Here is a 288,358-nt window from a genome sequence, read left to right as displayed (position 1 = left end):
AGCATCACATCCTTGCTCTTGTATTCTAGACCTCTTGAAATGAATGCTAACATGGCATTTGCCTTCCTCACCACTGACTCAACCTGCAAGTTAACTTTCAGGGTACTCTGTACAAGGATTCCCAAGTCCCTCTGCATCTCAGATTCTTGGATTTTCTCACCGTTTAAAAAATTGTCCCCAGTAGCCGATCCTACCTCACCTGCCCATTAATACGTCCTGTTAATACTCCCATGAGGCACCAATAGAAATTGTCACTTACAGAGGCAAATCAGCCTGACAACCTGCATACCATTGTGATGCTGAAAACCCCTCACAGTAACAGGGACAACTTTAGGATTGATCTGGGGTTGCTGGTGGCTGAGACAGCCTCACCGCATACAGACACTGTAAGCCCATTCAAAACAGAATAGCAACTGAGTTTGTATTCTGGAACGTCCATCGGATGTGACTGTGAATCCTCAGATTGATAATCCATGCTTCTACAAACCATTGAATTTAGATGTTGTAATGCTAGAATACTCCAACTAATTCCAGTTAAATGAATTCTGATACTGTCACACATATACAAACCTGGTTTTGATACCAACTAGAGTACTGTGCAAAAATCTTAGGCAACTATATACAGCTGATGTGCTTAAGACTTTGGCATAGAACTGTAGTAATTTATGCATTGCACTGTACCGTTGCTACAAAAAATACATATGTTTCATGAGGAATGTGAGGAAAGATGATCAGATTCTGATATGGGTCTCTATTGTGAACCGAGAGTGGGAGATCATGCTTGGGAAAAGGTGCAGGGAAAAGGGAAGGAGCCTGAGGCACCACAGAAACATTCTATAATGATCAAGAAACCAATTGTTTGGAATCAGATGTCCTTGCCTGGTGTCTCAAGCCTTGGTGTGTCTGCACCCGTGTCTTCCCCTGCCTCAGCACTCCGTCTCTGGCTCCTGTCCCACACCCCTCCTGTTGCATTCCACCCTGTCCAATCCCAAAATACTTTGCTTCCTGTCAGAATGATAAACATCCTCTCCTCTCCACATTGTGCAAAAGTCTTAGGCATCCGAGCTATACAGTATACATATGACTGAAGATATTTGCGTAATACTGTAATTCTAAGCTTCAGCTCCCTGGGATTCTCCCACACGGCATGGAAATAGACGGTCACTGCTGGCAGAAAGAACCAAGCCTGATCATGAAACTCAATCCACAGGGAAAAACTCGAGAGGCCTACCTCTGACTTCCAGATTATATGGTAGTGAAAGTCGGAGCCTTATTGATCAAACACAACACACATCCATTTCCCTCTGCCTCTCACAGCTTTCTGTATGACCAGACTCAGTGATTTCTCTTCCCCATTCAGTGTTCTTGTCTTCAACCGTGTCACCGTCTCCGTTGATCCAAACCAGTCTCATTGATGCAGTAACATCAGACACAGAGCATCTCAGGGTAACGGTGTCTCCCTCAGTCACTGTATCAGATGGTTCAGTTGTGACTGTGGAAACAAGAAAAAACATTAGTGGTCTCCTTAAAAACAGGAGCAACATTCTGCACTAAAGCAAAAAGCTGTCGTTTTGGGAGACCTGTTGTTACATACTCTGTCTCCTACCTTTAACTGTGATTAGTCTGATAGTCATAAATGTAAAGGTTCTCAGAATACACGTGTAATCTCCTGCATCTTCAAACAACACAGGAAAAACCCTCATTCTGAAATCCCAGCCGTTAAATGGTGTCGCTGTGAGCATCAGTCGATTAACAAAGTGTCTCTCACTGACATTCACGGGCTGAGATTTCAATGCTGTTGCAATCGTTTTCCTTGAACTTTGATGAAGATGTGACAGCCAAATCCAGGAAGCATTGCTGTAAATGCCAGTACTGCTGTAACACATGAGGTGGAATTCACTGTGATCTGTAACTGAGCGATTAAGTGTGTAATGTTCAAGATATGGACTTGCATGAAAGAGAGGAGAACTCGTTAAAATGTTACAATGCCATTCGGGGGCGAGTGATGAGAAGCTGTCAAAAAATCATCAGAAATAGGAGCAACATTAGGCCATTCAGCCCATTGAGCCTACTCTGCCACTACATCATGGCTGATTTATTATCTCTCTCAACTCCATTCTCCTGCCTTCTCCTGTTAACCTTTGATGCCCTGACTAATTACGAACCTCTCAATCACTGCTTTAAGTTAACTCCATGGATTCATCATCCTCTGGCTAAGGAGGCTCCTCGTCATGTCTGTCTTAAATAGATGACCCTCTATTCTGAGGCTGTGCTCTCTGGTACTACACTTCCCACTATCAGAAACATCCTCTCCACATCCACTCTATCTAGCCCCTACAATCTTCAATAGGTTTCATTGAGACACCCCCCCCCCCCCCCAAGGCCTTGAGTCATCAGATACTCCTCATTATTAACTCTTTCATTCCCAGAATCATTCTCACGACACTCCTCTGGAGCCACTCCAATGCCAGAACAAAATTGCTCACCACTCTCCAAGTCCAGTTTGAATAATGTCTTATAAAGCCTTAACATCCTTGCTTTTATACCCTAATCCTCTCGCAATGAATGCTGACATTGCTTTACCTTCCCTACCACTTAATCATCCTGCAAGTTAACCTTTAGAGAATCCTGTACAAGGTCTACTGAATCCCTCCTTACTTCTGATTTTAGAATTCTCTCCTTGTTTAGAAAACAGCCCATTCTCTTAATTTGTCTAAGTCACATAATCAGCTGCAGTTTCTGGATGGACAGGGCGTGCTTCACCCTCTCATTGGTCCACACGTGGAACCTGATCCCCGCTGAAGCCTGAGTCTGTCATTGAAGCTGGAATCCCATCAAATATGATAAAGACTTGGTGGGAAGGGTGACTGAGAGAGGGAGAGAGATAATGATTTGTTGTTCAGTGTTGCTCTGTGAACCGGGACCAACTGCTGAGTGTGTGCAGGAAGTGTTGGTGGAAGTCATGTGGACTCCTGCTTCTCTGTAACACTTTGACATGAGTAACACCGCAGCTGGACAATTACACTATTGGATCGTGACTATGATTGGTTTTAGTCTCAGGTTTGGAGAATGTAGCACTGATATATTGAATGACCCGCTGGAATGATTGGTATGATCCTGTAATAACTAGTTTAATGAATGACTTACTGTATAATGATGCCATTGGAAATTTTTTCCACTGCAAATTTGCTCCTCCTGATCTATGTTTTATTTTTCTCAGTGCCCTATAAACCCCAGATCTCCCCATGACTTAACAGGTTTAAATGGTGGGGAAGCAGATCCTTCATTTCGGCTCTTCTATGCCGAAGAACATGGGACGAGCTTAATTCAGCATGAACCAGTTGTGCTGAAAGGCCTGTTTCCATGCTCTATGACCCCATGGTTCTCAGACTGCCAATGTCTCCTCCTTCATACTGTTGATATACATCTGGGTATCACTGTTTTCTAGCCTGAATTCACTGATTTCCATGTCCTCTGCATGGTAAATAATGATGAGAAATATCCATAGAGACCTGGCCATGAACTCTTCCTGTACTGTTTTTAACAACCTCGTACCAGACAGATATATTCCACCCCAATACCTACAGTGAGGTAACAGCACTTACCCATGTCTACAGTAAAATTTGCTTTGCTTGTGAGAACAACGTTTCCGTTTTCCTGCATTTCACACTGATACAACTTCCCATCCTCCACTGTAACGTGTCGGAGCATCAGATAGATGGTGTTATTCAGCCGGATCTGATCAGTGTTTCTCCTGTTCCGCTGGGATGAGCCCACTGGTTTCCAGCGGAGACTGATGGTATCTGGGAGTCTGGTGATGGTACAGCTGAGGGTGACGTCACTGCCCTCCACAGCTGATCGTGGATTTGCTACAACTGTGAGAAATAAGACCATAAGACAAAATGACACAGGAGCAGAGGTAGACCATTCTGATATTTGTATCTGCTCTGCCATTCCATCATGGCTGATTTAGTTTCTTTCTCAACCTGTTTTATACACCTTCTCCTTGTAACCTTTCCCACCTTTATTAATCACCTTTATTTAAAACTCTGCTTTAAATTGATACAGTGACTTGACCTCCACAGCCACCTGTGGCAATGAACTCCATAGACTGTGCATCCTCTGGGTAAAGAAATTCCTCCTCATCTCTGTTTTACAGGACGTTATTGCAGTCTGAGTCTGTGCCCTCTGGTCCTACACTATCTCACTATTGGAAACATCTGCAGATCCAATCTATCTCAGCCATTTAATATTTGGTCCGAATATTGAATGGGTGGAGTGAGTAGTAACATGTTCAATGATTGGGTTTAAACTGAGCTCAGGATGTGACTGTGATCAGCCTTGCATCTTTCTAAAGAACAGGGAGAGTGTTGGGTCTCCGACACAGAATAACACAGTGGGCACACAAACTCTCAGGCTAGTTACACCAAATTTAGTGAGACAGAGCAGAGAGAATGAACTTTTTACCTTCCACCCCCCCCCCCCCCCACGAACCTGATGGAACGTCGGGTTTCAGTTTAGGGTCACAGAGTTTGGACACTATCTGTGGATGCCAACCATGGGGTGGTGTCCTGGCACAGAGTCTAGTGTTGCTGTCTCACATCTCCAGCAACCCTGAATCGATCTTGGCCTATGTTGCTGTCCAGAATTGACACCTTCTCCCTGAAATCCTGTGGTGTTCATTCTGGTGATCTTCCCGTATCCCAAACACAGGTTGTTTGGTTGTGTGGGGAATGTAGCAGTCCAGTCTGACTCTATCTTTGGATTGCTGGCAGTCATTATTAAGAACCCCCCCCCCCCATCATGTACAATAACCCAATGTGCTAAAAACCATCATCAATGTGCTCAGGAAACTTAATAGTCTGATAAATCTCCTGGACCTGATGGAATGCACCCTTGGGTTCTTAAGGACGTAGCTGGAGAGATTGCGGAGGCATTAACGATGATCTTTCAAGAATCGATAGATTCTGGCATTGTACCACATGACTGGAAAATTGCAAATGTTACTCCGCTATTTTAAAAGGGTGGGAGGCAGCAGATGGGAAACTATAGACCTATTAGCTTGACTTCAGTGGTTGGGAAGTTGTTGGAATCCATTGTTAGGGATGAGATTACAGTGTAACTGGAGGTACATGGCAAGAAAGGAAAATGCTGCCTGACTAACCTACTGCAATTTTTTTGAGGAAGTTACAAGCAAGGGAGACAAAGGAGATGTAGTAGACGTGGTGTACTTGGATTATCAGAAGGCCTATGACAAGGTGCCACACGAGTCCACGCCAGGAAAAAAGCTAGCGCTAGCCGGCCGGCTCTCCTGTCCATTCTGCTCTCCAATGGACATTAAATTGGACTACATCTGTGGCAATGAAATACTCAGCGGGAGTACAGAAATGGACAGGATCCCGGATGCCGCCATTCAGCTTATTGTTTATGTAACAGATTTTCCCGCAAGCTTCGGACTACCAACCTCCTGCCCTCTGCTGTGCCTATTGTCTTGTTTATTATTTATTGTAATGCCTGCACTGTTCTGTGTACTTTATGCAGTCCTGGGTAGGTCTGTAGTCTAGTGTAGCTTTTGTGTTGGTTTACGTAGTTCAGTATAGTTTTTGTATTGTTTATGTAGCACCATGGTCCTGAAAAACATTGTCTCATTTTTACTGTGTACTGTACCTGCAGTTATGGTCGAAATGACAATAAAAAGTGACTTGACTTGATGAGGCTGCTTAACAAGATAAGAGCCCATGGAATTACAGGGAAGTTACTAGCATTGGTGGAGCATTGGCTGATCGGCAGAAAACAGAGACTGGGAATAAAGAGCAAACACGAGGAAATATCCCATTCTGATATGTCTATCCATGGCCTCCTCTATTGTCAAAATGAATCCAAACTCAGGTTGGAGGAACAACACCTTATATACTGGCTGGGTAGCCTCCAACCTGATGGCATGAACATTGACTTCTCTAACTTCCGTTAATGCCCCTCCTCCCCTTCTTACCCCATCCCTGACAAATGTAGTTGTTTGCCTGTTCTCCATCTCCCTCTGGTGCTCCCCCTGCCCCCTTTCTTTCTCCTGAGGCCTCCCATCCCATGATCCTTTCCCTTCTTCAGCTCTGTATCACTTTCGCCAATCACCTTTCCAGCTCTTAGCTTCATCCCACCCCCTCCGGTCTTCTCCTATCATTTTGCATTTCCCCCTCCCCCCACTACTTTCAAATCTCTTACTATCTTTCCTTTCGGTTAGTCCTGACAAAGGGTCTCGGCCCGAAACGTCAACAGTGCTTCTCCCTATAGATGCTGCCTGGCCTGCTGTGTTCCACCAGCATTTTGTGTGCGTTGTTGTTGGGAATAAAGAGATTCTGTTCTGTCTGGCTGCCAGTTACCAGTGGAGTTCTACAGGGGTCAGTATTGGGACCGCTGCTTTTTATGATGTATGTCAATGATTTTGACTATGGTATTAATGGATTTGTGGCTAAATTTGTCGATGATACAAAGATAAGTGGAGGAGTGGGTAGTGTTGAGGAAAAAGAGAGCCTGCGGAGAGACTCAGATAGTTTAGGGAAATGGGCAAAGAAGTGGCAAATGAAATACAATGTTGGAAACTATATTGTCATGCACTTTGGTGGAAGAAATGAATGGGCAGGCTATTATATAGATTGGGAGAAATTTCAAAATGCAGAGCTGCCAAGGGACTTGGGAGTCCTTGTGCAAGATACCCTAAAGGTTAACCTCCAGGTTGAGTCAGTTTTGAAGAAGCCAAATGCAATGTTGGCATTCATTTCTAGGTGTATAGAATATAAGAGCAGGGATGTGATGTTGAGGCTCTATAAAACACTTGTGAGACCTCACTTGGAGTATTGTGTGCAGTCTTGGGCTCCTTATTTTAGAAAGGATATACTGATGTTGGAGAGGGTCCAGAGAAGATTCATGAGAATAATTCTAGGAATCAAAGGTTTATTGTATGAGGAACATCTGGCAGTCTTGGGCTGTATTCCTTGGAGTTCAATAGAATGAGGGGGGATCTCATAGAAACATTCCGAGTATTAAAAGGCCCGAACAGATTAGATATGGCAAAGTTATTTTCCATGGTAGGGGATTCTAGGACAAGAGGGCACAACTTCAGGATTGAAGGATGGCTTTTTAGAACAGAGATGTGGAGAAATTACTTTAGACAGAGGGTGGTAAATCTGTGGAATTTGTTGCCATGAGCAGCTGTGGAGGACTAGTCATTGGGTGCATTTAAGGCAAAGATAGACAGGTTCTTGATTAGCCAGGGCATGAAAGTGTATGGGGTGAAGGCAGGGGAGTGGGTATGACTGGAAGTATTGGATCAGCTCATGATTGAATGGCAGAGCAGACTCAATGGGCCAAATGGCCTACTTCTGCTCCTATACCTTATGATCATAAAAGTGGTGACAGGCCTAGAAGATAATTCAATCATGAAAAAAACATTTTTCACACTTTTCAAATCTTTGTCCCTCTTACCTTTGATCCCAAATATTTCATATTGCTTCAGGATTTCATAACTTGGTTTTGTTCGCATCAATATGATAGATCCTGCAAATTTAAATGTGGCATTCCAAATTATCAAGTCAACAGTATCAGTGGTACTCTCCACATCTTGAAAGGTGCCATTGTATGTGAATTTTTTTTCCCAATGTGGGGTCCACCTTTTGGATTCTTCTTTATAAAATGTCACAAGTCACTGTGTGCCTTGCTTGTAGCTTGGTTTCCAATCCCAGACAACAGGGCCATTTCCAGGAATGTCCAGTCCAGTGAACACAATTTTATCTCTCTAATCAAAAATATAAAAATAATTGGGATTTTCTGTGAAATAAAGGGAAGCAATAAAAGTGTTTTAGCATGAAATCACAAAGGTTTAATTTTACTTCACTCAGTATTAGTGTTCCATTGGTGCAGTACTACATTTCATCAGTTGATCACGACATATCACAAATACAATTAAAATGGTAAGTCGGTTCATTATTGTCACTCATACCAAGGTATATGAAAAACACTGTTAAACTGCCTTCCACACAGTTCATTTAATCTCTTCAGCACATTGAGGCAATACAAGGGAAAGCAATTACAGAACACAGAATAAAGTGTTACAGTTACAGAGAAAGTGTAATGTAGGCAACTAATACACTGCAAAGCCATGATGAGGTGGATTGTGAGGTCAAGAATCTATCTTATTGTACAAGAGATCCATTGAATTGTCATCAACAGCAGAACAGAAGCTTTCATTCAGCCAGGTGATAAATGCTTTCAGACTTTGGTATCTTCTGCCCAATGGTATTGGGAAGAAAATAAAATATTTCAGGGTGGTAGGAGTCTTTAACTTTGTTGGCTGCTTTACCAAGGTAGCATCTATTACAAATACAATTACACTGTACATTCAATGTAGTCATGACTACAGTTGTGGCTATCCCTCGAGGTCGAGGATCTTGGTCTTCGTTCTGTTTCCACAGAGAGAAGATGCCTGTGCTTGTATTTGTTTAACGTGTGCTTGATGTTGCACTCCAAGAAGCACACAATACTTCACAAGTCAACCAACTGATTCCAATGGCATGGGAACCATGATGTTTGGAGCTGATGGATTTGTTGCAGCCTTCATCCGCCTTCACAGCCATTGAGTTTGAAGTAACTTAGTCTGCCTGTTTCACCATTGAGGTCTTGGATGGATTGTTCTTTGTCAGGGACCTCACCCTCGACCTTACCACCATGGGTAACCCTACCAGGAGCATAGCTCCAGACGGCATCATTCTTGGGATCTCAGGACCACACAAGCTTCTCCACTACGACAATCCATGGAGAAGATGACTACAGTGATATTTCATTGATACCAAACAATTGACATTGAAAAGGGATGATACACAAAATTTACTGATTGCTTATCTACAAGGCATCAGTACTACCGTAGAGAGGAGGGTAAGAGAAATTGGCAATGGATATACTGGAGTCAGGTCTTTGTTTCTTTTCACTTTGGAATGGTTTCCTAATGTGATAATGAGCTGCACATTCTGATGTATCAGACTCACCCACATTGCCATATTGATATCAAGAAGGAGATGTTGAATCTCTTGAAAAATAATAAGGCAGATAAGTCCGCAGGGCCTAATGGGTTCCATCCATCATTGTGAAGATAGACGAAGGAGCAGATTGCTGGCTGAGATCTTAGTATTTTCCATAATCAAGGTCAGTTTCCAGAAATCTTACGAAGAGCTGATGTTGTTCAGTTGCTTAGATTGGCAATAGGGACACATTTTGGGTAATGTAATGGGTGACAGATGACACATACTGTTCAAACTTCTCCGTGGATTGTCACCTTGTTGTGGTGGAGAAGCTTGTGTGGTCCTGAGATCCCGAGAGCGATGCCACCTGGAGCTATGCTCCTGGTAGGGTTACCCATGGCGGTAAGGTCGAGGGTGAGGTCCCTGACAAAGAACAATCCAACCAAGACCTCAACGGTGGAACAGGTGGACGAAGTTCCTTCGAACTCAATGGCTGTGAAGGCGGATGAAGGCTGCAACAAATCCATCAGCTCCAATCGTCATGGTTCCCATGCCATTGGAATCAGCTGGTTGATCTGTGAAGTATCGTGTGCTTCTTGGAGTGCAACATCGAGTACACGTTAAACAAATACATGCACAGGTGTCTTTGCTCTGTGTTCCATATAGATCAACGGAACGAAGACCATCATCGTCGACCTCGAGGAATAGCCATGATGACGGTGATTGTTCAAAATAGAAGCTGTTCTGCATAATTCACAAACACCATCATTGAGTTGTTAAGTTTGCTTGAAGTGTCTGTTGTAATAACATCAGTGTAAGGTGACTGTGTTTGGTTTGTTCACAATGGAAGTAAAGGACTGCAGCTTTTAGATAAACATGTAAAACATTTCTTGCCCATTTTATGTGCAAAATCCTACATTGGTGACCCCGATGCTCTTGAACGATTCCAGACAATGACATGTTGACTGATAGAGTCACTTTGAAGCTTCAAAGCTGCCAGTGTTTTGTGAGCAGCAGACTACCACGTGATTTGAAAGGGTGCAAGCCCAGTTCATGTTGTGAGAAATCACCGCTGACAATACCAAATTTTATAACATCATAGCATCTCTAAGCTGTTTTACTGCAGCCAGAGTGATGAGTTTATTAGTAGATCAGCCTGCACGTGATAAATATGTCACACTGAAAACTCACCTACAGCAGACTTTTAGACTGTCTGAGTTGGAGGTGCATTGTTCCTCCTCCTTTCCCTGTCTCAATAAGCCCTGTCAGCACAGTCTCAAATAGACTCACTCCTGTGGCTCGGAACCAGACATCACAGGGTCAATGTTTTTTTACCAATCAAGAGCTGACTGCCATGCAGCTTTGACAGTGCCAGCACATCGGGACATGGGAGGTCTGTCAACACCATAGGTTCCAGCTGCCAGGATTGAATATTGTTCATTGCAAACACTCTTTCAGGGCTATGCTTCCTGTGCGACAGGGCCACTCCATTGAGTGTGCTGCTGGCATCGTCCGTAAGGCAGAGAGTGACTGATCCTCAATGGAGACTGCCAACGGCAGCAGGGTCTGAACTTGTGGGATATAACATGTGACACTCTGCTTCAGTAGATGATGCTACATCGGGACTTTGTTTTGGCTAAGGTTGCTAGACTTCTGCTCAGTGCAGATATCTTCTACGTCAAAAGCCTGTTAGGAGATCTAAAGATCTGGTGGCTTGTGGACACAAAGGAATTTGGGTCGTTACCCTGCACCCCCAGTAAGTTCCCCAAGACAATTCTGTTTGGAACATGAACCAGCACATATGAATGTGCTCACCTTCACAAACTTCACCAAACCCACATTTTCCATGACAGTCACAAAGCTTGGCGATGGGAATCACTTTTCCACAACTGGCTTGCCAGTCCATGCCTGTCCGTGTAGACTGGACTCAGAAAAGCTGGCCAGCAGTAAAGCCGAGCTTGCAAGCATGGAAATGCTTGGCTTTGTGCGCAGATTGAATAGCCCTTGGGGTTCACCCCCACCACATTGTTCCTCAGCCCGATGGTGGTGGCTGTCCATGCAGTGATTATCGCCACCTTAACAAGGCCACCACCCCAACTATTACCCAGACCCACATATTGAAGGGTCCACCGCCCAAACATAAACAGATAAAAGGCAAAAGCAGTTTGCAGCAGCATAACAGAGCTTTCACCAGCAGCAAATCAGCATTTGCGATTAATTAAATAAAGGCAGGGGCAAGCACAGTAGCCATCGGGTGGTGATCTTAAAGCTTCAGCTTTCAAGGCTTGACTCAGAGAAAGCAAAAGAAGGAAAGGAGGAAAAGCTCAAGTTTTTTCCTTCTTTTTTTAATAGCTGCTCAACTCAGTAGAGACGTCAGCATAGCACAATGGTCCTTGCAGGATGTGGGAAGGCAGGGAGAACTTCAATATCCCTGACCACTAAAACTGTGAGAAGTGCATTCAACTGCATCTTCTAACAAGTTGGAGCTGGAATTGGGTGAACTCCAGATCATTCAGGAGAGTGAAGTGGTGATGGACAGAACTTATAGAGAGTTAATTACACCCAAGGTGCAGGATGCTGAAAACTGGGTGACAGTTAGGAAGGGGAAAGGGGTGTAGGAGCTAATACAGCGTACCCGTGTAGTCATCCTCCTCAAGAACAGGTACTTTGGATATTGTCAGAGGGTGGATGACCTAACAGAGGAGAGTCACATGGGTCTGGGCTCTAGCACTGAAACTGCCTCTGTGACTTAGACAGGAAGGGAGAAGAAGAGGCACACTGTGGTGATAGGGGATTCATTAGTTAGGGGAACAGACAGGAGATTATGTGGGCGAGAACAGGATTCCTGGATAGTATGTTGTCTATTGAGTTCCAGGGTCCAGTATTTCTCAGATTGAGTCCTCAGCATTCTTAAAAGGGAGGGTGAACAGCCAGAAGTTGTAGTCCAAGGAGGTACCAATATCATGGGTAGGATGAGTGACGAGGTTCTGCATAGGGAGTTCAGGGAGTTTGGTGCTCAGTTAAAGGACAGAAATTCAGAATTTCTACCTGAAATCACCGTGTGCTAATGATGCTAGAACTAAGAAGATTATACAGTTTACCTCATGGCTACGGATTTGGTGTAGGAGGGAGGACATAAGATGTTTGGGTTTTTCAGCTTCTTCCAGGGAAGATAGGAGTATTACAGTGTTACGAATGTGCCACAACTCTGAGGGGCCAAAGGGTACAAAGTAGCCCCCTCCTTTTCGAGAATCGCAAGATCGCTATTAATTCGGGTCTGGGACCCAGGAAATGAGAGAGAGACATCCAGAATACACAGGCTTGGAATGTGTCCTGGCCTCAGCAAGGTGGAACCATTGATAACGGCTATTGTCTCTTGGAGACGGAATTGTGTATTGAGTACTGTACTATTCATTGAAGCCCTCAGGGGACGACCAGAGTGGGCTGGTTGAGGGATTGCATCATCCCAACCTGATTGACATCTGAGACCCCGTGAGTAAAGATAAAAGAGGGTCTGGGGAACAACCCCTTCAGACGCACCAGGAGAAACGCTAGAAATCCTGTGGCAGCGTTTAATAGCAACAGCCGGTGGGGCTTGCGTGCGTCCTTTTCCTTTGCCTAGGAATTGGCGGGCTTACCACGGAAGAACGGCTTAGCTAAAGGACCGGCTACACCAACAAAATTTCGAAGGATCGACATCATAAAAAGGAAAAGCTGGCAAGTTTCTAAAATCTCTCTCTTGACTGCAACCAAAGACTGCAGCCTGAATGAACTGAGTGACTTTTATATTTCCATCGGACAATACATTATTCCCTAGACAACGATAGAGCTTATTTCTAATTGATTATTATTATACCCGCACTTTTAGATTTAGTATTGACGACGTATATTATCTGTATGTTTGCATTGATATTATTTTTGTGTATTTTTACTAATAAATACTGTTAAAAATAGTACCATCAGACTTCAACGGACCTCTCTATCTTTGCTGGTAAGTGACCCAGTTACGGGGTTCATAACAACAGAAGGGGCAGTTTGCACCTGAACTGGAGGGGGACTGATATCCAAGGAAAAAGGTTTGTTGATGCTGCATGGTGAGGTTTAAACTTGCAGGGAAATGGGAACCAGAATGCCAGAAGAGTTAGTGGAGAGGTTGTGGTGGCTGATGTTAGCCAGATCTCAGACAAAGTTAGGAATTAAAAGGTTGAATACAAGTCTGAAGGTGTTGAGTTTGAATTTACATTGTATACAGGATAAGGTAGATGAACTTGCAACACAGTTGCAGATTGGCAGTATGATGCTGTAGGCATCACAGAATCATGGCTGAAAGATTATAGCTGGGAGAATGTCCATTTGTATTGAAAGGATAGGCAGGAAGGCAGAGCAAATGGTTAAAAATGAAATCAAATTGTTCGAAAGAGGTGACATATGGTTGGAAGGTATTGAATCATTGTGGATAGAGTTAGTCTGCGTCTGCTAAAAACAATCCCAAAACCGGTGTTATAACCCCATTTGCCCTATTTGAGTTTGGGCTGAAAATTGCAGTACAGACATTCCAGCAACTAATGGACACTGTGTTAAAGACTTTGAATTTTCTTTTTGTTTTCCTGGATGACATACACATTGCCAGCACATCCAAAACTGAACACTTAGCACATCTCCACATATTTTTCAGGAGTTTAAGCCAATATGAACTAATTATTAAGCCTGCCAAATACTAGTTCAGGTCATCTTTAAGGTCTTCTTAAGAAAAAAGTTAGAAAAGCTAAAAGAAGATATGAGGTTGCTTTGGCAAGAAAGGTGAAAATAAATCCAAAGGGTTTCTACAGTTATATTAATAGCAAAAGGATAATGAGGGAGAAAATTGGTCCCTTAGAGAATCAGAGTGGACAGCTATGTATGGAGCCAAAAGAGATGGGGGAGATTTTGAACAATTTCTTTTCTTTGGTATTCACTAAGGAGAAGGATATTGAATTGTGTAAGGTAAGGGAAACAAGTAGGGTAATTATGGAAACTATGATGATTAAAGAAGAGGAAGTACTGCCACTTTTAAAGAACATAAAAGTAGATAAGTCTCCAGGTCCTGACAGGATATTCCCTAGGACCTTGAGGGAAGTTAGTGTAGAAATAGCAGGGGCTCTGACAGAAATATTTCAAATGTCATTAGAAATGGGAATGGTGCCGGAGGATTGGCGGATTGCTCATGTGATTCCATTGTTTTAAAAGGGTTCTAAGAGTAAACCTAGCAATGATCGGCCTGTAAGTTTGACGTCAGTGGTTGGTAAATTAATGGAAAATATTCTTAGAGATGCACAGTATGATGAATTGATTTGTATGAATAGCATGCACAACAAGATTTCCACTGCACTTACACCAACACTACTAAAAAACATATTGGCTGAAGAGTATCTTCAGTAATTAACACTGAATCTGAAAACAGTAACTTTGCAAAAGTTCCATATTTTTGACACTTTCAGGTATTTCTCTCTTTTCAAATCATTATACAAAAGCTTCAGTCATTGAAATAGATGAAAGATAAATGCTATGAATGCAGACACATCACAAACTGGAAAACAAGTTGGACCACTGCTCAAATCCTGGCAAAGTTGGTGAGGTATTGTTTTAGTCTGGAAACTGAAAACATATTTATGCAGACTGTAGGGTGCAGATTGTTATGTGCAGTGTTGTGGACATAAAGACCACATTTACTATCTGAATAACCAGTGCATGACTTCGAGAAACTGGTCATAATTTAAGGAATTGAAGCAGCAGCCGGCCATTCAGCCCATCATGTCTGCTCTATCGGTATTTAAGATTATTCTGACCTGCTTCCTCAGCACCACTTTCTTCTACTGACCCCATGTCCCATATTTGCTTGAACATCCAAAACATTATTGATTCTTGCACTGGGTATAATAAAAAAGATTTTTTTTTCCTCTTATCTTTCCCTGACTCCAGACACCCAAGAATTTTGTATGTTTGAGTGGGATCATCTTGCACTCTTTTAACCTCTGAATAATTCAGGTCCAGTCCACTTCACCTGCTCCTGCTGAACGATATACACAGCACTTCAACTGTTGGAATATTCTTGGTGCACATTTCCATGTTACACCCAGTACCATCTGCATTATTTTGTTTTAGCTTCTTGTGTACAACTTTACTGAAGGAACATCTAAAAGTCCAGACAGACCAGATCCAGAGTCCCACTTGATATGTACAAGCACTGAAAATGCAGAAAACAACAGAGACTAATCGGTGAGCTAAAGTACTTACTTTGGGTGAAACCAGACTGAAGAAGCGAAACAAATAAACTGAATATCAGAAGAGAAGACATTTTGCTGCAGCCAATTTAAAGCCTCATTTCATAGGTTCCATCCCTTTCCCTGTCAGAGTGAAACAAATAGTGAAACATGTCGATCCAGTCTCCTGAAATGACCTGAAGTAAATCTGCAGCAGATTTAGTCAATGTTTTTAACACCTTGGAATCTGAACGAAACAAAAGCTGTGTATTTGCTCATTCCAGTTGTAAACAGTAAATGTTCACAGACACACCCTCTTCCTGTCATAATATAGATGAAGATTATTTTTTCATTTCTAAGGAAAATTACAACATTTTTTGGTTCCTCTTTCAGTTGTGAGAGTAGTAAATAACAGCGCACTTGTTAAAATTGTCCCAAAAGGTTATAATTTGCACTGATCAGAAACTAATCAAATTGATGTAACTGAGGATATTAAATCAGAGAAATTATATTCTTGTGTCTGCCCACGTGTTGATCACATCTACACGGTAACATCATGTACTGGAATGAGCAGCAGCAAATCCCAACAAACACCTGCTGACAGTCGACATGATCAGAAAATCTAATGAACCAGCCAAATGGCAAACGGACCAGATCAGAGCAGGGTGTTGTGAGGATGTGGGCAGTGGGCTCTCATGCTTCTCTTACCCTCTGACATTGACAGTGTATGTGAGAGATGTAAAGTAATTTTCTCTAATTCAATGGAAATGTGAGGCTCTAACAACAAGACACTCACTGATAATCCAGAATAGATTGGCTGTAGTGAAGTGATGCCTGTTGATGCTCTCAGATACTGACTCCATTCTCTGCTGGTTCACTGTAGACTCATGGTCCCACCAAAAAATAAGATGATATGGCAACAGGGTCACCTGGTATCTGCAACAGCACCCTAGATTTCAGCATTTTCCACTGACATGAAAGCAATAAGGAGAGCAAGGAACTGCAAGATCTTCATCTGTTTATTGGACTAGTGTGCCGAATTGCGGGTAAAGGGGGACAAAGGCAAGACGCTTGCTGAGGACAGAACGTTCTGCCTCAGAGAGGGGAAGATCAGAAGGAATGGTGAAGGCACAGTAGGGATTAGAGTTGGGGTTAGAAATGGAGAGGTGAGTTAGTGCTGACAGAGGAGGAAGGGAGAGGATTTCCTTACTTCACCTATCAGCTTCTAGCTATTCCCCTTCAAACACCCCCTGCCAACTATCTTTCTATTCTGGCATCTTTCCCCTTCCTTTCCAGTAGCAAAGAAGGCTCTCAGAACAAAACGTTGACTGTTTGTTCATTTCCATGGATGCTGCCTGGGCTGCTGACTTCCTCCAGCATTTCATGTGCTTTTCACTGAATTTCCAGCATCTGTATAATTTCTGTGCAAAAGTTGCAGGCGTATATATGAAAGGTAAGGGTGCCTCAGACTTTTACACAATACTGTATTTGTCTATGTAGAGAGAAGAGAGAGTTTGTTAATATGGCAGGGACAAAGGATATTGGAAATACCGAGGGTGTGGCACTGCAAGAGGGGCATGGGACAGGTGGCAGAGAAGAAGTGCTAGGTTTGGGGGATGTCAAGGGTGCAGACATTTTGAGACAACAGACAAGGCCACTTGATTCCAAGCAATTGGTTTATTGATCATTACAGAATATCTCTCTGGTGCTTTCCTCTCCCTTCCCCTTTTCCAAACCATGATTCTCCTCTCCCTGCCCCTTCCCACTCTCTGTCTTCAATAGAGAGCCATATCAGAATTAGGTGTTTCCTCACTCATATACAGTATGTCATGAAATTTGATTTTTTCTCAGTGAAATACATAAAATGACTACAGTACTGTGCAGAAGTCTCATGCACCCTAGCTATATGTATGTGACTAAGACTTTAGCACAATACTGTAGGTGGAACAGTTTCTGTTCAATTTGGGCTCCCTTCATTACAATGACACATCCATTGGCTCTGCTTCCTATTCTTGTACAGGACTCAAATCTTTCATTTCCTTTGCTGACAATTTGCACTCATTTTCACACTGTCCATCTCTCGATCTTTTTTTTAACATTTAGCGATACAGGCCCTTCCAGCTGAAGGAGCCAGTGATGCCTAATTACACCCATGTCAACAGTAAACCTACTATTCTATATGTATTTCAATGTGGGAGGAAGTCAGAGCATCTGAAAGAAACCCCCATTGTCATAGGGAGAATGTATAAACACCTCATACACACTAAGGGAATTGAACCCATGACTGGTTTTGTACTAGTGTTTTGCTAAACACAATGCAACAAACAGCACCGCCACAAACTATGTCTAGACATCACTTCCTGAAATTGCCCTTCTTCCTCTCGGATTTGGTTAGTGATGAGAGTTCATTAAAGCTATGGACTGTAACGATCATCCTTTGTCGTTTCTGTTTTCTGTAACAAAATTCCACCAACAGACAAGTCTTTGCCTTTACCGTCAACATTCTGATAATACAGTCCTCCCTAGGCTGTGTCATTATCTTCACCAGGTCACAGCATTTACCCAGACCACTGCAGGACATGCAACACACAATGAAAGTGCCACCCGACTCAGCCTCGCAGACGCAGCACAGACTGAAAACGACCTGACTGCAGCGGACTCTGAGTCCGTTGAACCTCCGAGCCTCCGACCATCCCCTACTGCACAGCTTCTCCGAGCACTATCCTCTGCCGAGCATATTAAGACGGCCCCACCAACAGCCATCGGCAACGCGACCCCGAGGACTGGGGGCCTGTTCTTCCCAGCAGAGACCCGGATCTCACAGCAGCAGCAGCAGCAACGAAGAAGGTCTTCCTGGAGATTTTCAGATGTTCCTCCGTGCTCCCACATCCGTTTTTCATCTGATTATGATTGCGTACAGCACCCCGCTTCACAAATAACAGATAATCAGCTGTGGAGTAGCCGCTGCAAGCTGTGTCGCGCCGCCATCTTTGTTGTTCAATGCTGCTGAGCTTAAAAAGAAAAGGAAAACAGATCAGGGTTCATAAATGGGAAGTTAAAGAGCACAAAGTCATTTTAGATGCTATTGGTCTAAAAAACCCCCACCATCCAGACCATACTCTCTACTCACTGCTGCCATTGGAAAGGAGAGAGGGAAGTCTTGGGTTGTACACCACCAGGTTTAGGAACATTTAAATTCCCACAAGCATCATGTTCTTGAACAGTGAATGATGAATTCACTCTCCTTGACTCTGAGCTGATTCCACAACCTATGGAATCACTTTTTCGACCTCGACAACTCTTGTTCTCAATATTACTTATTTATATCATTATTATTTTTGTCTTCTGTTTTCCCTTTGTGTTGGCAGACTTGGTCAACTTCTGCATTTTGGTTGTTTGACCCTCTTTGTTTATGTGTAGTTCTCCATTGATTCAATTGTGTTTCCTGTATCTACTGTAAATACTCACAAGGAAATGAAAGTCGGTGACATAAACAGCAAGTACATTAGTCATCAATTTACTTTGAATGTTGACCCTTGCTACATCAAATTTTGCAGGGAGATCTCAAATTAGTGAGCTAGTATATCAGAGAAAATTTTTCCTAATGAAATGTGTGATTCCGTAAAGGAATGGGATCAATATTTGTGAGTTCTGGTTTATCTCTCCCTTGAATTATCCACAATCCAGAAACAAAAGATGCATTCATTAGTATTTTCATTCACTTTAATTATAACATCTGATATTCCCAATCCATCCTGAGACTGAGTTTTGGGAGGCAACTGTTCCTGAGAAGGAAAGTAAGAGGGAACAAAGTGGGAAACAATATAACCAGATGTGTTTGGATCTCAACCTATCTGCAGCAACCTTTGGAAAACTGGGTCACGCCCCTGTTGCAGTGTTAAGCAGAGCTTTGATCACAACATTTTGGGAAGGAGTCTGCTGTGAAAAGTCATATTTATGTTGTCTCTATCCCCCTACCACATGACCCACCTCCCACAGATACTCCTCAGTCAGGAACAAAAATGGACATGAAGCCACGATGAAATGGCAGAGTGGACTCCATGGGCTGAATAGCCTAATTCTGCTCCAATGTCTTATGGACTTCTGCTCTTATTAGATTCTATGTCCCTTCATCGGAAAACATCTACTGAATTTATTTACATTTCCTCATACAAATCTGCATGTTTTGATGGTGAAAAGTTTTGTAATAGATTTGTAAAAGTTTTGAATTTAAAATTGAAATTAAAATTTTAAATTCTGCCTTGTACAGATTTAAAAGTTAACTTTAAAAGTTAATAGATTTCCAGCAGATGCTGGAAATCCAAGCAACACACTCAAAATACTGGAGGAACTCGGCAGGCCAGGCAGCATCTATGGCAAAAAAGTACTGATGACATTTCGGACCAAGTCCTGCTGAAGGGTCTCAACCCAAAATGTAGAATGTACTTTTTTGCATAGATGCTGCCTGGCCTGCTGAGTTCTTCAAGTATTCTGTGTGTGTTGCATGAAGGATCATATGTCCCTTCATCAGAAAGAATCTGCTGAATCTATTTCCATTCCATTCCTTGTGCAGACAATGGGATTTGTTGGTAATGGGGGCTATTGATTGCTGCTCCTGCTTGGATCACATTCTGTTGCCTCTTTCTGCCATTGGCCCAAAGTCCACCATTGGTAGAAAGGGTTGTTTTTCATTTCCCAATCACCAAGAAAATAATGAAGGAAGGGAGGAAGTGATCCATCCCCATTCAGGGAGATTGCAGCTTTTCAATAATGTAAGTACAAGGAAAATCATTACGTCTGTATTCTGTACACATTTCAAGGCGTCTGCAACTCATGTTCTCTGCGCTTGTTTGTTTGATTGTTTATTTATCTATGTATTCCTTTATTTTTGTTGTCTTTAAACATTTCATCTTCTGTCTGTGTTACTTTCATTGATTCTATCAACTTCCTTTGTTCATCTGTGAATATCTGCAAGAAAATTAACCCCTGGGTAGTACAGGGTGTCATATTAATACTTATGAGAAAATTATTGGGAAAATTACATCTCTTTCATGTTCATGTTATTCAGGGAACTCACACATGGTGTTCTCTGTGGTGAAGACCTCCATTCTTCAATCACACTTTATATAGTGAAGTGTTTCCAAACTTCCTGTAAGGTTTCTGGATTTCTGGTCACATGACCAAGTGTTCAAATAGTCTACTCCAACACTCAAATCCTAAAGTCTGCACTCAAAGGAATTTTAAACATGAGAAATTCTGGAACTGCAGGAAATTCAAAGCAAAACACACAAAATGCTGAAGAAACTCAGCAGGTTAGGCAGCTTCTATAGACATGAATAACTCATTTCCATTGTTTCTTGAGGAATGGTCTCGGCCCAAACTAGAATTCATAGAAAAGTACCGTATAGAAACAGCCTCTTCAGCCCATCTAGTCCATGCTGAAACCATTTAAACTCCCTATTCCCATCAACCTGCACTGTGATCATAGCTTTCCATACCTCTACTATCCATGTACCATTGAAGTTTCTCTTAAATGTTGAAATTGAGCTCACATGGAGCAGTTATGCTGACAGCTCATTCCATCCTCTCCCAATCCTCTGAGTGAAGAAGTTTCCCTTAATGTTCCCCTCAAACTTCTTACCTTTCACCGTTAAGCCATGACCTCTGGTTGTAGTCCCACTCAACCTCAATGGAAAAAGCCTGCTTGCATTTATCCTGTCTATACCTCTCATAATTTTGCACACCTGTATCAAATCTCCTCTCAGTATTCTATGATCTGAAGAATATAGTCCTCACATCTTCAATCTTTCCTTATAACTCAGGTCCTCCAGAACGAGCAACATCCTTGTAAATTTTCTCTGCACTCTTTCAACTTTGTTTATATCTTTCCTGCAGGTAGGAGACCAAAATTGCACACAATGCTCCAAATTAAGCCTCACCAACATCTTATACAGCTTCAACATAACATCCCATCTTCTGTAGTCAATCCATTGATTTATGAAGGTCAATGTGTCAAAAGCTTTCTTTATGACCCTAACTACCTGTGACACCACTTTCAACGAATTATGTACCTGTATTCCCAGATCCCTTTGTTCTACCACACCCCTCAGTGCCCAACCATTCACTATATAAAACTTATCTTGGTTGCACCAACTGAAGTGCAAAACCTCACACTTGTCTGCATTAATTTCCATCTGCCATTTTTCAGCCCATTTTCCAGCTGATGCAGATCCCTCTGCAAGCCATGATAGCCTTGCTCACTGTCCACTGCACCCCCAATCTTGGCACCATCCGTTAATTTCCTGATCCAGTTAAACACGTTATCATGCAGATCATTCATATAGATGACAAACAACAAAGGACCCAGCACCAATCACTCGGCATAGCACTCATCACAGGTCTCCGGTCAAAGGTATAGGGTCTGGACATCCATAGTAAAAATAAGATGATGGGGGCCAGGGAACCTGAAATCCTTGAAAAGATCAAGAGAGTGTGAGGTGTCATGGATGTAGGTAGGAAGGGATTCAACCGGGGGAACAAAACAGGTATGCAGATATGAGTTCAGTAGGGCAGGAACAGGCTGAAACCATGGGTCTACTTGGACAAGCTGTTTTGTGGATTTTGGGTAGGAGGTGTGGGATGCTGGAGCTATGAAGTTCCTTCCCCCACCAGGGAAGCCTCAAAGCTCTCTCTTTCCTGACACCAAACTCAACAATTTCTCCTCCAGCACCACCCTTCTCCGCCTACTGGAACTTGTCCTCACCCTAAGTAATTTCTCCTTTGGCTCCTCCCACTTCCTTCAAACAAAAGGAGTAGCCATGGACATTCGCTTGGGTCCCAGCTATGCCTGCCTGTTTGTCAGCTACATGGAACAGTCTATGTACCAAGCCTGCACTGGAGACCGTCTCGCACTTTTCCTACACTACATCAACGACTGCATCGGTGCTGAACTCATAGACCTCATCCACTTTGCCTCCAACTTCTACCCAGCCCTCAAATTCACCTGGTCCATTTCTGACACTTCCCTTCCCTTTCTCGATCTCACTGTCTCTGTCTCCGAAGAGAGCTCACATCTACCTGGACTATACCTTGTCCCACCCTACTACTTGTAAAAACACCACCTCCTTCTCTCAATTCCTCAATTACTCCGTCTCCGCCACATATGCTCTCAGGATGAGGCTTTTCATTCCGGAACAAAGGAGATGCCCTCCATTTTCAAAGAAAGGGTATTCCCTTCTTCCACCATCACTGCTGCCCTCAACTGCATCTCTTCCATTTCACACACATCTGCTCTTACCCCATCCTCCTGCTACCCTATCTGGGATAGTGTTCTTCTTGTCCTCACCTATCACTACACCAGCCTCTGCATCCATGGCCTTCTGTCTCTCTCACCGATCAACTTCCTAGCTCTTTGCTTCATCCTTCACCCTCCAAGTTCCACCTATTACGTGGTGCTTCTCTCTCCCCTCCCCCACCCACATTTAAAATCTACTCTTCAGCTTTCTTTCTCTAGTTCTGCTGAAGGGTTTCGACCCATAATGTCAACTGTGCTATTCCCCTTGAAATAACTGGCAACACTGCACTTGTCTTCTTTACCACAGACTCAACCTGTAAGTTAACCTTCTGGGAGTCTTGGACGAGGACTCTTCAGTCTCTTTGCACCTCTGATCTATTATCTAAATGGGAAGAAAATTCAAACATCAGAGGTGCACTATTGTTCCTTTTACCAAAATGCATTATCATACATTTCCCAGCACTGTATTCCATCTGCCAAATTTTTGCCCATTCTTCCAATTTGCCTATGTCCCGTTGAAATTGCATTTTTCCCTCAGCACTAACTACCCCTGCACCTGTCTTCATATCATCCACAAACATTGCCACAAAGCCATCAATTCCACTATCTAAATTATTGACAAACAATGTGAAAAGTATCGATCCCAATACTAACCCCAAAGGACCACCACTATTCAACCAGAAACAGCTCCCTTTACTCCCACTCACTTCCTCCTGTCTGTCAGCTATTCCGCTATCCATGTCAGTATATTTTCTGCAACATCACAGGGATTTATCTTGTTAAACTACCTCATGTGAGGCACTTCATCAAATGCCTCCCAAAAATCCAAGTAAATGGATTTTACCGAAACAAATCTTGATCTTTGCTCCATTACTTCTTTTCGGTAATCTTCATAGAAACGGAGCTCAGATTCATTAAATCTGAAAACTCTCTGTTTTCTTGCCTGCTGCATTATTTGATCTTTAATTTTAAAGTGATGAAAACAAACCAAAATAACTCTTGGTCTGTTTGAGTTTTTAAATTTTGAAAGTCTGTGTGCTCTTTCAATAGCAGGCGGCTTTGATAAAATAGTCAGAAATAAAGTATGAAAGAGCTTACCAAAGTAAACTGTTAAATCTCCATTTTCAGCTTCTTCTTGCAATCCAACTATTCGTGTGTTGTTTCGGTGAGACCTGGTTTCTAAATCTGTAATCTTATCATGATATTTTTGCAAATGGGTTGTAGTTTCAGACAATTTCTGCTTGGTTAATTTCAATTCCTCTTTGTGTTTAGTAACTTGAGTTTCCACATCTTTAAGATTTCCCAGAAATAACTTCATTTCATCATTATTCTTTTCCGGTTGATCGTTAATTACAGTATTCTGTTCGTGAATTAAATTCAGTGTCCAAACGATGTCTTCAGCCCATGATGCCATTTCATCAGATCTTTCCTTTGGCATCTTTCCTTTTCCATTACCTTTCCCATTCCCTTTGTCAGTAGATTCATGCAAATTCTTCCCAATTCTCGTAGACATATTACTCCCCTTCAAGAATCAGCAATTAAAAATTATAAATTCAAAATTTAAGCTGGGGGGAGAGAGAGAAAGCTAATAGCAGCACAAAATTACTGCTACTCCATCGACAGACAGAGGTGGTCTCCTCCCTCTCTTACATTTTAAAGGCATGTTGATATGATCAGGTACACCACCTGGTCTTTCACTCCCACTTTCTCTTGTATGCTTTTTTTCTTGGGTTTTTCAAATTGGAAAAGCCAGTTAAATTATTTGCACATTTGTAGTGAATTTTTCAGGTCTTTATGAATGGAAAGGGTATTTTAGAGCATTTTGTAACATTGCAGACATTAACTGAGCTAACACAGGCAGACAGACAATGTGAGGGTTGTCAATCAATTTCCTATTTTTGCTTTCATAACAAATGTGGACTCACTTTGTAAGAATCCCGACCAGAAACTGTTGTAAACTGTTAAGGGAACAAACTGGGCTCAATAGAGATTCTTTCAAATAACGTGGTCTGTGATATGGACGCCAAGCCACAACTGAGACACAGTAGCATAAGTTAGTGTAATGCTCTACCGTGACAGCGATCGGGGTTCAATTCCTGCCGCTGTCTGTAAGGAGTTTATACATTTTCCCTGTGATCATTTGAGCTTTCTCCAGGCACTCGGTTTTCCCCAGGTCCTCCAGAAACCACAGCTTCTGCTATATTCCAAAGACATATGGGTTAGTAAGTTGTGGACATGCCTCATTGGCTTTCGAAGCATGGTGACACCTGTGGACTGCCCCCCAGGAATCCTCTAATTGTGTTGGTCATTAACGCAAATGACACATTTCACTTTATGTTTCAAAGCTTCGAGGTATGTGCCACAAATATTTTTTTCTTTATTAAACTTTTCATTCTTTAATTCAAATTCTGAGAACTCCTTCTCATCTTGGTTCCAGATGATGGAGATGTTAGTTTCAAAAACATCAAACCATTTCAAATTGAGTCGTTGTGTCAGAGACCAGCTCAGCACGAGGATGTGCTGGGGGCAGCCCACAAGTTTTGCCAAGCTTCTGACACAAACATAATAAGCCTACTACCTTCTAACCCTAATTTGTACATCTTTGGAATGTGGGAGGAAACCAGAGAACCCCGAGGAAACCCAAGTTATCACGGAGAGAACATATAAACTCTTTTCGGATAGTGGTGGGAACTGAACCTCTGTCACTGATCACTAGTGCTGTTAATCATTACACTAACTGCTACACTACTGTCCCGCCCATGTAAACCACATTAATATAAAACCATCCTTTGTAGATCTGGAGTGGACTGCCCTTGTCTGTTAATTAGCTTCACTCACCAAAGATTATTTTGTCCTTTATAAAGACCCTTTCCCTTATCACAAGCAATCCGTTCCTGCAGCTTTCCCTCAGACTGTGCTGGATCCTCACCAGTAGATGGCAGCACCATGTTATGAGGAGCATCTTCATTCATGATGTCATGTGCAGTAGGTGAGGAAACTTCCTATTCCAGCACATTCACATCTGATAGTCTGGTGCCTTAGGTATCATTGACAGCAGTTCAGTATGAGATTCTCATTCAGATAAACCACAAATTTGGTAGGTCCACAACAATTACTAATGCATCTGACAATTGTGGTCCGTACTGCGGGTCACCAATGGTTAGCATAATATCAAAATGACTCGGAATGTCGGGGTACAGAGTTCAATTCTAGTGTTGTCCCTAAGGAGTTTCTATGTTCTCCCCATGACCATATGGATTTCCTCAGGGTGCTCCAGTTTCCTCCTGCAGTCCAAAGATGTACAGGTTAGTAGGTTAATTGGTCATTGTAAATTGTCCTGTGATTAGGCTCGGGTTAAATAGGTGGGATCTTGAGCTTGCATCTCATTGGGCCAGAAGGACCTGTCCTACACTGTATATTTAAATAAAATAAATAATAAATGAAAAAAAATCTGCCTTTCCTGTTTTGGTGAGAATATTGTGCAAAGTTTTGGCTTCATCAAATCCAAGTCTTTTCCACCCATCAGTCATTTAGCCATCTCTCTTTCCACTCATCTTACATTATTCCATGTTTTACTGCATGCGCCTGACTCATAAGCTACACTGCAATTTATCTTCAGATTAGTAGTAAAACCTGGTCTCCACAATGTGTACAGCTGGATCAAGAACAGATCTCTATGGCATCCTCCTAATTCATTGCAGCCCATTTATGCAAACTCTCCAATTTCTATCTGTCAATCTGTTTTCATCATGCGTCAGAATGATGCATTCCCCCATCCCATCCATTTGCTCCAATAACCTCTTCAATTTAAGCTTATTGTCATCTGACTACATACACACAAAACAACGGTCCTGTGCACCATAGTGCACCCACAAAACATGTATCACACACAACACATAAAATAAAACAAATATTGCCACACATCAGTTAAAATATAATTCAAAATGTGTATACTGTTAGCACAGGAAAACACTAAATAGCATGCTGTTGTAGTGACAAGACCTCAGTAGTCTCACAGCCAGAGAAAATGCAGGCAGTCTTAGGCCTGATGCTCCTGTACCTCCTTCCTGGATCGTACTGGGTTAAAGAGATTATGGGGTGGGTGATAGGGATCCTCAACAATGCCTCGGGCCCCAGTAATCCACACAGCAGTTTTTACTGTTCTCCATAGGATCCTGCGGTCCGATGCCTTGCAACGTCCATATCACACAATGACACGGCTTGACTTGATGGTGCTCCCATCGACAGTTCTTAGAACGGGAGCTGGGAGCCTTGAGAAACATCTTAATCAAGGGCCTTTTGGAAGTCCAAATATGTCATGTTAACAGATTCACCCTTATCTATTCTGCTAATTACAAACTATAAAATCAAAATGAAATAGACTTTGCCCAATGCTATTATTTTTTTCCATGATCGCAATCTCCAATTCACAAAAATATATAGTTATATTTCTTCTTTTAAATTATTTCAGACTAACAACTCTATATTCTCACTCCCTCCCCCTCTCTTAAATAGTGGTGCTAAATTTTCCTCTTTCTAATCTGTAGAATCAATTCTGAAGTCTGTGCGATTTTACAAGGTGAGAGACTATGCCGCCAATATCTCTGTTTAACCTTCATTCAGTCTTGGAATGAAGGTCACTGAGTGTTAGCAATTTATTGTCTTCCAGGTGTAAAGGAGTGGATGAGTGATTGCTCCTGACATGCCCAACTCATACAACAACCTCATTTATCTGATGGTCTCATGACCAGGCCTCTTCACGGATATTTCTCCATTTCAGCTGTGATCCCTGGTTATCCCTATTATCACACAAAAGACTGATAGAATTAGTGATACTAAGCACTCATTTATATTACACTGTAACACACACAAAATGCTGGAGGAACTGAACAGGTCAGGCAAAATCTAGAGACAATCGAAGTTTCAGGCTAAGACCTTTCATGCATTACATTGTACTGCTGCTGCTAAGTTAACAAATTTCATGACATGTGGTAATATTGTTCTATGGAAACTCAATGTTGGGTAGATTCTGATTCTTTTGTTTTGGTTCTACTTGTTGCATTTTATAACAATCTAATCATTTTGCAAGTTCATATTTTGAGTTTTATTTGTATAATCATTCAAAACAACTACCAGAATACAGAGGCATACAGGGCAAATTGCATGAGTAAGTATGTGAGAGATCACGTGATTTGAATGAGGACTGGTCACAGCATAATGGTAAGACTGTCTGCAGTTCACTCAGATCCATGTTCACTGGAGCAATCTGTGAAACTTTGGATGAAGCCCTTGTTGTAGTATTGAGCACAGCTTTGGTAACAACATTATAGGAAAGAGATTGTTGTGACGAACATTACCCTTGTATTGATACAATCTCTACTCCCACAACTTCCCCCACTAATCGTCTCTGCCTTTTTGGTCGCACCATGTTTATCTTCATCATGTCTCTTCACGGTGATGGTGAAATATTTCCTTCTCTCTTTCTCTCTCCCTCATGTCATGTAGTTAACCTGCTGTCCCCTGAACAGAGTGTCATCCTCCTTCATATTCAGCCTATTGTAGTGAAGGATGCTTTGAGGGGAGCATTTCTGGGTTTGATCATTTCACTTCAGTTTGTGGATTAACATGTTTAAAGGCCTTTGGGTGCTGAATTCATAGAACATAGAACATAAAGACATAAAATAGTACTGTACTTCACAGGCCTTTTGGTCTATGATGCTATGTCAACATTTTAACCTACTCTAATATCAATCTAACCCTTCCCTCCCACATTGCCCTCAATTTCTATAATATCCATGTGCCTATTTAGAGTCTCTGAAATATACCTGATGTATCTGTCTCTACCACCACTCCTAGAAGTACACTCCATGCATTTGCCACTCTTAGTGTTAAAACAAACACAAAATCCCCTCTGTACTTTCCTCAAATCACCTTAAGATTATGCCCTCTCATATTTGCCATTGCCACCTTGAGAAAAGTCTCTGTCTGTCCACTCTACCTGTGCCTCTTATCATCTTATACACCTCAATCATCACCTCTAAATGGACATTGATCATTTTCACCCGGACTAATAGGTCACAATTGAACTATGAGCAGAGACGATGACAACTGGACTTCAATTCCAAAGAAAATAGAAAATAGAGGAGGTTTCAGGGGACATTAAATGTTCAATGAGCAGATTGTCTGAAGACTTGCAGAATATAGAGCCAATGATTTCAAATGAATTCACAGCACTAAACATGTCTGAATATGATTGAATAGTCTCTTTATTCCTTCATCCTGCTGATGGTTAAATGTGAAGAGTACTTTTCTGCCATTGATGGACTTTGGGCAGATTGCAGAAGAAAGCAGCAAGACCCAATACAAACAGAAGCAATAAATCAATCACCTCCCAACACAAGTTATCAATCAGTGAAAACAACTGTCATTCTATCAAGACCTTCATGACTCTGAATCACAAATCTCTTTATCATTAAGGCATGCAGCACTCAAAGGGGGAATTGAAATAAATTCATCAAATTCTATCTATGCAAGAGATGTGCAATGTGCTTGTGGAAGTGTCCCCTGCTTTAAACCAGCTTTGTGCCTGTTGTCTGTGTCAGACTGAGGACACTGTGAGAAACAAATGACAGTCTCACACTGCGTCAAATGTGAGATGGTCCATCTTCACCACAGGCACCAGAGTTCAGCTCATCCTGAGAACAGAACTAAACGGGATCTTTTCTTAAGCTGTGTTGTCCGAGTTCTCCCTCAACACTGCAAACATTCTGCAGACAAATGAAGTTTCATACAATGCACACTTGATACCTTTACCCAGCTCAAGTGGTTTTCCAGAACTAATTTAACGTAATGCCATTTACACTATGATTATCAATTATATTTAACTTACAGTCTGTGTCCTGGTCTGGCTGTTTGCCACACTTACTAAATCATACAAAAGTAACAAATTTGGTTTAGCTAGATCTGAATTTACCAGGACGCTGTTTGGACTAGACAGCATGTGCTCGGTCTTCTCATTTTGGAGTGAAAAAGGATGAGAGGTGACTTGATAGAAGTGTATGAGATGATAAGAGACATAGATGGAATAGATAGCCAGAGTATTTTTCCCAATGGCTAATACGAGGGGGCATAATTTTAAAGTGATTGGAGGAAAGCATGGGAGGGGGAATGTTAGAGATTCATTATTTTACAAAGAGAGTGGTGGGGGTGTTGATGCTGTGCCAGGGGTGGTGATATAGGTAGATACATTAGAATCAGAATCGGGTTGAATATCACTGGCTTATGTTGTGAAATTTGTTGTTTTGCAGCAGGTGTACAATGTAATACATAATAATAACACACTGTAAAATATAGTAAGAAGATTATATATATAAAGTTAAATTAAATAAGTAGTGCAAAAAAAAGTAGCAAGGTAGTGTTCATGGGTTCGTTGTCCATTCAGAAATCTAATGTCAGAGGGGTTAAAAGCTGTTCTTAAATCATTGAGTGTGTGCTTTCAGACTCCTGTAATGGTAGCAGTGAGAAGAGAGGATGCGCTGGGTGGTAGGGGTCCTTAATGATGGATGCTGCCTTATTGAGACATTGCTCCTTAAAGACATCCTGGATGCTGGGGAAGCTAGTATCCATGATAGAGCTGACTGAGTTCAGAACTTCCTGCAGCTTAATTCAGCTTTGTGCAATGCCTCCACTCCCTCTATGCCAGATGGAGATGTAGCCAGTTAGAATGCTCTCCACAGTACATCTGTGGAAATCTGCGAGTGTCTTTGGTGACACACCACATATCTTCAAACACCTAATGAAGTATAGTTGCTGTCATGTCTTTGTAAATGCATCAATATGTTGGGCCCAGGATAGATCCTTGGAGATGTTGACACTCAGAAACTTGAAATTGCTCACCAGTTCCACTTCTGATCTCTCAATGAGGACTTGTATGTGTTCCCTTGTTTCACTCATTCTGAAGTCCACAATTAATTCTTTGGTCTTACTGACGTTGAGTGCAAGGTTGTTGCTGTGACATCAATAGCTGATATATCTCACTCCTGTACATTAGAAAAATTTAAGAAACTCTTAGATAGGCAAGCAGATGATAGAAAAATGGAGGGCTATGTAGGAGAGAAGGGTTAGATTAAAATTTGAGTAAATTAAGAGGTCGACATAATATCATGGGCTAAAGAAGCTGTAATGTTCAATGAATTTACACCCAAAAGGTTTTGGAAATGTTAATCCACAAACTGAAGTGAAATGATCAAACCCAGAAATGCTCCCATTAAAGTATCCTTCACTACAATAGGCTGAATATGAAGGAGGGATGACACCCTGTTCAGGGGACAGAAGATTAATTACATGACATGAGGGAGAGAGAGAAAGAAGGAAATATTTCACCATCACCGCGAAGGGACATGATGAAGCTAAACATAGTGCAACCAAAAAGGCAGAGGCGATTAGTGGGGGAGGTGGTGGGAGTAGAGATTGTATCAATACAGTGTAATTCTTTTCACAGCAATCTCCTTCCTGTAGATGTTTTCACCAAAGCTATGTTCAAAAGTTCAGGAGACTTCCGGTGGCTGTAATGGAGTAGGTTGCACTAGCTACGTGCTCCGAAATTATTTGCTTACTTTGCTGTTTAAACCTATCTCGGTGAGAGCACCATGAGTAGAAAGCCGTCAAAAAGAGAGACTACTTTAGAGACTTTGACTGAAGTGATTCAACAAATGTCAGAGAAACTCGAAAAATTGGATAAACTGGATGACTTGGAATCCAAGTTTGATTAGTTACAGAATTCCTTCGACCTGGCTAAATCTGAACTGAAAACGCTTAATCAGAAACTTGGAAGTATACAGCAGACTGTGAATGACCACGAAATTCATATTAAGCTACACGAAGAATCTCTGCCGGTGTTGCAGAAGGATATCAAAGGTTTCAAGAAAATTTCTAAGGAACAACTTAAAAATTACGACGCGTTACTAAAGAAACTTACAGATTTGGAGACCAGGAACCGAAGGTGCAATATCAGAATTCTTGGGCTCCCTGAAAAACTGGAGGGTAATCAACCTATCGATTTTTGTGCTCAAATGTTGAAAGATTTATTCCCTGATATATTATTGGAACTACCAAAATTTGAGCGCATTCACCGAGTTACCCCACCTAATTGGGATCCTGCCAACCCTCGCTCTATTATCATTCACTTTTATGGCTATCAGATTAAAGAACAGATCCTTCGTGAATCAAGGAAGAAACGTATATTACAATTTCGTGATCAACAGTTTCGGATCGTTCAAGATTATCCACCGGAAGTTCTAAGAGTTAGACAGGCTTTTAAAGAGGTCATGTCTGATCTTTTTAAGCTTGGCTGTCGCCTTTCTCTCAGAGATCTGTGTAAACTCAAGGTTACTACTTCTGATAATAAGGTTTCTTGGTTTACAAAGCCTGAAGAAGCTAAGAAACTTTTACAAAGTCTCCATCCTTAAATTCAACTTTGAGTTGTTTTATGTTAAATGTTTTAATTTCACGTGTTCAATCAAGTAATTGGTGTTTTGTTGATAACAAGGTTTCTTGGTTTTACGAAGTCTTAATCATTTGTTTGATTAAGTAACTAGTGCCTTGTTATCTTTCAAACTATGCAAAACATGCAGGCAAACTGCATCCATTTTCTCTTTTGCTGTTTTTCGCAGCTCTTTTTAAACAATACGTTATATTCTCTCAGTGTTATGTAGGAAGCTATCTAAACCGCTTCCCTTTTTTAATTATCTTCTATTTGTTTCTTTACTCTTTTTTGCACCCGCGAGTATATATTTTTTTACTTATTGATTTTCCACATTTGATTTTCCTTATCTGTCTTTCCTTTTTTACCGAGACTAATACTTATATTTTCCCATGGTTTTTTTTTATCGTAATTAGCAAACTTATTTACTTTGATATTTTTCTTTTGTGTATATATATATATTTACAATCGTTTATTCAGCACAGCTATACATATATATTTTCTGGAGCCACCGGAGTTTTGGGTTGGGAACATTAGAATTAGTCTTCAGCCTCCCTTGGCTGATTTCTCTCTTTGGGGGGAGGGAGGGGGGAAATGGGTTCTTCTATAAAGCCGATTGGATGTTTTTACTGTTTTACTTATTCACTATCTACATGTCTGTGATTACCTTTTATACATTACTAATGGATACTTGAAGGATTCTTTTATTAATATACTCAGTTTTAATGTGAAAGGTCTAAATAACCCTGTTAAACGAAATAAGATTTTCTCTTATATCCGGAAACTTAAAACTCACATAATCTTTCTCCAAGAAACCTATATTAGTAAAGATGATATTTCACGTTCTTCCAAAGGATGGAAGGGTATACATTTTCACTCACCCTCTCAATCTAGATCGAGAGGTGTCTCTATCCTGTTTGATCAGAATGTATCCTTTATTCAACATAATGTAATTTCTGATACAAATGGGCATTTTGTTATTGTTTTGGGTAGTCTTGGGAATAAACTAATCATATTTGCGAATGTATATGTTCCAAATACAGATGACTCCTTGTTCTTTGAACGTCTTTTCTCTTTTCTGCCTGATTTGAATCGGTATTCCTTAGTGATGGGTGGAGATTTTAATTTTTGGTTTGACCCTATATTAGACCGCTCTTCAAGTAAAACCCCTGTCACTAATAAATCAGTCCTACTTTTTAAATCTTTTTTATCTCAATGTGGTATTCTTGACATGTGGCATTTTTTACACCCCCAAGAAAAGGAATATTCATATTTCTCTCAGGTTCATCATATGTACTCTCGGATTGATTATTTTTTTATAGATAGAAACTTGCTTCCACTGGTACGATCCTGTGATTATAAGGAGATTGCTTTGTCTGATCATGCACCTGTGCTTCTGGCTTTAAGATTACCTGTTTAATCTGTACCAAATAGAAGTTGGCGTTTTAACTTATCATTGTTATCTGATAAAAATTTTCTAAAGTTTTTGGAAAACCATATTACTTTTTTCTTTAAAGAAAATTTTAAAGGAGATACTGCTGGTAATATAGTCTGGGATACTTTTAGAGCATATATTCATGGAGAAATTATCTCTTACTCTACCTATATAAAGAAAAAAGCTGACAAAGAAAGGTCTGACCAAGCAGTGATATTAAAAGATCTTGATCGAAAGAATGCCCTATCTCCAGATCCAAGTATTTATAATAAGCGTATTGAAGTCCAATCCAAGTATAATCTTCTGCTGACTTACCCAATTGAACGACAGCTGTTGAGAGATAAAACTCAATTTTACATTCACGGGGATAGAACTGGTAGTTTATTAGCCAATCACTTAAAATCTTTTACAGTTAATCTTCAAATCACAGAAATTTTTAAAGATAATGGAACTAAGACATCCGACCATTCTGAAATTAACAACGTAATTAAAGACTTTTACCTTAAGTTGTATCAGTCTGACTCTTCTTCAGATGATACCTATAAGAATGCTTTTTTCAGTAATATCAACATTCCTACATTGTCTGCTGATAGTCTAACACAGTTAGATCAGCCTATTTCCAATGAAGAAGTGGCTGAGGCTATACGTGCTTTACATTCTGGTAAGACCCCAGAACCTGATGGCTTTCCTGGGGAGTTTTATAAAACTTTCATTATGTTACTTACACCTTATTTATCCTCTGTTTTATCAGAGTCCTTTAAATCAGGTAAACTCCCTCAATCTTTTTATGAAGCTTTTATTTCTCTTATTCTTAAAAAAAATAAAAATCCAGCTGAATGTTCTTCATACAGACCAAATTCTTTATTAAATGTTGATGCAAAAATTTTATCCAAAATCTTAGCTCGAAGACTTGAAAATATTCTACCATCTATTATATCAAATGACCAGACAGGATTTATTAAAAATCGTTACTCACATTTTAATATACATTGGTTATTGAATGTGATATATTCACCATCCAAAAAAATATCAGAGTGTATATTATCCTTAGATGCAGAAAAAGCTTTTGATAGGATTGAGTAGAATTATCTTTTTAAGACCTTAGAAAAGTTTAATTTTGGGCCTAATTTTATTCGTTGAGTTAAATTACCGTAAATTCTGGACTACAGAGCGCACCTGATTAAAAGCCGCAGGCTTTAATTTTAGAAAGAAAATCAATTTTGTACTTGTACAGGCCGCACCGGATTTTAAGCCGCAGGTGTCCCACGTTGTAATATGAGATAATTACACAGAAAGATATTACATGTGAGGATGTTTTAACTTTTAATTAAATCCGTATGGTAACATAAACAAATACATATTGCAAATGCTTTTTTTCGAACCGTGCCTGTAACACGGCTACTTTTAAATATACATACGTTTCGGTAACACACAAATTACGTTGCGTATACTTTTTTACTGAACAGTGCACGAACAACATTCCAATATCTCCTAACGACTGGTAAAAAAAAATATATATACTGCAGCCTACCAGGAAAAGTTATTGATCGCCTTTAACTTAAAAGCTGCATCATATGCTTGCAGCGGGTCTAATGCACTCGCCCCCTCCTTTCCGTTTATCGCAAACCAGTATTTTCCCACAAGACGCGGCAAAACCGGATGTGACGTCATAGCATTCCGGGATGTAGTACAGAAAACAAATATACTTAAAACACTTCTAGCTTTAACTAGAAAATACTAACAAATGAATTACTAAGCGAAAATATTATAAACTAAATAACTGCCATAAAGGCAGCACAATGCTTTTCTTCAAGTGTTTTCCATGTTGATGAGGGTGAGTACAAACGACTGATTTACAATAATTTAATTGTGAAAGTGTGCTTGATTTATCGTACAATTTCATTGGACCTCTGTGAACTACTCATCAATTTTATTGGTCTACTGTTACGAGGCAAAATGTTTTTGGCGGCATGAAAAAAAAAACATGCATTAGCCGCACCGTAGTAAAGGCCGCAGTGTTCAAAGCGTGGGAAAAAAGTAGCGGCTTATAATCCGGAATCTACGGTAATCTACTTGTCTCCTACCGCTCAGGTTATTACTAACTCCCAAATTTCTAAGCCCTTTAAATTACAGCGGGGAACTAGACAAGGATGTCCTCTTAGTCCTTTACTTTTTGCTTTAGCTATAGAACCCTTAGCAATAGCACTTCGTGAATCTAAGGACATTTCTGGTATACTAAGGGAAGGTATGTCTCATAAAATTTCATTATATGCTGATGATATTTTACTTTTTATCTCTAACACTGAAACTTCTTTACCTTTGGTTCTTTCTTTAATCTCCCAGTTTAGTTCTTTTTCAGGATATAAGCTGAACCTACATAAAAGTGAGTTATTTCCTTTAAATGACCTAATATCATCAAATGCCAAATTTCCGTTCAAGATTGTTACAAGTCAATTTACATATCTAGGTGTAACAATTACTAAAAACTTCAAGAATTTATTCAAAGAAAACTTAAACCCGTTATTGAATTATGTGAAAAAGACACTTTCTAAATGGTCCACTCTTTCTTTATCCCTAATTGGCTGAATTAATTCGATTAAAATGATGATTCTTCCTAAATTTTTATATCTTTTTCAGGCCTTACCTATTTTTATTCCTAAGACGTACTTTGATTCTTTAGATTCAATTTTAACCTCTTATATTTGGAATAATAAACAAGCTTGTTTAAGTAAAGTTTACTTACAAGGAAATAAAGAGATGGGTGGACTAGCCCTACCCAATTTTAGATTTTACAATTGGGCTGCCAATATAAGGAATATTACTTTCTGGTCCTATTATATTTATCGTAAAGATTGCCCATCATAGATCTCCTTAGAAGTTAATTCTGTAAAATATTCCTCTATTGTCTCTCTTCTTGGATCATACTCTTCTTCTTCAGCAAATAAAACAACAGATAACATAATTGTTAAGCAAACTTTAAGGACTTGGTCTCAACTTAGAAAATTTTTTGGTTTAGCGAATTTTTCATTATCATCTCCCACTCTTCTTAATTATTTTTTTATCTCTTCCATGACTGATAAAGTCTTTAAAGATTGGGATGAATTAGGTATTAAGTGTTTTTGGGACCTGTTTATCTCAGGATTTCTTGCTTCATTTGACCAATTGTCAAATAAATTTACACTCCCAAAATCACATTTTTACAGATATCTTCAAATTAGAGATTTTCTACATTTCCAATTAGCTACTTTTCCTATAGGTCCTGATAAAAATTTACTGGACGATCTTTTAAATTTAAAATCTTTTGTTAATGGTTTTATTACCGGTATCTATAACTTGTTGATTGATTCTAGACAAGACTTTTTAGATAAAATAAAAAAAGCTTGGGAGGATGACCTAAGTTGTCAGATTTCTGATGGAATAAAATTCTTAAACGGGTTAATAAATCATCTTTCTGTGCTTGTCATTCTCTTCTACAATTTAAAGTGGTTCATAGAGCTTACATTTCTAAACAGAAGCTCTCCAGTTTTTACCCGAATGTTTCTCCACTTTGTAATAAATGCAACTCTGCTGATGCCTCTTTAATTCATATGTTTTGGTTTTGCCCCAAAATTGAAAAGTTTTGGCGGGAAGTATTCCTCACCTATTCACAACTTTTTAGGGTCCAATTTGACCCAAATCCCCTTACTGCCTTGTTTGGTATTATTGCAAATGAAGATATCTTTAAATACTCCTAACCTACAGGTTTTAGTTTTTACCTCTCTTTTAGCAAAAAGAGCAATCTTGCTTAAATGGAAGGAGTCTACCCCTCCTACACATCTTCAATGGCTATGTGATATTATGTTGTATTTAAATTTAGAAAAGATCCGCTGCTCAGTCTTAAATTGGGGACCTTTCCTAAATTATTTTTCCAATTTATAAAGTTTAACAGTGCACAGACTTTTATGCATATTTTTATCTTCTCTTCTTAAGTGAATATGTTTTTTTTCTAATTATCCATTGTCATCCATCAGCTTTTTTCTTTGGTGGTTGGTAGGGGGTTGACTTTTTCTTATATATAAAATTTTCTTTAAAAAACAGTACAGCAAAGGCTTGATCTGGTGTCTCACAGGTTGCTCCTGTCTGCATCTGCTTACAATGTCTTCAACTTTGTTCTCTTCCATTTTCTTTTGTCAGGACCAGTTATCTCCCAAACTCAGGGTGCATCTGAAATATTAAAAATTATTACTAAAAGGTTGATGAGAATGCTAATGAACATAATTTCAATTTGGGGTGCATAGAGACTTGATTAGAGATACAGCATGGAATATTAAATCATATGAAACAAGCATATGATAAGAAATTATTTCCAACTCTGAGATATCCAACAAGAATGAACGTTTTTCCTCATAATTCTTCTCCACGTACTTTCTTCGATCCCAAAGCCACGCTGGATTTTACTACTGAATGAACTATCTGAAAAACTGTTTGATTATTTGATTATTCGTATATTATTCATAGTTTAAAAAGAGATATATGAAGATATATGAAGGCTAATTGGATATTTTATTGAGAGATTAATAAAAGAAGATCAGAAAACCTGCTTATTATTATATCCTATTGGATTTTTTTTGGGAAAGATTTACGGCTCAAGTTCGACTGTTGAAATGGTTAATTAGATATGTGACTGAGAAAAGAGGATAAAGGGATTTGTTCCTTTTATCTAATATTTGGTTTTGATGTTTCTTTTTGCTGTTTCTTAATTTACTAACTGGTAGTTTTCTTTCCTATTAATAGGGTTTCTTTTACATATGTATATATATATATATATCCGGGAGGGTTTAGTTACTTATGATATTACTAATTAATATCTCTGTAAAATTTAGTTTGGTTAAATATACTATTAACCCTTCTTTTTTAAATCTCTTTTACTATAGTGAATTATAACTGAATTTAATAGTTTTCTTAGAGATTTAAAGCTTAATTTAAGATGGCGTTGGTTTTTCTCTTTAAGAGATTGTATTATTTTGGTTCTTTTTTGTTTAATACATGACGGAATGTAAACACTCGCCTTTGCTGAGACATTACTGTCTTTCTTGCAAGGTCATCTTATTTTTTTGTGTACAGTCACTCGCTGAGGGGGAGGGGAGGGAGGGATGAGACCGACAGAGTGGCCCATGGCTTCGCATCTATCTTAGTTCACTTGCCTTTTTTCGGGCTTTTGGGAGGGTGGACGGGTTTAGAGTTAGGAGTTTTTTTTCCCATTGGGTGGCTCCGGAGAATGCGTGTTTTCTATATGGTTGTATTCCTCATCTCCGCCAGCTTTGATAATCCCGTATTGGAATGTGCTCTGTGCATGTATAAAGTAAATTAGAATAAATTTATACTATGGCAGTCAAATGGATTAGTGTAATAAGTTGGAATGTACGTGGTTGGAATCATCCTATCAAACAAAAAAAGACTTCTAAAATTATTAATCGATTCCAACCTGATATAATTTTTGCTCAGGAGACACATATCAAGGCGGGAGATCAAAATAGGCTTTTTAGAAGGTGGAATGTCCTGCAGTTCCATGCAACTTCACAAAGTAAAACTAAGGGAGTATCTATCTTTATTAAATCTAATATATTTACTCAAGAGGATATTGAATCAGACTCTAATGATAGATTTTTAATTGTTAAAGGAGTGATTTGTAATAGAAAGGTTGTTTTGGTTAATTTGTATGGTCCCAATTTAGATGATCCTTCTTTTTTAAAAAAAGTATTTGCTTTTTTGCCAGATATAAATGAGTATATGTTAATAATGGGTGGGAATTTCAACTGTTGTTTAAATCCTATGATTGATAAGAGTTGAACTAATCAGAGACTTCCAAACTGCTCTGCATCAGTTATCAACTTCTTTTTGATCGATTTTGGGTTGATCGAATTATGGAGGCATTTACACCCTGATTATAGAGAATATTCCTTCGTTTCGCATGTCTACAAAAAATATTTGAGGATTGATTACATTATAATTGATCCCTGCCTTTTGCCTAATGTTAAAAATTGTGAATATGACGCTATTGCTATATCTGATCATGTGTCTTTGAGCTCGTCCTTTGAATTTGACGATGTCATTTTTGTCCATCCACCATGGCGCATGTCTCAGACTTTATTGCAAAACTCTGATTTTATCAGTTTTATTGAAAGCCAAATATTTTTTTTTTCTTTTTAATGATATAGGAGGTATGTCCAAATTAATTATATGGGATACATTCAAAGCATTTTTATGTGGTCAGGTTATTTCTTATTCAGCTAAACTCAAAAAACAGACAAAAGCAGAATTAGATAAAATTTCAAAACAAATTAAAGATTTAGATAATGTCTATGCGGTTTCCCTTAATATTGACTTATTTTAAAAAAGGGTGGAACTTCAATCACAATATAATCTATTATTAACTCATCTAATCAAAGGTTATCTACTTAAGTTAAAGAGCCAAGTTTATATATTTGGAGATAAAAATAATAAATTACTTGCATTTCAATTAAAATCGGCTGGAGCCAAAAGGCAAATTTGAAAATTCGTAAAAAGTTTGGTACCTTGGCTCAGGAATATGAAGAAATCAATAAGATTTTCCAAGATTTTTATACTGAACTTTATAAATCTCAATCTTCAGTAGATTCTTCTGAAATGAATGCATTTTTACAAAAGATTGTTTTCCCTAAAATTTCTGCTGAGGATCAGAAAATTCTGGATGCCCAAATTACTGAATCCAAAATCCATAAAGCTATTTTTTCAATGCAATCTGTTAAGGCCCCAGGACTTGATGGTTATCCTGTAGAATTTTATAAAAATTTTGGAAAACTGCTTTCTCCATATATGTTGGAGATGTTTAAAGATTCTTTTGTGAAAAGTGACTTACCCTCTACTTTTTATGAAGCCTCTATTTCTTTAATTCTCAAAAAGGATAAAGATCCTACTGATTGCGCCTCATATAGACCTATCTCATTATTGAATGTTGATGCTAAGATTCTCTCAAAGATAATAGCCAATCGTTTGGAGAGTATTTTGGGTAAAATCATTTTTAAAGATCAAACAGGTTTTATAAAGTGTCATTATTCTTTTTCAAATGTTCAGAGATTATTTAACATTATATATTCACCCTCTTCTAAAACTCCACAATGTGTTATATCTTTGGATGCTGAAAAAGCATTTGATCAAGTCGAATGGAAATATTTATTTAATGTTTTTGAAAAATTTGGTTTTGGTATTAATTTTAATAATTGGATTAAAATGATATATAAAGCTCCTGTTACTACTGTTGTCACCAATAACTGTAGGTCTCCCCTTTTTCAGCTATCACGGGGGACAAGACAAGGTTGTCCATTAAGTCCTCTGTTATTTAGCTTAATATTAGAACCCCTTGCTATTGCTCTTTGTGAAGCTAGAAATATTCATGGGATTTTTATGAATGAGACCATGCACAAGATCTCTCTTTATGCTGATGATTTATTGGTATATATGTCGAAGCCTGAAGAATCTATTCCTGCTTTGCTAAAATTATTTGACAAACTTGGAGATTTTTCAGGTTATAAAATAAATTTTAGTATAAGTGAATTACTTCCTTTAAATGAAATTGTCTCTATATATGATAATATTCCTTTCAAAGTTACTGATTCTTTTAGATATTTAGGTGTCAGAATTATTTAAAAAAAGGATCTTTATAAAGCTAATTTTCCTCCTTTAGTAGACTCTGAAGTACTCATTTAGTAGATGGAGCCAACTTACATTTTCACTTGTTGGTCGTATTCATATAGCTAAAATGATGATTTGAACTGAAATTTTTATATTTATTTCAGAATATTCCTGTTTTTTTGAGTAAGAAGTTTTTTGATTGGATTGACTCTATTATTCTATCTTTTATTTGGGCCAAGGATAAAAGACCAAGTATAAAAGACCAAGGAGCAGTAAAAATCATTTACAAAAGTTGAAAAAGGATGGAGGTCTCACTTTGCCTAATCTAAGAATGTATTATTGGGCTGTTAATTTGCGATATAAGTCCTTTTGGTTATATTGGGGTGATAGGAATAACCGGCCAATCTGGGTAGACCTGGAACTGAGAGCTGTGAAACAGTTTTATTCAACTTTGTTATTAGGAGTTGCTCTACCTATACAATTAGCTAAAGTTGCTAATTTAAATTTATATCCTGTGGTTAAGCACTCTTTACAAATTTGGCTCCATTTCCACAATTTTTTTAATCTTAAAAAATTTAAACTTTGTAGTATAATTTATCGTAATTACTTTTTTAAACCTTCCTGGAGTGATCCAATTTTTTACTTTGGAAAAATAAAGGTATTAAGTCTTTTTTGGACTTATTTAAAGAAGGTAGATTGATGTCTTTTGAACAATTAGTCGATAAATATTCTCTTTCATATTCACACTTTTTACAATATCTTCAAGTTAGACATCTTTTACAAAAATATTTAAGTAATTTTCCTTATATGTTGGAGGCTGACTTGTTAGATACTATTATGAATATGAACCCCTTGATGAAAGGTTCTATTGGAAGAATTTACAATTTATTATTTCAATGGGATAAGCATCCTTTACTTAAGATTAAACAGGATTGGGAGAAAGAACTCAATTTGACTTTTATATGGGAGGATTGGACGCAGATTCTGAAGTTAGTTAACTCTTCCTCGGTCTGTGTTAGTCATTCACTGATTCAATTTAAAATTGTACATCATACCATTGGACGAAAGAGAGACTTTCTAAAATATTTCCCAATGTTGACAAGTATTGTGATAGATGTAAAACTGAGATAACTACACTGACACATATGTTCTGGTCATGTTCTATATTAAAACTGTCTGGAAGTCAGTCTTTTTGACAATTTCAAAAGCACTTAGAATCAATTTACAACCTAATAAATTGACTGTGCTTTTTGGAATAATTCCTCAAAATATTCATGGTATTTCTCTGTCTGACCAACATGTTATTGCATTTGTTACATTGATAGCTAGGAAGGCCATTTTGTTGAAATGGAAGGATATATCTGCTCCTACTTTGTCACAATGGTTCTCTCAAGTGATGCTGTGTCTCAGTTTGGAGAAAACTGGAAGTCGAACCTTTGAACCTTTATCTGATTTTGAGAAGAGATGGGGCTCATTTGCTCGTTATTATCATTTCAGTTAACTGATAGATTTCCTCCACGATCTAAGCGTAAATTTTGTTTTGATTTATTTTTTTCTTCTTGGTGGCGGTTTGATGTTTATTTTTAGAAGCTTTCTATCTGACGCATGGCTCCGGGGTTGTGCCCTCAATGGGTTCTTTTTTTCTCACTTTTCTTGCTTAGTAGGGTTTTTTTTTATTCACAAAAATTTTCAATTTTTAAGATAATTTTTTGAGGCATTGTAAGTGTTGTTACTTCAAGGTACCTGTGTATTTTTGAACAATAATAATAATAATAATAATAATAATAATAATAAAAAAATTTGGAAAGAGTAAAATGTAAGAGAGACATCATTTCTCCACTTACCCTCACAGAAGACCATCAAAAAGACATATAAACAGGACATCCTGTTTCTCCTGTCATAAGAAACGGAGAAGCAGAAAGCGACAACCAAGAACTAGCTCAGGCTTTTGTTCAATCAGCATATCATATACTGAACTGAATTCAAAGGAGTTTCTCATGAACATTGACCTATTATGTGAGACTATCCCAATGAAGGTTTCAAAGAGATTGTTCAAAACAAAATGAAAAGAAATCACCACATTATTGCCAATTCGCCTCATAGGAATAAACACAAAAAATTCTGGGATGTTCTTAGCAGATTAGGCACAGCGAAGAAATACAGATAATTAATAAAATTGAGGACTTTACCATTTCAAAGTGAATCAATGATTCACAGTGAATCCAGTATATTTTATTAGAGTCATAGACTGAGGTTGCATGATTGTATTAGCAGTGCTTTATAAGTCTGAGCTAAGTATGTGTATTAATGACTCACTGCCAGAAAGAATAGCTCAGCTGATATCTCCAAAGGGATGAGTGCAGGTTCTCCTGTGCCAGGAAATGATAAGTTACAGCCCTGTTGTTTTGCCTCATGAGAGATGTTTAGATCAAGTTGTAGCGGCTGACTCTGTTGACTCTACCACAGACAAAATAATTCTTTCTTGCGAAAGGAACTCAGCTTGATTCTTTTATTATGTCCCTATACTGTGATTTGTTGGCAATCTGCAACTCATTATTATGAAATACACTCATACTTTCAGTAATTTTTTATGGTCATGCTTTGGCAAGCATTCACATATTGAGCAAACACAAACTGTTCTACTATGAATGCTTGCAAGAAAATGAATCTCGGGGTAGCATATGGTGACATATATGCACTTTGATAATAATTTACTTTATACTTTGAACTTTGAACAAACAATCTGCTTGAGGAAGTCAGTGAGTCAAGCAGTACTTATCTAAGAAAGGTAATAATCAATATTTTGGGACAAAATGCTGCATCTGAACTCAAAGATTGACTCATGACAATGTTTAAGTTGCTAGTTTTGAAAATGAAAGTTTATGCCAGTCAATGGGAAATGATATTTTCAACACTGCTAATCCATTAGTCTCTGAGATCTCCATGGCTCCTTCAGCTCTGGGAAATGGGAGCAGATAAGTGAATGTTGAAGGTATTTCAATATAGCTTTCAATTGTGTGTCTGTATTGTGAGTATTGGGTAGCAGGGAAGTGATACTGTACATCTCTACCAAAGTTGGTATAAGGCACTCCTGCCCTCCGCTAACTTGCAGGTCACTTGGGCAAGGTGTAGCACCTGCTTAGCTCCCACCACACTGACCAGGGTCACATGAAGCCATGGGAACAGGTGGTGGATGGCTGTATGAGCAGCTGGTGTGAATCACAAGTCCTGGTTATGTGACCACTGACACCTGGCAGTCAATCTCTGAAGGGCAGTGACAAACTACTACTGTCAAAAATTTTGCCAAGAACAATCAGAAGACCATGATCACTCACATCATATGACATGGCACATAATGATGATAGGGATGATCATACTTGTAATTCTGTTAACACCAGAAGGCTGTGTAAAATGTCAATGATTTATTCAATGAACATCTGCTTTCCCATTGCCTTGGCTTCCAGGAATTGAGTATAGGAGTAAAGAGGTCCTTCTGCAGCTGTACAGGGCCCTGGTGAGACCCCACGTAGAGTATTGTGTGCAGTTTTGGTCTCCAAATTTGAGGAAGGACATTCTTGCTATTGAGGGAGTGCAGCATAGGTTCACAAGGTAATTCCCGGATTGGCGGGTCTGTCATACGTTGAAAGATTGGAGCGACTGGGCTTGTATTCACTGGAATTTAGAAGGGTGAGAGGGGATCTGATTGAAACATATAAGATTATTAAGGGATTGGACACGCTGGAGGCAGGAAGCATGTTCCCGCTGATGGGTGAGTCCAGAACTAGAGGCCACAGTTTAAGAATAAGGGGTAGGCCATTTAGAACAGAGATGTGGAAAAACTTTTTCACCCAGAGAGTGGTGGATATGTGGAATGCTCTGCCCCAGAAGGCAGAGGAGGCCAAGCCTCTGGATGCTTTCAAGAGAGATTTAGATAGAGCTCTTATAGATAGCGGGGTCAAAGGATATGGGGAGAGGGCAGGAACAGGGTACTGATTGTGTATGATCAGCCATGATTACAGTTAATGATGGTGCTGGTTAGAAGGGCCAAATGGCCTACTCCTGCACCTACTGTCCATTGTCTAAAACTTCAAACATTTTGAGTTCTGACGTTTCTGTCATTCATTCTTTTGAGTTTTTTTCTGTTTCGTGTATGTCTGCAAAGAGTAAGAATTTCAGAATATTACTGTATACATACTCTGATATTAAATTGAACCATTGAAATTTTTTCTTCTTTTTACCTTGTCAGGCAGCAAATTAATCCAAGGGCAATGACCAGCTTAACCAACAAGTAGCCAGAAACTATGATGATCAAAATGTTCGAAGGCGGACACACTGTGGAAGGCAAAGTCAATTATTTATTTTCACTCACCTAAATAAATAAGTTATTTATTTAACTCATTTAGCAGTTAAATACTCCTATCAAGTCATTCTATAAGTAATGTAACAATGAAAACATACTGTATTTTGGGAGCCAGTGTGACATTAATTTGTGTCAAAACCAAGAAAAGAGAGATTTTCATTCCATGCAATTTACTTGTTAGTGTTTGGTCATTGGCACATCCTTTTATTTAGAACCATAGCACCATAGAACACTACAGCACAGTACAGGACCTTCAGCCCTCCATGTTGTGCTGACCCATATAATCCTTAAAAAAGTACACTACCCCATAACCCTCCATTTTTCTTTATCCATGTGCCTGTCCAAGAGGCTCTTAAATACCCCTAATGTTTTAGCCTCCACCACCATCCCTGGCAAGTCATTCCAGGCACTCGCAACCCTCTGTGTAAAAAAACTTACCCCTGATGTCTCCCTTAAACTTCCATCCCTTTATTTTGTACCTATGCCCTCTGGTGTTTGCTATTGGTGTCCTGGGAAACAGGTACGGACTATCCACCCTATCCATGCCTCTCATAATCTTGTAGACCTCTATCAAGTCCCCTCTCATTCCTCTATGCTCCAAAGAGAAAAGTCCCAGCTCTGCTAACCTTGCTTCATATGACTTGTTCTCCAATCCAGGCAACATCCTGGTAAATCTCCTCTGCACCCTCTCCATAGCTTCCACATCCTTCCTATAATGAGGTGACCAGAATTGAACACAATAACCTAAGTGTGGTCTCACCAGAGATTTGTAGAGTTGCAACATGACCTCTCTACTCTTGAACTCAATCCCCCTGTTAATGAAGCCTAGCAACCCATAGACCTTCTTAACTATCCTATCAACCTGTGCAGCGACCTTGAGGGATGTATGGATTTGAACCCCAAGGTCCCTTTGTTCATCCACACTCTTAAGTAACTGACCATTAATCCTGTACTCAGTCATCTGCTTTGTCCTTCCAAAATGCATCACCTCACACTTGTCCAGATTGAACTCCATCTGCCATTTTTCTGCCCAGCTATGCAGCCTGTCTATATCCTCTTGTAACCTTCGACCACCCACAGCTCCATCCACAACTCCTCCAATCTAAAATTTAGTTATTTAATGATACATTGCAGAATTGGCCCAGCTGGAATTTTGAACCACAACACCCCAGCAACCCCCAATGAACCCGATTGACCCTGACCTAATCATGACACAATTTACAATGTCCGTTTATCCTACCTGGTACATCTTTGGCCAGTGGCAGGAAACCGGGGAGATCCCACACATTCCAAGGAGAGGAGGTACAGAGACACCTTACAGACAGTGTTGGAACTGAACTCTGAACATGGACACCCCCATGCTAACCACCACGTAGTGCCCAGTTTCTGCCCAGTTTTCAATCTTGGCTGCTGTCATGATTGGGCAGATATTAACCACTTGCCCTTAAAACTACTATACAATTTATTATTTAATTTTGTAACCCACAATCCTACTGCTCAGATCACTGAGGTTGAGATTGCAAGCTATGCAATGGGGTAATAAAGTTATGGTAGCAGCCACAAATTGTTTCAGCCCTCATCCCTTTCATTCCTGCACCTGCTGTGGCTATAGCATGTGGGCTTAACATCAACCTCTATCAGCATTCTGGAAAATCCATTTCCATTATCTGTCTTCCCCATTCAATGATCCTATTATATATTTAGTATTTCAGTAGTGTCTGAATAATCTTTTAAATATGTTGCTAAAGTGTTCTGGCTTGTATGAAATAATTCATTACTGTAATATGCACAAATACGTTGATTGCATATGACATCACGCTATAATGTGATACATGCGCACCTCACTTAAGAGTTGGACCCACTTTTCAGACTCCTGTGTCTTCCTATGTATTAGTTTAATGTTTTGAAGTTACAAAACACAAGATACCCCTTCAACATGTTTGGCATATTTTCTGATCAACACCAGTCCTATTGCTTGAGTGATATTAGAAGAAAAATCAGGTTTATTATCACTGACATATATTATAAAATTTGTTCACACAAAGTACACTGCAGATGCTGAGTTCATCCAGCCTTTTTAAAAAATTTGTTGTTTTCTAAACTGGCACTACTGAAGACATGCGACTGCTTACTGGTAGTTTGAAAGCAAAGGATTCCATTAAAACACTTTTTTGAAGTAAGTTGTGGTAAACTATCAGCACAATGAAGAAGTGAGCGAAGACAAAGAAAATTTGCGACATGTGCCCTGCTGGTGAACTGCAAAATTGACACACTTGAAATTGGAGCCGCGCTGGTCGGAATGATTCGGAGGGGAGAAGATGGGACAGAGGAGTTCTGATGCCCATCTAACGAACCCGGGTACAAGGGTGGATCACTCTAAATGGCGAGCTGTATTGGAGAGCTCAAGATCGGCTTCTTTGGCAGTGAAGTTCAGAAAAAAGCGAATTCAAGGCCTGGAGCAATTCACCACGGCGAAGCCTGGGCCCATCCTAAATGCCGGCCCATATAGACTGGAAAGGCAGAGTGTTGAGAGTCGGGCGAGGTTGGATCGCTCTGGGCGCCAAGCCAATTCAAAGAGTTTAAGAACGGCTCCATCATCAGCAAATCTAGGCCTGGAGCGATTCACTGATGGCAGGCCAGAGTCCTAGTACGTGGCTTGGACAATTTAAATGCCAGCCCAGATAATCTGGGGGCTCCTCTCTCCATGACACAAAGGCTGAGAGACTACCCACAGTGGCTGTGCTTCATGTCTGCAAACTCTGTAGCGATTTGCCCTGCTGATATGATGAACTGAATACCAAGACTATGAGCCTGCTCTGTGCTGCTCTGGGGATTTGGATCAAAGGACTCAATTTGGTTCAGAATGCTGTTGTTCCTACTCATTTCTATGATTTGTTTTTGTGTTTATTTTCTCTGTCTCTGGGGGCACTGGGGAGTTGGTCTTATTTTTAGTTGGGTTCTTTTGGGTTCCTTGCTTTGCAGCTGCCTGTAAGCAAACAAATCTGAAGGTTCTTGGATAATAAATGAACTTTGAAACTTCAAAACGAACGTCAAAAATGAATGCAGATTGGGGTGGCTCTCCGATTCATGCCAATTGTACCTCAATTTCCCTGGTCCATGAGTCTATCCCTTACACCGTGCATTGTGCCTCACCTCCCATTGTTTTGAGTTGCGTAGTTGGATTTTGTTTTTAAACTGCTATATGTGTGAACATCTGTAACTAAATGGTGAGTGATATAGAAAGCAAATCTGAATAAAAAGCAGGTTACCTTACTGAAAGAGTAGCCAATCACACAAACTTGTTACAAAGCAATCATGCAAACTTTCTGTGCAGGTTGCAAAGAACAAAAGCACTCACACTTACTGTTCTTCCGATATGGAATGAAAATCTTGGGTATGTTTTGATGAAAAACAGCACACATCCATTTTGTCTTGTCAGCATCAGATTTTGGAATAATCTGCTGGGAAGATTTCCCTTCCTGTCCGTGGTCGTTCAGAGTTTCCACTTGTATGGTTTTGTCATCTCCATTGATCCAAACCAGTCTCGTTGATGCAGTGACGTCAGACACAGAGCAGCTCAGGGTAACGGTGTCTCCCCCAGAATCTTCATCAGGTGGTTCAGCTGTGACTGTGGAAACCAGAATATCATTGGGATTATGACAGCAACCCCAAGTTTCTACTTGATTTTTTCAACATAACTCAACATTGTCAAGGACCCTTCCCTCCCATCCAACCCAGTATCTGTTTAACCTCCTACCATCAGGTTGAAGGCATCACAGTATAAGAACAAGAACAAGTGTGCTGGCTAACAGCTACTTCTCCAGGCTGTGAGACTTCCGAACAGCCTGCTACCACCCAGTACACATTACTTACAACAGTACCAGTAACATTATAATGTTGTATATTTAATTATATGACATATATGCACCTTACATCAACATGTACATCTAAAGAACAGTTTTTATTTTATCTGTTAATATTATTTTATGTACCGTATGTGATGCATGTACTGTGGTTTGCGCCTTGGTCCCTGGGGAACATTATTTCATTTATTTGTATACATGTGTATGTTGAGTGAAATTAAACTTGGAACTTAATAGCTCACCCTAGTTGATGTAGAGAGCACAAAAGATCACCAGTTTTTAATCACTGATTGTTATCAATAGACTCAAATTTCTACAATTTTATCCAGTTTTTTTAAAAAAATTAGTTAAACCAAAATCCTCAAGACCTAAAACAAGTCCAATCCATAAAACCACCCAGAGAGAGAGAGAGAGAGAGAGAGAGAGAGAGAGAGAGAGAAAGAGACACACACACACACACACACACACACACACACACACACACACACACACACACACACACACACACACACACACACACACACACACACACACACACACACACACACACACACACACACACAGTCACCTCTGCCTGGCCTGTTGAGTTTCTCCAGCATTTTGTGTGTGTTGCTTGGATTTCCAGCATCTGCAGATTTTCTCGTTTGTGTATGGATTCCTCTAAGTATATTTGTTTGGGGCCTTTGATGAGGCTTTAGAAATAAATAAAGGAAACATTGAGTCAAGAATAATCTTCAGTATGTGGGACAAATTTTGTGTAAAACTTTCTAATTTGGCCAATTCCTTATTAAGATTAAACAGTCTATCTGGAATATTGTTTTGTATAAATGAAAATTTATCCTCAGTGATTTACAGATGTGCCTAATAAAGTGCCTACTGAGTTTACGTTCATGGTTTTCTGCTGCTGTAGCCCATAAACTTCAAGGTCTGATGTGATGAGCATTCAAGATGCTCTTCCGCACACCAGTGTTGTAACGTGTGGTTATTTGAGTTAGTCACTTTCCTGTCAGCTTAAGCTGGTCTGGCCATTTTTCTTTCATATTTCTCATTAACAAGGCATTTTCACCCACAGAACTGCTGATCACTGCATTTTTTTTGCACCATTCTCTGTAAATTCTAAAGACAGCTGTACATGAAATTCCCAGCATCTGCATACTTTTATACATTGAGTGGTTGCCACGTGATTAGGTGATAGGGTATTTGCATTAATAAGCAGGTGTCCCCAATAAAAGTGGCCACTCACTGTATTTATTTTCATTGGTTTGAATATAACATTTAAAATCTTTCAAGGAATACTTATAATGTAACACAACAAATGGAGTCTTTTAAATGTTGTCTGATTGTGGCAGTTCAGAGGAAATTTAGTATGTAACGTGGTATGTAAACCTTTAAGGAGAAACTTGGAGAGGTGAGAGGAAAGAAAGAGACATTTGTGAGAGTAACAGCAGCTCTGGGAACAACTTGTCACCAAATCTCTATTTATTCCTAAAATGGTAATATTTCCTAATGACTAAACAAAACAACAGCAATACTACCTTTGACTGTGATTAGTTCAATGGTCACATGTTTATGTAATCCTGTAGAACATGTGTAAACTCCAGCATCTTCAAACTGCACAGGGACAATCCTCACGCTGAAATTCTTGTCTTTAAGATTTCCTACTGTGGTTCTCAGTCGATTCCCAAAGTAGCTCCTGTCAACATCAATTGACTCTGAGCTGTGAGTAGAAGCTATTTCGGCCTGCTGATGTTGAAATAGTTGCGACCTCCAAGTCCATTTGGTTTTATTGAACTTAGCAGAAGCTTCACAGATCAGGTCAAGTTTTCTGTGCTCTGTGTCTGACCGATAAACTGTGTACATCTTATTGTGTAAATCTGCAAGAAGGAAAGAGGGAATAAAGAATTACATTTTCACAGAAGTTGAAGTATAGATGTTCCAAGTTTCCAGGCTTGGCCATTGGGTTATCCGCTGGAAGGGTTGCACTGGGACAGGAAAGACAGCAGGGAGCTGGGATAAATCAGCTGCCAACCCAGCTGCCTATTGTTGAAACACTGGACTGTACAACAAAGTTCATCTTCCCCAAACACACTCCAGCAAACTGATGCATTTCGACTGGATGTAATAAGCTATCTGTTACATGGTCATAGGACCATTATTTTTTTATTTGCACCATATTCTGTAAACTGTAGAGACTGTTGTATGTGAAAAGCCCAGGAGACCAGCAGTTTCTGAGATACTCAAACCACCCCATCTGGCATCAGCAATTATTTCATAGTCAAAGTCACTTAGATCACATTTCTTTCCCATTCTGCTGTTTGATCTGAATAACAACTGAATCTCTTGACCATGTCTGCATGCTTTTCTGCATTGAGTTGCTGCCACATGATTGACGGATTAGGTATTTGCATTTTCTAGCAGGTGTACAGGTGTGGTCTCTGAGTGTACAATTAGATCAAGGACAGGATGAAGTCTTTCCTCACTGAAGGATGCACTACTAACTTTCATGATTGACTTTCTTTACTCCACTCAGGAAAAAGTTTTAGAAATGATTCTAATTTCGTAATGCCTGTATTGGTGCATTTAATTTATTTGTATTTCACTGTTTGCACTGAATATGCTTTCTTTGATTTCTGTACTTTATTCCAGTTTATTCCTGCAGTTGAATTGAATCCATTGATTCATCTGGGTGGCTCCAGCAATCTCTGTGCCACCACTTTATGGTTACACCACATCCCAGGATAGAGGCAATGACCACACCCTGCAGTGAAAGCCCATGGTGGAGTGTGTGATCTATTCAATATGAAGATCGGTTTATTATCAGCATTTATTGCATACCTGCTGCCAGGCAGCTTTGGACTCACCCTCATCCACTCCAACATTGGTGTCTCCAGTGAGAACAATGGAGCCATTTTCCTGCACTTCCCATGTGTAGAGACTGGGATCTCCTGTTCCAATGTGTCGGACCATCAGATAGACGGTGTTATTCAGCCGGATCTGATCAGTGTTGTTGCTCCTCTGAGATAAGCCTCTTGGTTTCCAGCGGAGACTGACGGTATCTGGGAGTCTGGAGATGGTACAGCTGAGGGTGACGTCACTGCCCATTACAGGTCTCTGTGAGTCGGCCTCAACTGTGAAAATAGACACATGATATGTGGTTCAGTTCCCCACAGGATCTCTGAAATACTCCAGGCAAAATTATGGAGACTGGACTAAACATATCTGAGAAACGAAAACATTAATTTACAACCCCTCAGGGCTTCCACTGGACCTAGAGCTCTGAGGATTTTTATCCACATGACTCTTTAATATTTTTAATAAGATTTATTTTGGGCTGGGTGACAGAACTACAGCATTCTGACTGAATTCCAATAATCTGTTGTGGATATTTGAAGAATATCTCACAAAATGTTGCTTCCTTGAACCCTTTTCAGCTTCTTGACCAACTTACCTTTGATCCCAAATACTTCCCATTCACTCAGGATGTTCCCACCGGTCTGTGTCTGATTCCAGGTGAACAGTCCAGCAAGTTGAAAGGTGGGTTTCCTGATTCTCAGATTAAAGGTTCCCCAGTCCACATGTAACATCTGGGAAATGTCCGGTATTCTACTGAACTCGTCACTCCATTGTACGGCCCATCGCTGATCTTCTCTGTGAAAAGTGGCCAATCGCTTTGTGGTTTGTTGCCCTGAGTGTGGCCTCCATTCCAAATCAATGGAGTCACTTCCAGGATTGTCTGGCCCCTTCAATACAAAGTTTCCTTCCTCATGGAAAAAGTAAATAGAATTCAGGCTTCCTGCAAGGAAAGGGAATGGCATTTTAAAATTAGACAGCTTCTCAATCTCACCCATGAAATAATTAATACCATGGAGAATTTCTTCTCAGTATACTTTGATAATCGTTTAGATAGGAAGTTTCAGAGCACATTGCACCAGGACAATGGAGCACCTAGCAGGATTAGGAGCAGTCACTTTCCTGCAGATATTAATTATATTAAATTCGGTCTTAGAATCATCAAGCGTTCTCTCAGCCCCCAAATACTTTACAAAATTCAGTGTTGTTTTTTTTTATGTAGTTCAGTCTAGTTTTTGTACTATGTCATGTAACACCATGGTCCTGAAAAACATTGTCTCATTTTTACTATGCACTGTACCAGCAGTTATGGTCGAAATGACAATAAAAGTGACTTGACTTCAAAATATTCCTCAATTTACAAGAAGGATGATTATCCTGGAAAACATTTCACCTTGCAAAATATTGTAAATCAAAAAATTTGATAAGATCTGTGATCTATGAGCAGAGAGCTGGGCAATACTTGTTATAGGCAATTAAAAACACGTACTGCTATGTAGTCAATGGTGCTGTGGTAAAAATCAGTCAATTGAACGTTTGTAACCTGAGAAATTACTGCAGTAAAAATAAAAATGACAAACAATGGAAACACATAAATAGATTCATGGGGGCGACAAGAGCCAGAGGGCACAGACTTAGAATAGAAGAATGCCCTTTTTGAACAGAGATGTAGAGGAATTTCTTTAGCCAGAGGGTGGTGATTCTGTGAAATTCATTGCCACAGATGGCTGTGGAGACCATGTCAATGGGTATATTTAAAGTGGAGATTGATAGGTTCTGGATTAGTAAAGGTGTCAGAGGTAATGGGAGAAGGCAGGAGAATGGGGTTGTGAGGATCCTATTTCTGCTCCTCTGCCTTATGGTTCTATTGTCTTCTGATTAGAAGACAGCAGGTGGACTTTGTTTCATATCACTAACAGACTGGAACATTGCCAGTGATTGAGCAATGAAAATCACAGCTCCGCAAGTGACTGGAAACAGAGGCAGCAAGGCTGCAAAGTGAAATTTAGGAATGTTTGTATGTTCAAACAAATAACTTTAGAATAAAGATTTTCCAAAGTGCACAGATCTAAGTCAATGCTGAGTTTATTGTCAAGTATGAAAGGCTTCTTTACCTCCTGCCCAATGGTAGCCTGGAAGGTGTAGGTTTTTGATGATAAACGTTACCTTCTTAAGGCACTGCCTGATGGTGGAGAATAGCAAAGCTACAGCAGAATCCCATGGTCATTTCAGACATTGGTAGAAGGCATTACCATCAATTATAGTCTGGGATGCATTGCATACGGTGGATGCGTGAGCCAATTTGGGAAGCTGCCCAAATCCAAGTTGATCCTGTGCATGGCGTCACCAAGGAAAGGTGTTAAAAAAGTAAGAGAGCAATGTAGATGTGGAAACAACCTGCTGCTTTTTTAAATTTAAGAAGGCTACACAAAGGAACTAAGTTGTTTTAAAAAGGGAGCTTCAATATTCACTGACCAAACTCAGTGCTCACCATTTCTCAGTGAAAGAAGTTCCTCCTTTGATTTTTTTTCTCTCTGTTACAAAATAGATTGCCCAGGTCAGCTTGATCATTTATTCTCCCATTGATTTGCCTGTTGCATTCTCAAATGACATAATTTCTGGATGTTTAAGTGAAGGTCAATGAGCTTGCTGCTCCCACAATACACCAGCTCTCAATCAGAAAAGAAGTGATGTCATCAGGATCAGTGAGATGGGGAAGCAAGATTGGCTTGAAGAGACAAGGGTTTCACTTGAATTGTTCTAGCTTAGAATAAGCATTTGTTATCTAAATATTTTAGAATAGAAAACCAACATTAATGGCATCATTTTACAGACACATATAAACAATTGACATTGCCAATGAATTTACAAAGAGCATAGTTGATACACACAGATTGGTCTCAGTCTCACCATTGCCTGTAATATATTATTGCAGGGTCAGTTGTCTGATGGTCTGTCCAACTATAGGGCCTCCCACAAAGGATATACAAATAATATAACAATATCTTTTCACTGTTGTCAGAGTGATTAACAAGTGATAAGATTACTTGTTTGACAGCAGGCATTTAGTCACTCACCATTGTATTTCACGTAATATGTGACAAGAAGTGTGAGCTGGCTTCCACTAAACACAACACACGTCCATTTCCCTCTGCCTCTGTCAGCTTTCCGTATGACCAGACTCAGTGATTTCTCTACATCTCTCAGTGTTTTATCTCCAACAGTCTCACCGTCTCCATTGATCCAAACCAGTCTCGTTGATGCAGTGACGTCAGACACAGAGCAGTTCAGGGTAACGGTGTCTCCCTCAGTCACTGTATCAGATGGTTCAGCTGTGACTGTGGAAACAAGTTATTGTTAGAATTCAAACGATAGATATTTTCTCTGAAAGCTTCAGCAACACATTCTCACTCTTACCTTTAACTGTGATTAGTTTAATGGTCACAAATCTATTTGACTCCAGAAAACACGAGTAAAGCCCCGCATCTTCGAACAGTACAGGGATAATCCTCACACTGAACTTATAACCATTATAACCTGCCACTTCGGGGACCAGCCGATTCCCAAAAGTTGTCCTGTCCATGTTGACATGTTGATATCTCGATACTGAGGCTATTTCTCTCCCCCAGCTTTGAGGAACTGTCCTCCATGTCCACATAGCTTTGTAGTAATAGGTAACAGAATGACAGATCAAATCCAATTCACTGTGATCGGAGCCTGAGCGATAAAGTTTGTAGCTCTTTTTATATAAAGCTACAAAAAGGAAAGAGAAAACGAAGTTAGAATTTCTGAGATAAAGATAAAAATTGGAATAATTACTGGCAATTATAAGTGTGTTTCTTGCACCGATCTTCACTGATTTGATTTTTGTTAAAGTACTAAGACCATGAAACCATAAGACATGGGACGGAATAGTGTCAATCAGCCCATCGAGTCTGCTTCAATCATGGCTGATATATTTTCCCTCTCAATCTCAATCTCCTGCCTTCTCCATGTACCTTTGATGTCCTACAAATCAAGAGCCTATCAACCTCCATTTTAAATGTACCCAATGTTTTGACCTCCACAGCCATCTGTGGCAATGAATTTCACAGAATCTACCTCATCTCTGTTCTAAAGAGATGTTTTGCTATTCTGATGATGTACCCTCTGGTCCCAGACTCTCAGACTGTCTGAAACATCCTTTCCAAGTTCACTTTCTCTCTTTCAATATTCAGTAGGTTTCAGTGCGATCTCCCCTCTTTCCTCTGAACTCCAGCAAACTCAGGACCAGAGCCATTAAATGCTCCTCAAATGTTAACCCTAGCATTCCAGGATCATTCTCATAAATCTCTTGTACCCTCTCCAATGCCAGCATATCTTTTCTTAGAAACAAGAGAAAATCTGCAGTTGCTGGAATTCCAAGCAACACACACAAAATGCTGGAGGAGCTCAGCAGGTCAGGCAGCATCTCTGGAACAAAGTACAGTCAAAGCTTCGGGTCAATACCTTTTGGCATCTTTACTTAGATATGGGGCCCAAATCTACTCACATTGAGTTCAAAAATGATACAGATGAATGGAATTCAATACCTTTGACCCAAGAACCAATTCATTCAACTGGGAAGCTGGCATTGCAACATAAACTTCTGCTGAATGATTGAGCGAGCAGTCAGAAGGAGAACCTAAGTTCCACATCGGTATGTATATCTTCCATTCAGAGAAACACATAAGTTACAGGAATAACCACCAGTACATCATCACGAAGTATGCTCCCCTATTTCCAAACACAAGCAATTCTCATCAATGATGAAAAGAGAATAGGAAGGGAATAGAGAGGCCTGTGGAATGGTGTCAGTGCAAGTGGCATTCCCTTAATGTCAGCGATACAAAACAGCTGGTCAGTGACTTCAAGAAGCAGGGAGAGCACACACCACTCTCTGTATCATGGGTGCTGAGGTAGAGATAGTTGCTAGCCTATAGTTCCCAGGTATAAATAGCACCAACAATTTGTCCTGGTTCACTCACATGGACACTATGGTCAAGAAAGTGCACCAAAACTTCTACTTCCTTAGAAGGCAAAGGAATTTCAGTATGTCTCCGGTGATCCTCACAAATTCTTATAGATGGACCATAGAATGGCCATAAGACCATAAGACACAGGAGCAGAATTAGGCCATCTGGCCCATCGAGTCTACTCCACATTCAATCATGGCTGATCCTTTTTTCCTCTTCCTTAACCCCAGTTCCCGGCCATCTCCCCGTAAACTTTGATGCATCATACCTTGATATGGGAAGACATCAAGCAATTGCAAAGAGTAATAAACCTGGCAGAGTCCATTAGAAAAGCTGGCCTCAAAATGGTTTAACTACATAATGCCTCATAGGCCTGATTTTATTCTCACAAATCAATGAATCTGTTGTAAAAAAAAAAAATCACTCCCTACTTGAACATAGTTCTTCCCTTTTGCTTGGTTTTTCTTTCCACTCTTTTCTATAAGTGTATACCTCAGATAAATACTTTGTGGAGATTTGTGGTATATGATCATATGATATATATGTACAATGTCTGAAATATAACTTATGGAAATGTTTGTTTGATGATGAACTTCAATAAAAAAATTACCAAAAAAAAGAAAAACTCCTGCAGCAGACATAATGAAGGACCCTCTCACTCTGGTTATTCTCACTTCTCTCCCCCCCTCCCTCCCATGAGTCAGAAGATATAAAAGCTTGAGAAGACATGCTACCAGGCACAAGAACAGCTTTACCTCACTGTTGGGCAACCCTTGAATGGATCTCTTGTACAATAGAGATAAACCCTTGATCTCTCAGTCTACCTTGCCATGACCCTTCTCATTTACCTGTCTACTTGCACTACATTTCCTCTGTAACTATAACACTATTTTTACATTTTTTTATACTTCAATGAACTGATGAACAGAATGATCTTTTTGGATGACATGTGAACAAATGGTTTTCACTTCATCTGAGGGCCTCTGACAATAACAATCAATGAAACTCCAGGCTAATTTTCAGGCCCCGTAGTTAAACTCTGGGTGGAAAATCATGTATGGGCCTTTTGATGGTCTACTTATTACACTTCTGTTTCTCCTCCTGCAGCTTGCCTCATTTTTTAAACAAAATTGTCCAAGGGTTTTAATTTCTACTCAATAAAATTCTACAGATGAAAAACAATCCCAAAGGCCATAAGCTTTTCTTATCCTGTCCTCTTCCTTCAGACCTGCTCCCAGTTGAATGCTGATCTGAGCAACACACAAAATGCTGAAGGAACTCAGCATATCAGGCAGCATCTAAGGAGAGGAATAAACAGTTGGTATTCTCCTCATTTGATGCTGGCTAACCTGCTGAGCTGCTCCAGAACTTTATGTGTACTGCTTTGGATTTCCAGCATCTGCAGTATCTTTTGTGTTTATGAATGTGTGTGGATAGAGTGTCAGGGAGAATCAATGCAAGCAACAGCAGCATTCAGTGAGATTGGCCACTGAAGGAGTGAGTATACATTTTTTTTGTTCAATGCTGATGTGTGCACCAGCTTTTCATGGCTCCCCACCATGTCTGAGCAGGATGTGCATGAATCTTTCTCCATTTTACATATCACACTTTGACATCACAAATTTGAATTTCTACCCTGAGGTAATAGTACTCACCCTCAGAGACAGAAAAATGTGCTTCTCCTGAGTGAATGATGGTTCCATTTTCCCACATTTCACACTGATACAACTTCCCATCCTCCACTGTAACGTGTCGGACCATCAGATAGACAGTGTTATTCAGCCGGATCTGATCAGTATTTCTCCTATTCTGCTGGGATAAGCCCACTGGTTTCCAATGGAGACTGACGGTATCTGGGAGTCTGGAGATGGTACAGCTGAGGGTGACATCACTGCCCAACAGAGGCTGCTGTGGACTCGCCTCAACTGTGAGAAACAGACCAATGAGATTCAGAGTAAGTGGTGACATGTACAGTCCAATGATCAGGCTCAAACTGAACTCAGGATGTGACCATTATAAAAATTGTCCCATGATGAGAGAATCAATCCAGTCTCTAGGGCTTCTTAGCCACAGAATAATGTAGTAGGTCCACAAAATCTCAATAAGTGCAATGAGACAGTGTAGAGCCAGTGACTTTTCCCTCAGACGCACTTGAGAGTGTGGATTCAGCTCTGCGACACACAGCTTGGAGGGTGTTTGTTACTGTCAACACCATAGTGATGGTGAAGAATATAGCTCCCATATTATCGGATGTGAAAAAGGCACCAGTCTGAATCTGTCCTCAGCATCAGCACACTTCAGTGAGACAGATCACCCAAGACATGCACTGGGAGGCTGTGCACAAGGTCCATTTAAAAAAATATGACAGCACATTATAAATGTTGAGAGATTACCAATTTTGATATTAAAATGAATACCTAGGTGGTAGGGACAGATACATTAGTGATATTTATAAACTCTTAGGCACATGGATGACAGAAAAATTGAGGGCTATGTAGGAGAGAAGGATTAGGTTGATCTTGGGCACTTTCCACTTTCACCCAGGAAAAGATAGTCAACAAGGAGGGGGAGTTTTAGAAGGTCGGCAGGGAAGGAGGTGAAAAGGGTTGAATTGGGGGAGGGTTGGACGGAGGTAGCAGTGGAAGAGGGAAGGGAGGAAGCAGGTCCTGTAGGGAAGAGGTTTGGGCAAGTGAGAGAAGGAATATGTCCCCAGCGGTAAGGCGCCTGGGTGGGACGGTAAGTGTTCTGCCCAACATTATGGGCCAAAGAGCCAGCAGTATGCTGTCATGTTCTATGTTCTAAGGCCAACATGTAGGTGCAGCAAGGATTTAAGTTCAAGAACTGAGCTTTCTTATTGCAATTAGATATGGCCTTGCTAAGTATTGTGAGCACTTTCAGTACTGAGCACAGTTTTGCCCTCCTTACATAAAAATTGATGCACCTGCTACAGAAAAAGTTAACTTTGCTGTAGGAAGAGAGGTTGAGTATTCTAGGTCTGTAATCTCTAGAGTCTGAGGAATCAGAGGTGATTCTCAGTGAAACCTAAGAGACTGGCATGGTAGCATAATAATATTGCACCGTCAGCAACCGCAGATCATTTCTGCTACAGTCTGTAAGGAGTTTGTACGTTCTCCTAGTGACCGCATGGGTTTCCTCCAGGTGCTTCGGTTTCCTCCCACATTCCAAAGACATAAGGGTTAGCAGGTTAATTGGCCATATGGGTATAATTGTCTAGTGTAAGCTCATTGGGTCAGAATGGGCCTTAATTTTTTTTTAAATGCTGTATTTCTAAACAAAAATAAAGACTTAAACAGTCTGGATGTAAGAGTTTTCCTGGTGAAGGAGCCTGGAGCAAGTTACCAGAGAGGTAAGCTGTTTTGGTTGGAGATGAAGATAAATTTCTTCAATGTAGAGGATGATGAATTGTTAAAATTATCTACATTGGAGGGCAGTTTTTGAACTCAATCAAGCCAGAGATCAGTTGATTTCTGGATGTTCAAGGGATCAATAGATATGGGAATAGAATGGAAACTGGTTTTGAGGTGGAAAATTAACCACAATCCCATTGAGAGTTAAAACAGGCTTAAGGGACTATTGCTCTTGATATATTTTTATGTAAATGCTATTTAAATAAGTTATGCAAAAGAGCATTGTGTCCAAAATCTTTCCTAAGGAATTTTTGATGTAAAATTCACTTGTAATAAGTAATTTTAGAGTCATACAGCATGGAAACAGGCTGATTGGCCCAACAATATATGCTGGTCCTGCACCAAGCCATCCTTTAAAAATTACATTATGTATAGAAATTCACATAATCTTCTGACTCACCTTTGACCCCAAAGATTTCATACTGCTTTAGAATTTTTTTTCTGGGCTGAGTTTGAGTCAAGGTAAACAATCCTGCAAGTTGGAATGAAGGATTTCTAATTCTCAGGTCAATGGCATTCGGAGTCCTTTCAATCTTCTGATACAAGTTATCATTCCACTGGGTGTTCCACCAGGACCAACTCCCTTTGTCAAAAGTCCCCAGCAGCTGAATTTCTTGCTCTGAGTGTGGCTCCCATTTCCATTCAACAGGGCCATTTCCAAAACCATCCGGACCTTTTAACAGGATGTCACCATTCTTATCCAAAAAATAAATATGGTTTTGGCTTCCTGCTGGAAAGATGAATGGTGAAAACACTGTAATATAAATTCACAACTTCCTAAACCCCATGATTGTCAATATCCATTTATTTTCAGTCATGTTTTTTATAATCAACTCATTGTGTTGCCTCCACTACAGACTTGACATTGAAAGGGCTGGGAGGAGTTTATATAGAACATGAACAATGTATGAAAAAAGCAGGTTCAAGTGTTATGAAGCCACAGTGTCACCCAGCACAGAAACAGTTCACTGAAATTGTGCCAACCGTCAACACTTATATTAATATCACACTGCTCCACATTCTGTTTCCCGTCCCCTCCCGCTCTCCCGCATTCCCATAGCTGAACTGAACCTGGGGCTGTGGGATTGCTCTGGCTGCTCGGGGCTTTGTGTCTGTGGGCTCTGTGACGTTCTGCTCCGCCTTGTGATGAGCTGAGGCAGAGGCTGTCAGCCCATGGCCTCCTCGACTGCCGTGATGAGACCATACTCAGATTGAAGGAGCAAAACCTCATATTCCCTTTGGGTAGCCTCCAACCTGATGGCAGGCACATCGATTTCTCCAGCTTCTGGAAATTGCCCCCACCTTCACCATTTCCGTTCCTGTTTCCCTCTCTCCCTTTATCTCATTACCTGCCCATCAGTTCCCTCTGGTGCTCCTCACCTCTTCCATTTCTTCCATGGTCTTCTGCCCTCTCCTATCAGAATCCCCCTTCTCCAACCCTTTATCGCTTTCACTTATCAGCTTCCCAGATCTTTATTTCACCCTTCCCCACTCCCAATTTTATCTATCACTTACTGCCTTTCTTCCTCCTCTTCACCCATCTTTTTGCTCTAATTTGTCATCTTTTTTTTCCCAGACCTGATGAAGGGTCTCATCTCAAAACGTCAACAGTTCACTCTTTTCCATAGATGCCGCCTGGCCTGCTGAGTTCCTCCAGCATTTTGTGTGTGTTGCTCGGATTTCCAGTATCTGCAGATTTTCTCACTATTGAGTTCTTTCTAAGGTTGAGTGGAGCTGTTGGGCAACTCCTGTGGTCCCGGTAGCTCAGAGGAATGGATCTGACAGGATCTGTTGTGAATTTCAGGTCACTATCAACCCAGTAATGAAGTACAGAGGTCAATCTGCCCAGGATAGAGGATATCTTTGCAAACCTTTCTGGAAGAAAACACTTCAACAAAGTGGACTTAACAGAGGCCTAACTAGAGATGGAGATGGAAAAAGAGCCCAAAGTGTTTCTCACCATAAACAAACACAAAGGGCTTATCACTATAATAGGCTTATTTTTGGAGCAGTATGTGCACCTACACTCTGGCCAAGTGCTATGGGCCAGGTGCTACAAGACAGTCAATGTTACCTGGATGGCATCATTGTTATCAGTAAGGATGACAAAGAACATTTCCAAGATCTCAGGATAATGTTAAAAAAGATTATGAGCTTAGAGCATGACGCAAAAAGTGTGGCTTCTGTAACCAAAGCATCACTTGCTGTGGTCACACCATCGACGCACAAGGATCACACAAGTGTGCTGAGTAAATTCTAGCAGTGGTGGATGCCCTAATGCCAAAGGACGTGTCACAGTTGTGGTCCTGTTTAGGATTTGTCAATTACTATTAACGTTTCTGCCAAACCTGGCCACTGTGTTCCACCCCTTGAATCATTACTATAGTTCAGGAGAATGGACAAAGTAATGTGAGGTGACTTTCCAAAGGTAAAGAAAATGGTGACATCAGACACTGTACTCACACATCATTATCCACATTATCCAGTGAAGCTTGCCTGTGACATCTCACCTTATGGTATGGGTGCAGTCATGTCACACATTATGAGAGATGGAAGTGAATACCCCACAGCCTTTGCATCATGCTCCCTTAACACTACGGAGGCCTTGAGTCTGGTTTGGAGTGTAAGATGTTTCAAAGTGTTGGAGGAACTACATCTGGTCTTTTCGCCGTGACCAAAATGAAAATGTTGGCTCAAAGCTTTCTCTAGTGGCCTGGGGTAGATTAGCAGGTCGAGCAGCTGCCATGCACTGTGCACTGTTCAGGATGCCAACATGTACAGAAGATGCCAAGAGCATCTTTGAGAAGAAAGAAGAAAAGAGGAGAAACGTGTCCAGAGCTGTCAGAACTGCTTCCCGCAGTCCCAGAGTCAACCCCTACAGTCACCAGAGAAGATCCTGGAACTTGAGAATGTTTCACAGCTACAAGTCTCACCTATCAAGAAGAGTGATCCTCTTTGTCAGAAAAGACGTTATCCCACAAGAGTAAGAAATCCTACACAGCGATTAAATCTTGAGGCTTTAATGGGACAATTTAAAATTTACTATGCACTGAATTTTTTTATAGTAGTTGTATTACATATATGAAAAAGAACAAATTTCATAATATATATAAGTGATGATAAACCTGATTCGGATATGGGATTCTATATGGGATTTTTAAGTTCCTGGGTGTCAAGATCTCCGAGGACCTAACCTGGTCCCAACATATCAATGCACCTATAAAGAAGGCAAGACAGTGATTATACTTCATTGGGAATCTGAAGAGATTTGGTATGTCAACAAAAACACTCAAAAACTTCTATAGATGGAGAGCACGGAGAGCATTCTGACAAGCTGCATCATTGGCTGGTATGGGTGGGGGGAGGGGGCTGCTACACAGGACCAAAAGAAGCTGCAGAGGGTTGAAACTTTAGTCAGCTCCATCTTGGGTACTAGCCTACAAAGTACCCAGGACATCTTCAAGGAGCAGTGTCTCAGAAAGGCAGCGTTCATTATTAAGTCCACCCAGCATCCAGGCATGCCCTATTCTCACTGTTACCATCAGATAGGAGGTACAGAAGCCTGAAGGCACACACTCAGCAATTCAGGAACAGCTTCTTCCCCTCTGCCATCCGATTCCTAAGTGGATCTTGATTCCATGAACATTACCTATCTTTTTAATATATATTATTTCTGTTTTTGCACAATTTTTAATTTATTCAATATAAATATACTGTAATTTATTTAGTTATTTATTTTTCTACATTATGTACTGCATTGAACTGCTGCTGCAAAGTTAACAAATTTCACAACACATGTTGGTGATAATCAACCTGATTCTGTTTCTATTGCAGTCAACAGTCGGAAGGAGGCAGTGATAGGGGAATCGTGGTTGGAGAAGGGGGAAGGGAGAGAGAAATGAGAGGGAAGCAGCAGAGAGACATTCTGTAAAGATCAATAAACCAATTGTTTGGAATCATATGATCTTACCTGGTGTTTCAAAGTCAGGTTAGCCTGCACAGGCACCACCTACCACCCCTGACATTCCTTCTCTGCCATCTGTCACACACCCCTCTCAGTGTTCCATCCTCACCATTCCCAACATTCTTTGCTTCTGCCAGATTTACAAACTTGCTCTAGCTCCTTGTTGACAGATGTAGAACGGTGCAAAAGTCTTACGCATGTATATAGAGCTAGGGTGCCTAAGACTTTTGCAGAATGCTGTATAATTTGAGATGCATTCTATTTTGAGCTGGAGTTTATTGCTAAGCAAGAATTCAAGTGTAGTGTAGAGTATGCTACACTCTAGTACACTCTACAAACACTACACAAGAGTGTCGTGAATTTAACAATTTATTAATATTTAAGTAATATTGTATATATATATTGTGTCATTAATCATTCTTTAATCATGCAAAAGTACGTGAACGGCATACGTTATCACACCACCACATCATAAGTGTGCACCTCACTTGAAGTAAAAATGAATTTTACGCACTTCTTTCAGGCTCCTTCATTTTTCTTTTGATTGGTTTTATGCTTTGGACAGTTACAAAATTTAACAGTAATGAGCCCTCTGGAATCCAAACAATAGCCACTTTCCATCATAAAATCATTTATCAACCACCAGTTTTATTCTCTAACATTGAAACATTTTGGGACAAAATTTGCCTTGCAATCCATTGGCTTTTACTTGTCATGTGAGACCTTGTCAAAAACTTTGCAAAATTCCATGTACAGTACATCAAACACCCTCCCCTTATTGACCTTCTATCTTCACTATTCATGGAATGCAAGCAGGTGATTCAGGTGGAACTTTCACTTAATAAATTGGATGAAAGAAAAATTGAGGGCACTGTAGAAGGGAAGGGTTAGATTGATCTTAGAGTGGTTAAAAGGTTGGCACAACATCATGAGCTGAAGGGCCTGTACTGTGTTGTAATGCTCACTGTTTTATGCTCTGTTTAAATACATGCTGATGAATCTTTGTTTATCTAAATAAAGGTTTGAAGTTCTCTTTGAAAGGTCTCTAATAGTTTTACCAATGAAGCTTAACAAGCTTGTAATTACTTTTATCACTTCTCCTTATAAGCAATAGTATAATGTTAGATAATAGTATAATGATGAGACATCACTGCTCTAGTGAGAGAGAAGTGAAATATCAGTGTTAGAGCCAGTGAAACTACCACCCTTGCATTTACAGTACCCTTTGATATATTCCACCTGGGCTTGACAATTTATCCAATTTCCAATAATCTCCCTCTTTACGATGATTATCCCATTCAGTATTTCAAATGAGTTTGCCTTATCTACACTTTTATGGATAACATTTAAAAATATTCACTAAGAAACATAGCATATTTGTGATACTTCTTGGATCATAATAAATTGCTGCTCACTCCATAATTTTCCTTTGACTCACCATGTACTTGTTGGATTTATTATGAACTCTTATAATTATAAATAGTTTTTTTTACCCCAGACACATGAAAACTTCTTTTCTACCTCTGTGCTATAAAATAAATTAATTTTTTTGCATCTTTCTTTGGCCTAATCTTTATGAGTGGCAGGAGTTCCAGCCCATTCAGTTTACAACCCAGTTTGATTTGCCTTGACTGTTCAACTAAAGAGGGTAGAATGGTCGTGTAGTGGTTAATCTAATGCCATTACAGCACCGGCAACCAGGAGTTCAATTCTGCCACTGTCTATGAGGAGTTTGTGCTTTGTCCCTGTAACCATGTGGGTTTCCTGCGGGCGCTCCAGTTTTCTCAAACATTCCAAAGATGTACAGGTTAGTAGGTTAATTGTTCACATGGATGTAATTGGGTTGTTTGGACTCATTGGGCTGGAAGGGCCTGATACCATGATGCATCTCTAAATAAATAAAGTGTGACTGCTTTAATCAACAATAATCTCTCAATATTTCTAATTTTGGTGTCATTGGTGAATTTTAATCTATTCCACATTCACTCCATGAAACTGCAGAAGGGTGAAATTTGGAATACAAGGTAAGCCCAAAATGTAACTCTGAAATGTGCATTCTGTCTCCATAAGGGAACTGCACCATCAGTAGGAGGTCGATAGAAAGATGCAATTTTTTTGGGAAAATGAAAGTGCAAACTGGGAAATGGAGGTGAAGAACAGAGAAGGAGATGCAAATTTAATTTAGTCTGTAAAGTTATTCCAGTGTATTCCTATAAAGCACATTATGCTCCTCAGAGTACAGAAATACATTAAAGACTATACTGAAATAAAACAATATGATTTTGATAGGTCAAAATAAGGCACTTACTTTGGGTGAAAACTGATGGAAATAGACCACAAACAAAACTAAACTGCAATGCGGCTGGTATTTTGCTACAGAATATTGAGCCCATTTTACAGATTTAGTCTCTTTCCCTGTGAAAAAGAAACACATTGACTCAGATCTTGATCCAGTACCAGAAAACCTATTGAAATTGAAAGATTTTTTCAATATGCTTAATATCTGAAACTGAAAGAAAGAAATGAAATAAAGCAATATGATAATTATTTCCCTATTCTATTTGAAACAGCAAAATTACAACCTCTCCTTATAATAAGTTTCAGTGAAGCTATTCATTCTGAAAATAATCTGATTAAAATAGGAACTAAAATATTTTTTACAGGAAAAATGACCAAGAAGCAAGCTTATTTAAAAAATGATTCACCACCACAATTTTCACTGACATATATTAAAATTAAAACCTATCAGAGTCTAATGACCTCTATTCATATAGATTACATATTATCAGAAATTACTATGTTCTTATTTTCCCCCCATTCCATTTAAGTAACTGATTTTTATAACCATTTATTTTCTATAGCCTTATCAATTGACAAATCCAACACCATTTCTTTGCAATGGTAGCATAGTGTGGATTTGTTACCAATCTTAAACAAGAGAAAATCTACAGACGCTGGAAATCAAAGTAACACACATAAAATGCTGGAGGAACTCAGCAGGCCAGGCAGCATCTGTGGAAAAGAATAAACAGCCGACGTTTACTCAGAACTCAATAAATGTTCTTGGGCTGAAATGTCGGCTGTCTATTAATTTCCATAGATGCTGCCTGGCCTGCTGAATTCCTTCAGCATTTTGTGTGTATTACTTGTTACAAATCTTGTAGTCTGGTGGACTGAGCTAATAACTTGCATGCATTAACTAGAGTTATACCTGAGAAGAATACATTAAATTAAAGACTTTAATTAATAAGCCAGTTTTATCAGTAGGTATAAGATGTTATAAAACACCATTTAGGTGATTATGATCCTTCATTTACCCTTCTCCATATTCAGTGTACAAGAAATACAGCTCCAGACACACAGCAATGAGGTTGATCATTAAATGTATATGAAGTGGTTTACAAATCCAATCAGACAGAAAATAGCTGACCTGATATCCAATGATTGACTTTGCCTGTAGATTCAGACATCTAGCCCAATGAATGCAGCCATATGGCCACATTTCTGTAAGTCCCAGCTTCATTATGAGCATCGATTTCTCTAACTTTCAGTAATTTCCATCTTCTTTCTTTTTTCCAATCCCCATTCTGGTTCCTCTCTCACCTTCTCTTCCCCTCACTTGCCCTTCACCTTCTGGTGCCTCTCCTTCTCCTTCTTCCACTGTCCACTGTCCTCTCCTATGAAAGTCCTACTTCTTCACCCCCTCATCTCTTCAACCTATCTCCTCCCAGATTCTTACTTCATCCCTCCTTTCCCACCCACTCACATTGCCCCTCTACTGATTTCACCTATCACCTGCCAACTTGTACTCTTTCCTTCAACTTCTTATCCTGGTTTCTTTCCCCTTTCCTTTCCAGTCCTGATGAAGGGTCTCAGCCAAAATGTTGACTGATTATTCCTCTCCATAGAAGCTACCTGAACTGTTGAATGGCTCCAGCATATTGAGTGGTATGTAAGCTGCTACGCAGGTTGACTCTGTGGTTAAGAAGGCATATGGTGCATTGGCCTTCATCAATCGTGAGACTGAGTTTAAGAGCCGAGAGTAAATTTTGTAGCTATATAGGTCCCTGGTCAGACCCCACTTGGAGTTCTGTGCTCAATTCTGGTCACCTCACTATAGGAAGGATGTGGAAACCATTGAAAGGATGCAGAGGAGATTTACAAGGGTATTTCCTGGATTAGGGAGCATGCCTTATGAGAATAGGTTGAGTGAACTCGGCCTTTTCTCCTTGGAGCGACGGAGGATGAGAGGTGACTTGATAGAGGTGTACAAGATAATGAGAGGAATTGATCATGTGGATAGTCAGTGGCTTTTCCCCAGAGGTGAAATGGCTAGCATGAGAGGGCATAGTTTTAAGCTGCTTGGAAGTAGGTACAGAGGAGGTCAGGGTTAAGTTTTTTTACGCAGAAAGTGGTGAGTGTGTGGAATGGGCTGCTGGCGGTGGTGGTGGAGGCGGAAACGATAGGGTCTTTTAAGAGACTCCTGGACAGCTACATGGAGCTGCAAAAAATAGAGGGCTATGGGTAAAGCCTAGGTAGTTCTAAGGTAGGGACATGTTCGGCACAGCTTTGTGGGTTGAAGGGCCTGTATTGTGCTGTACGTTTTCTATGTTTCAATATGGATTATTTCCAAATCTAGACTCATTATTAACCCTTTTTCAGAACTGAAAGGAAAGAAACAAGTCTGTTAGAAGATGCAGAAAGAACTGGGGAATGATCTGTTGAACCCTTCACTAGAATAGGGTCAGAGTTGCCATGGTGATCAACTGTGGGAGTCCCCATCTGATTAATACATCACTGCCTGGTTCGGAAATTACACCATCTCAGATCGCAATACACTGCAGTGGATAGTGAGGTCAGCTGAGAAGATAATCGGGGTCTCTATTCCTGCCATCATGGACATTTACACTACAGGCTGCACCCTCAAAGGAAACAGCATTATGAAGGACCCCATGCACCCCTCATACAGTCTCTTCTCCCTCCTGCCATCTGGGAAAAGGCTCCGAAGCATTTGGGCTCTCACGACCAGACTATGTAACAGTTTCTTCCCCAAAGCTATCAGACTCCTGAATACCCGAAGCCTGGACTGACACCTTGCCCTATTGTCCTGTTTATTATTTATTGCAATGCCTGCACTGTTTGTGTGCACTTTATGCAGTCCAGTGTACGTCTGTAGTCCAGTGTAGCTTTCTCTGTGTTGTTTTTTTTTTTTACGTAGTTCAATCTAGTTTTTGTACTGTGTCATGTAACACCATGGTCCTGAAAAACATTGTCTCACTTTTACTATGTACTGTACCAGCAGTTATGGTTGAAATGACAATAAAAGTGACTTGACTTGACTTGACTGACTTGATATTAATGAAGGAAACTGGGGAAAAAAAGAAACAAAAAACAAAGAAGGAAAATGTAAATTCCGTTACACATAAGCAGAGCTGTAGAAAATAATCAATAGATCAGGCAGAGTAAAACTGATGCAATATTATGGATTAGTAACTAATGGCAGAACGGCCAGTTCTGGCACAGAGAAAGTTACCTGAAATTGTTGAATGTGAGAAGCCTACGTGCATCCAGATGAAAAATGTGTTGTTGCTCCTTAAGCTTTTGTTGGTTTGCTCCACGGTTGAAGATATTAAAAGAGAGAATCTGGGTGAAGTCAAATGATCATTGGATGACCAGTTTGTAGAGTCCCTCAGTTCAGATCGTAGGATATCCCAACTGCTGTCACAAAATTATTTTTGTCTGCTCCACCATATCCTGCTGTCCGTACATGAGCACTTGCAGTTTCTCTGATTTTCAAGAGGTACAAGACCGTTGGACTCCGTGCTTTGCTTTAAGCTGCATTTACAGCAGTCTCTTGGCATGAAGTGTGATTGAGGGTCGCTCGCTTGCCTTATGGTGTGAGAATTCAGAGACTGATCAGCAAAGTTGCAAGCACTGAAACACTGAAGCTGGGCTTCTCAATCTCACTCTGCATGACAACAATTGAAACTAGAACAGGCAAACTTCCTCTTCCTTTACAGATTTTGGTGTTGAGTATAGCTGAGTGAACGGAAGAAACTTGAAATAGGATGCAATCAAACTCAGATGTGTTAAATACCATTATTATTTTAAATGCCATGGATGATCAGAACTCAGAGCTCATAAGTTGAAAAGTGCCTTGTAGGTTTAGTTTTGTGTTTAATTTACGAAACCATTTTGACTACAACAATTTGCTTTCCACTTACAGAGTTTTCTAATCATTTTTTTGCCATGGACCCCTATCCTTAATTGAGGGGTCTGTGGACCCTAGCTTGGGAACCCCTATAGGAATAAATTGTATCAAATTTCTCTTGATGTGTTTATAAAATGTCATGGTAACAAATTGTTTGCCAGGAATACATCATTTGCAAATTGGGGAGTAACTGTACATTTCAGATTAAAAGATCAGGGATTCACTTTATTTGTTCATGTACGTCGAAACATACAGTGAAATGCATCATTCGTGTCAATGAGCAGCACAGTCTAAAATGTGCTGGGGACAGCCCACAATTATCGCTATGCATCCAGTGTCAACAGAGCAAGCCCATAACTTATTAACTACAACTTCTACATCTTTGGAGGAAACCAGAGTAGTCAGAGGAAATCCACGTGATCACGCGGAGAACGTATGAACTCCTTATAGACATTGAACCCCAATCTTAACAGCCGGCGGTGAAGAATGTTACACTAGCCACCACGCTAATAATGAAGAAAGACACTAGAGAAAATCAAACTAAGATAGTGTGAATAGAACTTTAAAACATGAAATGGACAAGAAATCAGCAAGCAATGATGTAAAGTTAAAGGCAGGGTGGAAGTGCACAAGTGCAGAGACAATGACTGTGGTGCATGAGACGATGGAACCACACTTGCAAGGAGTAATGTGGTATTGTGACAATACAATCCCTCAATCTATGTATATAAGCGATCATAATTTTTTATTCATTGTGTTTCTTTTATTTTTGTTTTCTTCATCTAATTGTAGATTTTTTTGTGCTGCATCAGATCAAGGGTAACAATTATTTTGTTCTCCTTTACACTTGTGTATTGTAAATGATATTTAAAAGTCTTGAATCAAGGAAGTTGAATTTTGAAAATGTGAAATGTGGTAAAACTGAAGAGAAAGACCAGATGGATAATATTCCTGATAAAACTGTTCAGAAATAGCAGAGGAAAGGTAGGATGAGAGCACTAATGTTGGGACAAATAGCTCTGAAACAAGAAGCTCCTTGAGGAATGCACACAAACTGCTGGAGGAACTCAGCAGGTCAGGCAGCATCTTGTGTGCATTGCTTGGTATTTCCAGCATCTGCAAAATTCCTCGTGTTTGTGATGTAGCTCTGAAAAGAGGCTACTTGAGAACTATTGCTGGGAGTATTCCATTGGCCAACAAATAGTAAAAGTTCAAGTTCAAGTTTAATTGTCAAATGAATCCAGCTAAACGAACGGTGTTCCTCTGGAGCCAAGGTGCAGAACATGGTACCAACATTCACTCACGGCACAAGGCACACATAGCACACTTAAAGGGAGGCAGAGGCACAAATCTGCAGTGAACATATGGAGAAGAGCCAATGGTGATCTTGGAGGATATTACTGATTAAAAAAGATGGCAGCTTCTGTAATGTGTAAAATTCAACGTTTATGACCAATATATCTTTGGTCTGGCAGGAATTACACAAGCCCATAAGACCATAAGATACAGGAGCAGAATTAGGACATTTGGCCCATCGAGTCTGCTCTGCCATTTTATCGTGGCTGATCCAATATTCCTTTCAGTCCCAATCTTCTGCCTTCACCCCATATCCCTTCATTCCCTGACCAATCAAGAATATATCAACATCTGTCTTAAATATAAATAAGTACATGACCTCCACACTGCTGTCTGTGGTGAAGAATTTCACAGATTAACCACTCTATGGCTGAAGAGTTTCCTCCTCATCTCTATTGAAAAACGACACCTCTTTATTCTGAGGTTGCATCCTCTGGTCTTAGACTCTCCCATCATAGGAAATATCCTCTTCACATCTACTCTATCAAGGCCTTTCATTCTTCTGAATTCTAATGAATCTAGAGCCATCAAATGCTCTTCATATGCCAAACCATTCAATCTGGGAATCATTTTTGTGAACCTCCTTTGAACCCTATCCAGTTTCAGCACATCCTTTCCAAGATAAAGGGGCCCAAAACTGCTCACAATGCTCCAAGTGAGGCCTCACCAGTGCTACATAAAGCCTCAAAATCACATGCTTGCTTTTATATTCTAGTCGTCCAGAAGTGAATGCCAACATTGCACTAGCCTTTCTCACTATAAACTCAACTTGCAAATTGATTTTTAGGGAATTCTGTGCAAGGATTCCCAAGTCCCTTAGTGCCTCAGTTTTTTTATATTTTCTCGCCATTTAGAAAATAGTCAACCTTTTCATTTCTTCCACCAAACTGCATGATAATACACTTCCCAAAATTGTATTTCATCTTGCCATTTTCTTTTCCCATCCTCCTAATCTGTCTAAATCCTCAAAACTTCCTGCCCCTCCACCAATCTTCATAGTGTCTGCAAACGTTGCAAGAAAGCCATTAGATGAATCATTCAAATAGTTGACATGTAAAGTAAAAAGAATCTTTCTCAACACAACCCCTGTGGAACATCACTAGTCACCAACTGCCAACCTGAAAAGGCTCCCTTTATTCCCACTCTTTGCCTCCTGCCAATCAGCCACTGCTTTATCAATGCTAGAATCTTTCCTGAAAAACCATGGACTCTAGCTTGTTAAGCAGCCACATAAGCAGCAACTTATCAAAGGTGTTCTGAAAATCCAAGTAAACAACATCAACTGATTCTCCTTTGTCTGTCCTGCTTGTTATTTTTTTACATTTTCCCTTGAGCAAATCATGATGACTATGGCCTATGTTATCATGTATCTCCAAGTACCCTGAGTCATCCTTAATAATCAACTGAGGTCAGACTAACTAGCCCGTAGTTTTCTTTTTTCTGCCTCTTTCTCTTCATGAAGAGTGGGGTGACATTTGTAATTTTCCGGTTTTCTGGAACCATTCCAGAATCTAGTGATTCTTAAAAGATCAATACTAATGCATCCAGGATCTCTTCAGCCACCTCTTTCAGGACACTGGGGTATACACCATCTGGTCCAGGTGACTTATCTACCTTCAGACCTTTCAGTATCCCAAGATCCTTCTCTCTATGTAGGGTAACTTCGCATACTTCATGACCCCTGACACCTGGAACTTCCACCATGCTGCTAGGGTCCTTCACAGTAAAGTCTGTCATTTCCTTGTTCCCCAATTATTACCTCTCCAGCATCATGCTCCAATAGTCAAATATCAACACTTGCCTCTCTTTTACACTTTATGTATCAAAAGAAACTTTTGTTATCTTCCTTATTATTATTGGCTACGTTACTTTTGTATTCCTTCTTACCTTTTTAATGACTCTTTTAATTGCCTTCTGTTGGTATTTAAAATCTTCCCAATCCTCTGACTTCTCAATAAGTTTTGTTCTATTATATGCCCTCTCTTCTGCTTTTAAGTTGGCATTGACTTCTCTTGTTAGTCATGGTTGTGTCATCTTTCCTTTTGAATACTTCCTCCACTTTGGGGTGTATATTTTCTATGCCTTCCCAATTGCTTCCAGAAATGCCAGCCATTGCTGCTCTGTCATCATCTCTACCAGTTTCCTTTTCCTATCAATTCTGGCCAACTCCTATTTCATGCCTTTGTAATTCCCTTTACTCCACTGTAATACTGATGCATCTGACTTTAGCTTCTCCTTCTCAAATTTCATGGTGAATTTGATCGTATTATGATAACTTGCCCCAAAGGGTTCTTTACCTTAAGCTCTAATCAGTTCTGGTCCATTGCACAACATCTGATCTAGAATAGCTGATTCCAGCTCTAAAAAGCTGTCCCATGTAATCCGGCACCAAACTGATTTTCACAATGTAACTGCATATTGAAGTCCCCCATGATTATTGTAACATTGCCCTTTTGGCATATATTTTCTATCTCCTGTTGTAATTTGAAGGCCACATCCATACTACTGTTTGGGGGTCTTTATACAACTCCTATCAGGGTCTTTTTACCCCTACTGTTCCTTAGGTCTATCCACAATGATTCAACACCTTCCAACCCTATGTCACCTCTTTCTAATGATTTGATTTCATTTTTTATCAGCAGAGTAATGCCACCCCTTCTGCCTTCCTGCTTGACATTTTGATACAATGTGTATCATTGGACATTAAGCTCCCAGCTATTATTTTCTTTCAGCCATGATTCAGTGATGTCTACAACATCATACCTGCCAATTTGCAACTGCACTGCAAGTTCATCTACCTTATTCCGTATACTGCGTGCATTCAAATACCTTCAGTCCTGTATTCACTTTTCAATTTTATTCACCTTTTAAATCACAACTCATTCTGTTGGCTGCAGTTTTGCCCTATGAAAAGCCTCTCCTCACTACACCTTGTCTGTTTGTAAACCAGTTTCCTCATCTTCAACACCATTATTCACCTTTCCTATGATATTTCTTGCTTTGAAATATTGGCAGCTCAGGACACTAGTCACACCATGCTCAGCCCTTTGATTCCTAACTGCCTGAGATTTTACCAACATCTGCTTCACAACCTCTCCACTAACTGTTCTGGCACTCTGATTCCCATCCCCCAGCAGCTGTAGTTTAAATCCCACCATGCAGCACTAACAAACCTTCCCGCTGGAATATTAGTCCCCCTTCAGTTCGGGTACATCCCTTCTGTACAGGTCACACCTTCTGTGGCAATGGAACAGGGCAAAGGAAAACACAGCACACAGACACGGAGGTAGAGTAATCTAAAAGTGTTAATAAACGGTTACAGGGAGGCTGGAGAGCGAGGATTAGGCAGAGGAAAGCCGAGGAGTGAGGAAGACTTGACCGGGGATCGAACCTGGGTCGTTTTGGTGGGAACGCAGTGTTTAACCACCAAGCCAACAGAGAGTGTAGGGGGGCAGCGGAACGAGGCTGAGCAGGGATGCGGACCAGGGTGCGAGTGTGGCTTGAGGAGAACAGCAGGCGGAAGGGCGAATAGGAAGACAAGAGGCATGCAATGCTCCTATTAACACGGAGAGACAGAGTTACACAGGGGAACCTCAGTACTGAAGTTAAAATCCAGAATACACCATCTAAGCGGCTGGGAACGTGAATTACCGCACTGACTGAAGCAACGGTCTGGCAACGAGTGGGTGCAAAGACGGGGTTTTTACGCTGCAGGTATTGATGAGAACCAGGTGTGCCGCCATCAAAGGGAATGAGGAGGATAGATCATATTAGGAAAACAGTGATCACCACATCTTAAGGTTTGGTTTAGTTATGAAAAGCAACAGCAGATCTAAATTAAATGGAAAGTGGCTACTGTGACAGGGCACCTTCGGGCCTCTGATCTCCAAAACTTGGACCACTAACATGCAGACCTGCCAAATGATCTCTGACCTCTGGATCTCCATCCTGGGATTTGCCAATCTTGGGGATCACCAGGCCTCATCCTCAGGGCTCACCGACCACTGTTTTTGATCTCAGATCTTCATCATCAGCACCTATCAGCCTGACCTCCTTCCCTGGAGATTGCTGGAGTCCAAAATTTGGACTTTACTGATCAACCTTGGACCTCCAGATTTGCCAACTGTGCTCTGGACCTGTCCGCATAAACCTTTGACCATCCCTCATCTGTGGGACCTGCTGACCTTGGTTCTTGCTGATTTTCATCCTCAGTGCCTGCCAATTTGACCTCAGAAGCTCTACTAGAAAATTAAATGAATGCCTTGTGTTTAAAAAAAAATAACCCAGAGTAACACAAACAAAATGCTGGAGGAACACAAGAAGTCATGGAAATGAATAAACAAATAATGTTTCAGGCTGAGACTCTTCTTCAGGAACAGAAACGAAAGGGGAAGATGTTAGAATAAAAAGGTGAGAGAGGGGATGGAGGACAAGCTACAAGATGATAGGTGAAGCCAGGTGAGAGGAAAAGGTAAAGGGCTGGAGGAGAAGGAATCTCATAGGAGGAGAGAATGGACCATGCGAGAAAGGGAAGAAGGAGGTGACCAGCAGGTGAGGAGAAGAGGTAAGAGGCGAGAAGAAAAAATAGAAAAAGAGGGAAGAGGAAGGTAAAATCAATACTGGAAAGAGAAATCTATGTTCATGCCATCAAATTGGAGGCTACCTATACACAATATGAGGTGTTGCTCCTCCACTCTGAGAATGGCCTCATTGTGGCAAAAGAAGAGTCTATGGACTGACATATCAGAACAGAAATGGGATAGGAATTAAACTGGTTTTCTTACAGGAAATTCTGCTTTTGGCAGATGGAGCTGATGGAGCTGAGGAGCTTGATGACAAAGCGGCCCTCAAATTTACATCAGGTCTTAATAATATAGAGGAGGCCACTTCAGGAGCACCAGATACGATAGACAACCCCAACAGATTCACAGATGAAGTATTTCTTCACTGAGAAGGACTGTTTGGACTCTGAATAGAGCTAAGAAAAGCAAACCATATCCAAATCCCAGCAGTAGAAGAAGTAACCAGAGATAATTCATCATAGATATTTAACTCTCTATAACATTCTTGCTCTTGTTCTTGAACTGTCTTTCCTAAGTGGATGCACGCTATTTATTTCCACCATTTATGATGCAAATTCAATAATCTCATCATTCTTTGGGTAAAAGGTTTCTTCTGAATTTCTTCATTGAATTTTCCAGAACCTTTTTTTATTTCACATTTCCAGTAGCAATGGTCTTTTGATTTTGATCTTTTGAATTCCCTTTTGGATTTTTTTGGAAAGCATCTTATTTTGATAGCCTGATCTTTTGATAATTCTCTACAAATAGAAAAGTTATTTCTGCATCCTAATTACCTACACTTCATGGAATGTTAAATATCTTTATTAAGTAATTCCCTGGCCATTTTTCTTCAGAAAAACTTAGATTAAGGTAAGTTTATTATCTAAGTATGTATATGTCTCTGTACACTACCCTGAGATTCATTTTCTTTCCTATAATGTATGCCATCATATTTTTGTCATCATCATACCTGTTATAATCTGGTAACAAATCTTTATGTAATCTTGTAAGTGTATGCTGAGATACAGTCTTATGGTCTTTTGCATAATTCACCTTCCCTTCCAATTCATGCTTCTGGAAGAAAACCAACCAGCTTGTTTTTTTTTTACTGTTAATGATTTGGACATTTGCAAATGGCACAAAAATTCAAAGCATAGTCCACAGTCCACAGGTTCGTAGATTAACGGGCCAGATAAGTGGTAGTTGAATTATAATGTGGTTGATATATACAGGCCAAATGGCATAGTTTTAAGGTGTTCCTGGGTATACAATCAGTGGCCACTATATTCGATCTCTCCTGAACATAATCAAGAGGTCACAGAGTGTATGGTCGTGACCTTCTGTTTCTGTAACCTATCTACTACAAGATTTGAAGTGTTGTACATTTAGGATTGTTCTTCTGTAGACCACTGTTGTAACACATATTTATTAGAGTTACTTTTGCTTTCCTATTAGCTTGAACGAGTTTGGTCATTCTCCTTTGACCTCTCCATTAACAAGGCAATTTCACCCACATAACTGTTGTTCACTGGATGTTTTTCACACCATTCTCTATAACATATATGTCAAACTCAAGGCCCGTGGGCCAAATCCGGCCCGCGGTGGAATTATCTTTGGCCCGCGAGATAATATCTAATTACTATTAAAGCTGGCCCCAGTAATCGAAGCGCCTATGGCGTATGAAATGGCTAATGCTGAGTTTATTCAGGTACCAGGTTTTCAGGGTTTTTAGTGTTTATTCGGCAGTCTTGCTCGGCAGTCTTCTTCATAAGAAACGGAATTTGTAAAGTGAAACACTTTGTAGTTATAGCAGAGACTGAGACACATGAGAGCAGGCTGAAAAAACGGAGGCAATGAAAGCTGCGTTCGCACGCGTCCGACTGATTCGGCCCGCATGAAGCTGCATTTTGCTCAATCCGGCCCGTGACCTAAAATGAGTTTGACACCCCTGCTCTATAAGCTCTAGAGATTGTTGTGCATGAAAATCCCGGGAGATCAGCAGTTTCTGCTATACCCAATCACACCATCTGCAACCATCAATCGTCCCATGGTTAAAATCACTGAGATGACATTTCTTCCCCATTCTGATGTTTGGTCTGAACAATAACTGAACCTCTTGGCCATGTTTGCATGCTTTTATGCATTGAATTGCTGCTGCATGATTTGCTGATTAGATATTTGGACTAATGAACAGGTATGCTGGTGTACCTTATAAGGTGTATACTGTATATGTAAGAAACTTTGATGTTATGAGATCTAAAAAGGTTTAAAGAGGTGGGCATAAACATGGCTAGTCTCACTAGACTAAATAGAGCTAAATTCATTCAGTTGTAGCTAGTTCAATGAATGACAAACTACCTAAAATTCAAAACATACCCCAGGAAAGTATTAAAAAATGTATAGGGTTTAATATGTGTCTTTAAGTGTGGGGGGGAGGGGAATGGAAATAATTAGGTTATTCATAAAGGGACTGAATTGACTTTAATACCAGAATTTCAGATGGTGACAAGAGGATGAACAAGAGTGAGATATATCAGCTTGTTGAGTGGTGTCGCAGCAACAACCTTGCACTCAGTGTCATTAAGACAAAAGAGCTGATTGTAGACTATAGAAAGGGTAAGACACGGGCATGTGCCAGTACTCATTAAGGGTCATAAGTGGAAAGACTGAGCAATTTCAAGTTCCTGGGTGTCAGTATCTCTGAAGGTATGTCCTGATCCCAACATATTGATGCAGCTACAAAGAAGGCACAACAGCAGGTATAATTCATTAGGAGTTTGAGGAGATTTGGTCCTAATATGAGGTACAATATGTTGTTTGGAAAATCTAAATGCCAGCCCAGATAGACCCGGGGCTCCTCTCTCCGTGATACGAAGGCTGTGAGCCCAGCCCCAGCCGCTATGCTTCATGTCTGCGAACTTTGCAGCAACTTCCCATTTCATTTTCATTTTTAAAATATTTTTATTGATACAGAATCTTCTACAGCTATAAAATGATACAAGACTTCAACATCTTGATATACATACAATTAATAAAGCTGAAGAAAAAAATTATCAAAAAAGAATAATATATAATAATGAAAAAAATACTTTTTATAAAGAAAAGAATGAAAAAAGAGAACCCCTCTAGCTAAAAAAAGAAACTCCACTAACTACAAGAGAAGGAAAAAGAAAAAAAGAACAAGAAAAGAAAAAAATACCATTAGGAATCAATTCATGGAGCAATACATCTTACCATCATCTATATATATATATTAAGTTCTCTCTCCCAATCTTGTTTAATCTTTAGTGAGAGGTTATCTTTCTGTAGTAAAAATAAATTATAAATTCTACCAATGGAACCTCTTACTAAAGGATTCATATTCAAAATAGTATCCAACAAATCAGATTCTTGCATATATGGAAACTTAGATAAGTATTTTTGTAAAAAAAATGTCTAACCTGAAGATATTGCAGGAAGTGTGTATGAGAGAGAGAAGATTTGCTAATTAACTCTTCAAAAGTCATCAATCAACCATCACAAAATAAATCTGCAAAAAAAAAACAAATTCCCTTATTTCTCCAAAATACAATAATGGGATCAGTTATTGAAGGTTTACATTTTTAAAAAAATTGATAAAAAGAGCTAGACAATTTAAATTGTTTAAAATTTAAAAAATTGTGAGACTGAAACCAAATCTGTAAGGACTGTTTAATAACAGGGTAGAGATATAAATTTGGAATTTTAGAGAGTTGTACAGGTAATGGAGCTCCTAATAATGAGGTTAAATGAAATTGTTTGATAACTTTTAATTCCAAATCAATCCCAGCTGGTTTTTGGCTCTTATCAAGCCAATATAGCTAAAAACATAATTGTCAAATATTGACAGCCCAATAATACAATCTTAAATTAGGAAGTGCAAGTCCAACATCTTTTTTAGATTTTTCTAAATGATACTTAATAATTCTTGGTCTTTTGTTGCTCCAAATAAAGGATGAAATAATGGAGACAATTTGATCAAAAATGTTTTAGTTAAAAAGATAGGTATATTTTGAAAAATATATAAAAATCTAGGTAAAATCATCATTTTCACGGCATGGATACAACCTATTAAAGAAAGTGTAAGTGGGTTCCATCTGGAAAATAATTGTTTCATAGAATCCATTAAAGGAACAACATTAGCTTTGTAAAGATCTTTATATTTTTTAGTAATTATAATACCTAAAAATTTAAAAGAATTAACAATTCTAAATGAAATAACATTGTACGTAAAAGCAGGAGCATTTAATGAAAACAATTCACTTTTATTTAAGTTAAGTTTTTATCCTGAAAATTTTCCAAAATCATTTAGTATTTCCAAAAGATTAGGAATAGATTCTTCAGGGCTCAAAATATAAACCAAATGATCATCTGCATAAAGAGAAATTTTATGTGTGGTCACATTTATTGAGATACCATGAATACTTTTAGCTTCACAGAGTATTATAGCCAAAGGTTCCAGTACAAGATTAAATAATAAAGGGCTTAATGGACATTCCTGTCTAGTACCTTGTGAAAGTGAAAAAATAGGGGACCTGAGATTATTAGTAATAACAGTGGCAATGGGATTCTTATAGATCATTTGAATCCACCTATGGAAATTATTAGCAAAGCCAAATTTTTCTAATACCTTAAACAGATATGTCCATTCTACTCTATCAAATGACTTTTCTGCGTCAAGATAAATAACACATTGGGGTATCTTAGATAGTGATGAATATATGATGTTCATCAATCTCTGAACATTGGAGAAATAGAAATGGCCTTTAATAAAGCCTGTTTGATCCATAGAGATGATTTTAGTTTTAAAATATTCCAAACAGTTAGCCATTATCTTAGAAAGAATTTTTGTGTCCACATTTAATAATGAAATAGGTCTATATGATGAACATTCAGTAGGATCATTATCTTTCTTAAAGATTAAGGAAACAGAAGCTTCATAGAAAGAAGGAGGTAAATCACCCTTCTCAAAAGATTCATGAATATTTCCAAAAAATATGGAGAAAGTAATTCTTCAATTTTTTGTAAAATCCTACCAAATAACCATCAAGTCCAGGAGCTTTACCTGATTGCATTGACAACATAGCTTTCTGAATTTAATGCTCAGTAATTGGAGCATCAAGCATCTGTTGATCTTCAACAGTAATTTGAGGAAATTTAATATTTTGTAAAAAAAAGCCTTCATTTTAGAGGAATCTGAAGGAAATTGAGATTTATAAAGATCAGAATAAAAATCCTGAAAAATATTATTAATGTCTTCATGATTACTTACTATGTCTCCATAATCTTTACGATTTTTGAAAATTTGTCTTTTACCTCTAGCTGCCCGTAATTGGGAAGCTAAGAGCCCATTATTTTTATCCACCCCAAAAAAACTGACTTTTCAATTTAAGCAAATATCCCATCAATAGGATAAGTTAGTAATAAATTATATTGTGATTGTAATTCCACTCTCCTTTTAAACAAATCAACATTTGGAGAGGTTGTATTGATGTTATCTAAATCTTTAATTTGTTTAGAAATTTTATCTAATTCCATTCTTCTCTGTTTCTTCAGCTTAGCTACATACATAATAAATAAGCTTTTAATGTATCCCAAATTACTAACTTCAAGATGTTTCTTGTATTATTAAAGAGAAAAAGCTCTTTTATCTGAGTTTCAATAAACTCAACAAATTCTGAGCTTTGTAACAAATGTTCTGGAAAATGCCAAAGTGGTCTTGTAGAAGCAATATCTTTCAGTTCAAATATTAGGTTTAAGGGAGCATGATCAGAGATAACAATTGCATCATATTCACATTTCTGAACATTAAATAGAAGTCGAGGTTTGACTATAAAGTAATCGATTCTCGAATATTTATTATGAACATGTGAGAAAAAGGAATATTCTCTATCACTAAGATGCATATGTCTCCAAATTTCAATTAAGCCATAATCAATTAAAAAGGAATTAATAAGTGATGCAGGATGATTAGGGAGTTGATGTTTGGATGATGACTTATCTATTAAAGGATTTAAACAAGTATGAAAATCGCCACCCATTAATAACATATATTCATTTAGATCAGGTATTAGAGCAAAAACAACTTTAAAGAATGAGGGATAATCAATATTTTGTCCATATATATTAACCAAACATTTTCCTGTTGTAAATTGTTTCTTTAACAATCAAAAATCTACCATTAATATCAACTATAATATCCTCCTGGTTAAAAGGAATATTGGAATCAATAAAAATGGAAACACCTCTAATTTCACTTCAAGAATTTGCATGGAACTTCCAAAATTTAAAAAATCATTTTTTATCACATAACCTGATATGCGTCTCTTGTGTAAAGATTACATCAGGTTGGAATCGGTTAATAGATTTAAATGTTTTCCTATGCTTAATAGGATAATTCCAACCATGGACATTCCAACTTAAAACATGCAACTGTTTAAATATCATCTGAGACTTTACATCTAAAAAAAGTAGTTAGATGCATGCCAGGATAAGGTAGTCGAGAATGCCGGAGACAAACAACAATAATAATAATTTGTGTATGCTCTGGAATTCCATAATGGGATGAAAAATAGGAAAAGAAAAAAGGAAAAAACTTACCCAACCTACAAAGCCCGGAAATAAGTCAATATTGATTGATGCAAGCCCCAAGAATGCTTCCGATATCCAGGCACTCTTTCCTTTTTTTTTCTTTTTTTTTTCTCTATAGGGATGTTAGGGGGAGGGGTTAAGGGGAGGGCAGGAAGGGTATACATATATTTTTTCATATATTTTCTTTTATTTCTGTAATTATTTGAAAACTCAATAAAAAAAAGTTTTTAAAAAAGAAAAGAATGCATGGAAAGCAATTATAAACTCCACCTACCTGAATAGAAGGTAAAAATGAAAAGAGTAATCTCTGTCTCCCTCTTCTGGATATACATCTCATTACAGTTGAGTTGAAAAGAACAGTTATTAGAAACGACCTTCAGTTTTAAAAATAACCTTCATAATATTAGATAAGGAAAAAATAACACTTCAAAAAAATTCTTGAACTATTTGACAGAAGAAAAACAATTGCCATCTTTAAATTATCAAATCTATCTTTAAAACGTAAAGAAACCCAGATAATTACTTAAAAGTTCTTAACAAAAGCATACGAAGCAAAAAAGCAATTGGTTCATTTAAATGCTGCAAACAGAAAAAAAAATTCTAGATGGTTCATAAGTTCACAAGACAAGGGAAAGGTATTTCTCCTGATACAAAGTAATGGGCTTTATGATTCCATGACAGACCGTAAGACCATTTGGCACAGGAAGAGATTTACGCCATTCAGCCCATCAATTGTGGCCAACTTCTCTTCCTTCTCAACCCCATTTTCCTGCCTTCTGAATCTGTGAACTTAATCAGATTTGAAAAGAGGAACAAGCTAGTGGCCTGAACAGATTGTATTTTTAATAGTGACATGGTTGTAATTAATCTAAGCAAGTTAATTGAAAGGCCTAGATGGAGTGGAAGAGGAGAGGATGCTTCCTATTGCAATAGAGTCCAGGACCAGAGGGCAGAGCCTGAGAATAGCCAGGGCATGGTGAATCTGTGGAATTAACTGGCAAAATCATTAGTTATATTTAAGACGGAGGTTGATAAGTTACTAGGAGAAGGGAAGGAGAATGGGGTTGAGAGTGATAGTAAATCAGCCATGATGGAATGGTGTAGCAGACTCAATGGGCTGAATGGCCTCATACCTCTCCTAGGTCTTATGATCTTAATTCCTCATTTAGCCAAAATCAAACTGCAGGAGGAAATCAGCAGATCAAGCAGCATTTGCCAAGTCAAGTCAAAGGGATGGTCGGCCTTTCAGATTGTGACCTTGTATTAATCCAGCAGTTTATGCTTTGTTCCAGATACCAGCATCTGCACTTCATTCCTCCCCTGAATACTTTCTGATTTGTTCCGGAGCAGCCTTGCTCCATGTGGTGGCACCTTGAAGATTTAAGATTGTTTAATGCCATTTTCAATAGACAAGTGTAAAGGAGAACAAAATAACTTTTACTCCAGATCTGGTTCAGCACAAAAAAACATAATAATTTTTAAAAATCACAATATGTATAAATATGTACATTAGATAACTTATATACATAGATTGATTGTACATACATAAAGTGATGCTAGACACAGGACTGCATCTACATAGGATGACGGACAGGAAATTATAAAGTATTGGTGCTGGGTTTGTGGTTGGGTGGGTTAGTGGGAGGAGGTGTTGATTGTGCTTAATGCTTGGGAAAGTAATTGCTTCTGGTAGCGCTTCAGCCTGTTTGTCTCTTGCCCAAGTTTAGTGCTTTATTTAAACTCTCCACTTTCATCGAGTGGTTTCCAGCTTCCTATTTTGCTCAGCTCTTGCTCAGAGCTTCTCTCAGTGGTTGTCTCTCCAACACATCATTGCTCCCCCTGTACTGGTATTTCCCACATTCCTCACTACAAAACCACACCACATCCTGAAGGGGAAAACCATGGCAAACCACATTTCCCATCATCTCAGCCAACGAGCCCCAGAACTTCCTCGCAGGGAATCTGCTTTATGTGCAGTGAGTCTGTGCTCAGTTTGTGTGGGAATTCAGCTCTCTGTGTTGTGATTGCCCAGTTTATATTTGGGTTGACTTGGTTTCTGATTTTAGCATCAACAAGATGTGGAAAATAGTGCCTGGTGAAAGGGGGGGGGGGGGTGGGGTTGAAGCAAATCAGCAACTGACCCACAACCAAGGGGGTCCTGATGAAATCCAGAGACTCCTGTGGTTGCACAACAGTCTATAGTAATACTGAGGAAGTGGTTAACAGCAGTACTGTGGTTAACAATAGTCCTGTTGTACATTGCGAGGGCAGAGTCAGAAATGGCAGCAGTGTGGGGAATGGGAATGCTGGGAATTTATTATTCACCAGAATACGAACAGATTTGTCCAGACTTAAAGGGGAAGCATTCTGAACCAAAAGTATTGAACAACAAAATAGAGAGAACTGCAATATTTATGCCCAGAAAATCTATTCATAATTAATTTAATGAGCATTTAAAGTAAATATAACCAATTAGGTCCATTGCAATGTATAAAAGAACACGTGGTTCAAATCCAAATCAACTCACACGTATGGTACAAATCGAGTATTAATACAGTGTAAGGCTGGTTTACACTGAGAAATGATACTAAACTATGATCTGTGATAGGAGCATCATAGATCCCATTTTGCACAGCGGGCAGAGAACAGTATCAGTCCTTAAAGTATCCCATAGCAGACATAGAGCAACAATATATGTTTGGCCTCTCATGAAGGTTACAGAAGCTCCTGGGGAAGAGGGAGACAGCTCCAAGTAACATCCAGTTCCTGCCGAAGATAGGGAGCAAGAAAATGTCAAAGAGGCAGTGAGCACCTGAGATGTTGAAGATGTACATTGGAAGGGACTGAATAGGGGTCCCATTTGGTCTCCTCTTTATAGGAAGAATGGGGAAGCTTTAGGAAGGATGTAGAGGCGATTTACCAGGATGCTGCCTGGATTAGAGAGCAGGAAAGATTGAGTCAGCTGGGACTTTTCTCTCTGGCATGAAGGAGGGAGGATGAGAGGTGACTTGATCAAGGTGTACAAAAATGACAAGAGGCATAAATTGAGTGGAGAGCTGGAGAAGGGGTAAGTGGCTCTATGGATACTGCACTCACAAAGCTGCTCAAACCCAGTCTGCTGGGAATTCCTTGTGATCAACAAATCATCTAAAAGCTTTGTTGTATGGGAAACCTTTCTTAAATTTGTGTGAAAACACAGAGAACTACTGTCTAGGTCAATGGAATACAATATATCATTGACACTGCAAAAGCAAATGCTGGCTTTTTTCTGCAGATACCAAAAGAACTCACACATTCCCATGGGGAACAGTAGCTGGGGGAGCAATTTGCCGCCATAACAATGTTGGTCCAATCACTAGCACGGAGATGTGCGGTGATATCCTTTGGGAATTAAATGTGATGATATTTTAAAAGGATTGAAAGACAAAATGGAAAAGACAATTAAAACAAGTCTTAGCATTCAAAAAAGATCAAAACTGTTTGTACGATTTCCCATCCGGTGGTGTGACACCTGGATGGCATGGTCACTTATCAGTTAGCGCAACAATTTTACAGCACCAGCATCAAGATTGCTGATTGATTCCCGTTGCTGTCTGTAAGGAATTTGTATGTTCTTCACATGGCCATGTGGGTTTCCTCTGGGTGTTCTAGTTTCCTCACACATTTCCAAGACGTATGGTTTGGGTTAGTGTGTTGTGGGCTTAAGATGCTATTTACTTTTTATTTTTATTCAATGATACAGCGCAGAGTTACCCCCCCCCCCCCACCCATCAACCCCTGACAAATCTGTTTAACTGAACCAAATCACAGAACAATTTACAATGACCAGTAGTTAATCTGCCCAATATGTCTTTGGACTGTTGGAGGAAACCAGAGTACCCTGGGAAAACCTATGTACTGCACAGGGAGGAAGTACAGACCCCTCACAGAACTGTTCCGGAATTGAACTCTGAAGTCTGGAACATCCCGAGCTGCTACAGTATCACATTAACCGCTATGCTACAATGGCATCCATATACATTTGCACCAGAGGCGTGGGAACACCTGGGGGCAGCTCAGCATAGTCCATACTGATTCGATTTGCTGCAAAACAACACATTTCACTGTATGTTTTGATGTACATGTGACAAATAAAGCTATTCTTTAATCAATATAAAGGGAAATATTAAATTATTGGAATTCAGCAAATATAATTTAATGGCATTTCACTTTGTGCTTGTTATAATTACAGCCACAGGTCACTATGACTTCAGTTGTCACAGGGGCTCATAGTGACAAAAACTTAAATGTTCCAGTGATGTCAATTACAGTTTATGAAAACAAGTACTGTGCTCGCCTAAAACTTTTAGCGAAGCGGGCAAGGCAATGGCTCCCTCATCTGGTGGATGCATGTATGACAAGTGTCAGCCTTGGTCCAAACCAGTACGAGGTCATAGCTGAAGTCAAATTTATTATCAAAGTACATAGTACATTTTATCATATACTGCATTGAGATTCATTTTCTTGCAGGCATTTAGAAAACAATAAAGCAAAACAACAGAATTCATGAAACAATATATAAAGACTGACAAACAACCAACATGTAAAAGAAGACAATTGTGCAAAATAAAAAGAATACTCAGAACATGTGTTGTAGACTCCTTGATCATGAGTTTGTAGGTCATAGACTCCATTTAGAGTCGTGGTTAATGAAGATACCCACACCAATTCAGGACCCTGGTAGTTGTAGGGTAATAACTGTACCTGAACCTGGTGGAGTGGAACATAAGGTACCTCCTGCCTGATCGCTTCAAGGTAAAGACTAATTCTCCTCCTCAACAATGCTTACAACATATAAGAATGTTATCCACTGCAACAAATTTACCCTTGGCAGAATCATTAACCCATCTGCTACATATGAAACTGGTTGATGCAGCATCTCAACCTATAATCTTGTCATGAGCCCTGTGGTTCTCTGCAGCAAGCCACAGAGCATTGAGCTTCTAGGCTTCTCAAGCACCTGCCTTTACTAATTGTTGTCTTAACTAGAGTTGTTAAATCCTTGTACTTTCTATTTAATCTTGTCAAGTTTATTGTGACTGGCTCGGGTTTTCCACGTACTGTGATTATTTAAAGTGGTGTATCGTAAGCACTGATCGTGGAGTCCTTGGATTGAGAGTAGTTTTTTTGTGCTGTTGCTTGGTCATGTTACTGATGTCCTGTTGGAATTCCTATCTATAACTTTTTGTTTCTGTCTCCACATGGGAGTCTGTTGTTTCTCTGCACCTAGGTCAGTTATTGCCAGCACACACTGTGACACAATCTATTCAAAATGTATTGGAGAGTTTGTCATAAACACATTACTGTTTATACCTCATTGTTAGTATCCGAACAGCCTGTGAAAGTACAGAAAGTGAGAAATCAGCTCTCCCTCAGATTGTTGTTTAAAATATTAGAAGAGCATTGACCTACTGCATGTGTTCCTGACTCCATCAAGAATATTCCATAATGGATATACTGTAGATTGCAACTTTGATCATTCTTCCTCTCTCTTTCACGAGCTGCAGTCAGACGAAAGTACAAGGGTCTTGGGATCTACATTTCAAGGATTGATCAGCGAGCCTATGGACTTGTTTTGGGGGATTTTGAGGTACATGGTGCATGTATTTCTAGATTCTGGTTACTCTCTTTTTGCTGTTTTTGAGCAATTTGATCAGAGTGATCGATGCAGACTTGAGGGCTTTGGCAAAGAATGTCCCTGCGGCCTACAGCGTGACATTGAACTGAACTAAACGGAATACTACTGGACCCCTGGTTTGATGTTTGATATTCTATGTGGTGTTCATTCATTTTTTTGCCATTTGAGCAATTCCTTCTTTTTTCACACACTGGGTGTTTGGGTTTTTCTTGAAGAGTTTGCATCATGTTTCTTTGTTTTGTAGCTGCCTGCGGGAGGACAAATCTCTCAGTTGTATTCTGATAATAACTGTACTTTGAATCTTTAATTTATGTTAATATGTGGGGAAGTGGCATTATAAAATAATTATATCAGTCCTGATGAAGGGTTCCCTTCTCACCTTCTCTTTTCTTCACCTGCCTATCACGTTTATCTGGTGGCCGTCCTCCTTCCCTTCTCCCTCCTCATTTATTATCACCCCCTCATCTTTTCCATCTTTCCCCTTTTCTCCCCCACTTCTTATTTCAACCTCCTTTCTCATCCAACCATATTACCCCTCACCTGGTTTCCATAAGACCATAAGACATAAGAGCAGAATTAATCCATTTGGCCCATCAAGTTCCTTCTGCCATTCAATCATGGCCAATCCTTTTTGCCCTTCCTCATTCCCACTCCTCACCTTCTCCCTATAACCTTTGATGTCATGGCCAATCAAGATCCTACCAATCTCCAGCTTAAAGGTTTCACCTATCACCTGCCAGCTTGTACTCCTTCCCCTTCTTCCATCTTCTTATTCTGTTTTCTCCTCCTTTCCTTTCCAGACCGATGAAGGATCTTGGCCCAAAAGGTTGACCGTTTACTCCCCTCCATAGTTGATGAATTTCTCCAGTGGTTTGTATGTGTCACTGATAGAATTTGTGTGACTTAATGGAACCAAACAGCCAGAAATACAAGGAATATGAAAGAGGGAAGTCAAGAGGCAAATTCAGAATGCCAAAAGAATATTGCTGATAATGCTAAGGCTGACCCTAAGGGATTTCTTCAAGACTTTAGTTGTAAAAGAAAAGTCAAGGAGAAAGTTGTGTATTAAGAATAATAATGGGGTGTTAAATTATGCAGAGAAGGACATAGCAGATATTCATATTTTGCTAAGATATTCACCTGTGAAGATGTTAGCAATATGCTGGAGTTCTTTGAAGAGGCAACTAAAGTTTATGGAAAGATATCATTTACTTGGACTTTCAGAAGGCTTTTGACAAGATAACCCACGAGAGGTTAATAATCAAATTACAGGAGGTAGCAATTCAGGGTAAGATGTGTGAATGGCTGCAGAACCAGCTCAAAAACAGAAAACAATTAATGGTGAGAGGATCATATAAGATCTAGAAGCTGATAAAAGTTGGGTTCTGCAGGAAGCGGTGTTGGGGGCAGCTGCTGTTTTTAATTTACATTAATGATTTAGATAAGTTCATTACAAATAAACTAGTAAAGTTTGCCGATGACACAAGATTAGGAGAATGGGCTGATAACATTCAGGCAGCACATTCAATACAGTTAGATCTAAACAAAATCCAAATGTGGGCTGAAAAATGACAGATGAAATTTAATGTAAGTCAGTGTAAAGTATTATATATAGGAAATAGAGATATTAGATATAACTATAAAATGGGGGTTCTTGAGTTAGAAAGTGCACTGTATGAGAAGGACTTGGGTGCACTGGTAGACTATCACAATCAACATCTAAATGCACAGGAGTGGTTAGGAAGGCTAATAGAATGTTGGCTGTATAATGCACTCAGTGGAGTTCAAGTCTAGAGACATTCTCTGTAAGTTGTATAATGCACTAGTGAGGTCACACCTTGAAAACTGTGTACAATTTGGGACTCCATATTGTGTGAGGGATGAATAGGCACTGGAGAGAGTCCAGAGAAGGGTGACTACACTCATTTCAAAACTGCAGGGTATGAGCTCCAAAGAAAGATCGAATTAAGTCTTTTTAGCCTAAGTAGACGTAAAACAAGAGGAGACATGAAAGAAGCATTTAAAATCATTAAGGGTATAAGTAACATGGATGCCAGCTGCAACTTCAAAATTAATCCATCATCAAGGACAAGGGGCCATAGATGGAGACTGGTTAAGGGGAGATTTCAGACTAACATCAGGAAACATTTCTTTGCACACTAAGTTGTGGACACATGGAACAAACTACCTAGTTGTGTAGTTGAGAGTAGTACCTTAGAGACTTTCAAATCTAAAGTCGATAGTTATTTCAACACACTGTGTGAATAGGAATTTGGCAAGCTTTGTTGGGCTGAATTGCCGGTTCCTGTCAAAACTTTCTAAAATGCTAGTGTTCGAAAATAGAAGATTTTCCAAACTACTGGCATACCACAAGGCAGTGTTCACATCCCATTTATTCAGCATTTTCACCAATAATTACACTTCTCAAAGTCAGTTTTTCATTGAAGCTGAAGACACTTGCAACAGCACACAGCAGAAAAAATTTAGAGAACATAGAGATGTTGGAGAAGACAACAAATGAGATGGCAGATAACCTACTACACAATCATCACCAACCCAAACTTACCCCAATCACTGCCTCTTCAGGAACAGTTAACACCCCTCAACCATCAGGCTCTTGAGCTGGTGTGGATACCTTCACACACCCCAATACCGAACTGATTCCACAATCCATGGACTCACTGTCAAGAACACTACAACTCACGTTCTCAATATTTGTTACCATTTTTTTACCTTTTATGTATTTACCCAATTTGACGTCTTTCGCACATTGGTTCTCTTTCTTCATTGTGTACAGTTTTTCATTGATTCTATTGTACTTCTTTGTGTTTACCATGAATGTTCACAAGAAAATTGATCTCATGGCAATATATGGTGACATATGTATATGTAAGATTTTCACACTACGCTGTGAGGTAGTTTATATTAGTAATTTTCTGTAAAAGCAGTGTGCCATGCTGGAAAGTGTGTTTTGGGTTTGGCTAAAGAAAAGGACACACGTTGTCCAACTTAGGAATGTGAGTCAGCCAGTCAGGTTTGTGGTATGTGAGAGAAGGTTCCAGAGAACTGTTGAGAAGGGTTTACAGTAGTCTAGTTTGAGGGCATTTGCCGGGAAGATGCCACAGAATGCCGTTGGAAATCAAGTCCCCGTTGCAGATGAATGGTTCTGTGGAGGAAGGGCCAATGCTCCTGAGACAGAGCCCATTTGCTCGAGTTGGATTTCGAGTGAAGTTCAGAATGCGGTGTGTGCTTTCACACAGACCGTATGTCCAGAGTCTGAGTAAAGACAATGCCAGGGTGAGCTCCAACTTTATCTGCACTGGTTTAACTGTAATGGAACTTTTTGCTTTTTTTTCTAACAACAACACACGCAAAATGCTGGTGGAACACAGCAGGCCAGGCAGCATCTATAGGGAGAAGCGCTGTCGACGTTTCGGGCCGAGACCCTTCGTCAGGACTAATCGAAAGGAAAATCTTTCCCTTCGATTAGTCCTGATGAAGGGACTCGGCCCGAAACATCGACAGCGCTTCTCCCTATAGATGCTGCCTGGCCTGCTGTGTTCCACCAGCATTTTGCGTGTGTTGTTGTTTGAATTTCCAGCATCTGCAGATTTCCTCATGTTTGCTTTTTTTTCTTTTCTCTTTCCTACTAATGCAGCTTACGATCTGTTATTTCTTGCCGACCGACAACGTATGGGCAGTAATAAACACAGTATTCGCTCAAATTGATGTTCCTTTAATCGGAACGTCATGATGTTCATGTTAGGTTGAACCCCAAATCATACTGACCCCTGACCTATACTGTTTGTGAAAGGTGTCCTCCTCACCGCTGAGTCACATAGCGGTAAGCAGAGCTGGCTAATGGGCCAAGTTCACACACAAGCACGGTGAGAGGGTTACAGATATATCTATATATATATATATATTCAGGCAGATGGGGCTCACCTGCCATGGTTGGCAGCTCATCTAGGAGAAAGAAAACTCTGGTCTCTAACCTCTGCTGCCTTGTGGCTGTACCCATTCATGCGGAAGACATTGGGAGCATGCCCTGGGGGGGGGGGAAATCCGGAGATAGAGTCCTGAAGGCAGTCCTACGTTGAGTTCAACGCTGACTGGCAACTCCTGCGACGCTGCTGGTACCAAACCGTATCGGTCTCTGCTGTTGCTTTGGCTTCATCAGATGCGTGGAAGGGGGGAGTTTGCTACATGGCAAGCTTACAACAGCTTGCTCTCCATATTGAACTGCCCAAGCTTGTGTCTCTAGACAGCTAGGACGCAACATCCATGGTCGAACCTGACTGATGGAGGCCTCACTGAAATATTAAATACCCAACAGCCGGTATGCTATGTTGGTGCTGGACTGTGTGGCACCACTTGCGGGCTGCTCTCAGCAAATCCTCAGCTGTGCTGGTTGGTAACACAAATGATACATTTCACTGTATGTTTTGCTGATAAGTAAGTTTGAATGTTGAAACACATCTACCCAGCTTGTGTAATACTGCTGCGGCCATTTGTTCCTTTGCAGTTAACTACGTCTACCTTCTCCATTCGGGAGTACTCAGATGCTGAAAAGACATACAAAATTGTAAACAGCTCTTCTGTTCCATTCCCATGTGCATTTTCTGAAGCTGCAGCCCTGCAGTAAGAGGCTTATAATAATGAAATGGCTGTAGAAAAATTAAATGATTGACATCTGCCTTGAAGATAAAAACAACTCTTCATCGTAAGTTACTCGTTTCCTATGGTATCACTGAAACCATCAACAGATCTAAACCAAACCATCCTCTGCCTAAAGAATTGGGAGGATTTAAACAACAAATCTACTGAAGGGAACCAGCAAGAAATTACTCGTAACAAGCAGTCAGCATCAAACTTCAGTTGCAGATGTTACTTAAAATGGATGCTGAACAGTTGAGTGTGGGATTCTACAGATGTAACATTGTCAAGAAACAACAGTTGTACACATCAGGAAAAGAAAACCAAGAAGATTCCTGCTGCATCTCACCAGGCACAACAACAACACCAGGATAGACCAATTAGAGATGTTGGACTAGTGACAGGAAGAAGGTGAGTGTGGTACTTTAAAGTCATCAGAATGATAATGGTGGGCAGGATCAGAGGAGAAACCAGCCTCAGGTCCAGGGGGGTTGTTGCATGAGGCCAGGGACTGGACAGTAGAAGCACAGCCCAGGGATCAACTGGGACACACACTGTGAACCCAGGCTGGGCACTTGGCAATGAGACAAGGACAAAAAGAGCAAAGAACAGCAACAGAGAACTTGGAATAGCATTACTTGCCAGATTTGGTACTTACAAATTCGGAGAGAGAATAGATGGGACAGTAAGTGAAGTGTCTGTCAGGAGATTAGCCCTGTGACTGTTCTAAGCAGTGTTTCAAAGCTTCTTCCCAGGAGGTGAAACTTAGACCTTTCTCTAAGCAGCAGGTTTTACTTTAGTGACACTGTCTATAGGACACAGGATAGGATAGACTGTACCCCACATACTTTGATGAATGTAACTCCAGTAACACTCAAGGAGCTCAACACCAGTATGCATCAAGCATGATGATAGATTTATATCCCATTCAATACTCTAAATAATAGTTTTTCCTTGACAACCCTAAAGCACTCTGCTCTGTAGTTTATCAGTTAGTCTATACTAAGTCAAAAATCCATGACATCTACAAAGATGTCCATGGTCTCTTCCTACTCTTCTCACTTTCTTGGCAAAACATCCAAAATAGCCAAAAGCCTCACCTTCCCCAGACATCCTTCCTTCTTCTCTCTCCTCTCGAGAAACAAATAGAAAAGTCTGATAGCTCATACCACCAGGCATTTGGCTCCTAGTAAAATTAGATGGATGCTTGATCTCATAATCAACCTTGCTATGGCCTTGCACCTTATTTTCTGCCTGCACTGCACTTTCTTTGTAACTGTGACACTTTGCTCAGTTTTACCTCAATGCATTGTTGGATGTTGTAAAGATCCAAGTGCTTCACTGTGCGTGGGCATTTTTACAAGGACAATAGGCACGTGGGAACATCTGCTGGTTCCTCTCAAAATTACACATTGTCCCGATCTGTGTATTTTTTAAATACTGCTCCTTGTGTTTATTGGGGGTTGTTTTAAATTCTGAATTAGATCCGGAGCAGCAATCGTCATGTTTTCCTTCAGACTCATGTACTGAAGTCAAGTCAACTTTTATTGTCATTTCAACCATAATTGCTGGTACAGTACATAGTAAAAATGAGGCAACTTTTTTCAGGACCATGGTGTTACATGACACAGTACAAAAAACTAGACTGAACTATGTAATAAAAAAAAAGAGAAAGCTACACTAGACTACAGACCTACACTGGACTGCATAAAGTGCACAAAAACAGTGCAGGCATTACAATAAATAATAAACAGGACAATAGGGCAAGGTGTCAGTCCAGGCTTCGGGTATTGAGGAGTCTGATAACTTGGGAGAAGAAACTGTTACATAGTCTGGTCGTGAGAGCCTGAATTCTTCGGAGCCTTTTCCCAGACGGCAGGAGGGAGAAGAGATTGTATGAGGGGTGCATGGGGTCCTTCATAATGCTGTTTCCTTTGTGGATGCAGCGTGTAGTGTAAATGTCCGTGATGGCAGGAAGAGAGACCCTGATGATCTTCTCAGCTGACCTCACTATCCGCTGCAGGGTCTTGCGATCCGAGATGGTGTAATTTCCGAACCAGACGGTAGTGCAGCTGCTCACGATGCTCTCAATACAACCCCTGTAGAATGTGATGAGGATGGGGGGTGGGAGATGTTGGGCTTCATTGCTGGAGGAATTGAATTCAAGAGCAGGGAGGTCATGCTGCAACTATACAGGGTACGGGTGAGACCACACCTAGAGTACTGTGTGCAGTTCTGGTCTCCATACTTGAGGAAGGATATACTGGCTTTGGAGGCAGTGCAGAGGAGGTTCACCAGGTTGATTCCAGAGATGAAGGGGTTAACCTTTGAGGAGAGATTGAGTCGTCTGGGACTATACTCTCTGGAATTCAGAAAAATGAGAGGGGATCTTATAGAAACATACAACATTTTGAAAGGGACAGATAAGATAGAAGTAGGAAAGTTGGTTCCATTGGTAGGTGAGACTTGAACTAGAGACATTGCCTCAAGATTCAGTGGAGAAGATTTAGGATGAAGATGAGGAGAAACTGTTTTTCCCAGACAGTGGTAAATCTGTGGAATTCTCTGGTCAGGGAAGCAGTTGAGGCTTCTTCACTAAATATATTTAAGATACAGTTAGATAGATTTTTACATAGTAGGGGAATTAAGGGTTATGGGGAAAAGGCAAGTGGATGGAGCTGAGTTTACAGACAGATCAGCCACCATCTTGTAGAATGGTGGGGCAGGCTCAATAGGCCAGATGGCCTATTCCTGCTCCTATTACATTCTTAGTGCTTATGTTCAATACTAATGCAACATCATGCATCAAAATTTCAGTCTTTGAAACTATCTGATGTGGTTTTTATTTAAAATGTATTTATCTAAAATAGCTTTGTGTTGTCAACCACAAACTTGCTTTCTTTGAACAGACATTTCCTCTACAGGAGGTGCCAGTTGCAAAACACTTATTAAAATAAAGCTTTTTTTGTAAAGAGAAGTAATTTGATATCCAGAAATTACTTCCAAATCCTGTGGAAACTAGAAAGCTGGAACCAGGGTTGAGATTGAAGCTATTTAATGGGTGAGAGGAGCCAAGTTACAGAAACAGAATTTGTCTACAGATTATCTTGGATCTAATTGAATGTCAAGGCAACATTCCAAGTATCAGAAGGGATATTGTTGAGAAATCATCAGGAAAGAAAACTTCTAATCTTAATATTTAAACAATTAACTCCAGAATGAAGTCTTTGTGATGGGTACTAAGATAATCCCTTGCATCGGCATTCTACGTTGTTACTCCTTTCCATAGAGTCATTGACGATTGCAATGTGGGTGCCTGGAATGCACCATTAAAATACCATAAGACCACAAGACATAGGAGCAGGCTGTTCAGCCCATTGAGTCTGCTCTGCCGTTCCATCGTAGCTGGTTTATTATCTCTCATAAACCTGTTGTCCCGCATTCTCGCTGTAACCTTCGCCACCATTAGTAATCAAGACCCCATCAACCTGTGCTTTAAATACACCCAGTGACTTGGCGTCCACTGCCACCTGTGGAAGCTAAGTTGAAATTAATGCTAACATTGCATTTGCCTTTCTTACCGAAGGCTCAGCCTGCGAATTAACAGTTAGGAATCTGACATGAGGATTCCCAAGTCTCTTTGCACCTCTGATTTCTGAATTTTCTCCCTGTTTAGAAAATAATCACCACTTTTATTCCTTCTACCAGATACTTCCCTACACTGTATTACAGAGTACTGCTGCCACAAAACAACAAATTTCACTGCAAATATCAGTGATATTAAACCTGATTCACTTTCCAGTTCTGGACTACGAAGAGCTTCTGTACTTCCATGTCCTGTACCATGACAAGGATTTTATCTGGGTTATGCATGTTAACCACATGGACATTATGTTAACCATGCAGGTATTCTGAATGAATAGCAACACACACAAGATGCTTCCAGCATCGACAGATTTTCTCTTGCTTGCGCTCTGAGTGAATAGGCTGAGTACAGTAAATTGGCTGCACTTAACTGGGCATAGCGCAGCATGATGTAAGCGGTGGACACCCAGGGAAAGGATAAGAGCGTGCGACACAATCGTCTACAGCCATTGCATAAATAATTGTCAGAAATACAGACCACTGGTACATCTGAATGATATCAGTATTGGAATTGGTTTATTATTGTCGCATGTACCAAGATACAGTGAAAAGCTTGTTTTGCCTACTATTTATATTCATGTTATTTATAATTCAAGTCATTATATTGAACCGGAAAAAGGTGAAACAATAACAATTCAGAGTAAAGTGTACAAGATGCCAAAAATGTGTACAGCAGGTAAGCTATAAAGTGCAAGTTCACAAGTTAATAACAAGATTTCAGAGTCTTCTGTATTGGAATACTGAACACTGATGGAGATAAAGTCTGCAAACCATACATGAACAGACCTGATTCTGTTCTGAAAGCACCTTTTCATTTTCAGTTCATAAGAACTAGTCCAAGCTTATGAAACAGGAACAGGAGTAGCCAATCAACTCATCAAACATGCTCTGTCAATCAATAAACGGACAGTGGTTCTGGTATTGACCTCACCTTCACTATCTTGTCTGTTCCCCATAACCCAACATTGCACAAACTTCCTAAAAATCTACCTCAGAATTCAACCACTGCAGCTCTCTGGAACAGAGATTCAGAATATTCTGAGGGAAGAAATTCTCCTCTTCAGTTAATGTCCCTTGGTCATAACACTACCCCATCTGCAAGCCTGAGTCCGAGTTCGCTAGAGGCTGAAGGATGGAAACGGGAAGACTGTCCTGGGATTAAAGGGCTGTGTATGTGTGTAGGTCAGAGGGAGGAATGGGATCTGTTTTGCTGCTGTTGTTTGTTACTGCTTGTGTTCCGTGTTGTTTTGCCGAGCATTGTGGTCAGGGTATGTTGGCGCCAGAATACGTGGTGACTCTTGTAGGCTGTCCCAGTACACCCTCAGTTATGTTGCTTGTTAATGCAAATGATGCATTTGCATTAACAACCAACATAATAAATGAACTTGAATCTTGAATCTAGCTTTAGATTTTCCCTTCAAAGGAAATATCCTTTCAGCATTTACCACATCAAGTCTCCTTAGGTTCATCAATGCTCCATAAAGATCCCCTCTCATTAGTCTAAATTTATGACAGTAAAGACATAATCTCTCCTCTTTGTGTGACCCTTGATACATTTTCAAATGAATCTTTTTGTGTTGATTCCAGAGGAAATATATCATGGCCAAAGAGCCTGATTCTATTCTACACCCTGAAATAAAATAGATCTGATGATACATCACAGACCTGAAATGTTAACTCTTTTCTTCCCCCAAATTATTATCTGACCTGTTGAGTGCTTCTGACATGTTTAAGTTTATTGCCAACTTTCTGTGCTTTGTCCAAGAGAACACCCAGATCTTTTCAATAAACACAACAGATTCTGCTGACACTGGAAATCTTGAGCAACACACACAAAATGCTGCAGGAATTTAGCAGGTCAGGCAGCATCCGTTGAGGGGAATAAATGCAGTAGCTGAAGTTTCAGACTGAGAACCTTCACCAGGTAAAATATTTACCTCTTTGATATCTCTGAACATAAAAAGGTGCATGGCTCCTATTATGCTTGATATCCTTGTCTCCAGAATTCTCTGTCCAAATCTCTTCTGCTCTCTTCTTCTACCTGTTTCGCTATGTTCCTGCCTTTTCGTCTACTTATGCTCAGTGTAAGCAGACACGTAGACACAAGCCGATGTTTAAAGTCCATCAAGCTGATTTGCATGGAGGAGTGCAAAAACAAATGTTCTGGGAGATTATTGGAAACAGTTGACACAACGCATACTGCGATGCTTTCCAAAAGTGATTCTAATAAATTACTTCACTGACAGTATCTAAGGCATGGACTTAACGTTTTTTGTCAAGCTTGACTCCACTGTCAAACATAACAATTGCTGGTTAAGGAAACTGCGGTGGCTCTTAAACTGATGAAGGGAGCCCAATATCACTGAGTGACAAGTGGCTTAAAAGATATCTCTCCCACCTCTTTTCCAGTGCTTTCTATATTGCATCATCACTGGCAGAGCGCTTTTATGATCAGCCTCTGAGAGGAACAAAACCTTGTCGTGGTTTGGAGTCTTGCATGGCTCAATGACCTGGAGAGCTGTGTTGGCTGGGGTCAGGGATTTATGCTTTGGTTCTTGGTAGGATTACCATGCCCTACAGGTCAAAGAGTAGAGGTCAAACTAACAGTGGCCCACCAGTCCTCCAGGTTCGGGGGTTCAGCTCAGGGCTAAGAACCCTGACTGGTTAAAAAAAAGTTACGGAAACAGCAATGAGTAAACCTTCTATATCTGACTGTGATGATACTACTTCAAGATGGCGGCGCGACGCAGAGTGCAGCGGTCACACCAGGAATGAATATCTGTTGTCTGTAAGTAGGGGCCGTGTACAATCCTGATTTGATGGGGACGGACGTGAGAAGCATGGAGGAACATCTGGTGGAACTTTTGAAATCCCTGTTTCGCTGCCGCTGCTACTGTACAATGGAGAAATCTCCGGGAGGAAGGCCCCAAATCCTTGGCTTTGCCTGCTGCTTGGCGGCCGGTGCCGGGGTCGAGGAACTCGGCAGCGATGGTGCTCGGTGTCGGAGGGCTGGTCGGAGGCTCGAAGTTTTCAGGTGGACTCGGAGTTAGTTGTGGTCGGAGCTCCCAAAGTGCTGTATCGGCAAGCTGCGGCGCTGGAGGTTCATGGCAGGAAGAGTTTTTCTTCCTTCTACCGTCTGCGTGAGATGATGGGCTGTTGGGACTTTGAGACATTCTTTAAACCGTGCGTGGACTGCTATTTATCAGATTACGGTATTGCTTTGCACTGTTGAAACTATGTGTTATAATTATGTGGTCTTGGTCAGTTAGTCTTTTATCAATTATGGTATTGTCTGCACTGTTGAAACTATATGTTAACTATAACTATATGTAACTATGTGGTTTTGTGTATGTCTTGTAGCTTGAGGTTTGTCTGATGGGTTTGTAGTTCCTTTCCGGGGAACGTTCTAAGACGGTAATGCGATATCGATACGCAGCAGCCTCTCTGGACTCTGGTTTGGGGATTACCAAACGTTATGTGGTTTTTCTTGTGTGGTCTGTTTTGTGCTTTTTTGTGATATCATTCTGGAGAACATTGTCTCATTTTTTAACTTCATTGTATTTGTGGTTTATAAATGACAATAAACTGAATCTGAATCTGAATATTCCTGAGTCTCCATCCAGGACTTAGATGATTGACAGTAGTGAAAAACGAGAGGAAGCAACTGGCATGATGAAGGAAACCCTGAACACCAGCCGAGATGGAGGACCTTCACTGCTGCCCTGAATGTCAACGGCATAACGTGTAGGTTCAAGAAAAGTTAATACCCTTCAACCATCAGGCTTTTGAACCAAAGGGGAGAACTTCACTTACCCCATCACTGAACTGTTGACACAACCTATGGACTCACTTTCAAGGGCTCTTCCAGTCATGTTTTTGATATTTCTTGTGTATTTATTTATTTGTTTGTTTGGTTATTTATTTTCTTTCTTTCTTTCTTTTCTTCCTTTCAGTTTGTTGCCTTTTTCACAATGAGGTTTCTCTGTCCTGTTGGGCATGGTTGCTGGTTTTACTGAGTATGCTCACAAAGTGACTCTCAGGTGTGTTAGTGGTGACAGTGGTACAATGGCTACCACTGATGATGAGGAGAGATGTATTGGGCTGAGTCCACAACTCTCTGCACTTCTCTACATTCCTGCACATACAAATTGCTGTACCAGACAATAATGCAAATGGTCAGAATACTTTCAAGAGAACACCTGACTTAAATTGTAGGATCCCCAATGCATAGCAGGGAATAGTGGGAGCAGGGGTGATGACAAGACAAGTTAAAATAAAATAAAGAGATGATGGGCTTATTCCCAACTCCCTGGGGTGAAACTGTTGGAATAATCCCAAACTTGTACCAAGGTCATTGCCCTGAACTCAGAGTAATGCTTAATGTGTCCATTAGATGGAGCCAAATGTATTTAAATTCCTTTAAAAACCATTTTAGTAAAATAATTAATCAAAGATGGAATGAAGTGGAGGAGGACACTGAGAAGGTAATAAAATCCCCCTAACAAGCCCAATTTACAACCCATAGGTCTTTTCTTTTATTTTCCAATTTTTTTTATTACTTTGTACATAGAAGAATATGGAGTACAAGAAAGTGTATATAAAAGGTCAAAAAAGATAAAACAACTACCAATTACATTACATTGTATCTGTTCATAATAACAATCTCGTTACCCCGTATTCATGTAAGTTAATCAATATTGAAATATACGAAAAAGAATCTAACCCCTTCCGAGACTGAAGCTGTTCATTAAGGAGAAAAGAAGATAAAATACCTTCTCATTTAATAAAAATTAATAATAGCCAAAATCTGAGTTTAAACAACGAATTGAAGGTTTTGAAAATAATTCAGAAACGGTCCACACAGTGTTTGACAGTCTTGACGAGATTCAGAAATTGAACAACGAATCTTCTCTGAATCTAAACATGACATAACGTTGCATAACCATTGAGCATGAGTAGGAGAAAAAACATCTTTTCATTTAAACAAAAGCGCCCTCCTAGCTATAAGAGAGCTAAAGGCCAAAATATGTAAATCAGATGCCTTCAGCTTAATATCTTGTCCTACAACAATACCATCAGAGGGTTAGGCTTAAAATTGACTTTAAGAAGTAAGGAAAAAGTTTGAAAAACCTCCTTCCAATATTTTGCAAGATTCAGACAAGTCCAAAACATATGAATTAATGAAGCTTCTCCATTATTACATCTGTCACAATAGGGAGATATATCAGAATAAAAATGAGATAGCTTATCCTTCGTCATATGAGCTCTATGTACAACCTTAAATTGTATGAGGGAATGACGAGCACATAGCGATGAAGTATTAACCAGTTTAAAAATTTCATTCTAAGTTTCCTCAGATATTGATGTCTATAAATCTTGTTCCCAGCGATTGCTAAATTTGTCTAAAGGAACATTCCTCATCTCCGGTAACATACCATAAATCTTAGATATTGAACCATTATGAAAAGGTGACAAACTAAAAATTACATCAAGTAAGTACTTATCTGAGCTTATAGGGAATGTGCTTAATTGAGATCTTAAAAGGCTCAGATTTGTAAATATCTGAAAAAGTGAGTTTTGGGTAAGCTATATTTAGCTGACAATTGCTCAAATGAAAGAAGGTTTCCTCCAACAAACAGATCCCAAAATCATTTAATACCCAACCTGTCCCATTCTTTAAAATCTAAATCAGTCATGGAGCGTTTAAAAAAACTAGCATAAATGAGACTTGAAAGGGAAAATCTCAATAAACCAAAGTGTTTTCTAAATTGTATCCAGATCCTTGGAGTATGTTTAACTATTAAATTATCTGTTAGTTTACTTACAAATAAAGGAAGTGAGGATCCAAGAAGAGAAATAATAAAAAAATTATTAACAGAGTTAGCTTCTAAAGAGACCCATACCGGACAGTTCGCACATGTCCGACTGATCCGGCCCGCATGAAGCTGCATTTTGCTCAATCCGGCCCGTGACCTAAAATGAGTTTGACACCCCTGGTCTAAACGATTAATATAATATAGCCAAAATGTAAGATATTGTATATTAACTGCCCAGTAATAAAATCTAAAATTAGGTAAGACTAAACCTCCAGACTTTTTAGATTTTTGAAGATAAACTTTATTTAAACGAGGATGTTTATTTTTCCATATATAAAAGGATAAAATAGAATCAAGAGAGTTAAAAAAGGATTTAGGAATAAAAACGGGAAAAGCCTGAGAAAGATACATAAATTTAGGTAGAATATTCATTTTAATAGAATGAATTTGTCCAATCAACGATATTGAAAGAGATGACCAATTTAATGATATCCTTTTTACATAATTCAATAAAGTAAGAAAATTTTCTTTAAACAGGTGTTTGCAATTCTTAGTGACTGTTACACCCAAATAAGTAAATTGATTCCTTATAACTTTAAAAGGGAGATTAGTATTAATTGATACCAAATTATTTAAAGGAAATAATTCACTCTTATGTAGGTTCAATTTATATCCTCAAAACTGGCTAAAACAGGAGAGTAAAGAAAGTACGCAAGGTAATGACGTCTCAATATTAGATATAAACAGCAATATATCATCAGCGTAAAGCGAAATTTTGTGAGTAATATCTCTCTTTAAAATACCACAGATATCAATATATTCTCAAAAAGCAATGGCAAGGGGTTCTAAAGCTAGATCAAAGAGCAAAGAGCTCAACGGACAGCCTTGTCTAGTTCTGTGATGAAGTTTAAATGGTTTGGAATTTTGAAAAGTAGTAGGAACCCGAGCAGAAGGAGATAGTTAAAGTAATTTAATCCATTCAATAAAATCTGGTCCAAAGTTAAATTTTTCTAATGTTTTACATAAATAATTCCATTCAACCCATAGAACGATAGAACCATAGAAGGGCCTGCACAGCACAGTACAGGCCCTTCAGCCCTCCATGTTGTGCTGACCCATATAATCCTTTTAAAAAAGTACTAAACACACACTACCCCATAATTTTCCATTTTTCTTTCATCCATGTTCCTGTCCAAGAGGCTCTTAAATACCCCTAATGTTCTAGCCTTCACCACCATCCCAGGCACTCACAACCCTCTATGTAAAATACTTACCCCTGATGTCTCCCCTAAACTTCCCTCCCTTAATTTTGTACATATGCCCTCTGGTGTTTGCTATTGGTGCCCTGGGAAACAGGGACTGACTATCCACCCTATCTATGCCTCTCATAATCTTGTAGACCTCTATCAAGTCCCCTCTCATTCTTCTATGCTCCAAAGAGAAAAGTCCCAGCTCTGTTAACCTTGCTTCGTATGACTTGTTCTCCAATCCAGGCAACATCCTGGTAAATCTGATCAGCACGCTCTCCATAGCTTCCACATTCTTCCTATAATGAGGTGACCAGAATTGAACACAATACTTTAAGTGTGGTCTCACCAAAGATTTGTAGAGTTGCAACATGACCGCTCTACTCTTGAACTTAATCCCCCTGATAATGAAGCCTAGCATCCCATAGGCCTTTTTAACTACCCTATGTAGGTCCCTTACAATCAGAAACAGGTGAATTGATCATAGGGAACAAGGACATGGCAGACCAATTGAATAACTACTTTGGTTCTGTCTTCACTAAGGAGGAAATAAATAATCTTCCGGAAATAGTAGGGGACCGAGGGTCAAGTGAGATGGAGGAACTGAGGGAAATACATGTTAGTAGGGAAGCAGTGTTGGGTAAATTGAAGGGATTAAAGGCAGATAAATCCCCAGGACCAGATAGTCTGCATCCCAGAGTGCATAAGGAAGTAGCCCAAGAAATAGTGGATACATTAGTGATAATTCTTCAAAACTCCTTAGATTCTGGATTAGTTCCTGAGGATTGGAGGGTGGCTAATGTAACCCCACTTTTTAAAAAAGGAGGGAGAGAAAAACCGGGGAATTATAGACCGGTGAGTCTGACATCGGTGGTGGGGAAAATGCTGGAGTCAGTTATCAAAGATGTGATAACAGCACATTTGGAAAGAGGTGAAATCATCGGACAAAGTCAGCATGGATTTCTGAAAGGAAAGTCATGTTTGATGAATTTTATAGAATTTTTTGAAGATGTAACTAGTAGAGTGGATAGGGGAGAGCCAGTGGATGTGGTATATTTAGATTTTCAAAAGGCTTTTGACAAGGTCCCACACAGGAGATTAGTGTGCAAACTTAAAGCACACGGTATTGGGGATATGGTATTGATGTGGATAGAGAATTGGTTGGCAGACAGGAAGCAAAGAGTGGGAGTAAACGGGACCTTTTCAGAATGGCAGGCAGTGACTAGTGGGGTACTGCAAGGCTCAGTGCTGGGACCCCAGTTGTTTACAATATATATTAATGATTTAGACGAGGGAATTAAATGCAGCATTTCCAAGTTTGTGGATGACACGAAGCTGAGCGGTGGTGTTAGCTGTGAGGAGGATGCTAAGAGGATGCAGGGTGACTTGGATAGGTTAGGTGAGTGGGCAAATTCATGGCAGATGCAATTTAATGTGGATAAATGTGAGGTTATCCACTTTGGTTGCAAGAACAGGAAAACAGATTATTATCTGAACGGTGGTCGATTAGGAAAAGGGGAGATGCAAAGAGACCTGGGTGTCATTGTACACCAGTCATTGAAGGTGGGCATGCAAGTACAGCAGGCGGTGAAAAAGGCAAATGGTATGTTGGCATTCATAGCAAAAGGATTTGAGTACAGGAGCAGGGAGGTTCTACTGCAGTTGTATAAGGCCTTGGTGAGACCGCACCTAGAATATTGTGTGCAGTTTTGGTCCCCTAATCTGAGGAAAGACATTCTTGCCATAGAGGGAGTACAGAGAAGGTTCACCAGATTGATTCCTGGGATGGCAGGACTTTCATATGAAGAAAGACTGGATCGACTAGGCTTATACTCACTGGAATTTAGAAGATTGAGGGGGGATCTTATTGAAATGTATAAAATTCTAAAAGGATTGGACAGGCTAGATGCAGGAAGATTGTTTCCGATGTTGGGGAAGTCCAGAACGAGGGGTCACAGTTTAAGGATAAAGGGGAAGCCTTTTAGGATGGAGATGAGGAAAAACTTCTTCACACAGAGAGTGGTGAATCTGTGGAATTCTCTGCCACAGGAAACAATTGAGGCTGGTTCATTGGCTATATTTAAGAGGAAGTTAGATTTGGCCCTTGTGGCTAAAGGGATCGGGGTTATGGAGAGAAAGCAGGTACAGGGTTCTGAGTTGGATGATCAGCCATGATCATACTGAATGGCGGTGCAGGCTTGAGGGGCCGAATGGCCAACTCCTGCACCTATTTTCTATGTTTCTATGTAACCTGTGCAGCAACCTTGAGGGATGTATGGATTTGAACCCCAAGTTCCCTTTGTTGATCCACACTCTTAAGTAATTGACCATTAATCCTGAACTCAGTCTTCTGGTTTGTCCTTTCAAAATGCATCACCTCACACTTCTCCGGATTGAACGCCATCTGCCATTTTTCTGCCCAACGCTGCAGCCTGTCTATATCCTCTTGTAACCTTCAACCACCTACAGCTACATCCACAACTCCTCCAATCTTTGTGTCATCCACAAACTTACTCACCCATCCTTCTGCCTCTTCATCCAGGTCATTTATAAAAATCACAAATAGCAGGGGTCCCAGGTCAGATCCCTGCAGCACTCCACTAGTCACCGACCTCCAAGCAGAATACTTTCCTTCCACAACTACCCTCTGCTTTCTTCTTTTAAGCCAATTTTTTATCCAAACCAAGGTTCCACATCCCATGTCTCAAGACTTTCTGGATGAGTCTCTCATGAGGGACTTGTCAAATGCTTCGTTAAAGTCCATGTAGACCAGATCCACTGCCCTACCCTCATCAATTGCTTTTGTTACCTCTTCAAAAAACTAAATCAGGCTCGTGAGGCACGATCTTCCCTTCACAAAGCCATGTTGACTATCCATGAGTAGACTGTACTTCTCCAAATGCTCATAGATCCTATCCTTAAGAATCTTTTCCAGTAGTTTGCATACCACTGATGTAAGACTCACCAGTTTATAGTTCCCAGGTTTCTCCCTATCAACTTTTTTTAAACAAGGGAACTACATTTGCCATTCTCCAGTCCTCCGGCACTTCCCCTGCAGCCAAAGAGGATTCAAAGATCATGGCTAATGCTCCTGCGATCCTTCTCTCAATTCCCACAACAACCTGGGGCGTATCATATCCGGCCCTGGGGATTTATCAATCTTAACATTTTTAAGAAGATCCAGCACTTCTTCTTCCTTAATCTCCACACTGTCCAGCACACAGGCCTGCTCTACTTCGACCTCATCCTGATCAAGATCCTTTTCACTTGTGAATACTGAAGCAAAGTCTTCATTTAGGACCTCCCCAACCTCCTCCGCCTCCAGGCACATGTTGCCCTATTTATCCTTTAGCGGTCCCACCTTCATCTTGTCATCTTCCTATTCTTCACATATGCATAGAATGCCTTGGGGTTCTCCTTAATGCTACACACCAAGGCCTTCTCATGGCCCTTTCAAGCTCTCCTAAGTCCTTTCTTTAGCTCCTTCCTGGCTACCCTATATTTCTCATAATCCCCTCCTACTTCCTGCTTCTTATATCTAACATATGCTTCTGTTTTCCTCTTGACAAGTTGCCTCACATGTTTCGTCAACCACGGTTCCCTTTTCCTACTATTTTTTCCTTGCCTCAGTGGGACAAACCTATCCTGAACCCAGCTCAAGTGGTCCCTAAACTTCTCCCACATTACTTCTGTGCTTTCCCCTTTGAACATCTGTTTCCAATTTACTCTTGCTAGTTCCTGCCTCATCCCTTCAAAGTTAGCCCTTCTCCAGTTAAGCACTTTACCATTGTGTCTGATTTTATCCCTTTCCATAGCTATGCTGAAGCTAAGGGAGTTGTGGTCACTCTCACCAAAATGCTCCCCCACCAAGAGGTCTGTCACCTGACCAGGTTCATTACCCAGAACTAGATCCAGTATATAGCCTCTCCTCTCGTTGGCCGGTCCACATATTGTGTCAGGAATCCTTCTTGAACACGCGTGACAAATTCAGCCCCATCTATCCCCTTTGCACTCAGGAGGTGCCAGTCAATATGAGGGAGATTGAAATCACCCATAACTACTACCCTATATTTCCTGCTCCATTCTAAAATCTGCCTGCTTATCTGCTTCTTGGTGTCCCAAGGGCTATTTGGGGGCCTATAGACTACTCCCAGCACAGTGATTGAACCCGATCGAAGGTCTTCTCAGCATCTAAGAATATCACATATTCCGATATCTCCTGGGAGGGAGAGTAATAACATTTTATACATGGCTTATATTAAAATGGGAATGTCGGTTTTTAATAAATCCAGTCTGATCATCAGAAATAATAGAAGGTAGAATATTTTCAATCCTATGAGCCAGAATTTTAGAAAGGATTTTAGTATCCACATTGAGTAATGAAATTGGCCTATATGAAGAGCATTCAGTTGGGTCCTTGTTCTTCTTTAGGATAAGTGAAATAGAGGTGTTATGGTCTGGTCCGGAGCCTGCATTCCAGGTCTTGATCCGGTCCATGGACTCCGGACTCCGAGTCTTGTAGCCGTCCCTCCTTTCACCTGTAAGCCCAAATCGGATCATCTTGGCTTAAGGAGGTGCACCTGAGACCTATTGGCTGGCAGATGTATATTATGGGCTCTGTGAGTGTGTCTAGTTGGGGGGTTGTTGTCCTGTTTTGTATTGTACCTGCTGTTCGCCTGGCTATCCTGTTTTGACCCTGGCTTGGAGTACCCACTGTTAATCATCTAGTTCTGTAAGTCTGTTCTTGTAGTCACCCTGGACTGAGCTCCCTTCTGAACCCTTGCCTCTGTTGGGTAAGCAGGCTGGACTGCTGTTGCCCGGTGGGGGGACTCTGACCCTTTCCTACCCCTCTCTTCTGATGGGTGGTGCCCTGCAACCTGCCCAGGTGCCCTGTGTCTTGCCCAGGCCCCTGTGTTCCTGCCTGGGAGGCTGGGCCCTGCCCAGAAGTAACATGACCTGCCCAGGGGGCTATCCTCCCAATGTTCTTTGTCCCATAGACCCATCCTTAAGCCTAGCCAAGGTCCTGCCTTTGCCATGAACTCTCTGAACCCCAGGATCACTGTTGCATGCCATGGTCTCCCCATCTTGTTCTATCCTTTAGTTGTTCCTGTCCTGCCCCTAGTGCTTCAGTGCCTGTGTCCTACATTTGGGTCCAGTCTCCATGATCCCTTGTGACAAAAGGTTTCATAGAAAGATTGAGGCAAGCTACCCAATTTGAAAGACTCCAAAAAGATGAAGTGTAATTGTAAGATAGTTAATGAAGAAAAAACCTTATAAAATTCTCCAGCAAATCCATCTAGACCTGGAGCCTTCCCCGAGTGTAATGAACATATAGCCTCAGAAATTTCCTCATAAGAAATGGGTTGATCTATCTGTTTACAATTATCTGCAGAAAGTGCAGGGATATTTAATTGATCTAGAAAATTATTCATTACAGTATTATCTTTAAGGGAATCAGAACTATAAAGTTTAGAATAGAATTTTCTAAAGGTATCATTTATTTCAGAGTGATCAGTTGTCCTATCACCATTAGTTTTGCAACTTTCTTTAATTTGTTGTTTAACTACAGAAGTTTTTAATTGGTTGGCCAATACTTTGCCAGATTTATCTCTGTGAATGTAAAATTGAGTTTTATCTTTAAGAAGTTTAGTTTCAATCGGATATGTTAACAGAATATCATATTTAGTTTTAACTTCAACATGTCTTTTATATAAAACAGGATCTGGAGCTATAGCATATTTTTGATCTAATTGTTTCAATTGATTGGCTAATTCAATTCTTTCTTTATTAGCTTTATTCTTAACATGCAGTATAAGAAATAATGTGTCCTCTAATATAGGCCTTGAAAGTATCCCATACAATAAGATTAAAAGTCTCTTCATTTTTATTCTCTTCAAAAAACAAAATAATTTGCCTCTCTAGAAATTTAAAAAAATCCTTATCAGGTAACAAAGTTGTATTAAAATGCCAAAATCTGTTTGTCTGAGGAACACAGGAGCATGATCTGAGACAGCAATCTCTTTATATTCACAGGAATGAACTGATGAAGTCATTTGACTATCAATAAAAAATAATCAATTCTGCAATATGTATGATGAACATGGGGGGAAAAAATCGAATACCCACTATCTAAAGGATTTAAGAAACGCCAAACATCAACAATACTATATTTCAATAAAAAAAGATTGAATAAACAAAGCTGATTTGTTAAGAGACACTAGTTTAGAAGATGATCAGTCTAAAACTGGGTTCAGCCAGCAGTTAAAATCAACTCCCATCATCAAAGAATAAAGACTCAGATCTGGTAAAAACAAAAAAAAATGGTCACAGGATCCTGGATCATCTACATTTGGGGCATACAGATTGGCAAATACTATATTTATTATCTAGTTTTCCTGAAACTATAGCAAAATGTCCATTAGTATCAGACACTACATTATGTTCGACAAAGGTATTATCTATAAGAATTGAAACTCCTCTAGATTTGGCCTGAAAAGACGAATGAAAACAAAGTCCGTTCCAATGGCTAAAAAAATGTAGATGATCACATTTGCGTATGTGAGTTTCTTGTAAAAAAAAAATAGGGACCTTAAATTTCCTAATATAAGCAAAAATCTTATTATGTTTAACAGGGTGATTTAACCATTTCATGTTAAAACTGAGTAAATTAATAGTTTAGTCCATTTTTAATATTATTTAAAGGAAGGGTTAAAATGTAAGTTAAAACCAATCTATAAACCTTGAAAAATGGTAACCAAGCAACAAGTTGGCTAAAAAAAAATTCAAAAACAGCTTCTGAGAAAAAAAAAACCATAGCCCCACCCACCTGCCAAAGAAAGAAGACCAATCAATAGAAAGCCGGCATCTACAACTACAGACAACTCCCCCCCCCAAAAAAAAACCTTGTGATCGCTCCAATTAGTTTCAAGGTTGTTTATATTCCAACCTAGATTAAACAATATCCAAACAAGAAATTCAATTCTCTTACATCAAAAATACAGTATTAAAAAAATACAAAAGGAAATTGGTTACAAAGGTTTACAAAAAGTAAAAGATATAATTATTCACACAGAAAGACATTAAACATTTAATCTTATATCTTCATGAAAAAACAGGCTAAGCAGTTAGCTTTCAAATTTAAAAAATCTTTATGTTTCAGCATTCAAACAAAACCATTCGAAGAGTCCATCTTTAATGAGATTCTCAGTCAAACTGAGTAGCCAAGGGACTGGTTAAAACCCTTGTTAAAAAAATTCAAACAAAGCTTGTTTAAACTTAGCATGTTCCTGCATAACCTCAAACGAATAGTCTTCATGAATTCCACCCTATAACAAATCATACCCCTTCGACGGGATTTGCGAATTAAAAGTTTCTCAGTTAATCTTGTGTCTTCATGTAAGGACAAATTAAACAGCTAGCCTTCGATTTTTCAAAAACCTTGTGCTTCGGCATTTGAACGAAACCATTCGAAAGATCCAAATTTTAAGTGTGATTCTGAGGCGAGCTGGGTAGCGAAGGGAAGACTTGAAACCCTTGTTAAAAACCTCAGACATAACTTCTTTGAACTTAGCATGTTCCTGCATAACCTCAGGTAAATAATCTTCAACAATTCTAATCTTGCAATCATGATACTCAATCATGTCTCTTCGACGAGATTCATGTATTAACAGTTCCTTTGTTTTAAATTCATGAAAACAGATTATTACTGATCTTGGTCTATCTCTGTTAGGAGGTATGAACACGGGAGACCTGTGAACTCGATCAATCATAAGCAAAGCTGCCAAAATTTCTGGAATTAATTCTTGCAGAAAGTTTACAAAGAATTCCATAGGATGATTACCTATGGTTAATTCTTCGAGACCAGAACCCATAGGTTGTTCCTTCTACTTCTATTTTCTATGTTGATAATATTCTGTCTTAACTTTTTGTTGGACTTTGATTTCTTTTCACAAATCTTTTGCAATTCATCCACTTCCATTTCCAGAGACATCAAAATTGCTTCATTACGTTTTATTTGTTTATCGTGTTCATTAAGAGTTTGGTGAATAGAATCCAATTTACCATCTATTTTTTTAAATTCAGAGCTGAATTGTTGAAACTTCTCAGAGGCTTCTCGTTTCTGACTTTGCAGCAAATCCATAATAGAATCCAAAGAAGCAGGGGGATCATCCTTTTTAGTACCTCGGCCACCCCTTGTAGCCATAATGACAAAATATCACACTTGAAAATGAAGATTCAAGATAGATTGGAAATAGTAAGATAATTAGAGTTGGAGCAATGGCAGATCGCTGTTACTCCATCAGCCACCACCAGGAAATCTTGATCCATAGGTCTTTTCAAATGGATGTATTTTACAATCTACCTTGGGAAAATTATCAGCGGCCTGGGTTTGTTGGGACTCATCTGAACAAGATCTCAAAGATGATCTCTGCACTCTCTTCTTTACCTACACTATCCACTACACGATCCCTCTCCATTCCTCCAAGGAAGTCTGGGATATAGGGCTTTGAGGCTGTGACGTGAATAAGTGAACACCAAGTTATTTTTTACTGAACATATGATCCACCTGCTTTTTGATATTCAAGATAATTTATTTTCATTCATCAGTATAGAAGTGTAAAAAAGAATGAGAAGATTGTTACTCTAGATCAAGTGCAACATAAAAAAATCACAATAAGCACAAGGAACACAATAAAAAATACAGTCTTCAGTACATATATATATAGCTAGGGTGTCTAAGACTTTTGCATGGTACTCGAGTAATTTTATGTATTGCTACAAAAAAATCAAATTTCATGACATTTGTAAGTGATGATAACACTGATTCTGATATGGTGGGCTGAGAGTGGGAAGGGGAATCAGGATTTCGAAGAGGGGAAGGGAGAGGAGGGGGAGCGGGGATCACCAGATAGACATTCTGCTTTGACCATTAAACCAATTGTTTAGTATCAAATGACCTTGTCTGGTATCTCATGGCTGGGTGTGCCTGCACCAACCCCCCCCACACACACACACACACACCTCGCATTTCTTCTCTGCCACCACCCCTCCTGCATCACTCCAACCTTACCATTCTTCTGCACACCACTGTTGTAACGTTCTTGGTTTCATGACTACCCGGAGAATTGAAGAATTTCAGAGTTATATATTTTGACAACCTTTGAAACCTTTAACATGTGGTTATTTGAGTTACTGTTGCCTTCCTGTCAGCTTGAGCCAGTCTGGCCATTCTCCTCTAACCTCTCTCATTAACAAAGGATTTTTGTCCACAGAACTACCACTCACTGTGAATTTTTTTTTTTGTTTTTGCATCATTCTCTGTAAACTCTAAAGTCGATTGTGTGTGAAAGTCCCAGGAGATCAACATGTTTTGAAATACTCAAGCCACCCCATCTGGCACCAGCAATCATTCCACACTCAAAGTCACTTAGATCACTTTTCTTACCCATTCTGATGTTCAATCTGAACAACAACTGAACCTCATGACTGTGTCTGTATGCATTTATGCATTGAATTACTGCCACATGATTGGCTGATTAGATATTTGCATTAACAAGCAGGTGTACAGGTGTACCTAATAGAGTGGCTGCTGAATGCACATTCTCAACCAATTACAGAGTTGTCTCTTATCCTTGTTTTGTGTGAGCATGTCTACAGTGTTTATAGCCACTTAACAATACTTAGTATATTTCAAATAGAACATTTTTGGACAGGACATCTTTATGTGGGTACTCTAATCTGCATGTGACACATTAACCCATTGATCCAGACTGGATTTCCCATTATGGTGTAATTTCCAGCTGAATCAGTTATGGTTTGGATCAAGCCAACTCATCTATGTTTTTCTTAAAAAGAAATTGCTGCTTAAGTTGAACAAATACAGGGCTGTGTATAAGTCATAGGCAAATATATATATAGCTAGGGTGCCTGAATTTGCACAGTAATTTGGCAATGTGGAACAGAGAGTGAGGATGTAAATCTGGTGGGAGCAAAGGATGTTGGGAATGGCAAAGATGGGGCACCATGGGACGGGTGAGGGACCGGTGACAGAGAAGAATTGCCAGGGGTTGAGGGGTGGCGCAGATGCAGATACACCCAGCCCGAAGACACCAGGCAAGGTCATTTGCTTCCAAACAATTGGTTCATTGATCATTACAGAATGTCTCTCTAGTGCTTCCCACTCCCTCCCTTCTCCCTGTTCCCTTCCCACTCTCAGTCCACAATAGAGACCCATATCAGAATCAGGTTTATCATCACTGATGTAGGTCATGAAATTTCTTTTTCTTTGTAGCAGCAGTACAGTGCAGTTCATAAAATTATTACAGAACTGTGCAAAAGTATAAGGTGCCCTAGCTATCTATATGTGCATAAGACTTTTGTACAGTACTGTATATTAATATCAATCTTTGTAGACCAATCAAAATAAGACAGGGTTAATGAGAAGGGATATTACGTTGCAACTAAACTGTAGAGTCATTGAAAAGTACAGCACAGAAATATGCCCTTTGGCCCATTTAGTTTGTGCTAACCCATTTAAACTGCCCACTCCCATCGACCTGCTCTGGAACCATAGCCCTCCATACCCCTACCATCCATGTGCCTATCCAAACTTCTCTTAAACATTGAAATCGAGCTTGTATCAACTACTTGTGCTGGCAGCTTGTTCCACACTCCCAAGACCCTCTGAATGAAGAAGAAGATTTCCCTCACATTCCCCTTAAACTTTTCACCTTATTTAAATCATTGGAATGAGCTGCCAGATGAAGTGGTAAATGTGGGTTCACTTTTAACATTTAAGAAAAAATTGGACAGGTACATGGATGAGATGTGTATGGAGGGATATGGGCCAGGTGCAGGTCAGTGGGACTAGGCAGAAAGATAGTTTGGCACAGCTAAGAAGGGCCAAAAGGCCTTTTTCTGTGCTGTAATGTTCTATGGTTCTATGGTGAGACTGTACTTGGACAATTAGGTACAATTTTGGTTGCACTATTATAGGAATGCCATTGTCAAGCTGGAGAGAGTGTAGAAGAGATTTACGAAAGTGCTGTCTAGATGATTGGACCTGGATTATAGGGAGAGTTGTTTACTCTGGTTCTTTACTCCATGGAGCATAGGTGAATGAGAGGTGAATAAAGTTTCTAAAATCATGAGGGGTGTGGATAAGGTGGATGATCATAGTCTTTCCCCAGAGTTTGAGAATCCAAAACTAGAGGGCATGGATACAAGATAAGAGGGAGAAAACTGAGGGCTAAGTTCTTTATACAGAAGGTAGCTCAAGGCAAGTACAATTCCAAAACTTAAGAAGCCTGAGTCCTGATGAAGGGTTGGCCAGTAGCGTCACTCTTTATTCATTTCCATACATGCTGCCTGACCTGTTGATTTCCTCCAGCATTTTGTGTATGTTGATTTGGATAAGTACATGGGGGAGAGGGTCTTAGAGTATTATGGGTCCAATTCGGGCAACTGGGACTAGCAGGTAGTTGCTGTGGTTAGCATGGATTAGTTGGGCTGAAGGGCGTGTTTCTGGGCTGTATGACTCTATGACTGGGCAATGTTTCAAGAATTCTTTTGCATTTTACAAGGGAGAGAGTTAGAGGTTATGCAATGACATCATGTCCTCTATGTTCCTCGCCAGCTATGCTTCAAAAAGTTGTTTTTACGTGGATTTTCATAAACAACATAACATGTTATTCACATCAGTTGCTAAAAGCTGTTAGATCCTTCCTGATTTAAATGGCTCCATCAATGGTTGCAGTACCTTCAATTGCCAAGCTCTGGAATTTCCATCCACACACCCTTCTCTTTCCCTAACTCTTTGTTCCTGTGGTGAACTCCTGAATTCCTCCCTCTTTCCAAATATTTGGTTATGTACCATACCTTCAAATTTCCTTACGTGGTTTACTGTTAAACGGTGTTTGGCTGTCAAGCATCCTGATATATTTAGCGACATGAAAGGAGTTTATTTTAAGTGGCAGACAGTTTTAGAGAGTTGAGTGACAAAGTATAGTGCAACAGAATGTTACATAATGCAATAGAAATGTACTTCAATGGAATCTGAGTACTTAATGGGTGAACTCTGACCTTCAAGTCTGAAACAGATACAAAGGTCCATTTTCTGCAGTAGACAGTAAGCTTATTGAATGCACAGTTACACTCTTGTCCTTAAAGTGATGACTCAGCTTCACACTTTTCCACCCTTCTGAGATCTTCCAAGTGTTTTAACATCCACTTTGCTTTCATTAAAGATACCTTAACATGGAAAAAACTTTCTTTAATTTCAGAATTCAATATTCACTTGATTTGTTTTATCCGCATAACAAATTATTTTTCCTGAGCTTTCAATCAATTATCTTGCGGAAACATGAAAGAAGTATCCTTTTATTAAGAACATGACAAGTCCTCCAAATGCTGGAAATCCAAAGCAACACATACAAAATGCTAAAGGGACTCAGCTGGTCAGGCAGCATTTATGGAAAGGAATCTTGCCTTGAAATATTGACTGTTTAATCATTTCCATAGACGCTGCCTGACCTGCAGAGTTCCTCTAGCATTTTGTGCGTGATCCTTTTACTAATGTTCATTAATCCAGATTTATTGATACTTCTCATCTGAATATAAGTCGCAGCCAATAACATGATTCAATACTGGCTTTATAATCACTAAATTGTCTAACTGGAATTATTAAATTTATGTTCTATTGTACAGGTCTATATGATGACAGTTGTGTAAAATGATTTTATAATGGATGTGATTAATATTCATGATGGCAAGACATAACCAGGCAGCGTAACTAATGGCAACAAATAAAACCGTTTTATTGGTCATTACTAGAATATATTGGACATACGTATATTTTACAACAGTGATAATATTTAGGAATGTTTTCCAGGACAAAGCAAGCATAAAGGTTCAAGAAACAATATCAAAGTATCCCTAAACATATTAGATATCAAAATGTGTCCCACATATGTGGTGGTGGTTGTCTGTCAATGACAGGAGAGTTTTTAAAGTGGTAAAGCCATTGCCCTGGGACAGTTCCACTCTCCCGACCTCACAAGTCTGGGTCCAGTGGTACAAGCAAGCATCACAAACTGGGGTCTTCCTTGGTTGCAGTGGATGACCATGAGTTCTTCTCTGCCTTGTCATGCCTTTTACTCACCATGAAGTGTTGTAGCATGGCCATCCTAGTCGTTTGGGTCTCCCTGTAGATCTCATCCACCCAGTCCAGTGAAGCTGACTTTGCATGCTAGGACAGGCGTACCCCTACCTCACCGCAATATGAGACCATCAGCTACACTCACCTGCTTTAGCCCACCTGTTGAGGTGGTTTACTGGCATGTGGCTGCTGTCATGTGCAAACAGCCACTTGGAGCCACAGGTGAGACCTGAGTGTCTGTTGAGACCTGAGTGTCTGTTGGGAACAGACACGACAAGCCCCTTCATCAGAGGTGCTCCCCCTCTCACATATGTAATCGTATTTTACAGTAATAGCAGACAATATGTGTTCAGCAAGAGGCAGCAGATGACAGAATTTAGAGCAACAAACAAAATGCTGGAAGAATTCAGCAGGTCAGGCAGATTCTATGGAGGGATATGGACAGTTAACATTTTGGCTTAAGTCCTGCTGAGTTCCTTCAGCATCTTCTGGACAACATTATTTACCTGACTGGCAACATTACAAGCATGTTCTGAATCACTTGTGTTGTGTATTTAATATTTCAGTAATATTGTAAATATATTGTTTGATTGAGCATCCTTTGTTTGTTTACATAATACATGTACATGAATGGCATATGTCATTATGTCACCACATCATATTTACATGCCTCACTAAAGTAAGAATGAAACAGATGCATTTATTCCGTGTTTTTCTTTTGATCAGTTTTTGAGGTTACAAAGCATAATAATTTGCAGAGCAACACACACAAAATGCAGGAGGAACTCAGCAGCTCAGGCAGCATCTACGGAAGTGAATAAAGAGTCGGCGTTTCAGGCTGAGACCCTTCTTCGGGACTTATCTATTCATTTCCATAGATGCTGCCTGACCTGCTGAGTTCCTCCAGCAGCTTGCGTGTGTTCCTTTGCAGCTCCAGCATCTGCAGACTTTCTCGAGTTTATAACAATTTGCAGATGCGATCTTCAATATTGGACCTCAGGTTGTTGCTCTGCATCTTGAAGGCTCTATCCAGAACTTCTTCTTGGAGTTCACAGAGCAGGCTGGCATTGATCCTTTCTCTCTTTCTCTGACCAATGAGGATGAGGGGCTGGAGCTGACTGCTATTGAAAGTGACAAAGGAGTGAATGAGATTTATAGTAGTAGACAGGCTGCTGTACTTAGATGAGGTAATACTGAGGTAGAGGTGAACAATCCTCTATCAGCTATAAATACACTAACAAATATTCTTTGTGCCACAGTAGCGTGGCAGTTTGCACTATGCTATTACAAATCGGGCACTGGAGTTTGGAGTTCAATTCCGGCATCCTCTGCAAGGAGTTCCCTGTGAATGCACGGCTTTCATCCCACAGTCCAAAGATGTACTGGTTAGTTGGTCAATTGGTCATTGTAGTTTGTCCTGTGATTAGGCTAGGGTTAATAGGCAATGCAGTTTATTGGGCTGGAAGGGCTTGTCCATGCTGTATCTCTGAACGAGTATATACACACATAACTAAATATCACAGAGTTTGGGTTCAAACTTATGTTGAACTTACAGGCAGTCAGTTTCAATGTTTTTTTTTTCTTTTTTTTTATAAATTTTATTTAATTGCATTTTTAAATGATTACAAGTGTAGAGAAAAAAAAATATGTGACCCTTCCCCCCTCCCCTTAATCCCTCCCCCCTAACTTCCCTATATAAAAAAAAATTAAGAAAGAAAGAAAAGAAAGAAAGAAAGAAAGAAAAAAAGTTTCAATGTTGATGTGAAGTCTTTCACCTGGAACATTGTTTCTGTGCCTCGTTTCACAGGTGCTGCCTAGCTGAGTTTTTGTTTTGGTTCCTGTACCATGGTACTTAACGCTCGTTTCTGCATATTGCTCACCTACACTCCTTTCCATAGACAATGACACAGATGTAGCATCTACCCGTAGATTCCGGATTTTAAGCCGCTACTTTTTTCCCACATTTTGATCAGCTTTGAACACTGCGGCCTTTACTACGGTGCGGCTAATGCATGATTTTTTTTCATGCCACCAACAACATTTTGCCTCGTAACAGTAGACCAATAAAATTGATGAGTGGTTCACAGAGGTCCAATGAAATTGTACGATAAATCAAGCGCACTTTCACAATTAAATTATTGTAAATCAGTCATTTGTACTCACCCTCATCAACATGGAAAACACTCGAAGAAAAGCATTGTGCTGCCTTTATGGCAGTTATTTAGTTTATAATATTTTCGCTTAGTAATTCATTTGTTAGTATGTTTTCTGTACTACAGCCCGGAATGCTAGACGTCACATCCGGTTTCGCCGCGTCTTGTGGGAAATACCGGTTTGCGATAAACGGGATGGTGGGGGGGCGAGCGGCGGAGCCAAAACGCTGCTTTTAAGTTAAAGGCGATCAATAACTTTTCCTGGTAGGCTGCAGTATATATATTTTTACCAGTCGCTAGGAGATATTGGAATGTATATGCAACATAATTTGTGTGTTACCGATACGTATGTATATTTAAAAGTAGCCGTATTACAGGCACGGTTCGAAAAAAAGCATTTGCAATATGTATTTGTTTGTTACCATATGGATTTAATTAAAAGTTAAAAAATCCTCACGTGTAATATCTTTCTGTGTAAATATCTCATATTACAACGTGGGACACCTGCGGCCTAAAATCCGGTGCGGCCTGTACAAGTACAAAATTGATTTTCTTTCTAAAATTAGAGCCAGCGGCTTTTAATCAGGTGCGCTCTGTAGTGCGAAATCTACGGTATATTGTTTATAGAGTCCTGTCTACCTTTTCTCCTCAGCCTAAGAGATGTCATAATGTAGGCAGAAGTTCTCAATTCAGAAATTTCCTGTGATAAAACATTGTTATTTAAGCATGGTTTTCTAACTTCTGGTAATTTCACCCCCACCCCCTTCTACTTTTCTCATTTTCCATTCCCCATTCTGATTCCCCTCTAACTCCTTCTCCTCTCTTAACCAATACCTCCCTCTTGGGCCTTTCCTTTCTTCCATGGTCCACTCTCCTCTTCTTCAGCTCTTTACCTCTTCCACCTGTCAAGTCCAGGCTTTTTATTTCATCCCACTCCCCTGCCGACCCATCCTCCCCCTTACCTAGCTTCACTTATTGCCTTCAAGTTTACTGGATTAACTTCATCTAGAACTGACCCAGTTCAAGATGAGGAAATGCTGTGTGCTTATTCTTAAAGAAACATGACTCCAGGACAACATCTCATACACCATCACTCACAGACTTCTGGTAATACTATTTTGTGACTGTGTTGTACTTTATTGTAACTATATATGTTGTGTTTTAGACCAAAAGGCATAGGAACAGAATTAGGCCATTTGGCTCATTGAGTCTGCTCTGACACTCCATCATGGTTCATCCACCATCCCTCTCAACCCCATTCTCCTGCCTTTTCCTTAGAACCTTTGACTCCCTGATCAATCAAGAACCCAGCAACCTCCTCCTTAAATATACCCAATGACTTGGCCTCCACAGCCCTCTGCGGCAATGAATTCCACCCACTGGCAAAATAAATTTTTCCTAATATCTGTTCTAAACGGACATCTCTCAATTCTGAGGCTGTGTGCTCTGGTCCTAGACACCCTCATTATAGGAAAGGTACTCCCAACATTCATCTATCCAGACCTTTCAATATTCAAAAAGTTTCAATGAGACCCTCCCCCCCCCCCCCCCCATTTTCCTAAGCTCTAGCAATTACAGGCCAAGGACCATCAAATACTCCTCATATGTTAACCTTTTCATTCCATGGATCATTCTCATGAGCCTCCTCTGGACCCTCTCCAATGCCTTTCTCAGATAAAGAGCCCAAAACTGCTCACAATATTCCAAGTGCTGTCTGAGCAATACCTTATAAAGTCTAAGCATTATATTCTTGTTTTTGTATTCTAGTCCTCTCAAAATAAATGCCAACACTGCAATTGCCTTCCTTACCACTGACCCAACTTGCAAAGTAATCTTTAGGGAATCCTGCAGGAGCACTCCAAATTCCTTCACACATCAGACTTTTGAATTTTCTCCACATTTACAAAATAGCCTACTCCTTCATTTCTTGCACCAAAGTGCATGGCCATACACTCCCCTACATTATATTCTATCTGTTCTTTGCGTATTCCCCCGATCTGTTTAAGTCCTTCTGCAGACATCCTGCTTCCTCAGCACTGCCTGCCTGTCCACCTATCTTCGCATTGTCTGTGAGCTTCTCCACAAAGCCATTAATTCCTAAACAATGACAAGAAAAATGAAAAGAAGCAATCCCAACACCAATCTCTACGGCACACCTCCAGTCAGCGACAGCCGTCCAGAATAGGCCCCCTTTATTCCCACTCTTTTCCTCTGCCAATCAGCCAATCTTCCATCAATGCTCATACCTTCCCTGTAATATGATTGGCTCATAGGCTCTGAGAGGGAAAATTGATCAGCCACGATGAAATGGTGGAGCAGGCCTAATTCTGCACCTACATCTTATGGCCTTATTGTCTTATCTTGGTAAGCAGTGTCACATGCAGCACCTTGTCAAAAACTTTCTGAAAATCCAAATAAACAACATCCACTGGCTTTTCTTTGTCTATCCTGCTTGTTATTTCCTCAAAGAATTCCAACAGATTTGTCAGGGAAGATTTCCCTTCAAGGAAAGCATGCTGACTTTGACCTACTTTATCATATGTCTCCAAATACCCTGAAACCTCTTCCTTAATAAAAGACTCCAACACCTTTCCAATCACTGAAGTCAGGCTTGCTGGCCTATAATCTTCTTTCTTCTGTTTCTCTCCCTTCTTGAAGAGTGAAGTAATATTTGGAATATTCCAGTGATTATTTGAAAGATCATTACTAATGTCTCCACAATCTCTTTATCCACCTCTTTCAGAATGCTGGGGTGTACAGTGTACCATATGGTCCAGCTGACTTACCTCCCTTCAGGCTTTTCAACTTCCCAAGTACCTTCTCCTTAGTAATTTTAATGACATTCACTTCCGACACTCTCACATTTTTGGCATACTCCTAGTACCTTCCACAGTGAAGACTAACGCAAAAGTTAATCTGCAATTAAGTTCGTCTGCAATTTCTTTATTCCCCATTAGGAACTCTCCAGCATCATTTTCCAGCAGTCTGATGTCCACTCACATCTTTCTTTTCAGTTCGGATCCCATAACCCTTTTTATAACAGGCACTTTTGCATGTCTTGGGCTAGTGAGGCCTGTCTGTGCCCATCTCTCTCCATGCCAGACCACAGCCAATTTCTTCCAACTTGGTGGCTTGCCTCATCTCAAACACCTGGCCATTGTAGTTCTTTGGGGAACTCATCCACCCTGGCCGGTGACATCGTTGATTAGGTCATTTTCCCAGTGGTGCCATGTGAACACCACACCCTCATGTCGTTTAACCCACCCATTGAAGTAGTGTACCAGGGTGTGCCACTTGGAGGCATCCGTGAGAGATTTAGGAGATGGATGAGGACCAGTGATGTCCATCCACCCTCATGAGGTAGAGTGCATCTGCCAGACATCAAAGTTAATACCTCTATCCAGAGTCACCTACGCCCCCTCCCATATCTCTTTCACCCTTTATATATCTGACTAAATGTTCTGAAGCCTCCTTTATGTTACTGTCTAGCCTCCCTTCACATTTCAATTTTTCTCTCTTTAAGACTTTTTAGTTGCCTTTCATTGGTTTTTAAAATGTCACAATCCTCTTATCTTCCCATTAATTTTTGCTATATTACATTCCTTCTCTTTTGCTTTTACACTGTCTTTGACTTCCCTTGCCATTGCTGTACTGCCGTCATCTCTGCTAGTGTCCCATTATTCATTTAATTCTTAGGTGTTCTTTTCAGCAGCAGTGTAGGCTTCGTTTTCCATTTGAGAGTTTTAGTTAACGGCCCTGTTTTGGCCAAGCGTTTATTGTTTTCTTTCCCTTTAACACTGTTTGCATTAAAGTCCATGATCTATCGACCTGCTTCAGTGTCTCTCACTCTGCACTTGGGCCATACACGAACCTGGTGACAACCTCTTTCTAAGAAGTTGATCTCAAGAGAGCCACCCACCCCCTTTGCCTACCTGCCTGCCCTTTTGATACAATGAGTGTTCTTGGATGCTGAGCTCCCAACTATGGCCGTCCTTTAGCCATCTACTGTATAATACGTGCACCCAAATATAACATATTCAGCCCTGTATTCATCAGCCTTTTTGATTTTGGCCCCCATTACACTTTAACTCATCTCACTGACTACAACTTTCCCCTATCATTTGCCTGTCCTTCCTCACAGTCTCGCATTGCATCTACCTCTATACTAACTGCCCCATCCTCAGCCTTAACACTCTTGTTCATATCCCACACCCAAATTAGTTTAAATTTTCCTTCACAGCTCAAGCAATCTTGTCTGCAAGGATATTGGTTCCCCTTGGGTTCAGGTGTATCCTGTCCTTTTTTTTTTTAACAGGTCACACCTTCCCCAAGTGAGACCCCATTGATCTAGTAATCTGAAACCCTGTCCCTTGCACCAATTCCTTAGATACTCATTCATCTGCCAAATAATCCTATTCTTCAACTCACTGGCACATGACACAGGCAGTAGTTTAGAGATTACTACCCTGGAGGTTTTGCTTTTCAGTTTTATGCCTAACCCCCTACATTCTCTCTTCAGGATCTCCTTCCTCCCTTTTCCTACCCATATCATTGATACCAATATGTACCATGTCTTCTGGTTGTTTACCCTTCCCCTTTAGATTGCTGTGGACCAGATCCAAGACCAGATCCTGGCACCTGGGAGGCAACATATCATCACGTGTCTCTTTCATATCCTCAGAATTTGCTTTCTGCTCCTTCAATTATGGAATCCCCAATCAGTACTGTACTCCGCTTCTCCCTGCTTCCTTTCTGAGCCACAGTTAGTCTCAGTGCTAGAGACCTGGTCACTGCAGCTTTGCCCTGATAGTTCGTCTTCTCCAACAATATCCAAAGCAGTATTCTTATCATGGAGGGGATCGATCATAGGGTACTTTGTACGTATTATTATTATGCTGCATAAACTCTTCTCAGACTTCCAGCCAGAGTTGAGAAGAGTTTATGTGTCATATACACTGGAAAAGCACTAGATACTTTTATTAATATTATTGTTATTCAGATACAGTGCAGGATAGGCCCTTCCAGCCTTTCGAGCTGTGGTGTCCAGCAATCCCCATTAACCCTAAATAATTTAATTCTTTATTTTGAGATACAGCACGGCTACAGACCCTTCTGGCTCAATCACACCCATGTGATCAATCAAGCTATTAACCTGTTTATCTTTGGAAAGTTGGAGGAATCCACAGCGCCCAAAAGAAATCCATGAGATCGTGGGGAGGGCACACAAATTTCTTCCACAAACTTCATTCCAAATTCACTGAAATGATCAAATGTCTGGAACTGTCAGGAACCTCACACTGCAGAGAATACATCCTGATTAATTCATAGCATGTGTGTGTGACAATGTCATCACATCTCCCTTTTCTCTTCAACTGAGAAGGTGCTAATTATAGCTTTAAACAAATTTGTATTCAGCATTACTTTGTGTAGTATTCAAGTGTGAAATATTCAGTAGCTGGCTGAAGAAACAGAATTTGAATAATATACACGGAAAAGGAAATTTGACAAACTCCTCTGGTTTAAAGCAATTTTATCTGTTGACCTTATAACATAGCATCTTTAAGGCAATTTATAAGCACCAAAGAAGCAAAGAATGTTATTTTTTCTCCTGTTTCATAGTAGGTTTGGCTTTTGTCCTGCTCCCTCCTCTCTCCCTTCTCTTCTTCACAACCATGATTCCACTTTTCCTGTCCCCTTCCCATTCTCAGTCCAGAATAAAATCCTATATCAGAATAAGATTTATCACCACTCACATATGCTATAAAATTAGTTTTGTTTTGCAGTAGCAGGACAGTGTAATACATAAAATCACTACAGTAATTTGTAACAGTCTTAGGCACCCGAGCTATATCCACAGTACGTAGTTCCTTGAAAATGGTAACATTGTTAGATAGGGTAGTGAAGAAGGATTGTGGCCTGTTTACTTTCTTAGGTAAGGAAACAGAATATAAAAGTTTGGGTGTTATCTTGCAGATTAAAGACAGTGACTAGACTGTGCCGTATATGGCGTGCAGTACTGGACAAAACACTGTAGAAAAGATATGCAGAGAGCTTTACCAGGAAATTGCCTGGATTGGAGGATTTCAGGTGTAGGGAGAGATTGGATCAGCTGGGTTTGTTTTCCCGAGAGTAGAGGAGGCTGAGAGGCGATCTGATGGAGGTATATAAAATGACAAGAGGCTTTACAGGTCTTTTAAATCTGTAGAGAGTTATTTATTTCATTTAGTGATACTGCCTGGAGCGGGCACTTCTGGCCCTTTGGGCCACACTGCCCCAGCGACCCTACAACCCTTACCTAGTCACAGGACAATTTACAATGAACAATTAACCCACCTGGTATGTCTCTAGACTGTGGGAGGAAACTGGAGCACCGGGGAAAACTCACGCAATCCACAAGCAGGACATACAGAAACTCCTTACAGAACGGCACTGGAATTGAACTACAAACTCCGGAATGATCCAAATGGTAATAGAATCGTGTTAACCACTACGCTACCGTGATGCTCCATCTTCATTCATCGCTGAAAACAGGAAATCATACCTCTGAGAGAAGTCAAAATGATCTTGCATTTTCCGGAGTGATCCATTAGATACCAGCTGATATGCCAAGGCACCTTAGCAGAGCACTGTGTGATATCAAAATGTTAAACTTTACACTCAAGATTTGGATGCTTAAGAGAGTGCCGAAGAGTAGTGGGTTCAATCCTGGCCTTTATCTTGATAAAGATGGAGGAACAACATGCAAGATCATGTTTTCACAATTCAGGGAACACAGGATTACTCAGAGATTTTGCAAAATTATTGCAATTTTTTAGCTTGTTATTATTCACCTGAAATAGTCACTGTGACTGAGGATACACCTAGGTCATGAAAGCTCACCAATGAGAGGAGAATAAAATGGTATTAACAAAAAAAAATCAAAATTCAAAGTAACTTTATTATCAAAGTATTCGTATGTATGTTCCATATATGATCCCGAGTTTCATCTCAGAGTCATAGAGAAGTCGTCGTCGTCGGTAGGTAGGTCACATCTGGAATTTCCAGTTGGCGGATGATTTCCCTCCACGCCGTTCTGTCATATTGGGAAATCATGTTTGTGGCTAGTTACAGCAGAGGTTTGCTTTTGCCTTCTGCCGGGTGAGTTTAAAGAGATCACCACCTCCTGCAGTGGATGACCAGGATGTCTAAGTGTCTTGCCGTGCCCTTAGCGCTCCACCAACGCCTGCTGGCCTGCCTTCTTGACCGTTGGACTGTTAATCTGTCTCCGCCGCTCAATCCGCCAGGGCCAGACCTCACACCCTGGGACAGGCAGATCCCCTACCTCACCAAGGGTCGGCTACCCTCACCTGGTTTGGCCCGTCTGCCGAGACGGTTTACCGGGGTGTGGCCGCTGCGTGTGCTACAGCTACTTGGAGCCACAGGTGAGAGCTGAGCACCAGGTGGGGACCAAAGGTGAATGAACTGTCCTATAAAAGGGCACGATAGCTCCCCCCCCCCAACCAGAGGTACTACCCTCTCTAGACACCCCATAGAGAAGTACAGCATAGAAACAGGCTTTTGGTCCAACTAGTCCATGCTGAACCATTTAAACTGCCTACTCCCATCGACCCGCACTGGGCCCATGGTCCACCATACCCCAACCAACCATATATCTATCCAAACTTCTCCTGAACGTTGAAACTAACCTTGCATGCACCACTTGTGCTGGCAGTTCATTCCACACTCTCAATACCCTCTGAGGGAGGAAGTTTCCCCTCACGTTTCCCTTGAACTTTTCACCTTTCACCCTTAAGCCATGACCTCTGTTTGTAGACCCAGCCAAACTCAGTGGAAAAAGCCTGCTTGCATTCACCCTATCAACAGTATACCTCTCATGATTTTGTACAGCTCTATCACATCAACTCTCATTCTTCTACGTTCCAGGGAATAAAGTCTGAACCTATTCAATCTTCTTCTAGGCATTCACAGTGGAATAAATGAATACAATAGAATCAATGAATAACTATAGGCAAACAGAAACTGGCAAACAACGAATGTGCAAGGAAGACAATTGATGCAAATGCAATAATAATATATAAATAAATACATAAATAATACTGAACATGTGTTATAAAGTAAAATAAATGATTACAGCTAGATACAAGAGATTCTGTAGATGCCGGAAATTTGGGGCAACCCACACAAATGCTGGAGGAACTCAGCAGGTCGGGCAGCATCAATGGAAGGAAATGGATTGTTGACGTTTTGGGCTGAGACCTCTCATCAGGGCTAAATGCCGGAGGCACGGTGGAGCAATCGGTTTTCAGCGCCAGCGATCACTGATTGGGGCTCGATCCCCGTTCTCCCCGCGACCGTGCGGATTTCCTCTGGGTGCTCCCACGTTCCAAAGATGGATCCTAAGGAAGGGTTAGTGAGTTGTGGGCATTCTATGTCGGCGATGGAAGCACGGCAACACCTGCGATCTGCTCCCACCCGGCACACCCTCCGGCTGTGCTGGTGGTTGACACAAAGGAGCATTTCACCCCATGTTTTGATATACATGTGACAAATTAAGTTAATCTTTGATTAACTTTCCCAATTCTAACTAAGGTTGTAAGTTCAAGTGTCATTCTAAAACAAATGAGCACGAGGTCCGGATTGAGCAGGACTGAGGGAGTGCAAGTTACCTGAGGTATTTTCCTCCAGACCGATATTGTTTGCTCTCTCAGGTAAGCGTAAATGATACACCGTACTTACTCATTTCAAAGGGCAGGATAGTTATTACATTTCGGCTAACATTCATACTTCATGAAATATAATATCTGATCCTGGTGGGAATGCAAAACTTCTTCAGTACACACTGTTACGCCAGCCGAGTGTGTTTTTTTTCACCCAAGCCTCAGCAGTAGACTTCTAACTCGGATTGAACTGCTGGAAGTCTAAACAAATATCGACATAAGAGCGCGGTCCTGAATAGCAGAGACTAAAGGTCTAAACAGATGACAGAGCAGCAACGTTTCGCTTTCCAACACTGCTACGCGAAGTGCTGAGCATTTCCAGAATTTTCCATTTGTTTTTCCAAGTTCCGATTTCCCATATCTGCAGTATTTTTCATGCGCACGTTTTAATATTGGACAAGGACTGCAGTTTAATAAAATACAATAAATCGGCGATGAAAACATTTACCTTTAAGACTAATACAACGTAGTGTTTCAATAAAGATTAAAAAGCACCCTGAATATATATTGGCTTCACACCCCTCAGCGCCAGCAGCCCCTGTTTGTGTGAGCGTGCAGTGATACACGATTTGACGTCAAGGGAATGAATGAAGCGGCTTTCTATTACCGTAATGTATCAAAACGAACGACAACATAATAATCAGATTCCATCTATGTACTTAAAAAGTTAAAATAAAGAGCGGCAATGTCAGCAATTCATAGAATACTTCTCTACAATATCAATTGATATGTTAAAATTAGAACTGTGTTTAATTAATCTTATATCTGTTTGAAAAGTTTGATAAAACATACAACCCTATGTATTTGTTAGAACGTTATTTCAAAGTTATTAGAGAATATTTCCGTTCGATTTATTGAAAGCAGGAGAGTATAATTTTCTGTTTTCTTCTGCAAAGTGTAATGATTGAAGATCCTTCTCAAATATTGCTGTCTAGAAAAATCTGTTCCCGTTCTCAACCTGTTCTACAGTGTTGTGCAAGCCATGGTCGTCTTTGAGGAGTCCACAAGGCAACTCCAGTCCTAGTGCAGGTGGGATTCAGCCAACAGTATGTTACCAGAGCTTTAAAGAAGATTATCTATATTTGTCACATGTAAACTAAAACATTGAACAATGTAATGAACATTGTTGCTTTGTGTTAACAACTAACACAGTCTGTGTATTGTGCTGGGGCAGCCCACAAGTGTTGCCACACTTCCAGCGCCAACATAGCATGCCCACAATATCACTAGCTCTAACTGTATGTCTTTGGAACCTGGGTGGAAACTGGAGCACCCAGAGGAAACCCACGCGGTCAATGACAGAACGTACAAACTCCTTACGGTCAGGTGAGAGCATCCTAACTGGTAGCATCGCAGCTTCAAATGGGAAGGCAAAGGCTACAGAAGCTGGTGGGTCAACACATAAAATGCTGAAGGAACTCAGCAAATACAGCAGGTTCAATGGAAGGGAATGAAGAGTCAACATTTTGGGCTGAAGCTATTTATACCCCTCCATGGATATAGTCTGACTTGCAGAGTTCCTCCATAATTTTGTGCACGTATGTTGTTCAGGATTTCCAGCTTCTGCTGAATTTCTTGGGTTAAGAAAGTCAAGTCAAGTCAAGTCACTTTTATTGTCATTTCGACCATAACTACTGGTACAGTACATAGTAGAAATGAGACAATGTTTTTCAGGACCATGGTGTTACATGACACAGTACAAAAACTAGACTGAAATACATTTTTAAATAAACCAACACAGAGAAAGCTATACTAGACTACAGACCTACGCAGGACTGCATAAAGTGCACAAAAACAGTGCAGGCATTTACAATAAATAATAAACAGGACAATAGGGCAAGGTGTCAGTCTAGGCTTCGTGGATGTGGAAAGTGGTCAATACAGTGCCATCACAGGCAAAACCTTCCCCACCATTGCATAGTTACATTGAAAACTGCCACAAGATAGCAGCACCTGTCATCAAAGACCACACAACCCTCCCCCCCCCCACCATCCAGGCCATGCCCCCTTCCCACTACTACTATCAGGCAGGAAGTAGTAAAAAAAGCCTGAAGTCCCACAGCATCAGGTTCATGAACAACTATTGTCCTGCAGCCATCAGGCTCCTGAACCAGCATGGATAACTTCACTCACCTCAACACTGAACTGATTCTACAACCTACAGGCTCATTTTTAAGGACTCTTTACATCTCATGTTCTTACTATTATTTTTATAAGTGCAATTTGTCTTCCTTTGATTCCATTGATTGTTTGTCAGTCTTTGTTTATGTATAGATTTTTGCATATAATTTTATTGTATTTCTTTTCTGCTGTAAATACCTGCAAGAAAATGAATCACAAGTTAGTATATATTAACATAAGTGTATGTGCTTTGATAATTAATTTCCTTTTAACTTTGAACTATTACAACAATGATGTCCCAATAATCTGCTACATCTCAAACCTCGGGAGTCACCTCCGAGTAAGAACATACATCAACAACTAACTGCATCACTGCCTGTCATCTACCAGAGCAACTTTCCAGCATCTGAACATCAAGGCATCAAGCCTGTGTCTTACTGTGCAGCAATGCAGCGGGTAGCATAGTGTTTAGTGTAACGCTTTACGGTGTCAGCAATCCTGATTGTGGTCTATTTTTCACTGCTGTGTTACCAGGTGCTTGCATGTTCTTCCCATGATTGCATGTGTTTTCTCCAGGTGCTCCAGTTTTCTCCCAATGATGTACGGGTTAGAAAGGGCTAATAAGCTGTGAGCATGCTATGTTGGCACCAGAAGAATGGCATCACCTTTGAGCTGCCCCTGGCACATCATCAGACAGTATCAGTCATTGATACAGATGACACATTTCACTATATGTTTATATGTTTCCATGTACATGCCTCAGCATGGACTAGATGGGCTGAAAGGCCTGTTTCTGTGTTGTACTTTTCTACAAAGCTATGTACTTGTGGTAAATAAAGTTCATCAATCTTTTGCATAAGAGACACTGGACATACATTTGGCTTGTTCATACACAGGAGAAGTATGACCGTATCTGTCTCTGCAAAATACTGACGTTCCATTGGCAGGATTGGCAAACCAACATCAGTGGCCATTCCCAGAGCAACATTGGCAGCATAGGGGCTTTCTAGATCTGGAAATCAGTAACATGGTGACATAGTTAGTAGAACTACTGCCTCACAGTGCCCGAATCCCAGGTCCTGTCTGTGTGGAGTTTGCAAGTTCGCCATGTGGGCTTCCTCTCCTATCCCAAAGACAGGTACGCTGCTGAATTAGTTGTTGTTGTAAATTATCCATAGTGTGTTGGTATAGAGATAATGACCCCCATTAGTATAGTGTAAATGTGTCAGCATAGACTCAGTGGGCTACAGGGCCTTCTTGCTGGAAGCCTCTATGAAGTTGGATATTACTTATAGTTAATATGTTGAAAGTATAACACAGACAACCAGATACAAGTTTAGCAATGGGTTAAATAGGCGTCTATTAGTCTTCAAAGACCATGGATTTGCGCCTTGGAAAATTTGCGCCTGGGCAGGGTTGTATGGGAGACCACAGTTGCCCATGCTGCAAGTCTCCCCTCTCCATGCCACTGATGTTGTCCAAGGGAAGGGCCGATTCAGCTTGGTACCAGTGTCGTCGTAGAGCAATGTGTGGTTAAGTGCCTTGCTCAAGGACACAACACACTGCCTTAGCTGAGGCTCGAACTAGCGACCTTCAGATCACTAGACCAATGCCTTAACCACTTGGCCACGCACCAACACAATGGGTTAAATCGGCATATATTGCTTTACAGAATATATTCCACCATCACAATTGTGGATGCTTCCTGGGGGGCACATTAAGACCGCAGATGCTGGAATCTGGATTCATACATGAAAGTTTAGGAACTCAGTAGGTCAAGGAGTATCTGTAAATGGAAGTGGACAGTTCACCTTTTGGATTGAGACCATTCACCTGGAGTACTCTGCACACTTCATTCCATACCCACTGACATAAACTGTTGGAGTAAAGCAGAAGGTCACGCAGCTTCTGTGGAAGGAAATAAACAGTCAGTGTTTTAGGTGGAGACCCTTCATCAGGACTCGGCCCAAAATGTCGGCTGTTTATTTACCACCATTGATGTTGCCTAACCTGCTGAGCTCCTCCAGTATTTTGTGTTTGTTATTCTGAATTTACGGCATTTGCAGAATCTCTTGTCCCTGACCCACTGAGTTCCTTCAGCAGGGGCAAGATACAAGAAACTCCCGATGCTGGCATCCGGAGCAGCGAGCAAAATGCTGGAGGAACTCAGTGGGTCGGGCAGCACCTATGGTGGGAAAGGGTCAGGGGATCTCCAAGAAGCATTGCCAAAAGAAAGCGGCATCCGTCATCAAGGAACCCCACCATCCAGGCCATGCTCTCTTCTCACCGTTGCTATCGGGGAGAAGATACAGGAGCGTTAGGTTCCACACCACCAGGTTCAGGACCAATTGCCCTTCAACCACCAGGCTCATGAACCAGTGTAGATAACATCACTAAGCAGATTCCACAACCCATGGAATCACTTTCAGGATCTCTACAACTCATGTTCTCAGTATTATTTATTCACTTATTTGTAGTTTATCTTCTTTTGCTTATCGATTATTAGTCTTGGTTTGTGGGTAGTTTTTCACCGATTAGGTTGTATTTCTTTGTTCTATTGTGAATGCCTGAAAGAAAATGAATTTCATGGTAGCCTGTAGTGATATATACTGCGCGTACTTAGGTAATAAATTTACTTTGGATGCCCATATGAAGGGTCCCGACCCGAAATACGGCTCTCCATTTCCCTCCACAGATGCTGTCCGACGGGCCGAGTTGCCCAGCACCCTGTAGCGGACGCCTACGAAGCGCGCCTGCTTCCAGTTGTATTGGGAGGAAGGGTGTATTAGGAGAAATGTGGCACTTGGAAGGCGGATCACCACGTGGCAGCTGAGTGAGGTTTCTGGAGATTTTAGAATCACGAACAGAGCGCGAGAGGAACCTGACAGTGTTAGAGAGCGGCGAGAGCTGCGGAGTATTCCGGCTGAAGGTGAGGAAGAGCGGTGGACTGAGAGGGTCTGAGCGGGACGCCTTGTTACTGGAGAGCTATAGATGGAGAATCAATCTCAGGCAGGGCTTCCTGGTAGTCAGAAATCAGGGAGGGAGTCCGATCGCGGTGAATGGATCTGGTTCTATAGCCTTGCCCGATCCTTCTCTCACCCGTCCGCTGGACCTGTCTTATCTGCAGCATGTTTCCAGGACATCCGTAACTTCCCGTTTTTGTCAGAGATTGCTGACAAGCGTATCAGCCGCTGTTTTTGTCTGTGTGTCATCCAGCAGAATGTTCTCGGGATTTCCTTTCCATCCTCGTGTTCAATTAGGAAACGAGAAGTGTGTAAGTCTTTATGAGCCCAAGAACTGTTTAATTAATTCATTTAAAAATACTCGCAGCATAACATGGTCTGAGGCGGAGTCGAACGCCGCTAGCAAGGCGTAGTCACTCAAATATTTTAATGTTTGTTCATGTGTGTGTTTGTATGTCCGCCCGAGGGATATGCTTTGTTGACTGCTGTTAATATTCTAATAGCGAGTTACTGTAGCCCAAGGCGACAGAAACTGTCAGCTCCCGGCAGTCTGGTGTGGTTTTCCATCTGTTCTGAAGTGTGGATGGACGAAGCCAAATAAACACTAATTAATCTGGTGGCAGAGTTCCCCTTGCGCTGCGCTCTGACAGGCTCGGGCAAGCCCTTTGCCCCATTGACACTGTGCCAGTAACTTCTTCGAGTAACCCAGATTGTCTGCATTCCCGGAGAGTTCTCATCTCCCAACGAGTTTCATCCATCACTCCATTCCCTCTCGCCCATTCCTGCATACGTTGTTAAAGTTAAGACTAGCAAAAGTTACACAACACAGAGGTGACGACTAAACCAATTTGGCATCAACAGTGATTTTAGGTCTTTTTATCTGGGTGGGGTTGGAGGTGAGGGGTGGAGTCAGGTTTCCTTTGATCAGGGTGCTTACTAACTTGTAGAGGTTGGTTTGTTTGGACTGTTAAGGTTGCCTCTTTAAGTCAGGGGCCCCCAACCTGGGGTCCATGGACCCCTCGGTTAATGGTAGGGGCCCATGGCATACAAAAGGTTTGTGAACCTGTCCTGAGTGTTGTCAAAAGAGAGAGCATAGTAAACTAATAGGGAGTCATTGCATTCCACCGTAGCCCTGTTCTGAACAATTCTGTCCAAAATCTTTGCTGTATTCTTCCAGAAATTCCAGAAACCCTTGCATAACAGTCATTTTATTCTCCTTTACACTTGGGTACTGAAGAATGACAAGCAATCTTGAATCTTGAATATTTTTCTCCTGTTGAGGGTAAGCAACTTGGACAGACACGTACACAAGAGCATTTGCATACTTGGAAGTACCTTGGTTATTCTCCAAGTTGTGAACAGCTCAAAGCAAGTTTTTTTTAATCGAAGTATTTATATTGCATCATATCCTACCCGGAGAATAATTTTCTCAAAGACCTTCACAGTAAAACAGAGAAACCTCCACTCGAGATTGGGTGCGACTACAACTAGAGGTCTGGGGTTAAGGTGAAATGTTTAAGGGAATAGGAGTGGAACCTTCTTCACTCAAGGTGGTGGACGTGTGGAACAAACTGCCAGCGGAAGTGGTGCACGCAGGTTCAATTTCCACGTTGAACAGACGTTATACTCACTGGAATTTAGAAGATTGAGGGGGGATCTTATTGAAACATATAAAATTCTAAAGGGATTGGACAGGCTAAATGCAGGAAGATTGTTTCCGATGTTGGGGAAGTCCAGAACGAGGGGTCACAGTTTAAGGATAAAGGGGAAGCCTTTTAGGACGGAGATGAGGAAAAACTTCTTCACACAGAGAGTGGTGAATCTGTGGAATTCTCTGCCACAGGAAACAGTTGAGGCCGGATCATTGGCTATATTTAAGAGGAAGTTAGATATGGCCCTTGTGGCTAAAGGGATCAGGGGATATGGAGAGAAAGCACGTACAGGGTTCTGAGTTGGATGATCAGCCATGATCATACTGAATGGCGGTGCAGGCTCAAAGGGCCGAATGGCCTACTCCTGCACCTATTTTCTATGTTTCTATGTTTCTAAGTTTGGATAGGCACATGGATAGTAGGGATATGGAGGGCTATGGTCCCAGTGCAGGTTGATGGGAGTAGCTAGTTTAAATGTTTAGCATGGACTAGATGGGCTGAAGGGCCTGTTTCTGAGCTGTACTCTTCTATGACACTAAATACAATAAAATCCATGAGAAAACTACACACAAGTAACAACAAATAGCAAATCTGCAAAAAAAAAATCAAACTGTGCAAATACAACAAATAAATAAATAAGATTTAAAAAAAAACAAGATTGAGAACAAAAGTTGTGGAGTCCTTGAAAGTGAGCCCATTGGTTGTGGAATCAGTTCAGTATTGAGTTGAGTGAAGTTATCCACATTAGCTCAGGAGCCTGATGACTGAAGGCAGTTCCTGATCGTTCCATCAGTGTCAGGATGTTACAGTCTTCTGAAATGAGAACATTTTAGCTGAAGTAGACTCTGCACTGATTTGTTAGAGAATTTTGGGGGAACCTGCCTTCTTTGAAGTGTAAGTACATTTTGCCTCTGGCCCCAGATGATACAAGGCTTTGCATGTAATTCTTAAGAGAATAGTCCTGTGCTGTGCTTTGACTAGTTGTTTGATATCAATGGCATGGATTGCCGAACAAGGCAGTACAAGTGAAGTAGGCCAGAAAGAGTTACATGGAGAATAGCATTAGCATTTATCAGGAGGGTTAGATATGTCCTCATAGTGTAAATTCTGTAGCATTTAAAGCTTTCTTTATTCAAAGCATTCCACATGTTGTAAACTCAGTGATTAAAACAAGGCCAAAATAAACCAGTTTTGGAAATGGTTATATGTCCACAGGTAGGATGGCACAATAGCCTGTGAGTTAGTGTAATACTATTACAGTGCCAGTGACCTGGGTTCAATTCCCACTTCTGTCTGTGAGGAGTTTGAATGTTCTGCCCATGACTGTGAAGTTTTCCCCAGGTGCTCTGGTTTTCTCCCACATTCCAAAGATGTACAGGTTAGTGGATTAATTGGACACAGTGTCGTCATTCACCGGCACGGGTTCATTGGGCTGGAAGAGCCTGTTACCATGCTGCATTTCTAAAGAGATAAATAAACATTTGGAACAGAGGAGGATGACGTTTGGAGTCGGGGAATGAGGAGCTGGGTTGTGGAGGTATGTGACATTAAACAGGGGAGTAAAGGTCAGGATCGAAAACCCAGTCAAATGCTAGGTAGGGCCCACGAGTTATAGGTGACTTAAATCAAGAGAGTCCAGGGTGTATAGTGTATTGCGCTAAGTGCCTATTCCAGTAATAAGCCAGGGGTTGTATGGTGCTTCAGAATCAGACTTAAATGGTAGCAATGTAACAGAGTAGCTAAGAAATGAATACATAACAAAAGTTTCAAACCAAGTCGAAGTTGAGAGAATCTGCAGAATTGTATGTCTCCTTTGCAAATGCTCATTGTAGAAAATATAGGTGATCTCTGTGTTATGCCAGTTCTGATAGCGAAAATTCACCCTTACAGTATTAAAAAAGAAATCTGAGACTACGGTGTTACTGTAGTATAGCGATTAGTGTGGTGCTGTTACAGCTCAGGGTGTTCTGAAGTTTGGAGTTCAGTTCTGGCGCTGACTGTAAGGAGTTTGTACGTTCTCCTCATGAACCGCGCAGGTTTCCTCTGGGTGCTCTGGTTTCCTCCCGACAACCCAAGGACAAACCAGTTATAGGTTAATTGTTCTTTGTAAATTGTCCTGTGATTAGGCTAGGGTTAAATAGATGGGTTACTGGGCAGTGTGCTTACCTCCAAAATAAAATAAATAAAGAATAAAAAGCTCATTCAGAAACGGGGGAGAAAAAGTTACTATATACAAGTTTTTTCCACTTGTATTTCTTAATGCATTTACTGGTGGCAACTCCACTTGGTGTTACAGAAAATCAGAATCAGGTTTATTATCACCGACATATGCTGTAAAATTTGTTACTTTGTGGCAGCAGTGCAGGACAATAAAATACATACAAAATAAAATAAAAAATAACTTCACCTGAAAATTTATGTCTGCAAATCAATTGGAAAAAACTAACCTTTGAATGTACAATATTCAAAGCTCTTGACATTTGGAGATTTTGCCCACCAGCCAGTGGGCAAAAGACAACAAATTGTGCAAGTACAAAAAGAAAATCAACATCATAACATTGTTATAGAATCCCTGAAAGTGAGTCCATAGCTCATAAAGTTAGTTCAGTGTTGGGGTGAGTTATCCATGTAGTTCACGAGCTTGATGGTTAAGGGCTACTAATATTTCCTGAACCTGGTGGTGTGGGAACAAAGGCTGATGGCAGAACCAAGAAGAAAGCATGGCCTGGGTAGTGGGGAGGGGGCTTGATGATGGATGCTACTTTCCTGCGACAGCACTTCATGTAGATGTGCTCGATGGTGCAGGTAAGGCTTTACCTGTGATGGACTGGACTGTGTCCACTACTTTCTTCAGGCTTTTCTGCTCAAGAGCATTGGTGTTTCCCATACCGGTGATGCAACCAGTCAATATACTCTCCATTGCGCATCTATAGAAGTTTATCAAAGGTTGAGATGGCATGCTGATTCTTTGCAAAGCTCTAAGAAAATAGAGGTGCTGCCTTGCCTTCTTTGTAATGACAAGTATGTGCTGGATCCAGGACAGATCCCCTGAAATGATAATGCTGAGGAATTTAAAGTTAATACCCCTCTCTACCTCTGATCCCCAGATGAGGACTGGTTTCCTCCTCCTATAGTCAATAATCAACTCTTTGGTTTTGCTGATGTTGAGTTAGACGTTCTTGTTGTTGTACCATTCATCCTGAACAGTGATGTTCTCCCATTCATGCATGTGAATGTGACGGTGTCAGTTTGTTAAATGCCATTCTGGATTTAACTTTGCTCAGTCAGATTCCTTCCCATTTCACGGAAGCCAGTGTTGAGACATAGCTATGGTGACAGAGCCATTACTTCATGGAAGAACTCTTTGTTTCCATTGGGCAGAATGGGAATGCTGGAATTTTTACCTATTCTGGAACACAACAGTTATCTTTCAGACATAGAACTAGCTTTCTTAAAATGATGAAGGGACTTTGTCTCTTTCATACAAATTGATCCTGTTATTGGTGAATCATGAGGTATTAACTGCTGAGGATGCTTCAGTTAGTTATCTTGGAAGTGCAATCATTCTAGTGATAAATAGCAGCCAATTCACACATCACAATCACTAACAAATCTTCTTCATAGGTTTAAAGATTGACAGGGTGTCATGGGATCACTTATGCCCGCTTTGGAGGGTATTTATTTTGAACATCTTCTACAAAATATACATCTCTTAGTTGCACAATCATTTCTCCAATGTTGGGAGTATCAAGTTATATTGTTTCCTGGGGAGAGTGTTGACTATATGGGCCTCTGAAAGGGAAAAGTGTTACCTAATCAGACTGAGATTTGCTTGCACATGGAAATGTGCAGTGAAATGTTTCATTTGCAGCCTGCAAGTGTCGTCACACAATCTGGCACCAACACAGTCTCAGCCAGTAACATTGATTGTTTAGTCCTTTCCATAGATACTGCCTGACCTGCTGAGTTCCTCCAGCATTTTGTGTATGCTACTCGGACTTTCATCATCTGGAAATTCTCTTGTGTTCACCTATCACATGCCAGCTTGTAGTCCTTCCCTCTCCCCCTCCCCCTTCTTATCCTGGCTTCTTCTCTCTTCTTTTCCAGTCCTGATGAAGGGTCTCTGCCCGAAACGTCAGCTGTTCATTCCTTTTCATAGATCTGCTGAGCTCCTCCTGCATTTTGTGTGTGTTACTCTGAATTCCCAGTATCTACAGAATCACTTGTGTTCACATAGTACGCCCACAATGTTCAAAATAGCAGCACGAGATACAATACAAAATGGCACAACCAGCAACGACAATAACAGCAAAACAAGCCCCCTTCCCATCCTCCTACCCCATCAAACACACAGACCTCCATTCCCAGGACAGGCTGCATCGGGGACTCTAGTCCTTGGTTCTGTACCCTCAAGCTAGCAGACATCATGCTTACAACCTCCAGTCTCTGCCCCAAACTCCCAGACCTTGAGAGGGGAGAGATAGGGAGCGGATTACCCACAGTCAGATCAGAAAGAGATTTCCTACATTGCAGTTGTCATCAGTCAGGCTGTGGTCTTTCACATTTTCTTCCCATGCTTCAAGGCCCTTGGCCCATCTCCGTCACTTGCCAAACTGCAAAGGGGATTTTGACATTTTGAGCTTTGCCTTATGGTCTTGTGCCTGGCATGTGACCAAAGTGACCATTTGGTGTCCATAGCATGAAGAACTGCATATTTCCACAGTGTTACAAAGTAGAGGTAAGCCTGGAGTATAGATTAATCTAACCATGTAGTTTGAAGAAGCCCCTATCAAAATTCAATGTGAATTTATTATTGGAGTATGTACAGTATGTGTCACCATATACTACCCTGAGATTCATTTTCTTGCAGGTATTCATAGCAGAACAGGTAAATACAATAGAATCAATGAAAAACCACACTTAAAGACTGACAAACAACTAATACGCTGAAGACAAAGTGTGCAAATACAAAAAAAACACTGAGAACAGAGTTGTAAGGCTGCGTGTTTGGCAAAATATAGCTGTATGGTTATACTTGTGGGCTGGCCCCAGCATATCGTTAAGCTGTGTTGGTTGTTAATACAGACGACACTTTTCACCGTATATCTTGATGTACATCTCAATCTGAAACCAGTTCCTAGGACAGTTAAATCGAAAGTCATGTACTATGAGTAGACTCTGCAGTGAAACTGGCTGTCACAACCAAATGAGCTAATGTTATGAGGCATTTGAAAAGAAACTGCTGCTCAGTGCAGCCTGGAACTGATTGTAGCAGAGCGCTGATAACTCTGCCAAGAGCTGGAGAGATGTGGCATCCGAAGAACAATCTGGAAACAAGGCAAGACTCGACAGATTAGGTGCAGCTGCTGAGCAAACAAGGCAAAAACTCCAGTGATCAGCAGTTGGGTCCTTTTTTTAAATAATTACTGTAAAACGTTTTTGAGAATTGATGTAATGTTTTGGCACAACCTTGTTGGAGAGGTGGGGGTTACAGTATGTTTCAGTTACATACATAGTTCACACTGCTTGGCGGAATTCTGAGACTATTGTTGGGTTGGATGACTCTGGGCCTCTACTTGCTGAAGTTCAGAAGAATGAGGGGGGATCTCATTGAAACCTATTGAATATTGAAAGTCTAGGTAGAGTGGGTGTGGAGAGGATGTTTCCTTAGGTGGGGGAGCTAGGACCGGAGGGCACAGCCTCAGATGAGACGGACATCCATTTAGAACAATGATGAGGAAGAATTTCTTTAACCAGAGAGTGGTGAATCTGTGGAATTTATTGAAACAGGTAGGTGTGGAGGCCGGCATTGGGTATATTTAAAGCAGAGGTTGATACGTTCTTGATTAGTATGGGCATTAAAGGCTACAGGAAGAAGGCAGGAGAATGGGGTTTTAGGGGGATAATAAATCAGCCATGATGTAATGGCAGAACAGACTCAACAGGCCAAAAGGCCTAATTCTGCTCCGATGTTTTATGGTCTTATGTGCAAATACCTTCTCTCAGTTTATTTTTCTGCTTTGAAATCGCCTTGTCAACTAAGGGAAAGATTCATAGTTGCACAGTGCCTTTCAAAAACATGCGGCATTCCAAGGTGTTTGCAGCCAATGAAGGCCAATTTGAAATGTAATGAATTGGAAAGTCCGGTAGCCAAAATTTGCATATTAAATTTCCTCAAGGAGCAACAAGATGTGCGCCAGGTCAGAAACAGAAGGTATTTTAACATCTGCCGGACGATGCTGAGGAGGTTCTACGAGGCTATGGTGGCCAGTGCTATCATGTTTGCTGTTGTGTGCTGGGGCAGCAGGCTGAGGGTAGTAGACACCAACAGAATCAACAAACTTATTCGTAAGGCCAGTGATGTTGTGGGGGTGGAACTGGACTCTCTGACGGTGGTGTCTGAAAAGAGAATGCTGTCCAACTTGCATGCCATCTTGGACAATGACTCCCATCCACTCCATAATGTACTGGTTAGGCACAGGAGTACATTCAGCCAGAGACTCATTCCACCAAGATGTAACACTGAGCATCATAGGAAGTCATTCCTACCTGTGGCCATTAAACTTTACAACTCCTTCCTCGGAGTGTCAGACACCCTGTGCCAATAGGCTGGTCCTGGACTCATTTCCACTTGGCATGATTGACTTATTATTATTTAATTATTTATGGTTTTATATTGCTATATTTCTTCACTATTCTTTGTTGGTGCGGCTGTAACGAAACCCAATTTCCCTCAGGATCAATAAAGTATGTCTGTCTGTTTTGGCTTTTTACCTCTTCTCACCTGCCAATCACTTCCTCATGGGTCCCATCCTCCTTCCCTTTCTTCAGTGGTCCACTCTCCTCTCTTATCAGATTCCTTCCTCTCCAGCCCTCTACCTTCCCACTTCATCTATCATTTTCCGGCTATCCTCCTTCCCCTTCCTCCATTTTTTTTATTCTAGAGTCTTCCCCTTTCCTTTCCAGTCCTGAAGAAAGGTCTCAGACCGAAATGTTGACTGTACATTAATTTCGGCACACCTGAGGACTGGGAGAAATTCAGAGACCAGCAGAGGAGGACAAAGGGCTTAATTAGGAAAGGGAAAAAAGATTATGAGAGAAAGCTAGCAGGGAACATAAAAACTGACTGTAAAAGCTTTTATAGATATGTGAAAAGAAAAAGATTGGTCAAGACAAATGTGGGTCCCTTACAGTCAGAAACAGGTGAATTGATCATAGGGAACAAAGACATGGCAGACCAATTGAATAACTACTTTGGTTCTATCTTCACTAAGAAGGACATAAGTAATCTTCCGGAAATAGTACGGGACCAAGGGTCTAGTGAGATGGAGTAACTGAGGGAAATACATGTTAGTAGGGAAGTGGTGTTAGGCAAATTGAAGGGATCAAAGGCAGATAAATCCCCAGGGCCAGATGGTCTGCATCCCAGAGTGCTTAAGGATGTAGCCCAAGAAATAGTGGATGCATTAGTGATAATTTTTCAAAACTCCTTAGATTCTGGATTAGTTCCTGAGGATTGGAGGGTGGATAATGTAACCCTACTTTTTAAAAAAGGAGGGAGAGAGAAACCGGGGAATTATAGACTGGTTAGTCTGACATTGGTGATGGGGAAAATGCTAGAGTCGGTTATCAAAGATGTGATAACAGCACTTTTGGAAAGAGGTGAAATCATCGGACAAAGTCAGCATGGATTTGTGAAAGGAAAATCATGTCTGACGAATCTTACAGAATTTTTTGAAGATGTAACTAATAGAGTGGATAGGGGAGAGCCAGTGGATATGGTATATTTAGATTTTCAAAGGCTTTTGACAAGGTCCCACACAGGAGAATAGTGTGCAAAGAGTGGGAGTAAACGGGACCTTTTCAGAATGGCAGGCAGTGACTAGTGGGGTACTGCAAGGCTCAGTGCTGGGACCCCAGTTGTTTACAATACATATTAATGATTTAGATGAGGGAATTAAATGCAGCATCTCCAAGTTTGCGGATGACATGAAGCTGGGTGGCGGTGTTAGCTGTGAGGAGGATGCTAAGAGGATGCAGGGTGACTTGGATAGGTTAGGTGAGTGGGCAAATTCATGGCAGATGCAATTTAATGTGGATAAATGTGAGGTTATCCACTTTGGTTGCAAGAACAGGAAAACAGATTATTATCTGAATGGTGGCCGATTAGGAAAAGGGGAGATGCAACTAGACCTGGGTGTCATTGTACACCAGTCATTGAAGGTGGGCATGCAGGTACAGCAGGCGATGAAAAAGGCAAATGGTATGTTGGCATTCATAGCAAAATGATTTGAGTACAGGAGCAGGGAGGTTCTACCGCAGTTGTACAAGGCTTTGGTGAGACCGCACCTAGAATATTGTGTGCAATATTTTGGTCCCCTAATCTGAGGAAAGACATTCTTGCCATAGAGGGAGTACAGAGAAGGTTCACCAGATTGATTCCTGGGATGAAAGGACTTTCATATGAAGAGAGACTGGATCGACTAGGCTTATACTCACTGGAACTTAGAAGATTGAGGGGGGATCTTATTGAAACGTATAAAATTCTAAAGGGATTGGACAGGCTAGATGCAGGAAGATTGTTTCCGATGTTGGGGAAGTCCAGAACGAGGGGTCACAGTTTAAGGATAAAGGGGAAGTCTTTTAGGATGGAGATGAGGAAAAACTTCTTCACACAGTGAGTAGTAAATCTGTGGAATTCTCTGCCACAGGAAACAGTTGAGGCCGGTTCATTGGCTATATTTAAGAGGAAGTTAGATATGGCCCTTGTGGCTAAAGGGATCGGGGGTATGGAGAGAAAGCAGGTACAGGGTTCTGAGTTGGATGATCAGCTATGATCATACTGAATGGCGGTGCAGGCTTGAGGGGCCGAATGGCCTACTCCTGCACCTATTTTCTATGTTTCTATGTTTCCATGGATGCTGCCTGACCTGCCGATTTCCTCCTGCATTTTGTTGGTGTTGATTTGGATTTTTCAGCTTCTGCAGACTTTCTCATGTTTATGACAATCTGCAGATGCTGGAAATTCAGTGCAACAAACACAAAATCCTGGAGGAGCTCAGCAGGCCAGACATTTATAGAAATGAATAAACAGTCGACACTTTGGTTCAGGAACCTTCTTCAGGACTTTTTTTCAGTCTGTCACTTCTCTCTGGTCCTCCTCCCCCTCCCTTTTCTTCCATGGTCTTCTGTCTTCTCCTCTCAGATTCTCCCTCCTCCTGTCTTTTATCTCTTCCACCAATCAACTTTCCAGCTCTTTACTTCATCCCCTCCCCCTCTCCCAGTTTCACCTTTCACCTGCCACCTTGTGCTTCTTCCTCCCCTCCCTCCCCACCTTCTTATTCTGCCTTCTTCCTCCCAATGAACTGCCTCAGCCTGTAACTTCGACTGTTTATTCCCGTCCATAGTTGCTGCCTGACCTGTTGAGCTCCTCCAGCACTTTGTGTGTAAGGCTCTAGATTTCCAGCATCTTGAGTCCAACTTTTTTTTCAGTTTGGTTGTTTTGGTGCTGGTGGTCGAGAAGCAAAATTGGAACAGGATATTTAAAGGAATCTTGTAAAAATATTTGCATGGATAGGCAGCAGCTGCCAGATTCCTTTAACTCTTCATCTGAAAAACTACTAATCTCCCTCAACTCTGTTTAGTGTAATAGCCTATGTTGTTCTGAGATGGACCTGAGTGAACTTGCTGGTGACATTACTGTCAACAGGAATTTGCGGCTCAATCAGCTCAGTGCTTGCACACAATTCGGTGCCAGCAGTGCGAGTGGGTGGATCTCGTAGCTTATTTTGTTTTAACCTGCTCACTGGTTATGGGGCTCTGACAGCAATTCGAGGAATGTTGGATGCGCCTTGCTAGCATAGAGATCAGCACAGCGCTGTTACAGTTCGGGGCGTTTGGGAGTTCGGAGTTCAATTCCGCTGCCGTTCTAGAGTAAGTCCCTGCAATTCCTCCCCGTGGAATACGTGGGTTTTCTCCGGGCGCTCCAGTTTCTTCCCACAATCCAAGGATGTACTGGGTAGGCTAGGTGGTCACTGTAAATTGTCCCGTCATTAGGTTGGGGTTAATCAGGTTTGTTGGGGGCTGATGGGACGGTGTGGCTCAAAGAGCTGGAAGACCTGACTCCACAATGCATCGCTGAATTACGCATTTATTTTACAGATAGTTTATAAATTGATCACAAACGCAGAGGTCAAGTGTGCAGAAAGAAACAGTCCAGAGCCAGATGTATTGTGGAGGTAAATAGAAGCCTATTGGCTTCCCACTGGTTTGGTTGGATTATAATTACTCCAAAATGGATGATAATCATTGTTTACTGACAGTTTAGATCAGGGCATTATGCATTGTCACATGTATTAGATGGAATTAATTGGTTTGGATTGATAGAATAATCACTGTAAATGCCCACAAGAAAAGGAATCTCAGGGTAGAAAATGGTAACTTCTATGGACTTTGATAAGAAATTGACTTTAAACTTTGAACATAGGACATAAAATATAGAACACTACAGCACAGTACAGGCCCTTTGGCCCACAACGTTGTGCTAATCTTTTAACCTACTCTAGAGTCTTTCTTCCAACATAGCCCTCCATTTTTCTTACATCCATGTGTCTACCTAAGAGTTTCTTAAATGTCCCTAATGCGTCTGTCTCCGCCACCACCCCTGGCAGGACGATCCACACGGCCACCACCCTCTGAGTAAAAAGACTTACCTCTGGCATTTCCCCCCGTACTTCTCTCCAACATTATTAGAATTATGCCCTCTCGTATTAGCCATTTCTGCCTCAAGAAAAGTCTCTTGCTAGTCACTTGATCTGTGCCTCTTCTCATCTTGTGCACCTCCATCAAATTGCCTCTCATTCTCCTTCGCTCCAATGAGAAGATCCCCAGCTCCACCTATCCTCATAAGACATGCTCTGGATTCCACACAACATGGTAATGTTGTGGACAGTACAAGCTAGGGTAAGGTATAAGCTTAAATGTGGCTTGGTAGCAATGTAACAAACTGGCTATGAAATGAATTAGTAAGAGAAGTTTCAAACCAAGTAGAAGTTGAGAAAATCTGTAGGTTTTGGGTGTCCTTTACTCAACAACTTACTATAGAAAATACAGGTGACCTCTGTATTATGGCAGTTTGGGTAGTGGAAATTCATCTTTACTGTATTCACAGATCGATAGCAAAGAATCTGAGATAAGGAATAAAAATCCATACAAAAATGGGGGATAAGAAAGTAACTTTATACATGCTTTTCTCAACTTGCATTTCTTTGTGCATGCACTTGAAGTTATAGAAAATCAAGTTAAGCACAATTTTCTGGGAATTCTTCCTCTCCACCCAACTCTCCCCACCCCCCCCCCCATGTAGGTGTGGGGGCTTTTGCCTCTAAATATATATGTGTTCAACCTGTTAATTCTGCTTTCTTCTTTTCCCACCTATCAGTGCCCTCTGCCCCTTCTTCCCTACATTGTATAATTAGACCCCAGCATTGCTCAGTAGAAGGAGGAGTTTCCACTGGAACAAAGAAGACAAAGTATGACTGTACTTTTGGTTGTCCTGAGTAGTAGGAGGTGGACATTGTGGGTTGTTGGGCCCATTTTCCATTAGCTTGATGACTAATGCTTCAGCTCTGTTTAACAAGCTGGACAGGCAGTGTGTCATGATGGATGTGTCAGATCATGAACAACACAGAAGGAGATGGAAATTGCCTGGTTCGGCTTTGGAGCTGTTTTCCTTTGAATCTTCCAAAGCTGATTATACTTTTTTGACTTCATGTTATTGAGTTTGAGTGTGTGCATGTGCAAGAGAGAATGCAGAAGGCCCAAAGTATGCACGTGGGTTGGCTAAAACCACCAATCTTCAAAGATTTTTAAAGATTTAGTTGTGACACGTACATCGAAATATACAGTGAGATGTGTCGTTTGTATCATTGTTTGCAGTGCGCTGGGGGCAGCTTGCAAGTGCCATTGTATTTCCATTGACGGCATCACATACCTTCAACTTAGCCTAACCTGAATGTCTTTTTGGGATTTGAGAGGAAATCCACGTGGTCACAGGGAGAACGTACAAACTCCTTCCAGGCAGCAGCAGTAATTGAATCCTGATCTTCCGATCGCTGGCACTGTAAAGCAGTGCGCTAACTGCGACACTATTGTGCCGTAAGAATTATTCAATTTTTCAAATAATCCCTTACAATATCACAATTAAAAGATTTGGCTTTTATTTCTAAAGGTACTTCACTAGCTGACAAAGAATAAGCTTTGTTCCACTCAAACAGCTACATCAAATTGCAGAATGCTTCATAAACATATTGCCTTATGTTTTTACCAGCATTGAGACAGATTGTTCAACCCCTCAGTCAATGATAGTTGTCTGTAATGGTTTTCTCCTAGCCTACTTCAGATAGCCTAGCCTATTTCTCCCACCTTAATCTCAAGCTCTCCCTTTAATGCTTTTGTGCTATTTGCTACAGCAGTTCTGTAATAAGCCTTGTTCCTCTGTGGACATGTAATAACAAATTGCACATTCTGAGCACTTTCCCACTCTAGGCTTTTCTTCTTATTGAATTCATTAGTAACTGACATATTTATGGCTCATTGTACAATAGGTTTGAAACAGTCAGCACATGGCCACTTACAGGGTGTAATCATTGCTTACAGACGTGATTTATGATTTTAACAACCTTTCTGGTGAAAATGCTTGCTTTAGTGGGATTATAGGTTGCGGGGGTTGGGGTGGGAGCAATGGGAGGGTTGGTATGGGGATAGCCTGTATATTTCGGTCATGGAGGATTGGCCAAATGTGTTTGAGTGATCAATCCGAATATGCTGGGTACTTGGGGAATGATTGGAGAGTGTGTCAGAGGCTGCAGAGTGAACTATTAGTAGTGACTCCATTGGGAATTTCTCAGGTCACTTTCCATTATCTTGGATTCCATTTGGGGATCATTTTTTAAAAAATTATTGAGATACAGCATGGCATAGGCCCCTCTGGCTGTTTGAGCTATGCCGCCCAGCAGCCCCCAACTTAACCATAGCCTAATTATGGTAGAATTTACAGTAACCAATTAACCTACCAACTGGTACGTCTTTGGACTGTGTGAGGAAATTGGAGCACCCAGAGGAAACCAACGCAGTCACGGGGAGAATGTACAAACACCTTACAGAATGGCACCAGGGATTAAATTTGTGTCACTGGTTCTATAAAGTGTTGTGCTAACCACTACGCTACTATGTCATCTATGGCAGGGGTTTCCAACCTGGGGTCCACAGACCCCTCAGTTAATGGTCTGTGGACCCCAGGTTGGATCTGTGGCATATAAAAGGTTGGGGACCCCGATCTATTCAGAGGGAGTTCAATAACAGCCATATTTATCTGTAACTAACCCTGTTGGTTTAAATTTGGATCTGATCTGTGTTTTCCAAAGACAGACATGAATCAGAAGAAAGGCATTAAGCAGATCATTGATGCCTGGAGAGGAGGGAATGAATCCAGTTTAAGGGTTTTTGTAGCACTCCTGTTGCTTGTGACTTTACTAAGTGGATAGAAGCAAGTCAGCTGCCCTGGTCAGAACATGAGGATCATCTCCAACCTCGGGCTCGGGTGGGAGCTGGTGACAGTACTGGAGTCTTAACTTCAGTTTAATCAGTACTCAGTGCCTGGTGGTTCTTGTCTGGGCAGAATTGGAATCGTGATCCCTGACTCAGATTATACAAAATTTGTTGTTTTGCAGCAGCAGTACAGTACAGTACAGAGACACAAAGTTACTATAAATTAAAAAATAAACAGTGTAAGAAAAGAACAAACTAGGTATTCATGGACTGTTCAGAGATTTGATGGTGGAGGGAAAGATGCTGTTTCAGATTTTTTTAGTGTAGTCTTACAGGCTCCTGTACCTCCTACCTGATGGTTGTAACGAGAAGGAGAAGAGGGCATGTTCCGGATGCTGAGGCTCCTGTGTGATGGAAACCACCTGCTACAGGCACTGCCTCTTGAAGATGTCCTGATGGTGAGGAGGGTTGTGTAGCCTTTTGCAATCCTGTGCATTGGTATCACAGTCATAGAGAAAGACAGTATGGAATCAGTCCTTTCTGGCCTATGACAAGTACAGCATTCTCCCTGTTAGCCACAATTGTCCATAACCTGCAAAGCCTTTACCCTCCATGTACCTATCCAAATGTTGCAATTGTATCCTCCTCAACCACTTCCTCTGGCAGCCCGTTACTGGTATTCATTATCCTCTGGGCAAAGAAGTTATCTTTCAAGTCTCTTTTAAGTCTTTCCCTTCTTGTAAGTGAGCTTGTTTTAGAATACCAACCCTGGGGATAAGACTATGACCATCTATCCTATCCATATGTCTTATTATTCTCCTACGCTATGAGGTCACCTCTTATTCTCGTAATCTCCAGGGAATAGAGATCCAGCGTGGATTTTATCTCTCTATAATTCAGGCCCTTGAGTCCAGGGAACATTCTCGTAAATCTCTTCTGTACCCTTTCTTGGAGATTGCCTACCAAGCTGTACTGCAAACTATCAGGATGCCCTCCACCAAACATTTATCAAAACTTTCAGGAGTCTTTGGCATTGCAAATCTCCACAATCCCCTAACGAACTTTGTGATTGTATCGATATGTTGGGTCCAGGGTAGATCCTCTGAGATGGTGATGCTCAGGAACTTGAACCTTCTCACCCATTCCTCCACTGACCCCTCAATGAGGACTGGTGTGTGTTCTCCAAACTTTCCCTTCATGAAGTCCACTCAATCAATGTTTGGGTTTGCTGGTGTTGAGCATGAGGTTGTTGTTATAGCACCACTTGTCACTGTCTAAGATCCTATCAATACTAGTGGTGTCCTTGGCGAATTTAGGGATAGTGTACTGATCACCTCTCTCAATCCACATAAGCTGCTCAGTCCCAATTCTTTGGGACTTCTTTAACCCAAAATGTTTTTTTAAAAAAAAAATAACATACTGGTGCGGTCAGTAAGTGTTTCAGCCATAAACCTCAGACTCCCAAATAAACTGTGAAGATTGAGCCACAGGAGAAACTGCAGATGCTGAAAATCTGGAGCAATACACACAAAATGTTGGAGGAACTCAGCAGCTCAGGCAGCATCTATGGATGGGAAATGAGCAGTCAACGTTTTGGGCTGAGATCCAAGACTGGAGAAAAAGAGGGCAGATGCCAGAATAAAAGAGTAGGGGGATTGGAAGGGGAGGAACATGTGCTGGTGGGTGACAGATGATAGGTTACAAGGTGGAGGAAGGTAAGGTAGATGGAGCTGGGAGTGGGAATAGTGTGAGAATTGGAAGGTGATAGGTGGAAGAGGCAAAGGGCTAAGCAAGATGGAATGTGATAGACCATGGAGTAAAGGGAAGGAGGTGGGGTAACAGAGGGAAAAAGATGTGGGTGATGAAGGTTGTGAGGGTGGGGAGGGGAAAGGTAGGAGGTAGAGGGACCAAAGGGATAATGGAAAACAAAAGGTGGGGTGGGGGTGGAGGGGGAGACAGAGGGGGTTGATTACCAGATCTTATAGAAATTGAGGTTGATGCGTAGCTTGGAGACTAATGGAATGTAAAGTGTTGTATCTCTAATCTGTCTCTAGTCTGTAGCCCCAATTTGATAGTAGGAGAGTCTTTAGCCTGGCTCTTTGCCTCTTTAGGCCACTGATAAAGCTTGCTGTCTCACATGTTCTCTCTTGTACACTCAGGAATATTGGCTGATGATAGAAAATGCTTGAGCAAGTTTGGTGATTGGCTTCAGTGGAGCTGTATGTACAATTGTGAATGTAACCAGACCCCAGTATTTCCATTGGTGCTCAAGGTCCAAAATGAAATTCATCCCGGATGAAAAGTTTCAGCCGGAAATGTCAGCTCTTTATTTCCCATCATAGATGACTTGTTGAGTTCCTCCAGCATTTTGTGTGCATGTTGCTGTTGAAATGCATTCCTACAGAGCTAAAGCATGTTCGGGTGTGAAAGAAGTCAAAGACTTGAGGAAGAACAAGGCTTAAGAATTCATCCCAAAGACTTGCCTTCAGAAGCAGTAATTAGTATGTGGGATAGATCTGGCTGTTTCCTTGACATGCTCATTAAAAATGAAATATATGGTGAAAGTCATCCATGTTAATCCATTTAATGTTGCTTACTTGTGGTACTTTAATATATTACTGTGGTTCTGTGATTCTGTGTATGTACTTTGCTGATGTTTCCGCTGTTTTCGTGAACAAGTACAGTTTGTCTGAATTGGATGTTATGATTTTATCAGTAAATTTCCATGTGTGCAGATGAAGCACGAGGAGCCAAGCAAAATTTATATGTCTGGAAAAATAATTACTGGATTCCACCCTAATGGAAGTGTCCACAGAGGAGGTGCAATTTAAATTAATTTCCTTGACTTAAATTGCTTGACTTAGATTTAATGTTTTACACTTTGCCTCTGCTAGGAAAATCTCCTGACTAATTCAGGTTGGAAACCAGCTGCCGTTCAGAGTGGATCAAGGGTTAAATTCCCTCTTGTTGAGGAATGTGCTGTTATTTCTGCACCAAGTCATCACTTTGAGAGCAGAGGTGGATGAATAAACAATCAGTAAACCCTGTCATACTGGTTGTGTAACTTATAAATGATATTGGCTACATGAGAGTCAGCAAAGTTGTCCCACAACACCTGTTAAATAGCTGTTACAATCAGAGGTTTGTCTGCAACGGAAGAAAACTATGTTTGTGCTATTTAGTAGAACCATTCTAGATGAGTTTCTTGAAGTGGATTGGAAACAAATATTTTACAATTTTAATTATTTGTCCTGGGCCCAGCACATAATGACATTATAAAGAAAGCACAGCAGCACCTTTACTCCCTTAGAAGTTTGCCAAGATTCGGCATGTCATCTAAAAGTTTGACAAACTTCTGTAGATGTGTGGTGGAGAGTATATTGATAGGCTGCATCACATCCTGGTATGGAAAGACCAATATTCTTGTATGGAAACACCAATACTCTTGTATGGAAAAGCTTACAAAAAGTAGTGGAAATGGCACAGTCTGTCAAGGGTAAACCCCTCCCCACCATTGAGCACAACTACTTGAAGCGTTATCTCAGGAAAGCAGCATCCATCATCAAGAACCCCCACCACCCCAGTCATGCTCTCTTCTCACTGCTGCCATCAGGAAGAAGGTACAGGGGCCTCAGGACCCGTATCACCAGGTTCAGGAACAGTTATTATAGTTATAACTATCAGGCTACTGAACCTGGGGGAATAACTTCACTTGCCCCATCACTGAAATATTCTCACTACCTATGGGCTCATTTTCAATGACTCTTCATCTCATGTTCTTGATATTTATAATTATCATTATTATTATTATGTTTTTTTCTTTTGTATTTGCACAGTTTGTTGCCTATTGCACGTTGGTTGTTCGTCCTGTTGAGGTGCAATCTTTCAATGATTCTATTGTGTTTTTTTGGACTTGCTGTGTATGCCTGCAAGAAAATGAATCTGAGGGTTGTATATGGTGAGGTATGATGACTTTGATAGTAAATTGACTCTGAACTTGAACTTTGAACTTATCACAAAATAAGGACAGCATGATTATAGTACAATGCTTTACAGCACCAGCTGTAAGAACAGGGACTGTAAAAACAAGAAGTTTGTATGTACTTCCTGTGGCCGCATAGGTTTCCACTGGGTCCTCTGGCTTCCTACCAGAGTCTATAGGTGTATGGTTAGTGTCAGTGAGTTGTAGACATGCTTTGCTGGCACCGGAGGCCTAGTGACACTTGTGGGCTTCCTTGTTGATTTCAAAGGACTCATTTCTCCGCATGTCATGATGTACAAATGACAAATCAAGCTAATCTTTAATCTTTATCCGTGATTTAAATATCATCAAAGTTTTACTCTTGTACTCATTCCCTCATCCAAATTAAAGTTTCAGTTTTGTCTGAGAACGCAGAGGACCAGTGTGAATAGTGGCTCAATTCGCCAGTTGGTAAATAAATTGGTAAACTTAGTTTATTATTGTCTCATGTACAGTGAAAAACTTGTCTTGCTTCCTGTTCCTGCCGATCAATTCATTACAGCAGTGCATTGAGGCAGTACAAGGTAAAACAGTGACAGTGCAAAATAAAGTGTTCCCACTACAGAGAAAACGCAGTTCGGGGAGACAATAAGCTGCAAGGTCATAATGAGGTAAATCGTGAGGTCAGGAGTCCAACTGTTCACCAGTCTTGTAACAGCAGGGTGGAAGCAGTTCTTGTGCCTGGTGGCACCTCTTTCAGGCTTTATATCTTCTGCCCAAGGGGAGGGATGGAGAGGAAAGAATGTCTGGGTGTGGCTGGTTTGCTGAGGCAGTCAGAAGAATAGACAGATTCCATCGGACGGTGTGGCTGCTTTCTCTGATGCGGGCTCAGCTCAGCACAACTCCCTGACGTTTGTTGTGGCCCCGGGCAGAGCAGTTGCTGCACCAAACGGTGATGGCCCCGATAGCATGCTTTCTGTAGTGCCGCAATAAAAACTGAAGGTCAAAGGGGACATGCCTACTTCCTTTGGCCATCCGAGGAAGTAGAAATATTGGTGAGCTCTTTTGTCTGCAACATCAAAGTGGTTGGACCAGGGCAAGCCATTTGTGGCGTGCACTCCTGGACCTTGAAGCTCTCAACCTGAGCACTGTTACATAAGCAGTTGGTGGGGATCTCGGTGTGTGAATCAGAAGACAACATATTGATGCAGCTGTAAAGAAGGCAGGTCAGCAGCTACATTTCATTAGGAGTTTGAGGAGATTTGGTTTGTCACCTATAACACTCAAAAACCTCTACAGATGTACCGTGAAGAGCACTTTGACTGGCTGCATCACCGTCTGGTATGAGGGAGGGAGTGCAACTGTACAGGGTCGAAGTGAGTTGCAGAAAGTTGTAAAATTAGTCAGCTACATCATGGGCACTAGCCTCCACAGTGTCCATGACATCTTCAAGGAGCAGTGCCTCAGGAAAGTGGTGTCCATCATTAAGGACCCCCATCACCCATGTTACCATTGGGAAACAGGTACAGAAGCCTGAAGGCAAACACTCAATGATTCAGGAACAGCTTCTTCCCCTCTGCCATCTGATTTCTAAATGGGCACTGAACCCATGAACACTACCTCACTACTTTATTTATTTATTTCTATTTTTTCACTACTTACATTAACTTAACAATTTAATATAAATATATATACTTACTGTAATTTAGTTTTTTTTTCTGTATTTACCATGTGTTGCATTGCACTCCTGCAGCAAAGTTATCAAATTTCACAGTGTCTGGTGATATTAAACCCGATTCTGAAGATAGAGAATTTTTCACTGTAGATCTCGGGGGATTGCTGGTCTCACAGGGACATTGTGGCTCGGACTGAAGTGAACTTAAAGATCACTGAGCGACTCCTTTGAAGAAGGTGGAGACTTCACACTGCAACATTTGGCCAAAACTTACCCTTGAATAAGCAGTACGGAGACACCGAATCCTATTGTGGGATCTTGATATGGGATAATTATTTCCTACACTGCGTCACTTCAAGTACATTTCATTATCTATAAAGATATCCTGATGCCATGAAGGTAGTTTCTCTCTCTACCTCATTAACTCCTTAAGCTGACCATAGGTTTTTAACACCAACACCAGGAATTCTGCCGATGCTGGGAATTGGAAGCAACACCCTACAAAATGATGGAGGAACTCAGTAGGTTGGGCAGCATCCATGAAGAGGAATTGAGAGTTGACATTTCGGGTCGAGACCCTTCATCAGGACTGGAAAGGAAGGAGGCAGAAGCCAAAATTAGGAGGTGGAGGGAGGGGAAGGAGTACAAGCTGGCAGGAGGGAGTATATCCCGGTGAAGCCAGCTGAGGAAGAAGGTAGGTAGTGGGGGGGGGGGGGGTGATGAAATGAGTAGCCAGAAGGTGATAGGTGGAAAGGGCTTTATCTATTAAAAAAGTAACTATGCATTAACTGATGTGATCCTTTTAGTTCTCAGTACCTGTATTCCTGAGAGATATACACTGTACTTACAATAATACCATATTGTGCAGTTTGACGGAGTATTGAGATACAGAGTGCAATAGGCCCTTCTGGCCCTTCAAACCACACTGCCCAACAATTGCCCAATTTAACCTTAGCTTAATAACGGACGATTTACAATGACCAATTAACCGACCAGCCGGTACTTCTTTGGACTTTGGGAGAAAACCAGGGCATTTTGAGGAAATCCACGCAGCCATGGGGAGAATGTACAATCTCCTTAAGACCATAAGACATAGGAGCAGAAATAGGCCATTCGGCCCATTGAGTCTGCTCCACCATTCAACCATGGGCTGATCCAATTCTTCCAGTCATCCCCACTCCCCTGCCTTCTCACCATACCCTTTGTTGCCCTGGCTAATCAAGAACCTATCTATCTCTGCCTTAAATTCACCCAATGACTTGGCCTCCCCAGCAGCTCATGGCAACAAATTCCACAGATTTACCACCGTCTGACTAAAGTAATTTCTTTGCACCTCTGTTCTAAACGGACATCCTTCAATCCTGAAGTCGTGCCCTCTTGTCCTAGAATCCCCTACCATGCGAAATAACTTTGCCATATCTAATCTGTTCAGGCCTTTTAACATTTGGAATGTTTCTATGAGATCCACCCCCTCATTTTCCTGAACTCCAGGGAATACAGCCCAGGAGCTGCCAGACATTCCTCATACGGTAATGCTTTCATTCCTAGAATCATTAGAACCATAGAACACGACAGCACAGATTACAGTTCACATTCTCGTGAATCTTCTCTGAACCCTCTCCAATGTCAGTATATCCTTTCTAAAATAAGGAGCCCAAAACTGCACACAATACTCCAAGTGTGGTCTCACGAGTGCCTTATCACATCACATCACATCCCTGCTCTTATATTCTATACCTCTAGAAATGAATACCAACATTGCATTCGCCTTCTTCACCACAGACTCAGGAGGTTAATTTACAGGCAGCAGTAGGAATTGTCTCATGTATCTTCATATTCTAAAATATGAAACATATCTTTTAGTATCTAAAAGACACTAAGCGAAAACTTAAAAACCCAAAGTGGGCAATGTGACCATTGGTGAAACTGACATCAGTAATTGTTTATAGGCAGATCCTTAACCATGTTGCTTGGGTTTTGGGAGTTGGAGAGTAAAGGATTGGCAGTAATTACAGTTTAACTCTTGGCGTTGGTACAAGCACGCAACCTTCTGTTAATCAGCAGACTGATTCCTTACTTGACACTTCAGACTCTTTCTGCATTTATCTCAGCTTGTGCCTTTGTCTGCTTGTGAGGGAATGCGAAACTTCAAGTGCAGCTGGGAGAGTCATCAGCTTGGTGAAAGACACATCTTGGTCTGCCCAAAACTTGTTGGTCTTTCAGTACAATGAGGTGTCCGTAAGGGAATTTTGCAGAGCGGCATGTTGCAGGTCACAGAAATAATATGTCAAGGAGTGCACTGAAGCTTGCAAACGCATTGTGAGGAAAAACTACAGTCTTAAGTCCTTCTGCCATGAGACACTGAGGAACTAAGTCCAGTGTTAGAAGCTTTTCAAACAAAAGTTTGTACTGAAAGCACAAAGGGGGGGGGGGGGGGGTAGCAAGTCTGGGTGAGCACATGACTGAAGACCAGAAGTTTTAATTGTCGGAGGAGACTCCATGTGTGGCAATGCTCTTCTGTACACAGAATGTGCCAACACTTAACTTTAGGCTGCAAAATACTGTTATTTCTAAGATATACAACATGTTGAGGGGAATAGATAGGGTAAGTGCAAGCAGACCTTTTCCACTGAGGCTGTGTGAGACTTGAACTATAGGCTATAGGTTAAGGGTGAAAGGTGAACTATTTAAGGAGAACCTGCGGGGGAACTGCTTCACTCAAAGAGAATGAGTTGCCAGTGTAAGTGGTGAATGTGGACTCAATTTCAACATTTAAGAGAAAATTGAGTACTTGCACAGATGGGAGGGGTATGGAGGGCTATGGTCCATGTGCAGGTTGATGGGATTTGGCAGAATAACAGTTTGCCACAAATTAGATGGGCTGAATGGCCTGCATCTCCATTGTATTGCCCTATGACTTTATGAAAGTCTTGCATGTTGCATTCCTTGTACATATTTTTAAATTTATAAAATAAAATGTGATAGAAAAGAATAAAAATGTTAAACATTTACTTTAAATTCATAGAGTAGAAACTATTATTACTGAGTTATGATGTGAATTTGGTCTTGTGTTACTGTTACCCATTCTCTGGCAGCCCTTGTCTCACACATCATGCATTGGGTGAGCAGAAAGGATTCCTTTATACCCCTTTTCTGACTGAAGATGATAGATATTTACAAAAGCACACATTGGAAGTGGAATCTTGTATTAGCCCAGAGACGAGAGTTCAAAATCAATGACTGCAGCTGAGGAATTTCAGTTTGACTAATTGATAGATCATGAATTAAAAGCTTCTATCAGTAATATTGACCTTTTTAAACTATCAAGTTGTTATAAGAACCCATTTGATTGACAGTGTGAAAAGACTAGCTGGAGTGGGTTTGGGACAGGAGTGAATGTAATTAATGTGTATAAACTGGGAGGGTTAAACAAATAACTATGAGAGAACAATTTCACAAGGAAGAAGGATCAATAACTAGATGGCATTTATTTAAGTTGGTCAAATGAATAAGGGCAGCTGAAAATAAATCATTGTTTCACTCAAGTTATTTTGAGGATCCTTGAACTGTGCTGGTTGTTGATACTGTATAAACAACGTAGTTCACTGTATGTTTTGATGTACAAGTAACAAATGAAACAAATCTCTCTTATCTCTTCGTCATGCCCTTGCTTTTATTTAGAAAGAAAGTCATAGTCAGTTTAAAAATTGCTTTCTCATTCAGTCTGAAGATACCTTTCTTTAAAAGGCATCATAACGCTATGGTATCTGACTTTGTGGTATGTGTGGAACATAAGTCATGACCTGACGGAGCCAAACATTCAACCTGCTGCAACACGTTCAGTCAAGAACAAGTGCATTCCCGCTCCATTAAAAGTTGCAGTTGGAAATGCAGCCATCGATTCAGCTGAGGTGGTAGCTTTAATGTACTTCGCATGTCCCTGTGTACCGCCAGGAACTGCAGAACTGGAAGAGAAGGCGATAGAAGCCAGGATTACCCTTTCCCTGGAGCCAGAATTCCCCTGGCTTCTGGCCCTTTCAGCTCCAGTCCTGATGAAGGACCTCAGCCTGAAATATTGACTATTTATTCTATTTCATAGATGCTACCCGACCTGCTGAATTCCTCCAGCATTTTGTGTGTGTTGGGATACTTCCTCCCCTTCCCACAGATCTTTCTGTCACCTTGCAGTCGGAGCCTTTGTTCAGATATTAAATGTATGACTGCTAAGCATACAGTAGCTTGCCTCCTGCCAACAGATGGTCCCTCTCTTTGTTGCGGGTACTGTCTCAGAGGATTTATGCTTTTTAAATTCCTCAGACTCCTGCTTCCTATAAAACAGCTGTCTATTGCAGTAATGACCTGCAGAGCCTTGGAACTTGTGCCACAATGTATTTATTTAGGTAGTTTGTTTTCAGTAGGCACAGATATAATGAACAGTGAACAATGCTAATATTTCCACTCTTCAATTCTGAATTTACCACTGCAGCTTATGGAATAAACCGAGGAAAATTCCTGGCACCATGAGATGTCAGTTTTGTTTTGAACCACTGGCTTTATATGGATAGGTTTCCCTACTGGTTAAGTGTAGCTCAAGAGCTTAGCAACAGTACGGAGTGGAAAGAAAGTCTCTTAAAGGACTTTCATGAAGCATCTTGCCTCAAAATGTCAACTGTTTACTCTTCCATAGATGTTGCCTGGCCTGCTGCGTTCCTTCAGCTTTTTGTATGTATTGCTCAAGATTTCTTCCATCTGCATAACCTCTTGTTTCTTTTATAAAGATTTCTATTTTATTTGTAATCTGAATTTTTCCTAAAATTTATGATCTATAAAAATATTTTTGGGTGTTAGCCAAGTAAGGAGGAATATATTTGTATATTATATATTGAGTTTATTTAAAGTGGAGGGTGTTGATAGGTTCTTTATTAGTAAGTGTGTCAAAGGTTATAGGCAGAGGCTGAGAAGGGGAATGAGATAGATTCCTCAATGTTATCCTTTCAGAGGATCTGTCCTGGGCCCAGCATGTAATGTACAATTACGAAGAAGGCAGGACAGCGCCTCTACTTCCTTAAAAGTTTGCGAAGATTTGTCATGACATCTAAAACTTTGACAAACTTCTGTGGATGTGTGGTGAAGAGTTATTGATTGGTTTCATCATGACCAAGTGTGGAAACACTAATGACCTGAATGGAAAACCCTATGAAAATTAATGGATACAGCCCCAGGCAAACACAGATGAAGTTTCCCCACCACTGAACACATTTACCCAGAGCACTGTCACAGGAAAGCAGCATCCATCATCAGGGACCCTCACCACTCAGATCATAGAAACATAGAAACAAGGTGCAGGAGTAGGCCATTCGGCCCTTCGAGCCTGCACCGCCATTCAGTATGATCATGGCTGATCATCCAACTCAGAACCTTGTACCTGCTTTCTCTCCATACCCCCTGATCCCTTTAGCCACAAAGGCCATATCTAACTTCCTCTTAAATATAGCCAATGAACCGGCCTCAACTGTTTCCTGGGGCAGAGAATTCCACAGATTCACCACTCTCTGTGTGAAGAAGTTTTTCCTCATCTCCGTCCTAAAAGGCTTCCCCTTTATCCTTAAACTGTGACCCCTCATTCTGGACTTCCTGCATCTAGCCTGTCCAATCCCTTTAGAATTTTATACGTTTCAATAAGATCACCCCTCAAAGTTCTAAATTCTAGTGAGTATAAGCCTAGTCGATCCAGTCTTTCTTCATATGAAAGTCCTGCCATCCCAGGAATCAATCTGGTGAACCTTCTTTGTACTCCCTTTATGGCAAGAATGTCTTTCCTCAGATTAGGGGTCCAAAACTGCACACAATACTCTAGGTGCGGACTCACCAAAGCCTCGTACAACCGCAGTAGAACCTCCCTGCTCCTGTACTCAAATCCTTTTGCTATGAATGCCAACATACCATTTGCCTTCCTCACCGCCTGCTGTACCTGCATGCCCACCTTCAGTGACTGGTGTACAATGACACCCAGGTCTCGTTGCACCTCCCCTTTTCCTAATTGGCCACCATTCAGATAATAATCTGTTTTCCTGTTCTTGCAACCAAAGTGGATAACCTCACATTTTTCCACATTAAATTGCATCTGCCATGAATTTGCCCACTCACCTAACCTATCCAAGTCACCCTGCATCCTCTTAGCATCCTCCTCACAGCTAACACCGCCGCCCAGCTTCGTGTCATCCGCAAACTTGGAGATGCTGCATTTAATTCCCTCGTCTAAATCATTAATATATATTGTAAACAACTGGGGTCCCAGCACTGAGCCTTGCGGTACCCCACTAGTCACTGCCTGCCATTCTGAAAAGGTCCCGTTTACTCCCACTCTTTGCTTCCTGTCTGTCAACCAATTCTCTATCCACATCAATACCATATCCCCAATACTGTGTGCTTTAAGTTTGCACACTAATCTCCTGTGTGGGACCTTGTCAAAAGCCTTTTGAAAATCTAAATATACCACATCCACTGGCTCTCCCCTATCCACTCTACTAGCTACATCTTCAAAAAATTCTATAAGATTCGTCAGACATGATTTTCCTTTCACAAATCCATGCTGACTTTGTCCGATGATTTCACTTCTTTCCAAATGTGCTGTTATCACATCTTTGATAACCGACTCTAGCATGTTCCCCACCACCAATGTCAGACTAACCGGTCTATAATTCCCCAGTTTCTCTCTCCCTCCTTTTTTAAAAAGTTGGGTTACATTAGCCACCCTCCAATCCTCAGGAACTAATCCAGAATCTAAGGAGTTTTGAAAAATTATCACTAATGCATCCACTATTTCTTGGGCTACATCCTTAAGCACTCTGGGATGCAGACCATCTGGCCCTGGGGATTTATCTGCCTTTAATCCCTTCAATTCACCTAACACCACTTCCCTAGTAACATGTATTTCCCTCAGTTCCTCCATCTCACTAGACCCTTGGTCCCTTACTATTTCCGGAAGATTATTTATGTCCTTCTTAGTGAAGATAGAACCAAAGTAGTTATTCAATTGGTCTGCCATGTCTTTGTTTCCTATGATCAATTCACCTGTTTCTGACTGTAAGGGACCTACATTTGTCTTGACCAATCTTTTTCTTTTCACATATCTATAAAGTCTTTTACAGTCAGTTTTTATGTTCCCTGCTAGCTTTCTCTCATAATCTTTTTTCCCTTTCCTAATTAAGCCCTTTGTCCTCCTCTGCTGGTCTCTGAATTTCTCCCAGTCCTCAGGTGTGCCACTTTTCTTTTGTTCATACTCTCTTCCTGCTGCTACTATCAGGAACAAGGTACTGGAGCCTCCGAACCCACACCACCAGGTTCAGGAACAATTATTACCTCTCAACCATCAAGCTCTTGAACCAGATGGGATAACTTCACTCAACTTCAGTTACCCCTTCACTGAACTGTTCGTACAACCTATGGACTCACCTTTAAGGACTCTTCTCATGGTCTCGATGTTGATTGTTTTTTTTTCCTCTTTGTTATTTGCATAGTTCATTATGCTTGGCACATCGTTATTTGTCCATCCTATTGGGTGCAGTCTTTCATTCTGTCTTGTTTCTTGGATTTACTGTGCATGCCCTCAAGAAAATCAGTCACAGGGTTGTGTATGTATGTACTTTGATAATAGATTTACTTTGAACTTTGAAAAGATCAGCCATGATGGAATGGCGAGTAGGCTCGATGGGCTGAATGGCCTAATTTTGCTCCTATGTGTTATAGTCATATGGAAAGTGTAAATATTGTAGAAGAGAAAATAATATCTTCTGATCAACTTTACATTGTCCAATATAATATAGATCAAGTAGTATGTTTATGATTAAAAATTTGGACTTGTCTGTGCCAATAAATACTTCAATAGGCTGTGCAATTTAAACTATGAATTTCCAAATGAAACAATTATCCTGTAACAAGTACAAATTGCTGGAGTAACTCAACAGACCAGGCAGCATCTGTGAAAAAAGCAGAATCGCTGTTTTGGGCTGAGACCCTTCAGCAGGGACAAATCTTTAACTTAGTGGATAGAATAACCTGGATGATATTTATATGCTGATAGAAGTAACAAAGCATTGCATCTTTAGGTCTAAACTTGAGTGTAAAGTTGAAAGTTCCTAATCTCAAATTATTGACAATTTATGAAGTCCTTGGGTTTTCAGAAGACTTTAGTCAAACTATCCAACTTGGCTGCAAAATCAGCAAAAAGTAAGTAACAAAATGTGATCATGAACTGATCATGTGATCAGTGCAGTAATGTGATCATTACTGCACTGAGTAATTTTAAGTAGAGTAGATTTGTGCTCTGTTGGCATCTTTCCCAGGGTTTTGTTTTGACTGTGGTAAATGTCTATTATACTTGAAGAGTTATAGTCCTCAGGTGAATGGGCCTAGTATGGAAGTTGGCATGTCTGGGTAAGTCTTTTGACCGGCACAAGTATAGTGTAAGTGTAAAGGGAGTTTGCTCATGTCTCTGGATACCCTTCTTGGCTAGCTTTCCACTGACTTCAATCCAGAAGACGATACATGGAGTCTTTTGACCGTGTAGAACTTGAAGTGTATGTTTACTGCCTATTTTATCAAAAGAAGCTGCATCATTTGTGCAATCTTCCTTGACTTTATCAATGGCAAGGCCTACATTTACACATCATAGTGGTTAATCTAAAGGTTTATCTTCTAGGATAAGTGCAGAGTCATTGAAACCTACAGTACAGAAACAGTCCCCTCAGCCCACAGCATCTAGCTAACCGTCAGGTATTCATTTATTCTAATCTATAGCTGCCTTTACTCGGTTTATAGCTTTCAATATCTTGGTTCTGTTATAATACCAAATTTGATTCACAGCCATATAAGTTAATATTAGGGAATAAATGTCATTTTAAATTTCAAAGTAAATTTATTGTCAAAGTATGTCACCATATACTACTCTGAGATTTATTTTCTTGCAGGCTCACTTAGGACCTATCACTGAAATCCTTTTGCTTGTGTCTTCATTCCATCCATAACTATTACTGCTGTCTCTGTACTCCACCCTCCACTCTGCAAATTTCAGCTCAAATCCCGACAAAGACCCATTTGCCCATCACCCTTCTGTGTTTGCTGACTGACAGTGGTTTCCATTCCAGCAGCAGTCTTAACGCTTCTGGCTTCAGCCCCGCCTGCCTTTCCTTGTAGCTTCCTGTAGCATCAGAGGTACATGTCCCTCCATTACTTCCCTTGCATAAGATCTCGGTTCCCATTGGCTGGCCAGGCCCTAAACTCAGGAATTTGGGGTGTATGTAATTGCAGTTTTGTCAGGATTACAGCCAACCATATTGCAGATTTTATTTAAAGTGATTGTCTCAAAAAAGTGAGTGCAGAAATCCAAGCTATCCTCCTCCTTTTACAGTCATAGATTCACAGAGTGACACAGCACAGAAACAAGCCTGTTTAATCCATGCTGAACCGTTCTCTGTCTCGTCCCATTGACCCGCAACTGGGCCATAGCTCCCGTACCCCTCCCATTTATGTATATATCCAGATCTCTTAAATGTTGCAATCAAACTCACATCTACTACTTCTGCTGGAAACTCATTCCACATTTGCACCACCCTCAGGTTCCCTTTAAATATTTCACCTTTCACCCTTAGCCCATGACCTCTACTTTTTGTCTCATCCAACCTCAGTGAAGAAAGCCTTTTTGCATTTATTCTATCTATAACCCCTCATAATTTTGTATATCACTATAGTATTCAAGAAAGATATCATGGATACTGTTCCCTCTTAGCTGTGTGAGTGCAAGGGTGCACAGCTGCACAGTAACTGAAATGCTCCCGTGCACGTAGCCTTTGTCGCCGTGCAGCTGGAATTTTCTATAATGTTGATTTTTAAATTATGTCTTGAAATTGTTAATATAATTGTAAGACACCCTGTAATTAATTATGTGTCAATGAATATAATCCATAAATTTTCTGAATAATAAATGTAACACAGCCTTTACATTGAAATATTTTTGGGCTTCAATCTGTTTACATTGTCAGTGTTTCAAATTACAACACTGTTACAAGTTGCAACGATAAACACAGAATGGAAGTTAGTAGCTCATTGTCAATAAACTGTCAGCCTGATAAATGGCAATGTCATCTAAGTTTAAAAGTTTATGAATGTGAAAGATGTTTTTGCTGTCATTGTACCCTTAATTAATAAATAAAATCAAAAGTATGTCTGTTTCTAAATTTTCATTCTAAATATTCATACTATGCAAATCACAAAAAAAAAGCATTTAAAGTGCTGCAGTTTTCAGGCCATGTAAAAATTTCCTGCTCGGAGCAATGGTTAGTTCACACAGCTGTAAAAAACATAGAGGGAATGTATGTGGCAGGCTGGAATTGGCCTGCATCTTTTCTTGTTAAGATGTGTGATTACTGCATAAAAAATCTCCTCTGGGCAAATTAATTTGCAATTATGTGAATGTGTTGTGTTAATCGCTGTGGTTATTTGTCAGCTCTAGATCTTGGATGTTTAAACCTGCATGACTTGTCAAGATCTTAGTCAGCTTTGATAATATCTATTTACGTGGCCCAGTGGTAGAAATATTATTTGTTAGAGCTGCTGTGAGGTCCTGTAGAATGCTTTATTGTATTACAGAAGCTGTACAAACAGTGAATTGTTGCTGGAAGGGATGAAACCAATTCCATTGCTGTATTTCCATTTGCTGTCCTTGTAACATCTTTGAGTGTGCTTCTCTCTGATTTAATATTGAGCTGTTGATCTTCAAAGATAAAAATAACCTTCCTTCGAGCTACAGCATTCAGTGCATTAAAAAGGTTCAAAGGTTCATTGATTATCAAAGAGTACAACTCTGAAGATCTTCTTCTCTAGGTAGTCATGAAACCAAGAAAGAAAAGGAAAGCACCATGATCTTCAACCCTCAAATCCCTTCCTCCCCGCACAAAAAAACAAACACCGAACAGGCACATCAATCCCCAAAACCCTTATCCCCGTACAAAAAACAATGAACAAAAATGGAACAAGCATATTGACCCCTGAATTCCCCTCCCCCGCAGAAAAAAAACAAGAAAGATTAGGCGATAAACACAGAATATAAAAAGCTATAAGACTGAAAAATGGTCTTTTGTCCAAGTCCACATCCAAAATGCAGAAAACCTGGGTAGCATTCACTGGGCATAGCGGCAGGCTCTCTCCTCTCTGGTGGAAGGCCAATCAAAAGGCAGGAAGCCTGCAGTCCTCTTCTGCATTCACCTCCCTCCTCGCTTTAATCAGTGAGCAATCAGAGCTTTCATCATCGAAAAGGAGTCAAACATCAGGTTGCACACCATGAGATTCGCGCATGCAGCCTGTGTCTCCTGGAATGTACTTGGAGACTGCAGAGAACTAAAGCACCCAAACGCTCTCCAAACTTCCACATTTGCCTCTATGTTTCAATCTGCCTCATTGCTTTAATCAGCAAAAAGTAATCAAACAGCCTGCAGACCGTCTTTGCCTCCTCTCAGAGACTGCAGAGTGCTGGAACACCCAAATGAACCCCAAACAGAAAATCATAGGCTCCGAACAGTTCTAGAATCACATCCAAGACAAAAAAAACAAACATAAAAGACATAAGAGAAGTGAAATATATGGTTTTGTGATCTATCCAGAAGATATCGATCGTAGGAGCATTGTATGCAGGTGCCATCTTGACCGGAACCATCAGACGTAGCAGCAGAATTAGGCTATTTGGCCCATTGGGTCTGCTCTGTCATTCTATCATAGCCAATTTATTATCCCTCTCAACCCCATTTTCCTGCCATCTTCCCATAAACTTTAATGCCCTTATTAATCAACGTCCACTTTAAATACAACCAATGACTTGGCTTCTACAGCCATCTGTAGAAATGAATTCCACAGATTCACCTCCTCAGCCTCAGGAAAACCCTCATAATCTCTGTTCCTCCATATGGACTTCTCCATATTTTCACCACAATCTCCATCAGCACAGGTGCACCACAAGTTTGTGTGCCTAGCCTCCTGCTCTACTCGCTTTATACTTACGACTTTCAGGCAAAACACAACTCCAATGCTATATTTAAATTTGCTGATGACACCAGTGTCACTGGCTGAATCAAAGGTGGTGATGAATCAGCACATAGGAACGAGGTTGAAAAAATAGCTGAGTGGTGCCATAACAACGACCCTGCCCTTAAATTCACTTGGGCCATTTCTGAAACCTCTCTCCTCTGCCTTGATCTCTCTGTCTCCATCTCTGGAGGCAAACTGTCTACTTTTATAAACGTACCAATTCCCATAGCTATCTTCACTACACCTCTTCCAAACCTGTCTCCTGTAAAATTGCTCTTCCCTTTTCTCAGTTCCTTCATCTGAACTATATCTGTTCACAGGATGCAACTTTCTTTTCTAGGACATCAGAGATGTCCTCTTTCTTTAAAGAATAACTTTCCATTCCTTTACCATTGATGCTGCCTTCACCAGCATCTCCTCTATTTCACTCCAGCATTCATTGCACCTTTCTGCCACCTTAACAATGATAGAGTTTCTCTTGTCCTCACCTAGCACTCCATGAGCCTCCACATCCAACAAGTCATTTTCTGCAACCTCCGGAATCTTCAATGGGATCCTACCATCAAACACATCTTTATCTCCCCCCACCACCACCACTCTCTGCTTTCTGCAGGGATCTACTGTCTCTGTGCTTCCCTTGTCCACTCATCCCTTCCCACCCATCTCCCTCCTGGCACAAGGGACTGAAATGCTACACCCAAACAACACATGCAAAATCCTGGAGAAACTCATCAGGCCAGGCAGCATTTATGGAAAAGAGTAAACAGTCGACGTTTTGGGCCAAAACCCTTAATCAGGGCTGAAGAAAAAAGATGAGGTCAGAGTAAGAAGGTGGGAAGAGGGGAGGAACAAATAGAAGGTAGTAGGTGAAAAGTGAAATTGGGAGGGGAGGAGGGGTGAAGTAAGGATCTGGAAGTCAACTGGTGAAAGAGATAAAGGGCTGGAATCTGTTAAGAGAGTGTGGTAAACTATGTATACCTGTCTGGACACGCCCCTCTGCTGACTGCTGCTGTGGCTCCTCCCACAGACCCCTGTATAAAGGCGATTGGGGCACTGCTCCTCCCTCAGTCTTCAAGATGTCGTGCTCCCTTTTCGCTGTTAATAAAAGCCTATCGTTCACTTCCAGTCTCCTAGAGTTATTGATGGCACATCAGAGAGAAGGCCATGGAAGAAAGGGAATGGGGAGAAGTACCAGAGGGAGGTACAAGATGGCATGTTCCACGAAGGATTCATGGCTGTAATAGTGGGCCTGGATGAGCACATGGTCGAGGAGTCAGAGGGCAGCAGAGATCACAAGGGGGAGCAGTGAGAGAGGGTTTCACTGAACTCCTGTCAAAGTGAAGGTTTAAACTTCTTCATGGTAGGCTACCCCAGCGGCTTATCCTTCGGGCGAATCTTCCAGAAATGCTACACCTGCTCATTTACCTCTGCCTCGACCTCCATTCAGAGCCACAAATAGTTCTTCTAAGTGAAGCAAAATTTCACCTGCGAATCTGTTAGGGTCATCTGTTGTATCCATTGCTCCTGATGCAGCCTCCTCTACATTGGAGATATCCATCGTAAATTAAGGGGCCTATTTGTCAAGCACCTCCACTTCATCTGCCAAAAGTGGTATATTCTGGTGGCCAACCATCTTAAATCCTATCCCCATTCCCATTGCGAAATGTCGATCTATGCCACAATGAAGCCACTCTCCAAGTACAGGTGCAACACCTCATAATCCATCTTGGTAGCCACCAACCTGATGACATGAACATTGATTTTTTTCCCTTCCCTCTTCTTCCTTTCCCACTCTGGCCTCTTATCTCTTCTCCTCACCTGCCTATCACACCACTCTCCTAGTTCCGCCACCCCCAGCGCCCTTCCCTCTTCCCCTTCTCCCGTTATCCTCTCTCCTATCGGATTTCCTTCGTCTCCTGCCCTTTACATTTCCCACCAACCTAAATTAACTTATCATCTTTGAACTAGTCCTCCTTCCCCTCCCCTCATATTTGATTCTATCCTGAAGAAGGGTCTTAGCCCAAAATGTCATTTTTGTGGATACTGCCTGACCTGCTGAGTTCCTCCAGTATTTTGTGTCTGTTGCTCCAAATCCTCTCCAGCATCTACAGCAGCTCTTGTTAATAACCATCACAAAACTGTCTATTTGCATTGTTTCATCAGCCAAGCATATTTTCGATGTCCCTGGGAAAAATAAAACTCAAACTACAGGGTAGGGTAAGATATTCACATCTTGCGTACGGTTCATACAGATGGAATGAATGAAGAGAGAGAATATCTGGATTATGCGGGCTGCTTCACAGAGGCAGCCGGACACGTAGACAGAAGTTCATAGAAGGATGACTGCCTTCCATGACATGCTCAACTACGTCCTCAACTCTCTGCGGATTTTTGTCGTCACATGCAAGGCATTATGCAGACTTTCTGTGCTGCATTGTTAAAAATTAGCAAAGTTCAATGAGGACGTGCCAAATTTCCTTAGCTGACCGAGTAAGTAGAGGCATTCGTGAGCAAGAGAATCTTTTGGAAGATTATTACCAATTTGTGCAGACATATTCTTAGAAGATTCTCTAAGATTCTTAGAAGGGATGGGATGATTTCCATAGAAGAAACAAAAAAACAGGATTTTCCATCACAGCATTCCCTGTGGGGTTTGATCACTTCTGGAGGAATCAGCTGAAGTCTGAAGGCTCCAAAGCTGCTTTAATGAAGGTCCAGAAAGACATTTTATGCTGTATGTTCATAAGCAATTAATATTCATAATTCTAGGAATAAACCTTCAAACTTCCCTCTCAAGTTCACGGGTAGAAGTGCTGCAGAAAGCAAAGTGGTTCATCTCATGAGAAATGAATTTTAAAAAAATCAGGGCAAGAATTCTGACGTGAAATCATACCAATAATCTGATGGCATGAATATCAATTTCTCAAACTTATGGTAATTTCTCCCCCTTCTCTCCTTTTCCATTCCCCATATTGCCCAGAAAAGTGGAAACTAGTTTTGCATCCATGTTGCATCAGGGACCATATGAGGATTATGAAAGAGGGTGAAAGAGGGTCAGGTGGATTTCTTGCAGTGAATTGTTGGGTTATATTAACCTTTGGTGCAGAAGAGGAGTTTAACTATCTATCTCTGTGTTTATTTATTTAGAGATACATTGTGAAGTAGGCCCTTCCAACCCTTTGAGCCACATCGCCCCGGCGACCCCACAACTCTGATTAACCCTAACCTAATCACGGGACAATTTACATACACCAATCAACCTAGCCAGTACTTCTCTGAATGGTTGGAGGGAAGTCCATCACCGGTGGAAAACCCATGCAATCCACACTCCAAATGGAGGATGTACAGAAACTCCTTACAAGACAGCGCCGGAATTGAACTCTGAAGTCCGGAACACGCCGGGCTGTAATTGTGGCGTATGGGATTGAGTGGAATCTGGGATCAGCCATGATGGAACGGTGGAGCAGACTCGATGGGCTGAATGGCCTAAATCTGCTCCTAAGTCTTATGGTCTTATAGTCTAACTAGTACCCTAGTGTAGCACCCTATGTGGCTCACCCATGAGCATATTGAATATTAAAGCAGACTTGAAGACTGGTGGCTTACTTCTGCTCTTGTTCTTAGCCGCTTGGAAACTATTGATTCAGGAATGCTGTGCTAAAGATGTAATGTAACTCCCTAATGCAAGTCGTTTTGCTAATTTACTCTGCACAAGTGAACTAATAGTTGCATTTACAACAGAAATAATATTAACAGGCCTGAAATTATTGCATTTTAGATGAAATCATTAGTTGGAAGAGTTGGAGGCTGTGAGGCCAGTGCATCACAGGCCAACTTCTCCCCAGCATTGAGCACATTTACAAGGAACACTGCCACAAGACAGCAGCCTCCATCCTCAAAGCCCTCATCTGCACGAAGCAATCAGTTTTAAAGCACAAGTAACCCACCTTTGCCCCTCCTCCTGTCAGTAGAAATGGTTACACTGGGTTGAAAACCTAAGCCATGTGTGTAGACCAGGAGCTGGACTTGGTTGTCGGAGGCTATTTGAGACACATGCCACTGGGAGCATTTAATAGATAACGGGAGCTTATCCCCACTACATCCCCTGGCTATGACAATCTTAACGAACCAAGCTCTATAAAATCCTGGTGAGACCACATTTGAAGTATTGTGTTCATTTCTGGTTGCCTCATTAGAGGAAGGAGTTGGAAGCTTTAGAGAGTGTGCAGAGGAAGTTTATCTGAATGCTGCATGGATTGGAGGGAATGTCTTATTCAGATATGTTGAGCAGGCTTGGGTTTTCTGTTTGGAGAGAAGGAAGATGAGAGGTGACTTGATAGAGGTGTACAAGATGATGAGGCATAGAATAAGTGAACAGTCAAAGTCTTTTTCTCGGGGCAGAAATGGGGCAAAATTTAAAGGTAATTGGAGGAAATTAGAGGGAGGATGAAAGAGATAAGAGATAGAATGCCCTGCCAGGGCTGGCGGTAGAGGCAGATACTTTCGGGATGTTTAAGAGACTCTTAAGTAGACACTTGGATGAATGAAAAATGGAGAGCTATGTGCGAGAAAAGGGTCAGATTGCTCTCAGAGTAGGTTAAAAGGTTGGCCCAAATCACAGACCGAAGGGTCTGCACAATGCTGTGCTGTTCCATGGTCACAGAGCTGAGAGCTCAGGGGTCAGTCCTTTGGCAGGGCACACGTTCCACACAGGAGCCGCCGGTACAACCTGAAAATAAGTGATGGTGCATGGAGAGTGACTGACAGGGGAAGGGCATATGCATACCTGTTCACTTTTATATTGGGGGATGGGGGTGTGCACCTCTGCCAGTCCAGTATTCTCTCTGTGCATCAGATGTTTGTGTGATTTCTGTCACTGCTGTCTGTCGGCGAGGCCACATGGAGTTGCGTTATAAAGGAATGCTGCGTGTAGCAGTCGCAATGGCAAACCTCCCTGGAGTAAATTGTTTTATTTTTCTCGGTTTAAGTGGTCTTTGTATCTGTGATATAAATAATCCCAACAGAGATGATATCATTGGACTACTTATAAATACACTGGCGGTAAGAGAGTCAAGCCTTACAATTTGGACTTGTAGAAAAGGCACTGTTTTCCAAAACTGCTGATATGGTCACAGTGATCTTTTTCATATAGATTAATTAGGAGAGTGAACAGAGTCAATATCCTACTGGCTCCACAGAAGCTGATGCAAAGAAATACATAATGGATAACCTCATTGTGTATGGTCCTTGCTGCTAATGATTACAATTCCTAATACACACCTTATTATAAATATGATTTATTTGTGACAAATCTTTAGTTAAGTTCCATTTAGAATACTGTGCATAATGCTGGCTCCATTGTGTCAAGTATTACAAATATAGGACTGACAGCACGGTAGGTTAGTGCTTAGGGCAACCCTCTACAGCACCAGTGAACACCAATTGGGATTCATTTTCCGCTAAGGAGACTGTATGTACTCCCCGTGACTGTGTGCACTTCCCTGTGAACGCTCCTGTTCTCCTGTTCCTTCTCACATTCCAAAGGCGTATGGTTGAGGGTTAGGGGGTTGTGGCCATGCTATACAGGCGCTGGAAATTTGTCGGCATTTGGAGGTTGTCCAGCGCAATCTTCGTTGATTTGGTTTGACACATTTTATTGTATGTTTCAATGTACTGTACATGTAATAAATAAAGCTGATATGATTTACTGTATTTTAATTTGTAAAGCTAGTTCTATTTAAGGAAATAATATAGTGGCACTGGAAAGGAAGCATTGATTCATGTGGATGATATCAGGACTGAGAAGATGTATCAGGGACTGAGGGTCAGGAATTCCTTACACGCACCAATATTTTTATTTATGTTATGAAGAAATTTAACTTAATACTTGCTTGCAAAATGTTTTAGATTTCGAACTGAGGTTGCACTCTTTCAAGTTGATATCTAGAGTCTTCGGGGCCTCTGATGTACTCATTGGAGGAGGTTGTCGGTGTACACTGCACAACTTGACAACATTAGGGTATCAGAATCAGAATCAGGTTTATTTTCACTGACATAAGTGGTGAGATTGTTGTTTTGTGGCAGCAGTACAATGTAGGCCATGAAAAATTACAGTCAGTCACAATAAAAGAAATAAATTAAGCATAAGTGGAATAGCGAGGCGGAGTTCGTAAACCATTCAGAAATCTGATGGCAGACGGGAAGAAGCTGTTACTAAAGCAATTAAGTATGGGTCTTCAGGGTCCTGTACCTCCTCCCTGATGGCAGTAGTGAGAAGGGTGCATGTCCCTGGAGGTGAGGGTCCTTCATGATCAATGCTGCCTTCTTGAGGCACTATCTTTTGATCTCCTCTATATTGGAGAGGGTTGTTCCTGTGATGGAACAGGCTGAGTGTAAAATCCTCGGCAGCCAGTTGGCAATGCAACCAATCAAAATGGTCTCCGCAGTACACCTGTAGAAGTTTGCTGAAGTCATTAGTAACATACCAAGTTTCCTCAAACAGCTAATGAAGTGTACTGCTGGCATACCTTCATCCTGATTACATCAGTCTGTTGGGCCCAGGATAGATCCTTTGAGATGTTGACACTCAGGAACTTGAAGCAACTCACCCTTTGCACTGCTGACCCCCCCTTAACTCTCAGGTCTAGGCTCAATCCTCCCTCCACCAGACTTGATCCTCCACACAGGAAGGAAACTGACAGATTTCATCCCTATTGCGTTCTCTCATCTGCAAGATCAGTTCTGTCAAACTGATGCTGTGGTCCTGTAGAGCATCACATTCAGCAAACTTATCACAAAGCCAGTGTCATATTAAAGGTCCTTTACATGCACTGAAATGTTTCTGACTAAAGGTGAACTAAATTTCTTCAACATTTTTGTCGAGGTTAGATAAAGCTGTTTATGATCGTATCTGTTTGAGATCATGGTCATTCACTCAGCACAGTATGTACTGTATCGTATGACATGGGCAATTGTGGTCTTGATCATGATTGGCTTTGGCACATTTTTCTTCGGAAGTAGTTTGTCATTGCTTTCTTCTGGGCAGTGTCTTTACAAGACAGGTGACCCCGGCCATTATCAACAATCTTCAAAGATTGTCTGCCTGGCATCGGCGGTCGCAAAACCAGGACTTGTGATATGCACCAGTTGCTCATACGACCATCCACCACCTGCTCCCGTGGCTTCAAATGACCCTCATCAGTCAGCTAAGCAGGCACTACATGTGGCCCAAGTGTGACGTGCAGGTCAGCGGAAGGAAGAAGCTCCGTACACCTCCTTTGGTAGAGATGTTTCTCCTCCACCCTGTCACCCATTGATATCTTATTTATGAAACAATAAGACATAGGATCAGAAGTAAGCCATTCAGCCCATGTGGAAGCATTGGAAAGGGTACAGAGGAGATTTACCAGGATGCTGCCTGGTTTAGAGAGTATGGATTATGAGCAGAGATTAAGGGAGCTAGGGCTTTACTCTTTGGAGAGAAGGAGGATGAGAAGAGACATGATAGAGGTGTACATGATATTAAGAGGAATAGACAGAGTGGACAGCCAGCGCCTCTTCCCCAGGGCAACACTGCTCAGTACAAGAGGACACGCCTTTAAGTTAAAGGGAGGGAAGTTCAAGGGGGATATTAGAGGAAGGTTTTTTACTCAGAGAGTGGTTGGTGCGTGGAATGCACTGCCTGAGTCAGTGGTGGAGGTAGACACACTAGTGAAGTTTAAGAGACTACTAGACAGGTATATGGAGGAATTTAAGGTGGGGGGTTATACGTGAGGCAGGGTTTGAGGATCAGCACAATATTGTGGGCTGTAGGGCCTGTAATGTGCTGTACTATTCTATGTTCTATGTTCGAGTCTGCTCAGCCTTTCGATCATGGCTGATTTATTGTCCTCTCAATCAAATTCTCCTGCCTTTCCCTGTAATCTTTGATTCCCTTACTAATCAAAAATCTATCAACCTCCTCTTTAACATAAGAACATAAGAAACAGGAGCAGGAGTAGGCCATCTGGCCCATCGAGCCTGCCCTGCCATTCAATAAGTTCATGGCTGATCTGTGCGTAAACTCAGCTCCATCTACCTGCCTTTTTCCCATAACCCTTAATGCCCTTACTATGTAAAAACCTATCTAACTCTATCTTAAATATATTTATTGAAGAAGCCTCAACTGCTTCACAGATTCCACAGATTCACCACTCTCTGGGAAAAACAGTTTCTCCTCATCTCCGTCCTAAATCTTCTCCCCTTAATTTTGAGGCAATGTCCCCTAGTTCTAGTCTCACCTACCAATGGAAACAACTTTCCTACTTCTACCTTATCTATCCCTTTCAAAATTTTGTATGTTTCTGTAAGATCCCCTCTCATTCTTCTGAATTCCAGAGAGTATAGCCCCAGGCGACTCAATCTCTTCTCATAGGTTAACCCCTTCATCCCTGCAATCAACCTGGTGAACCTCCTCTGCACTGCCTCCAAAGCCAGAATATCCTTCCTCAAGTGTGGAGACCAGAACTGCACACCGTACTCCAGGTGCAGCCTCACCAGTACCCTGTATAGTTGCAGCATGACCTCCCTGCTCTTGAATTCAATCCCTGTAGCAGTGAAGGCCAACATTCCGTTTGCCTTCTTAATAACCTGTTGTACCTGCAAGCCAATTTTTTGCAATTCATGAATAAGCACTCCCAAGTCCCTCTGTACAACAGCATGTTGCATTCTTTCACCATTTAAATAGTAATCTGCTCTTCTATTATTCCTTCCAAAGTGGATGATCTTATATTTACCAACATTGTATTCCATCTACCAGACCTTGGCCCACTCACTTAACCTATCTATATCCCTCTGTAGACTCCCCACATTCTCTGTACAATTTGCTTTTCCACTCAGTTTAGTGTCATCAGCAAATTTTGCTATGCTACACTCAGTCCCCTCTTCCATATCATCAATGTAAATGGTAAACAGTTGCGGGCCCAGCACCGACCCCTGCGGCACCCCACTCACCACAGACTGCCAACTGGAGAAACACCTATTTATACCAACTCTCTGCCTTCTATTGGTTAACCAATCCACTGTCCATGCCAATACACTTCCCCTGACTCCATGCATCTGTATCTTGTTTATAAGTCACTTGTGTGGCACCTTATCAAATGCCTTCTGGAAATCCAAGTGTACGACATCCACCTGTTCCCCTCCATCCACTGCACTTATTATGTCCTCAAAGAACTCCAGTAAGTTTGTCAAACAGGACCTGCCTTTTCTGAATCCATTTTGCGTCTGTCTAATGGAACCACTCCTTTCTAAATGTTTCACTATTTCTTCCTTAATGACAGCTTCAAGCATTTTCCTGACTACAGATGTTAAGCTAACTGGCTTATAGTTGCCCATCTTTTGCTTACATCCTCTTTAAATATACCCAGCAACTTATCTATGAATGAGTTGCACAGATTCACCACTCTTTGGCTAATGAAATTCCTCTTTATTTGTGTTCAAAAGGATGTCCTTCTAATCTGAAGTTGTGCCTCTGGTCCTATACTCTGTCACTACAGAAAACATCCTTTCTACGTTCACTCCAAGTTGACAGTCTGTAATAATTATCAAAGGATTTCAGGACGTTACACACAGCGTTAAGAGGATCCTAGAGTAGTTTAGTTACTTACCATTGATATAGTTAAAGGGTTATATGAAAAGACATGAAGAAGACTGGAATGGAATCTATTAATAGGTTTAAATACTGTGGTTTTCAAAGTTAAACAGCTAACATAGACCGCAAACTGTTAAGACGTCTTTCTCTGCTATGGATACTGTAATTCTGTTAGGCATTCAGTTATCGTGTATTCTGACAAGTTCAAAACTATAATCTTATCCCCTTTTCCGCAACACAAGGCAGACCGTCAGTGCGAGTTGCATTTTGAGTGAGCAAATTCATATTCAGAGTCGGCACATGGCTTACCCTCAAATCCAGAATTAACATTACCGTCCTGTCATGGAGATTTGGCTTTGCTCGCAGAAGGAGAGGCTCTTTGAAGATGCACTCTTTCAAAGTTTGTTTATTTAGAATTATGTTTGATATGACACAGGTAGAAATAAATCTTTCTTATATTACACTGGTGATGGCTGATCAGCTCCAAAGCCACATATGGTGATTGTGGGACTCTAAACTAATTTTAAACAACAAACTATGTTGAAAGATGATTGTGAAAGTACCCTTGGAAATAAAACTGTCTGGAGTTCTATTCTGAGCAAGATTACAGGGCGGTGATATAAATATAGTTCTTTAACTGATATTTTTTTAGAAGACAGAAAAATGCAGGAAGTTAAAGGCGATCTATTAAAGCTATAATAAGATCCGTGCAACTTCCGGGAGAACATAGAACATTACTGATACAGGCCATTCAGCCCACCACATTGTGCTGGCCTTTTAATATACTCTAAATTGAATCTAATCCTTCCTTCCCACATAGCCCTCCATTTTTCTTTCCTTAAGCAATGAATTAGGCCACTTAGCCTAATTTATCTGTGCTGGCTCTTTTAGTCCCACTCTTCCACTCTTTCCTTGTGACCTTCCAATGGCTGAGAAGTTTGGATGTAGTGTGAGGATTTTCCTCTGAGTGTCATGTGTGAAAAATGAGATGTTTCCCCGAACAAAATGGAATGCATTTTCAAGCCAAATTCTACTCCACTGGAGAGAGAATTTAATTGGGGTGAGAACCCAAATTGAAGAATCTAAGTGGAATTCTCAAACCCAACTGTCCCATCCAAGATAGTTCAATGATAAATGCCAAGCTTTGAATATCAACTACAAATTTAATTATTGAAGATGAGGAATACTGTATGGGTTTGAACGTGTGTCCATAACTGACACTTACAGCAGAGATTCAGGCGAGTGAAATAGTTCTTAGAATATTACTGTTACATCCATCCAGCTTTAGGCAGCACTGGGTGCTCCCAATATGGTTCCATCCCATCTGTTAGTAAAAGAGGAAATAAAATAAAGTAGCAAAGGAAACCCTAAACTCAAGAGATTCTGCAGATCTGGAAATCCAGAGCAATGCACTCAAGATGCTGGGGAAACTGCAGGTCATGCAGCGACTATGGAAGGTATATGCAGTTGATGCTTTGGGACAGAACCATCTTCAGGAATGGAAAGGACCAGGGAAGAAGCCAGACTGAAAAGGGTGGTAGAGGGGAAGGAGTACTAGCTGGCAACTGATAGGTGAAACCAGGTGAGTGGGTTGATGAAGTGAGTAGCTGGAAGACTGCAGATGGCAGAGGTAAAGGGCTGATGAAAAGTGATTCTAATAAGAGAGGACAGTGGACCTGTGAAGGAAAGGGAGGAGGAGGGGTAACAGCGGGAGTTGACGGGCAGGTGAGAAGAGAAGGGTTAAGAGGGGAGCCAGAACGGGGAATAGAAGAAGAGATTTGTGTGGCGATTTCTATGGCAGTGTGTATGTTTGTAGTGTCAATGTAAGGTAGCGAGTTAGATCCAGGGACTAATTTTCCAACTCAACTCTTACCCTGACCTACGTAGTTATTTTTCATTCCATTTGTGGTAATCCTCAGTTACATTTCATCATCTCCCTCTAGTGGGCAACAAATCATGCACAACAGGTGTTTCACTCAACTGTTCTGAATTGTTTATTTACAGATAAAAAAAAGGTTATCCAATGTGGTTAGACAAGTAACTGTAATAAAAACAGATCTAGTAGTTCAGCCAGTATCTGTATTGAATCATTTTAGTTACCAACAATTTTTCATTTCCTCCTGGCTCACTCAACCTTCAGGATGTGTGATTAGACCTCTGCTCTGCTTTCTCTACACTACTGATTTTGAGGCTAGGTACAGCTCAGACACCACCTATAAAATCACTAATCACAGAAATGTTGACCATAGCATCTCACATGGTGACACGGAGGCATACAGGAGTGAGATACAGTAGATCATCTGGTCATCAAAAACCTTACACTCAAAGTCAGGAAGAACAAGCAACTGATTGTAGACTTAAGGAAGGGGAAGTCAAAGGAGCACACGTCATTCCTCATTGAGGATCCGTGTTGGAAAGGATGAGCAATTTCAAGTTCCTGGGTTTAAACATCTCGGAGGATCTGTCCTAGGCTCAGAATATTGATGCAATCATGAAGAACGCACACCAGTGGATATACTTCATTAGGTGTTTGAGGAGATTTGGTATATCATCAAAGCCTCGAGCAAATTTCTACAGATGTGCAGTGGAGAGTGTATTGACTGGCTGCATCGCCGTCTGGTCTGGAGGCTCTAAAGAACAGGATCACAAACGTAGCTGTGCAGAGGGCTGTAGACTCAACCAGCTCCATCACGGGCACAAACCTCCTCACCATCAAGGCCATCTTCAATAGGCGGTGCCTTGAGAAAGCAGCCATCATTAAGGACCATCACCAACCAGGGCATGCTGTCTTCTCATTACAGCCATCAGAAAGGAGGTACAGGCGCCTGATGACACAAGCTCAATGATTTAGGAACGGATTCTTCCCTCTACCATCAGATTTCTGAACGGTCCATGAATCCATGAACACTACCTCCCTTTTCTTCTTATCTGTATATTTATCTATCTATCTCATTGCAGCTTAGAGTAATTTTTTAATGTATTGCAGTATCCTGCTGCAGAACAACAAATTTTATGACAGTCAGTACTATGCAAAAGTTTTAGGGCATGTATATATGGCCTGGGTGCCTAAGATTTTTGTATTTGTCAATGCGGAGCAGAGAGCAAGTTTATAAATCTGTGGGGGGGGGGCAAAATCAAAGGGTGTTGAGAATGGTGACGGGCAGCAGTTAGTGCATGTGCTGACACACCCAGCCCTGAGACACCAGGCAAGGTCATTTTATATATATATATATATAACACATATGTGTCTTAGGCACCCTAGCTATATATATGTCTAAGACTTTTGAAGAGTACTGTACAGTATGTCAGAGATAATAAACCTGATACTGATTTTGATTGTTGTCCCAACTCAATGCTTACCTGTGGTATCAAAACGATCTGCAAACAAAATGAAATTTTCATGAAATTTAGAATAGTGGTTTGTTATATTGTGCTTAAATATATGGCAGCTAAATCCTTCATCCCAGCATGCAGGCAAAAGGGTGCCAAAGTAATTCATTTTAACAGAACAAGGACTGAACAAAAACCACAGAATGGATGGAACGAATTCTAAACCAGCTTGGGTACGGAGCAGAATAAGAATAGAGAAATAAATTGAACAAAGTGGGAGATTTTTAAAAAACAATTGAAAAGGCTTTATGAATATTTTAATGATTTTAAACAATAATTATTTTTTAAAGTCTTCAGGTGGAATATTTTAATTATCAGCACCAGAGATTTCAGTGTGAGAGACTGGCAGGAGTAATTAAAAGCCATGCCATCGATGACAGAATAAAGGTTGATAAGGCAAGATGTTGCTGTTCAGAATATATTACAACTTCACACCATTCAATTCGAAGTGAGAAGGGCTCAACACAACTCACAACAGTAGAGTTTGGATATTGTTAATTAATTGCATTGCTTGCTATCTACTGAAAATGGAGTGATATTTATGCATTTTAAATGACAGAGAGACTTGCATCACTTTACTCATTTTCCAATACTGCAAAATTCCTGGTTAGGAATAGGGCCTCACAGCTTGTAGACCCACTGTCCCAGAATGCCAAGGACCCAATTTCAATGCAGACCACGGGTGCTGTCAGTGTGGAGTTTGCACATTCTCCTGTTAATGATGTGGATGCTTCACCTTCCTCCCACATCTCAAAATCATGCAGGTGAGCGGTAGAGTCACCTGTGTCTGCAGGTGAGCGGTAGAGTGACCTGTGTCTGCGGGTGAGAGGTAGAGTGACCTGTGTCTGCGGGTGAGAGGTAGAGTGACCTGTGTCTGCAGGTGAGCGGTAGAGTCACCTGTGTCTGCGGGTGAGAGGTAGAGTGACCTGTGTCTGCGGGTGAGCGGTAGAGTGACCTGTGTCTGCGGGTGAGAGGTAGAGTCACCTGTGTCTGCGGGTGAGCGTTAGAGTCACCTGTGTCTGCGGGTGAGAGGTAGAGTGACCTGTGTCTGCGGGTGAGCGGTAGAGTCACCTGTGTCTGCGGGTGAGCGGTAGAGTGACCTGTGTCTGCGGGTGAGAGGTAGAGTGACCTGTGTCTGCGGGTGAGCGTTAGAGTGACCTGTGTCTGCGGGTGAGAGGTAGAGTGACCTGTGTCTGCGGGTGAGCGTTAGAGTCACCTGTGTCTGCGGGTGAGAGGTAGAGTGACCTGTGTCTGCGGGTGAGCGGTAGAGTCACCTGTGTCTGCGGGTGAGCGGTAGAGTGACCTGTGTCTGCGGGTGAGAGGTAGAGTGACCTGTGTCTGCGGGTGAGCGTTAGAGTGACCTGTGTCTGCGGGTGAGAGGTAGAGTGACCTGTGTCTGCGGGTGAGCGTTAGAGTCACCTGTGTCTGCGGGTGAGAGGTAGAGTGACCTGTGTCTGCGGGTGAGCGGTAGAGTGACCTGTGTCTGCAGGTGAGTGGTAGAGTGACCTGTGTCTGCAGGTGAGTGGTATAATCAAAGTGGAGTTGATGAGGGTGTTAGATGATACTGAGATACATCTCAGGATTTCTTGGGACACATCAGTGATATAACCTGAGGCCCTCAGGTGTTTCGGGTCGTTCAACATCAGACTCTCTCGCCCAGGCAACCCAGCCAGGGTTGAGCAAGCCCTGGCTTGTGACCCAGCAGCATTGGTCCACACCTCTTGATCCATGGCTATCTGGAGGCTTAATTAGCAGCCTCTGTGATGGTCCTGATGCCTCTTTTCTTTGCAGCCCCCATAATGCCAAAAAGAGAGTAGGTTCTGCACAATGAGCAGCCAGCACAGCCTAAGCAGCTCATCGCTGTAGGCTCACATTTTGTCCTCCACCCCTGTCTCTAGCACTGCTCTACCAGCTCCTGGTATTTACATTCAAACACATTCTTGATCCAGTCTTCCCAAGGAACTGTAGGTTTACCATGAAACTGGTTAGCTGTTGAAGCAGGTTCAGTGGACTGAAAAGCCTCTGTCTGGACCATTTATGAGTATAAGTAATTACATTACTGCCATTATAATTCTCTTACGTTCCTCCTGGAGAGAATCCCAGGATCTAGAAATGTAGAACTGGAGCACCACTACTAATTTGAGTGTGTGAAATTGAATAAAGTCAAGTCAAGTCACTTTTTATTGTCATTTCGACCATAACTGCTGGTACAGTACACAGTAAAAATGAGACAACGTTTTTCAGGACCATGATGCTACATGAAACAGTACAAAAACTACACTGAACTACATAAAAACAACTCAAGAAACTACACTATACTACAGACTTACCCAAGAGTGCATAAAGTGCACAAAACAGTGCAGACATTACAATAAATAATAAACAAGACAATAGACACAGTGGAGGGGAGTAAGTTGGTGTCAGTCCAGGCTTCGGGTATTGAGGAGTCTGATAGCTTGGGGGAAGAAACTGTTACATAGTCTGGTCGTGAGAGCCTGAACCAAGCAGTGATACAGCTGCTCAGGATGCTCTCAGTACAACTTTTGTAGAATGTGGTGAGGATGGGGGTTGGAGATGGACTTTACTCAGCCTTCGCAGAAAGTAGAGACGCTGCTGGGTTTTCTTTGCTATGGAGCTGGTGTTGAGAAACCAGCTGAGATTCTCCACCAGGTGAACACCAAGAAATTTGGTGCTCTTAACGATCTCTACCGAGGGACCGTCAATGTTCAGCGGAGAGTGCTTGCTCCATGCCCTCTTAAGGCAACAACCATCTCTCTTGTTCACGTTCAGAGACAGGTTGTTGGCTCTGCACCAGTCTGTTAGCCGCTGCATCTCCTCTCAGTATGCTGACTCGTTGTTCTTGCTGATGAGACTCACCACGGTCGTGTCATCGGCGAACATGATGATGTGGTTTGAGCTATGTGTTGCAGCACAGTTGTGGGTCAACAGAGTGAACAGCAGTGGACTGAGCACACAGCCCTGGGGGGGCCCCCTTGCTCAGTGTGATGGTGTTGGAGGTGCTGCTCCCGATCCTGACTGACTGAGGTCTTCCAGTCAGGAAGTCTAGGATCCAGCTGCAGAGGGAGATGTTCAGGCCCAACATTCTTTCCTCCAGCACTAATCAGGAGGTTGAAAAAGATTAAATTCTCATTCTCTAACATTGTTATATTTTGCTGAGCCTAAAAAAGCTGTGTGGTTTGCAAAATATAATCTTCCTGTTGCAAGCATTTAATTGGATAAGTGGGTCTCATTGTTCCGAAATTAGCTTGCTGCTGTTTCATGGCTAGATTGATGTTCTGCTGTTTATATTCCATAGTGTGAGATTAATGAAGGCTGGATGAAGCCTCTCTAAAGTTCCCAAGGCCATTTACTTAATGTAATCAGTATTAAGAGCTATTGAAGTTAACATTGCACTAAATCTCAGTGATGTTTATCAGAAATGCAACCAAGGGAATTTGTTCGGGTGTTTGCAGTGTTATAATCAAGATCATAACCAGAATCTGGGTTAATATCGCTGGCATATGTTGTGAAATTTGTTAACATTGTGGCAGCAGTACAGTGCAATACATAAAAATAGAAAAGAAAATAATGTATTTATAGTAATTGTATATATATACATATATTTAATTAAATAAGTAACACAAAATAGAAAATAATAAAAGTCTTGAGGTAGTGTTCATGGGTTCAATGTCCATTCAGAAATTGGATGGCAGAGGGGAAGATGGTGTTTCTGAATCATTGAGAGTGTGCCTTTGGGCTCCTGATGGTAGCAATGAAAAGAGAGCATGTCCTGAGTGATGGGGGTCCTTAATGATGGACGCAGCCTTTTTGAGGTATCACTCCTTGAAGGTGTCGTGGATACTAGAGAAGCTAGTGCTTCTAAGTTTACAATTCTCTATCCCCCCCCCCCCATACCAGACAGTGATGCAGCCAGTTCATATGCTCCCCACGGTACATCTGTAGAAATCTGTGAGTGTTGTAGGTGACAAACCAAATCTCAAGCTCCTGATGAACTATAGCTGCTGTCGTGCCTTCTTTGTAGCTGCATTGATATCTTGGATCCAGGTTAGATCCTCAGAGATATTGATATTCAGGAACTTGAAGTTGCTCTCTCTTGCCACTTTTGATCCCTCTATGATTAGCTTTATTTGTCAGATGTCAGACGTACATCGAAACACATGGTGAAATGCATCATTTACGTCAATAACTGTCCAAATATATGCTAAGGGGCAGCCTGCCAGCATTGCCAAGCTTCCGGCGCCAACATAGCATGCCCACAACGTGCTTACCCTAACCTGTATGTCTTTCAAATATGGGAGAAAATTGGAGCATTCAGAGGAAACCCACGTGGTCATGGGGAGGGTATACAAACTCCTTACAGAACGAAGGGAAGTGAACTCCAGTTGGCACAGTAATAGCATTACACTAACCTCCGTGCTGTCGTGCTACTCCAAAGGTTATAGTAAATTAGATTTCATTCACCTGCTCGCTTTGTAAATTCAATTCAATTCAAGTTTAATTATCATTCAACTATTTGAATACAGACAAATGAGACAGCATTACTACGGGGTCAATGTGCAGAACCCACTACCAACAGTCACACACAGTACAGCACACATAAGATAGCAAGCAGAGATTGTATCACAATCACGGAATAAAAGATTCACAAAACTTGCATTATCAAACCATGATAGAGCCTGTCTCCTGCTGAGCAAACACTGGGGGGGGGGGGGGGGGGTTAGCAATGACTCCAGACTAGACGCTGCACACCAACCCAGGTAGAACCCACTGACTCTGATGCACCCACCCCCCCAACTCCCCCAGAAACACTGTGGCTTGACGCCCAGTCCTCACACACGCAAGACAACAAACCCATATAGAATTTCAGAAAAATAAAATGACGCAGAATATGCATGAGACAGAATGTAGTGTTTAGTTGAACTTAAGGCTGTTTTCTCTTCGCCTTAAACCTGATGCAGCTACAGGTTGGGGAACACTGCTTTGCAGTCTCATTCAAGGATAGACTGTCCACCGACACTAAAGGATCAGAGATAAAGCTGTAACATTGCAAGATAGAACATTGAAGCAACATTTTCTTTGGCAGGTTTCTAATGCAGCAAGCAACTAGCTGATTTCCCGGAACAGCGGATATATTAAATTGTATCTGCTTTTAATGATTTTAGGTTACTCTGTTTTCTCTAAGACATGGAGTGTGTTTTTGTTGTGTTCTTTTTTTTTAAGAAAGGATGTGCCAAATGAAACATGCAGCTGTTTTTCTAACTCTTGTTTTTTGGAATCTCAGTGTGTTTCAATCCTGCAGCATGTCTGTTGATGTAATTTGGAGGGAACTTTGGGTAAAACAAACAAGCTAAGACAAAGAAAGTTATCTTGGATTGAACATCTAGGGGTAAACTTCTGGATACCCAGAATCTGGACACCTGGAAGTGTGTCCAAAGCTGTTCCAAACCAATTTTCAGCTCCAACTCCACAGCAAGGTTGGAAATGTGCCAAGGATTTTGGAGACTTTTGTCGGGGAAGGAATAGTAGGGACTTATAACTGGTAAATAGGGATGTGGATTGTGCTAATGTGGTAACAGAACTGCAGACAAAGTAGAGAATACAGCTGCAAAGACACCTAAGTTTCAGGAACTTCACTAATTATGTTATAGAGTGCACTGATTTTTGGAAAGGAAATTGGATTCACAGAAGATTTTATTTTGTATCAGGCCCTAGTCTGCTACTTAATTAAGTCTTCCTGTCACCATCATTATGTTTTCAATATGTAGTTTTACTGGTAATCCTGGCAACTGAGCATTTAACTGCTGTACCAAATTAAAGACCAGTTTTGACTGGTCTCTTGGTGTGCTCCAGTTTTTGAATAAATTGCCTGTATTTTGAACACCATCTCCGAGTGATCTTTCAGTTTGCCCCAGTAGAGGCCAAAGTATAGTGAACTTCTGATTCAGAACCTCCCCAATATGTTTCATGTGCACTTTTCAAGTGCAGTCACTGTTCTAATACAGTCGACCCTCCTTATCCACAAGGGATTGGTTCCAGAACCCTTTGTAGATACCAAAAAACGCAGATGCTCAAGTCCTTTATTTAACCTGTTTCAGTGCAGCGGATCTTATGGCCCAGCGGATCCCCTGACCTTATTTAACCTGTCTCAGAGCGGTGGTCTTTAGGACCCATCAGAGCTCTGAATCTGCAGTGTTTCTGTTCACGAAAATAATCCCGATCATGATTGAAAATAAAATGGAAATAATAAAGCGATCGGAAAGAAGTGAAACGCCATCGGTCATTGGAAAAGCCTTAGGCTACAGTTGGTCAACGATCGGAGCAATTTTAAAGGATAAAGTGAGAAAGGCCCTGCCTCGATGAAAGCTACAATTATTATTAAGCAACACAATCGTTTAATTATTGAAATACACGTTTTTTAAGTGTTTTATATGCATAGAAAGGTAAAATATATACTATTTTCGTAGACAAATGTTTGACTAACTGAAGCTAAATAATACTGGATGTAGCTGTTCCGACTTACTTAGCAAGAGAACTTATGATTTTTTTCAATCCTGATCCATGATAACCCATGCACATCCTCCCGTATAGTTTAAATCATCTCTACATTACTATATTACCTAATACAATGTAAGTGCTATGTAACTAGTTGTTATACTGCATTGTTTAGGGAATAATGACATGAAGAAAAGTCTGTACATGCTCGAACAATGAGTGCTAGAAGAGCACTTCCGGGTTTTCTCGATTCGCGGTTGGTTGAATTCACGCATGCGGAACTCGCGGATAAGGAGGGCTGACTGTGTATTGAAAATGGATTGGTGCAGTTTTGTACATTGCTGTCAATAACTACAAGGGAATTGTCAGATTTAGGGATTTTGGTAAACCACTAAATATTGGCCAGGACACTGCTTACTTGATGAAACTTGAAAGACTCTGACTTGGGAAGGTGATGCATTTTATTGCCAGAATTTTAAATCTTGAAGCATCACCTAATCCAAACAAATGTTAATTTTATTGATGTGGTGATAATTGGCATGCTGAAGAGTGATTACCTAATAATGTTGTGTGTTGATTGTCTAGGAATCTTCTACGCTCTTTAAACATGAGATACTTCTCTCTCTGTCTTCTCTGGATCAGCTGGTGCTATGTGTCGCAAACGCAAGCAGAATTCTTCACGTCCATAGGTAAGACTTATCGGAATACTAGTATTTCTGATTAATTCTGGCAACATTTTGCAAACTTTCAGCATAGCTGGACACTTCTACTAGATAAACCAGAGATGAATTAATTACACCCTCCCACCTTCAACAAAAATGCATCATTGGCTTACTTATGTTAGTGATCAATCATTGCTTATGGGTAAAACACAGACTTTGCACTCTCTTGCATTCACTTCAAGAAGACTTGGAATGCCTGCTTGGTATTCCTGAACTGCGTCCTCTGGTGTCCAGTTCCTGTTGACTAACAGCAGCACACTGGAGATCCCAGAAGGTCTGGACAAGAACTGAGCCTAGTCTGACTGCAGCCCACAGCTCTAATGTAGAACCTGACCACCCCTCTTGGTTCAGATACAATTGTGAAAAAAATGGTGTTTTGCCTTATTTTCAGGGGCTCTGAGGGGCAGAGTTTCTGCTTAGGTACTTGAAAAACTGAACATACATTCTGCAAGTTTTAGGGAATTTTGATTAATTTTGAATTGATCTCTTTAAACAGACATGAATTTCCTCTGCCTATCATAAGCACAGGGATAACAGTCATAGAGTAATACAGTGTGGAATCAGGCTCTTCAACCCAACATGTCCATGCTGACTGTGGTGCCTACCAAGTTAGTCCAATTTGCCCAATATCTTAAGTTCCTAAGACCACAAAACACTGGAGCAGAATTAGGCCATTTGAGTCTGCTCCACCATATCATCACAACTGATTTATTATCTCTCTCAATCCCATTCTCCTGTCTTCTCCCCGTAACCTTTGATGCCCTTGCTAATCAAGAACCTGTCAAGCTCTGGTTTAAATATATCCAATGACTTGGCCTCCACAGCCATGTGTGGTAATGAATTCCACAGATCTACCACCTTCTGGCTAAAGAAATTCCTCCTCATCGCTGATTTAAAGGGATGTCTTTGAATTCTGAGACTCTGTCTTCAGGTCCTAGACTCCCCCATGATAGGAAACATCGTCTCCACATCCACTCTATCCGGGCCTTTCAATATTCCATAGTTGAATTTTTTCTGAACTCTGTCTATGTACTTATCCAAAAGCATTTTGCACATTGTGATTGTACCACCCTGAATCACTTTCTCTGGCAGCACATTCCGTGAACAAATTAACCCTACAGGATGAAGTTTACCCTCAGTTCCTTTTTAAAACGTTTACCTCTTACCCTAAACCAATGCCCTCTAGTTTTTCATTATCTTTCCCAAGGGAAAAAGACTGCGTGTGTTCATCCTGTCTATGCCCCTCATGATTTCATGCACCTCTGCGAGCTCATCCTGCAATCTTCTACATTCCAAGGATTGAAGTCCTAGCCTGCCCAACCTGCTCCTCTAAACCATACCCTTGAATCCTGGCTGCATCCATGTAAAATGGTTCGTTAAAGTAGCCTCCTGAAAATCGTGACAATGATCTTAGCAAGATGCCTAATGTGGGATGCAACCGTGCAGAAGTGGACATCATTCATTTATTTAATGGCAGGAAGATGTGCACACAGGGCACTAATTCTACTGGACGTTCAAAGGTCAAAGTAAAGTGTGTGTGTGTGTGTGTGTGTGTGTGTGTGTGTGTGTGTGTGTGTGTGTGTGTGTGTGTGTGTGTGTGTGTGTGTGTGTGTGTGTGTGTGTGTGTGTGTGTGTGTGTGTGTGTGTAACCATTTACTACCCCCTGAGATTCATTTTCTTATAGGCATTCACAGTAAATAGAATGAAATACGATAGAATTAATGAAAAAACTACACACGAAGACTGACAAATAACCAATATACAAAAGAAATTCTGCAAATTTTAGGATGTGTGTGTGAGCATTGTGAAGATAATCTTGGAACACCCAAACGACAATAAAGCAAATTCCGAAACAACTTTTTGCTGTGAGATTTAGCCGTATGCATAGATCGATCTTGCCCCGCTGTGCCAGAGAAAGTGGAGATTAACTCTTTCTTTTCTCTCCTCCCCACCCTCTCCTTCCCCAATTAGTGCATCAGTTCTGAAATGACGACCCGAATCTCATCAGGGGGCTGTTTGCCAAGAAAAGTCCAAAAAACAAATGTGAGGACATGCAAGCTTATTCTAAATTGCTTTCAGATTCTGAGTACTAATCCTCTTGGAGACTTAACCATAGCTGAAACTGCCAGAATTATTGTTATTTAGACAGTTATATTTTTTTTTCCCAAATCCCTTTAATTTATGATTACCTGACAGAAACTAAAAACAAATAGATAACTTTCAATGCTATTATTTCATAGCCATTAAAAGTATTAAAATCCCCAGCTGGGGTAAAAAGAAATTACTTTCTGATTTTTTAATTCATTCACAAGATGTGGCCATTGCTGACTGGACCTGTCTTCAACACTAGTCCCTGTTTTCCCTTGAATGGAGTAGTTGACTGTGACATTGCAGAGGGCAGTTAAGAATTGGATGCAGTGCTTTGAGGCTGAGGTCACATAAAACCAGATGGAGTGAGGATGGCAGCTTTTATTTTCCACAGAGTTCAACGGATTAGCTGAGTTGTTACAACACTCCACTTTCTTGCTGGTCACTATTATTTTTATTGATTAATGATACCTATGTTGTCTCCTTAGTGCCCAACAATGTTCACTTCTGGGACAACACGGGGGTCCACTGTTCTCTGCGATCAGATTCCTTCCGTTTTAGTCCTTTTTCACTTCCACCTATCACCTCTCAGCTTCTTGCATCATTCCCACTCTTCCCAACTGCCTATCATCTCACTCATCTGTCCACCTATCATCTGCCAGCTCTTGCTCCACCCCTTCCTGCCCCCTTTTTATAAAGGCTATCTCTCCTTTCTCTCCAGTCCTGGACAGGGACTTTCCAGTGAATGTCTCAACCCAAAATGTTGACCGTCCATTTCCCTCCACAAATGCTGCCTGACCTGCTGAGTTCCTCCAGCATTTTGCACGTTGCTTCAAAGACTCCTGCCGTGTCCCAGAAATTTACAATGTAGTGTTGTAAAAGATGCATAATATTGGGAATGATGGAATTCTCCGCAGGGGTAACAGGTTTTCTAATGATGTGAAATCCTTAGAAAAGGTCTCGTCGGATGTAGAGCACAATTGACTTCTCACATGCATTACAGTGTTTTGCAATTGAATTGGCAGGTTGTAATACTTTGTTTATTTATTTCCTTTGCGGGTGTTGGGGGCATTTCCATGCACCAGTCAGGACACCGGTGAAATCATTGTCCTGCATTGTCCCCTTTTACCACCACCCGATGGGCAGTGTCTCCCAAGTGTGACACCCCAGATCATGCCCTAGAACATTGGCCTGGATTTTTGTGCTTGTCTGGATTATTAGGTTAGATTGGAGTGTATTAACTATAAAGTTTGAGTACCATAAGACTATACGATATAGGAGCAGAATTAGACATTTGGCCCTTCGAGTCTACTCCACTATTTCATCATCTATTTCCCTCTCAGCCCCATTCTCCACTCTCACAGATTCACCACTCTCTGGCTAAAGAAATTCCTCCTCATCTCTACTAAATGGATGTTCCTCTATTCTGAGGCTGTGTCCTCTGGCCTTAGACTCCCCACCATAGGAAACATCCTCTCCATGCAGGCCTTTCACCATTCGATAGGTTTCAATGAGACACATCCCTCATTCTTCTAAACTCCAGCAAATACAGGCCTAGGGCTATCAAATGCTCCTCATATGATAAGCTTTTCAATCCCAGCACCATTCATGTGAAACTCCTTTAAACACTCTCCTTTATTAGATGTGACCCAAAACTGCTCACAATACTCCAAGTGAGGCCTCAGCAGTGACTTAAAAAATCTCAAAATTACATCCTTGCTTTTACATTCTAGTCCTTTCGAAATGAATGCTAACATCACATTTGCCTTCCTCACCATTCATTCTACCTACAAATTAACCTTTAGGGAATCTTCCACGAGGACTCCCAGGCCCATTTTGCACCTCAGATTTCTGAATGTTCTAACCATTTAGAAAATAGTCTATGCTTTTATTTCTTCTACCATACATTTTCTAACACTGTATTCCATCTGCTATTTCTTTGCCCATTCTCCTCATTTGTCCAGTTCTTTCAAAAGGATACATTTGAATTGTTTCTCATGCAGTGTCCAGCAGCTAAGGGGTGACCTGATAGAAGTATCTAAAATTACGAGCGGCATAGATAAGGTAGATAGTCAAGTTCCCAGGATGTAACAATCATTACAAGAGAGCGTATGTTGAAGCTTTAAGAGGACAAGTTTGTAATGACCTGTGAGGTAATTTGTTCCACACAAGGAGTGGAGAGTGCCTGGAATGTGCTACAAGATGCAGTCTTGTAGAAGTTGATATACTAGCAAGGTTTAAGAGGCACTTAGACAGACACACGGACATGTGGAGAATGGAGGACCATGTGCAGGCAGCTGGGATTCATTAGTTAGCATCATGGTCAGTTCAGATGTGGCGAGCCAGATGTTCTATTTTATGATGTAAATCTTGAACTCATTCAGCTTCAAAAGTGGGAGTGGTGCCAACTGACTAAGTTTAATATCAGGAATGTGCCTCTGAACAAAATTTCTGTGGTCTCCAATCTTGATTAAAATCCATGCTCTACAACTGTGTAACTTTTCAGCTGGGTCCTTTATTCTTAATCGGGCATGTATTAAATGCTGACTGATCCAGATTTGTGGTTTGAAGCTCTTTTTACCCAAAATTCTAATGAGACCGGTTGCCTAGGAAATGGTGGGTCATTGTGTCTCAAAGCTAATGGTAATTGGAAAAAGATTTGAAAACTGTGTTGCATATTTATTTCAAATTTCCGACAGATTCAAAATGATCAAGGGTGCCTCCCCTCCCCCATTTGAGGCATTTTGTTCTGACTTTGTCGTAGGGTGTCTGGGTGCTGGGCATCTCACATACCAGGAACATAAGAGATTCTGCAGCTGCTACAAGTCCAAAACAACACACAAAGTGCTGGAGGAGCTCAGCAGGTCAGACTGTATTAATGGGGGAGATGATAATAAACAGTTGATGTTTTGGGCCAAGATTCTTCATCAGGACTTAAAAAGACGAGGGAAGAAGTCCAAAAAAGGTTGGGGGGAGGAAATAGAATTCTTCTGAATTCTAGCGAGTACAGGTCCAAAGCTGCTAAATGCTCCTCATATGTTAATCCCTTCATTCCCAGAATCAGCCTTCTGAACCTCCTCTGGGCTCTCTTCGATGACAACACATCCTTTTCTGAGATGCGGGGCCCAATAATGTTGGCAATACTTCAAGTGCAGCCTGACTAGTCTCTTATAAAACACCAGCATTATTCTGTTGCCTTTATATTCTATTCCCCTGGAAATAAATGCCAATATTGGTTTTGCCTTTTTTACCACAGGCAAACTGTAAATTAACCTTCTGGGAGTCTTGCACAAGGACTCCTAAGTCCCTCTGCACCTCTAATGTTTGAATTTTTTCCTATTTAGATAATGTCTGCATTATTGTTCCTTTTACCAAAATGCATAATCATACATTTCCCAACACTGTAATCCATCTGCTACTTTTTTGCCCATTCTTCCAATACCTACCCCTCAGCACTTCCTACCCCTCCATTTATCTTCATATCATCCACAAATTTTGCCACAAAGCCGTCAATTCCACTATCTAGATTATTGACAAACAATGTGAAAAGTAGCACTGCCAATACTGACCCCTAACGAACACCACTAGCCAGAAAAAGTCCCCTTATTCCCATTCACTGCCTCCTGCCTTTCAGCTATTCCTCCATCCATGCCAGTATTTTTCCTGTAATGCCATAGGATTTTATCTTGTTAAGCAGCCTCATGTGTGGCACTTCATCAGATGCCTTCTGAAAATCCAAGTAAATGACATCCACTTCCTCGTCTTTGTCCATCTTGCTTGTTACTTCTTCAAAGAAGTCTAACAGATTTATCAGGCAGCTTTGTCCCTTTATGGAAACCATACTGATTTTGACTTACTTTATCATTCGTCTCCAAGAACCCCAAAACTTCATCCTTTATAAGAGACTCCAACATTTTCCTAACCACTAAGGTTAGGCTAACTGGCCTATAATCTTCTTTCTTTTGTCTAAAAGAAATTGGGAACATTCATTCTAGTAGGATACCTGGCCTGCATATGAATGAGGATTCTTGCTAACTGAGCAGTGTAACTCATTCCTACATGAAGGATGCTATGTGATGAGAGAAGTGCTCGTAGCAAATGACATATAGACCACAGAGGGACTGAAATTGGATTGATGGGGAATACTCGTTAAGCATCACTTGAAGAAATGGCCCATTCTATATCTGCAGCTCCTGAACAATTTTTCTAAAACTTGAGGAGGAAGTGCTGCATCTTGTGGAGCATATTCATAATTTCTTACAACATAGTAAGATGCCATTCAATCCATTGAACCCATGCTGACCCTTCTGTTCCCATCCCCCATTTAATCTCCCTCACCTGCTCATCTACTCCACCCTGAATCTCCGAGCACCCAGCTGCACAAGAGATCATTTACAGTATCCAATTAATCTAGCAGCCAACACGTCTTTGAAATAATCTCACCATTTAGATAATAGTCTACTATATTATTTATTCTACCAAAGTGCATAACCATACGCTTCCCAACACTGTAATCTATCTGCCACTTCTTTACCCAAATTCCTAATCTGTTTAAGTCTTTCTGTAGGCTCTCTTCTTCCTCAACACTATCTGCCCCTCCCCCCTCCGCCTATCTTTATATTTTCTGTAAGTGTGACCACAAAGCTATCGATTCCCTCATTCAAATCATAGATATATAATGTAAAAAGAAGTGGTCCCAGCACAGACCCCTGTGGAACACCACTAGTGACCGGCAGCCAACCAGAAAAGGCTCCCTTTATTCCCACTCCTGCCTATCAACCAATGCTGTATCCAATCACAAGCAAGAGAAAATCTGCAGTTGCTGGAAATCCAAGTAACACACACTTAAAAATGCTGGAAGAACTCAGCAAGCCAGGCAGCATCGAAGGAAAAGAGTACAGTCGATGTTTTGGACTGAAACCCTTCAGCGGAACGCAACGCACTATCAGCATGCTCTTTCCATGCTGGCTTCTTTCCTGTAATACCACTGACTCATTACTCATGTCTTCACAATCTCTCCTGCCACCTCCTTCAGAACCCTGGTGTGTAGGCCATCTGGTCCACGTGACTTATCTACTTTCAGACCTTTCTGTTTTTAAGCACCTTTTCCCTAGTAATGACAATTTCACTCACTTCTGCCCCTTGACACTTGACACTCTCAGACTGCCAGCATACTGCTAGTGCCTTCTGCAGTGAAGACATGCAAAATACTTATTTAGTTCATTTGCCATTTCCTTGTCTCCTGTTACTACCGCTCCAGCGGTCCAATATCTACTCTTGCCTCTCTTTTATACTTTATATATCTGTAAAAAAAAACTTTTGTATCCTTTGAGTCTTAAGATTTTGTTAATATTGGTAAACATTTGATAAATACAGTACTGTGCAAGCATTTTAAGCACACTAGCTATATACATGTGCCTGAAACTTCAACAGTACTGTAAATATTAGTGTCACTCAGCTTTTCTTTAAAAGTTATGTTTGCTTTTTATTGTAATGGAGAAAGGTTTCTCTACACTTTTTTATGTCAATTTCAGCCCTGATGAAGTGTCTCAGCTTCAAAAGTCATTTGTTTATTTCTGCCATAGATGCTGCTTGACTGACTGACCTTCTCCAGCATTGTGTATGTGTTGCTCATTTTCTATTGAAACCTATTGTCATTTGAGTAAATCCAGGTGCCAGGATTGTATATTTGTGAAAGATAAAATCATTGAAAAGTCCGAGCCACTTGGAATGTCAGACGGCATCTGTGGAAAAAGAAGTCAAGTAAATGCTTTGTGTCAAAGACATTTTGCCAGAATTGTAGAAGCGGGAAACCAAGTTAGTTTTAAGTTGAACAGTGTAAAGAATGGAACCGGGGGGGTAGCGTTATTAGCTGTGGCCAGAATCACTGTAGGTAGGTATGTGCTATAGATAAATGAGGGAAGGAAGATGAGCCAAAATAAGGAAGGAACAGGGGAGAGAATACCAAAGGAATGTAAAAGTTGTGAATTGCAGAGCTGAAGGAATTGTCCAGCAGATCAGGCTGTATTAATGGAGAGAAAAAAACTGAGCCAGTATTATAGATAAATGTATTACCGGCCAATTCTGATTTTAAAACGGGCAGCGTTACCTGGAATTGTATGATTTAATAGTGGGTCAGAAAGCTGCATTGCTCCCAGTCAGAAGATGAGGTGCTGGTCTTCAAACTCTGGTAGGGTTTCCTTATGACAGTGCAGGAGGCCATAGACATAAGTCAAGTTAGGATGGAAAAGTGAAAGAAGCTGGCAGCAGGAAACATGGGGTCACCCCTCCAGACTGCACACAGGTGGTTTATAAAGAGAAAGCACATTGTACTCCCCAGTAATCCTGGTTCATGACTGATTGTGCGAAGGGTGGGGTGCAAGTGAGTTTCAGTGGAAACCAGTCTAAATTGCACCCCAGGTGGAAACTGAGCCCTAGAGGTTTGGTTTCACTCCCTTAAGCAACGTGATGGACTTGCTCATATATTTCTACAGAGACACTGTTGAGAGTATTCTAACTGGTTGCATAACCATTTAGCATGGAGAGAACTTTGCACAGGATCGGAGAAAACTGCAGAGGTTTGTAAAGTCAGCCAGCTCTATCATGGGCACTACCCTCCCCAGCATCAAGGACACCTTCAAAAGTCAATGCCTCAAAAGGGCAGCATTTCTCATTATACCCCTGCCCCCCATCACCCAGAACATTCACTCTTTTTATCACCATCAGTGAGGAGGTACAGAAGGCACACTCTCGGTGTTTTAAGAACTGCTTCTTCCCCTCCAGCATCAGATTTCTGAACAGACAAAGAATCAAACCGTGAACACTACCTCACTGTTTTTGCTTTCTTTTTGCACTAATTATCTAACTTAATTTTTTTAGTATATTTCCTCACCTCACTTTTTTTTATTATTTCAGTTTTTGCACTATTTTAAATTAACTATTTAATATACATTTATACATTTAGTGTTATTTATTTATTTTTCTATATTATCATGTATTGCATTGTACTGCTGCCACTAAGTTAACAAATTTCATGACAAATGCTGGTGGAATTAAACCTGATTCTGATTATTGTAATTTATGGTATTTTTGTGTATTGCACGGTACATACGTCAGTGATATTGATCCTGATTGACATATGTCACTGATAATGATCCTGTTTGACCTATGTCAGTGATATTGATCCTGACTGACATATGTCATTGACAGTGATCCTGATTGACATATGTCAGTGATATTGATCCTGATTCTGCTAGCGAATTTACACTTTCACCTCGGGGGTCATTTGACCTTTACTAACCTTTTTAAGGCAAGCAGTACCTAATATGGAAATTTTGTTGATCGTCATGCTTGGCAAAATGTTTGCAGATGTTTCGGCTCCAATCACGAGACCATCATCAGTGCACAGTCAACCGAGGTACCGATATTCTGCCGTATTTCAAAATACCTAAATTGTTTGGCACCGGATGCAATATTAACTATGTGGTCACCACTCGTTGTGATCAATTTACAGTTCCCTGACTGTTCTACATGAAGAAACACATTCTTCAAAATCAGTTCCAAGTTGTGCAGACAAAAGGAATCAAAAATGTTTCTAATACAGAGATTCAACCTTTCAGTTGCAACAAACCTTGACACCCACCATTTAAGGTTTTTGTTGATGGTCCACAGCCAAGAGTATAAAAATTGTGCAGCAAATGTCCATGAACTGCCTATATTTTCTACAAAAAGTAAATACCTTTTCTCTTAAGGTCAAATGACGGATTTGATTTACTTGGAAAAAGACCTGGTCAAATCTCTGAAAGAATATATCACTGCAGAAGAGGCCAAGTTATCAACAATTAAAAGGTACACATTGATAATGTCTGTCATCTCTAGTTCAGTAGATGTAATGATAATGCAATTACTTACTATCATATAACTTACTTGAGTTGTCCCTTTTTCGGACCAATTGCAATTATACACATCCAGTGGAGTGAAAGATAGAGGCCAAAATCACAGCAGGCCTCTGGAGTATAGTGTCACACAGGGGTCACTCTGTTGAATCTGTAACTTATATTCTACAAATGAGAAAAACACATTGCCTAAGTAATGTATACGAAGCTTCCCCCTGCACCAAGCAATGGGCAGCATGGTAGCGTAGCAGACAGCACAACTGCGTTACATCTCTCGCAATGATGATTCTCGTCACTGTCTTGTAAGGAGTTTACATGGTCTCCCCATGACTGTGTGGGTTTCCTCCGGGTGATCTGATTACAACACACATTCCAAAGTTATACAGTTTTAGGTTAATGAGTTGTGGACATGCCAGAGCATGTCAACACTTGTGGGCTGCCCCAGCATTATCTTCGGACTGTGGTGGTCATTGATGCAAAACAATGCATTTCACCGCATGTTTCAATGTACAGGTGATGAATAAAGCTGGTCTTTAATCTTTAATAAAGCTGATTTGCTCTCCTCTGTTTCAGCTGTTGGCATAATGTCCTGAGAGGAGAGCCTTTCGTTCCCTCATTTTCTCTTTCACTCTGCCAAGCACACACTAACCAGCTTGTTATCCTTTATAAATAAAATCAACATTTCTTGCTATTCATGAAATATATCGCTTTCATTTTTGATCCATTGAGCAACCTCATTCACCCCACTAATTTGCCCTGTAGTTATCCCCATCAACCTCCTCCCTGTCCTCTAGATTTATCACCCGTCTACATGCTAGAAGCAACTTACAGTGACCAATTGAACCACCAACCTACTGTGTTTGGGAGCTGGAATGAGACCTGGGGTGGTGGGGTGGGGGGGAGGTCACAGTGCAAACTCCACGTGGACCACACTGAAAGTCAGGGATAAATCCAGATTATTGCAGCTGTGAAGCAGCCATCCACTGGCCATGCCATGGAGCTGCCCCCAATTCTTTCCACAGCGATTGGGAGGAATAGCTCTTCCAAAACACAGAGATACAGGAAGCCCTGCCCTGCTGTATCTTGTATGTAAAAATATGAAAACATGTTACTGAAATGTTTAAAATATATAAAATGTATAGATGTATAGTAAATGTATATATAAATGTGATTATTTATAGGATGCAACAATACTGATTTTACTATTTCCCATTCTTAATAATGGCACTTCCCACTACATCTGCAGCTGGGCTGAAAAGTTGGAAGAACTGACACACACTTCGACCTCTGACCCGGAAGGATATCTGGGCCATCCAGTAAATGCATACAAGCTGATGAAGAGATTAAACACAGAGTGGCTGAGACTGGAAAGCTTAGTTCTACAGCACACTTCTGATGGTAAGTGATGGAAAACGTTAGCTGGCTTTGACTTCATACAGCCTATTCTGCGAGTGAGCCAGTGGATACTTTGTATCTACTACCCTTCAGCATTAAGACAAGAGTCTAATGCAATTTTTACTCTCATGTCTCGTGACGGAGTCACTTTTGAAATCTGGTGGATCATTGCCAGGTAAACATGATAGAAAATATTTCAAGGAGGGAATTTTGTGACCCAGAAGCAGTAGAATACCTTTGGGATACAAAAGATAGCCTTGGAACTCTTCCCTTCCCAACCTCTAAATCTGCACTTCCAGCCATTCCCGTCAGAACTCTTTCCCTTCCACTTCCTGTGTGTTGGAAATGTATCATTAGGTCTTTGGCATTGACCTCCTCACTATTCCCTTGGAATCTGGATTGGAACATGATTAAAATAGATTAGTTGATGCCCTGGAATTCAAATTTCCTGCTGTACTCTGATTTAGGCTTCCTTCTCTGGGCCCATCTTTTCTTCAAATGGGTCTCCATTTTGGATCAGGGTTGGTATATATTCTGTTCATAATGTTCCTTCACTTCTCAAACATATATGTTTTGCATATTATCAAATTACACTATCCTTTGGACCCAAATGCTCCTTAAAATCAAGAACTTGCAATAATATGGCAACGTTTGTTTAGGAAGAATCCCAGTATTCTGAGTGGAGAACAGCTGGATGGGCAATTGATATTCAGGAATTCAATTAGATTCTAACTGAGAGAATACTGAGAAGATATCAATATAGAATAGATGGAAGACAAAGAGAGATATAATAACAGTAATTTAGAAAGATGAAAAGCCCTGTTGTACAAAGCTTATCTGAAAAGAAGTATTTTGAACTCTTTAACACTGAAAAGGGAGAGACATAGTTGCGTTTAATTGGTAGTCTGATAGGTGTGGTAGGCCCTCCTTAGTGTGTAGATGTTTTAAGGGATGTATTATTATTTATTGTGCATTTCTTTCATAAATATTACTGTCTGCTTAATATATACTTCTGTGTTGTAATGACAGGATTATACATATTAACTGAAAATTCCCTCAAGGTCGTTTAAGAACAATGGGATCAGGAATGAAAGTTGTAGGCCGTCTCTCAGTGTAGAAGATAATTGTGTAAAATTATCTCTTTATGGGTACGTACAAAGTGATTCTTCCTGTTCCATGAAGGCTTGCACTAAAGTCTAAAGACAGAACCAATAGCATTGAGGCCCAGACAGTCTTCAGGCCATCAGTTCATAAAACTTCATAACACTTTATCTGAGGTGCCACAGTAGCATAGTCACTATTACAGTAGCCACAGTAGCATAGTCATTATTACAGCTCATGGCGCTCAGAGGAGTTCGGAGGTTTGGAGTTCAATTCCAGCTCTGTCTGTAAGGAGTTTCAACATTCTCCCTGTGACTGCATGGGTTTCCTCCAGGTACTCGGATTGCTCCTGTAGTCCAAAGACATAACAGTTAGTAGGTTAATCGGTCATTCTAAATGGTCCTGTTATTAAACTAGTAATAAATATGTGTGTTGATGGATGTTACAGCTCGTTGGACCAGAAGAGCCTGGTCTGCGCTGTATCTCTAAATAAAATAAATCATATTCTTAAACCAATTGTGAGGAGCTTTGGCTTCTGTGAAGCCTTATTCATGTTTTTAATTTATTTACCCAGCATTATGGACCAATCTTCCAAATCTACCATCAGGGTCTCCTAATAAAAAGCAAGAGCTAACAAACCTGGTTTAATGTTCTTGTAGTTCATTATTCTATGAAATGCTAAAATGGATGGCACAGTAGTGTAGCGGATAGTATAACTTTTTTACACTGCCAACCATCGGTTCAATTTCCGCTGATGTCTGTAAGGAATTTGTATGTTCTCCCTGGGACTGGGTTGGTTTCCTCCCATATTTGAAAGCCGTACAGGTAAGTAGGTTAATGGGTCACGTGGTTTTAATTGAGTGGGCTGGGGTCATTGGGCCAAAACAGCCTGTTACCATGCTGGATCTCTAAATAAAAGTAAAAATTAAATTACGAATTTTGAAAAGGGACTCTGCCATTCAGAGGCATATGGTGTTGGCGTGCTATATTGGTACCAGAAGCATGGCGTCACCAGCATGCTGTCGCCAGCACATACTTAACCTGTTTATTCATATCTGGAATCTCTCACTAATCTATTTCTTTCTGCAGACTTCATTGCTAATCTGTCAATTCAGCGACAGTACTTTCCCACGGATGAAGACGAGAGTGGAGCAGCAAAAGCCCTCATGCGTCTCCAGGACACCTACAGGCTGGATTCGGATAGTATTTCCAAGGGCAGGCTGCCAGGTACCTAGAACATCATGTTCCGCGTTGCTACGATCTGCGATACTATAATATGGTTTATGCTGTGGATACAGCTTATTGCTCGTAACCTTCATCTGGTTTACTTGAATTACAAGGATATTAATAAGGTTGGAAGAGTTCAGAGAAGGTTTACAAGGATGTTGCCGGGACTTGAGAAACTGAGTTACAGAGAAAGGTTGAATAGATTAGGACGTTATTCCCTGGAGTTTAGAAGATTGAGGGGAGGTTTGATTGAGGTATATAAAATAATGATGGGTATAGATAGAGTGATTGCAAGCAGGCTTTTCCCACTGAGGCTTGGGGAGAAAAAATCCAGAGGACATGGGTTAAGGGTGAAGGGGGAAAAGTTTAAAGGGAACATTGGGGGGGATTCTTCACACAGAGAGTGGTGGGAGTGTGGAATGAGCTGTCAGATGAAGTGGTAAATGCGGGCTCATTTTTAACATTAAAAAAAACTTGGACAAGTACATGGATGAGAGGTGTATGAAGGGATATGGTCCAGGTGCAGGTCAGTTGGACTAGGCAGAAAAATGGTTCGGCACAGCCAAGAAGGGCCAAAAGGCCTGTTTCTGTGCTGTACTGTTCTATGGTTCTACAGATTTGAATGCTATTTTGTCAGAAAACAACAAGTTTCATGAATTATGACAGTGACAATAAATCTGAGAATCAGCACAGCACACCTCAGGAATGCTTAACCTGCTGCTCTGTTCTCTCTACACTCTTAACTGTGTGGCTAAGCAGAGCTCAAATGCCATCTATAAATTGACTGATGACACTACTATTGTTGGCAGATTCTCAGATGGTGGCGAGGAGGTGTAAAGGAGGGAAATAGATAGGCTAGTCAAGTGGTGTTGATGTAACAGCCTTGCACTCAAAGTTGGCAAGACCAAGGAATTGATTGTGGACTTCAGGAAGGCAAAGTCAGGGGAAACATATATCGGTTTTCTTTGAAGGGTCAGTAGTGAAAAGGATGAGCAGCTTTCAGGTTCCTGGGCATCAACATTGCATAGGATCTGTCCTGGGCCAAACGTTTTGATACAATCAGCGGCAATGTTCTCTGTAAGGTGTGCGTGTGTGCATACACACATCGTTTGCTACCAGCGCACAAGGAGCTTAAACTGCGCACAAGAGGCTGTTGCCCTCTACCTCATTGCCATGTTAAGTATATTTCATGATCATACACAAGCACGTTTCCTTTTCCGGTTTCTGATGCAGACGGCATTGACAACATGGAGTTTGCAATGATTTGTCTGCAGATTTTTGAACTGGCTTACTTGTACTACTTTTATTGAAGAAGTCATTGTTTCACTGTGTCAAATTCCGCAGAATCAAAGTGAATGAAGTGCAAAAGAAAGGCTAGTTCTTTTAAAGCGGAATGACTTAATGAAACAGTAGAAAAAGCTTGACTTTTTAAAGCATCATTCGGCAAGCAACTCAGATATGTACAGTGTACAAATACTCTGGCGAGAAAATCCTTCATTACCCGCTACAGGCCTGCTATGTATGTTCAGTGACAGTGCAAAAGAACAAGAGCAAAACCGATCAAACCCAGAGGAGATCAAAGTTCTTATCGACAGAGTTTTGCTCGCTGCTAAAATGAATATATCTATGTACGTGTTGTTGTCACTGGACAAAAAAGTTGCACAGCTCAAGATATTTGCACACTGTTCATTACAAATTAGAGGGAACATTGGTCAGCAGCTATAGGAGATTGAGGAGATTCAGTATGTCACCAAAACTATACAGATTTCTGCAGATTTTGACTGGTTGCGTCATGGTCTGGTATGGGGGTGCCAATGCAGAGAATCATTAGAGGGTTGTAGTCTATGTGCATAAGCCTCAATCATAAGCCACCATCGAGGACATATTCAAGAGGTGGTGCCTCAAGAAGGTAGCATCCATCATTACGGACTTCCATCATTTGGGACACTTCCATTACTACCATCAGGGATGAGGTACAGGAGCCTAAAGACCCTCTGTCGATATTTTAGGAATAGTTTCTTCCTCTGTGCCGTCAGATTTCTGAACTGTCCGTGAACTCGTGAGCTGTACTCTGCCTATTCCTCTTTTGCATTACATTTTTTAATTGTAACTTATTGTAATTTGTTATGCCTGCATTGTACTGCAATGTTTTATGAATTATGTCAGTGACAATAAACCTTGTTTTATTTCTGATTCTTGAGTTTTCATGTTGAATTCAAGACCATTCACCAAGTTTATTTCGTAACTTCCTGAATCTGAAGTCTACAGGGTCTGATCTCTCACGATAGGATAAAAGAACTTTACTAGCCATTTCTTGTTTATGTTTTATCAGATTAGAAGTGTTTTATTAGTATAAGTTTGCTACTGTTATTAGCCTTGATCTCGCCATTTGTCAACGTTCTTTTGTAGGCACACAAGACCTGGTCTCACTCTCAGTCGACGACTGCTTTGAGTTGGGAAAGGTCGCTTATAATGACGGCGACTACTACCACACCCTTCTGTGGATGGAGCAAACCCTCAGGCAGCTGGAGGAAGGAGAGACTGGTGGAGTCAGCAAGGCTGAAGTGCTGGACTATCTCAGCTACTCTGTATACCAGATGGGGGACCTGCGTCGTGCTATCAAACTGACAAAGCGCCTGATAGCTGCTGGTAAGAGCAAGAGTAACTGATTAGCATAATATTTTACAGCACTGATGGGGATTTAATTCCCGCTGCTAATCTGAAAGAAGTTTTTATTTTCTCTCGGTGACTGTGTAGGTATCCTCCACGTGCTCCAGTTTCCTCCCACAGTCCAAAGACGTACAGGTTACAATCAGTATGTTGTGGGCATGCTATGTTGCTGCCTGAAGCTTGGCGACACTTGAAGGTTGAACCAGGATAATCCTTGGACTGTGTTGGTCCTTGAAATAAACACTTGCATTTCACTGTAGGTTTCAAAATATTTTGCACACATGACAAATAAAGCTAATCCTAAATCTTTTTCTGTCAGCAGGGGTTATTGTGGTGTTCCCGAACTAATACTCCCAATCGGAGAAACTCAACAACGGTACAGTTACTGAGTTAGTGATTTATTTGTTTAACCATGCAGCATGGAGTGGGCCCTTCCAGCCTTTCGAACCATGTCGCCCCAGCAGCCCCACAACGTCGATTAACCCTAACCTATTCACGAAACAATTTACAACGACTAATTAACCGACCTGGTACGTCTTTGGACTATGGAAGGAACCGGGAGGACCCAAGGAAAACATGCATATTCCACGGGGGGGGGGGGGGGGGATGTAGGGGCAGAACAGTGCTGGATTTGAACTCTGAAATCCGGAACGTCCCAAGCTGTAATAGCTGTAACAGGCCCTTCGGCCCTCAAAGCTGTGCTGAACATGTCCTCACTTTAGAAATTACCTAGGGTTACCCATAGCCCTCTATTTTTCTGAGCTCCATATACCTGTCCAGGAGTCTCTTAAAATATCCTATCGTATCCACCTCCACCACCGTTGCCGGCAGTCCATTCCATGCACTCACCACTCTCTGCATAAAATTGTACAACTAATCCAGCAGTGACATTGAGTTTATAATTTATCAGCAAGCATTATGATAGTGTTAGACTAACAGGAATAGCGTGGTGTTTCTAGAATCAACACTTGTCTTTTTAATATATAGTACTGTTAGTTATTTACCAATGTTTCAAATTTCTGACGAAAGTTCAATCTGTTACATTAGCCAGCGGTCACTTAATGAGATACAGATTTATTGTAATACTAAAAACAAGTGGGTAATATATACATTATGACAGCCAAACCTCTTTATATACACGTCTGGAGAGAGTTGATGAACCTATAACGCTGACAAATGGGACTGCCAAAACATTGTAAACTTTAATATTGGGTGAGGAAATGAGAAAATAGGTCATGTGGTCATGGATGTTCCATTGCTCAAATTAGAAGACTGGGACCTGAATACACACACAAAAAAAGAACAATTACTGAAAGAAAATTCCCTGCAGCAAGCACACTGCAAATGTGACAGTGTGGACTGGAAAAATGTTGTGTATGACTGCCAACTCTCCAGCTTGTCCTGGAGCTGCTGGGTATTAAGGGGTGATTTCCAAAAGTTTACAATGGCACTGAGCAAATTTTGCTAGCTTCTGTTAATATTTAGTAATTCTGTCTTCTTCTGCCTTCATTTCCAGTCATGATGAAAAGTCTCAGCCCAAAATATAGGCTATTTCTCTCCGTAGATGCTGCCTGACCTGCAGAGTTTCTCCAGCATTTGTGCGTATAAAAGTTCAAAAGTTTGAAGTAAAATTTCTTATCATAGTACATACATGTCACTACATACAACCCTGAGATACTTTCTCTGCGGGCATCCTTAGCAACACTCAATTACTCTGGCTTTCCAGCATCTGTAGAATCTGTCGACGTTTTGGGCCAAGACCCTTGACAATGCTTCTTCTTACAGATGCTGCCTGGTCTGCTGTGTTCCACCAGCATTTTGTGTGTATTGCTTGAATTTCCAGCATCTGCAGATTTCCTTGTATCTGTAGAATCTCTTGTGTTTATGACTAAATTTTACACTTGCATGCCTCTCATACAAAAGAAATACTGTAAAACAGCAAGAACATCACAGCATTGTCAGAGCTGGTCAAATGTGCTTGATAGCACAGGAACTTTACATAATGATGGTTACATTGACAGTTTTATCTAGTCGAAGCATTGTCGTTCAAGTGTTTCACCGAAGGAAATGGGTTAGGCGAAGTCAGGTTGGGGATTCAGGAGGGCGATGAACATTCAAAATCCAGTATGATGTACTTTGGAACTCAGCAAGTCAGGCAGCAATGATGGAGAGGAATGAACAGTTGACACTTCAGGCCGATACAGTGTTAACTGTTTCTTTCCTCCATAGATGCTGACCGGCATACTGACTTCCTGCAGCATTTTGGATGTGTTGCTCATGATTTCCAGCATCTGCAGAAATCTCTCGTGTTTATGATGTGCACTTCTCCCAATTTTTTCTTGTATTGCTTCTACTTCTTGTAAGCTGTCTAAGGTGTAAGTCACCTTACCTGTACATAAAGTGACTGACAGGAACTGATAAAGTAGTACTAGTGGTGGGGGGTGTTAGTGGGTGGAGGTGTTGATCAGCCTTACTGCTTGGGGAAGTAGCTACTTTGAGTCTGGTGGTCCTTGCATGAATGCCAGGCAGCCTGCTCCCTTATGGGAGTGGGAGAAACAGTTCGTGAGCAGGGTGGGTGGGATCCTTCATGATGTTAATGGCCTTTCTCCGGCATCTTTCTGTATACTGTTTATTGTCTTGATGGGGAGTAGCTGGTGCTGGCAATGCTTTTGGCATCTTTGACTACCATTGTAAAGCCTTCTTGACCACCACAATGTAACTTCCATACAGTGCAGTGAAGCAGCATGTTAGGATGCTGTCTACCGCATATCCGTAGAAGAATGTGAGTATTGATTTGCTCACAGCAGGAGAAAAGGGCAAATTGAGGCGTTTAAGTAGAACCTTCCCAGGCATAAAGAGTTGCAAAATCTGATCTTAGATAATGTTTAAACAGCTTTGACGACCTTGTGATGCTTTTGCTCTTTTGAATTAGCTTCCCGTATGAGAAATATTCCAAATTTGGTCAATGATTAACTAAGAAGCCTTTGCAAGGTGACCAACAAAAGCTTTTTTCATGAGTTGTTCAGTAGCAGGCTTGGCAGACCAGAAGCCTTTTGCAGTGGTTGCTGTGGAAGCAGCTTTATCCAATCAAAGACCTGTCCTTCATGTGCTTCATCAAAGGATTTTGGGTGGGTCAAATTGCAGGTTGGGGGTTTGGTATGGTGAAAGGGTAAGTTTGAGTTGGGATGGTTTGATTAAGAAAGGTCAGTGTTGGAAATTATAGCTGACAGAAATGAGTAATTGCGTGTACACTCAGTGGCCACTTTATTAGGTACACCTGGTCGTTGATGCAAGTAATTAATTATCCAATCACAATGCAACAACTTAATGCATAAAAATATGTAGATGTGGTCAAGAGGTTCAGTTGTTATTCAGACCAAACATCAGAATTGTGAAGAAATTTGACTTAAGTGACTTTACTGTTCAATGATTGTTGGTGCCAGATGGGGTGGTTTGAGTATCTCTGAAACTGCCAATCTCCTAGGATTTTCACACACAACAGTCTCTAAAATTTACAGAGAATGGTATGGAAAAAAATATATCCTCTGAGTGGCTGTATCCGTCCAAGATATATTACTTAACATGGTGTAATGATGGGATTAAATTTGTAGAACACTGACAGCAAACGTCAGCAAAGGAAGTGTGGTCTGATGTAGAGATGTGTTGGGGTCCGGACCAGAGACCGCCTTCCGGGTCTTGCTCCGGTCCACGGACTCTGGACTCCGGGCCTTGTAGCCAGCCCTCCTGTCACATGGAGCCATTGGATCATCTTGGCTTAAGGAGGTACACCTGTTGCCTATTAGGGGGCAGGTATTTATAAGGGGCTCGGGAACTGAGCCTAGTTGTGGGGTCGTCCTGCTCTGAAGCCAGTTTAACCCGCTCTGTACCTGGGCCGTCGGCTCTGAACCCTGTCTGTATCCTGTTCTGCCCTCGTTGCCGCCCTGCTCGGAATCCTGCTCTGCCCTGGTTGCTGGACTGTTCTGTAGATGCTCTATCTGGTTGGTCTTGTTCCCCTGCTTCTCTCCTGTGTGCTGGTCCCGCTGTTCAGCCTTATTTGTCTTGCTCGCGCTGCCACGCTGTCGGTTGCCTTTCCTAATTTACCTGTGTATCATGGTAGTCCTGCTGCTCACCCTGGACCCAGCTTCCTTCTGATCCCTTGCCTCTGTCGGGCAGGTCTGGCCGGACTGTCGCTGCCCGGTGGGGGTTCTGCCCCTTATTACCCGTTGCCTCCGTTGGGCAGGTCTGGCCGGACTGCCACTGCCTGGCGGGGTTTCTGCCCCTTCCTATCCATTACCTCCATCGGGCAGGTCCGGCCGAATTGCCGCTGGCCTGCGGGGGTTTCTGCCTCTTCCATCTATTGCTCCCTAAGGGTTGTGCCTCGCACCAGCCCAGGTGTCCACGACTGGCCCAGGCCTCTGTGTTTCTGCCTAGGAGGCAGCCCTGCCTGGGATCCATGCGGCCCGCCATGAGAAATCCTCCTGCCCTGCCTCGTTGGAACTCTGGGACCCTCCTGCCCTGCCTCGTCGGAACTCTGGGACCCTCCTGCCCTGCCTCGTCGGAACTCTGGGACCCTCCTGCCCTGCCTCGTCGGAACTCTGGGACCCTCCTGCCTGCCTCGTCGGAACCCTGGGACCCTCCTGCCCTGCCTCGTCGGAACCCTGGGACCCTCCTGCCCTGCCTCGTCGGAACCCTGGGACCCTCCTGCCCTGCCTCGTCGGAACCCTGGGACCCTCCTGCCCTGCCTCGTCGGAACCCTGGGACCCTCCTGCCCTGCCTCGTCGGAACCCTGGGACCCTCCTGCCCTGCCTCGTCGGAACCCTGGGACCCTCCTGCCCTGCCTCGTCGGACCTCCAGGATCCAGCCCCAGCTGCCTTACCCCTTGCATGCCATGGCATCCCCATCCTGTCCTACCCCTAGTACTTCAGTGCCTGCGTCCTGCATTTGGGTCCAATCCTGCCCCCGTTCCTGACAAGATGGTTCAGAAGGTTTCAGTCTTATTTTTATATTTAGCACATACCCAGGTAACAATGAAGAAATGTTCTGGTTAAATTCTATACTGAATGAGTCATCATTCGATCGTTAACAAAGTACAGGTGATGCTGAAAAGATATCCAGCATTTTAAAGGGGCCAAATGGTAACGAGTTAAAAAAAAATCCTTTCAATGCATTTCTTCATTTTCCTTCCTCTGTTTAACTACCTTTAATCAGTGATTTCTTACTTTATAGTTGTCCCTTTGTTTTGGTGCAGCATTGCCACGACCTACTGGGGAATATTTGGAATGTTATGCCTGACCATTCCCATTTGTTAAAACTTCTTTTGTGACATTGAAATATTATTTTAAACATTCTGAATTGGATTCTTTTATGTGCGTATGAGCATAAAACAGGCACCCAAATGCAAACAGTAAGGACGTCAACCACTGGCACGTACAGGTTGAACATCTGCACGGTGACAGTTCATTCCTGCTGGGCGGCAGCAAAGAGGGGCTGTGCTTGCAGCAGCGACAGCGGCGCCTCTCTCCCCTTCTCCTGGAATTGCTGGAGCAGCTTCTGCCACCCTGCGGGTTGCCGGAAGGTGACGTCGAAGTTCTGGACACAGTAGATGTCGTCAGCTGTAAATCCACAGCAGTCCATCAAGACCTTCCGGATGAAGGTCTCCCTCATGAAGTCGTTGCCCTCGTTCTTGCACCGCATTGTCAACCGGACAGTGTTCTTGATGCCCGGGCCTCGGGCCAATACGCTGTTGTCTGCAGCCATCTTATTCACCGCTGTCATCGTCGATGGAAAGAGGTGTTAGATTGGGAGCCAATCAGCATTAGGATCCACCCCTGCTTCAGCGCAAAACCTTCTCCGCCTTCCGATTGTTGCGTGTCCCAAAGGATACTACACTTGATCTTGGGTACCAATGACATAGGAAGGAAAAGCAAAGAGGTCCTGAAAAGAGGATTTAGAGAGCTAGGCAAAAAGCTGAGAAGCAGGACCTCCAGCATAGTAATTTCTGGATTACTGTCTGTGCCACTTGCCATTGAGGGTAGAAACAGGATGATCTGTCAGATTCATGTGTGTTGGAAGATGTTGAAGTCAGTTGTTAAGGATGAGGTTCTAGAGACTTGATGACATAGGACAAGATAGTACAAAGTCAGCATGGTTTCCTTAGGGGAAAATCTTGGCTGACAAACCTGCAGAATTCTTTGAGGAGATTACAAGTAGGATAGATAAAGGGGATACAGTAGATGTTGTATATTTGGACTTTCGGAAGGCCTTTAACAAGGTGCCACATATGAGTCTGCTTATCACGTTAAGAGCCCATTGTGTAACAGGGAAATTACTGTCAATTTATGAGCGTCAGCTGTTCGGTAGGATTCAGGGAGTGGGAATAAAATGTTCCTTTTTTGGTTGGCTGCCAGTGACCAGCATTGTTCCACATGGGTCAGTGTTGGGACCATTTCTTTTTATGCTGTATATCAATAATTTAGATGAGGGAATGGATGGCTTTGTTGCCAGTTTTGCAGACGATACTAAGATACTAAGAGAGGCAGGTGGCTTTGAGGAAACAGGTAGGTTGCAGAAGGACTTAGACAGATTAGGAGAATGGGCAAGAAAGTGGCAAATGAAATACAATGTTGGAAAATGCATGGTCATGCATTTTGGTAGTAGAAATAAATGTCCAGACTATTTTCTAAACGGGGAGAAAATCCAAAAATCTGAGATGCAAAGGGACTTGGGAGTCCTTGTGCAGAACACCCTAAAGGTTAACTTGCTGGTAGAATTGGTGGTGAGGAAGGTAAATGCAATGTCAGCATTCATTTCATGAGGTCTAAAATATAAGAGCAGGGATGTGATGCTGATGCTTTATAAGGCACTGGTGAGGTTTCACCATGAGTATTGTGAACAGTTTTGGGCTCCTCATCTAAGAAAATGTGTGCTGGCATTGGAGAGGGTTCTGAGGAGGTTCACAAGGATGATTCCTGGAATGAAACTGTTATTATACAAGGAACATTTTATGTCTCTAGGTCTGTACTCACTGGAATTTAGAAGGAAGAAGGGCTCTCTCATTGAAACCTTTCTCATTTTGAAAGTCCTAGACAGAGTAGATGTGGAAAGGGTGTTTCCCATGGTGGGGGAATCTAGGACAAAAGGGCACAGCCTCAGGATAGAGAGGCGTCCATTTAAAACAGATGTGGAGAATTTTCTTTAGCCAGAGGGTGGTGAATTTGTGGAATTTGTTACCACAGGCAGCTGTAAAGGCCAGTTTGTTTGGTATATTTAGGGCAGAGATTGATAGTTTCTTGATTGCACTTGGAATCAAAGGTTACGGGGAAAAGGCTGGGGAGTGGGGCTGAGAAGGAGAAAAAGGATCAGCCATATTTGAATGGTGGAGCAGACTCGATGGGCCAAATGGCATCTTTCTGCTCCTATGTCTTATGATCTTTTGAACTGCCTATAAGACCTGTGAACTGAAGTCTCAAAGGTGCAGAATGGTTGGAGTGAAGCATGTAAGGGCCAAAATGATGTGACAGGGCCCGGGCCCTACAGCAGGGAATGAGCCAGTGTTTGGCCACAGCTGGAGTGGAGATGGAAGCAATTTGATGCAGCAGAACTGAAGCGAGGCATGCAGCAGTAAGGCAGAGTCAAGGTAGCAGGGCCCAAGCATGGGCCAGAGAGTAAGGAAAGGACGAAGGTTTAATCAGTTTAAGTGCAGGACCAAACTGGAAAAGTTGAGTAAGGGCAGAATCGAGGGCTTATAGAAGTGGCAGGCCTGGTTCCAAAAGTGAGGAACAGCCCGAGGTTTGGATGATTTAAGCATCGGGTCAGATTGAAAAGATCAGTGTGCTGGGGCAGGAAGCGAGGGACAGGCCACTTGAGCTAGCTGCTCCATGAGGTTTACTGAGCTCTGCCCTGAACTAAGAATCCAGTGATACCTGCTTCGTGGCTGTGAACTCACTTTTGTGAACCTCACTTGTTTCCTCAGTTTTGATGTTTGCACAATTTGTTTTGTTTCCCTGCATTTTAGATGCTTGATGGTCTTTTTTTTAATGCGTTCTATTGGGTTTCTTTGTTTTCTGGCTGCCTGTAAGTATGTACTTTGTTACGTACACGTGACAGTGGTGTACTTGTCACGTGACAGGGGTTGAAGCTATACTGGACGAGGTAATGGTCTTGTGATGGTGGAGTGATGTCATTTTCCCGCCAGTAGAGGTCATGTGACAGGTTTTTTTTACAGGGTATAAAAGGAGGACCCCACCCTGTGAGGAGGGGCAGTTCGTGGCTGGATTTGCCATGTTGACTTCATGCCACTGCGTGATTTAATGTTATGACGCAGTTTAGTTGAAAGATGGAGTTTTATCTAATGCCTAAAGTTTAAAAGGTCATTGCCAGCAGTTTCTTTATAATACTGCTAGTTGAGAATCAGTGGAGAGTGAAGATTGGAGTTCGGGAGTTAACAGATCGAGGAAAGTCGATTTCAACGGTGAAACAGGTTCGACCTTGTTTGATCCTCATTCAGAAGGAATTCGTTGACTGTGCTCATGTTAATCCCTGTGAATAGCAGAAAGGATTGAGTACAGTTTTGTAAAGGAAAGGTCAGTGCCTTTAAGCCATTACATTTCATCTTCGTAAAATTCTTCGTGGGAAAAATAGTTCAACTGGGAATCGAAGCAAGACGACGTGAAAGAGAACTTAAATTGTCTTAAAAAGTCTCTCCCTTTAATGGACTGTAAGCATTTTGAACTTTTGCAATACCACTTTGAAGAACTGTTTTTGCAACATCGCTTTAAGAACTGTTTAAGCTTTATCACTTTAAGAACTGTTTAAGCTGCCGCACAGCAGCTGATTTCCGGTTACGTTAGTGATTTGTTTACTTTTGGGGGGTTTGTTTTCAGTGTTTAATAAACGTGTTATTTGTTATAAAAAACCCTGCCTCACTCATACATTTATTGTTGTTGAATCCTTAACAACTTTGACAATAAAAGTACTTTGATTTTAACTTTTGACATTTCCACTGTAGGATAAAGAGTTTATTTGGCTTATCTTTGCCTCTCATAATTGTATGTCCATCTATCAGGTAGGTCACTGCTCAGTCTCCAGCACTCCAGAAAACATTCTGGTGAATACCCTGGCCAGAGCCTTCGCATCTTTCCTTGTGATGCAGAAACCAGAAAAGCACAAAGTTTTATACAGCTGCCCCAAGATTCCTCAGGGTTTATACTCAATGCCCCAACCAATGAAAGCACGCATGTGGTACTCCTTCTGCGCCACCGTATCAGCGCAAGTTATTTCTTTCAGGGAACAATGGACTTGAACCCCAGGTCCCTCTGTACCACTGTCTGTTAGTGTAGCAGTTAGTGCAATTGTTTTGCAGCCCAAGCTGTAAGATTCAGTTTTGCTTCCCTCCACTGCCTCAATGCAGTTTTTGGATTCTCCCCATGACTGCTTGGGGTTCCTCTAGGTCAGGGGTTCCCAGCCTGGGGTCCACCCCACCTCAGTTAATGGTGAAGGTCCGTGGCATAAAAAAGATTGGGAACCCTTGCTCTTGGTGCTCCAATTTTCTCCCACCTTCCAAAGACGTACAGATCAGATTACTAAGTTGTGGGCATGCTATGTTGGTGCCCATAAGTGTGGCACTGAATGCTGGTTGCTGTCTAATCCCATTTGTGTGGGCTTTATCAATTTTATTTCCTGAACTAAAGTTTTAAAAAGATTTATTATTTAATGCTATCTTACTACTTCCCTCCATACTCAGATCCAAAACACTTGAGAGCCAAGAATAACCTCAGCTATTTTAATAGCCTACTAAGACAACAGACGCAAGATGATGAAGAGTCAGATGTAGAATCTTCTGAATCTCAGGATATGAAATATGTACCACCAGTTGACTACCTACCTGAGCGGGACACTTATGAAGCTCTGTGCCGAGGGGAAGGAATTAAGATGGTAAGAACATGACAAAATAGTTGGAAAAGGAAACTGTTCTGTGTCATACAATAGAATTGCTTTTGTGTTTGTAATTGATTTATGCTTGTGCATAAAAAAAAATGGGATTTATTCCTTGCAAGTTAAGATTTTCTTGAATTAGACATTAAGCTCAGGTGGTGGGTGGAGATATGTCTCTCTCAAAGGAGGTATAAGGCACTGCTTTCCTCCACTAGCCTGCAATTCACCATTGGGTAAGTTGTAACTAACCAAGTGACTTTTAAATGGGTGGCACTGTGGAGATACGTCTCTACCAAAGGAAGTGTCAGATGCTCCTTCCCTCCATTAGCCTGAAGATCAGCTTGCAAGATGTAGCACCTGCTTAGTCCCCCCTTCCTCGCCCCAATTAGGGGCACATGAAGACATGGAGCAGGTGGTGGATGGTCATATGAGTAGCTAGTGCATAACACAAGTCCTGGTTATGCAACTGATGCCAGGCAGATAATCTCTGAAGAGTATTGATAATGGCTGTTGTCACCCATCTTGTAAAGTTACTGCCCAGAAGAAGGGAATGGCAAACTACTTCTGTAGAAAAAATTGTTGAGAACAATCATGGGTATGGAGGCTATGATTGCTTATGTCATATGACACAGCACATAATGATGATGAGACATTAAGCAGAATTAGGATAGCTTCCCAAATAAGGATATCATTTATTTTCTGATAGGTTGCAGTAGTAGATATAGTAGATATTGGAGTTTCATAAGATGGCTTGAATTTGCTTACTGTGCACAGTAAGATCTTGTTGCCTGAGCTACCTTAATAGTCTAAGAACTGGTCAAGTTACCCAAGACAGAGCTGATTGTGGACTTCAGGATGGGTAAGACAAGGGAACACAAACCAATCCTCATAGAGGGATCAGAAGTAGAGAGAGTTGAGCATTTTCAAGTTTGTGGGTGACAATATCTCTAAGGATCTAACCTGGTCGCAACATATCAATGCAGCTATAAAGAATGCAAGACAGCGGCTATACAGTATTTCATCAGCAGTTCAAGGAGATTTGGTTTGTCACCTAAAACACTCAAAAACTTCTACAGATGTATCATGGAGAGCATTCTGACTGGCTATGAGGGTGCCACTGCACGAGATTGAAGTAAGCTGCAGAGAGTTGTAAAATTACCCAGCTCCATCATGTATAGTAGCTCCATAGTGTTCAAGACATCTTCAAGGAGTGTTACCTCAGAAAAGCAGCTTCCATCATCAAGGACCCCCATCACCCAGGACATGCCCTCTTCTCATTGTTACCACCAGGAAAGAGGTGCAGAAACCTGAAGGCACACACTCCGTGATTTAGGACCCTCTTCCCCTCTGCCACCCAATTTCTAAATGGACATTGATCACTAACTCACTACTTTATTAAAATTTCTTGTTTTTGCACTACTTAACTAAATATAACTATTAATATACATATATGCTTACTGTAATTCAATATTTTCTCAATATGATCATGTATTGCATTGTATCGCAGCTGCAAAGTTAACTCATTTCACAACATATGCCAGAGATATTAAACCGGATTCAGATGCTGATTCTGACAGAGCTTCCCAGTGATATCTCGTTGGAATTGATAGCATCTCTTTTAAGATTTTATTACCTTAATAACTGTACTTTATACAGGTTTTGAAAGTAAAGTCTATGTTAATAGGTGTTGAGAAAATGTTTGGAACTTTTGAAGTTCTGAAGGAAAACAAATTTTTGAAGGAGATTTATTTGTGCCATGTTTGAGAGTGAACTATGGAAAATTGTATTTCATTTTGATAAAGGTTTGACTGCGTTCCTAGCACATCTTTCTTGGAGGGAATTTTGTGAATGGCTCCTGCCTTTTTGAGAGGTATTTCAGCTAAGTGGTAGGAAGCTCAATAACACAGAGTGATGACTTTTGTCAGTAAAAGTGTAGTTTAAAAAGGAACAGCATACACAATGCTGGAGGAACTCCAAGTTAGGCAACGCCTCTGGAAGGGAATGGGCAGTTGTTGTTTCGGGACTGTAACATGCAGGGAAGATTGGCCAGTGTATACAGGCAGAGGAAGGGGTGGAGAAAGAGCTGCCAGACAATAGATGGATCTAGACAATAGGGTTGATGGAGATAGGCCAGGAGGGGGAAGGGGACAGTAGGAATAGTGTTGTTGGATCCTGGTGATTTTGTGATCCAAAGGTTCTTTGGAAGTCAAGAATGAGGCATGAAACTTATTGGTTTTTGGCCTTTATTAAGTGTTATAAGAACAAAGAACAAACAGAAAAAAAAGGCGAAGAACAAAGGAATCACCATCATCTACCTAAAAATTAGTTCAGACTAAATGGATTACAGGCATTCTAGTGATAAGGATAATTTATGGAATAGCCAGATTCGGTGGCATGGCACCTGCTGCCGAGACATTTCCTGAAAAATACAGGATCGGCTATGCTACAATTACCGAAAAATTCACGGAGCAATTGCATGTGCATGTATAGATGATTATATATAAACAAGCATAGGCATAGTTCAAACTAAATTTATTATTAAAGTACATATATATCACCATGTACAACCTCGATTTATCTTCTTATGGACATACACAGTAAAACCAAGAAACACAGAAGAATCAATGAAAGACCTCAGCCAACAGGAAGGACAAACAACCAATGTGCAAAAGACGACAAACTGTGAAAATACAAAAAAACAAAAAGGACTACTACTAATAAATAAATAATCAATACAGTCTAAATTGAATTGACTTTAATACTTACATCCTTCATATACAGGAGGAGTAAAAATCTGTACATTACGTCCCCGTCTAAATATGCAATTTATCGTAACTTATAATAAACAGTAAGTACAATACGACAGTCAGTATAACATAGAAATACAGTTGTGTCAGCATGAATTAATCAGTCTGATGGCCTGGAGGAAGAAGCTGTCCCGAAGCCTGTTGGTCCTGGTCTTCATGTTGCAGTACCGGTTCCTAGTTGGCAGCAGCTGGGACAGTTAGTAGTTGGGTTGATTCAGATCCCCAATGACCCTTCAGGCCCTTTTTACACACCTGTCCTTATAAATGCCCTGAACAGTGGCAAGTTCACATTTACTGATGTGCTGGGCTATCCACACCACTCTCTACAGAGTCCTGCGATTAAGGGAAGTACAGTTCCCATACCAGGCAGTGATGCAGCCAGTCAGGATGCTCTCAATTGTGCCCCTGTAGGAGGTTCTTAGGATTTGGGACCCAAATCAAACTTCTTCAATTGTCTGAGGTGAAAGAGGCGCTGTTGCACCTTTTTCACCACACAGCCAGTATGTACAGACCACGTGAGATTCTCGGTGATGTGTATGCCAAGGAACTTAAAGTTGTTCAGCCTCTCAACCCCACATACATTGATGTCAATAAGTGCTAGCCTGTCTCCATTCCTCCTGAGAACATCAGATGAAGGGTCCTTGAAAGTGAGTCCATAGGTTGTAGGAGCAGTTCAGTGATGGGGCAAGTGAGGTTGAGTGACGTTATTCCCACTGGTTCAAGAGCCTGATGATAGAGGGGTAGTAACTGTTACTGAACCTGGTGATGTGGGTCTTCTGTTTCTTCTTCCCAATGGCAGCAGCACGAAGAGAGCATGGCCTGGGTGGTGGGGGTACTTGATGATGGATATCGCCTTCCTGGAACAGTGCTCCATGTAGATGTGCTTAATGCAGAGAGCTTTACCCTTGATGGACTGGGCCATATCCTTTTTTGTAGGATTTGCTGTTCAGGGTATTGGCATTTCCATACCAGACTGTGATGCAACCAATATACTCTCCACTACACATCTATACGAGGGGTGATTGATAAATTCATGGCCTAAGGTAAAACCTAGCACATTTATTTTTCAACATAGTCTCCTTCTACATTTACACACTTAGTCCAGCGGTCGTGGAGCATACGGATCTTGGACCTCCAGAAAGTGTCCACAGATGGGTGATTGATAAGTTCTTGGCCTAGGGTAGAAGGAGATGAGTTGTACAGCTCTCGTTACATGCACATGCAGGTCAACTCTTTGAGTGATTATGCAGAAAGTTTGAAGTTAATAACTCATCTCCTTCTACCTTGGGCCACAAACTTATCAATCACCACTGATGAGTTATTCACTTTAAACTTTCTGCAGAATCACGCAAAGAGTTGACCTGCATGTGTATGTAACGAGAGCTGTACAACTCATCTCCTTCTACCCTAGGCCAAGAACTTATCAATCACCCACCTGTGGACACTTGCTGGAGGTCCAAGATCCATATGCTCCATGACTGCTGGACTAAGTGTGTAAATGTAGGAGGGGACTATGTTGAAAAATAAATGTGCTAGCTTTTCTAAAATTGACTCTTTCTAACTTTTATCAATCACCCCTCGTATAAGTTTGTCAAATTTTTAGATGTCATGCCAAATCTCCACAAACTTTTAAGGAAGTAGAGGTGTTGCTGTGCTTTCTTCATAATTGAACCTAAGTGCTGGGCACAGGACATGTTCTCTGAAATTATAACACCAAGAAATTTAAAAGTTGCAGACCCTCACCACCTCTGATCCCCCAATGAGGACTGGCTCATGACCTCTGCTTTCAGTGCCAGTTAAAGTTAACTGGAACTTTTTGTGGAAGTTAAACTGCAAGAAAAATAATAATTTTATAATTTGACACTTTAATGTAATGGCATCAAGGCTGAACAGTGGTAAGTGGAAGTGGCAAAGGGCTAAAGATTGATGAGGATAGTAGAGTCAGGAATTATTTCATATGTACTGAAATATGAACTGAAAAGTCTGCAGGAAGCAACTTCAATAAGAGTATTCAGTAGTAAATTGGATGAATATTGGAAATAAATATTTGGAAGGAACAATATGAAGGGATTATCTGAACAGCTCTCAAAGGTCTGCTTGGAGATGAAAGGCTGAATAGACAGCTTCTACAGTGCATTGTATCATTCTCTGATCAATTATTCATTCTGTAATGATATTTTAAATACTAGTACCAACAACTGGTGAGGGGGATAGCCACATGATGTAGAAATTCCTGTTTTGAAGAGGGTAAGGATGTTGAAACTGCACTTAAATTGAAAGGGAATTTTTTCATTAAACTACTTTCTTGCAGACTGCTCGAAGACAAAAGCGACTGTTCTGTCGTTACCACAATGGCAACAATAATCCTCGGTTGCTCCTTGCCCCCATCAAAGAGGAAGATGAGTGGGACAGTCCGCACATTGTTCGATACTATGAGGTGTTGTCCGATGCAGAAATCGTAAGAATTAAAGACTTAGCCAAGCCCCGGGTGAGTAAAGAATACTGCTTAATTTCCTTTAAAAAGCACCTAACTGGCATCTTGTTGTGAAATAACAGTTTTACACAACTGACTGCTTGATATTGGGGACTGTGACATAAGGCAATTTTCATTAATAAAATGGGTGATCTTGGTGCTTCTACCAAAAGCCACAATGTTTCGCTCTAGCAAGCTGTGTTTATTTGATATTCCACATTTTATTTCAATTGTGCATCTTGTACTGTGGTGTTGAGGTGCACTTTGACCTTGCACTTTAATGGAATGGCACCAAGGCTGAACAGTGCTTTCATTAATCCTGCATTCAGTATATGGAAATTATTACAGGAACCTCATTCAAATATTATAAAACTCACTTAATCCACTTGGAAGAGAATTAAAGAATTAACAAATTCCAGCCATTCATCATTAAACAAAAACAAATTTAATTTACTGTAAGAATTCTAATTTGGAAAAGAGAATTTTTATTCCAAACAAATGGCTGGTAGTCATTTCAACTGCACATTCTCTGGCTTCCCTTCAAAAACAGAACATTTGTTATTCAGATCACTGTGCAACTCTGGTCCTGCTGACAAGAAACTGAGATATTCATTTTCAGCTAAATTGAAAATGCCATTTGTTTTGTTGTCAATGTTTGGTTGGAGGAGAATGAAGGCCAGAATATCCTCATGATTACAGAGCAGCTGCTTCTGGTTTGTTGTGCTTATTCCACCACTGATGATGATAATTAAATATTGCCACATCATAGAATATTGGCACATTACCTGCTGTTTTATAATTTAGTTTGGAATGGAGTGCTGGGGCTGGCTCGTGTTCCCTTTGAAAAAATTCTAAGGTAGTGATAATGAGGAGGAAGATTTTGTCATCGAGGATCAGCTCCTATGCTTCCTTGAAATGAAATTCTCAGTTTTTTAAATTGCTGAATAGTTTGATATTTAACTGCAATTAACATTATTTGAGCAAATGGTAAATGAAGGTGGGGATTGAATAACCAAAATTATTAGGAATACTGAACAGATCAGGCCACAACTGTGGAAAGAGAAACAGAATCAAAAGCAGAGGTGACATTTGAGGTTGAAGATCCTTCACCATAGCTGGACTGGAGTGAAAAGAATCTCTTTCAGCTGCAGGAAAGGTGGAGGGAGAGGCAGAGTGAGTATCTATGATAGGGGAAACTGGGTCCTCATTCTGTATCCTTCCAGCATTTCCTGGTTTTATTTTCGATTTCCAGCATCTGCAGTATTTTTTAAAAATTTCTTTTGAATATTTTGACAGTAGAATCAATCCTGAATTATGCCTCAGCCCCAACATTGCAGCAACATTTGCTGGCATTCGTGTGCTGTGTCAGAAAATATTTGTTTTGGGATCCAGTTCCAGAGAATTCAGCACAAGAGTGTAGGCTGGGGTTCAAACTTTTTTTTTAATGCCATAAAACCTTCCTGTTAACCGACGGGTCCATAGACCCCAGATTGGGAACCCCTGATCAAGGTTAACCCTCCAGCATTGGTCTGAGGAACAACACTGGCTGTTGTGTTAGGAGTCATTAAAGCCTTTTCTGGACTGTCTCGACAGAGAACAAAAATTGTTTTCCACAGTATCCAAGCCTAATACTGTTCCCCAAGAAATATTACATCAAGTATTACATCCAGTTATTGACTGCCGTTATGTGAATTTGTTATGCACCAAATGCGAGCATTAGTTGCAAATTGCCTTGTTAAGGGTGCTACAGAAATGCACCCCCAATTCCTTAATTGAGTTTGTCACTTAAATTTCTGTAACTTGTATCTACTAAACAATGTTCATTTAAGGACTCCATGCTCATTGACTCCAGATTGACAATGCCAGTGGAGATAGCCAAGAAAATATTAAATATCTTCAATTCAACATTTGCTTTCCTGAAAGTAACCTATTCCTGCAATATTAACTATTGCATGTTTGTTTAATATTTATAAAATCAAATCATTCTAGGCTCCATTATACTCTCTGCATTCTCCCCATGGTCCTTGACTTTACTATCTAAGGTCATTGAAACTTGCCACCTCAAAAACCACATCGTTTAACAGAGTTCTGAATAACTTAATTGGATCAGCAAGTGAATTGAATTATTTGTTGAGCAATGAGGTGATGTTTGTATCAGGATTATTGTAACTATAAAATTATGATCCATGCATTCTAATCTCAGTGTTTTAGTTCCCCAGCAGTTCCCTAGTAAATAAATGTAAGGACTTAAAATCTAGAATTTTTAAAAAATGCTTTATTACCAGTGGCTTCAATAATAAGCTTTGAAATGCTTCCCCAAGCCTTTCTTATCAGTTAACTACTTCTGAGATGCTACTTAAAAGTAGTTTTCCACCCTATCTAATTTACCTTGCCTTAGGACACTGTATAAAGGTGCTTCTCTGACTGCCAAAGTCCCTTTTTGAAACTGGTAGTTTATTTTTTTTTGTCTTTGTTTCAAGATACTGCACAGCAAAAGGCCCAATGAGCCCACACTGCCCAATTACACCCACGTGACCATTTAGCCAGCCAACTCATATGGAATGTGGGAGGAAACTGAAAAAGCATGCAGTCACAGAGAAAGTGTACAAATTCCTTAGTGAGTGGCAGAAATTGAATTCGGGTCACTGGTGCTGTAATTGTATTATGCTAGCCACTATGCTATTGTGCCACCCCATGTTTACATTAGGAGTATTCAGAGTCAACAGTGTAATAGGTCAGTTGTGTTGAGCTTTGATTGAATGGAAGATAAGTGGCAGATTTGAAAAGGAAAAGTTTTTAAAAAAGTGAAAATAACATTCAGATGAAACATGGAAACATAGAAATCTACAGTACATTACAGGCCCTTCAGCCCACAATGTTGTGCCGACCATGTAACCTACTCTAGAAACTGCCTAGAATTTCACTACTGCATCACCTTATATTTTTCTAAGCTCCATGTACCTATCTAAGAGTCTCTTAAAGTACCCTGTTGTATCTGCCTCTACCACCTTCGCTGGCAGTGCATTCCACACATCCTCCACTCTCTTAGACTTACCTCTGACATCCCCCGTACCCATTTCCAGGCACCTTAAAACTATGCCCCCTCATTTTAGCCATTTCAACCCTGTGAATAAAAGCCTCCGGCTATTCAAACGATCAATGCCTCTCATCATCTCATACACCTGCTGGAAATCTGAAACAAAATCAGTAAATGCTGGTAAGCATTCAATAGATTATTCATCTGTTGAGAAAAGGTGAATTTAATCAGGGTCTGCCCATAAAGAGGCTCAGTATAGAGACTGACACTTGTGAGCCTGTCAGGGTTAAGTAAGTGTTCTTCACTTTTAATGGATGTGTTATTGATGCATTAATAAAATGGAACACTATGCTGGAACAAACAGTGACTAAAGATGTATTATAATTCCACTCCAGTTGAATATTCAGTCTTTGTTCTCTGCCACTCCTCTTGTTTAGTCTTTGTCAACACTATATGAGCCAAGTTGTCAAGATGACTTGGACCGTTGTGTCCTGTTCCTTAATCTCACTGTAAAATTGAAGCTGAGGCAGTGCCAGAACCCATAGCCATCTACTGGGAAATGGGATAGGGATAAACAACACATTTGGTCATTTAATTGGTAGTCAATATCGAACCCTGGTCAGTAGGTTGGAGCTTTGCCTTTTATTGGTCCATATGTATTTAATTGCAAATCTATTGTTTGTGTGTGCAGAGAGCCAACTTACCTTCTGATCTTTCAATCTCACAGTTGGCCAGAGCCACAGTTAGGAACTCTGTCACAGGGATCCTAGAGACAGCGAACTATAGAATCAGTAAGAGGTAAGAGTGATTGCCATGACAACCAAAGCAGCCATGTTTTTTTTTGATTGGCTCCATAGCCTCTTTTAACTACCTGCTGTGAAATCTGAAGGCCAATCAAAAACTTACCATGGAGGCTTTGCTTGTTGTTTTTGTGCGTGTCCTGTGATTTATTGCATTTTACTTTTTTTAACACAGCTGGCCCGAGCAACAGTGCGTGACCCTAAAACGGGTGTTCTAACTGTAGCCCATTACAGAGTTTCAAAAAGGTAAGCTTTGAACAAGAAGCCAGGAGTCTCTGGAAGGCAAAGCACATTTTACCCTTAAAGCTATCTCTGCAGTGGGAGTAAAAAAAATGGCATGCAATATTTTAGTAACTGCATGTGAAGGTGTCAAGGTGGAAGGCTTACTGCTAGCATTGACGCTTCTTGCAAATGCTTTTTCTGTTTCAGCAAATGAACTGCCGGAAGAACTCTGGATTGACCCACTGAGTTTCTGCAGCAGATATTTTTTCCCTCCTGATTCCAGCATCTGTATCTCTTATGTCTACTTACCTATCTCAACCTCGCATTGTTTCAGTAGCAACCAGATCTTCTTTATTTTCTTCTACACACCGGCCCAATGCACACATGCAAATATATTCAGGACATGCCTTGTAAAACCTGTTGTACCTCAGTGCATCTTTTGAAGTCTAGCAGAAACTGAGTCTTCAACACTTTACCATCAAGTTTTATCTTTCTCAACAACACACACAAAATGCTGGTGGAACACAGCAGGCCAGGCAGCATCTATAAGGAGAAGCACTGTCGATGTTTTGGGCCGAGACCCTTCGTCCTGACTCTTCGCCCTTCGTCACAGCATTTTGTGTGTGTTGTTGTTTGAATTTCCAGCATCTGCAGATTTCCTCATGTTTTATCTTTCTCAAACTTATTTTCACCTTCCTCTTTCTCAAGTAACTGCACTCAAAATTCAAAGTAAATCTTATTATCAAAGTACGAGGAGTGATTGATAAGTTTGTGGCCTAAGGTCGAAGGAGTCAATTTTAGAAAATCTAGCACATTTATTTTTCCTACATTTAAACATTTAGTCCAGCGGTTGTGGAGCATACAGATTCCTTCTTTGTAGAAGTCGGCGTCTTGGACCTCCAGAAAGTGGTCCACAGCTTGGGTGATTGATAAGTTTGTGGCCTAAGGAAAGAGGAGGTGAATTATTAACTTCAAACTTTTTGCATCATCACTCAAAGAGCTGAACTGCACGTGCATGTAACGAGAACTGTATAACTCATCTCCTTCTACCTTAGGCCACAAACTGATGAATCACCCCTGCTGTGGACCACTTCTACAAGTGATCCGTATGCTCCACGACCGCTGAACTAAGTGTGTACATGTAGGAGGGGACTATGTTCAAAAATGTGCTAGGTTTTCTAAAATTGACTCCTTCTACCTTAGGCCACGAACTTATCAATCATCCCTCGTACATATGTGTTACCATATATGGTAGAGACAGATATGATAGGGTCTTTTAAGAAACTTTTGGATAGGTACATGCTTTGAAAAATAGAGGGCTATGGGTAAACCTAGTAATTTCTAAGGTAGGGACATGTTCATCACAGCTTTGTGGGCTAAAGGGCCTATATTGTGCTGTAAGTTTTCTATGTTTCTATGTAACCCTGAGCTTTATTTTCTTGTGGGCATACTCAATAAGTGGACAGAATAGTAACCGTAATCCATCAATAATTCATTTAATGAACACTTCTTCAAAATGAATTGAAATTAGCAATTCATTGGTTCCCATAGAGCATAGCAGAATTACCACTGGGTGATTCTAAGAGAAAAGTTTTGGTGCTATAAAGAGAAAACATCAAAATCCAGGTTGAGTTGTTGTTGTCCAACTCAAAAAACAAGGTTGAACAAACTATGAATTATTTCCTTGTACTTCTTCCTCCCCACCCTCCCCCCGCCTTCTTATTTTGACCTCTCCACTTCCTTCTCAGTCTTGATGTAGGGTCCCAGCCCAGAACATTGACTCTTTTCCGCAGATACTGCCTGACCTGCTGAGTTCCTCCAGCATTTTGTGTGTGTTGCCTAAGAACAGGGAATGAGTTCAGTGGCAATATATAAATGCCACATCCAGGTTCTGAAAGGGAGGACTCAGTAGAAGTTGAGGCATGTCACAATCTGGGAGTAAATAGGCACAATAGGTAGCAAATTAATTGAAATATATAAGCTTTAAGATGTCAGATTGAAATATTTTTTAAAGATTAGCTTTATTTGTTATATGTACATCAAAACATACAGTGAAATGCCGCATTTGAGCCATTGTTTGTGACTTGGTTCCTTCTGGTACCAACCAAGTATGCCCACAACTCCCTAACCCTAACCATACATCTTTAGAATATGGATTGAAACCAGAGCACCCAGAGGAAACTAAAGTGGTCACGGGGCAGAACATACAAACTCCTTACAAACAGAGGTGAGAATCGAACCCTGATCAGTGATCACTGGCACTGTTAACTGCTCTGCAGGCATCCTGCCTACAGGTTAACCAGATTTAATTATTTTAAGCCATACATTACTAACTAAAGTGCAATAATTAAATGTAAAAGCTAAATGGAAGATGTTTTTATTTGGTTTTTGTAAGACAAATAGGTTTTCCTGGACACCAGGAAGTCTGTAGAGGCTGGAAATCCAAAGCAACAAATGCAAAATGCTGGATGAACTCAGCAGGTCAGGGTGCATCAATGGAAATGAATAAAGTCAATGTTTTGGGCTGAAAGCACTGGAAAGGATGGGGTAGACATCAGAATAAAAAGATGGGGGTGAGGGGAAGGGTGATAGCTAGAAGGTGATAGGTGAAGCCAGGTGGGTGAGAAAGATAAAAGGCTGGAGAGGAAGACATCTGATAGGAGAAGAGTGTGGACCATAGGAGAAATGGAAGGAAGAGGTGCCCCAGTAAGAGATGATGGGCTGATGGGAACAGATAAGAGGCCAGAGTGGGGAATAGAAGAGGGGAGGGGAAGGGAATGCAGTCTGAATGTGGGATGGAAGCATATTCAGTAATTGTTTCAAGAATGAATTAGAGAAGTACTTCAGAGTATTTAGAGTGTAAGAGTAATGCTGCTGGTGGAGCTACTATATCACGCTGTCAGAGATCTGTGTTAAATCCTGGTTTTAAATACCGTCTATGTGGACTTTACACATTCTCTCTGTGACTGCTTGGGTTTCCTCTTTGTGCTCGGGTATCTTTTCCTACATCATAAAGATGTGCCAGTTGGTAGGTTAATCAGCCACTGCAAGTTGTCCCTTGTGTGGGTAGAATCTGGTAAGAGTGGTTGGGAACATGAGGAAGATGAAAGGGGATTAGTCTATATGGAGAAACACACTAGACTGCTGGAGGAACTCAGCAGATCAGGCAAGGCTCGTTTCCTGGAAGGACAAGTCATTGTACCAGTCAGTCTGGGTGAGCATGTAGTTGAAGAGTTTGAGAACAGCAGAGATCGCAAAGGGGGAAAAGTGAGAGGTGGCCTCGCCGAACACCCATTGAAGAGAAGATTTAAACTACTTCAGGGTAGGGAAGTCTCAAAGAGACTTTGCAATAGAGCAGAAAATCATAAACACAAGACATTCCACAGAAAAAGGTATATGGATAATTAATAGTTGTAGGCTCAGTGCTGTTTCTTTCTATGATTTATTGATTGATTGAGAAACAGCATTGAATAGGCCTTTCAGGCATTTCAAGCCATGCCATCCGCAAGAAATCTGATTTAACTGTAGCCTAATCATGGGACAATTATAATGAACAATTAACCTACCAACTGGTATATCTTCGGACTGTGGGAGGAAACTGAAGCACTTTGATGACCTGATTATTAACTGCCAGCACTGCCATGATATCTGGGAGTACAGCAAACACTCTATACAGAACAAAATTTATTTTACTCAGTTCAAAAGAGTAGAATGATCAAAATCTACAGCAACTTCTCCCAATAAAAGCAGGTGAAGTCTACCAGAAAACTGCAACAAAAAACAGACAAATCTCAAATCTTGTTCACTTCCAACAGCTCACTCACCCAATCTGATTCACAGTGGAGTTGACTAGCCACCTACACTTTGCCCAGCTGGAATGTTATAAATAGCCGCTTTGAAGGGGAGATTCTGTGTGGTTATAGGAAAACCGCATGGATGCACAAGAGTTTCTGCAGATGCTAGAAAACCAGAGTACCACCAGAGGTCAGGCAGCATCCATGCAGTTGACGTTTCAGTGCGAGATCCCTCATCAGGTCTGGAAAGAAAGGGGGAGGAAACCAAGTGGATGTGATGAAGTAAGAAACTGAAAGGTGTACGTGGAAATAGTAAAGGGCTGAAGAAGAAGGAATCTGATAGGAGGGGATCATTTCTATCAATAAACTTTAGATCAGGGGTTCCCAGTCTGGGGTCCATGAACCCCTTTCTTAATGGTATTGGTCCTTGGCATAAAAAAGGTTGGGAACCCTTCAGTTAGATAAATGTTTCAGAAGTATTTGTACAAGTATGTAAGGCCTCATGATCACAACCGCTGACTCTAAGGTACTTTTCCCTAGTGTGGTAAATGTTATAATTAACTTCCATGCTTTAGCATTCAGTTAGTTACAGAATTTAAATAGATTTTGTACCATGATACGTAATGCACCAGAGTGGGGTTTGATTTACGCTGAGGAAAACTGGCAGCCATGAGCTGTCAGTTGTCAAGATCAACAGCAGATGGCAACCTATAGCTGTTCAGTTGCGAGGATTTTCTCTTGTACAGTAAAAGTAGCACAACGTCTTCCTGCTACTGAGTGGTACTGTGCACAGACATTCATATCCTGGCTGTTTGGCTTAAATTAACAGGTGCAAGGTATGATGCTGGGGACTTACTGTTCGTGGAATGTCTTGTATATCAGCTCAGATGAGCTTGTACTCCAGCTACTCTGGGCCTCCTTTGGCTCTTCATTTCTTGCTGATGCGAGGCAGTCATTTATTGGTATCCCTAAACGTGCCTGACAAGTTCACAATGAGCCAGTTTGACTTGTTCTGTTCCTTCTGGTCAGTATGCTTCCAAGATACTGTTTGGTCAGGAGTTCTGAGATGTAGACCCAGCAACTGTGAATTTTCAAGTTCAGTGAGCTGTGCGAGATGAGGAGAACTTGCTGATGTTGGCAATCACCTGCATCTGCTGTCCTTGACCTTAATCATATGGGCCACTGTGATTCGGTGATGTTATTGGAATATGTCCTGCTGTACACTCTGAGATGATGGAGGGAATGAATGTTTAGGGTAGTGGATGGGACGCTGATTAAGTGGGTTACTTAGTTCTGGATCCTGTTAAGATGCTTAGATGTTATTGGGCCTGAACTCATCCAGGTTACTGAGAAGTCATCTGTACCATCACACTGGTAACTTGTGCTTTGTTGATTATAAAAAGGTCTTGTAGTATCATGTGACAGAACATTAAGCCTCTGACCTGCCCATAAACTCCATCCATTATTAAGATGGCGCCAGTATCTGGCGACTCTGCGCGTGCTCTCCCGAGCAAACTGCCCTCTGCACTATCCTATACCCGAGAAACCCTTCTAAACCTCCAATTTGCTACATCTAGCAAGATCAACAACACCCTGGCGAAGCTACTGACCCAGCTGGAGATCACCAATGTGCCAGAATTGCTTCAACTCCGGACTGCACCTGGACCCGATCATCGAGGCCTGGTCTGAGGTCCACCAGTTCCCGGAGACTCGCGGCCTGCTACCATGTCGGAGCACCTGGAGGTGCAGCCCATTCCGACCAGCACCTCTCCGAAGCAGACAACCACACAGAAGTGACATCGGAGACCTCAAGGTACCCCAAACGCTTCCCCGGAGCGACCACCGTAGAGCCTCGTTGGTGGCCATCCACAGCTGCCTGGAAGTGAGGCCTCCGCCGCCAACCTCGGAAATTGAGCCCAGGGCTTAGCTGGAGTGGAGGCCTCCACAACCGTAACTCTGTTCACGGACCTGTTTCAGCCGGCAGCCCGGCCCTCCGGGATTAAGTGTCGGCTTCAGGGTCCGACCCGATCGATAGCCTGGGCCCCCAGCAGTTGGATGTGGCAGCAGAGCCTCCCCCATCACTCGGCCCGACCCGGAGTGTCCGACGACGCAACCCGCCGATCAATCCCTGTGGGATGCATCCACCCAACATCAAAGAGCTGCCAACAACACACTGCATCAATGGAAACCTGGAAAGATGCACTATTTACTGAGGAAGCGTGGGAAAAGAACTGGGCTGCTGGTCAGATTGAGGCGGAGGGGCTTTAGGATCCCTCTGCCCACCATCCTACTAGCTAATGTGCAAGACATAGAGAACAAGGTGGATGATCTTAAAGGGAGACTCACCTACAGCAGGGAGTTGCAGAACTGCTGTGTATTCTGTTTCACAGAGACCTGGCTCTCCCCTGCCACCCCCTACTGTGCCATCCAACCAGAGGGATTTTTGATCCATTGGATGGACCACACGGCGTCTTTGGGCAAGACGGAGGGAGGTGGAGTCTACCTACTGATCAACACTGTGTGGTGCTCAGACACAGTGGCACTGACAAGCTCCTGCGGTCCGGACCTGAACCATCTGTCGGTGAAGTGTCGTCCCTATTATCTGCCATGGGAATTCACCTCGGTCATACTGACAGCGGTCTACATACCCCCCCAGGCGGACGTGGAGTGTGCTGTGAATACACTGTATGCCAACATCAGTGAACTTGAGATCAGGTATCCGGAGGCTTTGCTCATTACAGCCGGGGACTTTAACAAGGCCAACTTCAGAAAAGCACTGCCAAAGTTATACCAACATGTCTCCTGCTCTACTAGAGGCCCAAATATACTTGACCACTGCTACACATCAGGCAAGGATGCCTACTGTTCCGTCCAATGACCTCACTTCGGAAAATCGGACCATCAGGCCGTACTCCGCCTCCTGGCTTACAAATAGAAACTGAAGCGGGAGGTCATGGTGTCAAAAGTGGTGTCGCGTTGGACAGAGGAAACGGATGAGGTCCTCCGTGACTGCTTTGAATCGGTGGACTGGTTAGTATTCAAGGACTCACCAGTTAACCTCTGAGTATGGCTCAGCTGTCACGGACTTTATCTGGAAATGCACAGAGGACTGTGTGTCTTGCAAGACGATCCAGGTATTCCCTAACCGGAAACCTTGGATGAATTATGAGGTCTAATCCCTTTTGAAGGCTAGAGCTGTGGCTTTTAGGTCCGGGGATACCAGTCGCTGCACGGAATCCAGACGTGAACTCCGGAAAGCCATTAAGGGCGCCAAGAGGCAATATCGAGCCAAGTTGGAAGCCCAGGCTAACAAAGGGGATGCCAGTAGATGGGTCTAAGTGAGATCACTGGGTGCAAAGAAAAGGCTGGGAATATCAATAACTGTAGCACTTCTCTTCCTGGCAAACTTAACGTATTCCACGCAAGATTCGAACAGAAGTGGAGCGTCCCACCCCCTCTGGATGAACCGGACCTGGTGGCATCGAGATTCATCGTCACCAAGGAAGACGTTAGAAGAGCCTTCCTGAAGATAAATCCAAGGAAGGTGACGGGCCCAGATGGCGTCCCGGGATGAGTTCTCCAGGCCTGTGCAAGCGAGCTAGCTGGAGTGTTTGCTGACATCTTCAACTGCTCCCTGCTTCAGTCTAAGATCCCCTCGTGTTTTAAGAAGGCAATGATAATCACGGTGCCGAAGAAAAGCAAGGTGACATGCCTGAATGACTATCGACCTGTGGCTCGGACATCAATTGCTGTGAAGTGCTTCAAGTGATTGGTTATGGCACACATCAACCGTAACCTACTGGTCAACCTCGACACTTTGCAATTCGCCTACCGGAGCAACAGGTCAACAGCAGATGCCATCTCTCTGGCACTACATTCCTCCTTAGAACACCTGGAGAATAAAGATGCATATGTAAGGCTCCTTTTCATTGACTACAGCTCTGCCTTTAATACCATCATTCCAAATAAACTGATTCCGAAGCTCCGGAACCTGGGTCTTAGCACTCAGATCTGCAGCTGGATCTTCAACTTCCTCACAGACAGGACCCAGGCTCTAAAAGTAGGGGACAAGCTCTCCTCGATAATCAATCTGAGCACCGGTGCCCCACAAGGCTGTGTACTCAGCCCCCTGCTGTACTTACTGTACACCCATGATTATGTAGCCAAGTTTCCATCGAACTCAATATATATGTTTGCTGATGACACCACAATTGTAGGCTGTATCTTGGGTAATGATGAGTCTGAGTACAGAGAGGAAATTAAGAACCTGGTGGCATGGTGCAAAGACAATAATCTATCCCTCAACATCAGCAAGACAAAGGAGTTGGTTGTTGACTTCAGAAGGAGTAGCGGACCGCATGACCCCATCTACATCGGTGTTGCGCAGGTAGAACAGGTCAAATGCTTTAAGTTCCTCGGGGTGAATATCACAAATGACCAGACTTGGTCTAACCAAGCAGAGTCCACTGCCAAGAAGGCCCACCAGCGCCTTTGCTTCCTGAGAAAGCTGAAGAAATTTGGCCTGTCCCCTAAAACCCTCACTAATTTTTATAGATGCACCGTAGAAAGCATTCTTCTAGGGTGCATCACAACCTGGTATGGAAGTTGTCCTGTCCAAGACTGGAAGAAGCTGCAGAAGATCGTGAACATAGCCCAGCACATCAGACAAACCAATCTAACATCATTGGACTCACTTTACACCGCACGCTGTCGGAGCAGTGCTGCCAGGATAATCAAGGACACGACCCACCCAGCCAACACACTTTTTGTCCCTTTTCCCTCCGGGAGAAGGTTCAGGAGCTTGAAGATTTGTACGGCCAGATTTGGGAACAGTTTCTTTCCAACTGTGATAAGACTGCTGAACAGATCCTGACCCGGATCTGGGCCGTACCTTCCAAATATCCGGACATGACTTGCACTACCTTACTTTCCCTTTTCTATTTTCTAATTATGATTTATATATTTTTAATTATATTTACTTGGATTTATATTTTAGAGAGCATGAAGCGCAGAATCAAATATCACTGTGATGACTCTATACTCTAGTATCAATTGTTTGGTGACAATAAAGTAAAGTATAAAGTATTGACCTAGTGGATAAATGATTCGCAGGATATTGATAAACACAAGAGATTCTGCAGCAGATGCTGAAGTTCCAGACCAACACACCCAGAATGCTGCAGGAACTCATCAGGTCAGGCAGCATCTATGGAGAGGAATAAAGAATCGATATTTTCAGGCCGAGACCCTTCAACATCTCTTGTGGTTTATGATCCTCAGCATACATTTCTGAATTTACTCAGCAAGCTGAATTTGGACATCATGAAACACCTGGGAAGGTACTGACTGACAGTACATTCAGCGTCTGACTACTCAGCCGTTTATTCGCTCTCTGTAGATTCATTTCTTTGTCTCTCTTTGATAGAATGTGGCTCAGTTGTATTCTTTTAACCAAGTTAAGGAATTCTGGGTTCAAAAACCTAATCCTGAAACTTAATAAGGAAAACTTAGATTGGTTTAACAATACAATGTTGAAGGTGCACTGCATTATTTTGGGTGCCGTCTTTCAGAATAAAGTCCTCCCTGCGTTCAAAAGTTGATATATATAAGCCTGTTTTGGAAAAAAAATCTCTCAATGAAATTCAACTAAAATTGTGTTTTTCTGTTTAGTTCACAGTGATTTTAGTGAGAGCATTCTTTGTGTAAATTAGCTGCCATATTTCCTACAACACAATAGTGGCTATTTCAAGGAAAAAATATTTCCTTCTAACTTATATTGGGGCAGCTTGACATTGTAAAGGATGTGTCTTACTGGTGTGTCTTATAAAGATGCTGCCCAGAATAAATTAATGGCAAGTGACTTCTGCAGATAAGTTTGCCGAAAACAACCATGTAATGGAAAGACCATGATCGTCCATGTCAGACGACACAGCACATAATGAATGAACTAATGTAGCCACATAAAAGTTTGAACATCGTGTGCCCTTTGGGTTACTGCATTACAAGAAGAATGTGAGAGGCGTTGGAGAGAGTCCAGAGGTTCAACGGGACATTGCCAGGAATGGAATGGAATATCGACAAGTTGAAGTTGTATAAAACTTTGTTTTTAATACTGAGACTTCATAAGGCATTTGTTAGGCCTCGTCTGGAACACTCTGAGCAGTTTTGGCCCCCGTATCTAAGAAAGGATGTGCTGGCATCAGACAGGGTCCAAAGGCGGATTACAAGAATTATTCCACAATTGAAAGGGTTAACATATGAAGAGTGTTTGATGGCTGTGGGTCTGTACTCAATAGACTTAGAAGAATTGGACGGGGGACATCTTTTTGGAATTGAGAATGGTGCCATGCAGAAAAATGACAAATTGCCAAGAGCATAGGTTTAAGTTGAGTAGAGGGAATGAGTAAACAAGATTTCTGGGAAAAGTTTTGAACTTTTGGTGTCTGATATACACTGCGAGGAGAAGTAGGAGCAGCACTTACCAGAGCAGTGGTTGAAGAGACATTCAGACGGACATGTGAGCGTGCAGGCAGGTGGGATTAGTAGACTGACGTTATGCTCAATGCAGTGGGCCAAAGGGACTGTTTTTATGCTGTACTTGCTCTGTGTTCTGATCCCTGCAACCCTCTGAATGCAGCCCGGAACTGATCCTCCTTTCTGGACTACTGCCCCCAAGAGTACGCAGAGCATGGCAAATGACTCTCTGGAGATGGTGGGGTGGGTTGTCCATTTGAACAGCTGCTGAAGCAGCCCCACTGTATGTTCATGCAGCTCGGTCTCGCTTGATTATGTTGGTCTCCGTATACCATCCTCTGTTCAGCCACTAATATAATGACCTACCCCTGAAAGGTGGTATTGGAACTGCACTTGCTCACCGAAAGTCTGAGAAACCATATTTTCTAAGGACTTCAGCCAGCTTCTGGCATTTGCTTGCTTCAATGTAACAGTGGAATCGTGTAGTCTCTCTGCACATCCACTTCTCCGAAATAAATGCTGGTTTCTGTCATATCACGTTCATGTTGCCCTTCTAAGGGATCATCGCCTTGGCTTTTTTTAAAATAAGTGATGTTGAAAATTGGCATCACACACAAAATGCTGGAGGAACTCAGCAGGCCAATCAGCATCTATGGAAAAAAGTACAGTCGGCATTTCGGGCTGCAACCCTTCGGCAGGACTGGGGGAAAAAAAGCCGAGTAGATTAGAAAGGTGGGGTTAGGGGAGAGAAACACCAGATGATAGGTGAAACTTGGACAGGCAGGGATGAAGCAAAGAACTAGGAAGTTGATTGGTGAAAGAAAAAGGGGGGGAGCACCAGAACAAATGGGTACGCTCTGCCGCCCGAACAAGCGGGACCTCCCGGTGGCCAACCAAGGTAATTCCATTTCCCAGTCCCATTCTATTATGTCCATCCATGGCCTCCTCCACTGTCGGGATAAGGCCACACTCAGGTTGGAGGAACAACAGCTTATATTCCATTTGGGTAGCCTCCAACCTAATGACATCAACATCGATTTCTCAAACTTTTGGTACTGCCCTCCATTTCCTATCCCCTTTTCCCTCTCACCTTCTTGCCCGCCCATTGCCAAAGGGTCTCGGCCCGAAGCATCGACTGTACTTTTTTCCATAGATGCTGCCTGGCCTGCTGAGTACCTCCAGCATTTTGTGTGTGTTGCTCGGATTTCCAGCATCTGCAGACTTTTTCTTGTTTGTGGTTTGAAAATTGCCATCTTGTTTTATATCATGAAATCAATGGAAATAAAATTGGTAATTTTCTAAAATATTTTTCATTACTTTTTCTCCTGTCAATCATGAGATCTCGGTGTGGTTGTTGAGTAGCTGTGATGCTGTTGGGTACTAATAGAAACTATATATTTGGCATTTTTAATTATTGATCATCTTATGCTTGCTACAAAAACAGAGCTCTCAGTTCCCAGGAACTTCTTTGACATGCTTTCTCTTTGCTAACATGCAGTGCCGTTCTGTCTTTCTGACAGTGAAACTAGAGAAGTGCAATGTTGGACCAAATAAATTAAGATTAAAAATGTAGAGTTTATTTCACTGGTTAGAATGCTACTGTCACTTGGTCGTACTGTCCACCTTACCGCCTCTCACTCTGGTCTATTGGGTCATGTTTTCAAGTCTCTTTGCAACTTCTCATTTGTGTCCTTTTGTATTCCTCTTCCAGTAAAAACCAATGATTCAGTCAGGGAGCTCCTGCACCATTTTCTGAGTCTGAATCCATGGTGTAAAGTCAAGCCTAACATTGAGGATGGGAGTGATGTAAGGTTACCTTCAATTTGTTTGGTCCAACATTGGTCTGGATTCTAGAAGCCAGCTACTTAATGTAAAATGCTGGAGGAACTCTGTTGGCTAGACAGCGTCTATGGAGAGAAATGGATAGTCGATGTTTTGGGTTGAGACCCTTCATCTGGATTTGAAAGTCTTGTTTCCCTCCATGGATGCTGCCTGACCCTCTGAGCTCCTCCAGCATTTTGTGCATTGATCCAGATTCCACCATCTACAGTGTATTGTATCGCCATTTGCTAGCTGGTGGTTATGCACTGTTGCTTTAACAGCATGGTCCATTCTATAACCGTAGGATAGAGCTTATTCATTCCCCTTTTGACCAGACACAGATTCCAAAATGGAAACAGCTACAGTTTGTCTGTGTGCCTTGTTCAGTTTTGTTTTGTCTGTCACTTCCCATCCAGTGCCTGGTTGGACGATGACGTAGATCCTGTCGTGCACCGGGTTAACCAGCGGATAGCAGACATCACAGGTCTGGGAGTGGAGACAGCCGAGTTACTTCAGGTACTCAACCCAAAACTGAGCCTCTGGTGCAAGGTGGGCAAGGATGTCATGAAGTCAAAGGTTTGCCACAGAAAGAGGCAACCCATCATATCCAGGCCCAGATTTGAGGCAAAGGGTCTGAAGTGGCCAGAAGGGCACAGCAAACGTGCAACGGCGGAGGTGTGGTGAGTGAGAAGTGGTTGGTGCTCAGGTCGGGGAACTCGGACAAGCGACGCGACAGATTGTAATATCGAGACGGTGAGCTGTTGCTCTCCCCTCCCACTGTTGCAGGAGCAATATCTTTCCCTCCCTTGTGGGTGACAGGGAACATGTGCCTGTGTTGTTGAAGTGCTGGGACGGGCAGTAGTTTTTGATTGACTCCAGATCATGGTCTCTGCGTGTTTTACTATTGCTTGCATGGTGGGTGGGGGGAGGCCTGGATGCTTTTTGCTAAAGCAAGTGGGGGAGAGTTGATGCTTTTGCTGCTGCGTGTGCACGGGGGGGGGGGGGGCCTTTGGGGTTCTAACAATTTATGTTCCGTGGATGTCTGTGAAGACTAAGAATTTCAGGTTCTATACTGTATATTAAATTAAACCATTAAACGATCAAAGGCTGTAACACAAAAGCAGTGGCTAATGTTGGACCACAGCCTCTCACCCTGGCACTCTGTGACCAGTAAGTCCTGCAGAAGAGCAACAAAATAAACCTGAATGTCCCTTTTCTATTGGTGGCCTTTAGTGAGGCAGGAAATCCAAAAGCCTGACTGGTCTGGTCACTTACATTATTCCTTAAATTCTCAGCCATTGTGATACGAGTATCTTTGATGGGGACATGATGTCATCGTCATGTTCCCTTATGCGAATTAGATCACTGTCATGGATACCTGAAAAAGGATAATTGTGTGAGAGCCTGGTGAATTAAAATGTGCATTCAGAATCTATATCTACACCCCTTTAGTACTTACAAATTAAAAGATAAATTTTATTCCCCATAAGTACATCAAAGCACCGGGAAATGGGTCATTTGTGTCATGTCCAACACAATCTGAGGAGTGTGTCAGCAGCAACGTAACATGATCACAACTCTCTAACCCTAGCCCTAATCCTATGTCTTTAGAATGTGGGAGGAAATTGGAGCACCAGGAGGAAACCGTGTAGGGGAGAGCATACAACCTTCTTACAGACAATGGCGGGAATTGAACCCTAATAGGCAATTGCTGGTGTGTAAAATACTGCACTGACCACTACGCTACCCTGTGATGCCCAGATATTTATGGTCATTTGAGGTCATCGAGGCTGGGGGAGGTTGTCTTATTCCCAAAGGAGATAAGAGATTTTGTTTCACATTGTGAGCGAGGCAGAAGAATTAACTGCTGCTTCGTCCAGGCTGTTCCTTTCCACTTTTCCTGACGCAGTCCAGAGGAATTTTTTTTCATAAGGAAGTTGGCATGATGGAAAACAATAATGGCAGAATGAGAAACAATGAAAGACATGCTGGAAGAAGTCAGGCAGTTGAGATGTCTCTGTGGCGAGAGAAACAAGTCATCGTACGGGATCTGTGACCCATCCTCAGCACTGGGCATCTTGCCCACATTGACGGATGAGAGAGCTGTTAGTAGGGTCAGCGTTATTTGGGAAACGACCTGCCTGAAAGGATGAGAGCACAATCATGCAAATCCGCAAGAATGTCGGAGAACAGAGCAGGGACTAGGACTTGCTGGTCGTTGTTTACGTGGTGCTGGCACAACCATGGTGAGACCGCAGCTTCCGACCTTATTGCAAGAGTTCCAAGGTCCCCGGAGCATTCATTTTGGGGAGAGGATAACAGGCAAGTATTGCCAAGTACTGCCACCTGGTGTTCACACATGGCAAACTTTGGAATGACCACTGCAGACCTTGGCCTTTTAAAGTCAGAACAATGAAACACTCCAAGGAGATGATTAACAGAGAAAGGAGATTGAAAGCCTCTGCTACCATTAGAATATACTGTATACTTGCCATTTCTTCAATGTACATGAATGAGATATATGAATTCATTGGGACCTGGGGAAACGCTAAGGGTCAGCATTCTATAGGACAATAACCTTTTGGTCTTGAGGGCCTCCCACTTCAAAATTCAGCAGTGCCTTAAATCAGAAGCAACTGAGTGGCTGTTACACTGTATCCAGTACTCCACTGAGAGGTGTGCAGTGGAAACTATCCAAAATGACTGGACTGGGCTCTATCTGTGGAGACATCAAGAGGAAGTGCTGAGCAGCTGATCCGGAATTTGGTTTGATTGTCGGAGAATCGGGACATCAGTGGTTAGTTTGGAGATGTATGATGTAGGAGCACTGTGAGGATAGGGTGACATTAAAGGTAAGGATGTGAGGGAGCCCATCTTTATGGTTTCGACTTGGAACAGCAAGCTCAACTTCTCAGAACTTCCTCTAAAGGAGCTTTGTGCAGGGGGCCACGTTACCCTGTGTACCTCTTTCTCTTGGACACAAGACCAATCTTGACCCAAGGTGACCAGTCAAATTTCCAGTGACGGTTCCAGCCTGAAACAATCATAATCCTATTACATTCCAAAAATGATTTTAATATGTTTTGGGGAAAAGAATAGTGCTTCTCAGACTTTTTAATTTAATGCCAAAAATATGCTTACAAGAGATTATTTTATTTGTGAACATATGCAGCAGCAGGTGAGGAAAGAGATAAACCATATTTCTTGTATTTCCCAGGTAATTGAACTTGTTCAGATAAGCTTTAGTTGAACCAGCCCAGTAGTGTTCTGTGGTCAAAAAGCCTTCTGTTTTGTGGCGTCATTATCAAAGACCCCCAACAGCCAGACCAAGCCATCCTCTCATTCCTACCATCGAGCGGGATGTAGAGAAACATAAAGTCCCACACAGGCAGTGTAGTGTTCTTGCACAGGTGTAAAAACTCTGAACTAAACACCACGTATAAACCGGTCAATGAGGCGCGATCCCAGTAAGATTAACCGTTTATTGTTCACTCTTCACTCGTCTGGTGAAAACTGTTGATAAAACAATACAAAATATATACAGTATTTGTTTCCTTCTTGGCATCTCATTTACATCATAAATACTTGCAAAAGTAAAACTACAACAACTATATTACATTAAAGTGCAACATACAGTCAGAATCTACCTACGCCATTGACTGGCTTTAAATACATCAACACAAACTATCCGCAACTCTCTAAATAACAGAACATAAACCATCAACCGTCATTACTTTTAACAGAATCAGCGTTAACATTTTTACTTCAACATATTGATTATCTTATGAACTTACGGCGTTGCTTCTCTGATGTTTCTAGTGCGTAGAAAGAAAACTTTTCTCGTGCTGATCCTGCACACACAACCCCCTCCTTCCCGTTTCTCCAAACCGGTATTTTCCCACAGGACGCAGCGAAACCGGGTGTGACGTCATTGCATGCCATGATATATCACAGCCAACGAATTTACTTTCAACAACCTTAACTTTAACTAGAAAATGATTACAAACGAATTACTAAAGTGAAAATATAATAAACTAAACAAATGCCTTAAAGGCAACACAGGCAGGTTTAAGGACAACTACTTTCCTTCAACCATTCAGTTCTTTAACCAACCTGCACAACCCTAATCACTTCACAAACCTGATGAAGGGTCTCGGCCTGAAACACCGGCTCTTTATTCCTCTCTGTCTGACCTGCTGAGACCCTCCAGCATTTTGTCTGTGCAATTCTAATCACTACAGTTTAGCAATACGATGACCACTTTGAATGCTTTGCACTAAAATGGATATTTTTTGTTCTAATTGTATTCTTTCTTGTAAAAATTGTGTACGATTAATGTCTAATTTATGTTTTTCTTCTTGTGAATGCTGCTTGTGTGGTGCTCTGTGTCTGCAATGCTGTTGCAAGTAAGTTTTTCATTGCACCTGTGCACACGTACTTGTGCAAATGACAATAAGCTCGACTGTCTTTGACCTGTACATGGCAGCTGAGATGTGCTGCTGTGTCAGGTGCTGGTTGTGCCTACTCTGAGCCCTTCCTCCTCTCACAGACTTCTTCTCTTTGTTGCAGGTGGCAAATTATGGCGTTGGAGGACAGTATGAACCTCATTTTGACTTCTCCAGAGTAAGTGGTGCTAATACCCACTTTAATCATGACTCCTAAATTCCTCTTGGTTACTAACCCGAAGTATCTTCCAGAATGCAGCTGTTCACACTCAGGTGCCTTAAGATTAAAATTGCATCGTTTCCTCAAAATTACTCAATTTTTGATAAGAAATCTTTCGAAAAATCGCTGTCATGAACAAAAAGTAGAATTTAAATTAAATCCTGGCACCCTTTTTTTTTCCCCAAGGGGAGCAACATGCTGAAACTGGGTACAGCTGTCAGTGAAATAATGTTGTTTATTGGGTTCAGACTCAAAACATGGATTCAACCAATGTCATGTTATTTTAACATAAAGCAGAGAATGTGTGAAATAATGCAATAGTCAGGCAGTATGGATGAAGAGGAAGCCTGAGTTAATATTTCAGGCTAATGAACTTGGGGGCAAAATCATTTTCAAGATCTAAGGAAAAGAGAGAGAGGGTTAAATGAAATGATGATATTTATTAAAGTGTTCCCTTTCAGTCCAACTGGTCCATGCCAACCAACAATCCTACCAAAGCTAGTCCCACTTGTCTACATTTGGCCCATGTTTCATAAAGGTGGCATCCATCATTAAGGACCCCACCAGCCAGGTCATGCCTTTTCCTCATTGTTACCATCAGGGAGGAGAGACAACTGGCTGAAGACACATACTCAATGATTCAGGAACAGCTTTTTCCTCTCCGCCATCAGATTTCTAAATGGAAAATGAAGCCATGAACACCACCTCACTATTTTTGCTGTTTTGTAATACATTTTTATTTTTTCACATATATTTTATAGCAATTTATAATATATAACCAACAAAATATATAAACAACAAATTTCATAGCATGTGTCAGTGATATTAAATCTGATTCTGATTCTATACCTCCAAATCTTTCCTATCCATGCACCTATTCAAGAACTGTCTAAGTGTTGCTACTGTACCTGCCTCAACCACACCCTCTGGCAGCTCATTCCATAAACTGACCACCTGCCCCGGTGGAAAAAGTTATCCTTCAGGTTCCAAATAAATCTATTTCCTCTCACCTTAAACCTATGTCCTGTAGGGGAAATCCTGGGGAAAATGATTGTCTGCATTGCCCCTGATAATTTTGTGTGCATTATTTGCTAAATGTTCATGACATTTTCCAAATATCCTACATTCATAGTTTTTTTCATTTATTATTCTGTACAAAGATTTGATCAATGCTTGCACAGTTTACACTCGCGGTTTACTGCTCTAAGCACTGGCTTTGTGAAGAAACATCTGGTCCTTTTCCCCTCTTTAGGCTTTGGTTAATCATCCAGATTTTTGTCAGGGATTGAACTTTAACCTTTAATGCATTGCTATGGGCAGTAGCTTGAAGAGGAATAATTTTAAATTTTTGCCCATTATTAGTAGAACTATCAGAGATAGAAATAGAGATGTGTAGATTGACGGAATGTTAGCAGTTAATGTCATGTGATCAAACCTCCAAGAAACTCCTTCACAATCTATCCCTAATGAGAGGTAGAGAGTGCTGGTATATGCCACACATTCCCTGGAAGTGTGCCTTTCTTGGACATTTTTCAGACCTCTATAGAGTTGAACTCTGGGGTCTAGTCATATTTCAGCCAAATTGGAGAAGGATGGTAGATATGTTTTTCTCCTGAACACGGTCGTAAACTATGTAATTTTTTGCAACTGTTTAATGGACATCCTTATTTGTTGCCATATTATGGTATGAAATTATTTTAATTCATTAAAATTGATTTCCCCAGCTGTCATAGTGGGTTTATCTCCAGGTCATTAATGAAGGCCATTAATATTTCCTCTTCCCAACATACTCTGATTCTTGCCGAGCTTTCCTCTTTCCATTGCCTTGTTCTCTGTGTGTGTGCTAAATTTGTATTCATCTGAGAATTTTAATCAGAATCATGTATAATATCACTGTCATAATTCTAGAAATGTGTTATGTGGCATCAGTACATTGAAATAAATAATTTTTCTTTATCCATCATGTTCTGTTTCACCAGTGGAGCCCAAGTTCATTAACTTGGAAAGCTTCTTCCTGACATGACCAAATTCAGCAATTGTCAAGATACCAAAGGCTTGCACAACTGTGATACACTCCCATCAAAGGAGCAAGGCTTTCCAAAAGTTTCTTATTGCACCGGATTATTTTTGTCAGTTTTAGTTAGTTGGCACAAAAGGAGAAAAAAAAATATTTGCAGGGGATTAAAAATAAAGCTGTATGAAAGGCCAGCTGTTGTTTGGAAGTTCTGATCCATTCTGCTTTCAGAAGCAGTCTCAATAATTACAACCAGCCAAGTGTTAAATATGTATCAACTGTTCTATCAGAGAGGATTTGGATTCCTCCACTCCCACACATCGTGACTAGATCCTGTACGAATTCTTATGTAAGGTTCTTAACCACAATTGATGACCTTTGTGTTGCAAATGACTCTAATCATTCATTATTGCAGGAATTAATGATGTTGACATTGAGTGCTGGTATATGCTGTAATATAGGAGCTAACTTGAAACTCGTATGGTTTGAATATTAGTAAGCTGTGCTCCCAATCAATATTTTCTGGCAGCAGTACTTGTTAATCAATTAATTTAACTCTCATTGTCCAATCAATGGCAGAGGTTTTTAAGATGGGCCCTTCTCAATTAAACATCATGACCACAAATGTTGGATAATAGGTTAGGCATATCTGTAGAAAGAGAAGCAGATAACATTTTGGATATTAGACCTTTGGATATGTTTTTCCACAGATCCTCTCATTTCCAGCTCTTCTGTTCTTCAAGTAATAGAATACTGCAGTACAGAAACAGGCCTTTCAGCCCATCCGGTCTGTGCCATCTACCTGCATCCCGACATATCCCTCGTATATGTGTACCTGTTCAAACTTCTTTGATATGCTCCAATTGAACCTACGCCTACCACTTCAAAAACTAATATCACTACCACTTTCAAAATACTATCTCTACCCAAAACCACGGGACCTGTAGCATGGATTAACTGCAACCAGTCCATTTCCTAAATCTGAACACAAGGTATAATCAATTTTCCCATCCCATTTGGGAAAACTGAAACTGGTCCTATCCCTGATAATGCAATATTGTAATATATTTGTGTGCACAATAACATCCACCCCAGATGAAAATGGTTCATCTTTTATTTGAACGACCTCCACTCTGCTCTCTTAAGTCCGCTGTCCTTTAAGAAATACTGTAGGAACAACATGACAAGATAAAATGACCAGGCCTACAGGAGAGTGTGAAACTAAAGAACTTGAGATCAGTAAGTTTGTTGTGATTGGGATCAGGAGAAAGGTCATGTGCTGATTCAGTAACCGATCATTTGTAGCTACGTTTTAATGGATTTCAGCATCATTTGTATCCAGTTCCAGCAACAGCTCCATTCTGTGCTTGGAAAATAAACAATGATCTCATAATTTTGCTATTGGAACCTTTTATGACCACTCTTCACTTGGACTTCCTCCAATGGAAGGCAGCAGATGTGTGTCTATTGAACACATTTCATTTACTCTGGTCAGCAGCAGAGAAATGGAGAAATCTGTGAAGCATTATGTTTTCTTAAATAATATAAGTACGAAGAAAGGAACTAAAGGTACAGAAGAAATCTGACCATCAATTTTCAGTTAGAATATGCTTATTTATGTTTTTTTTATTTTTAATTGAACACTTTCCAGAGTCAGAAATACCCAACTCTCCACAAGGAGTTACAGTATATTGAAAGGAAGACAACATTGCCCAGAAAATAAACATCCCCAGTTAGTTCCAATAAATACCCTTTATGTTCATGTCAATGCTTGCTTTGTATGCTGGCTCTGGCTATATTGGGATCACCACCAAATGTAAATAAATTTCTGCATCAAAGCACAAATCATTACGAACACTCAAAGACATTGATTAGCATCTCATAAATGATAAAGAGTTAGATTGATCTGTTGTTCTTGTTCTTAGTATGACAAAGGAGGACTCCATTGGACTTCTCAGCTCCATCTGAGCCATCCCACCAATCTCATTCCTTCTTATCTATATGAGTGCCCCTCACTAGTTCTCATTTACTATCAACTCCACTTTGCTTCTTTTATAATTTACCTATGGTATGGGGTCATTTCCAATAGCTGATTAATTTACTTTGGGACTTGGGAGGAAACCAAAGTATCCCAGAGAAACCAACCTCTTTGAGGCTATAATCTGATTGATAGCAAATGAAGTATTTTTTTTTAAATCGGAGTTGCATACCTTAACTAATTTCCATGAATAATATTGAGTAAGATCTAAAATGCAGAAATGATCCCTCCCAACCACCTGCCCCAGTGATCCTTTTTGCAGAACATTGACAATATAAGTACATGGTCAGAAATACAATAGGCATGTGCCCCTTCACAATGCTGTACCATTCAATTAGACCACAACCAGTCCTGTAACTTGTATTTCATGCGTCATTCATATCCACCATTTCCTATATCTGCGCCCTGCACTACATTAATAGATTTAGCTGAAGGCTTTCTCCTCCAGATGATTTCTGTAATTCCTGTCACCAATCAGAGATCCTTATTTGAATTACAAATCTCGTAAAAAGGAATCTAAATGGTTGCCCTTATAAAGCCTCCTTTTCAACACTTGTTTTTGTCTCAATAAATCCTATCTATAGTTACTCGTTAAAATAAAACATTTAAATAGTGTTGTTCATCTGTGTTGGCAAGATACAGTATCATGCATGTATCCAGGCAAGAATTCAACACTTGAGAATCTGTTTTGGTTCTAACCATTTCATTCCCCTGAAATAGCCAGAAGAAATGTCGGATACATTCATTTTCCCATCTTCCTCCAGTCATTCACGAAACATTTCTTATTTTTGAGTACTCTTTTTTTAAGTTAAAGTACCTGAAAAGTATTTTAAGTACTTTTTATAACTACTTTAGAAAGTACTTTTTTTTGTCTTTTTGAGTTCTCTAGCTATAGAATTATATTGGGAAAAGAAGCTGTCATTCTGGATATATTCCATCTAGATTTTCAGTCCCAGTATGAATACTTAAGATTTACAATAAAAACCTCTAGAGACCTTGAAAATAAACTGTTGTTTCTAAAACAAAAATAATCATGTTATCCCATTGCATTTGTGTCCAGGAGATGTCTGGGATCTATAAAGGAAAGATATACAATCCATTTCCTGGCCGCCTTGGCCATCATTGAGTTGAATAAAGCATTTTATATTAAAAAAAACCTGATTGCTGATCAGCTGCCTTCATTATTGTCAGAATATAGTGAAATGTTGAGTTAAAACAGTGCTCTAGAAGACAGAGAGTCATTGGATTTGCTGTCAGTCTTGGGTGCCTTTATCTCCTCCAGTCCAGCTTTCGAATACTGTCCTATGTTCCTAGCAGATGGTTATCTAAAACTTTGAGCTATAATTTGCTGGCATTCTAATCGTGATTCTGGTGCTCATAATCCTTACAAATTCAATGTGAATTGATAGAAAAGAAAATCTATTCAAACAAGGTAAGGATGTAAAGCCAGAACAAATGGAGTGCACCGAATCATCTGCTATGGTTCATTATCTGAGTGGATCACAGTATGGAATATGGACTGCAAGGATCTCAGCAATGACTATGCTTGTGTCCTGTTACGGAGCTGTGAGGTCTCCGGTACATTGTCCTAAATCAATGCCTGGTTCCCGTACAAATCCCTGTGAAAGTTGTCATGAGATTTCTCTCCATGCGAGTAGATTGATTTGACCCCAGTGACTTTTGTTCTGAGTATCTATAAATTTATTCCTTGGTTAACATCTGAGACCTAGGAGAAAGAACTCCTATTGTCTTTGACCAGATGCTTACATCTGTGTTGTATATCAACAGTAAATCCATAAATGTAATGGTATTTCAAAATAGGACAAAAGTTCAAAAAAACAACTTTGACGGGAGTTGTGCAGTGTAAGCAGCTGATAAGCACAGCTGTTTGCAGTCATTAATGGGAAGAAATCTAGCATCAATTTTATTTTTAAACAAAATCTGTTGCAGCGTCCATTCGACCGCAACCTTGCGACGGACGGGAATAGACTAGCCACGTATTTAAATTATGTAAGTACCCATGAGTGCTCGCCCAGGCTGTGAGCTCTTAGCTTGTGTGTATTCATTCTCATTTCATTTTATAGAAAGAGGAACAGGATGCTTTCAAAGAATTAGGCACTGGAAATCGTCTTGCTACTTTTTTAAATTATGTAAGTATACGTGATAGTCAGCTGGCAGGAAGGATGCTTGGTAATTGATTGGGTCAGCATGTAAGCTAATCCCCTTTATTCCACACCTGTCCAGTTTATCATCATGACTTCTTGTGCTACCCAACAGGAGTCGAACCAAAGGGTAAATGTTCCTGTTTCATGATTGAACATCAAGTATAACCAGAAGAGAGCCTGTCCATGTTTCTGTCAGTTCATTTAAAACATGTAGAAAATTGATCACACTCTATGAAACTCATGTAACTTCTCCACTCTCCATCACTCTTCCCAATTTCCTCTAAAGCACCATGCTATTCCATGAACTGTAAATGTTTTCATAAATGGAAGATGTTCTTGTATTTCCCTACTTCATCCAATATTAGTATTTTCTCTTTGTTATTAATCCTGTATGTAGTTGGTCTGCTGAATTCCTCTGACTCGTTTTCCAAATGCCAACGTATGACTTCTCCATTTGTAGCTAGTGTATTTACGACACATTTGAGGCAGGTAGACATCAAGCCAAGTATGAAGGGGTGGGATGGCCAAAGGTTGATTAGAAGAATGGGCTTTTGGGAAGCTTTGGAAAACATGATGAAAAGCAATACAGTAAAGTGATTTTATGAGAGACTACCAAGGACCGAATATGGTGAATCAAAGTGAATGAGTCCAGGTTAGGAAGGATGCAAGTAGGAAGAGATTTTCAGTATAGGACAAAGCGCGATTTTCCAAGTGGCATTTTAATTGCATTTGAATTGCAACTTAAATATCAAAACTTATATTGATGAAGAATAGAATTCAGTAGTGAAGAAGGGTATCATTACTCTTGCATTAGCACTTTGAAGATCACAAGATCACGACAAAGGAGCAGAAGTAGGCCATTCGGCCCTTTGAGTCTGCTCCGCCACTCCACCATGAGCTAAACAATTCTCCCAACTAGTTCCAATTTCCGGCTTTTTCCCCATATCCCTTGAAACCCTGACTAATTAGATACCTATCAATCTCCTCCTTAAACACCCTCAATGATCAGACCTCCACAGCTGTATGTGGCAACAAATTCCATAAATCCACGAACCTCTGGCTAAAAAAATTTCTCCTCATCTCTGCTTTAAATGGGTACCCTCTAATTCTAAGACTGTGGCCTCTTGTCCTGGACTCACCCACCAAGGGAAACAGCCTTTCCACATCTACTCTGTCCAACCCTTTCAACATTCAAAATGTTTCTCTGAGGTCCCCTCTCATTCTTCTATACTCTAATAAAAACAGTCCAAGAGCAGACAGACACTCCTCATATGTTAGTCCCTGCATTCCAGGAATCATCCTCATAAACCTTCTCTGAACTCTCTCCAACATCAGTACATCCCTTCTAAGATAGGGGGCCCAAAACTGCACACATTATTCCAAATGAGGTCTCACCAGTGCCCCATAGAGCCTCATCAACACATCCTTACTCTTATACACTATTCCTCTTGGAATGAATGCCAACAGGAAGACAAGATTCGATAACTCGCATTTCTTAATTGTTCTGAATCAGAAGTTTGTTGAGGTACTCATTATGATTTGGCTTTAATAATTGTTTACTTTGTCTGCTAAGGACAAGACAAAAATGATCAAAGATGTAATCGGTAGGAGCTGTGAATCTGACAGTATGAGGGATTCTGGTTCTCATGATCTCTAGCTATCTCTAGTGATGGCAGATTATCCATTTCTGTATGGTTTTCAGCAAGTTCAGCATGGTCTCTTTACTCACTTTGGTGATTAACCTTTTGGGCTGTTTTCTTTCATTCTTCACTTTAACTCCAGGGGAAAAGAGGTGCACTACTTTGGTTGAATTTAAGTGGAGAGATAAGGAAATAAATTTAAGAGCTGCATTCAGACCATAAGGTTATGTTACAGTAATTCTGTTAATCAAATAAATGTGCTAATTGGCATCAGTGCATGTATTGATATTGATAAATAATGAATAATCTGAGTGGTTTACCTCCTGAATGCAGTCGACCAGTCATTATTATCAGTGGAAAGGATGTTAATAATTCAGTAAATCAACTCTGAAATTTTCCTGACTCTCTAATCTCTGCAGACTTTCATTTTTATTAAGCAATAAGACTTTAACCGTGAAAATGTCCTTGTACTAATAAGCATTGTTTTGATGTTAGGATATTGACTATACTACACTTAACACTTGTTTAAACTTTCATGTTTGCATAAGGTTCAGTCTGTTATTCTGATTCAAAGCACAATACGGTATCCAAACTGTGGGAGATGTTGGAAGTTTTCATAGCTATGCACAAGATGTATATTGATGACCATTATTGTATGTATAAAATTGCTAATTATTTTACTGAATTGGCATTGGGCAATTTCAGCTTATCATAAGACAGATAATCCTCACTGGAAGACCAGCAGAGAATGATTTGAAAGCTAGTGCTGGTTTTACTGAGACACATTTCTGATTATGTTGATTAGAATCATAGAGTCATAGAACAATGTAGCACAGATACAAACCCTTTGGTCTGAGTTCATGCTGCCCACGGTGCCCACACAGCTAGTCCCAATTTCCATTGTTTGACCAATATCCCCTAAGCCCTGCTTCTCCATGTGTTTATCCAAGTGCTGCTTAAATAATACAATTGTTATTTATTATGTGCGGTGTCGTATGACATGGCTGGTCATGGTCTTTCTGTGACCATGATTTTTCTTTGCAATTTTTTTCTACAGGATTGCCATTGCCTTCTTCTGGGCAGTGTCCTTACAATATGGGTAACCACAGCCATTATCAATACACTTCAGAGATAGTCTGCCTGGCGGCAGTGGTTGCATAACCAGAATTTGTATATGCACCAGGCCACTCATACGACCATCCAGCACCTGCTCCCAAGGCTTTACATGACCTTGATCGGTGGGGGGGGGGGGCTAAGCAGGTGCTACACTCTACCCAAAGGTGACCTGCAGGCCACTAGAGGGAAGGAGCGCCTTACAACTCCTTTGGAAGAGATGTATCTCCAGCCCACCACCCGTGATACTATTGTACCTACCTCAATCACTTCCTTCGATAGCCCATTCCATATACTCATCATCTTCTGTGAGAAAACAGGTGCTGCTCAGGTCCCTTTTAAATCTTTCCCTTCTCACCCTAAGCTGATATTTTCTCGATTTTGGTAACCTGCAAAAGATGCTCTGCATTCACTCTATTTATGCCCTTCACGACTTTTTGCAGCTCTATAAGGTCAACTTTTTCTTGCTTTAAAAAATCTTTAAAAGGTTTATCAAGCGCTATTTCCCATGTGCAAAGTCATGATGGCTTTTCCTAAACAGACTGTCTCATCTAAATGCTCATTGAACTTCTCCTTCAGAATCCCCTCCAGCAACCTCCCTGCTATTGACGTCAGGCTGATCTGTGTCTTATTCCCTGGCTTGGCTTTGCAACCATTCTTAAACAAGGGACAATATTTGCCACCTTCCTGTCTAAAGAACTTCAATGAAGCAAGCATCTGCACTAGGGCCTCTACAATTTCCTCTCTAGCCTCCCACAAATTCCAAGGATCTCTTGGTTAAGCCCCAGGGATTTATCCACTTTAATGTACTGTAAGGCTGCAAGTACCTTGTCCCTGATAATATGAATGTCCTCCAAAACATCTCCACTTGCTTCCATAAGACCATAAGACATAGGGGCAGAATTAGGCCATTCAGCCCAGTGAGTCTGCTCTGCCATTCTATTATGGCTGATCATGGATCCCACTCCATCCCATACACCTACCTCTTTGATGCCTTGACCAATCAGGAACCGATCAACTTCCGCCTTAAATATACCCACAGACTTGGTCTCCACTGCAGACTGTGGCAGAGTATTCCACAGGTTCACTACTCTCTGGTTAAAAAAAAAATCCTCCCTCCCTCTATTCTAAAAGGTCATCCCTCAATTTTGAAGCTGTACCCTCTAGTTCTGGATACACCCACCATAGGAAACATCCTTTCCACATCCAACCTATCTCGTCCTTTCAACAATCGGTACGTTTCACTGAGATCCCCATGCGTTCTTCTAAATTCCAGTGAGTTTATTTCCTTTATCTCTTGATGAAAAATTATTGTTTCCTTGGTAAACACCAAGGAGAAATATTCATTAAAAATCGCACCCATTTCTGGCAACTCAAGTCATAAGTAGACCTGCTAAGGGAATTTACTCTCTCCCTAGCCAGTCTTTTATTCTCAATATATTCATAGAACCTCTTGGGATTTTCCTTAACCTTACCTGCGAGGTCCATCTCATACCCTCTCTTTACCCTCCTGAATTACCCCTTAAGAGTATGCTTAATCTTTTTATTGTCATAAACCAACTTGCTCGATCCCAACCTCTTGTGACTTTTTCCTGACCAGAACTTCAGTATCTCTCATCTTCCAAGGTTCCATATACTTGCCAGTTTAACTTTCACCCTAACAGATGCTCCTAGACACTTACTATCTCACTCCTAAAAGCCTCCCACTTGCCATTTGTCCCTTTCCTTTCAGGCAGGCTCACCTAAAGGACTTCTACTAGATTCCCATCTCATTCCCACAGAGGTAGCCTTGCTTCAGTTCCGAAGCCCAGTTTATGAAGCTGACCTTCCTTATCTGAAAACTAATTGAATAGTGGTCACTAGAGTCAAAGTGCTTCTTGTCTACCACATCATTAACTTCCCTTGTTTTGTTCCCTCAGAGGAGATACAGGAAAGATATTGATAAGATTGAAACATTACAGAATGAATTTACAAGAATGTTGCTGGGACTTGAGGGCCTGAGTTACAGGGAAAGTTTGAATAAGTTAGGGAGAGATTTGATAGAGGATTACAGAATTATGTGGAGTATAAGAGAGAACACCAGAAAACAGAACACAGCAAGCAACAAAACAGCAACAGCAAAGCATCCCTTTCCTCCCTCCCACCCACCCACCCACCACACACATGGACAGTCCCCAAAGCTAATCTCTAGCCTCCAGTTTATAGTAGAGAAATCGGATGTCATTGGATACAGTAATCATGATAGATTTAGGAAGCTGAAAATGTAAGGGTGGATGCTGCCATTCACTTATATGTTTAATGTGGGGGACCTGATGGTTGAGGGATTGTAGAATTTCCTTTGTATTGCTAATGGTATTTGAGAGTGAGTGGCAATTTCAGACGGGCCACGGGAAGGAGAAACCATTGCTCAAGAAGGTGGTATGAGCAACTGGAGAGAAAGTGATGTAGCACACAGCAATACACACACAAAATGCTGGAGGAGCTCAGCAGGTCAGGCAGCATCTGTGGAGAGGAATAAACAGTTAACATTTCAGGCTGAGACCCTTCATTAAAACAATGTATCACTGCATTGTTGACTTAGTAAGAGTGTTAACAGCAATTGCAGACAAATCCGCAATTACAGCTAGAGAGAGGTTGCAAACACTGTAAACAGAGGTGGCAAGAATTCAGAGTTGAGAAAATAATTGGGACAAAGGCAAATGGCCAAGACCTTTCATCATGACTGGAAAGGAAGGGGTCGGAAGCCAGAAGGAAGCTTACAGCAGAGAGGACAACCCATGGTATTATGGCAGAACATTTTTAGTCAAATATCTTCAAAACAAAATGATGTTGGATGACTTAAGTTGCTATATATAGAAAAATATAAGTTCTGAGTGTTCTGACAGAATAGAATCTCTGTACGTTGTGGTTATTGAATTTGAATATGAAATAGCTGCAGAAGCAAAAATGCACTGAGTCAAGATATAGTGATCAGGGATAACATTGTGGTTTCCATATTTACAACATTAGAAGACTACAAGATGCAGGGGCAGATTTAGACCATTCAGCCCATCGAGTCTGCTCTGCCATTCCATCATGGCTGATGTATTATCCATCTAAACCTCTTTCTCTTGTCTTCTCCCGTAACATAGAAACATAGAAAACCTACAGCCCAATACAGGACCTACAGCCCACAATGTTGTACCGAACATGTATTTACTTTAGAAATTACATAGGGTTACACATACCCCTCTATTTTTCTGAGTTCTATGTACCTATCCAGGAGTCTCTTAAAAGATCCTGTGATATCTGCCTCCATCACCATCGTCGGCAGCCCATTCCACGCACTCACCACTCTTTGCATAAAAATCTTACCCCTGACACCTCCTCTGTACCTACTTCCAAGCACCTTAAAACTGTGCCCCCTCGTGGTAGCCATTTCAGCCCTGGGGAAAAAGCCTCTGCTATCCACATGATCAGTGCTTCTCATCGTCTTATACACCTCTATCAGGTCACCTCTCATCCCCTGCTGCTCCAAGGAGAAAAGGCTGAGTTCACTCAACCTATTCTCATAAGGCATGCTCCCCAATCCAGGCAATGTCCTTGCAAATCTCCTCTGCACCCTTTCTATAGTTTCCACATCCTTCCTGCAGTGAGGTGACCAGAACTGAGCACAGTACTCCAAGTGGGGTCTGACCAGGGTCCTATATAGCTGTAACATTATTTCTCGGCTCTTAAACTCAATTCCATGGTTGATGAAGGCTAATGCACTGTCTGCCTTCTTAACCACAGAGTCAACCTGCGCAGCAGCTTTGAGTGTCCAATGGACTCAGACCCCAAGATCCCTCTGATCCTCCACACTGCCAAGAGTCTTACTATTAATATGTTTCTATGAAACAGAGCGAGAACGTGCAAACTCCACACCGGCAGCACAGTGACTAAGATTGAACATGGGTCTCTGAAGCTGTGAACACTGTGCAAGACTCTACAGTTTAACTGAGGGTTACTGCCTCCAGTGAAGGATGTTCTCGTAGAGCTAACTGTGCTGATTTGCTTATGCAAGCAGAGCAAAAGACTCAACGGACTCAACAAGAAAGATGTGTTAAAGTGGAACTTGTGGGTTTCCGAGCAAGACACCCTGAGCAATGTTTAGTTCAGTGCGTCGGCTGCAACATTGAGATGCAGCAAGAATGTGAGCTTAACAATGTGCTCCACATGACAGTTATTGCACACCAGAAAATGGCTGTAATGGAAGAGAGACTGGCTGCAAGGGAGAATGACAAAGCTTGGAGATTTCATACAAAATGAAATGGAAGTCTTGATAAGTGATAAGTATATAGCAAGAGGATGGCCAAGAAGGAGAACACACACACACACACACACACACACACAGCCTCATTAAGGGGTTGGCATTGGAAAGGTGAGCAGCCAGATGTTCCTGGGCATCAGCATCTCAGAAGATCTGTCCTTGCTCCAACACATGGAAACAATCAAGAAGAAGGCGCACCAGTGGTTCTATGTCTTTAGGAGTTTGAGGAGATTTAGTATGTCACCACCTCTATATATGTACAGTGGCAAGCATTCTGACTGGTTGTATTACATCCTGCTGTGGAATTTCCAATGTGATGGATTGCAAGAAGGTGCAGAGGTTTATAGACTCGGCCAGCTCCATCACGGACACAACTCTTCCCACCATTGAGGACATCTTCAAGAGACGATGCCTCAAGAAGTTGGCATTCATCATTAAAGCCCCTCACCACTTGGGACGCACTCTGTTCTCATTACTACCATCAGAGGGGGGTACAGAAGCCTGAGGCCCCACATTCAAATTTTTAGCTTCTTCCATTCCACCATCAACTATCTGAATAGTTAGAAACTGAGCAGAGAAGTCCACCTGGAGATCTTTTTCTCTCTCCTGGTCCTACCACTGCTGCATTTCATGCTGTGGTTCATGGTTCTCCAGGATTCAAGTTTCTTCTGCTCTTTCTGGCTATTGTCTTAAAAAAATAAAGAGGAAAAAAGAGACTCACTTGACTTTACCCATCGCCTTCCAGCTTGTACTCCTTCCCTTCCTTCCTAGTGTGTAGCTGAAAGGTTAAGTCAGGAGAAGGGTTGGATGGGAATGTAGGAAAAATAAAGTGAGTAAGTGTACAAATGGGTAGATGATGGTCAGTTGGCATGACTGAGTGAATAGGCAGTTACCATGCTGTTTCTCTGTACACCTCCATGATGGAGTCGAAAACTGTTAGTGATCATGGTTAACCCATAAGACATTGGAGCAGAATGATACCATTCAACCCTTTGAGCCTGCTCCACCATTCCATCATGGATGACATTATCCCTCTCAACCTCATTCTCCTGCCTTCTCTCTATAACCTTTGACACCCTTACTAATCAAGAACTTAACAACCCCTGCTTTAAATACACCCAAGGAAATTACCTCCACAACCGTCTGTGGCAAAGAATTGCTTAGGTTCACCGCTCTGCAAAGATAAGGTGGGAGAATTAGATAGATAGATAGATAGATAGATAGATACTTTATTCATCCCCATGGGGAAATTCAACATTTTTTCCAATGTCCCATACACTTATTGTAGCAAAACTAATTACATACAATACTTAATTCAGTAAAAATATGATATGCATCTAAAATCACCCTCTCAAAAAGCATTAATAATAGCTTTTAAAAAGTTCTTAAGTAGTTTACTTAAATACATTGAGTCCTAACCCCGGCACTTTAACATATCTTACTCCTGGCGGTTGAATTGTAAAGCCGAATGGCACTGAGGAGTATTGATCTCTTCATCCTGTCTGAGGAGCATTGCATCGATAGCAACCTGTCGCTGAAACTGCTTCTCTGTCTCTGGATGGTGCTATGTAGAGGATGTTCAGGGTTTTCCATAATTGACCGTAGCCTACTCAGCGCCCTTCGCTCTGCTACCGATGTTATACTCTCCAGTACTTTGCCCACGACAGAGCCCGCCTTCCTTACCAGCTTATTAAGACGTGAGGCGTCCCTCTTCTTAATGCTGCCTCCCCAACACGCCACCACAAAGAAGAGGGCGCTCTCCACAACTGACCTATAGAACATCTTCAGCATCTCACTACAAACACTGAATGACGCCAACCTTCTAAGGAAGTACAGTCGACTCTGTGCCTTCCTGCACAAGGCATCTGTGTTGGCAGTCCAGTCTAGCTTCTCGTCTAACTGTACTCCCAGATACTTGTAGGTCTTAACCTGCTCCACACATTCTCCATTAATGATCACTGGCTCCATATGAGGCCTAGATCTCCTAAAGTCCACCACCATCTCCTTGGTCTTGGTGATATTGAGACGCAGGTAGTTTGAGTTGCACCATATCACAAAGTCCTGTATCAGTTTCCTATACTCTTCCTCCTGTCCATTCCTGACACACCTCACTATGGCCGTGTCATCAGCGAACTTCTGCACATGGCAGGACTCCGAGTTATATTGGAAGTCTGATGTGTACAGGGTGAACAGGACCGGAGAGAGCACGGTCCCCTGCGGCGCTCCTGTGCTGCTGACCACCGTGTCAGACCTACAGTCTCCCAACCGCACATACTGAGGTCTATCTGTCAAGTAGTCCACTATCCAATCCACCATGTGAGAGTCTACTCCCATCTCCGTTAGTTTGTGCCTTAAGATCTTGGGCTGGATGGTGTTAAAGGCACTAGAGAAGTCCAGGAGTGTAATCCTCACAGCACCACTGACCCCATCCAGGTGAGAGAGGGATTTGTGCAGCAAATACGTGATAGCATCCTCCACTCCCACCTTCTCCTTATACGCAAACTGCAGGTTTGAAAATGAGGAATAAGGAGCTGACAGAGGCAATATCACTCTTACAGAAGTTGAAAATTATCCTCTAGAATTGTCCTTAATGACTTTCCTTTGGATATATTCCTGCTGAATTTGGGTGCATTGTAATTTTAAGTTGGAGCTGATCTGATTGAAAGGTGCAAGATAAAGCATAGGAGTAGTAACCTAGCTAATCTTTACCAGAGTTAATACAACACACAAGCTCCTTCCCATCTCCCTCTGGATCCTTTAAATGCCCATATGCAAGTGTCGTTGACCAATAACGCTGAACCAACAAATTTACAGGAACTTTAAGAAGCAATCAATCGCTTTGCATTTATTAATTGCAGCTGAACAGATTTAAAACAAAGATACGAGCGCTTTAGTTTCTTTTCCTGGAAGTTCAATGTAACCACTTGAAAAATGATGTGACAGTACTTATTCTGCAGAAATATCAAAATGACTGGTGATACCTTGGCTGTTTAAAACTTGCAACTGGTTAGAGTACTGATTAAAATCAAGTTGCTGCAAATTCAACAGCTCAGCCTTTTTTCAAGTTTGCCGATGGCTTGATCTACATTTCCCTGACTCATACATGGAAAGGACCAACAAGATGTTCTGCAGGAGTTGTCTGTGGTAAACTTCATACATGACATATAGCTTCCTTTCCCCCCCCATCCCAGCTTCAAAGATCCTTTTGTGTGAACAAAATGTCATATGAAAGCTCAGGCTAGAAATTGGCAGTCAGTTCAATCACAGTAACCAGCAATAGGGCTTGATGGCCTTTTTGTTGCAACCATGTGCGTTTTCCAATTAAGTCAGTCGATGCTGATGATGCATAGAAATCCTCTATACATAAACTACAAAGTAAATTTATTATCTAATTATGTCTATATCACCAGATATGTCCCTCAGATTCATTTTCTTGCGGGCATAATCAATAAATCCAGTAACCACAATCAAATCAATGAAGGATGCATCAACGTGGCAGACAACCAGTGTGCAAAAGACAACATACAATGCAAATACAAAAGAAAAAAATAAATAAAGAAGCAATAAATATCGAGAAAATGAGATGAAGGGTGCTTGAAAATGAGTCCGTAGGTTGCGGGAACAGTTCCGTGATGGGGCAAGTGAAGTTAAGAAGCTATCCCCTCTGGTCTAAGAGTCTTGATAGCCTAATGGTTGAGGGGTAATAATTGTTCCTGAACCTGGTGGTGAGAGTCCTGAGCCTCCTGTACCTTCTTCCTGATTGCAGTAGCAAGAAGAGAACATGGCCTGGGGTCCCTGATAATGGATGCTTCTTTCCCGAGGCAGCACTCTGCGTAGATATGCTCAATTGTGTGGATGGACTGGACTGTATTCACTACTTCTTGTAGGATTTTCCATTCCAGGCCATTGGTGTTTCAAAACCAGGCTGTGATACAGCCAGTCAGTTATACTCTCCACCACATATCTATGCTGGTGGAAATCAGCAGGTCAGGAAGCACCTATGGAGAGGAATAAAGAGCCAGCGTTTCAGGTTAAGACCCTTCATCATGACTCAAAAGGAAGGAGTAAGAAGCCACAATACGAAGGTGGAGGGAGGAGAAGGAGTTTTCCAATCATGATGAAAGGTCTCAGCCCAAAGGGACGACTCTTTATTCCTCTCCATAAATACTGCCTGACCTGCTGAGTTCCTCCAGCATTTTTGTGTGTGTTAACCTTGATTTCCAGCATCTGCAGAATCTCTTGTGTTTAAGAAATCCTCTGCAATTGTGTTATTCATATGTGCAATTGAAGTGGTGTAACATGCAATGCTACAAGGTCATTTTATTTGGAGAGATGAAGGACCAGATCACAGATATAAAAGAAAGTGGAAGAGATTTAAAGGATATGATGAAGATCTTTCAGTGTGTTGTTGCAGCTCATTGCATGTTGATAATGGTTGAGGCAGGTATAGTTGGGGCATTCAGGAAGGAACTGAACAAATAAGTGGTGAAGAGGCATTCAAAAAGCTACAAGAAGAAGGAGTTTGTGAGTTACTTGAGTATAGAGTTAGCATAAACATGAATAGTGTCTTCTGTGATGTGTCACAGTATTATGAACTGGGAAAGCCAATCAAGGTTCAAAGTAAATCTATTATCTAAGTTCATATATATTACCATATACTACCTTGAGATTCACTTACTTGCAGTGTTTACAGGGAAAAAGGAATGCAATAACATTTTATGAAAAGAAAATGACAAAAAAAAGATTGACAAACACCTATGTGCAAAAGAAGACAAACTGTGCGGTTAAAAATAACACTGAGAACATGAGCTGTAAAGTGTCCTTAAAAGTGAGTCTGTAGGTCGGAGAATCCATTCAGAGTAGTAGTGATAAAGTTATCCACACCGGTTCAGGAGTCTAATGGTTGTAGAGTCATAAGCAATGAAAGTGATCCTGGCTTCATGTAACCCTGATTGGGGTGGGGAGGTGCTAAACAGGTGCTATATCTTAACCAAGGGTGATCTGAAGGCTAGTGGAGGGAAAGAGCGCTTTATACTTCCTTTGGTAGAGATATATCTCCACCCCGCCGCTCATTTAAAAGTCACTTGGTTAGTTACATAAGTAGGAAAGCTGTAGACAATGTGAGCCAAGTGCAGGTAAATGGGACTAGCTCAGTTGGCCTACTTGGTCAACACGGACAAACTGGACTGAAAAAGTCCTGTTTTCATGCCATATCAATTATTCTGACTCTATTAAACAGCTGGAAATAGGGTTTAGCTGTGGTAGTTCCCAGTAGAGAACACTGAAATAATTGGCTTGATTGGTATTCCCTGTAAACAACTAACAAGGACTCAGAATGTCTCCTTATGTGCTGCAGCCTGGAAATTAAATTGTATAATGCAGTGTTGTTTTCAGCACGCGGAATTAAAAATTAATTTCTACATGCTCAGTAGTGTAGTGGTTAGCGCAACGCTTTACAGTAGCAGCAACCTGAGTTCAATTCCCACCACGGTCAGTAAGGAGCTTGTAAGCTTGTACTTTTTCCCCATGATCACATGGGTTTCCTCTCGGTGCTCAGGTTTCCTCCCATAGTCCAAAGCCATTCCGGTAGGTTGGTTAATTGGTCATTGTAAATTCTGTTGTGATAAGGCTAGGGTTAAATCAGGGATTGCCCGGCAGCGTGACTCAATAGACGGGAGTGGTCTATTCTGTGCTGTCAATCAATAAATAGCTAAATAGAAAATAAATAATCAGTTACATTTTATGAAATGCAATTTCAACAGTTTCCTGCTGGTGGATTGTCAGTAGGAAAATTCAACCATGCACTCATCATTGTCAATTACTCTTGGAATCTATACATGGTCTCTGTGGTTCTCCGATTGCAGGGGAGTGCAAAGGGTCAATTCTATTTGATTAATTTGAGTTTTTCAAAAGGTAACTCTGTGTATCAATAGTGGTGATGCAGTTCTGATGGAATTCAGTAAATATGTTGATATGATCTCACATGGAAAACTAGTCGAAAAGATAAGGACTGAGGGATTCAGGAGGTATAATCAGCCCTGATGAAGGGTTTCAGCCCAAAATGTCAACTATACTCTTTTCCATAGATGCTGCCTGGCCTGTTGAGTTCCTCCAGCATTTTGTGTGTGTTGCTTGGATTTCCAGCATTTGCTTGAAGCATGCAAGGTGTGTGCCTTCATTGTAGACTACAAGAGTTAAGAAATTATGATACTTCAATGTTGTTTCAACACACACAAAGTGCTGGAGGACAGCCAGGCAGCATCTATTGAGAAAAGTACAGTTGACATTTCAGGCTGAAACTCTTTGGTAGGGCTCATATGTTCACCCATTGCTAGAGTAATGTCTGTAGTTTTGATCAGCAAGACATAGAAAGGACTAGATTGCAGGAGAGAAGGTACAGAGGAGGTTCACCAGGGTGTTTCCTCAATGGACCCAGTTACAAAAGAGACTAGATAGGCTGAGTTTGTTTTCTTTGGAGAGGAGAAAGCTGGAGGTGGGGGGGGGGGGGTGCAAATTCTGACTAAGGGATACAAAAGTATGAGGGCACAGGATAGACTTCTCTCCTGAGAAGTGCTGTCTGTAACCAGCTGGCACTTGATTAAGGTAAGGCTCAGGAGATTTAGACGGACTTGCGGAGGAAGCTTTTAACCCGGAGAGTCATTAGAATCTGGAACAGCCTGCCTGACGGGGTAGCAAATCCAGAAGTCTCACATCTCAAGGGCTTATCTAATTACATTTTCATTGTCATGTCATAGAGCTGGGGCCAAAGGCAATTGAACTGATATTGTCAGTTTCTTGATTGCTGGCACAGACACTGTAAGCTAAAGAGCCTGTTTCCCTGGTATAAGACTCTGCATCACAAGGTTCTGTTGCATTGATATAAGGGACTCTAATGAAAGCCATATTGAGATGGCTGTAGACAATCTGTCTGTATGTACTGCTGGTTTTTGGTTTATTGTTAATCATCATAAGAGTTGTTCTATGACTGATAATAGGGCCAAGAATAGACAATATTGTAATGGAGCACCGAAATCATGATACAAACTGCTGTCTGGTTTCCTTTTTGTTAGTGCAGTTAAGATGTTTATCTTTCTTGAAAATCAGTGCCAACCCTGCACCAGGTACTTCAAAGGGTAGTACTCAGAAATGCCTCTTCCTCCACGTACAAACATCCCCACTATTGAAATTAGGAGAATGTGGGGGTGGATAGCATGGGTAATTGAGGTTTAGCAGCTTTCTGGTTGCAATGAAGCTTATTTTCCCTTCGTGTTGCTGAGCTGGTTATACATGCCAAACAGTAGGCAGAATTGAGCATTTATGTTTGATGTTAAGTGGCTACTGCCAGGTACACACAGAAACTTACTTCATTTTGACAGCTTCAAGGATGAAGGGTTTACATGGGTGGTCTAATTCAGAGCAGGCTAGAAAATAGAGGTGTTAAAAGGTTTATGGGATTAGGATAAATGAGGGGAATATTTACCAATGAATGATGGATGAAGTTTCAGATTAGCAACCTTAAATCTGAAATGTTATCCTTTATTCGTTGATAAATATTCTCGTTATTTATCCTAATCCCAGCAAGACTTTGAACAACTTGCTGAAGCAGTGGCTGGAAATTGAATCTTCTACTGAACTCTTCAGTGGACACAAGATTAATAAGCAGTTCTCAGGAGAACTGAATAAATACTTTGGTGAAATAATTACAGGATTATGGAGACATTAAAGGAGCAAAGAGCAAATAAGGCAGGCCTTTGAAAGGAGGGCAAATGGTATGTTGGCCTTTTGAATATGAGGATTTGAATACAGGAGGAAGGAAGGTTTATCGCAATTGCATTTAGCTTTAACAAGACCACACTAGGAGTATTGTGTGCAGTTTCTGTTTCCAAACTAAAGAAAGATCTATTTACCATTAAGAGACTCCAACACTGATTTACTTGTCTGGATCTAGGGACGGTGGTTTTGCTCTCTGAGGGGAGTTCAAAATTCAAAGTGAATTTATTATCAAAGTAGTTAATATAGGTCACCATTTATTACTTTGACATTCATTTTCTTGCAAACATCTACAGGAAAATCAAGAAATGCAATAGAATTTATGAAAACTATAAATAACAAAGACTGACAAACAACCAATCTGCAAAAGCAGACAAATCATGCAAATAATAAAGCAAATAAACAAGTAATACTGAGCACATGAGTTGTAGAGTCTTTGAAGGTGAGTCTACAGGTTGTGGAATTGGTTCAGAGATGAGGTGAGTAAGGTTATCCACACTGGTTCAGGAGCCTGATGGTTGAAGGGTAATAACTGTTCCTGAACCTGGTGGTGTGGGACCTGATGCTTGATGTACCTCCTGCCCAATGGTAGCAGCAAGAAGAGAGGATAGCCTGGATAGTGGGACCCTTGATGGTAAATGCTTCTTTCTTGTGGCAGTGCTCCTGAGGAGTTCTTAGTGAAACAAACAAAATTCTTGGAGAGCGTTCTTGGCTAGATGCAAGAAGAAATTTTCCCCCAGTTAAGGAGGAGTTCAAGGAGTGGCCACTGATTGAGATTAGGTCCATAAAACATAGGAGCAGAAAAAGGCTATTCAGCCCATCAAGTCTGCTCTGCCATTCCATCATACCTGATCCCAGATCCCACTCAACTCTATACACCTGCCTTCTCGCCACATCCTTTGATAGACCAGGACACTATCAACTTCTGCCTTAAATATATACACAGACTTGGCCTCCATCGCAGTCTGTGGCAGAGCATTCCACAGATTGACTACTCTCCAGCTTAAAAAATCCTCCTTACCTCTGTTCTAAAGTGTTGCCCCTCAAATTTGAGGTTGTGCCCTCTAATTCTGGATACTTCCACCATAGGAAACATCCTCTCCACATCCACCTTAACTAATCCTTTCAACATTCAGTGTGTTATTGCAGACTAGGTTGCTTAGGATAGAGCTGAGGTGAAATTGTGTCACTTAAAAGTGGTGAGCCTTTGGCACAGGATTTGCTTTGTAAGGCTGTAGAAGCTGAGTCTAAATGTTTATTGAGAACAGAGATTGGTAGCTTTCTGGATGCTTTAAAAAGGATATGTGGATATGGTGATAGAGCTGCAAATGCATCTAGGGTAGATTAGACATGGACTAGGAAAATGAAGTAGGCATGAAGGGTCTGGCCTAGAAGGGGTATGGAGGGCTAAGATTCCAGTGCAGATCAATGGGAGTAGGCAGTTTCAATGGTTTTGGCATGGGCTAGATAAGCCGAAAGGCCTGTTCCTGTGCTGTACTTCTCTATGACCAATTCCTACTTTTATTCTTTGGGTTCTTATCATCTTATGATAGACCCAGCTCAGACTCGCTGGACTGAACAGTGTTTCCCTTGTTGTGCAACTTCATAACTCCAACTATTGTCTTTACTATCCTACACTAAAAATAAACTTCAGATAGGTTTGTCAGTGACTTTGGCAGTTTGCCAACACTGAAGTGTTCCCACAACCAATGGTCGCACTTTCAAGATTATCTCATGTTCTTGATACTTATTACTTGTTTATTTTTTTTTTCTTTTTGTATTTGCACAGTTGTCTTTAGCCTTGTTCGCCTTGTGTGCAGGTCTTATTGATTCTATTATACTTATTGGATTTTCTGAGTATACCCGCAAGAAAATGAATCGCAGGGTTATATATGGTGACGCGTATGTACTTTGATAATAAATTTACTTCGAATTTTGAACTTTAAAATCTCCAGACACTTTGAAACTCCCTTGAGATTAAGGTCAATGAGTCACGTTAAACAGCTTACTATGAAATCACCAGGGATGTTTGAGGCTTAGCAAGTTGGAACTGCTCACTGAATAGTTGTGTTCTTAGTGGGTACATATTTTAAGGTGTTGCTTATTAGTCAACTCATTGACAGATTTATCATTACATTGTCCACTTATTAAGAGTGTTAACAGTAATTGCTGGCAAGTCATAATAGCAATAGAAACAGAATTGCAAGGTTCCTGCTCAGAGTTGGCAAGAATTCAGATTTGTGAAGGAAAATGGGAAAAAGGCATGTGGTACCTGGTGACTCAGGAGATTTTGCAGATGCTGGAAATGTTAAACGACACGTACAAAATGCTTGAGGAACTCAGCAGTTCAGACAGCCTCTGCGGAGGGAAGTAGTCAACATCTCGGTCTGAGACCCTGGAAAGGAAGTGGGGGCAGAAGTCAGAATAAAAAAATGTGAGGGGTGGGGAAGGAGTACAGTCTGGCAGGGTGAAAAGTGAGACCAGAAAAGAGGAAAGGTGAGTGAGTGGGGAAGAGGCATCCATCATTAAGGACCTCCATTACACAGAACATGGTCTCTTCTCATTGCTACCATCAAGGAGGAGGCACCGGGGCCTGAAGAGGCACACTCAGTGTTTCAGGAACAGCTTCTTCCCATTTTCCCGCAGATTTTTGAATGGGCAATGAACCCATGTACACTAACAGGCTATTTTTTTTCTTTTTTACTCTCTTTTTGAACTGCTTACTTCATGATATATATATTCTTATTGGAATTTATATATTTTAATTATTATTATGTACTACACTGTACTGCTGCCACAAAACAACAAATTTCATGACATATGCCAGTGCATTCTGATTCTGGAGAAGGAGGAATCTGATAGGAGACAAAATAAAGGGAAGGAGGTGGGGAACAAGGGGACAGTGATGAGCAGGTCAAGAGGATGGGGGACTGGAACAGAAGAGATGTGAGGGCCACCAGGATGAGGGTAACCAAGTTCAGAGAGAGAAAGATATGAACAGATACCAGAATTTAGAGGAATCGATGATCATATCATCACTGTCTGCTCAGCAAGCATTGATATCTGTGGCCCTCCTGAGGTTTTCAACAGATTCTATTTTTGCTGTAATTTCTGATTGTTTGCAAGATACCATTTGACAATTCTAATTTTATCATTTTACCCATTGCGTACGTTTGCTCATTGATATTTGAGGTAAGATGAAAGATGATAGATCGAGTGGATAGCCAGAGACTTTTTCTCAGGTGGAAATAACTAGTGAAAGGGGGCATAATTTTAAAGAGATCGGAGGAAGGTTTGGTGGGATGCCAGAGTTAAGTTCATTACACGGAGAGTGGTGGGGGTGTGGAATGCCCGGCAAGATGTGATGATAGAGGCAGATACGTTCGGGCATTTATGAATCTCATATGGATGATTGAAAAATGGAGAGCTATGAAGGAGGGAAGGGTTACATTGATCTTAGAGTAGGTTAAAACTTTAGCACAACATCATGGGTCAAATGACCTGTACCGTACTGTGCTGTACTGTTCTATGTTCTGTGTTCTATGCTGCATGCAATCAACATTTGAAAGAGAAATTGGAGCTTTTCTCAGTCAAGAGCTTTTATCAAGCTGCAATCCTTTTTGGGTTGAGGGACGGAAAGGCGGGAGGTCGAATCGTGTTACCTTAAGTCAATTATTTAATGTTGGCACGTTACTGCTCTGTCACCATCCCTTGCTTTCTGTGTCCTATACACTGCTTTGTGGCCATGTTGGTTGTGGCTTCAGTCCATGTAACTGCTGCGATGTGCTGCATCAGCTGCCAGCATTTAACACAAGAGTGATTTCTTCCAACACCATTTCCATTGTTCCATCTGTGTTAATTTAACATGAAAGCACCCTCTCTAAAAATGTGAGACAGTATTTATGAATCTGTTTGCAATTCTCTATACTAGATGAGTGATGTCACAGCAGGCGGAGCCACAGTGTTTCCTGACTTTGGAGCTGCGATATATCCAAAGAAGGTAACTGGACAAGTTTCTCTTTGCCGATTATTATTTGTATTTCTGGGTTATGTGAGAAATCATTTGGTCAGTGGTGCAATGGGCTCCCAACTGTACAAGGAATTGGCTTAACATTAATTATTTATCCGTTAATAACAGCAATAAAACTCCTGTTCTGACCTTGTTTTAAGCCTGGTAAAACCCTTATCATTGAAATAGCCATTGATACAGAACCTCCCTTTTATAAATACATAATGATCTAAAGATGAACTATTTGTCACACGTGCATTGAAGCATACAGTGAAATGCGTTGCTTTGAGTCAACGGTCAATATAATCAGAGGATTGCGCTGGGCGCAGCCTGTAAGAGTCAGCACGCTCCTAGCACCAATATCGCATGCCTGTGACTGACTAACCCTAACCGTACATCTTTTTGGAACATGGGAGGGAACCAGAATCCCCACAGGAAATGCAAGCAGGTCATGAGGAGAATGTAAAACTCCTTAACGACAGCGGCGGGAGTCGTACCCCGATCGGTGATTGCTGGCACTGAAAATCGATTGCACCATGCTGCCCCACCAGAGCAGCATTGCACTATTTTCTTAATTTCAGAGTACCAATGATTTGCAATATTCAAGTTAAGATTAGAATATCATCGTATACACCAAGCTGCAATGAAATTCTTTGTTTGTATGAAGTTCACAGAGTAAACAATGTATTGAATTGAATTGACTTTATTTCTTACATCCTTCATATACATGATGAGTAAAAATCTTTATGTTATGTCTCCATCTAAAGGTGCAACGTGCAATCATAGTAACTTATAATCATTTATAATAAATAGAACAGTCAATGTAACATAGAAATACACTCAAATCAGCGAGAGTTAATCAGTCTGATGGCCTGGTGGAAGAAGCTGTCCTGGAGCCTGTTGGTCCTGGCTTTTATGCTGCAGTAGTGTTTCCTGGATGGTAGCAGCTGGAATAGATTGTGGTTGGGGTGACTCATGTCCCCAATGATCCTACAGACCCTTTTTACGAACCCGTCTTTGTAAATGCCCTGAATCATGGGAAGTTCACAACTACAGATGCGCTGGGCTGTCCGCACCACTCTCTGCAGAGTCCTGCAATTAAGAGAGATACAGTTTCTATACCAGGCAGTGATGCAGCCAGTCAGGATGCTCTCAATTGTGCACCTGTAGAAAGTTCTTAGGATTTGGGGGCCCATTCCAAACTTCCTCAACTCTCTGAGGTGAAAGAGATGCTGTCGTGCCTTTTTCACCACACGGTATGTACAGACCACGTGAGGTCCTTGTGGATGCTGAGGAACTTAAAGCTGTTTACTCTCACAACGCCAGATCCATTGATGTCAATAGGGGTTAGCCCGTCTCCATTCCTCCTGTAATCCACTACCAGCTCTTTTATTTTTGCAACATTGAGGGAGATGTTGTTTTCTTGTCACCATTGTGTTAGAGAGATGACTTTTTCCCTGAAGGTCACCTCATTATTGTTTGAGATTAGGCCAATCAATGTAGTGTCGTTGGCAAATTTAATTAACAGATTAGAGCTATGGGTGGTGACCCAGTCCTGAGTATATAGGGAGTAAAGGAGGGGACTTAGTACACAGCCCTGAGGGGCTCCTGTGTTGAGAGTCAGAGGGTTGGAGTTGAGGGAGCGCTCTCTTACCACCTGCCAGTGATCTGACAGGAAGTCCAGGATCCAGCTGCACAAGGCAGGGTCAAGACTGAGGTGTCTAAGTTTCTTGTCAAGCTTGGATGGAATTATGGTGTTGAATGCTGAACTGTAGTCCAAGAACAGCATTCTCACGTAAGCATCCTTCTTCTCCAGATGTGTAAGAACAGTACGTAGAGCAGTGGCTATTGTGTTGTCTATTGATCGGTTGTGTCGGTAGGCGAATTGTAGGGGGCCCAGTTTGAGTGGTAGCAAGCTGCAGATGTAATCCTTGACCACCCTCTCAAAGCATTTGCTTATTATTGATGTGAGTGCGATAGGACACCAGTTGTTCAGGCATGTTTCCTTGGTCTTTTTTGGTACAGGGACAATGGTGGATAATTTGAAGCAGGAGAGCACTCTACACTGGGAGAGGGAGAGATTGAAAATGTCTGTAAATACACCTGCCAGTTGTACTGTGCTTATCCTGAGTACTCGCCCTGGGATGCCGTCTGGTCCTGCAGCCTTGCGACTGTCCACTCGTTGGAAACATCTGCGTACCTCAGCCTCAGAGATGACGAGGTTGCAGGTTGTAGCAGTGGCTTTATTGGAGGCTCAGAGTCAGCGACATCGAACCAAGCAAAAAGTGATGAAGCTCATCTGGGAGAGAGGCTGCGAAGTTGGCAGCACCACTACCTTTGGCTTTGAAGTCTGTGATGGTATGCAGCCCTCGCCACAAGACATGTGTGCCATTCGTTGTGAATGTACAGCAGCAAACACAAATCAAAATGATGCACAGATTGTGGTGCGGTCGGAAGTAATGCATGAAGAAATGCGAAAGTGATGACAATGGAGTAATCAAGCAGGGAAGAATTAAGAGACGAAGACCGAGGCAGCACTACCAGGAAGAGGATGTGAAAGAACTGGTTGATTCTAAAGTCTAGTAGCAGTGGAGACAAAGTTGTCTGTTTATCTGGGCTTTTGAGCTCTCATATCTTCTCCCAGAGGCAGAAGAGAGAAGAGGGAATGGCCAGGCATCCTGAACCATACTATTAGTCTGCCCGAATTAACACATTGCAATTAACGGATACAGTGAGCTCCATGTAAAGGTAAATGAGAGGATTTTTTTTCCCGATAAGATGCTGGCGTGTTTGATTGCAGCAGCTTCTACGGGTTCAACAAAAGGTGCTATTGTCCTTTATAAACATTTTTTATGATCACAAGATCCTGCTAGACTTTACGAACTTAAAGTACTGCAGGTATACTCCATCAGCGAGTTGCTCGTTGGCTGAGAAAATGAAGGAACTGCTTCAATGTGCTGTTGCCTGCATCGAATGAGTCATTTGGTCTCATAAACGAGTGATTGTCTTGGTCGCATAAATGAGTGACTGTCCTTTCGCTTTTCTTGTGATCACCAAGACCCTTTGGACATTGTTAATGTGTAATGCCACAAGTTTGACTTGTTGGTGAGGGAGCTGCGTGGCCTCAGCCATACTGAGGACTAGGCCTCAGGCCGTGGTGTTGTATGTGTACAGCCACCGGGAGAGAGGTGTTGAAACCAGTGTGCTCCACTAGGGGCGGTGTGGCACAGCATCCAGGGTGAAGTCAGTGCTGCTCTCCTGTGTTCTCTTGGAAGAATACGATCCATACTGCAGATACTGCGGCATTCATGGCTAGGGTCTGGACTATTTTTTTGTGTGTGGCTCGATCTCACTGAAACCTTTACTTGCTTGCGTGTACGTGCTATGAGACTGTTGGTACTGTGATTAGCACCTTGGCCCCTGGGGTAATGCTGTTTCATTTGGCTGAATTCACGGGTGTTCATGTATGGCTTTTAAACTTGAATTGAATTGAATAAAATTGTGGATATGTTGATATATGGAGAGAGGAAAACAGAACACACATTCCAGGTTGGTAACTTTTTATCAGAACAGTCTTACCTAATAAATAACATATCTAAGAGGATTTTTTAATCTATTTCCAGGGAACAGCAGTATTTTGGTATAACCTTTTTAGAAGCGGTGAAGGTGATTATAGAACACGGCATGCGGCCTGTCCGGTGTTAGTAGGAAGTAAATGGGGTAAGAACCTTGCACCATGTTCTACTCTTGACAGCCAAGTGGCTTTTGTTAGTGGAGAAACAATAAGGCTCTGCATCCACCTTGCTCTGCTCCTTACATTTTGTTGGAACCTGGCATATCTTTTAGAAGAAACCTCCTTTAACAAATTTTGATTTGCAAAACATGCCTGTGCTTGAGAATGAAATATTGTTATTCACTCTTGTCACTCAGTGAGTTGGTTTGATTGTTTATTTATAATTTTTATCATTTACAAGATACAACACAGAATAGGCCCTTCCAGCCCTTCAAGCTCTGCTACGCAGCAATCCTCAATTTAACCCTAGTGTAATCATGGGACAATTTACAATGATCAATTAGCTTACTGTGCCAACCCAGAGGAAATACACTTGGTTATGGGGAGAACATACAGACTTCTTACAGGCAGCGACAGGATTTGAACCTGGGTCACTGGCACTGTAAAGTGTTGTGCTAAGCACCAACTACCCTACTGTGCCACCTTGTCCCTCGGTAATAGGTAGGAACCCCAATACCTGGGGGAATTAAAATATTTGGCTGGGTGGTTTCTCACAGTAGTCACTTGTGAATGAGATTCACGTCTTTTACCAAGACATAAACACGCCCCTATAATGGCCACCATATCCCAAGTTAAGCCTCCCAAGTGGCTTGTAACTAGCATACACTCACAACTGAGTGCTGCAAAGCTGCTGTGCTCACTACAGAGCCTAAAAGAACTTCTCTACAAATAATTTCTCAGGAGAGGTTTATCTAATCCGAATCTCAGTGTGAATATTTGCCAAGGTTACTGCAAAGGGCAGGGTTTCTAGCTGGCCAGGTTGTTTTTACCACAGCACACAATCTGGAAGAACTCAGTGGGCCAGTCGCCATTCGTAGGAAGAAAGCAACTGTCGATGTTTCCGGCCAAAATCCTGCATCAGGACTGAGAGTGGAGAGGGGAGATAGCCAGCACAGAGAGGAGACTGGGAGCAGCGAGAAAGGATTCTGAGCTGATTGGTGGGCTGAGGAGGGGTGTAAGCTAACAGGCACGTAATGCCAGGTAGTGGAGGGGACTATATACCATATCTCTATCTCTCATGATTTTATATATCCCCATCACCTCTCAGCCTCCTTTGATTCAGAGAAGACAGACCAAGCCAATACATTCTCCTCTTGTAATTCAAGACTTCTAATCTATGCAATATTCCCATGAAGACGAAAAGATGTGCAGATGCTGGAAATCCAAGCAACTTGCACAAAATGCTGGAGGAACTCAGCAGGCCGGGCAGCATCTGTGGAAGAGATTGGAAGCTGAGGCCCTTCTTCATGATTGGGGAAAAAAGATGAGAAGTAGAGCAAGAAGGTGGGGGAGGATGAGAAGAAGTGTGAGGTGATAGGTGAAACCAGGAGAGAGGCAGGGGAAGAGATGGCAAGTTGATAGGTAAAAGAGCTAAAGGGCTGGAGAATCAGGGGTCTGATAGGAGAGGATAGAATGTCATGGAAGAAAGGGAAGGGGAGGAGTACCAGAGAAATATGATGGGCAGGTACCTCTCCCCTTCCCCTCTCCCCATTTCACCTATCAAATACCACCTTATACTTCTTCCTCCCCTCCCACCCCTTCTTGCTCTGATTTTTCTTTTTTTTTCTATTCCCAATGAAGGGCCTTGGCCTGAAACATCAACTGTTCACTCTTCTCTGTAGATGCTGCCTGGCCTGCCGAGTGCCTCCAGCATTTTGTGTGTGGTGCTAATATCCCTGTGAACCTTTTCTGTACCCTTTCTAAAGCTTAATTGCATCTGTCCTGCACTGTGGCAACCAGAACTATACATGATACTCCAAATGCAGTTTCAGCAGCTTGCGCAACTTCAACGTGACATCATCCCAACTTATACACAAAGCCTCAGCCAATGACAGCAAGCATTCCATCCACCTTTCTCACCACCCTGTTTACCTATGTTTTAACTTTTAGGTAACTATGTATATGTAGTAGGTCCCCCTGTTCTACAAGCCGCTGAGCCCTACCACTTACTGTGTATAGTACTGTACAAAAGTCATAGACACATATATACTGCTAGGGTGACTAAGAATTTTGCACAGCCCTGTATATCCTACCCTGTTTTAATTTCTCAGAATGCTCTTGTCTAAGTTAAATTCCGGCTGCCTGCTGTCCTAATTGATCTATATGTCTTGTTGGAAGCTTAAAGAGCCTTCATCACTATCTGCAATATCTCTAAGTTTCTTGCCATATGCAAACTTGCTGATCTCAACCTAATAGGGAACTCATGAAAACAACAGATGACTCAGCTCAGTTCTCTGTGGCGCACCGCTTGTCGCGTGCCTTCAATCTGATAAGCAGTCCTTCACTACCATGTTTTGCCTCCTCTCACCAGGGTAATCTGCCAGCTGATTGATGAGAAAGATGTGAACAATGCCATCTTTTCTGTCCTCGTCAATCCCCACGATCGTCTCAAATTTGTAAGACATGATTTCTCACATGCAAAGCCAGGTTGACACCTCCTGGTCAATCCCTGCCTTTCCAAGTGCAAATAAATCCTATCCCTCAGAATCCCTTCCAATAACTAGCCCACTGTTCATGCTTACTGCCCTGCAGTTCACTGGCTTATCCCTGCAGCTTTTAAAGACACAAAATTATCCTTCCTCCATACTTAAACTACCTTACCTGTGGCTAATGAAGATACAAATGTCTCTCGTGAGTTGCAAACAATCCCCCCCTCCCCTTACTTTATCTTGGATAAACCTGATCAGGCCCTTTATGCATGTCAAGACCCTCAGTGTGACCTGCTTTGTAATGTTAAATATAAAAGATACTGCAGATGCTGGAAATTCAGAACAACACACAAAATGCTGGAGGTAGTCAACAGGGCAGGCAGCATCTATGGAAAGGAAAGCACAGTCGATGTTTTGGGCCGATGAAGACTCAGCCAGAAACGCTGACTATGTATTCCTCTCCATAGGTGCGGCCTGGCCTGCCGAGTTCCTCCATCATTTTCTGTGTTTCTTTGTAATGCTCCAGAATGTCACTGTTCCCTCCCCTAGACACAGTGCTTCCATATCCTTTACCATGGTAAATAGTGTAGAAAAGTATTAAGACCTCACTCATTTCCTTTGGCTTCATCTGTACATTACTACATTAATTCTTTAGAGGATCTCTCATTTCCTCTAGAATATTTTAGGATTCTGCTTTACCATATCTGTCAGGGATAACTCTTAGCTCTTTACTTCCTTTCGAAATTGCTTCTTAAGTGTCCTTCTACATTGCTTACACGCTAAAGGCTCACTTGATCCCAGTTACTCAACACATTCGTTTGAGAAACTGAGTCAATGTTTCAGTTTGAAGAAGGGTCTTTGAACTAAAATATTGACTTTCTCTTTCTACAGATGAGGCTTGGCCTGCTGATTGTTTCCAAATTTTTCTGGATTTTAAAATGTTTTAAATTTAATTATGTGTTTTTATTTTTTAATATATTTGTTTATACTTTTATTTTTATTTTATTTATTTTACTTTTTATTTTAGATTTTGTATTTATATTTTTAAATTAAGTTATTTTTACTTAATTTGAAAATTACTTTTACTTCTATTTTTAAATTTTAGATTTTTAAACTATTTTGTAAATATTTAATATTTTTACTTATTTCTCATTGCAATTTATAGGTTTCATATCTTGCACTGTTATGCTGCTGCAAGGCAGCAAATTTCATGACATATGCGAGTGACATTAAACTTGATTCTGATTCTGATTTTAGAGTTCTAACATCAGCAGATTTCGAAAATTGATTTCTAATAGGTAGGAATCCTGGCTTGCAGTAGTGAATTCACCCACTCATCCATCTGAGGCTGAAGACCACTTAGAAACAATAGAAAAAAAAAGTGTATTTAGGTGCAGCATAAGAAGGAAATGTGATGGGATGAGAGTGATGAATTTTCTGTTTACCTGGGGTGGCTCCATGAGCAGTAATTTGATTTTGTATATAATATAAACGTACTTAAGATGTTTTTTAACCCTTCCTTTCATTTTGTTCAGTTTCCAATAAATGGATCCACGAGAGAGGGCAGGAGTTCAAGAGGCCATGTGGACTGACAGAAGTGGATTAAACCTGTGGACCATTCTATTCCCCCAATTTAATTCCTTCCTTTCTTTTATCAGGACAAGCAAAGTGTCAATGATTTGATTTTCTCTTTTGAGTGCTAATCATCTTCAGCATTCCATTGACCCTTTCAACCCAGTGTTGGCCTTATTCTGTATTATTTCTTCTCTTTTCTGAACCCAGGCGTACTATGATATTCAATGATGATGAAGAAAAACTTGTGGTATCTCTTAGTGGTGGTCTACTGTGTACGGGAAGATAATTCATTCTCAGTGTCAACAAGTAAGAACACTTGGGTACAGTAACCCAGAGAAGAGGACAACCCTTTTGCTTTGGGGAAAATAGTGAATGAAAATATTGAAGTAACCACCCTTCACCCTTTCTTCCTACCAACATAATTTGCAACAGAGTGCAGTTTGGTCTTGTTGTTCCACCACATGGAGACAGATGCATAAGACTGCATCCTGGTTCCAATACTGGTTTCTTTCCAAGCCAGCCTCCTTGTTCTGTGACCATTCTAATTTAACATATCTAGTTTCATGAGAATAGTTTTGTCTTACCATTCTGTTAGGTCATATGGCATTCTCCAGCAGGCTTACATTCAGTTTTTCCACGTCAATCTCCAATTTTATTCATCACCTCAAGGTATTGATTGGTTGCAAATGTCAAGAGTTCCCTTTAAAATTAATCTAAATTGCTAGTAGAAAAGTAAGTCACAAATACAATACGGCCAACCAATTTGATATAAAATAAGAAGTGCAGCAAATGCTAAGCAAGTTAGGGAATATCTGTGCAGAGAGAAGCAGAGTTAATATTTTGGTCAGGACTGTCAGGAAAGGTCATCAGCTTTCTATGCTGACTGTCTCTCTCCACAGATGCTGCCTGACTGCTGACTATTCCCACCATTTGCCATATTGTGTGCTTCAGAACAAATTTGTTATTTTTGTTGACACTGCTTTTCTGACAACCACCGTGAAATAAGTCCTGATTCATAGACGAACATGCAGCTAGCAAAGAGGAAGACCATCCAATTTTTATAGCACTCATCTTCCATGAATAAGTAGGGAAATAATGATTGTAATCACTGAGTGTATTAAATAATTCATTAAACAAAATTGTTGAGGTGGAAGTGCATCTTTGGCTGCATCAAGTGGAATGTGACTGAATTTTGGAAGTGGATTCTAAAATTTATTTGACATACTTTATATGCAGAGTATAAACAGTCTACAGGTACGGAATTGTAAATTCCTCCCATTTTTGTTGCAACTGACTAAGAATCAATTAATATTTTGGAGCAAACGCAATACACAGCCCAATGTGTCCACATTCCTTGACTCCAGATCAGGGGTTCCCAATTGTTTTTACATAATGGACCCCTACCATTAACCAAATGGTCCATAGCCCCCAGGTTGGGATGCTCTAGATGCACCAACTGGAAATGTAAGATCAGGCATATTCTCCAAAACCTGTGTTTAATTTAAGAATTGAACTTTAGGAGAGCTGGCAGTGGAATTAAATTAGCAAACTGTTGAGCTATGAAATCCAGGTAATTTGTGTGCTGAAGCACACATAAAATGTTGGATGAATTCAGCAGGTCAGGCAGCATCTACGGAGAGGAATGAACAGTCAACGTTTCAGGTCAAGACTCTTCATGAGGATTGCAGAATTCACCAGATCTGATGAAGGGACTTGACCAGAAATGTCCAATTTCCATTTTCCTTCATAGATGCTGCCTGACCCACTAAGTTCATAGAATATAGAACGCTACAGCAGAGTACATACCCTTCGACCCACCTAACCTTTCATTCTTCTATCATTGGGTTTAGCTGCCTCCAATGTATCTGCCTCTACCACTTCCTCTGACAGGAAGTTCCATGCACCCACCACTCTCTGTGTAAAGAACTTACCTCTGATATCCCCCTATACTTTCCTTCAATCACTTTAAAATATGCCCCTTTGTATGCCCCCTTTTAACATGCTTCACATTGTGCCTGATTTGAAGTTTCTGCAGTCTCTTAACTTAGTTACTGGCCTGATCTTCCTGTGATGATGTCTGTTTTGGAATCTTAAATGTTAGATTAGTCCTTGTTAATTTTTGGATCACCGTAACGAAGTCAGCTTTAACTGTTTCAATCAGGTGGGGGGAGCCATTAGCTTCAAATCCCGCTTGATTATCCAGCCATCGAAATAATTATAAAACAGAGGTTGAGAGAGAAGCTGAAGGGAACTCCTACACCAGAGAAGTGGTGTTCCAAAAGAATTGATGCTGGGAGCAGTTAAAAGTTTACTTCCAGTGAATTGAATTAGTACTGGGGGAGTTAAGGATATATCTCTCCATGTGACCCTGTGTGTTTCTCCTGGGAACTCAGGATTCCACCCACATCCCAAAGTCATGCAGCTAGATTAATTGGCAGTTGTGAAACAGCCTTATTTGGCAGGAGAGAAGTGTCAAAATGAATCACAGGGAGTTAAGAGGCAGGTGTTTGAGAAAATAAGTTGTAGGGGCACAGACGAATAAGGAGAGGAAGGATCGGTTTGCTGTCCTGGGAGCTGGCATGGACTGCAGAAGCCAATAGTGTCCTCCTATTTTACAAGATAACAGTGGAAATCAAAAATAAAACTCTGCAGATACTGGAAATCTAAAAGCAAAAGTAAAGTACTGGAAATACTTAGCAGGTCGGGCAGCATCTTTAGGAAAAGAAACAGACACAATCTTTCAAGTCGCAGATCTGACAAAACATCTCCCACCTGAAAAGTTGATCCTGTTTCTCTTCTCGCAGGTATGGCCTTCCCTGCTGAGTATGTCATCTTAAGATAACAAGGGGATATACCAAACTCAATGTGGTTTCTGTTTTTGCTAGAGCTTGATTCCTTCCATTAAACAGCCCTTGAAGGACTTAATTCCTACCACATTAATATGAAGAATAACAAAAAGTGATGCATGAATTCTTGACGGGAAGATCCTCAAATGCTTCTTCACATCCACCTGAATGCCATTTAAGCTGCTAGTGATGAAAATTGACAGAGACCAAAAATTGACAGGCACCTAAAATTGTCCCTCTCTCTCTCTCTCTCTCTCTCTCTCTGCATTCACCGAGTCCACTCATAGATTTGTTTGGATGAGGTAAAAGAGTGCTTTCTGTCAAACAGTAAATTTGATAGTGTTTTTGCAAATTCAGGAAATTAGTTCTTGTTTTATATACCTGTTTACCTCTGATGTTCCATGTTGCAAATATTGTTTAAATATAGAGTGATTTTATTTCTCAAATATGTGTCAAATCATAATTTTATTGATTTTAATAGTGTTTTTAAATGGAGTGCGAATCCCACAAAGCAATTAAAGGAAGTTGTCCAACTTTACTGTGCTCAAATCAATGAATAAAATAATGAAATAAGATAACTGAAACGACTTATCTTCGGACTTTTCTTTTATTCTTCACTTATTACAACAATCAATACCTCAAATGTTAAATCCTTGCCTGATTAACGGCATGATTACCCTAATGCATACTACGAAAATTGCTCGGAATATTCTAACACTTAATATCCTTGAGAAAGTAAATCTGGATAATTAATATTGAAAAATAAAGAGATGGCAGGTGAATTACATGAACACTTTATAAAGAGCTTCACTCTAGATGTAAGTAATATCCTGAACGACTTGAATTGGCAGTATTAGCGGAAATGGGCAGAGGATGGTTAATGTGGAATCGATGGACAAAAAGGCCTGTTCCAATACTGTATCTCTCTGACTCAAAATGTATTTGGAGATATCTTGACTTTGCAAGAGAAATATATATATATATTTGTATTTCAAAAGTTCAAACTAAATTTATTGTCAAAGTACATATACAACACAAAGTCACTATATACAATAGATTCATTTTTTTGCAGTCATACTCAATAAATCCATAATAAAATAATAACCATAACAAAATCAATGAAAGACTGCACCAACTTGAGCATTCAATCAGTGTGCAAAAGTTAACCAATTGTACAAGTGCAAAATGAAAGAATAAATAAATAAATAACAGATTAATATAAATTAGATTAGATTCAACTTTATTGTCATTGTGCCGAGTACAGATACAAAACCAATGAAATGCAGTTAGCATCTAACCAGAAGTACAGAAGAGTAGTGTTATTTACAAAATAACTACAAATAAAAAGTAAGTGCTACAGCATACAAATATTAAAGTACTGAGACTGTACAATATGGGTGCAATACTGCTGTGATGTGAGGTTCAGCAGAGTCACAGCCTCAGGGAAGAAGCTCTTCCTGAGCCTGCTGGTGTGGGAGCGGAGGCTCCTGTAGCACCTACTGGATGGGGGGAGAGTAAAATAATCCATGGTTAGGGTGAGATGCATCCTTGATAATGCTTTCCGCCCTGCCCAGGCAGCATTTATGGTAAATGTTCTCAATGGTGGACAATTAGATGCCGATATTCCATTGGGCAGTTTTCACCACCCGCTGGAGTGCTTTGTGGTCCGATACAGGACAATTGCCATACCACACTGAGGTGCAGTTGGAGAGTATGCTCTCAATGGTACAGTGGTAAAAGTCCGTCAGTATCCTGGGACAGAAGTGAGCTTTCTTGAAGCTCTGCAGGAAATAAAGGTGCTGTTGTGCCTTTTTGATTAGGATGGGAGAGTTCAGCAACCAGGTGAGATCATTGGAAATGTGGACAAGGAATTTGAAGCTTGATACACGTTCCACTACAGCTCTGTTGATGTAGTTGGGGACATGAGTGGGGTTCCTAGCATGCCTGAAATCCACAATGATCTCCTTGGTCCTCTAGGTGGTAAGGGCCACCACACAGCCAGGTGCTGGACCTCATCCCTGTAGGTCGTCTCATCATCCCCTCTGATCAGGCCAACCACCGTGGTGTCATCTATGAACTTGATTATGGAGTTAGAACCATGTACAGGAATGCAGTCATAGGTGAAAAGGGAGTACAGAAGAGGGCTCAGCACACAGCCTTGAGGCACGCCAGTATTCAGGGTGAGAATGGAAGAGGAGAGGTTGTCTAATATAACAGATTGGGGTCTGTTAGTCAGGATTTCAGATGAGATAGAACCAGTCTCTCAAAGCACTTTGCAATGATGGGGGTGAGTGCAACTGGGCGGAAGTCATTCAGACCCGTGGCAGTGGAATGCTTCGGAACTGGCACGATGGTGGCAATCTTGAAGCTTGTGAGGACAACTGCCTGGGCCAGAGACAGATCGAAAATATCCGTGAAGACCCCAGCCAACTGCCCTGCACAGTCTCTGAGTACACAGCCAGGTATTCCATCCGGACCAGCTGCCTTCCGTACGTTCGCCCTGATCAGGGTGGCGCAAACATCGGAGGTGGAAAGTGAGAGAAGCAGTTCACCAGATGGGAGATCTGCTTTGAGGGTGACCTCCTTGTTCCCTCGGTCAAAGGGAGCATAGAAGTAATTGAGCTCATCAGGGAGGGAAGCAGAGTTGGAAGGCAGCACAGTACTAGGTGGTTTGAAGTCTGTATGCCATGCCACGTGTGCCGGGGGTCCGAGGAGTTGAAATACTCCTCGATCCTCTGTTTGTATATGTGTTTAGCCTGCAAGATTCCCCTCCTCAGGTTGGTCCTGGCTGAGCTGTAAGCCTTCCAGTCTCCAGATCTGAAGGCTGAATCTCTGGCTTTGAACAGGATGTGAACTTCTCTGTCCATCCATGGTTTCTGATCGGGGAAAACTTTTAAAGAACGTGAAGAAGAGTCCTTGAAAATGAGTCCATATTTCAATGGTGGGGCAAGTGAAGTCGAGTGAAGTTATTCTCTTTGGTTCATGAGCCTGAAGTTTGAGGGGTAGTAAGTGGTATATAAAAGAGAATCTTTGCTGTTTTTCTAGAAAAGCTGCTGCCTCACTGCTCCAGTCAGTCATGGCTCGTATTGCTGTCAATGTGAAGTTTGCATGCTCCTCCTGTGTCTGTGTATGCTGCCCTCGGGGGTTCTGTTTTCCTCTCCATTCCAAAGTTAGCTGGTTCTGTAAATTACTCTTTGTCTGTAAGTGTGTGACAGAAAGTTCAAGTTTCTGTATGAGGGGAGAACATAAACAGTTTAGTGGAGATCGGTGGTTAAAGGCCTGTTACTGTGCTGAGTGACTCTCTGATTCCAGACAAGTAACTGACAATATGATCCAAACCCTCTGGTAATTGAAGAACACTTACAACTTGGAGGTCATGTTTCTAATCAGTTGCTGGGTTTATTCCCTTTCCTGGAAGTCCCAATGTTGCATTTATACCAGGAAATGTTGAAAATGTTCAGTAGGTTATATTGACTGGCTGCAATATGGCCTGGTCAGGAAACATTGAATGGAAAATCCCACAAAAAGTACAGGGTACAGTCCAGTCCATCATGGGTAAAGCCCTGTCCACCATTCAACACATCTACATGGAACATTGTCGCAGGAAGGCTGCATCCAACATCAAGGACCCCCCACCACACAGGACATGCTCTGTTCTCACTGCTGCCACCAGGAAGAAGATACAGGAGCCTTAGGAGTCACACCACCAGGTTCAGGAACCATTATTATCCCTCAATTATCAGGCTTTTGAACCAAAGGACATAACTTCATTCAACTTCACTTGAAATCACCAAAATTATGTTCTCACAAACTATAGACTCACTTTCAAGGACTTTTCCTCTCATGCTCTTGATATTTATTGCTTATTTTATTATTATTATTATTTCTTTCTTTATGCATTTGCAGTTTGTTGCCTTTTGCACATTGGTTGTATGCCTAATTAGGGCAATCTTTCATTGATTCTATTATGGTTATTGGATTTATTGAGGCTGCCCACTAGAAAATGAATCTCAGGGTTGTATGGTGACATCTATGTACTTTGATAATAAATTTACTTTGAACTTTGAGGTTGGACAGTAGCTGTGGAAAGACAAACTGAGCTAACATTTCACATTGAAGATACTTCACCAGAATTGGGAAAGAGTTAAAACAAGTTGATTGTACATGCAGAGATTGTGGTGATTGGATGGATAGGACAAAGGGAATGTCTTTGAAAAGGTGAGATGGAATGGGTAAATGTGGCCAACGCAAATTATGCTTTGTATATGTTTTATGTTGCTAATAGCAGCGCTATGGAGGACAACCAATGGGCCAGTCCATACTCACAGAGGGAGAAAGAACTGAGCCAGATCAAAGCTGTCCTGTTCTGCCACTGACAATAGAGTAAGACTATAAGACCTGAAGATATAGGAGCAGAACTAAGCCATTTGGCCCATCGTGCCTTCTCCGCCATTTCATCATCGCTGATCCAATTTTACACTCAGACCCAACCAATCTCCTGCCCTGTATCCCTTCATGCCAGGACCAATCAAGAATCTATCAGCCACTGCCTTAAATATACATAAAAATTTGGTCTCCACAGCTGCCTGTGATGAAGAATTCCTCAGATTAACCATGCCCTGGCTAAAATTTTCTCCTTAACTCTGTTCCAAAAGGATGCTCCTCTATTCTGAGGCTGAGTCCTCTGCTCTTAGACTCTCCCACCATAGGAAACATCCTCCCCACATCCACCCCATCAAGGCCTTTCACCATTCGCTAGGTTTCAATGAGGTCACCACTCATACTTCTGAATTCCAGCAAATGTTGTCTCAGAGCTATCAGACGCTCTTCATATGACAAGCCATTCAATCCTGGAATCATTTTTGAAAACATCCGTTGAACACCCTCCAGTTTCCCAAAACTGCTCACAATATTCCAAGTGAGGCCTCACCAGTGCTATATAAAATTTCAACATTACATCCTTGCTTTTATATTGGAGTCCTCTTGAAATTAATGCAAACATTGCATTTGCATTCCTCACCGGCGACTCAGCCTTCAGGAAATTAACCCTAAAGGTTGGTTAACCTTCAGAGAATACTGCACAATGAGTCCCAAGTCCATTTGCAGCTCAGTTATTTCTATTTTCTCTCTATTTAGAGAACAGTCAACCCTTTCATTTCTTCTACCAAAGACCATACACTTCCTGACACTGTATTTCATCAACCATTTCTCTTCTTATTCTCCTAATTTGTCTAAGTCCTTCTGTAGCCACTCTATTTCTTCTAAACAACCTGCCTCTCCACTTATCTTCATATTGTTTGCAAACTTTGTAACAAATCCATCATTTCCATCATACAAATCATTGACATACTGTATAATGTAAAATGATTTAGTCCCAATACAGACACCTGTAGAACACCACTAGTCACTGGCAGCTAGTCAGAAAAGGTTCCCTTTATTCCCACTCTGTCTCCTGCCAATCAGCTACTGCTTTATCCATACTAGAATCTTTCCTGTAATACCATGCGCTCATAGCTTGTTAAACAGTCTCATGTGTGGCACCTTGTCAATGTCTTCTGAAAATCCAAGTACACAATATCAACCGATTATCCTTTGTCTATCATGCTTGTTACTTCTTCAAAGAAATCCAGCAGATTTGACGGGCAAGATTTTCCCTTGAGGAAACCATGCTGACTATGGCCTATGTTACCATGTGCCTCCAAGTATTCTGAGACATCATCCTTAATAATTGACTCCAACATCTTCCCAACCACTGAGTTCAGACTAATTGACCTAATGTTTCCTTTCTTCTGCCTCACTCCCTTCTTGAAGACTGGAGTGATATTTGCAAATTTCTGTTCTTCCAGAACCATTCCAGAATCTAATGATTCTTGAAAGATCATAACTAATGCCTTCATGATCTCTTCAGCCACCTGGTTCAGAACTCTGGGGTGTATACCATCCGGTCCAGGTGACTTATCTACCTTCTGACCTTTCAGTTTCCCAAGAAGCTTCTCTCTAGTAATGGTAACTTCACACACTTCATGCCCCCGACACCTGGAATTAGTGTCTTTCACAGTGAAGACTGATGCAAAACACATTCATTTCAACCACTTTTTTCTTGCTTCCTATTACTACCTCTCCAGTACAGCTTACCAGTGGTTTGATATCCACTCTCACCTCTCTTTTACACTTTATGTATCTGAAGAAAGTTTTGGTATCCTCCTTAATATTATTGGCTAGCTTATTTTCATATTCCAGCTTTACCTTCTTAATGATTTTTAGTTGCCTTCTGTTGGTTTTTTAAGGTTTCACAATCCTCTAACTGCCCACAAATTTTTGCACCTCATATGCCCTCCCTTTGGCTTTTAAGTTGGCTTTGACTTCTCTTATTTGCAACAGTTGTGTCATCTTTCCTTCAAAATACTTCTTCAGCTCTAGGATATACATATTCTGTGCCTTCCAAATTGCCTCCAGAAAATCCAGCCATTGCTATACTGCCTTCATCACTGCCAACGTTCTTTTCCAATCAATTCTGGCCAACTCCTCTCTCATACCTTTGTAATACACTCCTATTTCTCTCTCATGCCTCTGTAATTTCCTTAACTCCAATTCCTCTCATGCCTCTGCAATTTGTTTTACTCCAAGTAAGTTAAAAATGGAGAATTTGATAATTGAGTCTAGAGGGTGACAGTATTCCCAGACAGTAGATGAATTGTAGTTTCTTTAAATTTACCTCTAGCCTTATAACAGTGCAGGATTCCACAGATTCAGATTATTATGGGTATGGAATCTGTCGCTGATTAGAGCTTAAAAGAATCCCCACAACTTGATCATGTTCCAAATGACACCCCTCCTCCATACCATGACTGGTTTCAGATGTACTCTCAGATCTCCAACCCTCCCAAACCCCATTTGCTAGCCTGATAGTCAACATAACCAGATTCTAACCATTATCCATTCAATTCCAGTTCACAAGATTCTCCAATTTCCCTATACATTTTCTGACTCATATACAGTGCTCATCTCAACTTTACAATGCACATGTGATAGTTCTTGTTATACACATTGGGCTCTGTTTGACTTAGCTATGTATTCCTTTAAGAATTATAGCATTTGGACTACTGATCTCTTTCGCAACACAGATAAAATGCTGGAACAACTCATCAGGTCAGACAGCATCTATGCAAATGAATAAATAGTTGAAGCCCTTCTTCAGGGCTGGAAAGAAAGGGGGAAAGTGGCAGAAAGGTGGAGGAATGGGAAGGAGGATAGTTAGAAGGTGATAGGTGAAGCTAGGTGGGGTGGAAAGGTATGGGAATAGAGAGGAACAAATCTGATAGGAGAGGCGAGTGCCCCATGGGAGAAAGGGAAGGAGGAGAGGACCCAGGGTGAGGTGATAGGCAGATGAGAAGAGGTAAGAGACCAGAGTGGGCAACAGAAGAAGAGGGGAGGAGGAGGGAAAATATTATTATCAGAGGGAGAAATCGATATTCATGCCATCAGGTTGGAGGCTATCCAGTTGGAATATAAGTTTCTGCCCTTGCACCCTGATGACAGCATCATCATGGCACAAGAAGAGGCCATGGACTGACATGGGGAAGGGGAGTGGGAGTCAGAATTAAAATGTTTGGCAACCAGGAAGTTCTGCTTTTGGCAGATGGGGCGGAGGTGCTTGATGATGTCCCCAGTTTATGATGGGTCTAACCAATGTAGGAGAAATCACATTTGGAGAGCTAGACACAATAGATGATCCCAAAAGATTCACAGGTGAAGTGTAGCCTCACCTGGAAGGATAGTTTAGGGCCATGAATATAGATGAGGGAGAAGGTGAATGGACAGATGTAACACTTTGGCTACTTAGACCATAAGACCATAAGACATAGGAGCAGAATTAGGCCACTCAGCCCATTGAGTCTGCTCTGCCATTTTATCATGGCTTGATCCCAGATCTCATTTAACCCCATACACCTGCCGGCTCACCACATCCCTTGATGCCCCAAACAATCAGAAATCTATCAACTTCCACATTAAATATACCCACAGACTTGGCCTCCACTGTGGTGTATGGCAGAGCATTCCACAGATTCTCCACCCTTTGGCTAAAAATATTCCTCCTTACTTCTGTCCTAAAAGGTCGCCCCTCAGTTCTGAGGCTGTGCCCTTTAGTTCTGGATAACCCAACAGAGGAAACATCTTCTCCACATCCATTTTATCTAGTCCTTTCAACATTCAGTAGGTTTCACTGAGATCCCAACACACTCTCCTAAATTTCAGTGTGTGCAGGCCAAAAGCTGCCATATGTTAACAAATTAATTCCTGGAATCATCCTCATGAATATCCTCTGGACTCTCTCCAATGACAACACACACTTGCTGAGAAACGCAGTCCAAAACTGTTGACAGTACTCCAAGTGTGGCCTGTCTAATGTCTTATAAAGCTTCAGCATTATCTCCTTGTTTTTATATTCTATTCTCCTTGAAATAAATACTAACATTGCACTTGCCTTCTTTACCACAGACTCAGCCTGTGAATTAACCTTCTGGGGGTCTTGCGCAAAGGCTCCTAAGTCCCTTTTCACCTCTGATGTTTGAATTTTCTCCCCATTTAGATAATAGTCTGCACTATTGTTCCTTTTACCAAACTGTATTATCACACATTTCCCAACACTGTATTCCATCTGCCACTTTTTTGCCCATTCTTCTAACTTGTCTAATTGCTGCTGCAATTGCATTGCTTCCTCAGCACTACCTACCCCTCCACCTATTTTTGTATCATCTGCAAACTTTGCTACAAAGCCAACAAGTCCATTATCTAAATCACCTACAAACAATGTGAATGTAACAATCCCAGAACTGAACCCTGAGGAAGACCACTAGCCAACCAGGAAAGACCCGCTTTATTCCCATTCACTGCCTCCTGCCTGTCTGCTATCCATGCCAGTATCTTTCCTGTAACACCATAGGAGTCTACCTTGTTAAGCAGCCTCATATGATACACCTTATCAAATGCTTTCTGAAGATCTAAGTAAAGGACATCCACTGCCTCTGCTTTGTCTAAACTGCTTGTTACTTCCTCCAAGAACTCTAACACATTTGTCAGGCAAGATTTCTCTTTACAGAAACCATGATGACTTTGACTTATTTTACCATTAATCTCCAAGTACCCCGAAACCTCGTCCTTAAGAATGGACTCCTGCACTTTCCCAACCATGACGTCAAGCTAACTGGCCTATAATTTCCTCTGCTTTGTCTTCCTCCCGTCTTAAAGTGTGGAGTGACATTTGCAATTTCCTGGTCCTCTGGGACAATGCCAGGATCAATTGATACTTAAAAGATCATGACCAATGCATCTGTAATCTCTTCAGCAACCTCTCTCAGGACTCTGGGATGTAGTCCATCGGGTCCAGGTGACTTATCCTTTCAATTTGCCCAGCACTTTTTCGTTTGTAATAGCAATGGCGCTCACCCCTGCCCCCGATACTCACAGACCACTGTGACACAGCTACTGTCTTCCACATTAATAATGAAGCAAAGTATTTATTAAGTTCATCTGTTATTTTTTTGTCCTCCATTACTACCAAAACAACATTATTCTCCATTTGTCTAATTTTCCACTTGCAGTGATACTGATCTTTATATGTTGTTGCTAATGATTCTGTGTAACACTGGGCAGGACTGGTGGCTCAGAATGAGATTAATCAGCCTTCTAAGCTCTCTGTCATTACTTGTATTTAATAAAACTCTTTAGTTAAAAGGTCACCTTCCTGTGAGTGAATTAGTTGAGCATTTTTGAGACATGGTTCTGTCAGAAATGCTAAACAATGAAGTAAAGAAATTGCTTTGTTATGTCCAAATCAGAATTTTGAATGTCTGACACAATCCTTCCTGAATGGAATAACCCAAGAACAAGTGCTGAAAGATATTGAGCTGTGTGAAACTTGATAATAAACCTCCAGGGAAGTAAACTTTGTAAAGAATGAAGATGGCGGAAGGAAGTTTACAGCCGAGATCTGTAGCCGGTGAAGCTGTTCAAATGGAAATTGAATATCCTTTTTTTTCCTCATTGGTCACAAGGGACAAGAACTGTACCAATCCTTAAAAGCCTGAAATAAACAAACCCCCTGGAACTGATGTTATCATTTCTTTGCTGATAGCCTGGAGTAGGTAGACTTGACACTGACATAATGGAACGAGAACTGTTAGCAGATAACTGCAGGATTGAAGGAACTTTTGAAAACAGATCAGACTATTTGTTGAATCTGAGTGAAATATATTCAACTCAAGGAAAGCACAGACATGCAGAGCTACAGATCTATCTAATGCCAGGGTATAAAAGTTAGTTAGCGAACAGGAAGAAGTATGTTTGCTGGAGTGTGAGGCAAAGGAATAAGTGGGAGAGAATTTCTAATGCGGCTTAAATGCAGCAATTGTTGTAGAAGGCAACATGAGTGCCTCAAAAAGAAATGAAATGCGGATTGATAAATCATTTATACTAACAGTTGATAAAGAAAAGGACATTGTAACACCAGGTAGTGGAGATAAAGATTCGCGCAAGCATGATCACAGTTCAGAATATCACTTCAGTATTAAGTACCTGGTAACCATATTAAAAGTAGCTACGTCAAGATGTTGGAGTGAGAGTAAGAAGTGATGTTGAACTTGCTCAGGAGCAGTTGTAACATCCTCAAACATAAGTGCAGTTAAAACCACTGAGATGTGTGTTACTAAGGTGAAATTAGGTTACACTGAAGTCCTCTAAACTTAGTACGCATCCAGAATCATAATCAGGTTTATTGTTCAGAGTAAATTTATCATCAAAGTACATATATGTCACCTTGAGATTCACTTTCTTACAGGCAGTCACAGTAGAACAAAAAAATGCAATAGAATCAGTGAAATCCTACACACAAAGAGTGACAAACAACCAGTGTGCAAAAAAAAAAACAAACTGCGCAAATAAAAATGATAAATAAATAAATAAATAACGCCTAAGTTTAGAGTCCTTGAGAGTGAGTCCATAGGTTATGGAATGAGTTCAGTGTAGAGGTGAGTGAAGTTATCCATGGTGATTCAGCAGCCTGGGGGTCCTTGATAGTGCATGTTGCTTGTGTGTGGCAGTGCTCTCTGTAGATATGCTCAATGGTGGGAAGGGATTTTGTTTTTTAGTTGTGTGATTGTTGTCTTGCATCAGCAAAACAGAAAAATACATTGAAAAATTACTTTAAGATACAATAAGAAATTCATAAAATTAAATAAATAATACCAAAAGAGAATAAAATAGTAAAGTAGTCTTTGTGGGTTCATTGACTATTCAGAAATGTGGATTGACATACTGAAGCGGTACTCTGACCTGGGATTACATACCTGCATGACTGGCAGTAGATGTCACAGGTTGGAGAGCTGATGTTGATTAGCAACAATGTATTTTATAGAAGGTGTACAGCATTGTGCAAATGTCTTAGGCACATACACAATATATAGCTATGTTGCCTAAGACTCTTGCACAGTACTAGATTTGTCAACATGGAGTGGAGAGTGAATTTGTAAATCTAGCAGTAGCGAAGGATTTGGGGGATGGTGAGGGTGGAGTGCAGCGGGAGGAGTGTGGGACAGGTGGCAGAGAAGGAGTGCGGCAGGCCGTGTTTGGCACGGGTGCAGACAAACCCAGCCCTGAGACAGCAGGCAAGGTCATTTGATTCAAACAAATGGTTTATTAATGATTACAGAATGCCTCTCTGGTACTTTCCACTCTCTCCCCTCTCCCTTCCCCTTTTCCCAAACATGATTCCCCTCATCCTGCCCCCTTCCCGTTCTCAGTCTATAACAGAGACCCGTATCAGAATCAGGGTTATCAACACTCACATATGCTATGAAATTTAGTTTATTTTGTGGCAGCAATACAGTGCAATGTACAAAATTACTACAGTATAGTGCTAAAGTCTTAGATGCCCTAGCTGTATGAACGGTATGTGCCTGAGACTTTTGCACAGTAAGTACTGTAACCTCTGTGTGATGAGAATGAATGTTTAGACCATAAAACATAGGAACAGAATTAGGCTATTCGGCACATTGGATCTGCTCCACCATTTGATCATGGATGAGTTAATATTCCTTTATAAGTCATTCTCCTCCTTTCTCCCTGTAACCTTTGACACCCTTACTAATCAAGAACCTATCAACTTCCACTTTAAATTCATCAAATGACTTGGCCTCCAACGGCATCTGTTGCAATGAAATCCACAGATTCAGTACCCTCTTGCTAAAGAAATTCCTCCTTATCTCTGTTCTAATGGAGCATCCTTATATTCTGATTCTGGTCATAGACTCCCCACTATAGAAACAATTCTCTTTACATCCTCTCTACTTAGTCATTTCAGTATTCGATAGGGTATAATGAGATTCCACCTAGACCATTACATTTATTTATTTATTTTGAGATACAACACGGTAACAAGACCTTCCGGCCTACTGAACCCACAATGCAATTATGCCCCATCTGACTAATTGCCCTACCAACCTGCACATCCTTGGAATGTGGTAGAAAACCAGAACACCCATAGTAACATGCACAAAATGATGGAGGAACTCAGGAGGCAGCATCCACGGAGAGGAATAAGCAGTCAATGTTTCAGGCCGAGACCCTTCATCTTAGTCCAATACATCAACTGTTTATTTCTCTCCATGGATGCTGCCTGCTGAGTTCCTCAAGCATTTTGCGCATCTTGCTCTGGATTTCCGGGATCTGCAGCTTATTGTGTGTCCTTTGTTCCAGAATGGAAGGAAGGCCATGCATTGACACCAGAAATATTTGTGACTCTGTAAAAATAGCCGAGTTTGTGCAAGTCCTGGAGGAAGCTCTGCCTGGCTGTCCCGACACCAATGTCAGCAAGAGATGGAAAAACCTGCGGGACTCCATCTACAACACTGTGATATCCACCTTCGGAAAAAAGACAGTCAAGTCTGCTGACTGGTTTGAGGCCTAGTCTGAAGTGCTGTTGCCTTTGATTGAAGAGAAGAGAAAAGCACTGACAGTGCTCAAGTCCTCTCCTAGTGAGAAGAACCTGCAAGTGCTCCGGTCTACCTGGAACAAAGTTCAACAGGCTGCCAGGGGGTGTGCCAATGACTACTGGCTCAAGTTCTGCTCCAAGATCCAGGAGGCTGTTGACACTGGCAACATCAGAAGAATGTATGATGGAATCAAGCTAGCCATTGGTCCATTGCAGAGCAAGACTGCCCCACTAAAGTCATCAATGGGAGAGGTCATCAAGGACAGAACACAGCAGATGGAATGCTGGGTAGAACATTACTCAGAGCTGTATGCCAGAGAGACTGTTGTTACAGAGAAAGCTCTGAACACTATTGAACCTCTGCCCACCCTGATCGAATATGATGCAGACCCCACACCGGAGGAACGCAGTGAGGCACTGGAAGCACTTTCTTCTGGGAAAGCACCAGGAAAAGATGGCATCCCCCCAAGGTTCTCAAATGTGCCAAGGGCACCCTCATCCCAGCACTACACCAAATCCTCTGCCAATGTTGGAGAGAAGACAGTGTACCCCAAGACATGAGAGATGCAAACATTGCCACTCTCTACAACATCAAGAGCGACGGGAGTGACTGTAACAACTACTGCGGCATCTCTCTACTCAGCACTGTGGGGAAGCTTCTTG

At 41.2% G+C, this 288,358-nt stretch overlaps 1 protein-coding gene and 1 long non-coding RNA gene across 11 annotated transcripts; one reads left to right on the top strand and one right to left on the bottom strand.

Moving 5' to 3' along the window:
* Nucleotides 1-52,973: 52,973 nt before the first annotated feature.
* LOC140739574 (uncharacterized) lies at nucleotides 52,974-55,695 on the bottom strand. The gene is made up of 3 exons (XR_012101677.1): nucleotides 55,598-55,695; nucleotides 55,258-55,518; nucleotides 52,974-53,123 (listed from the first exon to the last, which is right to left on the bottom strand). It is a non-coding gene; the product is annotated as an uncharacterized lncRNA (long non-coding RNA).
* A 72,620-nt stretch (nucleotides 55,696-128,315) lies between these two features.
* LOC140739238 (prolyl 4-hydroxylase subunit alpha-2-like) lies at nucleotides 128,316-275,291 on the top strand. Of its 10 annotated transcripts, XM_073067349.1 has the most exons (17): nucleotides 133,401-133,421; nucleotides 186,489-186,592; nucleotides 188,597-188,668; nucleotides 196,465-196,561; nucleotides 197,855-198,006; nucleotides 200,194-200,331; nucleotides 202,741-202,980; nucleotides 212,744-212,934; nucleotides 218,053-218,229; nucleotides 222,227-222,297; nucleotides 234,779-234,878; nucleotides 238,932-238,985; nucleotides 245,030-245,089; nucleotides 245,164-245,229; nucleotides 263,987-264,055; nucleotides 267,688-267,784; nucleotides 271,822-275,291. In XM_073067349.1, the coding sequence occupies exons 4-17, from the start codon at nucleotides 196,470-196,472 to the stop codon at nucleotides 271,890-271,892; spliced, it is 1,578 nt and encodes a 525-aa protein (XP_072923450.1). In that variant the 5' UTR covers nucleotides 133,401-133,421; nucleotides 186,489-186,592; nucleotides 188,597-188,668; nucleotides 196,465-196,469; the 3' UTR covers nucleotides 271,893-275,291. The 10 variants fall into 10 exon arrangements, with proteins under 10 accessions (XP_072923449.1, XP_072923447.1, XP_072923450.1 ...); XM_073067348.1 differs by lacking the exons at nucleotides 133,401-133,421; nucleotides 188,597-188,668 and adding an exon at nucleotides 128,316-128,362; XM_073067346.1 differs by lacking the exon at nucleotides 188,597-188,668 and having other exon boundaries at nucleotides 133,311-133,421.
* The last annotated feature ends 13,067 nt before the right edge of the window (nucleotides 275,292-288,358 follow it).

Source organism: Hemitrygon akajei, chromosome 15, assembly GCF_048418815.1.
Source record: "Hemitrygon akajei chromosome 15, sHemAka1.3, whole genome shotgun sequence".
NCBI classification, from domain to species: domain Eukaryota; kingdom Metazoa; phylum Chordata; class Chondrichthyes; order Myliobatiformes; family Dasyatidae; genus Hemitrygon; species Hemitrygon akajei.
Note: the sequence above shows the minus strand (reverse complement) of the source record. Positions and strands in the feature narration are given on the sequence as shown.

What these genes read in the sequence shown, in the direction of transcription:
- LOC140739238 (XM_073067339.1), top strand. Translation starts at nt 133,713, where the DNA reads ATGTTCTCGGGATTTCCTTTCCATCCTCGTGTTCAATTAGGAAACGAG. An exon ending in AGAATTCTTCACGTCCATAG is followed by an intron (nt 186,593 to 196,464) that starts GTAAGACTTATC and finishes TTTTCTCTTAAG; the next exon opens with GTCAAATGACGGATTTGATT. An exon ending in AAGACTTAGCCAAGCCCCGG is followed by an intron (nt 218,230 to 222,226) that starts GTGAGTAAAGAA and finishes TTTTTAACACAG; the next exon opens with CTGGCCCGAGCAACAGTGCG.